At 42.1% G+C, this 288,358-nt stretch overlaps 1 protein-coding gene and 1 pseudogene across 2 annotated transcripts; one reads left to right on the forward strand and one right to left on the reverse strand.

Moving 5' to 3' along the window:
- Window positions 1–81,343: 81,343 nt before the first annotated feature.
- STIM2 (stromal interaction molecule 2) lies at window positions 81,344–232,985 on the reverse strand. 2 transcript variants are annotated; one of them, XM_043572822.1, is made up of 13 exons: window positions 232,267–232,949; window positions 169,929–170,059; window positions 142,624–142,738; window positions 112,314–112,425; window positions 108,229–108,344; window positions 105,228–105,405; window positions 104,298–104,475; window positions 99,329–99,496; window positions 99,043–99,066; window positions 98,524–98,624; window positions 98,052–98,290; window positions 87,407–87,680; window positions 81,344–82,337 (listed from the first exon to the last, which is right to left on the reverse strand). In XM_043572822.1, the coding sequence occupies exons 1-13, from the start codon at window positions 232,673–232,675 to the stop codon at window positions 81,860–81,862; spliced, it is 2,523 nt and encodes an 840-aa protein (XP_043428757.1). In that variant the 5' UTR covers window positions 232,676–232,949; the 3' UTR covers window positions 81,344–81,859. The 2 variants fall into 2 exon arrangements, with proteins under 2 accessions (XP_043428757.1, XP_043428758.1); XM_043572823.1 differs by lacking the exon at window positions 99,043–99,066 and having other exon boundaries at window positions 232,267–232,985.
- Window positions 232,986–265,436: 32,451 nt separating this feature from the next.
- Window positions 265,437–266,891, forward strand: LOC122469462 (annotated as a pseudogene).
- Window positions 266,892–288,358: the final 21,467 nt, after the last annotated feature.

Genomic DNA, 288,358 nt, shown 5'->3' on the forward strand with positions numbered 1-288,358 from the left:
CTAACGCCACGCTGAGCATTTACTCTCCCCCAAACTACGACCATCTGAACAACAGAAAGGGGCTGTGCTAGAAGCTGTGGGGCCGGGGTCAGAGGCGCCCCTCCGCCTTCCGGTCGCGGCTGCCAGGTGAGCACACTGTGGGCCAGCCTGCCCCGGGCTCAAATCCCAACTCCGGCACTTACCAGCTGAGAGCCCAAGGGCATTTACCTGTCTGGGCCTCGGCTACTTGACCTGTAATGTGTGTGTGTGTGTTTGGGGCGGGGGGGGGGGGGGTGGTAAGAACACACCCATATCACAGAGCGGTTGTGAGTTACCATATGTGAAACATATGTGAAACATACGTGCGCACATCCTCTGTGCATATTCGGAGCTATCTAACTGCTCAGAAGTTTGCCTGACAGCCGTGGCCTGTTAGAATTCAACGCCCCTGAGTGTTGCTGTAGCAAAAGTCCAGAGTGAAGGACCAGGGTCCTCAGGGGAAGAGGGCAGGCAGAGCGGAAGCCCAACAACCGACAGGAAACCAAGCAGTCTACCTCTGCCTCTCCCTTCCTGCGTTCTTTGGCTCAACGCACATCTGGGCCAGCCAGCCTCAGAGAAATGCAAGCTACGTTCCTGGGGTTCACAGGAAGTCCAGGATCCTTAAGCCACAGGGACACCACCGCATCTTCCCCCATCCATCAATCCCCAAGATCGGGCGGAGGCAGAACAGATCAGGGGTTGGGGCATGTGCTTTAGAATCAGATGTGAGCTTGGACCCCAGGGTCACTACCAACCAGCGTCCGATCCTAAGCAAACGGCTTACCTTCTCTGTGTCTCCAGTTTCAGATCTGTCAATGGACGACAAGAGTAACATCTACCTGTTAGAGCTGACATAAAGAACAGAGAAGTTAAAACATGTCTAGAACGGGATCCGGCATATAGTAAGTGTTCGATGTTGTTATTATTATCCCATTAAAATGTTACGATATTTAAATTTTTTTAATTAATTTATTTTGAGACACGGAGAGAGAGAGAGAGCGCGCTGGAGAGCTGGAGAGGGGCAGAGAGAGAGGGAGAGAATCCCAAGCGGGCTCCACACAGTCAGCACGGGGCCCGATGTGGGGCTCAAACCCACGAACCCATGAGATCATGACCTGAGCCAAAATGACCAGTTGAGCCACCCAGGCACCCCAAAGTGTTGTGATATTTAAATGAGAAAATGCATTCGGCACTGTGCCTTAAGTACACGGCAAGTGCTCGCTAAATAGTAGCTCTTACGATGTCCTTCCCACTCACCACCATGGAAGGGGGTATAAGAACACTGGGGCATATGAAGCTGTTCTCAGGAAGCCTTCCATCCTAACTGGAGAAGAGCACGGTTAGCAAGACAGACTGGAGAACAGTCCACGGAGGAGGCGAAGTATTGTGCGTTCATCCAGCCATTCAACGAAGATTTACTCACCAGCTGCAACGTTGGTTGCAGGACATTGACCGTGGAACAAGCTGGAAAGCGCTTAGGAAGCAACCGCTTCCCAAGACCCTTAGCCAAGCGTCCCTGGCACCCCTGCTCTGGGGCTTCTGCAGAATCTGGGGACATCCCCTCCCACCCAGCCACTGAAGGAGCTGGGTGCATCCGGGACCTCGGGACCCACTCCAGGCTCCCATTCTGAAGGGCTGGCCCCCTTTGCCCTGGGGCTGGGTGTTGAAAAAGCCCCTCTGTGTTCACCCTCCACAGTCTAGTGAAGAAGATCAGAGTTGGTGACAGGCAGCCAGACAGTGTGGCGAGAGCCGACGTAACGGTTCTCACAGGAATGAGGGCCACTGGGCCAGCTCCACCTCGTGGGCGGGGCATCCACACCGGCCTTCCCCAAAAGGTGATGGCTGGGAGCAGGCATGACAGGGACAAGCAGAGAAACCGCATCCCAAGCAGAGGGGACATCAGCAGGAAGGTGCATCCTCTGAGAAAAAGCAAGACCCCGGAGCATTTGCTAGAGTCCTGGGCAAGCAGGTTGGAAAAGTGAGCCGAGGCTAAGCGTTGGCTGGCCTTGGACCCAATGAGGTCTCGTGGGGAGATGGGCACCCCGGAGCGCCTTTTGGTAAAACCGCCCTCGCAGCGGATTGGGAAGCAGAAAGGAGGGGCACGAGGGCAGAGGCAGAGAGGCTGGTTCAGGATGAGAAATGACGAGGCTCCCAAGCTAAGTAGGGACAAAGGACTTGAGCGCGAAGGGGGAAGTCACTAAAGAGGCAGAAATGGTGCCCACGTGGCAGCTGAAGAGATGAGACAGAATGAGGTGGGACAGCCACCCCAGCCAAGGAGGACAGTCAGGTTACTGCCCGATCACATGGTGGACGGGACGGCATTCCCTAAGCCAGGGCAACCAGACTGGCAAGATGATAGCCAGTGGCAAACACAGAGGGAGCAAGAGATTACGCAGCTACACGCCCCTCCTGAGATGTCAGCCGGCGAGATTTTCTTGCCAACGTGAGAAAGATCACCTCAGTCCTCATGTTAAAATCCTACAGTGGCCCCATCCCACTCAGAATACAATTTAAGCCCCGGTTTCTCTTACCCACAAAATCAGCGCACCTCTCTGACCTCCGTGCCTCCACCCAGCTCAGGGATCGTCAGTTACACTGGCCTCTTTCTCACCTTTAACCAGACCAAGCTCATTCTTGCTCCCACACACTGGCCCTGCGCTGTCCTCTCCACATAATAATTGGGGTTTTTCGCCATTTTTCTTGTCTTCCCGGACTCCTCTTTTCTGTCATTTTCCCAGAGACACTTTCACCGAGCACAGAAGCTCATGTTGCCCGCCCATCGACACCCACCCAGCTGTTCCCTGCCTTGTTCCTGTCTTTTCTTTTCTTTTGTTATAGTGTGAGATGACCTCAGGTATGGATGATCGGCTTGTCTCTCTTTAGTTTCTCCCATTGGCATGTACATGCCTTAAGGGTGTGCCATGCACCCCTGTATTCCTAATGCCCAGAACGGTATCGGCTTACAAAAAGTGCCACTAAATATCTCTCAGTGGATGAAGGGACCAGCCTGGGTCATCTGCCTATCTGCAGCGTTCGGTTTGAATGTCGGAGGGATACCGAGGGAGAATGAGATATGGTGTGTATGAGTCAAGACGACGAGAAACGGTGCACTCAGTGGGACAACGGGAAGAGAGTTCAATAAAAAGGCCGTTTACAAAGGTGAGTTCAGTGATCGAGACACGGCAGTCACGGTGCCCCCAGGCCAAGAACAGCCAGAAGCTGTTACTTCCCCAGGCACCAAGGGTGTCAGGCTGACAGTTACCAGGACCCCCAGGCAGTTGAGAGCCAGGAGCTGTAGTGAGGAATGCATCCGAGCTGCAGGAACCCGGCAGAGACAGACCCCAAGGAATAACGTCACTCTCCCAGCGCCGATGTCCTCTCGGTGCATCTTTTTGGATGATTCCAACCGAAATTCACAGGGAAGGGAGTCCAAGTGATGAGGGCCCTGCAGCTCAGCCTCCCAGGCAGCGATGGGGGGAGGAGAGTGATGTTACCTCGTGCACGGTTTTATGCCCACCATCAAAGCCACACAGCAGCGAAGGAGTGAGTCACCAAAGTAGTACTCGACAAACAAAATCAGCCTATTTCCACGGTACATATAGACCTACACGAAAGAGAGTCTCATTTGCCATGACCTCCCTCTGGCCCCTTTGGAGTCTCACCTTCTTTTCCTTCCAGATGCCCCCACCACGGCGTCTTGCTGCCCTTGGCTTGTCAGACGTGGGGAACAGCATGGTGACTACGATCCGTAGAATCATCCTTTACAGGTTGGTACTGCCTCGGGTTGTGGTACAGAATAAACTGGAAGCATAAAAAAGAACAGCGTTCTCGCTGAGCTCAAAAGCAGCAGGGGACGGTGGAACAGGAGATTTGAATTTCATGCCCTCCATCACCTGGGCTGCAAGTTCTGAAAATGAAGAATTCCTAAAAATGCTGACCTTGGAAATCACAGGACTCAAGCTCAGAATCTTCTAAAGGATTTGGGCTGCTCTGCGTTTTCCCCAAAGATCTGGGTGTCTGTGTTTTCAGCACAGTTAAAGCCTGCAGACGTGTGGGTGCACATATTCCAAAGATCCGTTGAAGTTTCTCGTGTATTTGTTTCTTGGTCATCTAATTCAGTGCTTTGCCTCAGGCTTCACATCACAAATACAATCGAGTATCTGATAAAATACCCCCCCTTTTTTTTTTTTTTAGTGTATTTATTTTGAGAGAGAGAGAGCATGCGGGGCAGGGGGGTGGGCAGCGAGGGAAAGAGAAAAAGAGAGAGAGAGAGAGAGGACTGCAGGCAAGGTCTGAGCTGTCAGCACAGAGCCTGATGCCGGGCTCGAACTCATGAACTCTGAGATCATGACCTGAGCCGAAATCAGGAGTCAGATGCTCAACTGACTGAGGCACCCAGGCGCCCCTCTGACAAAAATCTTTCTAAATGTAGCCAGCGCTTGAAGTTTTTTTTCTTACTATGATAGAATCTAGGCAGAGGAGGGAAAGGAGGGGAAATTTCATACTCAACCTTCGTCTTGTCTAAGGAGGCAACTGCTTTCCTAGAACAGACATCCTCTCACTTAGGAAGGGCTCACGATGAAAATATTTCTGCTCTCAGGTCCTGCGCTTCTGTGAGTGGCAGCACCGAGCAAGTTTGGCCCCCAAAGTTCCAGGCACCCAGGGCTTGTCATTTGCTGCTGGCTTTCCCCATCATCCGTGAAGGCATTTCCCCGTTGTGGGGGGCTCTCCCCCCACCCCCGGAGCGGCAGGATTTCTGTTTTCTCCAGTCTGCATCATTAAAATCAAAGATCCACGCTGGGTTCTAGGAGGGATTTTGTGGTGCCAATTCAGTGCCTCTGACAAATTTAGCAGCAGCACCTTATAATCTGGTTTCCTTTTTGCAGGTTCACCTTCAGACGTCGGGAAAAGTTCTCGCCATACATGACTAGGCAGCTGTCTGCAGGACAGCCACGTGCTGGGTTCAGTGACAGCCCTGTTCCAGACAGACAAGAAGCCAAGGCGAACAGGGAGAGAGAGAGAGAGAGAGAAAGAGAGAGAGAGAGAAGGGATATGGGGGAGGCAAGGAAGGAGAAGAGAGAAAGGACTAACATGAGGCTTCAAATGACTGGCCCACGGTCACTCATCTAGTAGGCAGAACAGACAGGACGTAGATTCGAAGCTGGTTTTATGGGGCTGCAAAGTCCAAATTCCTGCTTGTAGAATAAGCTTGGAGAGGTGTCACAGGTGACTCCCAGCAACAGAAGAGCACTCTTGTAAGGGCAGCTCCTAGTTGACCCGTGGGGCTACATCGATTTTCACGAAAGCATGTTTAGTAGCCCCGAGTGTGTGCCAGAAAATGAGCTAGGTGTTCAAGATCTAAAGATAAACGAGATCTATTGCTCGCTCTTGAAGAGCTCACAGCCCCGTAGGGGGAAAAAATGTGCACACAAATAACTATACCCCAAAACTGTACTGAGTGAGAACATAAATAGTACAAAATGCCTCAAGGTCAAAACCAGGGGAGTAACAGTCGATCTGGAGAATCTGGCAAAGATGCATAAATAGGAGGGTTTGGGGATGTGGGCTTTGAGGGATGATGAGGAGCTCATACAGCAGACAACATCAAAAAAAAAAAAAAGTATTCTAGGCAAAGTAGTAGTTTTTCCAAGAGACAAACATGCAGCGATACATGGAATCGATGAGGTGGCAGATTTGGCTCCATAAAAGCATAAACGGCCCCAAAATAAAACACTGCCCCTGACAGCGAGAAATTCTGCTTCGCCAGGAAGGTCTGGGCAGAGAAGAGACGACCCGCATTGACAAGAGGACAGTCAGGGTGGATTCTGGCTATCCTCCTTGGTGGTCCCGAAGGAATTCCCGACTCAAGCTCGGCTCACACTGGGGTTGGAAGGTGGTCCAGTGGCGGAGCGCAGGGCCTCGGAATCAGACAGGAAGGGGTCGGGACCCTGGCTCATCCTGGGCTGTGAGCTGGGACAGGACCTCGGGCTCTGTACCTGTGGACTCCAGCCCCTGCCTCGCCTGCTAAAATTAAACACACTGGTGGTAGAGAGCACGTGGCACCGTGTCTGGAGAGGGCGATACGTCCCTGATGTATGAGCACGCACGATGACATCGTTATGACCACAAAAGGTAGGAAATGCCAGTGAGGTGAGTAAGTGACCTGCCCCTTAGCCCCTGGCCAAGGTGCTTCCGGGTATTTTTTGTGTGGCACAGCCACCGGCAGAGGCCAAAGAGGTACGTACCGTGGACCACGACTGGGACCCGAGGGAGGAGCGTGAGGTCATGCAAAGGCAGGGTAGGATCCTGGCTTTGTTTGAATTTGGGGGATTTTGTTCATCACCGACTGGTCTGGCTTAATTTTTTTTATTTTTTTTAAAAGAACATTGCATTCATTGTGGGCCCCAGGTGGCTCGGTCGGTTAAATGTCCGACTCTTAATTTCAGCTTGGGTCACCATCTGACAGTTCGTGAGTTCCAGCCCCGCCTTGGGCTCTGTGCTGGCAGCTCAGAACCTGCTTGGGATGCTCTCTCCCTCTCTGCTCATCCCCCACTCGTTCTCTCTCTCTCTCTCTCTCTCTCAAAATAAATAAACAAAAAAGGAATATTGCATATAGTGTGTATCTTGATTCCCGAGCTTGTTAGCACCTCCTTAAATGTGGGGCCCAAAGTGAATGCCTCGTTCCTGCCATCCTATGCCCTCCCCACCCTGTCCCCTGTGTGCTGAGCACCCGTGGAAGCAGCTCCTGTGGGCCCCAGACTTTCCTTTAAGGTTTTCCTTTCCAGGACCCCCTTGCCTGAGCTGAGGGCCCCAGAGACCACCAAAACCTACAGCTCCTGGATTGGTCGGATATGCTTCACTTAGTTTGTCTACTTTCTTTTTTTCTCTCTCTTTTGGCCTGAACTATTACGAATTTTATAAAATAAAAGAATTTTTTTTTTGTTTTTGAGAACCTGAGAAGCGGACGGCTGAGAGCTCTCTACAAGAAAATCAGCCTGAATTGTGTCATTACCTTGAGGAACCAGAGGAGTGAACTGAAGCGAACACATAAAATTCACATCGCCTCCAAATGAGTAGTCTTAATGCATTTTTTTGCCAAGAGCCCGTGTTCCAAGGGCCTGTTTTCCAGGTATAAAGTGCAGCGGGCTTCCACTAGGCAACGGCCGGGTGTGTTTTGCAAAGCGTGGAAGCCTTAATCAGCCTCAGTGTTAGCAACTTTCTTAAGTCCTGGCCCTGCTGACTTTTCTCCCTTGGCGGCAGCCCTAAACGATGCTGTTAAGTAATTCAGCTTGAAGAACTCTTATGGAGATCAATTTTACTAATGCACACACAGCATAATAGAGGCTGGGCTACTGTAGAGACAGGAACCTCTCTCTCTCTCTCTTTTTTTTTTTATTTTTTTAAATTAGAGAACAAGAACAGGAATTACCAATCAGGTTGGAGCCACGGCCTAGGCATGGCTTCCCTATGGATTAACATTTCCTGACTTGGCACTTTGCAGAAAGGTTACAACTATTTATGCTCTGTGCAAGCCATGCATAGCAATTAGAGCTGCTACACAGCTTAATCCAGGGTACTTGTTGGGATTTCAAAGCAGACATCAGACTCTTTGAATCTGATGACAGTTGTCACTCAGAAATGGCAGCAGGGGCCTAGATTGTGTGTGTGTGTGTGTGTGTGTGTGTGTGTCTGTCTGTGTATATACACATACACACATATATATGTATATATATGTGTGTGTGTATATGTGTGTATGTGTATATACACAGACACACACACACACACACACACACATATATTCTTTTGTTATTTCTTACCATACACAAGTATTCTTGATTGCTTTACCGATTAACCCTTGTTACAAATTTTTATATTCGCCATGTAAACAGTTACACTGTGAAGTCTGTAATTTAGCAGCTATCGAGCAAGATGGAGATCTAGTTCAAAGACAAACCTTGGTCACCTGTAAAGACTTGTTCCAGACATGCAGTGTTAAAAAGAGTCAGGAATCAACAGATGGCAAAGTATATAGGAGCAAAGAAAGCATTTTTAAAAGGTAGAGGGCTACAGGGCGCCTAGGTGGCTCAGAAAGCATCTGACTCTAGATTTAAGCTCAGTCGTGGATTCATGGTTCATGAGTTCAAGCCTCGCATCAAGCTCTGCACTGCCAGTGTGGGGCCTGTTTGGGATTCTCTCTTTTTTCCCTCTCCCTCTGCCCCTCCCTGCCTCTAAATAAACAAACAAACAAACAAACTGAAAAGGTAGGGGGCTAAGATATCCTAGAAACTGCCAGGGAGTGGCTTTGAATAAAGTACCCATGAAGTTCATGCACGCTAAATCCAGCAGTTTCTGAATGAGCAATCAAACTCAGATGTATAGACCCCAGAATTGGGATTCTCTATAATAGCTATTCTTTTAAAAGCTATGATTCCCTAGTAACAGAGCTCCCCGTTTATATGCCTCCGTGATTCACGTTTTTTCAACATAATTTTGGCTATGTCTTAAGTACACATTCAGCTTGCGCCCATGGAAAAGTAGGCCGTCAGAGAAGTTATTAGACCACCCAGGTTACTTCATACCACTTAGAAGATTAGTAATCTGAAAAGGCACACGAAACCTGCTTTCAAATGTCTCTTGCTTTCCAGCATCTAACTTGAAATAGGCTTTCAGGAAGGAAAGATAAGGGGATGGGAGGGAAGGAGACAATTAACCTTGATGGGGGTCTGGCACGAGTCAGATGCTACACCAGGCACTTCACCCAACTTCTCATTTAATCTAGGCCATAATGGTCTGAAATCATCAACTGTCTTGCCTTTTTCCTTATTTTCCGAGAAGCCCATTCACTGCCAAGCACCTTATGTATCCAATTTTATTACTCTTTTATTAGTTGGGATGCAAGTGACAGAGTCTCAGTTCCAACCTGTTTCTGGCAAAATCAGAGACTGATTAGCTCAACCCCAAGGAGAAATTGAGAAGCCAGACCACGCGAAGGGCAGGGAGACAGCCCAGTTTTACAACAGCTGGAGCCTAGAGATCGCATCAGCTCCAGAATTACCTTCCGCATGACGGATCTCTATTTTTCTCTAGGAGTTGGTCCATTCTTCTCCAATGCAACCTGCTTTTCTCCACATTTGGGAGGAAACGTGACCCTCCCCAAAGCACTTGACCTTGACATTGTATAGCGTCTAGCCCAGGAGAGGGGCTGACCAATGTTTCTTCTCTTAAGACCCAAAATCCCAGTGAGAAGACAGTTCATGGCGGACATCATGTGTCAGTAGTGTTCATGGAGGTGGGAGGTGGGCACTTTCTGGGGACAAGGGAACAGTGGGCAGCAGTCCCTGCAAAATGCTCTCCAGCCATCTAGAAAATATTTCCTCAACAAATGCCTCACTCAATTCCTAGCACATAACAGGCCTTCAGTACGGAGCTATTGAATGTCAAGGATAGAAAAAGGGAAGTAGAAGAGAAGTGAGCAGAACAGATGGAAGGCCAATGCTGGCCGTGACGCCAGTTCAAAGTGAGGTCTCTTCTCCGTGGGTGAGCTCACTACCTAAAAAGCATTACCGGGAGCCCAAGGGAGCATCATTCGCGTGTGTTTAGAAGTGAGGACACCTTCACCCTCAGCCGACTCTCAGCTGGCAGTTAGCACATATATATATATACACACATATATACATGCACACATATATACATGTATATACACATATGTGTATACACATACATGTATATATGTGTACATGTATATATGTGTACATATATGTGCATATATATATTTCCCCTTTAACAGCAGGTATGAGAATACCTTCTCCAAAGAGAGACCCCACTTACATCAGGCAAATGCCTTGAAACCCACGCAGGGGCTGGTGCTGAGATTAAATAAGCAGGTGTAGCTGCTCTGCATGAGATAAGAAAAAACAACTGCCCTGCTCCTAAGAGGGGACGAGGGGGAAGAGGAGGGAGGGGAAGAGGGAGAGGCGGAAGGGAAAAAGGGAGGGAGGAAGGAAAGGAGTGAGAGGGGAGGAGGAGGAGGAGGAAAGGAGGAAGGAGGTGAGAGAGACGAGAGAAAAGTCGCCAAGTCGATGGGACACCCCAAGAAGCCGGGAGAACGGCCCGTGTTTATTAACGGTGAGGTGCTCTGGGCTGTGCTGTGTGTCCTCCCCATGACCCTGTGCAACCTTTATAAAACACTGGCAATACCCAGTCACTCACAGAGGCGGCCTTTTTTAAAGAAGCCTGAGGAGGAAAGAGATTTTGTGTCAAAATCAGCACAGAAGAGTCCGACCATGTGAGCAAAGGGGGAAACACCTGGCTTAGGTTCCCAACGTGCCAACGTGAAAACAACCCCCAGGTCGTGCCTGAGTCTGCACCTGCTGGGAGCCCAGGCGGGGAGCCATCGCTGGTATCCAAGGTGAAGACAGCTGGCCTTCCCTCCCTGCCCCCCAGGGGAACAAGTCCAAGTTCTAACAACAATTCCATCTGTTAATTCTAGCCCTTGTAAACAGGTCCCAATTTCCTGTTAGGCTGCTGGGCTTTCTGGCCTGAGGTTCTTTTCTCTTTCTTCTCTTCCTTGCGCCACCCTCCCCGCCCCCCAGTCATTGTGCTATGCCTCCCTCAGTCTTCGTTCCTACCAACCCCTCTCACCTGGCAAGCTCCTCTGCACCCATTAGATCCCACCTTTTATGTTCTGCTTTCTAGGGAGCCCTCTCCTAGCCTCTCCAGGCCCAATCATTGTCCCTTTTATGTGACCGGGATTTCCTGGCTTATTTCTCTGTTCGTGGTGAATTAGAATTGTTTACTTGCCACAGATCTGCCTGTCTCTCCCACTAGACTATAAACTCGGGACAAGGCTAAGTCTGTTTTATTCACCACTGCATCCCTAGCACAACGTGCAGTGCCCGTCCCCTAGCAGGTGCCCGATAAATATTTGTTGAATGTGTTGAATAAATGATTGAATGAAAAAGGCTCTGTAAAAACCACTCAAAGCCTATCCATTCCCAGCCTAGTCACTCCAGATGGGTCCTCCCTCTCCCCGGTCCCATGCCCATCAAAGGCATGTAGGGCCTACAGCCATGGCTATGCCATCACAAAGTAACTCTCGTGGTCACCCTGTTGGCGAACTCCAAATAGCAGAACACCTGCCATTGACAGTACAAAGATCTCAACCTCAGGCAAGTGGGGCTGGGAGAGGAAGACCATTGAGAAGAAACCTACCAATTTGCTGACTCCCACAATATGCCTGGCCACTGTTACAATGTCCCAGAAACACACACGTGGGTGCCCTCCCTAGGGCAACTGAGTGACCACTGAGGCCTTCTAGAAGGCTCTCAGGTATCCTGGCTCTCTGAACACATTGAAACAGAATACAACACGGTCCTTATTCTCAATGAGCCTGAACTACAGCTGAGGGGATAAGACACTGTAGAAAGCCAAGGTGCAGCCTTACAAGGCAACAGCAGAGAGAAGGCAGTGGGAGCTTGAAGCCCAAAGAAGAGATGATTCTTCAGAGAGGGAGCATGGAAAATCCCCTAGAGGACTTAGAAAACAGGTAGCATCTACATAGATGAATAGGATCAGAAAGATGTTGAAGACATGAAGAACAGAGTCGGCAAAAGGCAGAGTGGGAAAGCGGATGATCTTTGGAGGCAGGGAGGAAACTGCTGTAGCTGGAGCAGGAGATTCATGAAGGAAGAGGAACCAAAGTCCTAAGAAGGGCTCCAATCATAGAAACTTAGGCTCCAGGCTAGAGTCTGAACCCCGGCTGCTTGGTAAAAAGGACTCTCTGAAAGCTTGAAGGCACGTTCCCCTCAAAGCAGGGTTTGGGGACAAGTACCCTGATGGCATACTGAAGAAAGTTATGGAATGTTCTGGAAAAGGAAGACTGTGACGGTAGAGGAGCAGGCTAGGAAGGTACCAAATTTGCGGTGGGGGAGAGGGGCCTCCCCTCTCTCCTGAATGACCAGGGGCCTGGAGACAAAGCACAGAAAAGCTTAAGTGATGGAGGAAGAAGACCAGGCTTGGGGATGGATTGTGTGCAAAGGGAATTTAGCTTTATCTGAAATGTTTTCATTTTTCACAAGGAAAATGTATTTATGTGGTACTTGAGTGGAGAGTAATGAAGTTATCTGAAAGAAAGGAAAAAAGAGGAAAGAAAGAAAGAAAGAAAGAAAGAAAGAAAGAAGAAAGAGAAAGAGAATAAAAAACAAAAGAAAGGTCGAGGTAGAAAAGAAAGGAGGAAAAGAGGGAAGAAAGAAAATAAGAAAGAATATAATTCAGTAAATTCAGTAGTAGTATCATTCAAGAAATATTTACTAGGTGCCTACCGTTTGCCAAATGTTCTTATATGTACTAAGATTTTTTAAAAAACAGGTAAGGGGCACCTGGATGGCTCAGTCAGTTAAGCATCGACTTCAGCTCAGGTCATGATCTCATGGTTCATGAGTTCAAGCCCCGTTACAGGTTCTGTGCTGACAGCTCAGAGCCTGGAGCCTGTTTTGGATTCTGTGTCTCCCTCTCTCTCTGCCCCTCCCCTACTCACACTCAGTCTCTCTCCCCTTCAAAAATAAAGAAACAGTTAAAAAAATTTTTTTAAATGGGTAAGATAGAAACGTTTCTTACTCAGGGATCTTATATTTAATGGAACAGACAGATAATAAACAAGTTAGGAAATAATTACATTCCAAATAGTGATAATTTTGTTAAAAAAAATTTAAGCTAGCAGCGTAAGGGGATAGAGAATGTTCCAGTTCTATTTTGCTGCAAATAACCAACCACCAAACAGTGGCCTTAAATACTAATAATTTGGTTTTGCTCATGACTCTCTAACTTGGCCAGGACTCAGTTGGCACAGCCTATATATCCCAGTCAGGTTCACGGGGGCAGCTCAAAGGTGGAAGGCTGGAATCATCTGGAGGCTTCACCTCTCACATAACTGGAGTTGATGCTGGCTGGCAGATGGGACCTTGGCTGGGGCAACTGGCTAGAACACCTTCAGTGGCCTCTCCATGTGGCATGTCCTCACAATAAGGTGGGAAATTTCCAAGAGGAAGTGGTACTGAGAAAAAGGGAGAGAGAGAGAGAGAGAGAGAGGGAGAGAGAGAGCATCAGGCTGACACTATATTGCCTTTTCTAACCCAGCCTTTAGAGAGGTCATGCACCATCTCTTCCATTGCATTCTATTCACAGAAGTGAGCCACTGAGGCCCACCCACATCGGAGGCAGGGATTAGTCTCCACCTTTCCACGGAGGGAATGTCACAGAACATGTAAACGTCAAGGGAGTAATGAGGGAGAACAGTATTCTATACCTGACGGTTGGTAAAGGACACTCCGAAATCGGTCAGAGTCCTCCAGAGAAACAGAACCAAGATATTAAATACATATTCATAGACTATGTATACACACATGCACACACATATATAAAGGGATGTTTATCTCAAGGATTGGCATGTGCAGTTGTGGAGAGGTGGCAAGTCTGAAATCCACAGGGCAGCCAGTAGCTGGAAACTGGAGCAGGAATTAGAAGACTGGAAACCACTGGAAGATCCTGAGCAGAGAGGCGTCATCTGACTCAGGCCATGTAATGACGCACTAGCTGCAGCGGGAGGAAAGACAGTGCAAGAACTGTTGTCCACAGTGAGCAGCAACCTGGCTCAGGGGTCTGGAAGAGGGCGACGAGAGGACACCATGAAGGACAGCCCCGTGATTTCCAGGCCCGCCAACTGTCGGCCGGGCGACGGATATGGGGAAATCAAAATGGAGCCCTCGTTTTTCTGGAAAATCAGGCCTGAAAGGAAAACTGTCGAACCCCCTTGAACCAGAGCAGTAGGAAACTCAGGAGCAGAGCTGGGCAGCTGGCCGGGGGCCTGCATCTGGTTCTGGAAGGCATGGCTCAGAGGTGGTCACATGAGACGCACACCAAGGGAGAGAGAAGAGAGACATCACCACATGCTCCGGCCCCAAGCGATGATCTACTCGTGGCAGTGGAGAGGGGATCAGGTAGCTGAAGGAAGAAAAAGAAAGCAGTTCGGAGAGAAAACTTCTCTGTTCTCTGCCTCCTGAAAAGGCCACTTCTGTGATGAGGTGTTAAAGGCAGTCGGAGAGACGGCTGAGAGGCGTGCGGCATGCATTACTTATAAGACTCCACTGAAATGTAAATTGGGGTGAGTTTATTGGCTCCCTTGGTCTTAAATGGAATCATAAAGTATTCATCGGGCCCAGCCAAGGCCTTTCAGATCAGGAGCTTCGCGTGAAATATGTGGCATGCTAAGGTTACATTAATAAAAAATAAATAAATCCGTGTCCAGGAAACTCGGGCTGGTGCACTATAAAACTGCCCATTCTGTAGATATTAATGTTTAATGTGTTTGTAAAAAGCAGTTGGCTTGGCCGAGCACGGCAACAAAAATGCCTTGCAACTGTCAGTACTTAACATCTCAGCACGCGGCCTAAGTGCTGGGGTGGGGAGCACACCGGCCGGGGAAGGGGGTCCTCCTGGGCAGCGTCCAGGCAGGCACCGAGGCTACATTTAAAAAGTCGCTTCACTGAGAGGAAGCATGCTCACTGGCTGCCGCGCTGAGTTAGAGTCAGTTCCCCCCGCCTCTGCCCTGCCCCCCAATCTTCACCTTCCTCAGACTCAGCTCACAGTGCTCAGGAGACCCGCCAGGAGAGGCTGATGTGTTCAGGACTGAATGAGAGTGATTGGCACCTGTTTCAAGAAGGGCCCTCGAGGGGCACCTGGGTGGCTCAGTCGGTTAAGCGTCCGACTTCAGCTCAGGTCACGATCTCGAGGTCCGTGGGTTGGAGCCCCGCGTCAGGCTCTGGGCTGATGGCTCAGAGCCTGGAGCCTGCTTCCGATTCTGTGTCTCCCTCTCTCTCTGCCCCTCCCCCGTTCATGCTCTGTCTCTCTCTGTCTCAAAAATAAATAAACGTTAAAAAAAATTTTGTTTTAAAAGAAGGGCCCTCGAAAGGTAACTGCATCAAAATCAACAAAGTTCAGGGTTTTTTTTTGGGGGGGGGGGGGGGAATCTGATAAACACTCAACTCAGAGAAGCAAGAATACTTTTTTTTTTTTTCCATCTTCAGACCCCTTATAGGACCCAGCCTCCTCCTAGACATTTCTAGAAAGAGTGCACTGATCAATCTGATTCATGGCTTTCCTAGGCCATGGGGCAGCAGACGGTAAGTCGAATGGGCCACACTCCATAGCTGTTATGTTTGTTCCGGGTCCCAAGTCAGTGCAGAGAACTTTGGGTTTTCCCTCAGCTGATATGCCATCAGGAAACACCTGTCACCCCCCCGCCCCAGATCTGCCGGCCAAAGGTCACCATCTGACCGCGTGCCCCTTGCTTCCTTTTCATCCTGAGGTGCCACCTAAAAATAAATGGGAACATGAAAAGGGACAGGTGCAGACAGCGGAACGGGAATCTGTACTTAAACCCGGCACCAGGCACCCCACTTCACCCACTAGCTGCCGAGCGCGCTTAGCAGAGACCTGCAAACAAAGGGTGTCGACAACAGAGAGATAGACTCTTGAGCCTTCGCCGTCCACCTTCTAGAATTCCACAGACCCATTTCCATTCCTGCCTGGCCGTCGCCTCTCAGAGAGAGCTCAGAGCTTGAGAAAGGCTGGGAGACACTGTTTATGCTAAGGAAGGAAGCCTGGCTTACAACCCTCATACCCAGTGTCATGGGGTGAATTGGGTCCCCCAAAAACGTGTTGGAGTCCTAGCCCCTGGTACTTGTGAATGTGACCTTATTTGGAAGTAGAATCTTTGCAGATGTCATCAGGTTAAGATCTGGTCTTCCTGGGTCGGGGAGGCCTTACTCCAATGACTGGTGTCCTTATGAGGAGAGAGATTTGGAGATGACCAGACACACGGGGAAGAAGGCCGGGTGAAGAGGAAAGCAGAGTTGCCATTATGCCACCACCAGCCCAAGAACACCAAGGACGGTGGCAGCTACCAGGAGCCAGAAGATTTTCCCCTAGAACCTTCAGAGAAATCAGGGCCCTGTCCACACCTTGAATTCAGACCGCCAGCCTCCAGAACTGGGAGAGCGTGTATTTCTATTGTTTTAATCCACCCACTTCGTGGCGATTTGTACAACAGCCCTGGGAAGCTAACCCACCCAAGGACACAGGAGGGTAGCTTGAGACTGAGAAAGGGAAATCCTGTGGGCTGGTGGCTTGAACCAGCCCCATGGGGAGGATGGAGATATTCACAACTGGTCCCCAAAGAGGCCTCCAGACAGGGAAGGACTGAAGTCAACGAAATCCCACCTGGACAGGGTGTGGTCAGGGCACACCTGTCCTTCTGAAATGTCTGGGCAGTGTCAGCTATGACAAAGGCACCCGCAGAAGTGTCATCAGGGCAGCAAAGAGACTAAGACAAGAAGAGGGGGGTCACTCTCCGGGGAAGAAGTGAAATTGCTATGTGCTATGGGCAGCCATGTCACATCATGGTTCTTTCCAAGGGGGAAGATGGCTGACTGTCCCCAAACAGTCCCCCTCTAGCCTACCAAAATCCTTGGCTTATTTCTTAAATGGCTTAGCTAAGAAGAAGGAAGACAGAAGGCACTCCTCATCACTGATTGTTTACCACTGGATCCTGATGGCTAGAGACAGTGGACAGTAGGAACTCCGTACCTATTTGCTGATGGACTGAACAGATGAAGGGATGCACCATTCAGTACAAAGGGAAGAGCAGAACCCACCTGGATCCCAGAGGGTAAACCTAGGGGAATCAGAAGACATGGGAAGCATGATTGAAGAAATTTCTGGAATTGGCCTTCCGGAAATGGTGGGTTGAATGGGCACTTTTGAGGGTAGCTCTGAAATGCCAGAAGGACTTGGTGACCTGGCCTATGCCAGCACCCCAGCCTTCTCCCACTCCCTTCCTTTCACACTTCATGACCAACCATTCCGAGTCACTTCTAGCTGTCTACACTGGCCTTGCTAGTTCAGGCCTCCAGGCCTCTGCACATGCTTTCCCTGAGCCTGGGATGCCTGCCCTTTTGTCGTTTCCCAAAACCACTGCTTGATATCTCCTCCTCTAGGAAGCTTTCCCGGATAGCCTCCACCCAAGTCATCTTGGGCATATCCCCGATATTGCAAAAATCTGCATATCTGCTCAGCCTCCCCCTCCAGCCCACTTTTATATCCCCAGGACCTGGCAGAAGATACATTCCAGGTAAACGTTTAACTGAACTGGGGTGGGGTTGGAAAGGGTTGGGCAAGGAGAGAAGGTTCTCTGATGGGGAACAAGGAGGTCTCAGAGAGGGGAAACACAGAATCGAAATGGATTTGGGCTCTTTAGGGATTGTGCCTGGACTGAGCCTGGCTTTGAGTCATCTGTTAATGCCCTTTAGAACAGGGTGGGCAAGTTTAGTTAGGGAGGAACTAGAGACTTGTGAATGTGACTTCTTCACTTCCACGTACCATGACTTGGCTCTTGAGATCGGCTTTCCCCAAACCGCCTCACCCTGGCCTGCTGCAGTGAATTATCTACTGGGCAATTAGCTTCAATCATTCTAGAAAATACATGACTTCATGGAACCGAGTCTCTCATTGGCTCCCCGGAATGGACCTAGCTCCATCTTTCTATGTCTGTTAGGCAGATGAGTGAGTGAGTGAGTGAGTGAATGAACAAGTGGGTGAATGATTGAGTGAATTAGTGAGTGAGTGAGTGAGTGAGGTTTACCATGACAGCACCAGTAACACCTGGTCCCAACAACAAGCATAGCAGGGCGTCACAGGATTTAGGGTCAGATAGGCCAGTTTGCTGTGTGCTACTTCCTAGCTTCTGGCCATGAGCAAATGACTTATCTTCTGGAGACCCCCATTCCCTCAGCGGCAAGACACTTGTCAGCAAGAACTGAGGAGAAATACATAGTTTCTAGCACCTAACAGGTGCTTAATACCAGACGGTTCCTTCCTCACCCCGCCGTCCTTCCCTTCCTCCCTCCTCTGTGCCTTCTTTGTGATAACTCACGTTTGAGGAGACACCCAGTAGACGCCACGCCCTGTGTGGGACGGGGGTTTCCCTATACATCAACCCTTTTTTGTCTCATCCTTACGGGTGACGGAGCCTCTGTATTCGTTTGCTGGGGCTGCTGCCATAACAAAGAATTACAAACTGGTTGGCTTAAATAGAAATCTATCTACTGTTAGCTAAATGTTATCACCATCACGCTTTAATTCAACTCTGGCGGGGAGAAGTCCAAGATCAAGGTGGTGGCTGGGTCAGTTCCTTCCGAGGCTGTGAGGGAGGCCTCTTCTCCAGATTCGGGTGGTTTTCTGGCATTCTTTGGTGTTCCTGGTCTTAAAAAAGCATCACCACATCGCTGCCTGCATCTATATTCACATGGCATTCTCATGTCTGTGTCTGGCTCTGTACTCAGATTTCCCCTTTTCGTAAAAACAACAGTCAAGTTGGGTCAAAGCCCAACCTAATGGCCCCATCTTTAGTTGATCATCTGCATAGACCCTATTTCCAAATAAGGTCACCTTCGCAGGTACTGAGGGATAGGACTTCAACAGCACCTTTTAGGGAGATGCTATTTGACCCTTTCACTTCCCAAAGGTGACCACCAAGTACAGCACCAGGACTCGCACTCACATCCCCCATCTTCCCATCTTTCTCCCTGGAGCAGCCTTTGGTGTAATTCTTCATGCCCAAGTCCAAGAGAAACGTCATGGGGACAACCCAACCACAAGGAGACAGCCTGAGAGATTCTTCTAGCATGTTAGATTGGAGAGAGACCTTCACTGTCTCCTAGCCCAATACCGTCATTTTGCAAACGAGAATACTGAGGTCCAAAGAGGGGCAGTGACTTGCCCCAGGTCAGGCCACTAGGTAAAAACAGACAAGGTCTAGAACTCAGGTGTCCCGGATGCACCTGCAGGGCCTTCCTCCTCCCTAGAAAATCCTCTGTTACTCCTGCTGCAGGGACTGGCTAGCAACCACATTAACGCTGTCACTAATGTTGAAAAGGAAAACTTTTTATTTTTTTAAAACTTTATTCACCTATTTTGAGAGAGAGAGCAGGGGAGGGGCAGAGAGAAAGGGGGAGAGAGAATCCCAAGCTGGTTTCACGTTGTCAGTGCACAGCCCGACACGGGGCTCGATCTCGCGAACCCTGAGATCACGACCGGAGCCGAAACCTAGAGTCCGACGCTTAACCAACTAAGCCCCTCAGGCGCCCCGAGAAAGAAGACATTTCTTACGCATGAATTTGAGTAAACGCTTCAAACACCCCGTTGCACTAAAACACTGAAGTAAGCAAAACGCCCATCTTAAACCAGATGAAAAGACTACTATTACCATTATCGTTCTTATTATTCGAATCCCAAGTCAAAATTGCCAATAAATCCAAGGACGCTACTTTCGTCCCATGTCCAGCTTCCAGAAAATAACGCCCAGAAATTGAATCACGGTTTCAGCTACATATTTAATTTCTTATGTATTTTTTAGATTTTGTTTTGTGCAGGACTGTGTGTCTAGTTAATGATGAAGTACGATCTATTGTCACCAAGTTTCTGGGGTTTTTTTTCTTAACTCGGTCTTAAAGTGCCCCCTAGTGAAAGGTTCATATATTTAAGAGGCTGAGAAGAGCTGCAAACAAGATCTTTTTAGAAAGCTGGAGAGAATTTTAGGAAGAAATGGGGACAAAATTCAGGGTGGAGGGGATGGTTCCTTTGTTTCAAGGGGATTTGAACTGGATTCTTTTAAAATCTATTTCTAAGCCCTTCTCTATATGCGCGCTCACACGGATGCCTTGCAGACCGATCCCTGAGGCAGGAAGGTGTTACCCACAGAGCATATACCAGAGAAAACTCCCTCACCCTGCTTGCAGCCAGGCAGAAGGAGCAGGGTGCGCGGCCAGAAAAGGCGGCCACAGAGAAGCCAGGGGTTCAGCCAGTCACTCAAGCAGGTGCCGGGAACCCTGCCGACGCTAGGTCTGCGCGTGAGCAACTTTAGGGAGCATCTTTCCAGGACAGGGAATCTGAGAGTCATCGTTTGGTCACTTCAAGCCGTGCAAATGTGTATGAAAACAACATTGAAGGGGGACGCTGTGCATGTGTGCACGAAGCGGGAACTCTCTGTAGTAAAAAATCAAGTGCATGAGTGAAGCTAGTTTAAGAAGACACCCATAGCATTTGAGAAATCAAAGAAAACCCCAAGGAACTATAAATATCGGGAGAGGCTTGATCCAGTTTGCAACCCAGTCCCTGCATCAGAATCACCTACAGGGCTCGTTGGTTTTTTTTCTTGGTTTGTTTGTATTTATTTATGTATTTATTTATTTACAGAGCTTGCTTTAAATGGTCACTTCCCAGATCCGCCCTCAGAGGCCCCCATTTCGTTGAGGTATCGGTCTTCAAGGGACCCCTCGAAGCTACTTAATGTACAGTCAGTGCTGAGAAATGCTGACCGAGGTAGCGGCCCTTGATCAGACTCCGGCTCTGACAAGGCACCCTCTGAGCAGTGACAGGTTCCCTGGGCGTCCTCCTCCAGGCAGGGGACAGCCAGAGGCTAGCAGGAATCGACAGACCTGGGTTCGGGGTATGTCCTGTCCCCTGGACTCCTGTGCTAAGTCAATAAAGCAGCGTCTGATTGTGGATCAGCTCCCCAGGTAAGTGGTTCGCAAAAGCATGCAGATCTCCACGTTGACTCGAATTCTCCGGGTAATTTCACAAACTGAAATGGGCACAAAGCCGTCCCATAAGGGAATACACCTGAGCCACTGAGAAGCTGCTGGGGACCACAGAGGGGATACAGCAGCCCCGCCCGGGGAAGGCTTGTATAAAATGCAGATTCCCAGGCCCACCCCAACTCCTGAATCCACCTCCGGGCGCGGGGCTCAGACATCCGTATTTTATAAATGCTCCCTGGGTTATTCAGATGTGTTTTCAGGTCTGAAAGCCACCAACATCTGAGGAAGAGTCCAAGCTTTTCCTTCACGCAGATCTGGGTTCAAGCCCCAGGGCCGGCTATTAGCCGTGTGGCCAGGTCTGAGCTGTTCGACGTCTCTGAGACTCAAGTTCTTTATCCGTAAAACGGAAATACATATGCCTTCCCTCACATAGGTGGGGAGAGGCTTGCATTTCAGAGTGTTTGTAGGGGTCTGGCGGAGAGGCCCGTGTTCCCTAGGGTCCCACCAACGTTAACTTTTATGGTTCAGCTTGAATCCTGCCCAGCTGTCTAGTAGTTCAGGATGAGGCTCTAGACTCACGCGGACAAGCTACTTAACTTCTCAGAAGCTCAGTTATCTCATCCTGGAATGGGGGTGACGATAAGAATAAACGAGACAGTTGTTCTAGGATTAAATGAGCCGGTTCTTGGACAGCACGTCTCGCGGAACTATCCTAGCACATAATAAGCGCTCAGAAATTGCTGGTTCTTTTTATTATGTCCAGCGCGTATGTGCCTTCACTCATTTGATTAGCCTCTTTTTAAAAGCCTCGTGAGCAACCAAACTCCTCTGCCAGCCCCCTGTATCCACTCAGCCACAGGCAGCCCTCAAAAGGCAGTGAAATAACCAGAGGCTCGGAAGCCAGGAGACCTGGATCCAAATCTCAGCCCCTTGGCTTTAGCAGTACGTGTCCTCAGTTGTTTTGATTTGTTTTTAACACCCCTGAGGCTCAGTTTTCCCATCAGTAAAGTGGGCATGTACGTTCTCTGTAGGTTTCAGAGGTAACACTTTGACACCCATCTAATGCAGTCTGAGCCCCTAAGCTGGGACTTTTACGGGAGCCTCGTCCCTTCATTCGTCCAAGAGCCATGAGGGAGCTTTACCATGTCCCATAAAGCACTTCTAGCTGTGCTCACATCAGACCACCGGGTGGTCTCCTCTTCTGCTCCCCTCTTGCTGTCTTATAACTATTTCTTCAAACCACTTTCCTCGGTGCTTTCTACTGTGCTCCAAGCCTGGGAACCAGGCTATTTTTTCCTAGTTTTCCTCTGAGCGTGGATAACGTAGGTCATGGCGTTTAAGGTGAGTCTCGACTGACGGCCTGCACGAAACATCAAGAAGTCTCAGTATTTAAGGAGGACAGCTTCAAGCAGGACTGTCAGATGTCACTACTCCCAAAGCCCACTGGCCTTCACGGGGGCTCCGCTGAGAAAGGAAAGGGGGATAGAGCTTCCTGAAGGACAAAGAGGGATGCAGGGACAGGTTTCCCGGAGAGCTCTAGGTGATGTGGCAATCCGGCAGACGATACACCTTGGTAGCTGATGCTGAGAATGTCGCCCAAGGAAAAGAGAGGCCTCTGACCAAGAAAAGCTGAGTGAAGGGACCCAGAGAAGGGTCACAGCAGAGGACCTGTCAAAGGCCCAGGGGCCACATGGAAGCCGAATCCTCACCACTCCCAGTGGCCACTGTTTCTACAGGACCAGTGTTGGAGGTCAGTGCAGGGGAGGGCCAGTGCCTCGGCTACAAACTGTCTAGCCAGGGTGATACCTGTCCACGCCCCAGGATGTCTGCCTCATCCAACAGCCCCTTGTAAATACATACGCCCCTCCCGACAGCCCAAGAAAAGGTGAACCCAAAGGCTGATGGGCTGGGACATCTACCTGCGTCATGAGGTGCAAGAACCCTCCTCACTCATTTCGGAGGGGATCCAGCGCCTCTCTTAGGTCGCTTGGGGTCTCAGTGACACCTCTCTGTCTATAAGCTCTCCTTTCCCCATTGGACAGAGGCAATCGGCGCTGTTCTCAGCTCCTCACTCTGTCCGCTGTGCCCAGCCCGCAAGGATCTCAGCCAGAGCCTGGGCACTGCTCCAAGGAAGGGCTGGGCCCCCCAGGAGGGCACTGCCACCCTGCAAAAAGGTGCTTGCACCCATATGACACGCTAACGATAGGTAAAGGATGTTTTGCATTTGGCAAAACCTATAGAACTGAGCAACACAGTGAGCTCTAACGTGGACTATGAACTTCAGTTCCTAACAGCATATGACTGTGGGTTTATCAATTGTAACGAACGTACCACACTAATGCAAGACGTTAAACTGGGGGAAATGGGTGGTGGGGAGTCAATGAGAGCTCTCTGTACTTTCTTTGCCATTTTTCTATGAATCTAACAGTGCTTTGAGAACTAAATCTATTAACAAAAAAAAAAAAAAAAAAAAAAGGCACTCACCCAGTGATATTCCCTTGGAATGAAAACAAGGGCCTTGGCCATTAGAATCAGAATCAGTTGAAATGGCTGGCAGCCGGGCAAACATAATCCTCCCTGCACAGGAGCATAGAGCCCACCTAAGCAAATCGCATATGCGTGTGCCCGCCCCTCCAGCCCTCCTAGGCCTCGGTGTGACAACGGCCACCGACCCAGCATGTGCAGCCTCCAGCGCAGAGCCACCTGAGATCCTAACCCGGGGCCCCTCCTCAATCACAAGAAGTGTGATTCTCCCTAAAAGCTCACATTCAAGTATAAATCAAACAGCTCAGTGGAGATCACTGGAGGGGACGTTGGTATTGCATCCCACCTGCTCTCAGGGCTGGGAATTATTTCTTCACAAAGGTGAATACCTTCTCCCGAGCAGCAACATTCCCCACGCCTGCTTCCTGACAAATGCATCCAGAAGCCCACAGCCAGAGATTCTGTGCGCCCCGTTGGGCAAGCCACCATGAAATCTATCCAGGGCTGATGAAAGCGAGGTCTGCCCACCCCCAACTTAGCCAATTTGTCTGCCTGGGGGAAACAAAAAAATTTTACAGAGAAAAGAATGGCCCCTTCAGGACCGAGGTTGCTTTTTCCTTATTGTGAAACATTGGTATAAAAGGATCTTTATCACCCTTTGCTTTACTGCATTCCACTCTGGTTGCTAAAAATAAGAAGCCCCATGGTCCCATTACCCTGAAGGTGGTTAGGCTTGTGCGGGCAAAGCTACTAGGGGACCTAGTAGCACCCAAGGGTGTATCAGGAGCACCACCAGGTGAAATGTTTATTCAGCACCGTAACAAACACAAAACAACCATAGATCGGGAAAACGAAAGAGAGAGATACTGATGGTATAGCACAAGGCCTGGCCTGTAGGAGATACTCAATAAAGACGTGTTAACTAAGTGAAGAAAGGTGGGCATCATTGGCCGCATTCACAGGTAGGGAGAAAGCAGCCCGCATGTTGGTTTGAAACCTTGGGGTGAAATCTGAAACCAGCCCTGTACACAGAAGGCGGGGAGAGACCAGAGTCAGGGGCATCCCACTCCAGACTGGGAGGCAGCAGGTCTAACAAGCAAGGGAACTTCCGTATGAGGCTTGTCTTGGGTGGCCACAGGACCAGTGGATCTCCACACCCGCTCGCCAGGATCTTAAAGGCTTATGCAGGGGACTTAACGGGGTTCAGTCACAGGGATCGTCCAGACGGTCTCGACAACACATTGCTCCCTCAAGGCCGTGTCCCTAAAAACAACGCTGTCTGCAGTAACAGCGGACAGAACATACGTTCCAAGGACAGGAGGGGTGAGCCGTTTCCGAATGCTCAGGTCTAGCTCTCAGGTCCACTGGACGTTACGGCCTCTCACTGACCTGCTAAGCCAAGCGATTCAGCCGGGGTAACAACCTCGGAAAGTGACACAATCAGACAGACGCAACCGAGAGGATCCATCCGGCTCTCCGTCCGTGATTCTGCCACGACACGGATCTGCCGCTGGTGACCGACTGGTGGCTGGTGGCTTCACAGGGCAGTAACCCAGTCTAGGTTGGCAGGCAACCTCTAGCCGTGTGTTTAAGACCCCTTCGGCCCTGTTACGATTCTTCGCATGGATATGTTAAAGGAAAGTCTCTCAGTTGGCGAGAAACCCCAAAACCGGGAAAGAGCGTCGGTGATGCATCACGAACGTGTCAATGTCACTGAAGTGTGCACATTAAAAGACTTAAAATGCTAAATTTTCTATGTGTGTTTCACCACGTCTTCTTTAAAGCATGACAAGCATTTACTTCGAACAGTCTGACTCATTTACGAGCCCCTCTTGCTCTGTACATCTTCTCCAGGCCCCGCTTTAGCCCAAGAAGAGGTGTCCCCTGAAATGCAAACAGTTGGCTTCTCGCCATAGTGGTTCCTCCACTATCCCAGGAGGTCACCAGGACCCCGGAAGAAAGAGGAGGCTGAACTGGGCTGGCTGGACAAGTGACAGGAGCCCCCGGCTTTCTTTAAAAAATATCTGTAACCTACTTCTCTACTTAACATATCATGAATAGTTTCTCCTATCCCTTCCCTAAGATCTTGAATATCTGCACAATACTCCATTTCTGGATGTATCTTAGTATGCCTCCAGGTTCCAGTTGGTTCACTTTGTAAGCACACTTCAGTGAACATTATATATACACCCCCCTGCCTTTCTCTGGATATTTCAAGGATTTTCTTAGTGTCCACAGAGAGAACCACCTCCTTCGCCCCCAGGCCCTGCTCCGGAGCACATCCCAGCTCACTCTCAGAAGATCCTAGGGGATCCCTGCAGAATTTCCCCTCTAGCCAACCCGATCTGCACTTACTTCCTCTGGGAGCCACTGACGGATCTTCACTTGCAATCTTGACCATTGACTCTGAAAGCATTTCCAGACATTGTTCTAGGACTTGGACCTTCAAGCAGGCCATGGGCAAGGAAGGCAAACCCGACGTTTACTCAAAGAAGAAGAGGAAACACACCTATTTGAGGGGGCTGTCTTGGCACCCTGGACAGTTCTTTCCTCTGCAATCAATTCATCCGAGAATGGGACTTGGCTCAAATCATTTTTAAAGCTCTTTCTCTTCTCAAACGAGACCGGCAAGGGCGCGTGTGTTTTATGCCCTGAGATCGCAGCAGAAGGTTTGTGTTTCCTTTGCTCAGTACTAATCTCCACATTCAAGTCGAGGCTGCTTTCGCTGACTCAGCGCCCTTTCCTTTAAGTGACCTGCTTCTGTAATTCCATTATTAACATTATGAAAATGGCTTTCCTCCACACTATTTTGTGCTATCAATGGAAAACCGCAGTTCCAAAATGCATTAGCCGTTGCCGGCTCCGGCAGGATTATTTCCATCAATATAAAGGGGGTTAATCACCGGTCCATTTGAATAATCAGTCGCATGTCACGTGGTGCCCAGCGCCCGCAGGTGGCTCAGCCGGACCCCGGAGCCAGGGGATTTCATTTGGGTCCCTCATTCTCCAGAGCACTGCAGATTTCCCTGCTCGCTATCGCGGCCACATCTTGCCACTTACTGCGCAATTTTTCTTCTTCTTCTTCTCTGACAGTGATGTCAGCCTGTGCCCAGCCCCCTAATCAGCAGGTCAGAGGTGGTAAATGGCATGTGTTAAAACCGATAAGCGGAAGGAGAGAAAGAAACGTTCATTAGGAAAAGTAACGAGCCCGGGAAGAATACATGTCAGAACGGCAAAGACGCCTCTTATTTTTCACGGTATTAAATTGCCTCTGGTATCCTAGGCCTTAAGGTAATATTTTACTGATTTACTATTTGCAAAAGCAAAATGAAGGCGGATCGGGGGGTGGGGGTGGGGTGGAGAATGCCAGTCAGATGCTAATAAGGGGGCTCTTGCCACATTCCAACCTAGGCACCTTCCCTCACCTAAGCCCCCAGGGACCATCCGGGATTTCCCACTGACAATATTGTTGTCCAGCATCAGAAAATTAGGGAGTTGGAGGCTGGGGTGAAAAAGGACAGCTAAAGGGATCTTTTTAAAATGCAAATCAGATCACCGTAGGCCACCTGAAACCACAAGGCCACATGGGGCTGGGCCATCAGAAATCACCTGTCTTGCCAGACCATTGCTCCCCCCGGCTCTGCTCTTCCCCTCCCACCACACACTCTCTGTTCCAGTCTGGCTTGCCTCTCCTTTCCCTGGCAGATGCCTCCTCTCTTAGATCTTGGTCTTTCTCCTTGGTAATATTTCCCACCTTCCGGCTTCAGACCACGTGACTTCCGCCAACAAGCCTTCCCTAACTCCCCAAAAGAGGTTGTGGCACCACTTTCTCAAGCACCTTGTGAATCCCCTTGGTAACACACTCCACAGTGCTAACAACTGCTCACCATCTGTAGCGGGTCGAATGGTGGTGCCTAAAAAGATAAGACCGTAACCCAACCTCCAGAATCTATGAACGTGACCTCATTCGGAAGAAGGGTCTTTGCAGGTATGTTTGAGTTAAGGAACTTGAGATGAGGTCTTGGATTACCCAGGTGGGCCCTAAACTCTTAGACAAGTGTTCTCATAAGAGACACCCCGGAGAGAGACATAGGGAGAAGAGAAGGCCGTTGTAAAGTCAGAGGCAGAGATCTGAGTGACACAACCACAAGCCAAGGAACATCTGGGGCCACCAGAAGCTAGAAGAGGCAAGAAAGGATTTTCCCCTAGAGCCTCCGGCGAGACTGCAATCTGCTCACACCTTGATTTCAAATGCATGGCGTCCAGAACTGTGAAAGACTACATTTCTGTTGTTTTAAGCTGGCACGTCTGTGGCAATCTGTTACGGCAGCCGCAGGAAGAGACTATAAACTCCATGAGATCGGGCACTGCACCTGTATGACTCACCAGGCTTGCCAGAGAGTGTATCATAGCCCCGGCACATGGTAGATGCTTAGTGAATAAATGAATGAACGAATGAATGAATGAACACACAGGTGGTGAAGTGCACCGTCATATAGGAAGAGATGGTGTTTTTCAGTATAGGCGTTCAACCTTTACCTAAGTGGTCCATCGAAAGGACTCTTTTGTTTGCAAGTGATGTAAACTTGCCAAAGCTACGTGGCAGTGTCTGGAGGGCGGAGATGTGACCAGGACGCAGAGGGCCCAGGAAGAGGAGCTGGGAAGTCATCGGCTTCACGGCTCTGTCTCTTATCTCAGGAGCACACACACACACACACACACAGAGCTGCTTTCACAGCTGCTTCTTCCTTCTCTCATACAGGGCAGTGTTCTCTGCTTCTTCCTGGGCAAATCCCGGAGGGAAAGAGACATCCTTATCACAAGAGACAGGGAATTCAGAGTCGAGCAGGTTAACAAGCAAACCTTGTTACTTTTACTAATTAACTACCTGTTTAGAATTCCTGTCTAGAATTCTGTTTAGAATTCCTGATTAATTAAGCTCCTGAATGTAAGTGTTCTTTGTCCTGTTGATTCCTCCTAGATTTATGTCTCTAAGTGTAAAAAGTATAAAAGCTGCATGACATGGTCATTTCTTTGGGTCTCGATTTTACTTGGGGGCCTCCAGGAGTATGTCATGAAACTTTTGAATTGTTCCCCTATTAATCTGCCTTCTGTCAGTTTAGCTCTTTAGGCCAGCTAGAAGAATCTTGAATCGTAGACTAAATTTTTTCCTCCCGCACAGTAATCTAATAATCTAAGTCAATGGCCTCACTTGATTGATGGTGACCCAGCCTCCAGGGGATGCCCCTTCTTGCTATCAGCCAACAAGAAAATCCTGGTTAGAAGTTAGCTCTCTCAAGTCCCTGGTAGTGCTGTGGTGGAGGAAAATAATTTTCTCTCTACTTTTCTAGATTCATGGCTGAGCTCCTCTGTAATAAGAGACAGATTGACAGGAGAACAACAAATAGAAGTTTAATAACATGTATACCTCCTGCTTACAAGGGGGGCGGGGGGGGGAGGACAGGAAAAACTGAGTAATTCTCCAAAATGACCTAAGCCACCACCTTAAATAATATATCCAGCTAAAGACAAAAGAAGATATTGGGGGATAGAGAGGCCAGTTTTGGAAGGTAACCAGGGAAAGCTCAGTAAACAAGGGTAAGGTTGCTATGCAGATTTAAGTACTTACTTTCTCCATTGATAAGAGTTTCTACAATTTTGTAGTCACCCTTGTCTTCCTGATACAGAGAGAGAGACACTCTTACGAATGGAGATTTCCCTTATACGTGAAGAGATCTCTAACAAAAGGATAACTTACACTCAGTTTTCAGAGCTTTTGCTATGTCTGCTATTTCTTAATAATCAGCCTAACATAAAATAACACATATGCCAAAGAGGCATATTTTGGGTGACAGGGTCTGCTCTCCTTTAGTGCTATTATGGCCCCCTCTCCAAGTACACCAAGAAGTAAAGCCAAGAGAGGGGTAATTTAGGAGAGGGTCAAGGAAAAGGCAGAGGCCCAGGGAAAGGCAAACAATTCATCCAAACAAACCAGAATGTTGTAGTGAAAGAATAACATAGTCATTTCCTCTGAAACCAGCTTGGGATACACTAGGTGTTCAGGGAAGCATTTAAACAATTGCTACTTGCTAGTATAAAGTAAGGTTCATTATTTACAAACAGTAACATCTCTCAAAAGAATAACAGCCAGTTACAAGAATATTTCATAAGACCGTTCTCTCATTACTTCTTTTCAGAAAACAGTTGTGTCTTTTTGTGTATGAAGAAAAAAAAAATGAACAAACTCTTCATGGGGCGCAGGATGGGACTTCTAATCCCAATCCCCATCCAGTTCTGGAACGCCTAGTGACTTAGCAAAACTGCTGTGGGAAGTTCATGATCTTTTTGCCAAGGTTTCCAGTCTTCAACACACGGGCCCTGATGGCCAGTAGAGAAGAGTGCCCAAGTCCTCTTCCCAGGACCCTGAATCTTGAATCTCAGTGACTGTGATATTGTGGATTTATAAGAAATAGGTATTTGGTCTTGGTCTCATTCCTGGTGCAGAGCTCCTAAAACCCTGGCAATTTCCTGTGCTGAGAGCCACGAAGGTGTCTTTTGTTATGTTAATGAAGTGACTTTAGAAAGCACCAGTAGGTGGGGGCTGGTTGCCAAGAGAACCCACCTTGTGACTAGAGGGTTGGAATCTTAAGTCCCACTCCTGACCTCCAGGAAGGAGACAGGAGCTAGAAGTTGAATCCACCGCCAATAGGCAATGATTTCATCAATCGTGCATAGCTACTAAAGCCTCCATAAAAACACAAAAAGATGGAATTCAGAAAGCTTCTGGGTTAGCGAACACATGAAGATTGGGGCGAGTAGCAGGCTTGGAGAGGCCGTGGAAGCTCCACGCCCTTTCCCCATGCCTCATTCTGTGCAGCTCTTCCATCTGGCAGTTCCTGAGTTATGTCCTCTTATAATAATCTGATAACCTGGTAATCTGCTAAGTAAAACGCTTCTCGAAATTCTGTGCGCCACTCTAGCAAATGAATCGAATTCCAGGAGGGGGTCGTTGGAGCCTCCAATCTATAGCCAGTAGGTCAAAAGCACAGGTGACAACCTGAACTTGAGATGGGCATCTGGAGTCGCAGGGGGTGGGGAGGTGCTCGGAGGCAGTCTTGTCAGACGGAGCCCTTCACCTGTGGGATCCGTACAGCATCTCTGACAAGGAAGCATGAGAGTAGCTGATACTACTTTGTGATTTCCATACATCTCCTCATTCTGTCTCCCTGAAATCCAGTGATGGGGGCACTACTGTCCCCACTTTGCAGAATGAAAATGGTGTCAGAAGAGCTTTATAGCTTGCAATCTCATTGACGGCATGTGGCCACCTTTCTGAATTTAGAGGGGGAAAAATTACTCTCTTGCCATCCCATTGAGAGGATAGAAGATGCTTCTAAGTGCCATAAAAACTCTAGGCCAGGTTCCAACAGCCACAATCCAGGACCGTGACGCCAACTTCTTCCTTTCTGACCATGTACCAGGCCAGTCCATTTGTCTGATGGCAAATCTTCCAAGGACTCACCACCCTGGGTCTTCACTGGAGTCACCCTGCCCCGACATCAACTTTTGTTGACATGGGGTCTTTATGCCTTAAATGCTCCTGGGCTCCTACTCCATTCAGGTCCCCACCCTCCAAGAACTAGAAGGGAGAGACAACATTTACCAAGACCACCACGTAATAGTTACATCCTATTCCCAGGAAAATGGGAACCTCTTTGCCTTACTGGTTCTGTGATCCCTGGGCAAGTTTTCTAAGTCAGTTTTTCTGCAAAATAAAAATAACGATAGTAGGGCCTCGTAGGATTTTGTGAATTTAAATGAGATTACACATGTAGAGTATCATTCACCTGTATTTGCGTAAATAAGGTTTTTCGAACGACCTTCTGCAGGATGAAGATCTGCTTCCACCACTGTCTCAATCTACGCCTGTTGCAGCTGGAATCTTCTCTAAACTAAAGCCTGCCCTCCTCTACATATGTGCCAGTTCATGGTCCAGTACCCTGACTATATAAAGGTTGGATGCTTCCAAACTTTCAGTGCACTTCTATATTAAAGTTATTCTACGTATTGACGCCCCTTGTCTTTCATTTATCTCTGACTCCCCTCCGCATTCACACACACACACACACACACACACACACACCTACTTAAAGAATTAAAAATTAGGGGCGCCTGGGTGGCGCAGTCGGTTAAGCGTCCGACTTCAGCCAGGTCACGACCTCGCGGTCCGTGAGTTCGAGCCCCGCGTCAGGCTCTGGGCTGATGGCTTGGAGCCTGTTTCCGATTCTGTGTCTCCCTCTCTCTCTGCCCCTCCCCCGTTCATGCTCTGTCTCTCTCTGTCCCAAAAATAAATAAACGTTGAAAAAAAAAAAATTTAAAAAAAAAAAAAAATTAAAAATTAGGCTTTCTGACGGCAGAAAGAATATTTAGTGTAATCCCTGTTCTCTTCTCGTGATTACTGATACGGAGAAGTGCATTGGAGCAAACGTTCAAGCCCATTAAAATTAAATAATGCATTTCCTGTGTCTCTGTATTCCCTAGCACACAGGGGCCTCTGTCTAATAACAAAGGTTGCCCACACTTTTCATAGTTTCAGTCCTGGGAAAGCAATCCCTTCGTAAGTGCCCAACATCACCTGCATATTCATTTATCTCCCAGAAAATAAGTCCTTAGCAATTGTCACTTAAACCTGATTATGGTGGGGAAATGAAAGGAAACCAGGGTTTAAATAGGCTGGGGAGCTGAAATGTGCCTCTGTCGAACACACGAAATCATTAGCAAATGTGAAGTAACTGATTGGAAAAGAGCTGTTGAGAAAAGGATTCTCTTTGCAGTGTGCACTTATGGGCAAGTTCTCCAAATTCCACTTCCCCCACACCTCTCCTTCTCAGTTACCTCATTTCCTACTTGATTTGTTTTCTGTCTGAGATACAGACCCAAGGCAAGCATTTTTCCTTCTACCCGGCTTCTGTTGGTCCCCTGTGATGTACCCAGAGCTGTGTCAACCACAGGAGACACAGAGATGAAGACACCATGGTCCTAAATTAAAGGGACTCATGGTGGAATTTGCTGCGACGTGTGGAAAGGCTGTAATGGAGAAAGAGAGAGAATGTTGGGAACCACAGAGAAGAAAAAGTGCTGGTAACTTTGGATCTCTGGGAAAGTATTACAGAGGACACGTTCCAGAAGCCCTTTTAGGGATGAGGAGTTCACCAAGGGAGAAGGGGCCCCGTACGTGGACGAACGAGTAGAGATTTAAAGGAGAGAAAGTGCTTAGTGTTCTCATGGAATAGACGGACTATAAGGCTTAAAAGAAAATGATTTGTTGAGTTTTATGTCAGGAAGTTTTCCCCACAGGTAACAGAAAGGAAGACCACCTGTAGATTGGGCCATCAAGACAATTATTGTTTACTTAATAAACAATCTACAGGTTCGCTATGGTTCCAGAGTTCATTCTGTAGCTCATTGGCCCCACAGATACTCTGGCTCTGAGTGTGACTCTCTTCTATTATCCTCAGAACACTGGCCTTCTCCCCTGGTGCTTGTCACCTCATGACGGTGGTTGCCAAAGGTACAGCCATCACATCACCATCTATAGTCTCAAGAAGGAAGAAAAGAGAGGCAGAGGCCAAAGGGATTCTTTCCCTTGAGGAAGGACACATGGTTGGGTCAGTAGCTAATAGGCTGCAACTTTTTTTTTTTCTTATTAATGTTTGTTTGAGACACGTAAAGCAACATGAAGAACAACGATTCTTAGGGTGCCTGGGTGACTCGGTCCATTAAGCCCCCCACTCTTGGTTTCAGCTCAGGTCATGATCTCTTGGTTTGTGGGATTGAGCCTCTTGTCGGGCTCTGCACTGAGTGTGCAGTCTGCTTAGGGTTCTCTCTCTCTCTCTCTCTCTCTCTCTGTCTCTCTCTCTGCCCCTCCCCCACTCAATTTCTCCCTCTCTCTCTCCCTCTCTTTCTCCCTTTCTCTCTCTCTCTCAAAATAAATAAATAAACATAAAAAAGCAATGATGACTCTCACCAGCTTAAGAAATAATTCATTGCCAACATAGCTAAATCGTCCTTGTAGGACCCTGCAAGACTCCTCCCTGCCCGGGAGGAACCTCTGTCCTGATCTTAGAGGTTTTTCATTTATTTGCATTTCTTTTTTCCTCTCCATATATATATATATATATATATATATATTCAATTTATAGAACTGTGGCATGTAAATATCATACAGCAAATATTCATTACCAAATTGCTTTCTTTTGATCAATATTATGTTTGTGGAATTAATCCATATTGATTCAGGTAGCTCTAGTTTATTTCTTTTCACCGCTACTTGGAACTCCATTATAGATGTAACAGTTTCTTTCTCCTCTGGCTGGACTTTGGGAAATTTCTAATATTTTACCTATAAATGATACTTTTGTGCTTGTTATTGTTCATGTCTCCCGGCATACATGTGTGCACATACGGAGAGGTATGTGTGTGTGTATCTGTACACGCAAATATATGTATGCATGAGTTCATCCAGGGGATCTATCTAGAAGTGTGATTCTCAGTAATAGTGTGTATATATCTTCCTTTTACCGGATGTTGCCAAATTTCTCTCCGATATGGTTGTCCCAATTTTGGTTTCCAACGGCAGTGGAAGAAAGGTCCCATTATTTCACGTCCTAATCAAAACCTAGTATCGTCAGAATGTTTCAGTTTTTGCCAATCTGATGGTGTGAAATGGCATCTAATTTTAGTTTAAAAGTGTATTTCCTGGGGCGCCTGGGTGGCGCAGTCGGTTAAGCGTCTGACTTCAGCCAGGTCACGATCTCGCGGTCCGTGAGTTCGAGCCCCGCGTCGGGCTCTGGGCTGATGGCTCAGAGCCTGGAGCCTGTTTCCGATTCTGTGTCTCCCTCTCTCTCTGCCCCTCCCCCATTCATGCTCTGTCTCTCTCTGTCCCAAAAATAAATAAACGTTGAAAAAAAAAATTTTTTTTTAAGTGTATTTCCCAGGGCACCTGGGTGGCTCAGTCAGTTAAGCGTCCGACTTCAGCTCAGGTCATGATCTCGCGGTCCGTGAGTTCGAGCCCCGCGTCGGGCTCTGGGCTGATGGCTCAGAGCTTGGAGCCTGCTTCTGACTCTGTGTCTCCCTCTCTCTCTCTGCCCCTCCCCCGTTCATGATCTGTCTCTCTCTGTCTCAAAAGTAAATAAACGTTAAGAAAAAAAAATTTTTTTTTAATAAATAAATAAATAAATAAATAAGTAAAAAGTGTATATCCCTTACTAATAATGACATTAAGTGTCTTTTCCTGTGTTTATTGGCAAGTGATGTCTCCATGTTAGTCCGCTTTGTCCATTTTTACTAACCTATTTGTCTTTTGCTCTTTGAATCAGAGTCGTTCTTTATGGATTCTGGATATTAATACTTTATTTCTTCCCAGCTGTGCGTTGTCTTTTCATCTTCTTAAACGTATCTTTTGATGAACAAAAATTGTTTCGTTGGAACACAAATTGAATTTTTCTTATTTTCCCTATGGTTTGGGAGTTTGGAATGTTATGAAATTCTGTTCTGCATCAGGTCCATAAAGATGTTCAATTTTCTAATAAAAGTCTTTAGACTTTGATATTGAAGTCTTTCTATCATCGGGGCTTTAACCCACATGATGCTGGGACTGTCATTGTATTTTTCTCCACACTAATAACCAGTTACCAATAAATGAAAAAAAAACATTATGAATTGAATAATGTCATTTTTTCCCCCATAGAGCTGCAGTGTCAACCATAAACACATGGCTGGCATCTCAATCCTTTGCCACGGATCTATTTGCCTGAGTCAGGACGATATAGCTTCACAATCTGTCTTGGGAGCTGATAGGGAGAGTCCCCAGCCTTGTTTTCCCCTTGGGAGTTGTGCGTCTGCATCACACAAAATGTGGAGGCTCCCTCTTCCCATGTGGCTCCTCCCACCCGGTCTCCACCACGACATTGGCTGCTTGTGTTGCTCTCACCCACTAAGAGCATCTCCGGCCTTTTCATTTGAGCATTTAGCAAAGGGCGGGGTGTTTGGTGCTTCGTCAGGCTGAAAGATCTGCTTCCCATGTGAAGCCCCGTCTGAAAACACAGACACCCCATTACAGAATTGCATTCCCAGGACAATGGCGCCGGTGTGATGGGACATCACCTGACCACATTAGTGAGCGCAAGGTCGTGAGAGGGAGGAATGGTCTGCTGAACTGCTGCTGGGCCCCCAGTAAAGCACAAGCCACACCAGAGCCGAGGAAAGCCACGGAGCCTGTGACCCCAGGCAACCTCAGATGTCAGGTGAACGGCTGGCAGGGAGGGGGATCGGAGAGGAGGAGTTGTAACTTGGCTCCCGTTGGCAACGCCAAACCCCACCTGCACCCCCCCCCCCAGCCCATCCACTTCCCTCCAGTACCTAATACAGCAAGAAAAACTTTCAACCCTGCCTCTTCCAGGCCTCCCCTGGCTCTCCAACCTCCCAGAATCTCACCTGCTATTCAGATTCTCTTGCTCTCAGCTCCACTAACCCCTGTTCCACTCTCCTACGGAATTCCTAATTTCTGTTTACGCGTTACTAACTGCTTTAATACACGCTTGCGTGTCTTCAAAGATGCTGTAGGAGAAGGTGAAACATTTCGAGAGACGTGCCATTTGCACCTAAGGAACTGTGCTCCAGGGCAATGTGTCCAAGAATGTGTGGTGTATCTGAGGCTGGAATGCCAAACAGACTTGTGGCACCCAGGCCAATGTCCTCTCACTCCTTGAGTCTCAGTCTCTGCTCAGGGGACTTCTGGACCAGAGAACTAAATCCGCCAGGGTCAGTGTGGCTGGTGAGGATTTACCCAGTGCCGCTTGCTCGGGGCTGTCCAGGCGACCACGGTGAAAGCACAACATGGCTTCGAGATACTTGGCTCCCTGGCCATTGTGCGTGCGTGCGCGTGCACCGTGTATAACCACTTTAATAATTAAGTGTGCATCTGAAACTCTGCAGGAATGGTGACCCGCCCCCACCCCCTCATGGCAATTCCTTTTTAATTCCTAAACCCTCAGTTCTCCACCTAAGGCACGGGGTTTTAAAAGCCACTCAGGAAAGGGGGAAAGATCTTGACACCAATTTAAAAGCTTGATTCAGGGCGCCTGGGTGGCTTGGTCGGTTAGGCGTCCGACTTCGGCTCAGGTCACGATCTCACGGTCCGCGAGTTCGAGCCCCACGTCGGGCTCTGGGCTGACAGCTCAGAGCCTGGAGCCTGTTTCAGATTCTGTGTCTCCCTCTCTCTCTGCTCCTCCCCTGTTCATGCTCTGGTTCTCGCTGTCTCAAAAATAAATAAACGTTAAAAAAATTTAAAAAATAATAAAATAAAAGCTTGATTCACCCAGCAGGAACCGTCATTTCACTATCAGCCTGGAAACCTGGCCTGTCCAGAACGCAAAAGAAAGAACTGCAACCAATCGCAAGGGTGTTCGTCCCGGCAAGGAGAGGCCAAGGATGAGTGGGTGAGCATACTCCAAGAGCTGGGAGCCGCAGGAACACCCTGCCAAAGGGCATGGGGCTCGAGCCCAATTGGGACGCGGTCAGGCCACCGCAGCCTGGGCGGTCCCACCTCACTCACAGGTGCAGATGTTTAGGAGCGCCTCCTCACAGGGGGGCATGGCTCTGACACTTGGGCAGGCACCTGTCTCACCTGGAAGTCTCGTTAAAGTAGATTGTGGGCCTTCACCCCAGGGTCTGGTTCCGGAGGCTCGGAATGGGGCCCAGGAATTCGCATTCCTAGGGTGATTCCAGGAGAGAGATGTTGGTGGAACACAAACCACGCGAGAGAATCATGGCTCCACTCAATTATTAAACGTGGCAAGAGTCTCAAATACCCATAGGTGCCAGGCACTGTGGGCACAGAGAAAGAAACGAGACATAGCCTGTCCCTCCGGGGGCCGAGGAGTCAGGCACCTTCCCTGCCCTCTGCCAAGATGCTTCTTATGCTTTCTAGGCAAGGTTAGGGCGTCCATACCCACATCATCAAAAGGTCCACCCAGAAAGTTTGAAAATGCACAGATACACAGGTTCCTCCCAGCAAACAGAACTAGAACATTTACGATAGATTCAAGAATCTGTATTTTCTTTTCTCCTTTTAAAAAGAAATGTTTAATGTTTATTATTTTTAAGGGGGGGGGGCGCACAAGTGGGGTAAGGGAAGAGAGAAACAGAGTCAGAGAATCCAAAGCAGGCTCCAGGCTCTGAGCTGTCGGCACAGAGCCCGATGCGGGGCTGGAACTCACGAGCTGCGAGATCATGACCTGAGCCGAAGTCGGCCGCTCAACCCACTGAGCCACCTGGGGCGTCCCAGGAATCTGTATTTTCAACAAATAATTGGTTTTACTTATTTACTTATTTTTTATTCTTTTGATCGTGAAAGTTTAGGCAGAGCTGACTCCAAGCATGTTTTTTCAACAAGCTCAAGACTTCCACTACCAGGAAGTTCTCGGCGTGACCCAGGAGAATTATCTGTTATTGTTATCTGTCTCCCACTTCTGTTGTCTCTTGTCTGGCACAAATGATTCTAAAATAAGCTCGCTGCTTCTCATGAGGGATCCCGAATAGGGAGCCCTGGAGTAACAAGAGGGAAGACGGAGAAAAGAATGAGGCCAAGCGCAGGTACGTCGCAGCAGGGCTGGATGGAAAGCATGCGGTGCCAAGACGTGTCCAGAGCTAATGGCCTAGATGGCGAAATGGCCGCAGTGCGTTGTAGCTCTTCCCAAAACGAGTGGGATATCTTTCTCCACCTCTTGAGTCTGAGCTAGCCTCTGCGGCCTGCGTGGGTCAATAGACCATGGCTGAAGGGATAGCGTGCAAGTTCCAATCCTAGGTCTCAACGGGCCTGACAGCTTCCCTTTTGGCTGTCCTTGAAACCCTGCTGTCACCCTGAGAACGAGCCCAGCTAGCCTGCCGGCAGATGAGGGACCGCAGGAAGAAGCCCCAGTCGAGCAGTACTCCAATCCATAAGCCAGCCAGCCGCAGCCGTGGACCATAGATGTCTGAACAAGATGGGCCAGACCAGAACTGTCCCGCTGAGCCCGCTCCTAATCAGCTACAGAATCATGAGCTAAATGGGAAGGGGGGGGGTGGAGACGGGGGTGTTGTTTGAAGCCACTATGTTCTGGGGTAGTTTGTCACACAGCAGAAGTTAGCTGAGACAGGAAGGAGGCCAGAAATGTGAGGAGAACCCCCAAAACCAATCTTACCCTTGGAACATGTTGCCCTAGGCCAGATCCTAAGTAGCACTCCCGTACCGTGTGCTAAGTCTACCTCCAGTTTCCCCAAGCTTTTTCCTTCCCAAGTCCCATTCACATCTTTTCACCAATGACCAGGAAAATTCTGATCCTTCGAACATCACAGCTTTGCTCCCTGTCCCATTGCCCTGAACTCAGTCCTAAGATGCAGTTTAGATAAGAACCAGCTGCCATGTCGCCGCTTGTCTCAGCGGCGATCTGAGAAGGCAAAGCGGGCCGGTCCCCTAGACACGCGCATTTAAGGACTGTCCTGCAACACCTTGTGGGTAATTGACCATGAGGAGCTCTCTGTGCCGTAGGCATTCACACTCAGCCAACTCTTAGCACATGGGACAGCTGGGTGAGCCAGAGGCAAGGTAGTGGAGTACAGGAAGCGACGGATGGACCGGAGGTCTGGCAACCAGGGCCCCCAGTCCTGCCTCTTCCCATTGGAAATCTTGGGATGGGCACTTGACCTCCCTGGACCGCTGGTCTACCAGCAGGTTCCTAGGGATCTGTAGAGCAGGACATGAAGCTCAGGGAAGAGAGGCGGGCTGCAGGTCTGGAGACACCTGGTCTTGTGCGTGTGCCGCCCACGCAGTGGCTCAGTGCTCCAGGCCAAGCAGAGTCCCATGTGTGGCTTAGCGTTGCCGTCTCGACATTCTTCGTAGTTCTTTGCACTTGGGTTTTGTAAGCGAAGTCCAGTGGGACAAAGGAGCGTGCATGTGAGCAGAGGCGACGCAGACGATACGCGCATCTACTTCTGTTCCTGGCTGCCATATTCACCTGTAGCGCCCACGGTTCCCCAGGAGCACAGAACTCCAGGGGACCCACGATGTGTGGACTTCAGCAAGACTCACATCGACCGACTGAGTAGCGGGACAGCGACAGCCCCAAGGGGTTGAGCTTTCTGTTCAAACCAGAACCTGTCTGAAATACGGAAAGAAAGCAATGAGTCCCAAGAGACATGAACGATCAAGGAAACTGTCAGGGAGTAAATCGTGCTCCCTCTCCCCCAGATTCGTAGGTAGACGTCCTAACCCCCCATACCTCAGAATGTGTCCTTATATGACAATAGGGTTGTTGCAGATGTAATTAGTTAAAATGAGGTCATACCGGAGCAGGGTGGGCCCCTCATCCACCATGACTGGTACGTTCATGAAAAGGGGAAATTTGGACAGTGTGCACACGGGGGGAACAGCAGGTGAAGATCATAGTTAGGCTTCCACAAGCCAAGGGACTACCAGAAGCCCAGAGACAAGCCTGGAAGACCTTGCCCCAGAGCTGTCAGAGACAACAGGGCTCTTCCAGCCCCTGGATCCCAGGCCTCTCCCTCCAGAGCTGTGAGACAATACCTTTCTGTTGTTGAAGGCACTCGGTGTGGTGCTGTATTTCAGCAGCCCATCAAACTGAATCGGAGGGCTGTTACTTTTATTATTATTATTACGTTTCTTTATTTTTGAGAGGCAGAGAGAGACAGAGCATGAGTGGGGGAGGAGCAGAGAGAGAGGGAGACACAGAATCCGAAGCAGGCTCCGGGCTCCGAGCCGTCAGCCCAGAGCCCGACGCGGGGCTCAAACCCACGGACCGCGAGATCGTGACCTGAGCCGAAGTCGGACGCTCAACTGACTGAGCCACCCAGGCTGTCACACCTCTCTCCCTCTTTAGTCGATCACCCATGCAGAAAACAGGGACAGAGGAGAAAAGAGAAAGGTGGAATAACTCATAGTCCCTTTTCCTTCCCGTCCTTCCAGACTCATCAGTAAGCCCAAGGCAGAGATGATGGTGGGATGTGCGTGAAATTTAAAACAGCTGCATTCGTTTTGGGCAGTGTTTCCACTGCTCTGACAAGAGCACAATATATACGCGTGTACGGGCTATCTACAACATGAGCTATGTAATTTTGCTGATTATAGGAGTTAAATACTCTTCGCATTCAAAAGAGGCCTCGCACAATATAAGGATGAACAGTCGAATTCATATTAATAATTAAATTTTTAATTTTTTCTTTACTTAGAACAACATTAAAGAGCAAATACCAAACTCCATGGCGAGTCAAAAAAGAGACCATGGAAGAAAGGAAAGGGCTTTGTGCTGTACCACCTCTCACAGCGCTGGTTTTCTGCTTTACGAAAAGAACGATCGGCATTTTCATTTTGCCCTGGGCCCTGCAAATTACGTGGCTGGCCCAGTTCTAGAATCGGCCAAGGGCTGCAGGAAATGATATTTCTACCCAGGTGCTCTGAATTTTTGGCCTTTCCCCAACTTCCAAATCTGGATCTCCCTGACTTTACTTCTCATAACTATGTATATGCATGTAGCAAACACAAACTTTACATCATCACAGCGCTCAGGTGTGCAAAAGTATCACCGTTTTCATTACTCCGTAACCGATACAAACTTAGTTCTCAAGAGCCCATGTACCGCTGATGAAGGATAAAAATTTTGCCAATTCAGGAAAACTCTGTGACTTGGGGTTTGAACTCAGACAATTCAGGATACTGTCACTGCAAACTCCCTTGCCACCCTCCCACGTGTACATGAGCACGCGCACACGCACACACACACACACACACACACACACAATTTCCCCAGGAGGCATTAAAATCCAGGAAGAAATGCTGACTGTTGAGATGTTAAAATCTTCAGTCTTCTGTCCTCGTGCTTTGACAGACGGAGCTGAAATGTTCCAGTCCACACAGCCCCTTCTGTACCTTCTTCTGGCCACCAAGGAGCCCTTCCAGGTCCTGGAGCCAGCCTCAACCTTTACTTAGCCCTCCTGGGTCTGCTGAAGACTCAGGGGTTTGACTCAAATCCTCTGGGCCTAGACCAGGTCTTAGCAAACCATGTCCCAGGAGCCAAATCTGACCCATTGGCTGTTTCTATAAATTAACTGTTCTTAAACACATTTATGCCCATTCATGTACATTTTGTCTGTGGTTGCTTTCACTCTGCAATGGAAGTTAAGGGGTTGTGACAGAGAGTGTATGGCTCACAAACAAAGATACTTATTAACTGCTCCTACGAAAGTGTGCCAAGATCTGGTCCAGACAAACCGGATGTTACTTCTACTTCCTGTGATTTCAATATAGTCAATACTCTTTTTCTTTAAGAAGTTTGCATCCTCCTCGGGATGCAAGGCGTGAGCCCTACCTACTTCGGAGGAACTCCCAAACTCACCTGGGATTCTCATCCACCCCTCCAGGAAGGTGGGACATTTGTCCATGTCCCAAGATGGAGATCCATCACTGCCCTGGCCCTGGTGACATTCTCTCTGCTTGTCCCCCACCTCCAACAGGCCGTCAGATCCTTACCACCTCTTTGGACTGATCTTATGTCATCATGTATTGTCCTAACTAATAGATACTAACGTATTAGTTATCTATTGGTAAATGACAGATTATCCCAACACTTAGCAGCTCAGCAAAACAAACATTTATTACCTCGGTTTCGATTGGCCGGGAACCCAGACGTGCCTAGCTGGGCATCTCTGCCTCAAGACGTCTCCTGAGATTGCAATCAATCTGTGTCGCCCAGACTGCGGTCATCCTAAGGCTGGGTGGGGGTGGATCCTCTTCCAAACTCCCTCACATGGATGGGGCAGGCCTCCAAACCCCTACCTCCAAGCTCCACAGCATGACCCTCCACAGGGCTGCCTCATGACATGGCAGCTGGCACCCCAGGGCCGGTAGTCGAAGAGAGAGTGAGAGACAGCTCCCACGAGGAAAGCCAGTTGTTCCATCCTCTCTTCCCAGAGTGATAAGTCATCATTTCTGCCAAATTCTGTTCTGTCGTATCTAATTTGCCCTACTCCATTTAAGGACATAGCCTTAAAACCACCACATGCTTCCAAGGCTACGGATAAGCTCTGGCCTCAAAATATCTTTTGTGAAAAACAAAACCAAAAAACAAAGCTCTTGCAGGAGAGAGCCTGGGCTCTTGAGACGTCTTCTACTCTCTCAAATTCCGTTCGGAAACCAGTTTGGAAACCGTCAGGGATGTCTGCAATGTCCCCCTTCATTGCCCTCCCTCCCTGGAGGCCATGAACACTTTGGGGCAAAACAAACAAAACAAGACAACAACAACGACATCAACAAACAAAAATAACAGAAACAAACCAAAGAAGCAGAAAGAAAAGCCCTACATACTACCTTCTAATTTTATCCTACCATACGTACTTGACAAAGCATTTTGGATTTCTGAAATCCATCTGTTGGGGCAAAGGAATCAAGCAGACACGATGAATCAAGTGAGTGAGGACAGGCAGAGCAATGAGCCCTACGCACACAGTCACTCTAAGCACGTGACCATCTGAGTGAACATCTGGACCCACAGAAACATATCAGTGAGCAAGCCTTTCAGGAACAGACCACTGGCAGACACGACCTGAAGAAAACCAAGGTCTCTGTTCCACTGGAGTCCCTTCTTTGTATGCACGCATCTCCCCGCTGGCTATTCCAGGCCCCTTGCTCAATCCCACATCCGCAAAGGTTTCACCGTGGCCCCTTGGGGATCTCAGCCTCGATTAAGACTAAATAAAGTTAAGTGGTCTTCCAGCATGGAGAAGGTTAAAAGAAAAAGGGGGCACCTGGGTGGCTCAGCCAGTTAAGCGTCCAACTCTTGATTTCAGATCAGGGTGTGATCTCACCGTTCGTGAGATCAAGCCAGGCATCAGGCTCTGTGCTGACAGTGCAGAGCCTGCTTGGGATTCTCTCTCTCTCTCTCTCTCTCTCTCTCTCAGTTTGCCCCTCCCAACATGTGTGTACACTCTCTCTCTCTCTCTCAAAATAAATAAATAAACTGGGGCACCCGGGTGGCTCAGTCGGTTAAGTGTGACTTCGGCTCAGGTTACGGTCTCATGATTCGTGGGTTCGAGCCCCGCATTGGGCTCTGTGCTGACAGCTTAGAGCCTGAGGCCTGCTTCAGATTCTGTATCGCCCTCTCTCTCTGTCCCTCCCCTGCTCATGCTTTGTCTTTCTCTGTCTCTCGATAATAAATAAAAGTTAAAAAAAAAAAAGTTAAAGACATTTTTTTCACTTTCTTCCTGCTAAGAATAAGAGACAATAAAAATGACAGTTACCGTTTCCTGTGTGCATATTATCACTTCCCTTGTTAGGCACTCCACATACATCATCTCATTCAGTTATCATCCTCATGACAATCCTGCCAGAGAAATATTATCTTTTTTTTTCAGATGAGATAACAGGCTCAGAGAAATTAATTCATTTCCCAAGGTCACACAGCTGTACAATGAGGAAGCCAGAACTTGAACCCATATCTGCCTGAGTCCCGAGCCCCCTCTCTTTGTAATATTACCATTCAAGGGGGCGAAAAAAACACAACAAAAACAAAAACTTATGCACACATCTTCCGAGAGCACCTATCATCTAGAAAGATTTAAGGGGAATTTAAATTTCCATATTAATATAAACGTGAATATGTATGGGAAAAATTAATATGCATTGTTATCATCAAGTGAAGGCCATGCTTTTGGTCTCTGGATTTGGATCACACTTCAAGATCTCTGGGTTTCCTCTGGGTTGTGGTTGATTCCCCCAGAACAAAGCTCAAGAAGCCCAACTTCCCCTGCCTCCCCACCAGTAAGCAGACAAGCTAAGAACTGCAAGACATTAGATAAAGGGTTTTTTTTTTACTTTTGTTTTCAATACAGTCTTGATTCCTTGTGGGACTCTCTCAACTACTGTGTAAGTGAAGGAGGATGATTGGGTTGTTTTTTTTTTTTTTTTCATTCCCGTCCCCTCCCCTGCCTTTGAATTCTCATATAATCCTACTGAGATCCTTAGAGGGGAATGAGGTGTTTTGATTTGCTTGTTGATTTCCAAGGCAATCCCTGGGAAACACCGCTGCAATTATGGTCAGTTCACCTGAGTAGGACGTTTCTGCTTATTAGAAAACAATCTTCGCCACGGGAGCAAGGTGTGCATAAGATGCGGAGATCAGAGATGAGAGGGACCAAATAGAGGTGCTCTGAAAGTTATTGATCATTTCTTGAGACGCCCTAATGTGTCATATTTGAGAGAAAGTGAAGGGAGCAAAGTGGGGCCATTGGAAGACTACAGCTCAATCATCTAGATGTCAGTCACTGAAAATTTGGACCCAGCCTGAGCTAATAGATGCCACAGAGAGTGACAGCGTGGCACCAACTCTTCACGTGGAGCTCCCCCTTTCCCCACAACACCCCCCTGGCATGAGAATTGTTATTCACATTTTACGCACGTGCAAAAGGAGGTAGGGGCACCTGGGCGGCTCAGGTAGTGGTTCACGAGTTCCAGACCCTCCTCTGTGCTGACAGCTCAGAGCCTGGAGCCTGCTTTGGATTCTGTGTCTCCCTCTCTCTCTGCCCCTCCCCCACTAGCTCGCTCGCTCTCTCTCTCTCTCTCCCTCTCCAAAATAAATAAAAACATTAAATTTTTTTTTAAAGGAGGCGAAGGGTCCAGGACTCCCCTAAGGCACTAAGCTGTTGCGGGCAGGGAAGCACATCCGGGTGCTAAGAGGCTGCTAAGCGCAGGGCAGGCATGGGAGGCCCGCACCTGCTCCCATAACCTTGCCTTATGCATCGCTTCCATCTGGCTGTCCGTGGACGGTACCCCTTACAATAAATCAGCAAACTTTCAAAGGAAAAAAAAAGGGGGTGCGGATAGCAAAGTGATGCTCCAGCTCGAGCCTGGCTCGGCCGGACCATCAGTTACGTTCTCTTAGGGTAACAGCCATCACATTCTGATTCCTGATGGAACTGGAAATCGCCCTCACCAGAGGTTTGTGTGCCCTCGGGAAGCCCGGGGAGCAAAGGTCAATGGAGTAACTGCTCGAGTTCAGCCTCCCAGGAGGTGCCAAGGCCCCGGGAAAGCTACGTGCAGCCCGGTGAGGGTGGTTCCACACAGTTCGCCCAGAAGCCTCTACAAAGCCCACGCCAGCATCTGCCCACGCTTCCACCCACAATGACCCTGAAGGATGGCAGTGTCGCCTTCTCTTCCCCTTTCCAAATCTCACTCGGGTGCCTCTGGCTGGATATAAGCCAGAACCATAGGAGAACCAGGGGGCGTGGAAGGGCCCACGGTCCAGACGAACATGGACAAAGACGCAGCGGTGATAGTGAGCTGACCACCGCCCGTCCGGCCGCAACGCCACAAAGTCTGTGCTTCGTGAGCTTCTGATCCCGATTCACGTGCTCAGGACTATTAAAAAGAACTTCCGAAATAGATGTCATCATCCTATTATTAATCTATTGATGTATAACAAACCACCCACAACTTGAAAACGAGACCCACTCATTTGGCTCGCAACTCCCTGGGTCAACACTTAGGGCTCCGCACAGATGGTCTCTGGCGTGCGACTGTGGTCAGCTTCCCTCCGACAGGTCAGGTGGCGCTGTTGAGGACAGAGAATGTCAGCCGGTTGTTGGCAGTGGGACGGACGGAGCCACATTTCTCTCATCCTCCAGCAGATTAGCCCAGGCGCGTTCCCTTCGAGACCGGCAGGGTTCCCAGAGTGTGGCCCGAACCTCAGAACCTCGGAACGCCCAGGCCCAGAACGAACACAACGCCATGTCAGCCGCGGTCTGTTGGCCAAAGCAAGTCACGAGGCCTGTGCGAATCTTCTGCGTCAAGAAAGAGACCCATCTAGGGGTGAGAGGAGCAAATGAAACCACATTCCGATGGGGGGGGCGTCCATACACAGAGAAGAATAGGCGGTTTCTGTAAGCACTGACAAGACATTAAATCGTTTTGGGAAAGAGAGAAATGAAACTCAACATGTTCTTCAGATGCCCCTGCAGGACTTCCACTAAAGCGGACTGTTCATCTGCAAGAGGAGACTATAACATGTGGTGCTCCCCACAAAGCCCTTTGGGGTTTGTGCCACGCGGGGCTGGTGCTCTGGGACCCGTCCTTGGGAACCACCACTCTGCCCCGTGGTGAATTCCCAGCCAGAATCAAGGGAGATGGACGTTTTCATAATTTAGGGGACGGGATGCCATCGATGGGGCCACCATTGCTGGGGGGGGGGGGAGACTGCCCTGTTTCATAGGAGGGCTGACGCGGGAAATAACGTGCCCCACCATCCCGCAGCCTCTGGTTTCCACCCTGGAAGGGCCACGGCACCTGTCCCGACAGCCTCCCTGAAGCCATTATTACTTCAGAGCCAGAGAAATGCTTGATAATTACAACGCTTTGCGCTTACAGGATGCGTTTCCTCCGAGGAGCAGCAAGTAATTTGCAATCGCTTATTAATTAATCCTCAGCCCCCACATGAGATGAGGCTGGGTTATTACGCGCCTTTGGCAGATGTGTGAAGCGGGCGGAGAGAGAGTGACATTGAGCTGCCGCCCAAGGTCACTGCATCGTCCCACTCACCGGCCACATCCCGGCTCCCCCAGCCACCCCATCCACCGTGTCCCTCGCTCCTGCCTCTCCCGCAGCCCCAGGGCCTCCTCAGACCAGAGCTCCAGCCATTTCAGAGAGGGCTGAGTTTTCCAGATCCAATGGGAGGATCTTGCTGTTCCATTAACTGGGGGTTTCCATTTTTACCGCTCTGTTTCTGGTTTCGACGTCCGGGAGCACCGGTTTAGAATCCAGTGCGTACGTGTCCCGGAAGAGTCGCTTCTAAGTGCATTACTTGTTCACGTTGTGCAGACACCTCGCTCATTCGGGGAGCGTGTGCCCTCCCAGCTGAAACGGGAGGCCGTAACCGCTCCCGGGGTGTGAACGGGGACTGAAGCAGGGGTGGGGGAAGCGTGTGCTGCCTTGTGTTTTCACGGCAACAGCCAGTTCGAAGACAAATGCAGATCCGATTTTCTAAACAGAAGCCAACGTTCAGTAAACTAGAGTCCACTTCCCTTAGAGGATGAACAAATCCTCAGGAAAAGTTACAAACGACAGGAGCGTCTTTGCGATTACTTTCAGACAGCCTTGCCAGTTTATGTTCAAAAGGATCTCTTCCCTGGGTGTGTGTTTTTCTGCACATACAACTAAACCAGCCCTTTGGGGTTTGTGCAACACAGGGCTGGTGCTCTGGGACCCGTCCTTGGGAACCACCACTCTGCCCCATGGTGAACTCCTAGCCAGAATCAAGGGAGATGGATGTTTTCATAATTTAGGGGGCAGAATGCCATCGACGGGGCCACCATTGCTGCGGGCACCATTGGTTTTGTAGAGGGAAGCAACATCCTGTCACATCGAAAGAAGAGCCACATCATATGTTAAAAACTCTGAAACTGTGAAGAAAATACCCCAATGATGAAGCGAGAAGAGTCAAGGCCAGCCTACGGAGCCCCGCAAACCCAGCTGCAGCCACTGCTGGCAAATGAGAACAGACCCTTTGGATGACATAAAAAAAACCAGGAGCCACTACAGAGTGCTTAAGCATGGTGACTTCCAAGGTCAATGTAATGGAAGAAAGCTTTGTACTATTTGGAACTTTGAGAAGTACTCGTTGGGTATTATACAGTCAACGTTACCCTCCATTGCAACTGGCGGGTAAATATACTAACTGATAGGATTCCTTCCTTCCTTCCTTCCATCTTTCATCAAATGTCTATTGAGCCTTCGATTGAGCGTTTTACTTTGTTGAAGTCTCTGTTCTGAGGCTCTGGCAGGAGGTACCCAAAGCAGGAAGCCTTCCGTAGAACATCCGATGAATTTTCGTGGACCCTCTCATCTCCCTTCGGACCTGGGCGCCATTTTGGCTCTGCCTGGCTGTGGTATTAGTCTTACCGCTGGCAGATTAGGATGTAAAACAGAACTGAGTCCTAGAAAACAATCTAGGAAGACTTCCCAGAAGCCCCAGATACTCCAGGTCTCAGAGGAATGAGGCCATGATGGCTGAGTTGCCTTTTGTAGGACAGAAGTGGCATTGCCCATGTGTTCAGAACATGGCTCATTGTAGGAGCACCTGGGCTGCTTGGGTCACAAACAGAGTGGGTCACAGTGGGGAGGGAGTGTGTAATTGTGCCTGGGGACTGGCCTGCAACTTGCAGCTCCTGGCTCCCGTCGAGAGGTTCCTGGGGAAACACAGCAGCATGCCTTCGTACGGTCTCTCAGTGCGGGCTACGATACTTCCTTTTCTGCTCCTGGGTCCTGAGATTAATCTTGTATATCTGTGTCCTTACGTGTGTTCTTACTAACTGCTCCTTACTGCGTGAAATTTATCATCTTCAACCCATCCTTTCCCCTCCCATCTGTCCTCTCCCGCTAAATCCTCATTATATTCCAAACCCATATTTGGCCGGTTCAAATCTCATCTCTACCACTGCATGGCCATGACTGAAAAATTTAACTTCTGGGTCTCATGGCTTGCATCTGATATCTGTTTTACAGGGTCATTGTGCAAAAGAAACGTCATAACCTATGTAATACACTCAGCACAGAGTCGACAGTGAACGTTAATTCTTCTTATCCCCCTTCCAATTTTGTCCCCTGTGTTCCCATCTTGCTCAGACAACTGTATTTGATGCAGGTGATGGGCTGCTTTGTATAAAAGTAGGGACAATTCGCCCTTCCAACTGACGATGAGTAAATTTTTTTTTAAGTGAAGCAGAACCTATATTCACTGACAATGGTAACAAAGATAGAAATCAGAGGCACAGGCTTGGGGGACCAGGGAAGTGGGGGATAAGACAAGAATCATAATTTATTTGCATGTACATGTTCACCGGAGAGTCAGAAACCAGTGGTTTATTATCAAATCCCATCATTTCAAATATTTACAAAGCATTTATCCAATCAACACAACCATATTTTAGAAGGTAATCTTCCAGAAGTTTGCCACACAAGAAATTCACTCTATATTTAAAGAGATAAAAGGACGATGAATGGTAATAAAACAAGTTGTTACCAAAGGGGATATAAATATGATAGGAAAGAACCCAAGAGAGAATCAACATAAGACGTTGGTAAAGGATCTGCCTGCTTCGGGTGGATTGTTGAGTGACTGCCAACATTGGTTTATATGTAAATTAATAAAATACGTACCACGTGAAGTGCAAAGTTTGCAGACATCTGAGAAATTGCAATTGACAGGTAATGAGTTAACACGTACGCTGGAGACAGCCCCATTTTTCCTGACCTATTTGCAAATGAAGGATAAAAGAGAAGATTCTACAAGAAGCAAAGAGAAATTCTAGCTCTTTACCGAAATAGTCTATTACCTGGTCTCTATCACCATCAGGCTCCTGATCCGTAGAGGTGCCACAGAAGGACTGGCCAGCACCTGGCTCATGAGTTCGAGCCCTGTGCAGGGCTCTATGCTGACAGTGGGGAGCCTGCTGGGGATTCTCTCTCTCTCCCTCTTTCTCTGCCACTCCCCACTCGCTCTCTCTCAAAACTAAATAAATGAACCTTAAAAAGCAAACTAGGGGCGCCTGGGTGGCTCAGTCGGTTAAGCATCCGACTTCGGCTCAGGTCATGATCTCAAGGTTCATGAGTTTGAGCCCCGCGTCGGACTCTGGGCTGACAGCTCGGAGCCCGGAGCCTGCTTCGGACTCTGCATCTCCCTCTCTCTCTCTCTCTCTCTCTGCCCCTCCCCTGCTCGCCCTCTGTCTCTCTGTCTCTCAAAATGAAATGAAAAATGTTTTAAAAATTAAACAAAAAAACAGAAACAAGTTTTCAAACACCTCCAGCTTTGAGGCCTCCTCAGTGGACTGTTTCTATAATTCCATGCTCTTCGGGAAAGATCAGGAAAGATACGTAGCTTCGGCTGCATTTTATTGTGAGCCAAACACACTTTGGGCAAATCAAAGAGAGAGAACTCTTCATGGTCTCCCCTCCCTCCTCAATGTGCCTTGGCTTCATTAAAGACAGTAATGACGCAGGGGACAGAAAACGCGTTAGAATTCTAAGCCAGCCCCAGCCTCGGACGTTTCCTCACCGATCGGGGACCCGGAGACGTAGTGAGCGAGACCAGCCAGAAGCTCCCCGCGCCAGAGGAAGGCGACTCCTCTCCACTCTGAAGCGGAGAGGCGGGGAGAGCAAGAAGCCGCAGCTGCTCACGCACAGACGGTATTCACATCTGACCAGGGAGGCCGAGCTGCACAGATCAGAGACGGACGTGCACACGAGCCATGCACGGGGAGGTGGTGCAAACCAAGATGAGGACACCCATGGTGGTCGGGCCACAGGGCTTCTCACACACACACACACACACACACCAGAAATATTTTCTTTATTGTCTACAGATGTGGATTTTTTTTGCAAAAAAAAAACAGTGTTTTTTGTCAGTAAATGTCAGACCTCTCCAACCTTCTAGACTGAAGGCATCATGTAATGAACCCGAGCAAACCCGCGCCTCGTCCCGTCAAGCGGTGGGCGGCCCTCAGCTGGGCAGAGCCTTCAGGGTTCCCGTAACGACAGGTGGCTGCGTGGTTGCAGCCCCACTTAACGTCCCCAGTGCCGACAGCCCCAGACAGGGTCCTCTAGGGCACCCCCCGCCCTTGCCATCTATCACTGATTACAGTGGAGTCAGGCAAACATTCACATCGACTGCACGATTGGGAGGTGGTTTCAGATTTTATTCAGTAATGAGGGCGGCTTTCCGGTTTTGGTGATTGGAGGGGTGCAACCTGGCCAGACACGTGGTTCCTAAGAGGCCTGCATTAGAACGGGGGGGGGGGGGGGGGGGGGGGGGGCGGCGGGGATGGGAAGCCAGAGGAGGAATCCTCCTGAAGGTTTATGTGTAAATGATGCAAACGCAGGAATGGGGAAGCTGATTCTTTCATGGGGCTCTCTTTTAGAGGCATGGGGACAAGCCTCTGAGCTGAGCCCAGAATTCAGAGTTGCTACCGTGCAGCCTCCTCAAACACGCACCAGAGAGGAAAAACACGGCACCTTGCAGGGGCGGCAGGGTGGCTCAGTCAGTTAAGCATCCGACTCCTGAGTTTGGCTCTGGTTATGATCTCCTGGTTCGTGGGATCGAGCCCCCATGTCGGGCTCCGTGCTGGCGGCGCTGAGCCTGCCTGGGAATCTCTCTCTCGACCTCTCTCTCTGCCCCTACCCTGCTTGCTCACTCTAAATAAATAAATAAATAAATATTAAAAAGAAGAAGGAATGCAGGGTCTTGCTAAAACAAGCAAACAAAAAAGCAAAAACAAAACCCTTCATCTTGCAGAAAAACACCTTGCGTGGCGAAAAGGCAGCGATGTTTCAGCTCCCTTCCCCGTGGTTTCCACCAAAAGAAGCTCCCGCACTTTGGTCACCTCTCACATTCCGGGAGGAGGATCTTTTCCTGGGTCGCGGGGCCGGTGAGGAGCTGGCCACCTGCAAGGTTTGGTTTCATTCATCCTGGACTCCCCCCTACGTGACGTCGGTCTCTGGGAGGTTGGACAGCACCGTCCTGGGGACCGGGCAGGTACAGAAAAGGCTGGAGCTGGTCTCCTGGGGTGGGGGTGGGGGGCGGGGGGCGCGAGGATGAGACAAGCCCTAACAGCGAACCCACTGGGGCCTGAGGTCATCCTCTGTGAAGAAGGCCGGACTTTAGCTGAGCTCGTCGCGCCCCGCCTCTGCACACGCCCGTCCCTCCGCCTGGAAGGCGACTCCTCGCTTCACCCTCTCGGAAAACACCTGCTCTGCCTTGAAGACCCTCTGAGTCAGCAGTCAGGGCGTCTGCCCGCTGGAGCTGCCTCTGGGCCCAGCTCTTCCCTTCCCGTTCCTTGAAGCCTTTCTGCCTCTTCGAATGTTCTCCATTTCACCATGAGCGTTTTGACAGGAGAGCCCGCTTTAACCCGGGACTTCCAGGCCCGAGGCAAGACGAGATGGTCCCAAGGTGGAAAGGCAGACCGCACGCCTCCTATAACCAGGTCCCCTTAGCCCAAGGCTGTGGGGCTGAAAACATGCGCTGTGGATGACAGGTAAGTTGTCCTGGAAGTTTTCTCGAAACTAGAAAGACTGCCAGAGCTTCAAATGCCGGAGGAGGTGGATGTGTGTTCGCCCGGATTCGGATTTCATTTACCCCGGGGTTAGAGCCGCGGCAAACCTGGACAGAAAGATGGTCAGGGCCCATGCCTGTCCAGGGGGATCTTTCAAATTACCTCCAAGCGGGTGGGTTGAGGATCCAGAAGCTTTTAGGGAGGGAAAATGTTGCTGTGCAGACAGAGGTGAGTCCAGGAAGGCCTGGCGGAAGACACATAGACTTCCTGGAGGCCCTGAGCAACGCAGAAGGAAGAGGTGGGGAGGAAGCAAGGAAGGGTGTCTGGGAGGGCCTGGAATAGCAAAACTCAGGCTGGATCCCTGGTCAGGCGCCGGGAAGAGCTGCACGGGAGGAGGCTGAGCTGACTCTGATTTTGACGGGGTGGGTAGCACGCAGCCACCGCTAACAGGGGAGGCGCCTGAGAGCAAAGAAAGGCTACCGGCGACCTTTTCTCTAGACACCCTATATGGTGTTGCCAAGCTTGACCCAAAGGCCAGACGCCAAGCAGGATGTGGGAAAAGGGGTGTGCCAAGCGGAGAACAATGGTAAAAACCACTGGTCAAAATCCATCACTTCGATCTAAGATTCAAGGCATTCAGTTCAGGGGCGGCGGGGCCGGAGGGGGCGGGAGGGGGCGGGAGGGGGGAGGGGCGAGGGGAAGGGGGAGGAGTCTGGACCACAGAAAGAAGCCTGTCTCTCTCATAATAGCAGGGCCAGGTTACAGAGGGTGCCGCCTCCTGTTGTTTGGATCAGCCAAGAAAGGAGGACGGGTTCCACCCCATGTGTCATTTCCAGTGAAATCAGAGTAAGTGGCCTGGAGGGCCGTGCTGAGGGCACAGACTTGTCCCTGTCACCTACAGAGCTCCCCAGGCAACAGTCCTGCTCACCTGTCTGCCTGCATTGCCTCCCGCCCCTGCTGTCCCCTTGGCTCTCTGTGAGGACGCACGTCCCCATAAGCTCTGTCCCTTAGCGGAGCCACTACTGAGGCCACCCCTGACTTTCTGTCCCTAAGAAGCTCGTGCAGGGACTGGAGGACCAGTCCGTCAGAGAAATCGTCACACTTGAACCCTAGGGGACAGAGGCCCTCGTGGAACTCGTCCAAAACTAAATTTTAGGACACGATCAAGGTGATGACCTCAAGGCAGCTTAAAGCCTCCTTAGGTTGGTCCAAGATGTCACTGGCCAAGCTTCAGGAAAGGGAAGGGCAGGGTGCCTGTTTCATACTCCACCGCCAAGTGGATTAACCAGGACGAGAAATGCGGTGCTTTCAAAACCCAAAGCACCCAAACCAAGGAATTACACCAGTGAAATATTAGCGGGTTGTGCCTGAAGGTAAAATTCAAGGCCTCACAGGTGTCTGTCGCCTACCAAAGCACATTACGCAAAACAACTCAAAATGAAATATTTAATTAGCTGCTCGGAAATGGATTTGCTCTCAACCCATTAATCTAATTAACACACACACACAGACACACACACACACGATTCTCTCGGGCGGCACTTGCCTTGTTTACGCACGGGGCCAACACATGGCTCACATTTGTCTACTCATGTGCGCGTGTATCTCTGAGAGCCCCCCCTCATCATACAGACTCTTTTCTGCTCCCTTGCCTCTCAGAGTTGTGGGTAACATTCATTATCCACAAAACAAAATAAGGAAATTGTTCCAAATGAGAAGCATTTGCTGCTTCAAAGTGTACGGAGAAGGGGCTATTTTTCCAGCACGCACTGCAGATGTGACAGCTGACTGCACGTACACACGCAAACGCCAAATGAACAGCCCGCATAATCGTGACAATTATCCGTCGCAATATGTTCTGCTTCAAATAATCAACCCCAAAAGCTCTGGAAGGGGGTGGAGCGGGGGGAGATTGTCGTTTGTTCTTGTTTAAAACATTGCAGCTTATGGACTCTACCTGCTTCCTGATAAATTTGACATTATTGAAAAAATACCGTAATAAATGTAGAAACGAAAATTATTCCCGCTGAAAAATTAGAGAAGTAACATCTCCGAGGTAGCTGGAATGAGGGGTATTTGCCTCATAATACTGGTACAATACTGCCATCTAGAGGAAGCTATGCAAAGTTTCAGCCTTGTTCTTTTTCGGATTGTTTTTTTTTTTCCCCCCAGGCATGTAAAAGAAACGAAATCAAGGGGTTTGCGTGTATATCCGATAATGACAGGAGAAGGAGACTCGGATTTTCAAATAATGTGATTCCTCTGATTCTTACGTTGGGGAGGAAAAATGTTTATCTATCCTTCCTAAGTCCTTCCAGCTGATCGAAGAATTAAATTGGCACGAGACAGCGTCACAGGAGAAAATCAGGTTTAATTTTATGTGTACCGGAACCCTACGTACACGAGAGGTTCAAAGACGGGAAGGTAAAGTGACGGATATATGCCATCCTGAGCTAAGGAACGACATAGGGGTCTGGGGTTTCAAAGGGGAAAAGGGGAATTCACAGGGCGGTGAGAAGCATAGACGTTTGGTAAGTAGTTAGCCGTACTACCATACAGAGGGGTCACTCAACTAAAACATCTCTGCTAATAACTCTAATTCTGGGAAAGACACCCAATTTAGCTTCTTCTAGGTAGTTAAGGGAGGGGCGAAGTTCCTCGTTGAGACTGGAGGGCCTCAATTGCCTTCAGCTCAGAACAGCCACATGCCAAAGTGGCACATTTTAGGGAGACTTACTCTGAACCCCTTTAGTCCTGCCTTTGACACTTTAAAGAAGTCCCACAACCCAGAAACTAAGCTGGCGGATTTCTCCTTGTCTCGATGAACCGGTCTCAAGAATGGGTCAGTTCAGGTGAAGAGTCGTCTCATTTCAGGAGGTGGCCTGGCAGCGAGGCTCCCCAAGTGAGGCCTGTGGTGCGCAAGCAATCAGGTAATTCATAAGAGGCATCTTTTAAGGGAACAAAAGAAAAATAAAGGTTAATGGTTGGAGCGAATTATAAACCCAGTATCTAAGTCCTGGGTGCTGCCAACGAGAACATTTCTAGGCGTCAGGACGGAAGTGCCTGCAGACAGAGCGATGGCACCCGGTGCTCGCAGTTTGTGCATCTCTGGCGATCTTTCTGTGCAGCCAGCCCAGCAACAGGCCCAAAGATTGTGTGAAGGGAGGCTGTTGTGACGACTTCTCTGAAGTTTATATCAAGTTGCCCAGCTTCGGCTTGCAGGGCTTCAGGGGAAAGGGCAGCCTGAATTGTCAACGATCGCAAGTCAGAAAGATGGGAGAAAATTAGAAACGTTAGTGGGGAGAGTCGTCCAGCCAGCTGTTTGAGGAAAACAGAAGGACTCAGGATCCAGTCCAGTTTGTAGGTAAATATAACAAATTCTCAAGGAAAGTTGATCAGAACCAGAATCTAACATCCACAAACGTGTGTTACTGAAATGTAATTTTTCTCTCTAAAATCACTCTCATTTGCTTTAAAATAAGTCCAGTTTCAACGAATGTGGCCTGATTATAGAAATGCAGCAAGGATAGGGATTAACCATACAGGTTCTTTCGAATCTGTTTTGTTAGCATTTTTCATAAGGCATTTGAGATTGAACTTTTAAAGGCCTCTCAAGGCCACGAAAGCCAAGTCAAGGACTTGCCATCAGACTTCACCTGCTATACCCTATAGATTTGGGTGAATTCCTCTCTTCCTGAGGTCCCCCAAATATCCTGAGATTCCCGTAGCTTCCTTGTTCATCTAGTTGGACTGCTGGGAACCCTAAAAAAAATGGGACCAGGCTGTTTTTCTAAAGGGTTCTATTGGCTCCCTAGAGTCAACCTTAGTTCTTTAAAGCTGTCTGGTCTTTTCTGAGTCTGTGCACATCTCTCAAGTATGACCTTCCAGTCAAGGCCTTGGTCATATAAACAATGTTTCTAATTATGTCTTATTATAAGAAAAACAAAGTCATATTGAACTATTGAACTTACTGAAATAACTATATTGCCATGAAAATAAGAATACGCATTGAGAGTTTCTGAATTCTGGAGGGATCAGGTAGGAAGACAAAGAAAAATGTTTCATATTTGCTTACAAAAGTATATTTTATCAATTGCTTTAAGTCACAGAGAGCTTAAGAGAAGTTTCCTTCAATCTGGAAGAGCAAACATCAGAGAACCAGCAATGTTTCAAATAAGAGTCATAAAAATTATAATCATCTTCCTCAATTCATTCAGTTCCATGTTATCAATTCTTGTTCAGCTTAAATCCAGTTTTCTTACTAATTCTGGAAATTCTTACGCAGTTTACTTTTATGAACTTAAAGGTTATCAGAAAGCTGTATTTGTCAAAAGGCCTTCCGATGAATCTCTTTGAAGGTGAAGCACTTTTGCAGAGACAATTTTGTAAAAGCATCTGACTAAAACAATAACTGTAAATGACAAAATATTTTTTAACATCCATCGTTAGACATCTGATGAGAAGTCATTGTAATGGAACTGACTAGGGAATTTGATTATTTCTGTGACACACAACATTTTAATAATTAGAATTAAAAGTGATAGAACATACCAGGACATATCAAAAGTTTAAGAATTTTATACAATTTCTAGAATACTTATAAAATATACCTCTACAGGTTAGAGTGGGAGAGAGAGCCAAAGCATAAGAGACTCTTAAAAACTGAGAACAAACAGGGTTGATGGGGGGTGGGAGGGAGGGGAGGGGAGGTGATGGGCATTGAAGAGGGCATCTTTTGGGATGAGCACTGGGTGTTGTATGGAAACTAATTTGACATAAATTTCATATATTAAAAATAAATAATAAAAAAATAAAATAAAATATACCTCTACAAATACAACATAAAGAAGGTTTAGTATTATTTTTTATTTGTCAATGTTTCCCATGTAATTTAACATATCAAATGAACCTAATTAGTTTAACAAATCCTTTAGAATGTTCCAAGGACTGGTCTGGAAAAATCTTAAAAGTTTTTCTCCAGGTCAAAAGTCTTTATTGAGATTGGATTTGGGTTGGGGTGCCTGGGTGGCGCAGTCGGTTAAGCGTCCAACTCCAGCCAGGTCACGATCCCGCAGTCCGTGAGTTCGAGCCCCGCGTCGGGCTCTGGGCTGGTGGCTCAGAGCCTGGAGCCTGTTTCGGATTCTGTGTCTCCCTCTCTCTCTGCCCCTCCCCCGTTCATGCTCTGTCTCTCTCTGTCCCAAAAATAAATAAAAAACGTTGGAAAAAAAATTAAAAAAAAAAAGATTTGATTTGGGGATGTTTGTCAAAATATTTTTTTAAAAAAAGATTTTAAAGCACTTGGTCGACAGGAATGTAGGTCATTGTGAAATAATAGTTATCTATTTAACCAGTGACAATAAAAGATTTTTAAAGGCAAATACAAAAGCTTACATAGTCATTGGCAAAACTTAGCTCTTTTAATATTAAAAGGATTCTGTTTTCTTAATCAAAGACCTGATAAACACAGGAAATTATTTTAGCAGAGCATAGAATCTTTGTTTCGTAGGCAGATAACTTTAAAAAGGAAACAAATATATATTTTACAATCTTATGGAGCAGACCAATAGTTCAAGAAAATCTCGTCTTTTTCACAGATGAAATAAAATTAAGTTCTGGTTTTATATAAGTACACTATTGATATTAAAGCTTATTTTTAATACCCTTATAACAGACTCATTCACTCTTATCCAGTTTGATCACTCATCAAATTCCTTTCCCAAGATCCCCTTTTCATAAACCTTCTACAACTTTCTATGTCTACTCTAATTTGTCCCTGGTTCTCTTTGACACCCTGAAAAAATCTTTAAGACAAAATTACTTTTATTTCCGTAAACAAAAATGCATCTCCATTCCTCACATGTTTTCTTACAAAAAAACACAGCCTACACTTCCTGCATACAGAGCTGTTTCCCTTATTATTTCTAGTAGCTTTAATTACCTATATTAATTAGAATTCTTAACTTCTAAAAACCCTTAGTTTCTAGTGAAAACTAAATGAGCAATTGTCAACGACTACACCAGCATTCTTTAGATTGCCGAATCTATGAATACATTTCATAATTTCTCAGAATGTGTGCTTTCTCATAGTACAAACTTTCAATAAACTCAAAACGTGTTTACCAGTAGACCCAAATTTATCTTCAGCTTCTCTGTAATAAGAAGGTAAGAGTTGGCAAACTTAGCTTTGTTTAGCAATTAATATTTCAAGTATTTCATCTTATTTGGAAATGACCTAGACATACAATGAATTTTCATCATTTAATCTAACTTAGCAAAATGCAAAGGAGATTTGGGGAATTATTTAGTAGGCGTACCATAAAACATAAATACTGCCGAACAGGTCACTTGTAAACTTTTATTTTACTTCCATCTATTTCATTCGTTTGTTTTTAATAATTATGCTTGGATTCACCGTAAAAATTTCATGTGATATTAAATAACCAGACGTCATCTTTGGGTTTTATTTCTTGCTGACGAATTCTTTAACAGAGATAACAGGGGCTTACTTGACTTTAGGAAACCTAGGTAGAATACAAGTATTACATTTAATGTTGATAACTCTAAAGGCATGCCTATTTTAATCAAACCAACAAACTTCAATTAGCTTTTATTTGTTAAAGATTAATCCTAGATTACGTGAACCTGAAAAACATTTGGGTTAGTTTTGATTTTTCTCAGAATTTTAGCATAGCCAATCCTTATAAGTACTTGCTTGCAAACCAACTAAATAGAAGTCTTTACAAATTAATTTTGGCAACACCATCTGGAGGTAGAAAAATATCACACATCTACAACACATATACATGTAGATACACATGAGCAGATGCAGAGACCTTACGGTTACTAATATTTGTGGAGCTTTCGCTTTTGCCCAAATTCCAACTATTTCCTCTCTCCTTTTTTTTTTTTTTCTTCTGATAAGAAACCTCCCTCTACAGTTTGCATTTCAAATAATGGCTCTTAGGTCCAAAAGAAGAGGGGGATAGAAAATCTACATCACAAAGTCACAAATTCCACCAAGAAGGTTTCCTAGGGACAATACTTACAAGCCTTTTAAGATAAAAGGGGGAGGTTTGGGGATTGGTGAGAAGGACAGACTGACATTGAACTCTTTCAGAGCCATATTTCTAGTTCTGCAAAGATTTGTGAAATGAGGACAGTTGTTTTTAAACCCTCAAGGAACTGGGGATTTGTTTCTTTCCCTCTGGGTACATGGTTGTATTCTAACTTAGGGGAGAAAGGCTTTTAAAAATTCTATTATGCTTCCGATCTGGCCAACTTTTGATTACAGACCTACCCTAGAATGAATACACACACACACACACACACACACACATACATACACACACATATATATACATATGTATATGTATATATATACCCTCAAATATATATACACACACACATTTAACATATACATATATGTATATGTTAAATATCTTCTCAGTCTTCAGCCAGGACAAACAGTAAATATTTCTGGCAGTATTAAATCACGCCCCTTGTAAGACGGGTCCTCAAAGAGTGTGCAGAGGATTCTATCTTCCCAAGATCCAGTCACTCCCAAAGATAGCCAAAAGAAAGAACTAATAGCCTGCATGTCCCAGGCGGGAAGTCCATAGCTATATTGGAAACAGAACAGATCAGTAACCAATGGGGCTGGATTTGGAAAGGAAAGAGCATCGTGAGATTTTTTTTTCCCTTTTCTATCAGTCTCTGAACATCGCGCTGTCAGCTAATCCTTTGCAGGAGGGCCTTGGAGAAATCCTCCTCATTTTTTCCTCTCCGCAGGGAGGGGGGCATGATTTGTGAATGGTCACTGATTTAATTCTTCTCTAAAGTTGGTAGAATCTTCTGGAAAGGTCCGGCTGCCGTCCAAGGGACACGACTTCCTTTGGTGGGGATCCAGGATATGTCTACAAAAGATATTGCATAGGAAGGCTTGAAACTGGCAGAACCTGATTAGGGAGTCCAGCAAAGTGAGCCCCACTGCGTGTCCCAGGCTTCTCTGCAAAATTTGCTTCCTGACTTTCAACATTTATGGGGGGGGGGGGGGTAACTTTATACCCTAGGCCTAGAGATGGGGCTACAGTGTTCTCTCATCGATCTTGTAGAAAAAACAGGAAATTAAAATAGAGAAATGGGGCTGAATTTTGAGAAGGGGAATTTACTTTGGATTTAATTTTTATTCTAATGTCTGTTTTTTCATCTTATGTGAGCCTCTAAGGCTAGTGATTACATTTCTTTATGTCCTCTTTTGAATTTGGTCTCTCCACGGGTGTCAATAAATCATTAAGGATGAGAGCTCTCTAAATTATTTTCCTTTCAAATACAGGCCATTCAAAGGATCCGTCACGTGGGCATTGACCAGTAGGATCTCTGAAGAGCAACTCAAACCAGGAAGCCTCTTTGTGACTTGACCCAAAGCAAAGGAGGCATCCTGTAAGACAGTGTAAACTACGTAGCCCTCACTAGATCCAGAAAGTTCACTCTCACAGATAGCCTAAAAAAACGAAGGCCTTTGTTGCACAGGTGGTAAGGATGGTGTAGTGCGGTTTCCCATGACAACGTGAGATGCCTCCAGTCATAAACTCGTCAATCTGTGACACCACATAGGTGTCACAGCAATGGGACTTTTCCAACACTAGGAAAGCAATGAAGGTTGAGACAACAAAGGCCCCTTAGAGACCGAGGCTCCTTCTGACAAATTTCCCCACCAGTAGGCCAAAGAGAACGCTGCTTGGAACTCCAGTCTATTTGGCCACCAAGCTGTACTTCAGTAACTACCCCTCTTGGATGGTGGAGAACACAGAGAATATTTTCACCGGTCACAACACCAAGCTCTCAGATCATCGAATAAGATGAAAGGAAAGCCTCGTTTGTTTCTTCTGATATGCACATAACAGCTTTGGCTAAGCCTCGAGTCTCTTGGGACCAAACTAATACCTCTCACCCCGTGCCCACCGATTTTGCAGCTCTGGGTTCCAAGATGTTCCTTAGCAACAGCCTCTATCTCATGTTCACGTTAACCCATTGCAAATTTTGTCCGAACGGACGCTGGTCCTGATGAGGACTGTGAATGCACCAGGGTGTGAGGTCAGCTAGAATAGCAGTCTTACAGGGCCCACGTCTGTGTTCTGCCCTAGGTTTCCTCCCTTAAGACAAACGACACAACAGACACAAAAACAGTAACGACTCCAGGAGCCAAAGGATCACCAGGGCTGCTAAGACCCAAGAAACCAGCTCCACAAGAACTTTCTCCTGCTAATCTAACCTTAGAAAAGAAAAAGAGGACTTCCACACTCTGCAGCTGCTGCTACTGTAATCTGCAGGTAGAGATCTGGAAGCCTCACATAGGTAAGAATTCTCACTTTTGGCCAGCTCTTATCAGAGGCCCTGAGATCTTTCTGGAGCAGCAGCTTTGGGATGAGCAGTGCTCATCCAAGTGAGGTCTCCTGGCCGGTTTGCCAAAACTGTTGGAGAGGAGGAATTTTTATCCGCCTTTGAAATGTTCTTCTGGCTGACCTAAGCAGTAAATTGGCATGAGACAGATTTGCAGAAGAAACTCCAATTTAATTTTGTATGCATAGGAACCCCACATACATGAGGCGTTCAGAGGCAGAAAAGTAAACGGATGTATTTATGCCATCCTAAGCTAAGGAAAGGGATAAGGGTCTGCGGCTTTAAAGGGGAGGACAATTCACAGAACAATAAAAAGAGAAGATGCTTCAATAATTAGATATTTGCTCTGTCATACAGATGGGTCCCTCCGATAACATGTATCTCTGCTCATAACTCTAATTCTGGGAAAGACCCCAGTCTAGAGTCATCAAGGTAGATAAAGGCGGGGTAAAACTTTCTTGTAGTTCACAGGGTCTCAATTGCCTTCAGTTCAAAATAGTCCACATGCCAAAGTGTCACATTTTGGGGAGACTTGCTCTGAACCCCTTCACTTACCTGCCTTAAATCAGAGCTCTCCAAACCTGTTTTTACTTTTCCAAACTCTAGGGTATTTGGGAGGTTGTAGAAGGGTGTAGGAGGAGGAACAAACTCAGAAGGCCACCTGACTGAAGGAGCAGGCCCAGGCTTAGTAATGCCCAGAATTTCCTTTTTGTCCTTGTTGGTTTAAGAAAAGCTGAAAATTTGCATTTGTTTGGGAGATCTCCAGATACCTCACTCTGGCACCGTTGAGGAAATTGAACTGTGCCATCTAAATAAAACATGGTTGAGGCCCCACTTTGGCTCAAAGGGAAGAGAAAATATCGTGAGTGACTATTGACCAAATGAGAAAGGAGGAGAAAGCCCAGAGGGTTGTTATCAGCTTGGAAATTTACAAAGTGAAGGTGTTGTGCCATACCCGGAAGGGCCAGTCTAGTCAAGTAGGAAGACAAGATTCTAACATAATATTAGCTTTAGCTCTCCGAGCTCCGTAACTCATAGACTTCCGTGACGTAGAACTTAATGAAATATGCAAAGTCTTCTATATACAAATGCAATTTGCTATTTTCCCACCTACCCACACAGGTCAACGTGTCTATAATGCTGAATCATGAGTGTGTTAGGCCAGTCCTCTCTCCTAGCCCGGGTTACAGCTAAGAAATCTCCCCCAAGCATTGTGAACCAAGGAACAGAAGACACGATGGGAAAGGAAGGAAGGAGAAGAGAGCTTAGAAAAAATTGCCAAAGGGGGCGCCTGGGTGGCTCCATCGGTTGGGCGTCCGACTTCGGCTCAGGTCACGATCTCGTGGTCCGTGAGTTCGAGCCCCGCGTCGGGCTCTGGGCTGATGGCTCAGAGCCTGGAGCCTGCTTCCGATTCTGTGTCTCCCTCTCTCTCTGCCCCTCCCCAGTTCATGCTCTGTCTCTCTCTGTCCCCAAAATAAATAAACGTTAAAAAAAATTTTTTTTTTAAATAAAAATTTGCCAAAGGCAAAAATGGCCAAAAAAACCCTAGGGTATCTGTTCTGATATTGTTTTCAAATAATTGCAATAAACAAATTGAAAATGATAAATAGTACGGCCATAATGTCACACCACAGAAGAGAGTAAAACAAAACAGAAAACAGAACAAAAGAAAACAAGAAAACCAAAGTGATGCCAAGCTTTGCACGTGTCCCTATTGAGCAAGCAAATGTTTGCAGGTAGTGAGCGAGATACCAGGCCAGTGGAGATGTTGTAATTGACCGGCCCTGTCAATTGACTTGTACCAAGGTGATAAATGTGCTGGGCTTCCCCTCTTATTTAAATAATCATAGACTTCTACCGTCCCAGAACAAAGAGAACCACAACATAGGTGTCATAATTTACTTAGTTGATTTCACATACTTTCGATAAACAGAGAAGTAAAGGAAAGACATTTCAAATATGTGTACAAGAGATCAGGGCATAAGTGGTCAGTGGGGGGGGGGGAAGGGGGGTGCACCCCTCTCCCACTCTTCTTTTACTGATCTCATTTTGCCTTCTTATCCACCAACCTATGAAAACAAGGTATGAAATTCTCCAGTTATAATTGTGGCTTTGTCTAGTCCCTGCTTTAATTCTGTGAGTTTTTGTTTCGTGTGTTTTAAAGGTCTGTTATCCTGTGCATCCATATATGTAGTTAGGGTTTCTGAGACGTCTTGGTGAATTAACTCACCATTTTGAAAAGTCCCTATTTACATGCAATAAACACCTTTGTCTTGAAGTCTACTTTGTGTGAAACTGATTTAGGCACAGCAGCTTTCTTACGCTTACTATTTTATTGCATATCATTTCCCTTCTTTCATTCAAAATACATATATTTACATGCACTTAAATTGCATTGTCTATAATTAGTGTATCGTTGAGTCTTACATTTCTATCCAATCTCTGCCTCTTAAATAAAGAGTTTGGTCAAAGGGCGCCCTGGTGGCTCAGTCAGTTGAGCATCTAACTCGACTTCAGCTCAGGTTATGATCTCAAGGCTCATGCGTTTGAGTCCTTGTTGGGCTCTGCGCTGACAGCATGGAGCCTGCTTGGGATTCTCTCTCTTCCTCTCTTTCTGGCCCTCCCCTGCTCACGTGTACTCTCTCCCTCTCTCTATCAAAATAAATAAACTTAAAAAAAAAATCAAGTGTCCCTAAAAAAAAAAAAAGAAAGAGTTCAGTCAATTCACTGTAAGTAATTAATATGATTGTGTTTAATTCCACTATCTTACTATTGGTCCTCTATTTTTCCCATCTTTCTTGTTTGTTTTCATTGTTCCTCTTGTTTGTTTCATTTGTTTTCATCGTTTCATTGTTTCCACTGATATCATTATCTTTAGGCTAAAAAAAAACTCCTTTAGCCTTGCTTGCAGTGCCTGTCTGCTTGCCACAAGTTTTCTGGTTTTATTTATCAGAAAACCTCTTTATTTTCCTAATTTTTGAAGGATATCCATGTTATATAGAGAATTCTTGAATGACAGGTATTTTTTTCCTCTTCTTCCAAAATGTTAAAAATGTTCCTCCATTTTCTTCTGTCCTTCATTGTTTCTTGGGAGCATTGTCAGATGCATGACTGTTCCTCTGTAAATATTTGGTCTTTTTTTTCCCCTGGCTGTCTTTAAAATATTCCTTTTATCTTTGGTTTTCAGAAGGATGACTATGATGTGTCTAAGTATGGTTTTCTTTGTACTCGTTTAGAATTTGCTGAGCTCTTAGATGAATAATTATTTTCCTACCACACTTGGGAAACTGTCAGATATTATTTCCTCATTTTTCCACTCCACTCCCCCTCTTTCTTGGATTCTTACTAGACAGTTTAACAGTCTCCCAGAGGTCACTGAGGGTCTGTTCCTTGTCTTCATCTTTTTTATCTTTCTTCCTCAGAGAGGACAATTCTATTGCCTTCTCTTCAAGCTCACTGTCCTTTTCTTTTGAAGTCTCCAATTTGCTGTTTAATTCATCCAGTAAACTTTCCACTTGCAATATCTTAATACAGTTTTAGAATTTCCATATGGTTCCATTTCTCCACTGAGGTATCCCATTTGTTAATTTATTGTGTACATCCTTTCCTTTTAGTTTCTTAACGTACATATAATGGTAGTTTTAAGGTCCTAGTCTACTAAGTACAATGTCTGGGTCATATCAAAGTCTATTTCTATTGACTGGTTACTGTTTCCTTGACCATAGGTAGCACAATCCTAATTTCTCATGTGTCTAGCAATGTTTCGTTGTATGCTAAACATTGCGGGCCATCTGTGGAGTCTGAATTGTTTTCTTTAAAAAAGGTTTAGTTTTGTTTTGCAAAGCAGCTAATTACTGGCTAATTTCCTTACTCTTGGTTTTTTTTTTTTTGTTTGATTGTTTGTTTTGTTAGGGTGGTTCTATTTCATATTCATTCTTCATCCCAGGATGAGGCCTTTACTATATTATAGGGGGGTAGAAAATACTGTCTATAAAAGACCAGGTAATAAATATTTTAGCCTTATGAGCAATGTACGGTTTCTGTCTCCTTTTTCCTCTTTTCTTCCTCCTTTTCTTCTTCCCTCACCTCTTCCTCCTGCTGCTGTTGCTTTTGAACAACCTCTTAAAAATGTAAAAAAAAAAAAAACAAAAACAATCATAGTTCATTGGCCACACAAAAAAAGGCCACAAGCTAGATTTGGCCATAGTTTCCCAACCTCTGGTCTAGGGCATGGTTCCTAATCCTAGAATATGGCCTCAACTGAATGCCCAGTGTTCACTGAACACATTCCATCCTGGACTGGCCAAAACTCAACGTTTCACAGCATTTCACAACCACTGGCCCATCAGCAACCAGTCTTTCGTAAGCCTTATGAAGCCACTCTCTGTATGCACAGCCTAACTTATAGCCAAGAACCCATAAGAAGCCCCTATGCACCTGCACACCCCACTGCAGTCCAAAAAGTGCCCCAAGCAGACATCTGGGTGACGTACATGGTTCACTTGATATACTTCCCTTTTCTTAAGAAATGGTCTGACATTACTTGTTTTTTAATGCCTGAAACTAACTTCCTCATATATATTGATCTGTTTTACATTGTTTATGGCAGGTCAGTTACCCCATCAGGGTAAGAATGGAAGTTCCAAGAAGTTCCAATTTAAACAGATTGAGTCTCCTTTTCTATGATTCTGAGACCTACGGGTGGAGACATCCGGGTGGAGATTATGAGAATTGGCAAGATTTACAAAAATGCAATTTGTTAGTATAGAGACACTTGATATCAGATTTTTTATATTAAATATAATTTGTTGTCAAATTTGTTTCCATACAGCACCCAGTGCTCATCCCAACAGGTGCCCTCCTCAATGCCCATCAGATATCAGAGTAATAGAAAAACATTTCTCAGAAAAACACACAATGGATAAGAGAAAAGGGCAACGGATTGAGTCCAGGGGAAAAAATAAAGGTGAGAGCTGCCTGAGAGCTAAATGGAAAGGAGAAGCTTAACCTTCCCAAAAAAGGCTTAACCTTTTTTTTCTTCGAGATCGTATGTTTTAGGAATATCCCAAAGAGTTGTCAATGTCCTTGCCCAAATCTCATAAAATAGTTATTCATAACATCACCCTTACAGATGATTTTGCTTTCCTCCATTCCAATATCGTTGACTCCTGTAAAAATAAATAAAAAGTAAAAGTGTCACCACTACTCAATCCTGTCATCGACTTCTGGCTTTCCTGTTATGCCTACCTGGAGACTTTGCTATAAGCCACGGGCTAAAAGTAGGTGTTTTACAAAGACACACATCCTCAGAACCTCAATGAAAAGGACTAGTTACTCTTACCTATTGATAATTTAAGTAATGGATTCATAGGTACAGACTTCTAAGCTGACACCCCTTAGCCAACTACCAAATAGGTCAGGGGACTGAGTCATGACTTCCAGGACTCTTTCAATCCAGAAGCAGCAACTTTGTAAAAACAGACTGAAGACCCAACATCCTGTGCAAAAAGTATTAATCACATGAACCGGAAAAAAAAATTGATAAGGTGAATATAATTGTGGTTGTTTGGGGATATTATTTAGCTACTTATTTATTGTATCTTGGTATTATTTTTAATGTTCTATTTTGTTACGGGTACATGATAAAGCCCTTTCTCTTTCTTCTTGCACTATCCCTAAACTTTAAATTTTTTTTTAATGTTTTATTTATTTTTGAGAGACACAGAGAGAGAGAGAGAAAGTATGGGCAGAGGACAGGCAGAGAGAGAGAGAGGGAGACACAGAATCCGAAGTGGGCTTCAGGCTCTGAGCTGTCAGCACAGAGCATGCCTAACTGATTGAACCACCCAGGCGCCCATCTCTAAACCAGGAGTTAGCAAACTGGTCCATGAGCCAAATCCAGCTCACCACAGGTCAGTCAATGGAAAGCCCATTGTTTACATATTGTCTATAGTTTCCTCCTGCTACAATGGCAGATCTGAGCACAAATCTTGCAAGAGAGAGCCATGGCCCACAAACTGGAAACATTTATTATCTGGTCCTGTACAGAGTTTGCTGATCTGGGTTTTAGACTATGCTTTTGCAAACTGAAATAAAACATTATTTAAATTATGTTTTGTCCTCACGGACACCTCAAAATTCAGAGACAAATACTTTACTAAGTCCCTTTGCTTTAAAAACACGAGAGTTTTCCAAGAGGTCAATAAGAGGTTCTTTTGGTTTGTTTTTTGGTTTTTGGTTTTTGGTTTTAAGCAGGATATGGTTAGGAAGTTAACTGGGTAAGCAAAGCTATAGTTGAAGTCTCATACGAAAATAAATCTCATTTAACAAGGTATGATAAGCCCCTCATCGGGCAACAAGTGTGCTTCATATGTGGAATCAAAGCTCACAAAGCCCTCCCCAGAGACCATTCTGGCAACTTTTCTGTGGTTTTTGAGGTCCTGGAATTTTATATGGAAAAGAAAAATCATTTCCTGGCAAATCAGTACCTAGCAGATTGCTGGGGGGGAGGGGGGGGGAGGTGTCTCAAGGAAAGAGAGAAATTCATAAATTCATTAACATTTACAGGTACTGCAAGCAAAACTGGTAGAAATACATTCCTTGGCTTTGGTTTTCTAGTCACAGAACACGAATGCAAATAAGAGCAATAAAGATTTCTCTGGAATAATAGAGCCCATTGAAAATATAATACTAGATTCCATGTGAGAATGGACTCAGACAGAGGTTACATTTTCTTTTTTTTTTTTTGGCCATAGTAGTTGTTCAATACGACACATCACTAGATTTGTTGACCATACTCCAAGGAAACTTTTACATATATATATATATATATATATATATATATACACATACACATATATATATGTGTATATATATATGAGTAAAAAAAATTTATATATATAAGTAAAAAATATATATATTTATATATAATATATACGTAAAAATATATATAGATATATAAATATATAATATATAGATATAAAATATATTTATATTTATAAAATATATTTTTATAAATATAAATATATATAATATATATTATATAAGTAAAAATATATATAAGTATTTTATATTTATAAAATATAGTTATATAAAATATAAATATAAAGTATATATAAGTAAAATATATATATTTTATATAAGTAAAAAATATATACAAATATATAAATATAAATATATAAATATAAATATAAGTGTGTGTGTATATATATATATACACATATATATATATATATATATATATATATATATATATATATATAAATACTTCCCGCTGCACCAATGTTAATGAGTTAATGAATCAGAACAAAATAAAATTAGACCAGCTTTAGTGATCAAGGATAATCCTCAGAGATTATTTATGATCACAAGGGATAGCTGTTAGAAATGGTGTCCAAACCCCAGAAGTTGGCAGAGAGATTTCTGACTGTCATTTCAGTGTTGTGTTGAACAACAAGCCTGTCCGGAGTTATTCTGATTCTCTAGGATGGTGCAACTTTATTTACTATCTAGGATATTTTTTGACTCTGTAAGGGTAAATGCTAACTCATAAAAACACAGAGATGGACATTATTTTTGTTCAATGTGAATGAAAATGAAATTTGTCCCTGTAGAGATGGAAATGAAAATATTATAACTCAAAAGTTATGATTTATGTTATGTATGATTTAGCAATTTCATCCTAGCACCCTTTTAATGACTTTATATACCTAGTTTTCCATTTTCTTTGAATAGCTTTACCATTTCACTGAGTCCTTCATTAATTTAATAAATGTTTTATATATAAATATATATTATATAAATAATATATTTATTATATATTATATAATATATAATATATAATTATATTATATATTATATATTATATAAATAATATATTATATAAATATATAATATAAATAAAATAATTTAAAAATTAGGTATATAATCATTGACCTCCTTCCTAGATGCTTGGGCAAGATATATATAAAAGCTAGAGACAATTATGTTTTTTTTTCTCTTAAGATAATAAAGATTTGAGCCTGTTTCACAATTTTTAAAAATGCCATGGTAAGAGAAATATTAAAGATATAGTAAAGACGAGGCAATGGGTCAAATCCCAAGAAAAACAGGAAAGCACAAAGTTCACAAACAGGAAGGCTGGATGACTCTTGGCAAGAAAAATAACCAACTTTTCCTCTGATAGTGTAGAAAAGAGGAAAGGATAGTTGTACACATAGATAATTTTGTAGGTTCCAGGATAAGAAGTTGAAGATGCTCATACCAAATAAGCCATCTGTTCCTGGGCCGGAGGGCATGGTGGTGTTGTGGGTGATGTGAAGGCGTCGTAAGGACTTGAGCGGCCACTGATAGAAGTTGGAAAGGGGGTCTGTTTGGAACAACCTGGGAGTCAGAGCTGAAAAGGGAGTTAGTTGGCTCTGCTAATCTCTATGTGGGATTTCTGCTGGGGAACCAGGGACGAGTGGGAGCAAGTTCCAGGCGATTGCAATGATGTGTTGTGAAATTCTGGGAGGAGAACACAGGAAGAAAGCTAGAATGTTGTCGATGGACATAGAGAAAGGGGATGGTACCAGAGACTGGGCTCCATGACAAGGGTGGAAAGGTGACACGGAGCAAAGGAACCAGCACCAAAGAGGCACAGGGAGAGGTTGGGGATGGAGTGTACAAGTGGACAGTCCCTGATGATGACATTTCAGGGGGAGCAGCACTGCTGACACTCCAGTAGTTAAGGGTCTCTCATCTCAACCTCTCAAAAGACTTTGGGGTGGGGTGCAGGAACAGGCTGGCAAATGTAACTTCATTGAAGAATATAAATATGATGGGGCACCTGGGTGGCTCAGTCGGTTAAGCATCTGACTCTTGGTTTCAGCTCAGGACGTGATCTCACAGTTTGTGAGTTGGAACCTGATATTGGGCTCTGGGATTCTCTTGCTCCTTTCTCTCTGCCCCTCCCCCGCTACTGTGCACATTCTCTCTTTCTCTCTCTCTCAATAAATAAACACTTCTTAAAAAAAGAATAGAGGGGCACCTGGGTGCCCATTAGAACCCATAAAACAAGTCGGTTGAGCGTTTGACTTCAGCTCAGGTCATGATCTTGCAGTTTGTGGGTTCGAGCCCCACATCAGGCTCTGTGTTGACAGCTCGGAGCCTGGAGCCTGCTTCAGATTCTGTGTCTCCCTCTCTCTCTAACCCTCCCCCACCCATGCTCTGTTTCTCTCGCTCTCGCTCTCTCTCTCTCTCTCAAAAATTAAATAAACACTAAAAAAAAATTTTTTTTTTAAGAATATAAATGTGACAAGAGGCTCTCACACGCTGGTCAAGTGTAAGTTTTTTATTCATAGGACAGCACTTGACTCATCCCAGATATTCTACGTGCCTGGGGGTTGCAGATCACAAGGAAGGGGAAAGGGCAGGGATACCTGAGAGTCACCCAGGCTGTGGTGGGCCCTCTACACATATCATCTCCTCTGATACTCACAACATAATGAAGGAGGCACCAGCATCCGACTTCACAGATGAGCAAACAGACTCTGAGAGGATCAGTTATTTGCCTAATATCAGAGACAGGAAGTATCAGGGCTCCTGCTCAGAGCTCTCAAGACGCCAAAGTCCGTTTTCATAATTACAACAGCGTCTAGTCTCCCAAAGAATAAGGCACTAAGGAAACAGGATTCAGGCGGTGGAGAGAAGGGAGCAAAGGCGTTTAATTGCTCAAGACGTACATTCAGGCACCTCGCTTCTTCCAAAGCGGGAGGAAAGCACCCGGTACCCCTACCGAGTGGCCCTTTTGAATGGCACCCACCAATGTCCATATGGAGAAATTAAGACCAAAATGTGAGAACCCATAAAACAAGCAAACATCAGAAGTACGGAAAGAACCCAGGGCCTTCGTATCTGTTGTTCCCGATGCCTCTGCCTCGGACGCTCCTTCCGGGGTCGTGGCACGACTCCGTCCCTCACTTCGCGTTGTCACTCGAGTGCCCGCTTCCTAACCCCGGACTTCCCTGAGCTCCCATCTGAACATGGCAGCCCATCAGCTCCACCCCCACTGCTTGGGCATTCCTAATGTCCTTCACCCCACGTACTACATAGGGCCTCTGTTTATGGGGTCCCCCGCTGGAGTGCAGACCCCTCCAGGGCAGGGGTTTTGTCCCTTGTGCTTACTTTTGTCCCTTTTGTATTCGCCGGCATCTCGAATGGTTTCTGGCACGTGGTAGAAACTCAAAACATTTTACGATTTATCTCAGGGTCAGGCAAGCGCCCGGTGACACTCTCTTGCATCCACGCACACTTCTGCCCTGGAGAGCAGAGTTCCCAGGTAGAGTTAGACGTAAGAATTCACCTTGTCCCTGCGGCAGACGTTTCTAGTTACTTACTCAACATCCGCTGCACCCTCCTTTCTTCCCGGTAGAACCCCAGGTGTATTCGAGGGCAGCAACAGACATACGCAGACGCGTACATGCATACGTGCTAAACCACTCTATTTCCCAGCTTCTCCAGCTGAGGATAGCCATGTGGGCACAGTTCCGGTCGAGGAGCTGAAAAGAGGCAGGTGCTGGGTGGGGCTTCCTGAAAAGCTCTTCACAAGGGACTAGTGTCAGCTGGCACCACCATGATGCCTTTGACCTTCTTCCTGGCTGGCACGCGAGCGTGATGCCAGAAGTCGCACAGTGATCTTGGGCCACGAGGCAACTCAGGATGAGTACGTGAAGAGTGGAGGGGCTCAGTCTCAAGGCATCACAGGGCCACCGTCCTACCTCTGCGCGTGCGGTCAGAGCAGGACACGAAACCCCTGATTCTTCGAGCCACTCGTTGCTTAGTCGTGTCTTCTGTGACTTGCAACTGAATGCAATCCTCTTAAAATTTCTGAGCTCATAACTGTGCTTCCTATTTTCTCTCCTTCGAATCTCGGCCTTGCAATCCACTTGTGGGAAAGTTAGACGTGAAAGGCACTCATCCAGCCAACGACACAGAAGATTGTGGCTTAGCAGTCCAGTCAGTCACGGCAGGGCAAATAATAGAGCGTAAGAGAGCTAAAGGCCAGGTGTGTTTCCTGTGCAGGCCTAGAAAATGGTCGCTTCTCTCAACTCTAATCAGGAAAAAAAAAACCAAAACCAAAACCAAAAACAAAAACAGAGAAAGTGGAAAGAGGGAATGGAATATATTTCCCAAATACAGAAATATAGCAACCGTTTCCTGATACAATCAGAATCATCCCAGAGAGATTGTTGAAAAAAATGGAGATTCTGAGTCTCTAGCCTAGGATTAAGCAAAACTGAAACTCCCAAGGACTCCCAAGGTCCTTTAAATATCAAGTTTGAGAAGGATCTTTAGTTCTACCGACTCATACCCGCCCCCCCCCCCCGACTGAGAATCGCCACTTTGGTGGTTTCACGTTATATATTTACCTGTGTCCCCCCAAATTCGTATGTTGAAGGTCTAACTCCTAAGGTCACTGTATTTGGAGACAGAGCCTACGGGGAGGTAATTAAGCATAAGCTAGGTCATAAGGGTGGGGTCCTAATCTGATAGGACTGGCACGTTCTCTGCGTGTGTGGGGGTGTTCACATGTACGTGCACCATGTGAAGACACAGCAAGAGGGCAGCTGTGAGCAAACCCAAAAGGGGACTCTTAACACAGCCCAACCTTTCTAGCACCTTGGTCTTGGGCTTTTAGCCTCCAAGACTCAGAAAATAAGTTTCTGCTGTTTCGGCCCCCCGCCCCCCAGCCTATGATGTTTTGTTACAGCCACTGGAGCTAATACGAAGCCTCTAACTGAAGGTGCTGACCACCCTGCTAACTTCGCTTCCCACTGCTCCCCAGATTCTGTCAAGGGTTAGTCCTCTGAAGTGCCCTCTCGCTCTTGGCCTTACACTTGTCTCCCGCCATTTGGAAGCCAAATTGCTAAATATTTACTGAGTATCTAATTCAGTGACAGGTGCTCAGAGGGAATTTAAGGCCATATAAACCAATGTGTTTACCCTGCAAACTATCTGGAAGCAATAGAGATAAAATAAATAAAAGAGAATGTTTTTTCCCATGCTTTAACCCTTTCAATTCCTTCCCACCGATTCAGAATCGAGTCTAAAATCTTAACTATGGCCTGTAAGGCCCTGCACAATCCTGCCCCTTCCTCTAACGCCCTGGCCACAATCCAGTCATACTGACCTCCTTTCTGCTTCTGGAACACACCCAATTCTTCCCTTTCTGGTGTCCTTCTGCACATGCTGTTACCACCGCCTGGGCCACTTAGAAACCTGTTCTCCTCCTTGTCTGTTTCCTACGGAATCTGCAAGGTGAAGCACAAATGTCTCTTTCTCAGCAGGGTCCTTCTTGACCTCCATCAAGCAATTCCATGGCTCTGGGGACTTTTTTCTTCATGGCACTAATAACACACATATTAATGCTAACAATTATCTATGGATTTGCTCAACAAGGTAAGAAAGGGCTACGTTTATCTTAGTTATTGCCGTATGCCCAGCACTCGGCACATCATAGATGCTCACTCTGCCATTATTGAAAGAGTGAGATCTAACAGTATAAGAAATCGCATTAATTACCAGATAGGTAGCATAGCCATTAAATGCTGGGCCCAGGAGAGGGGCTGAGCTCCAAACAGAACAGGCTATCTGTACAAAGCACACACCTAAACAGAGTCTGGTAGGACAAGAATCTGTTTCTCCTATTAGGCTTATTCAGACCTCACTCATCATTCAGGGCCCAGCTGTAAAAATATGTTTTGCGAAGAAAGCATACTAGTCATTCCCCGCCATTTTGATCTCTTCCTTCCTTGGAATCTCCATATAAGACAATGGAAACACAGCATGCAACGCTGATTTATGTTGGGAAATAGTCTGGAACTGTTTTCTAATCATTAAACTTATGAATACCCTTAGCTATCTGAAAATTGAAGGCAGCAATAATGTCTGACATTTATCCATTCATCAGGCACGTTATGTATCTAGTTCCTAAAAGCCCAGTCCCTGGGAGTTCAAAACTAAATAAGGCAGAGTCCCTGCACTTGGACAGTTCGGTTTACTGGGCAAACACGTCAACGGGCCATTGCCACATGACGTGGAGGTGCTATGATAAACAAAATTCTGGACATCCACACAAGTGCTGGATCTTCCACGCTGAGGACATGAATGGAGACGTCCTGGAGCTGAGTTAAAGGTCCTGAGTTAGTGGCCCAAGGAGACGACATTCAGGCAAAAGCAGCGAGTGTGCAGTCAGGGAGGTGGGTGGCAAGCAGCCTGGCTTTTCCAGGAAACTGCACGAAGTTCTGTGTAACTGGTTAGGTTCTGTCCATAATGGCAAGCCCTGGGGATGGTGGAAAAGCAGGGCCCAGCACATCAAGGTCTTTCGCTAGTCTCCGTTTATATTTTATCCTACAGGCAATGGAAAGGCACAAAAAGGTTTTAATCAGAGAAAATCCAACGTGTGGCTGAGCTCACCCACAAGAGGATAAAAGAGGGTGAGGCTGGTTCAGTTAGCTTGCGGAAGTTAATAAAATTCGGAATGAAGAAGGCAAGGTCCCAGGGCAGTAGACAGGGGCATTAGCAGAAATATTCAGGGATTAAATAAGAGTTGGTGATTTGACAATAAATGCACCCTTTCCCTCCCTACCTCCCCTCCTTTTCCAAGGTCCTATGCCCAGTCCTATTTCCAGGTTCATCTTCTGACCTTTAAAGGTCAAAGGTAACCTCTGGCTGCACCAGGCTTCATTCTATCCTCTGCAATCCAATCCCCCTTTCTTTTATTTTCATTCTACTTTTTGGCTACAGATGTACATCTTGAGTGTTAATAGAGAGCTTGGTCAAGGAGAATCAAACTTGAATAGCTGATTTTCAAAAACAAAGCAAAGCAAAACAAAAAAAAGCCACATTCTTACTCTAGAAACCTTTTCCAGTTCCTAAGTGGTGATGTCCTTCAACCTCCCTAGAATCTGGTACAACCGCATCTCAGGGACCAGAGGTCTTAAGAGTATTTCAGCAGTTAACATTCTCAGACATGGGCCATTAGCTCACGTGGCTATTTGAGAACTACGATGCTTCAATTAAAGAAGCTGTACCTAAGAAGTAAACACAAGATATTCTTAACGGAACTGCAACACTAGGGCAGCTGCTATGTAACAACGATTTGCAGCCAAAACGTGAAAGCTTTAGCACAGCAAAGGAAGCCATCAATGACACAGAAAGGCAAGCTACTAAGTGGGAGAAGATATTTGCAAATCATATATTCCACAGGGGTTGATACCCAAATATATATAGCAGTCACACAACATAACATCAAATAAACAAACAACCCAATTTAAACAATGGGCTGAACACTTTTTCCAAAGAAGACACACAGATGGCCAACAGGTGTACGAAAAGATGCTCCCTTAAATCACCAGAGAAATGAAAACTAGAACTGCAATGAGCTATCAACTCTCACCTGTCAGATTAACTAGTATCAAAAGGACCAAAAACAAAACAAAACAAAACAAAACAAACAAGTCTTGGTGAGAATGTGGAGAAAAGGGAACCCTTATAATGCTGTTGGTGGGAATGTAAATTGGTACAGCTACTAAGGAAAACAGTATGAAAATCCCACCACCACCCCCTCCCCCGCCAAAATTAAAAATAGAACATTCAATCCAGCAATTCCGCTTTTGGGTATTTATCCAAAGAAAACAAAACACTAACTCAGAAACTATATGCACCCCTATGGTCACTGCAGCATTATTTACAATAGCCAATACATGAAAGCAACCCAAGTGTCCACGGAAAGATGAGTAAAGATGTGGTACGTATATACAATGAAATAGTACTCAGCCATGAAAAAAAGAATGAAATCTTGCCATTTGCAACAACATAGATGGACCTAGAGGGTATTATGCTAAGAGAAATAAGTCAGAGAAAGACAAATAACATACAATTTCACTTACATGTAGAATCTGAAGAGCAAAACAAAATAAACAGACTCACAGGCACAGGAAACAAACTGTCAGTCACCAGAGTAAAGAAGGTTAAGGGATGGGCAAAATAGGTGAAGGGGACTAAGAGGTATAAACCTCATTATAAAGTGAGTCATGGGGATGTAATGTACAGCATAGAAAATATAGTCAATAATACTGTAATAACTTTGTATGAGGACATAACTTTGTATGAGAACTTTGTATGAATGTGGAATAACCACATTCATTGGGGGGGGATCATTTTGTAATGTATAAAAATATTGAATCACTATCATGTACAAATAAGATATTGCATGCCAATTACACTTCAATTAAAAAAAAAAAGAAACTTGGGGCATCTGGGTGGCTCAGGCGGTTAAGAATCCAATTCTTGATTCTACCTCAGGTCATTATCTCAAGGTTTGGGATCTCAGGTCCCACTGTCAATGCAGAGCCTGCTTGGAATTCTCTCTCCCCCTCTTTCTCTGCCCCTCCCCTGTTCATGCTGTCTCTCTCACAAAATAAATGAATATCAAAAAACAAAACAAAACCCTAAAGCGTGGCTATCTGAAACAAGGGGTGAAGAACCATTTTGACCCAGTTAGGGCCTCCTAGAGTCCTACTTTCACAGGGAACTGGAATCTGCCAGGGCAAACCAGGGAGAGGGAAGGCAGCAGAATCACAAGTTCTGCTTGTTGCTCTAAGGCCTGGAGATCTGGAATGGCTGCACAACTGTGTCTCCCTGGGAAACAACCACGGCGCTGTTCCAGGAGGGGAAGGCAAACTGTCTGCCTCACCTTGAGTGCACTGGTGTCAATCACTTTTGGAGGCTGATGAGGACACCACAGCATAATCCAGTAAAAACTGGGACATCAGGACAATGGAGAATCTGGCAGATAAAATCCTGTAACGCATGCAAGGATCCCGGATGCAGTCTCACTCCCTTCACAGGTAAGAAATCAAGATCTGGACTGAGGCCTCCCTGCAATGTCCTATCTGGGCCTCTAGCAAACACGGTCATGGACCACGAGGGCCACTGCAGAGCCCTGCAGGAAACCTCAGGAAAGCTCAAGCGTGGGACTGAGGCAAAATCCTCAAGGCTGGCCTGAAGCCAGTGGATTCAAGATAAGATCAGGCCTACCTGGGTAAATCTAAAGGAGACTGTCCTTCAACAAAGACTACCTTGTTTTGGGGTTGGGGTAGGCGGAAGGAAACCGTCTTATCAGTACTGTCAGGGGGATTGCTCAAATGCTGTGCTTCTCTCTGATAAACAACTTACCCCAGGGACGAGGACCTTCCCAGCTGTTACAAAGTATCCGGCTGGAACTCAGTAACCGCAAGCTCATTTGCTAGAACGAGACTACTAGTGTGGAAGTCCTAATACTAAGTTGCCCTTGGATCTGAATGTTTCAGCCAGAGCAAATCTCTCCATGTCCTTGGAAATTAGCACCATTACATTGGTCCTTGATTTAATAAATACTTTTGCACTATATAGCCCCTCTCCCCATTAGCTCCCACCTTCCCAACATTTGGTTTACATTTCTGTGACTGCCCGTATTATAAGGATTTTTGTTCGGTCTGTCTCCCCTACTAGATACTGAGGAGCTCCTTTAGGGAGGTGCTGGTCACATTAGTCTCTATACCTGTAGAGCTGATGTCTGTGATGCTCAGTGGACTATTCAATATTTGTCGAACGAATTAAGTGGATTCTATATCGTCTTTGTAATATTTTGGGAAAAACCACTCAAGACCTAAAAACAGGCAATAGAAAAGACTAAAACTTTTATGTAGGTTTTCCTTTGCTTACTTTAAAAAATAAACATGGAAACTGCAAACATAATTTTTAAAAATCACTGTTTTAGTTCGTAAATGGAGAATACAAGAATAGCTACATTTGCAAGACCGTAGAAGATTTAGAAAAACACTAGGACCCCAGGAACTTAATGGGCAAAGGACATGAACAGACACTTCACTGAAATGAAAAATACATAACATGAAAACCTTTCCAACCATACTAGACATTATTTACCGATTAAATTAGCAAAGTTTTAACCAAATGGTAATTCAGAAGTGACAGTGTGAAGGGGCATTCATACACTCAAGTATTGGGGGGCTATACACATGGCTATCCAGATAAGAAACCTCACAGTTATACTCAAGGTATATATGTAAGACGATGTGTGTGTAGATACATATATATATATATATACATACATACATATAAATTATCTTTAAGCTTTTCTATACACTTCTAAAAATATATATTCTAAGGAATTAAGATGTTGATTAGAATTCATGTGGTATGTATGACTTACAAGTTAACACTACCACTTACTAGGTATACCTTCAGCAAACTATTAACTTTCTGGACTCACTTTCCTCATCAGTGGAATGATTTCTTAAAAACAAAACAAAACAAAACAAAACTACCTATTTTACAAGGTGGGTGTAAAGATTATATGAGAATATATATTAGGGTTTAAAACTGTGCCTAGTACAGAGTGCTCAATAAATGTAAAATCCTAGTATTTCACGTATCAGAAATCAGAAATAACCTAAAGGTTAATAGAAGAATGATTACAAGTATTATGTAAATCCACACAATGGCATATGACAGTCATTAAAATGTTGTTCATGAAGTTTTAACGATGTTAGAGAAATGCTTAGATCAAGAGAAAAGCATGATGTAAAATTAAATACATGTTTTCAATTATGTAAAATACGTATCAATATGTAGAAAATGATCTGGCAGAAAACGTACCAAGGTCTGAAAAGCAATTATACTGGGCAGTAGTAGAATTTGACCCAATTGCTCGTTTTTCTTCTTTCATACTTTTCTATCATGAATCGTTTTTTTTACAATAAGGAGGGGATTACTTTTAAAATCAGAAAAACACCATAGTTTTATAAGGTTAATAAGGTAACAAACTGGTAGTTTAAAAAGCATACAAATGCCCAACTCTACACACATAAATGATATGATACGGAAATTATTGTGACTTTCTAAAACTCAATTATGCTCTGTTGAGTTTGTAAATACAGAGCACTGTACTAACGCCAAGTAATAGAAGCAACACACAGCAGTGAAAATCCCTTGGTTGAATTTGTTTATAAATAAGCACATGGAAGTTAGCACAAACCATGCGTTCCTGAGAGTCGGCCTCTCCCACCCCAGCCCCCACGCACCAGCGTCGGTGGCTTTGACCCAGAATTCCCTGCTAACCTTCAACAGGCTGAGGGCCAGGCAGGAGCCCCTAGAGCCATCCTCTCCCACCCCATAACCTGTCCCAGCGGCTTTTACCTCTTCTACCTGTCAAACCACAAAGTCTCACCCTTTTTGCAATTTTCAAAGAGAAGAACTGCCTGGTTGTTAAGAAGGAGAAAGATAAAGGTATTCCCCTCACTCTGAAGAAACTTTCCAGAACGCTTTTCATTTCTTCCTGCACGCATCTCCCCACCCCATAAACTTCAGTGCCACTGCTCAACTCCTGACCTATCAGGTTATCTTACCTTCTGATGGGTCCACAACACTACGTCTGCTTCAGTCAATCCATTTTTGCCCTTGCAACACTGTCTCTTACATATATAAGTATCTGTATATATAAATATCCTCCGAGACCTCAATAGTTTTTAACAACAGTACTAGAGAGAATAAACCACCACAACTTTCAGGAGACTTCAGGTGACTGTTCATATTCTTGATAAAGTATTTCTTTGGAGCGTATCTCAAATAAACTTCCTATCAATCAGCATTTTCATCTAAGCGGGACTGGGTTGGACATTACATATTTTAGCCATAATGCTAAAAAGCCATCCTAATACGTATCCACTATTCATCCAAACATCCATCCACACTGCATTAATCGCATCATTTATGACTGAATTTTTAAAAGAAAAAGTATTTAGGCAAAAACTCCCCAGACGTGACCGTGCTTTTCTGCTCTATGTGACCATCTCCACGGTAAAAGCTACCCTTACAATAACCTAGTTGTTCAATGAACCCCAAGCTTTACAAATTGATACGACACAATCTAAATGCACCATAAATTTATATTTGTTAATCTTGATATTAGAACATTTAAACATTTCAAACTACATAAAAGTATGACAAACAATATAAAATGGAAAGAAACTTGTTGACAACTTCCAAATCACTATTTCTTATAGTGCAATTAAGCAACAAGACCGCTTACTGAGCTCTCCAGAAAATGTATAGTGTTTTCAGTGGAGGGTTATCAACAAAAATCAACACAGTCCCACAAAATAATGTCTCCAATTTATTATCTTTTCCACAGTACAAATTCTTCACAAACCATAACTTCTTTGATGTTATTCAAAGTCTGTAAACAAGTGCTTGAATCCCCACGTCCCCAACCTCAGCTTAAGCTTGTGAATGTTTAAGTCCTTCAATCAAGTTTTAACTCTTCCACATGTGTAAGGAATCAAGAGCCTTCTCTCCCTAAATTATTTATATTTTATCATACAGCCTGCAATGCAGTAAATCACAGTGAAAGCCCTGGGAAAAACAAAACAACATGATCTTTACAGCAGGACTTGAAACTTTATAATATTAAATGCATTTAAAGAAGCTTCCCATAATAAAAGCGTGGGTTTTCATTTCCAGAAATCAAGTCAATTAGAAACCCTAGGTTCTACTTAAAAACCCATTTTGATCTAAAAGTGAAAACAGTCCCCTATCCATAGTCATTTTATAAACTCTATACAGTTTCACTTGCAGAGATTTTTTTTTTTTTTTTCCAGTCTGGAAAACGGTAGTGCAATTAGTTTTACTTTAAGTTATTTAGTCCAGGATGTAAATAGCTCTGTGGAAAGATAAGAAGATGGTGTGGTAAACAAGAACTTTTTGCAAGCCCATGCTGGCTTACTAGTCCATTAAAGCTTGTAAGTCCATAGTGGCTTTCAACAAAATGTTGTATATACATCACTAATAACAAAGCAGAAATAAATAGGCAGAAATGACTGTAAACTGTCTCATCTCTTAATGATTTCTCAGCAATAACTGGCTTGATGAACTGATTATATAGTCATTTAAATAAGCAGACAGTAGACAGTTGCCCTTAGGACACTCCACTGTGGCATCCAGTCTGGAAAGCCCCAGTGGAGTTACATTCCTAAAATTAAAACAAAAAAAGGGAGGGGGTGGAGGATGGGAGGTAACAGTTTAAAGATGCCCCTTGAACGAATTCCATCAAGTCAGCCGGTTCACTTAGACTTCTTCTTAAAAAGGCTTTTAATTTTTGATGGCTTTTTGCTTTTCTCTCCGTGATGACAAAGATCGTGTGGGATGCTGCTTATCCTGGCGACGTGTGGGGCTTCCTGAACTGCTTTGCTGTCGTTGCCAGCGGAGGAACAGGATGTGTGGCGAGGTTTGGGCACCGGGATGCCGCTAGAGAGCTGGTTCATGCTACAGGATTTCTCCAAGATGCCATTGTACACTTTGCTGGCAGGACTGAAGATCATACTCTTCGTTTCTGTCAGACCCACACAATCAGGAGAGCCCCGCGAGGTATCTGCAGTTACCGGGGACTCTCCTCTGGATGAATCCTCTAGAGAGAGCTCATCCCGCGATATCTTGCGAGGAGACAATGTCTGGTATATCTCCAGGCTTGAGGGAGGAGACTGTTTCCTTCCAATGGAAGAATTTAAGGAGTCACATTCTGAAGCCGTGTCTGGTACTTCCCTGGATGAGAGGGAGACAGAGGTAAAATCTTAAATCAGTATTTTTTAAGACTACCAGCCGACACTGTAATTAATTCTAACTAAAACAACTTCCATTTTTTAATCTATCAACATGTAAATGGGAGAAATGCTAAAATTCTACATGCATTTTGACAAAATCGGAAACTTACTACTTTAAATAATACAACTTATCAAAGCTCCATGTTTAATATTTACATGAACTATAAAAATGGAATCTTCCAATCTAAGAAACATAACTCAAGTTACACCTTCTTCAATTGTCAAATAAAAATGTTTAAATTTTACAGATTTAGTAATTTTATTTCAGCTACTTTTGTGTTTTGTTTCAATACTATTTTTTCTTTCTAAATCACACAGTTGACATTATATATTTTAAAAGATGAACTTTAGTCACTGTCTCTCCCTTTATTTGTCATTAAATTGATGAAATATATCTTCCTGAGGTAGGAAGAAAGGAATACACTAAGCTAAAATGTAAGTTCTCCCAAGTTTAAAAATGGGGGAAGGAAGCTGAGGTACAATTGAGAGGGGGGGATGGGAGGTGAAAGTCAATGACATAACACTTTTTTTCTTAAGTTTATTTTGAGACAGAAACAGGGCTCGAGTAGGGAAGGGGAGAGAGAGAGAGGGAGGGAGAGAGGGAGGGAGAGAGGGAGGGAGAGAGGGAGAGAGAGAGGGAGAGAGGGAGAGAGGGAGGGAGAGAGGGAGGGAGAGAGGGAGGGAGAGAGGGAGGGAGAGAGGGAGAGAGAGAGGGAGAGAGAGAGGGAGAGAGGGAGGGAGAGAGGGAGAGAGGGAGGGAGAGAGGGAGGGAGAGAGGGAGGGAGAGAGGGAGGGAGAGAAGGAGGGAGAGAGGGAGGGAGAGAGGGAGGGAGAGAGGGAGGGAGAGAGGGAGAGAGGGAGGGAGAGAGGGAGAGAGAGAATCCCAAGCAGGCTCTGCACTGTCAGCATAGAGCTCGACACGGAGCTCGATCCCACAGACTGTGAGATCAGGACCTGAGCTGAAATCAAAAGTCAAACACCTAACTGCCTGAGCCACCCAGGTCCCCCAATGCTATTTTTAAAAATGCAGACATTCAATAAATTCTCATGGGTTTATCCCTTTGTGATTTTTGCCCCGCCCCTTCTCCACAGTAAAGAGAGAAAATGAAAAGACAAAAGTTCACAACCCCAAGGCCAACAGATAGTAAATGCTATCAGCCATTACTTCAAAATATACCTCAAATCCAACACTTGTCACTCCCCCACTGGCACTGCCCCTCTTTCTGAACTACCCACCCCCCTGGACTCACCTCAAGGATTGTGATGGCGTCCTAACGGGTCTCCCTGCTTCCCTTCTTGTTCCTCCCTCCTAACTACTTCTCTACACAGATGCTGAAGTGGTTTTTAAAAACTCACAGCACATCATTTACTTGCTCAAAACTAACGCTTCCTCCCATACTCAGGCTAAAATCCAAAGACCTTGTCAAAGTCCACAAAGCCCAGCAGGATCAGGACCACGGCGACACCTCCAGCGGAAGGCCACCATTCCCCGTCTCATTACATCATGGCCTCCTCCTCGTTCCTCCCAACGTGCCGATCTCGTGACTCCCCCAGGGCTCTTGCACCTGTTTCCTCTGCCTCCGATGTTCCTTCCCTCCATCTCTACATGGCTTATTTCTCAATGTCTTTCAGGTCACTGCTCAACTGTTCTCTGTCCAGAGAGACTTCCCCTAACCACTCTATCCAGGAAGTATTCTCTTTTCTTTTTACCTTTGTGTAGCATCCCAGAAAATTCCACTACCTAAAACGATATTTTGTATTAACTTTTGATATGTCTCTCCAGAAGAAAGAAAAGTTAATGAGGACAGGGAGTCTTTCTAACTTCTGTATCCTCTGCACTGGAGTAGTGGTAAGCTCACAGTGGGTATTTAATAAATATGTGATACATGAATGAATGAGTGAATGAACGAACAAACAAATGGACGAGAGACAGATGAAAGAAGAAAAGATCTCAGATAACAGAGATCATGTCTTACTTGTTTTGATATGTACCACACATGACACAAATACCGTTCACTCTCTGAAAGAAACGGTAAGAAATAAAAAGTAGAGTCACGGTAAAAAGTAAGTGGCAAAAGGAATAAGGTGGGACAAGGAAGAGAGCTGAAGACATAAGAGAAAGGCAAGAACACAGATGATCATAATCCACCAGCTAGAGCGAGGCCAGGACCTTGTCTCACTTGTCTTGGCAGCTCAAGTTATTAGCAAGTGCACGGCATACGGCAAGGAACTAAGTTCATATTTATAGAGTAAATGAACTGAATGATCTCTCACCTCAGATGACCTGTGGTTACTCTCATTATTCACATAGTGATATTACTTCTGACATGTTTTTCATGTTAATACCGTGTTTTAAACCTTGATCTTAGATGGCTCAATGTAACTGGTCATTTCTATGTATTTTACACATGTATGTGAAGATTGTTTCTATTACACTACAAGCTCTCAGAAGGTACAAAATCCCCTGGGCAAATAAAGACTTAAATGATGCTTTCACACAATACAGTTACACGAGCTGCAGACTTTTTAAGTGCTTTTACAATATGATAATGGGGAGTGCTTACAGAGGGCACAAGGCAGCTCAGATAAAAAGAAAGGACTCAGAAATCAATCGCTGGTAGGGAATTTTCTGTTAGCTTCCTTTTGGAGTGGATACCTATTAATTATACAGCATATATCACTGTTCCCTGAAGCTGTTCAACTTCCAGAACCAGAAGCTGATTTAGTTAGAATTTTATAAATTTACTTCTACTCTGCTATGTGGTTTGGCTGCTTGGTGTATGAAATTCTAAGCTAGGTTAAAAACATTTCAAAAACTGGTCTCTAAAATCTAAATAATATGTGAAAAGAATACTGATCTAAGTTAGGAGACCTAGATTCCTGTCCTGGCCCTGCCATTAATCAGCCACACAACCTTGGGCAAATCACTTAACGTAACCGGGACTCAATTTCACTGTCAAAGGAAGATAATTTGATTAATCTCTAAAATTACTTCTAGTTCTAACATCCTAAATCCAAAATAAATAATGAAGTGTTGCTTCTTCTGCATAACCAGTCAGCTTTGGAGTGCAGGAATGGTATAATCTGTGAGCATTTTTTTTTTAGAACATATATTCTTTGGAATGTTGAGCTTAATTACGTGTACCATTTATGCTATTTTTTTCTATTTCTTTCTCACAGTGAGGAATAGGTGAATTCATGCAAGTTTAATGCCTATGTAACAAGACTCGAGGTAAGATGTAAATGAGCATACATGTACATAATGCAGAGAACATAAAAGATCAGTAAACAGTAAATGTTATTACTATTACTGTTTTGTAAGGGTTCTAGTGGTTCATCATGTAAGAGACTAAATAAACAGGAGGAAAAGTTTTCTGAATCCAAATTCTCATATTTACTGTGCATTTCTGACATTGCTATTTGAAAGGAAGACTAAACATTTCCATAAACGTGAAAATTCTACTGGACACAGAGCTCTAGCTTTCCTATTAATTTCCATAAGCCACACAAATTGGCTCTGTCAGTAAAGCCATCTTGCAGGTGGCCAAGTTTTACTGTGAAGATTATACAAAAAACTAACCAGAAAGTGGTATCCAAGCAAAGCCACGTCAAATTCTCCAGCTGTAATGAGGATACAAACCTTGGACTATCTGCTCAGTAATATGCTATAATGATCTTGGCTACTCACAAAGTTGACTCTCACTAGAGACAAAACAATCATGTGTGAAAATTATCATTTGATGACGATGCCAACTAAAGAATCACATGACAGAGAAGAGCCGCAACAGGTCACCGAGAACAGCCAGCCATTCCCTCTGGTTTTCTTTCTCATCCGAGGACAGAAGACTTTGGGGCTACACGGCTGCTAAGTGTTGCAAAATCAGAAGCCAGCATCAGTTTTCCTGTCACTTACTATCACACCGCTCTGAAGATGGATGCGGTTTAGGAGAGAGCCTCCGACCAACGGGGCTCGTGGAGCACGGTGGTCCTTCGGCTGGACCGAACACACAGCTGCTATGCCCACTTTATGCCAACAAATTCGTGTGAACGTAACACCCTCCTTTAAGTTCTTAACATTTTCTTCCACCTTTGATGTCTGATAATTCCTGTTCACTAAGTACTAGCACACGACAGAAAAAACCATTAAGTGGCAACAAGTATTTTAAACACTCAGTCATACTTAATGTTTGTGTTCAAGTATATTTAAGTGCATGCCTTTGTATTTTACATATAAAACTGCTCACAAGACAAGTTTGTGCTCTGAGACTTGAGTCAATTGTGTGCAGTGGTCGGTCTCTAAGCAGTTATATGTCCGAATATCTACCTCTGCCTGTGGTGGGCGGATTTCTGAGACGCTCCCCAAGTTTCTAGCTCTGGTGTACACACATGTCCCGCCAACCATTCTCTCAAATGCGAGCAGAGGTGCTGCCATGAAGGGGCTCTGCAGATGTCATTAAGGTCCGACACCAGCTGATTTTCAGACACAGAGATGACTATCCAAGTGACGAGTGAGCCTTTTAAAATCGCATCCAGAGATCAGAGACAGGGGGCATCACAGATTCCAAGGGACCTGTCAGAAGGCCTAGTCTATGAAGACAGAGGCCACGCACAGCAAGGGCCACTGTGCACCCGCCAGGAACTGGCAGCAGCATGGAAGCAGCCTGAGAGCAGGCGTGGAAACCGGGACCTCCGTGCTGTAACCACGGGAAGCAAACTCTGTCACAACCAAAGGAGTCAGAAGTGGCCCTCAAGCGTCAGGGAAGAACAAAGCTGGGCAACCACCTTGCATTTGGCCTTGCGAGTCCCTGAGCAGAAATCCCAGGCACAGCAAGCTCGGACTTTGTCAAACAGAACCCGGGGCTAATAAACGGATGCTGCCCGAAGCTGCTAAGTCTGTGGTCACTCACTGTGCAGCAACAGAAAACTAATCCAACGCATCACTCCGACCCACCCACGCCCACCTCCCCACCACCCAGCCCAACATCTACTGTAGTCGATTCACTGCAGTACCATTGCTTTTCAGCAGAGAAGTATATGGCCTCCTCCTCCTCCTCATTGCGATAAAGGACAGGGCAACTTGACACCGAGAGGATATCGGGGTCCGGGGAAGGCAAGGAGTGCTGTGGGTGCTGAGGGTGCTGGGGGTGCCGGGCGTGGACCTGGTGAGGGGCGTGCGGAGGAAGCTGTGCGCGTGGACACTGCGGCGAGGCCGGCACGATGCTGCGGCGGGAGCGGCACAGGCTGCTGCTTCTGGCTAACGACCCAGCGGGTTTGGCCATGGTCCCTGAAACGAAGCACAAACACACATATGCACATGAGACCAGGGCTGCCTCCAGGCACACCGCGGACGAACGCGCACGCGCGCGCACACGCACACACACACACACACACACACACACACACACACACAAGAAGGGCTCTTACTACCCGCCACCCCGGAACGGGCCCTCGCTGGGTAAGGACCTGCATTGGTCATTACCCTCCCCCATCATCTCTACTGCTTCTTGACAAAGTTCAGAAATAAAAAATTAAAGTGTGATAAAAATGAAAGCAGGTCTAGAAAATAAACAGAAGAGAACATAAACACACGAGGCTCTAACATGAAATTCGGCATTCCTAACCACAAAGTCTTGAAAATTTACCCAAGATAGTAAATCTTTAAGTTAAAAAATCAATACAGCTTATTAAGGAATCTGTACTTTGTTGCAAAACTTTGTTAATTTCACCATTACAGGATGAAAACTATCAGAAAAAAAAACAGGCTGTATTTTTCAATGGGTATCTCTCGGGATCGTGTAACTTGTTTGAACTTCAAGAAGGTTTTTTTTTTTTTTCTCATGTTTCTAGTTTTGATTTAAATTCTAGTTAGCTAAGATACAGAGCAATATTGGTTCCAGGGGTAGAATTCAGTGATTCATCGCTTACATATGCTCATCACAAGTGCCCTCCTTAATACACATCACCCAACTAAGTCTATCCCCTGCCCGCCTCTCCTCCAGCAAGCCTCAGTTTGTTCGCTGTAATTAACAGTCTCTTATGGTTTGCCTCCCACTCTTTAAGAAGTTTTTACTCAAGGGTCATTTGAACACTGTATACATAGTCTCCCAACCAGTTAGGCAGAGGTCAGACAAAAACTTGTTTCCTGAACCCTGATGACTGTGGAACTAACCAGAAGTCTTAGATCATCTTGTTTCTGCTGCCAGTCTCTGCCTAGTCCCGTGCAAGTAGAAAACTGCCCCTACACGCTTACTATCTTCATAGAATGGGCACTCCATGTCCTTGCCTTAATTGAAACCTAACCCCCCGAAGTCAGAACAGCCTTCGCAAGCTGAGGCTGCTCCCTGTTGTGTACACCTCATGTGCTGCAACACCAGAACATCAGGTTGGTGGCCTTCTCATTCCCCAACACTCTTCTCTGGAAACCCTCACTCCTACGACCTTTTATAAAAACATGTTCTTTCTGCAGCTAACACTAAGCCACTTGAATCTGCCGTCTCTACAACCCCACTCACCCCACCTCCCAGTCATTTCCTTACCTATCTTCCGCTTGAGCAATCTCATTGGTAAGACCTCCCAACACCTTAACCACTCATGGTTTCCCCTCTTCTCCAGACATTCACACCGCCACCCACTCTCAAACCCTGTCTTGCCCTAGTCATTCAGCGCTGCTCCGTTTTTGGTATTATATATCAAGACGGCAGACGGACAACTGAGATTCGGACCATGTGTCTACCTTTCTAGTTCAAACACTCTGCTCCTTCCACTTATCTGTCCCATTCTCTACTCCAAGCTCAAGCACCTTAACTCTTTTGTGTAGGCCTTCTGTTGTCTTTATTTGCATCTTCTACATCCCAATAGCATTTAAAAAATGCGGACACAATAAACCTAAAAAAACAAAACGCTAAACAATAGCAGCGACAAAACACTCTTCTCCATCCTCAGACTGTTTTCAACTGACATATATCTCTCTTCCTTTTATGAAGAATTTCCTCTGTTACTTTCTCCACTACTTCATTTTATTTCATTCGGAGTGTAAAGTGCTCACATACAATTTCGCCACAACTGTTCTCAACAATTCATAATCTACTCCCTTGTTGCTAAATTCAACAGATTGCTCAATCCTTCCCTGACATTTGACCAGCACCTGACATTGATTATTACTCTGTCCTTCCCTTGACTTACCTCAAATTACACAGGAAAGAATTTGGTGAAATTTAACATCCACTAAGAAAACCTTTCTTAGTAAAACAGGAATAAAATTAATTTCCTTAAAAGCAATCTACCAAAACCAAAACCAAAAAGAAAAAAAATAAATCACATTTCACAATGGAGAGCATTCCCTTTAAAGTCAGAAATGGCAATCGTTATTGCCTGCAATCACTGCTATTATTCAACATTTGACTGGAAGTCTCAGACTAGAAAATAAGCGGGGGGGTGGGGTGGGGTGGGGGGGGTGGGGGTGGGGACAGACATAAGGACTGAAAAGGAAAAAAACAATTTATTACTGCACACACAAAAAATCCGGAAGACTCATATGAGAATTCACTATTTCTGTATATAAGATACTTAGCAAAGTCAACAGCAGTTCCCTAGACATCAGCAATAAGCAATTTCACACATAATTTTTTTTAAGAAAGTTAACGTGTAACTACCAAAAAAAAAAAAAAATCCTATGGGGATATCCAGAAATTAATCTATTTATTTATTTTTTTTTCAGAAATTAATCTTTTTAGAAAAGATGTGCAAGAACAGTACAGAGAAAAATTTAAATTTTACTTAAAGACATAAAAGCGGGGTGCCTGGGTGGCGCAGTCGGTTGAGCGTCCGACTTTAGCCAGGTCACGATCTCGCGGTCCGTGAGTTCGAGCCCCGCGTTGGGCTCTGGGCTGATGGCTCAGAGCCTGGAGCCTGTTTCCGATTCTGTGTCTCCCTCTCTCTCTGCCCCTCCCCCGTTCATGCTCTGTCTCTCTCTGTCCCAAAAATAAATTAAAAAAAAAAAAAAAAAAAAGACATAAAAGCAAATCTCAATAAAATTTATGAGTAATAACTCTTCCCAAATGCATCAATAAATTCAAAGAAATTCCATTAAAAGCTCAATGAAACTTTTTATGGAATTTCATAAGCTAATCCTAAAATTCATACTGGCCAAGAGTAACAATTCTGAATTTGAATAGTAAAGGACAATTCAGATCTAGCAAACCCCAACACATACTATCAAACTATAAATAGCAACTAAAGCAGAATGAAAGCAATGGAACAAAACAGAGAGCCTGCGAGCACGGGTGCACCTGTGGAGAGAAGTGGAGTTACAGATGAGCAGGGAGAGAGCAGGAATGAGGCTGGGACACCTGTTTATCCACACATCAGGAGACAGATTTAGATTCCTCTCTTGCAATATGAACAAAAATAACTTCCAGGTAGATTAAAAGGCTAAGGGATTAAAGCAAATCTTAAAAACTTTTAGGAGGGGAAACATCTATCATCTTCTAAAAAAGACATTAAAAAACACAAAGCAGGTTCACCAATTTGTCATTAGAAATGTTCTTTTAAAAACTCCTATGATTGAAAAAGAAAACAACAGAGTTCACTAAAAAAGAAAAGCCAAAGCCTGAGAGAAGCTATCTACAACCATCAAATAACCAGACAGAGACAGCAAAAAAAGAGAACTATAGGCCAATATCCCTGATGAATATGGATGCAAAAATTCTCAACAGGATACTAGCAAATCGAATTCAACAACATATAAAAAGAACTATTCACCAAGATCAAGTGGGATTCATTCCTGGGCTGCAGGGCTGGTTCAACATTCGCAAATCAATCAATGTGATACATCACATTAACAAAAGAAAAGAACCATATGATCTTGTCAATCGATGCAGAAAAAGCATTTGACAAAATTCAGCATTCTTTCTTAATAAAAACCCTCGAGAAACTCGGGATAGAAGGAACATACTTAAACATCATAAAAGCCATTTATGAAAAGCCCACAGCTAATATCATCCTCAATGGGGAAAAACTGAGAGCTTTTCCCCTGAGATCAGGAACATGACAGGGATGTCCACTCTCACCGCTGTTGTTTAACATAGTGTTGGAAGTTCTAGCATCAGCAATCAGACAACAAAAGGAAATCAAAGGCGTCAAAATTGGCAAAGATGAAATCAAGCTTTCACTTTTTGCAGATGACATGATATTATACGTGGAAAACCCGACAGACTCCACCAAAAGTGTGCTAGAATTGATACATGAATTCAGCAAAGTCGCAGGATACAAAATTAATGTACAGAAATCAGCTGCGTTCTTATACATTAATAACGAAGCAACAGAAAGACAAACTGATCCCATTCACAACTGCACCAAGAATCATAAAATACCTAGGAATAAACCTAACCAAAGATCGTAAAAGACCTGTATGTTGAAAACTATAGAAAGCTTATGAAGGAAATTGAAGGCGATACAAAGAAATGGAAAAACATTCCGTGCTCATAGATTTGAAGAATAAACATTGTTAAAATGTCAATACTACCCAAAGCAATCTACACATTCAATGCAATCCCAATCAAAATTGCACCAGCATTCTTCTTGAAGCTACAACAAGCAATTCTAAAATTTGTATGGAACCACAAAAGACCCTGAATAGCCAAACTAATATTGAAGAAGACGACCAAAGCGGGAGGCATCACAATCCCAGACTTTAGCCTCTACTACAAAGCTGTAATCCTCAAGACAGCATGGTATTGGCAACAGACACATAGACCAATGGAATAGAATACAGACTCCAGAATTGGACCCACAAAAGTATGGCCAGCTAATCTTTGACAAAGCAGGAAAGAATATCCAATGGAAAAAAGAGTCTCTTTAACAAATGGTGCTGGGAGAAGTGGACAGCAACATGCAGAAGAATGAAACTAGACCACTTTCTTACACCATTCACAAAAACAAACTCAAAATGGATAAAGGACCTAATGTGAGACAGGAAACCATCAAAACCCTAGAGGAGAAAGCAGGAAAAAACCTCTCTGACCTCAGCCGCAACAATTTCTTACTTGACACATCTCCAAAGGCAAGGGAATTAGAAGCAAAAAATGAAGTACTGGGACCTCATGAAGATAAAAAGCTTCTGCACTGCAAAGGAAACAATCAACAAAACTAAAAGGCAACCAATGCAATGGGAAAAGATATTTGCAAATGACATATTAGACAAAGAGCTAGTATCCAAAATCTATAAAGAACTCACCAAACTCCACACCCGAAAAACAAACAATCCAGTGAAGAAATGGGCAGAAAACATGAATAGACACTTCTCTAAAGAAGACATCCAGATGGCCAACAGGCACATGAAAAGATGCTCAACGTCGCTCCTCATCAGGGAAATACAAATCAAAACCACACTCAGATCCCACCTCATGCCAGTCAGAGTGGCTAAAATGAACAAATCAGGAGACGACAGAGGCTAGAGAGGATGTGGAGAAACGGGAACCCTCTTGTACTGTTGGTGGGAATGCAAACTGGTGCAGCCGCTCTGGAAAACAGTGCGGAGGTTCCTCAAAAAATTAAAAATAGATCTACCCTATGACCCAGGAAGAGCACTGCTAGGAATTTACCCAAGGGATACAGGAGTGCTGATGCATAGGGGCACTTGTACCCCAGTGTTTATAGCAGCACTCTCAACAATAGCCAAATTATGGAAAGAGCCCAAATGTCCGTCACCTGATGAATGGATAAAGAAATTGTGGTTTATATACATAATGGAATACTACGTGGCAATGAGAAAGAATGAAATATGGCCTTTTGTAGCAACGTGGATAGAACTGGAGAGTGTTATGCTAAGTGAAATAAGTCATACAGAGAAAGACAGATACCATATGTTTTCACTCTTATATGGATCCTGAGAAGCTTAACAGAAGACCATGGGGGAGGGGAAGGAAAAAAAAATTTGGAGAGGGAGGGAGCCAAACCATAAGAGACTCTTAAAAACGGAGAATGAACTGAGGATTGACGGGGGGTGGGAGGGAGGGGAAGATGGGTGATGGGCATTGAGGAGGGCACCTTTTGGGATGAGCACTGGGTGTTGTATGGAAACCAATTTGACAATAAATTTCATATTTAAAAAAAAGAGAAAATATTTAAAAAAAAAAAAACAACACTCTTCCAGATCAGTAAGGAATCTTGGTAGAGATTCCATAGTAGGAATAAGCAACTCAGATAGGAAGAAATCTGAATGACAAACACTAATAAATGAAATGGTACTCAACCTCAAAAGTCACCAAGGAAATAAAAATTGTAGTAACACTTTGGTATCATATAATACTCAGGCAAGTCACAAAAGAAATCAGATTATCCCAAGTACTGGTGAGGATAGAGGCAGAAAAGCTCTCATAAACGGTGGGTATACAAAGGAACAGAGCCATTTTGAGAGCGACCTCACAATGCCTAGTAACAGCTGCCCTCCCAATGACTGAACGCGATCCATTTTCCAGGTATCCACCCAGAGACTCTCAAACTCACGCATAAAGGAGATAAAGGTAAGGTAAGGTAAGGATGCTCACTGCAGTACTGTCTGCAAAGGCAAAAAAGTGCAAAGAGCCTACCTATCTCAGGAGAAAAATGGATAAACTGTGGCTTATTATCATGAATAAACAGATACACTGTGGTTAAATCATTAAACAGTTATAGTGAATTTAATGTAGTATATTTATATTTAATGCAGTATACAGAAAATTTCTAAATATGTACTTGTGAGCAAAAGGAGCTGCAAAACATTACCTACAGTTTGATGAACATTTATGTATAAATATACATATATATATGTGTGTATATATATATATGTATACATATATACACACACATATATATATGTATACATTTATACACACATATATATGTGTGTATATATATATGTATACATATATATATACACACACATATATATATATACACATATATATATATTTAATTCGAGAAAGAGAGCCTGAGACAGGGAGAAGGGCAGGCAGAGAGAGAAAGAATCTTAAGTAGGATCCACATTCAGCGGAGCCCTATGCGGGGCTCGATCCCACGACCCTGGTATCACGACCTGAGCTGAAATCAAGACTCAGCCACTCTACCGACTGAGCCACTAGGTGACCCCCGTGAGCAAAGTTTTAAACAATTTTGTCTGTTGTTTATAGATACATCTGCATATAATAAAAGTAGAATAGGCTCTTCTTACAACTTGAGAAGAGTAGGAAGGTGAGGCCATGTGCTTTAGCTGTATGTATAATAGTTTATTTTGGGCAAAGAGATAAATTAAGGCAAAATATTAAAATCTGTTTATCTTTGTAGCAAGTAAACATTTTATTTTCAGTACTTATAAGTACATCTGAAGGACTTAATAATTAAGAACTTTTAAATAAATTGCAACCACATTCCCACAGTGAATATTTAGCAGATACTATAAAATAGGAGAAATCTATCATCTGTTCTCCTACCCACAAGGAGCTAAGCTTTGACAATATTTTCTCTCCTTTATTTAATGTTTATTTATTTATTTTGAGAGAGAGAGAGAGTATGAGCAGCGGAGGAACAGAGACAGAGAGGGAGAGAGAGAATCCCAAGTAGGTTCTGTGCTGTCAGCTCAGAGCCTGACACGGGGCTTGATCTCATAACCCACAAGACCACGACCTGAGCTGAAACCAAGAGTCAGGTGCTTAACCGACTGAGCCACCCAAGGCGCCTCTCTCTTTTTTATTTATGCAAAATTAAACACAGACGGTATTATTCTGCGTACAGTTCTACAATCTTTTACTTTGCTTTCAACACACCACAGGCATGTTTCCTTACCGTTATTTCACTTAGACAATTTACACATACCCATGGTACAAATGTAAAACTTTTCAGAGGGCATGTAGTAAAACGGCCTTCATCCTACCCTAGCAGAAGAAATTGTGCTTTCCTAACTAAGCAGAGTGCAGTATCACTGTTGTGCCACTGGGTGGAAGTAGAGCTCTCAAAGTGCAATCTTTGGCAGGAGTTCTTGTTCACAGATAATAAATTTGATCACAGAATTTCTAAAACATCATACTAAATTTAAAATCAACTTTTATACTTTTTTCAATTTCAAATTTCTCTGTATTTTACAGTCACTGAAAACTTAAGGTAATTAGCCACACAGAGCTAGCTATATTTTGCCCCATCAAAAAGAACTTCAAAACAAAAAAGCCAAGAAAATAAATTAGTTAATTTAGGGAACATATCTTCATGCATACTTCTGATAGTGAAGAATTACGGATTCTGAGGAGGAACTGTGACTTTAAAAAGCTACAATTTTTAAACAAAATCAAATACTTATGAATCAGTGTTGCATTTAGCAAGTTTGAGGACATATAGTTCAAATAAACACAAGTTGACAATATTCCAACAGCAGAGCTGGCCCAGATCTAGGTATAACTTTGCAACTGTAACCACCCTGCAGCATGGGGCCAGTGAAATGAGCACATTCCAAAATTCACTGCATTTATAATCTGTCCTCTCTTCCCTCCTGTTTTAAGAGTCTGGTGGCTCCCCAGCTGACTCCTGCTATCTGTCTGCCATTAAGCCTGAGAATTAAAGCCACAGAAATGAACCCAAGCATATAGTCATTCACTATCTATCTGCAAATTTAGGGCTTTATTTCATAAAAGTTTAGAAATTAGAACTCTCTGTAAATCATAACATCAGGAAAACTGTAACAACTGGATAGAAAAAATTCAAACTGGAAAATGTTTACATATGATTTGTCTTGAGACTAAAATTTCTGGGGCGCCTGGGTGGCGCAGTCGGTTAAGCGTCCGACTTCAGCCAGGTCACGATCTCGCGGTCCGTGAGTTCGAGCCCCGCGTCAGGCTCTAGGCTGATGGCTCAGAGCCTGGAGCCTGTTTCCGATTCTGTGTCTCCCTCTCTCTGCCCCTCCCCCGTTCATGCTCTGTCTCTCTCTGTCCCAAAAATAAATAAACGTTGAAAAGAAAAAAAAATTAAAAAAAAAAAAAGAGAGAAAAATAAAATAAAATAAAATTTCTATGTAAGTTTTCAACCAATCAATAATTAAATTCTGTTTTCCATTCTTTGGAATCTTGTTCTACTTACACTGTTTCGAAAAGTCAAAGATTGGGAGAATGAATCAGGCAGGCAATAACAAGGATGAAGAGTTTTTCAAGTGATTTCTAATATAAGAATACACCCATTTTAAATTCAAGCTCTCCAGAACTTTGCACAAAGTCCAAATATGTATTAATAAATTCTAAAAATAATTAACAAAATCTAAAATACTTAAATTTCACCTTCCTACCAAAATGCATTCCTTACAATGTAAAAATTTTCAAAGAATGCAGCATAACAAAGCAATATAATGAAAACTGTCCACATTAAAACCACCTTTGGCTCAATCAGTTAAGCATCTGACGTCAGCTCCGGTCATGATATCACGGTTCCTGGGTTCGAGCCCCTCATCGGGCTCCTGCTTTGTATCCTCTGTCTCCTTCTCTCTCTGCCCCTCCCCTGCTCTCTTGTGCATGTGTGCATGTTCCCTCTCTCTCCAAAATAAACAAACATTAAAAAAAGAATTATAAAAAAAAAAATTTTTTTTTAAAGCCTCCTTTGGAGGCGTTCCACTTCCTAGCAACAAAAAAATGTTTTCCTTAACATAAGCACAGTTTAAGTTTTATTTAAAAGTAAAGGGATTCAGTGTTTCAGGAGTTAAAATACAGCAAGATAATACTCTTCTCAATGAAAGAACAGAATTAGAAAAGCAAACCAACAACAACAAAAACATACCTACTGGGAAGGGCAACTCAATTTAAGATAAATCACAGACAGGCTCAAAGTCACACAGTTGGCTAGTCAGTGGCAGAGCTAGGACCAGAACTCAAGTTTCCAAGATCTTCCCCTAATTTTTACTATAGATTAAGCTGCGATTTGAAAGGATATTTACCCTCAAAGCTGAGTACTTCACCTGTACACTATTTAGCACGTATGATGTATTACTTTATACATATGTGTGTGTATAGATATACACAGACATGCATCTGATGTATGATTCTCACATAATAAAGACAAATTATTAATCCCAAGTAGAAAAAAGAGAAAATGAAGAACAAACAAAATTTTTATCATAGATTTCAAAGTCAATGAGTCATAAAAGGCATGGTAGGAAGTTACTTTAAAAACTGCACCAACTGGGGCGCCTGGGTGGCGCAGTCGGTTGAGCGTCCGACTTCAGCCAGGTCACGATCTCGCGGTCCGGGAGTTCGAGCCCCGCGTCAGGCTCTGGGCTGATGACTCAGAGCCTGGAGCCTGTTTCCGATTCTGTGTCTCCCTCTCTCTCTGCCCCTCCCCCGTTCATGCTCTGTCTCTCTCTGTCCCAAAAATAAATAAACATTGAAAAAAAAAAAAAATTTTAAAACTGCACCAACTCAGGGCACCTGGGCGGCTCAACTGGTTAAGCATCTGACTTTGGCTCAGGTCATGATCTCACAGTTCGTGGGTTCGAGCCCCCGTCGGGCTCTGTGCTGACAGCTGGGAGCCTGGGGCCTGCTTTGGATTCTGTGTCTCCCTCTCTCTCCCCGTCTCACAAATGAACAAACATAAAAAAAAAATTTTTTTTAAACTGCACCAAACTCTCTTTTTTGAATTCAGCACTTACCAGGAAACTGTGACACTATTGGGGGCGTATCTTCATCTAAATCATCAACTCCCCCAGCAATTGGATAGGGTGGAATGGAGACTCTGGGCATCACCACCCAGCTGTGATCAGAATACAGGGAAGAGGTCAAGCTGGGGAGGCCCGAGTTATGGGCTATCTGAAAGCCACAGATCTTCTCAATCTGTTGCCAGCGAAAAAGTCGTTCTCGTAAACAAGTTGTCAACTCAGAGAGTGCTTTCCTGTAAAAGCCAAGGTAGAAATTACTTATGGTATCAACGAGTCTTTAAGATGGCACTAAAAAAGGGCAACTACATGAACAGACCATGGCAATCAACTAATTTCAAGAAGGAATTATCCATTCTCAGAATTAGTATAAATTATGTAATTGTGCCATGATTAAATGATAAATTGTCCATAAATTACAAATTTCAGCATAATACAAATAAACAGGTAACTAAAACAACATTCTTACTTTGCTTCCAGAATTTTGTGGTCTACCTCATCTAGGGAGGAGCTGTGTGCAACATGCAGAGTCCCAAAGACTGTACTTCTTTTCTTTTTAATCTTCTCTGCCTAGAAACCCAAGGAGAGAGAAAATAAGGTAGGTCTGGAAAAAAAATAACACACAGACAAGCTTATTTTGTTTTGAATATATTAATAATGATGAAACCAGTGGAGAATTATATAGCCAAAATAAGGCCCTAATTTCCAGAAAAGGAAACAGATGAAGGAGAAAGCATGCTTTCCTAAGTCAATCAACAGAATTCAAAACTTTGTTCTGGAAAATTTTTCACTTATTTTGATGGTTCAGAAAAGACCCGAATCTTCTATTAAAACTAACAAAATAACATTAATGATATCCTACTGCAATGAGGTGTTAGTGAGTGAACTGAGTTTTTTTTTTTTTTTTTGCTAGAAATCAGATTAAAACTTAATCTTATTTCACACAATTTAATTAAGAGTCAAATATTAATTTCTAGTAACTACTAACCTGAATCAGATATGAAGAAGCAACCTGGAGGAGAAAAGCTCTGTATAAAACATTTGTGATAACGATAATAGGGACGGTTTTTAAATGACACTAAGGTCATTCTGAAAAGTATATACTTCTCTACATACAGTAATTTTACTCTACGGTCTATGATTATAAGAGTCCATTAAGATAAGTAAGTTTCAATTCACAAAAAGAAGGTACAACAAATACAGATTTTATTCATATTTTTCTCTCTTAATTGGTTAATCTCTTTAGAAATGTATTAAGTTTTGAAATAGAGTACCTCATCCTTAGCAATAGCTAACTGCATTTCAGCATTTTGTCTTTTAATATTGTAGTACTGTACTTCTACTTCATGTGTTAACTGAAGCCATTTCTGAAGTGCATCTGGGACAGACCAGCTGCTCCTGAGTTCAAATTCTTTTTCAGCCTTTTTCAGTGCCATTCGAACCTGGGAGTGAGGGAGGCAGAATGGATGCGAGAGGGAGAGAAAGGGGCGGGGGGGGAGATGGATGGAGACGGAGCAAGAAAGAGAGAGAAATGTCTTTTTTTAAAAAAGATATTTATATTGAGATACATTTTAAGAAATTAAGATATTTTCTTTGGTATCAAAGTTAAGAGAGAAAGCAATTTGAATTATGCTCTTCATAAACATCTTTCTCAAATCACTGAGTTTAAAACAATGTATTTCTAACATTAAAACTAAAGCTGAACTGGGGCGCCTGGGTGGCTCAGTCAGTTGAGCGTCTGACTTCAGCTCAGGTCATGATCTCACGATCTGTGGGTTTGAGCCCTGGATCAGGCTCTGTGCTGACACCTCAGAGCCTGGAGCCTGCTTCAGATTCTGTATCTCTCTCTCTCTCTCCCCCCCCCCCCCCTCCCCTGCTCATGCTCTGCATCTCTCTGTCTCTCAAAATAAATAAATGTTAAAAAAAATTTTTTTTAAACTAAAACTGAAGTTTTAAGTGCATCTTAACACTCTAAGCAAAGCTGGAAAGCCAAAGGGTAGAAGGGGTTTACATAGATCTTAAGCTGTATTATTTATTTAGTTTTTATATTTTATAATAGCCAGACTCTCCAGAGAGAAGAAAATGCCAGGCACGTACAAACCAAAACTGATCATGTTTTTCTCATAACGCGGGGCTTGTTTGTGGAGAACATAAAGAAGTATCCGAAACACAGTGAAAACACTGTCCTGGTGCCCCTTCGAATGTTCCCAGAGGGCACTACTGTAAGCTATTTACATGGACCATTTTTGAAGGTTTTCACATCTTCTTTATGGTTACTTATTTCTCACTATTACAAGCACGTCTGCCCATTACAGACTGTTTCACCTACTTCTACTCAATTCACTGCTTCTAACATACCAGAAAGTAGATAAATCAGCATTGGCAGACCATGTGTAAATTTTAAGAAAATAGGTTCTGAGTGAGCCTCTGCTTGATGTTTCCATGAGAAACTATACCTAGGCTTCAGGGTCAGGATGTCAAAGTCTTCCTTTGACTGCCCTTTAGGAGAGCCAGACAATAACCAGTTAGAAAACTAAAATGCTTAGTGCGTCAGTTGGTATTAGATGCTAAGGAAAAAACTCTTAAAGCCTATGAAAAGAACACAGAAAGAAAAGACCATTCATTCTAGAAATGATTCATTTGAAAACTAGCAAGAGTTCAAGCTAAAGGTATGTAAAGACACACAACAGAATATAAAGAGTTATGTACCTACTCCAGACCTTGGGACGAAGTCACAAATGAACTGGGGAGCATCGCACTTCTGGAGCACCGTAACTGCAAATTATCTTCCTCAAAGCCAAGTAAGGTCACTAGAAACTCCACTCCGAAACTCATGTGCAGAACAACGTCTGATCTGAACAAACCCAACTTACTTAAATAAACTTTACTGTGTGCCAGAATAAACTAATAAGAGTACTGTACACAAGTTTGTTCTGATAAAGAAAAGGAACAGCTGTCAGGTACTATAGAAAGCAGAGTATAAAAAGAAGTATTTTGTCAAAACTCCAAAATTAGGAAACAAAAGCACAGTGGGGCACCAAGTAGACAATCAGAAGTAGTGACACCAAAAGTGAGACATTACTCACTGAAAGCAAAATCCTAAGCAACACGTGCCCGACACATTTCACCGTGCCACGAGCGTGGGACAGTACTGGCTTCCACTGGCTGGCTAAGCCGTGTGGCATCCCTTCTCCCTCAGGAAGACAGACTTTGAGGCCAGGTCCCGGAACGTGGAGCTCCATATACCACCAAGGCTGGGTCAGCAGGCCCTCTTTCTCACAAGATTTACACTTGTAAATCTTCTACAGTTTCTACACGATTTTCACTGCCAAGGAACTAAGCAGGGAACCTATTTTCAAATTTCACTCAAGTTTTTCTCTTTAATCATAAAGACTTATGTTATGTCCATACATTCATTTCCCCTAAAAGAACTCAATAAATGCATGTAACATATAATGGCTATATTTCTAGCATTAACTGAGGCTGGAATGCTTCGATTGACTGTCAAATAATGTTTCAAAATTTTGGAAATCACGACCTTCCAGTAACAGGAACTATTTTAACTATTTTCTCTGCTATTATTCATTAAGTTTATCATTTGACGTAAATTCCAGCCTTTAGTTCGAATTACATGGTTATTCATAGGGGCATGGACCCAGTAAAAATTGAGTAATTAAAAGCTTTTAACAAATGGTGAATTATTAAATTGTTTACAAAAATGATAATTATATACCTAATTTTTGTGTCTCAGGAATAGACCAGTACTAAGTAAAAACATGGTATCACAGAAGGAAACCCCCTATATATCTGAAAACATGATTCTAGACCCAACTCTATGATTATGACTTCTGTGACCTGCAAGCCCTTTACTTTCTAACCTGAGGCTTACTGTCTTGTGTAGAACAGGGGTATACTACGACTCATCCTGACTTTGCTTTTCTTGAAACTTCAAATACAAAGTAATTTATGTGAAAAGTATTTAAACCACACAAAACATGAAGCAGTACTATTATTCACCCAGAAGTTTTTGTTTCAGGGGAAACAGCACGATGCACTGTATGTGCCAGATACTCCTGACTTCTAATTTTGAGAAGCTGATTATCTCCCAGAGGAGCTACAGTAATACTTCCAACTATGTGAAGCTGTGGATTACAGGACATTATACGTAAATTAGCTGCCCAGTTAAATTTACTTCTATAAACAAAACTTTTAACAGTATAGGAAAACCTGAACCTTGGAATAAGACACACAAAATCTTGCCTTTGCCATGTAACAGCTGTGTGACTTCAGGCAAGTTATTTAACCTCTCTCCACATCTCATCTGTAAATGAGGATAATATCTATTTATTGTGAGGATTAAAACTTCTGAGCAAATCATTTGCAATGTGCACAGCACAAACTTCTGGCACACAGTAAGCACTCTTAAAATTGTGTTTCTTATTACTATAATCATGTCGGACAGAGTTCTTTTTAAATACCAGTGTAACTCCTTTAAACCACCCCTTACTGATTCAGGATCTCATTAGGACTATTACATCTGTACTGGGACATATCGTGGTGATCCTAAGGTCTACTGACGTATGCAATGCCTCTCTGCCAAAAAACTCAAATTAGAATGTTTGTGATTTGTGGGTCCTTTTCTATAGGATGCCTGCTCTGCAGTCACCTGTAAAATACTGCTATCAGTTTATGTTTCCATAGAAGAATTATCACTACTGCTTTCTGATTTGCTCTTTCTTACCTATAAAGCTCAGAAAAATAGCTAGCAAGCTTTTTAGTTTAGTACTAGGAATAAACCAAGAGTTAGAAGCCTTGGTGGGAAAAGGAAATAAGTTCTCACAGGAATAAAAGGCATAATATCCAACTTTTGAACACAGTAGAATTTTGGCTAAGCCGTTTTTTCTTTTCTTTTCTTTTCTTTTCTTTTCTTTTCTTTTCTTTTCTTTTCTTTTCTTTTCTGTTAACTCCCTTGTCCTTTACTACATTCTGTACAGATAAGGTTTGCCAGGTAAATAGGACCTGACCATAAAATACACGTAGGAGTCAGCTTAAGAGAACAATCTCCTTACAGGGAAAAGATCCAACAAACAGATGTCTGGGGTATGAGGGAAACAATAGCTAACCATTAATAAAAGAGATGGCTGCACTTAGTCAGACAAATTCTCCCAAAAATGACAATCCTGAAGGAAACAAATGCACACTGAACATTTATTTTCTCATGAGTTGAAAGTGAAACTCATTCATCACACAATTCTTATTCCTTATTTAGCACCTGGCCGAGAAGGCCACAGGGCACACGGCAGAGCAGGGGGCAGAACACCCAGGTCCTTGGCCCTGCTTTACAACCGAGGCACTCTCTGATCTTGGGCAAGCCTTCTGGCCGGCAGCTTCTTTATCAGTAAAGAAAGGGTCAAAGTCAGAAGGAGGAGAGGAGACCACGGAAGCAGAGGTTGGAGTGACATGTTTTGAAGATGAAGGAGGGGGCCAAGAGCCAAGAAATGCAGGCAGCCTCCAGAAGCTGGAAAAGGCAAGGAAACAGATCCTCCCCTAGAGCCTCCGGAGGAATGCAGCCCTGGGAGTCTATTTTAAACTCTGTCTTAGGAACTGTAAGATAGCAAATATGTGTTGTTTTAAACCACTAAGTTTGTGGTAATTTTTTATAGCAAGAACAGTAAGTAAACTAAAATATCTGTCTGTAATTAACTTCTGCCGGGACCCCCTCTCCGCTTCCCTGAAGGAGCGAGCTATGCCTGCAGGCTCACGTTCCATCTTGACTAGCAAGGTAGCGGCGGATACTGGAAAGACCTCTTTAGACAACTTCACAATTTTTAGCAAATTATGTTCCAAAACCATTTAACACGATTCAAATGGGTGTTAAATAGAGATGCTTTACCCTTGCAGAGAAGTTTCACATTAGATATACTTTACTAGGTTACAGTTAGATACTAAAACGTATTACAGATGTTAGATTAAATAAACACCTTAAATTCACTGGAGATAATTAACTTGGCACAGGGTAAGATTTCATGAGTGAGTGAACATGATGGTAACTTTATCTTTGAATTATTACTATGTTATTTGCTATATGGACTTTGATCAATGCTAACAATACAAACAGAGAATTCTTTTATTAACTAAGGAAGAATATACAATGCCACTAAACATAGAAGACCAAACAGGAAAAGCCCCCCCAGGGTGGCAACGCAAACGTCCTAACACACACTTTTTGTGGAATGTCAATACCTGTTCCAGTTCCTGCTCTGCATACTGCCTTCTACTCAGCTCACACTCGGCTCCTTCCCTTAGCTCTCTCAGCCGACAGGCCTCTTCCTTTGCGTAATTGATTTCATCCATCATTTTGCGCTCTAGATTTTGCTTTTCTACAGCAACGTTCCTGTTTTCTTCCTGTGCCTTTTCAAGCCTTACGGAATGATAAAAGTAAAAATTCCTCACCAAAGTTTCATCTTTTTTATGAAGAATAACTACGTATCAAGCAACAGAATACATGTTTCAATCCAAAATCACACTATTTTCTATTAATCTTACATCTGAATAGCAAAACAGCAGGTGGCCCATGGTATAGCTGTTTGGTTATCTTGAGCTCAAAATACAGTGATAGCAGGGAATCACTCTTCAAGCAGAGACTTCTAAGAAATTCATAATTCTCTAAATCATGTTAAAAATAAAATTTCACTAGGGGCGCCTGGGTGGCTCAGTCAGTTGGGCATCTGACTTTGGCTCCGGTCATGATCTCATGGCTCATGAGTTCTAGCCCTGCGTTGGGCTCTGTGCTGACAGCACAGAGCCTGGAGCCTGCTTCGGATTCTGTCTCTCTCTCTCTCTCTCTCTCTCTCTGCCCCTCCCCACTCACTCTCTGTCTCTCTCTCTCAAATATAAACATTAAAAAAATTAAACATTAAAAATAAAATTTCACTATACATATCACTCCACCTATATTTATTTCTACTGATCTGCCCATTTATTCACTAGAGCATACCTTTAATATAAATCTATAATTAGGACATTGTAAGTTTTATAAAAATATGAAGTGTACATACATTACTGATATGTGTAACAAACTAAACATAAGTGTGTAAGCACACACCCACATTACATTTTCACTAATTGTATTTGCCAACATAAATAATAAGACTTATAGCTTTTTAAACGTACCTCTCTTGTAAGTCCATGAGACTTTGCTCTGCGGTTTGTAAACTCTCCAAGTCTTTCATCATTTTTGCGACATGTTCTTTTGATGTCTTATTCTGTGTGTAAGCAAACCAGCACCCCCCAACACCAATTACTATAGAAACTGTGAGAATAAAATCCTTCATCCAGTTATGAGGCGGGCCTATGGAAAAAAATGCAGATGGTCAAATTAATCTTTGAGTGTAACAGAATCTTCATACAGAGGCATTTTGTAGTAGGTAGCTAAAACAAGCAAATGTTTTTTGATGAGCCTCCCATAAACAAGCTCCATTCTTTTAAAAACTATTTCTTCAAACAATCAAAGTGCTTATTGTAACACTGATGTACTAGACCCTCCAGAGGGCACAGATAAGCCCACATGGATGTACCACACCCCTGTGGCACAGGAGGCAGTAACAAAAGTTCTGGGGACCCTGAAAAGGCAAGAGTATCTCCAATCATGTCCTCTGTGGGGTGAAAGCAGGCATAAAGAATACCACCACTATCATCCCAACTGCTTTCCTTCAGTCAGGTTAGGGACATGTCATGCTTTGATACACACACTGGAAGCCTAATCATTCAACAAAAGAGCATTCCCCCCCCCCCCCCCACCCCAAGCAAGCAGTCATGTAATGAAGATTAGTCAGTGATTCTCAACCAAGGGCGATATCTCCCACGGTGGACATTTGACAATTTTTGCTTGCCACAGCAGGGAGGGTGTAAAATGGGTTGGGGGAGTTGCTACTGGTGTCTAGTGGGAAGAGGCCAGGGATGTTGCTAAACAGACAAAAACGCACAAGACACGTTCCTGCCCTGCTTCTGCCAGTGACAGAGAATTACCCAGGAATCATCCAGCCCAAATCATGAAGTGCCAAGGTTGAGTAACCATGAGTTAAATGATCACAACAAGTCATATTTTAGGTGCTATTTGCCAGAGATTTCTGGGTTACTAGCAGGAAAGAACAGGATCACCTTCTCCACCACTAGGCATGTCAGTAATTTCCAGCAGTTTCTACAGTAAGGAGTAAGGAGCCAGGGCCTACTGTCCTCAGTGATACAAAACACAGAAGTCACTAGTCAAATAACTTCCTAGTCTATCCCTGACTCTTAACACACACTAAGATTCAGAGGGCTCTCTGGAGTGATACACAATGATAACGAAGACAATGTAATGCATGATTTGCTCCCAAGAGATAGAGTTTACAGCGGAAAAACTACCGAACTGCCCAGACCTCCAGCATGTCTATGTTGTATGTGTGATGAAACACGGGGCTCCGTAGACATCAGGACTTCTCGTGCTCACTCAGGTTCGTGTGTGTTTACACTGTGTGAGGAATGCCAAGCCCTATGCCAGACACCCTATTTCCAGAGCTCACGCCCTCACCTCCAGTGAAACAGATGCACTGTGGAAGACCAAAGTCTCAAAAGGATTTATTTTTACTTCCGCCTCAGACTGAGAAGTTCAGCTCAAGTTCTAGTTTAAACATGAGCCCAGTTCAGGCCAAAATATTACTCACCAGAAATAACAATAAAGAGAATGGTCAAGTACCAAACTCTATAGTAAGCGCCACAAACAAAAAGATTTCAGCGAAAACTCCTTTACAATGTGTGTCTGTTCGTTTGACAGTGTTAGTTTGTTATAAATCTAATGCTGGTGTTGCCACTGCAGGGCTCATTCCCTCAAATAATAATTCTAAGACAAACACATTAAAAAGGTAACGCATCATTAACTTCTTTGCCGGTTTATTAAAACATTTGTTTTCAGCATTCTTTTGACTAGTTTGGTTTCTTTTCAAATGACATGAAATACTGTTTTGGCTTAGAGGGAGTTTGTTCCTGGCTTAATAAAATATAAATATTCCTGACCAAGTTGTATACAGAGGCAAGTTATATAGTTTCATTCCTATTTGCACCAATCATTCACATGAACAAATCAGACAGAATCTCACAGAAGACAATCCCCAACAGATTCAGCAGAAAACTTAGGGTGTCACCTCTGTGGAATGCCCGGCATTTCAGGAGTGTTCTATTTCCTAGGGTTTGTAATTTCCAACAACAGTGCATTTCCACCAACTCTCACAAAGCAGAGTTCCAGCTGTTTGACCAGCTGCTCTCAGCCTGAGCCAAAAAAGAACCACCAGTCCCATCATGGAATCTACCCAACGGCTCCAGTAACCCTTTTTTGGTAGTGTCACCCCCCAAACCGATCACAGAAACCTGCAAGTCTCCTAACTCCGAAAACTGAGGTAAAATAAATATTAGTTTCCTAATTTATCATTTCTGGAAGCCATTTTTCTTGTATTAATTGTTACTCCTTTTTGGCTTCTGAAAAATAGAATATAAAACCTCTAAAAATGTAGAATATTCAAATACTTTTCCCCAAAGCTTTTTAAAACTTGAAATTAAATAAACATATTAAACTTCCCTTCTGAAAAAAAAAAAGTATTCCTGTCAAAAGTAAAGAAATACAAGGTTTATTTTCCTTACAAATATGACATAATAATTTCTTAAATGTTCTTCTTCAATACAATCAAATAACATTCTCCATCTTGTGCTTTGCCAGGATGGTCTGTTATCATGGAAAATTTCAAGTGGATCTTCAGGAACCAGCTTGGCAATGTGACATTCCACATTTCAAGGACAGAAAATCTCACCCTATAAATCTTTTAAGATGATATTATATTTCCTTTATACCTAATAGACGATTTTCTTAGTGTTTTATCTTTCTTACTTTTTCTTCTTTAAATAACAGGGGTGGCTGGGTGGCTCAGTCAGTTAAGTGTCGGACTTTGGCTCAGGTCATGATCTTGAGGTTAGTGAGTACGAGCCCTGCGGTCAGCACAGAGAATGCTTCCGATCCTGTCTCCCTCTCCGCCCCTCCCCCACTCATTCTCATTCTCTCTCAAAAATAAATTAAAAAAAATAAATGACAAATATGTGATCTGATTATTCTTTTGCATCATACTCTGTGAGAGAGAATACTAACGTGTTAGAGGTCCAAACAAAACCACATCCAGCGCCTTGAGCTGAAGTTTTTGTCTGTGACTCCGATCGCTGATTTTCAACTGGGAGCTCATAAATGAAGGTTCATGCACTGCTATCCTGTTCATTCAAAAAATATATACATATTAAATGAAAATATTTCTAGTATGTAAATTTAAATACTTGAGCAATACATGTAATACTTTACACATTAGTGACGACCTACTACTGGTTAAGAGCTCATCCATGTGATTTAATACTTTACTAATATGTGTCAAAAAACTTCTCGGTGCAAACTTAGCTGTACAGACACCCTGCATTAATTATTTACTTGTTATGTTGACATTTTTGTTTTCTAAGGTTAAGTTTATGCTATAATTTACTTGAATGCAGAAATTTAACTAATGCAAAAGCATTTTATAACCATTAATTACCTCTGCATTTTATTATCATTTCACAGAGAACAAGAAAATTGTTAGGTAATTCACTTAACTTCAATAGCAAACTTTAAAATATACTTTTCAATCTAGATCGTATCACTTTTCTTTAAAAGTGTCTGAAAAACCTGTACCTTTACATTCTAATATGTAAACTGTTTATAAATTAAACAGAGTCCACGGAAGTCATAAGTGAGAATAAGAAGTCATCATGGTTGGGGGGAGAAAACAGACATTTATGTAATAGGAAATACTGAACCATTTCATTACCAATGAAAAAAAAAACATGTAGGGGGCCAAAAGGCACAGGTAAAAGAAGGAAATAAAATCACTTTGTTTTGGACGGCAAATCCAAGTTGCCCCATCATCAACTAACATTTCTTAACAACCAAGTATGACACCAATGAAGATCTTATAACACAAAGTCTAATAATAATCATATAATAGTTAATAACAATGACGATAAAAACAAGCATGTACTATATGCCCGGTCCTGGGTCAAAGGCTAAATCAAAATTGAAGAACACCTCAAATAGATACAAAATTCCCATTTCACAGATGAGGAAACTAAGGTAGGGAGAGATTGAGTAACTTGCCCAATTAGTAGCAAGAGGTGGGGCAGGGATTCAAACCCAAATATGTATGATTCCAATGACTGTACTCTGAATCCACTGCATTTTATTATGAAAGATACCAGAACGTGTGAGTGTGCAGAAGTTACAAAAACTCCTATAACTGCTACAGGCTTCCATAAATCTTTACAGTGTAAAGAACTCTTTCCCTTTGCAAAATGCCTTCCTTCATCTTCTCTGCAAGTACCTTTTGTGTATGGCTCCTGTTACACCTTTAACGTGACACTTCCCAAACTGCTGGAAGGCAGAGCTATGTCTTATCTCAGTATCCCCAAACCTAGCATTATGCTTGGCAAAAGTAGATGCTTGATAAATGTTTGTAGAATACATGAGTGAATGCATGGATGGATGCATGAATGAATTAACAGCAACAATACTGGTAGACTAAACTGAAGAGAAACAACGAGATGTAGTAAAAAGGATACCACATAACAGTTTTATACAAGGTTCAGTATGAGCCGGGGAGGTGGAAGTGGTTCTACCTGAGTGGGTGAGGATGTCAGGGGAGTTCACACAGGTCTGAAAGGAATGAGGAGGCATGCGTCAGGCGAAGAGAGCCTTAGTTTAAGCTCTGCTAATAAGAATTTCAGACTATAGAAAATCAGTAAAAGGCTTATGATAACCGCGATAACATAAAACTAACATAATTTGGGCTACCTATTGCAATGCGACAGTATTTTAATGTCACAGAAAGGAAACAATGAACTGCTGTAGGTACCTGTCCATCTGGAATGTGTAATACATTTTCTTACACATTCTTCTAAGTAGCTCTTGTACCTACAATTACCCTACAAAAAGTCCCATAACTCATATTGCTATTTAAGTTAATTGATACTTAAGTCCCTTTAAGCGAGTCCTCTAACTGCCATTACCCCTATGAAAGGGGCTTGATGATGGGTATTCTGGTTTCCCTTTCTTCTCCGCTCACAGAAGCTCCCGTGAGCTCACCTGAAAGCTGAACTTCTGTATTTATAACCTGTCTTTTCTGGTAACATGTTCACTATTTAAAAAAAAAAAAAAAAAATTGATCTTGATGAAGTGTGATGTTATTTCAACAATTCTCCAAGAAGCTGAGCTATCTCTGGTACCCCTTACTTAACCAAAGGAAAAAAAGTGGCTATAACATTTATTGCCAACACACTGAGCAACCTATTTCATTTCATGCTGTTGTCGTACAAAGAAACTTCCCAAAAGACGACATAAGAAAAATACTAGGAGTTCCTCATAACTAGGGTAACATACAACTCAAAACAAAAACAAAAACAAAACAACCCCAATCCCTAAACCCTAATCCTAAGTTTTAGCTTAGAAACTTATTTAAAAGCAAAAACCCTATCTTCATTTTGTCTTTTTTCCACCATCTAGTTGCACCTTGAACACACCAGATACTCAATACAGACTTGTTGAACTGACTCTTATTCCCATTATTTCCTCAATATAACCATATGCACAGCAAAACCAGTAAAATACTGATGTTGATGTTCAAAATATATTTACGGGAGATACGAAAATTTTCAACTCAATCCAAAATCTGAAGTCCAAAGAAACAACAGCCACTTATTTCAATAGAGTATGTGAGCAAATCGATTAGAAATACAATATGCATATTTCATCACAAATAATAATGAGATAATAAGGGATTAGAGTCTTTTTTAATTCAAGAAACATTTGAGAGAGGAATGAACATAAGCAAGTTCTGGTAGAATCGTTGCAAATTTTGACATTTGAGTCTTTAAAGATTTTTAAGTTAACTAATGGAGATTTAGAAAGTAAAATTTAGAAAATGAATAATTCCAGGCATCTAAGGGATAAACTGGAATCCTAGACTTTGGTATCAGATCTATCTAGGTTCAAGTGCTGAATTGGGCAAAATATGGTATCAGATCTATCTAGGTTCAAGGGCTGAACTGGGCAAAACATTTGACTTTTCTCTGATTTGCTTTTTATCTGCAAAATGGAGATAACAATACATACTTAATTTTAACCACGAAGTTTAAATGACATAATACAGAGTACCTTTATGTTATATACATTTTAAAATGGTTGCTATTAGGGATACATGGGTGACTCAGTCACTTAAGCGTCCAACTCTTGATTTCGGCTCAGATCATGATCTCACAGTTCGTGAGTTCAAGCTCTGCATTGGGCTCCTTACTGACAGCACTGGAGCCTGCTTGGGATTCTCTCTCTCTCTCTCTCTCTCTCTCTCTCTCTCTCTCTCTCTCTGTCACCTCCTTAGAATCAGAGGCGTGTGCTCTCTCTCTCTCTCAAAATAAATAAACTTAAAAAATGGCTATTATTTACATTTTGTTTATTAAGCTTTTTTTTGAGCTTTAACTTGTGGCCACCAATATTAAGTGACTATTATTATTAAAGAATACAATTAAGGGCGCCTGGGTGGCGCAGTCGGTTAAGCGTCCGACTTCAGCCAGGTCACGATCTCGCGGTCCGTGAGTTCGAGCCCCGCGTCAGGCTCTGGGCTGATGGCTCAGAGCCTGGAGCCTGTTTCCGATTCTGTGTCTCCCTCTCTCTCTGCCCCTCCCCCGTTCATGCTCTGTCTCTCTCTGTCCCAAAAATAAATAAACGTTGAAAAAAAAAAAAATTTAAAAAAAAAAAAAAAAAAAAAAAGAATACAATTAAGAAAGATCTGTACATTAACCCACTCAAATAGGTTTTTCATAAAGGTGGATTCACATCAAATGAATATGTTTTTGTTATTTTTCCACATGGTCAGAGGTTGGGCTTTTGACGTTATCTAACAAAGATGTAGTTGGCCTACCTTCTAATTCCAAAAATTACTTTCTTTGGGAATAAATTTTAAAAAGAGCTTGATTATTTAGACAAAGAAAAATGATTACAACTTACAAATTCACACCTTAAAAAATTAAAGAATGGATATGATATTTCCCTTGAGCCCTGAGTCACAGAGATAACTTATAAATTTGGCACAGAAAAGTAACATCTAGTATATAATTCTCCTTGAGTGAAAAAAAAAATACATTTGGATAATAAAGACTCACCTGGGAAGCGTTGTTCCTTTGACATTATTGTCTCTAAAATTCTTCTCATATTGGGGTAGTTCAACAAATTCTATCAACCACTGAAGCGTATCTTCAAGGGTCCAATTATGAACTGCAAGAGATAAAAGGGGAAGGCATATTTTAAACATAATTATCAGCTTGGAAACTTCACATAATTTACACATATATATTTATATACACATACATACACATGTATATAAAATTACTAAAACTTCGGAGGATGTTAGATTGAATTTTCAATTCAATCAACACAAAGTACTTAAATGATATCTGGCATTCTATGAGAAGCTGAAAACAGCGGAGACATACTTCCTATACTTAAGTTTATAATCTATAACAGAGAAAGCATGAAAGAAAAAGAATAAAATATTAGCGCGATTAATTCTAAAATAAGCATCTATGCAAAATTCATACAGGAGGAAATAATCCATCATTTCCCTGGTTGTAGAAAAACTTACAAGACATGTATCTATTCATTCATTCTTTCTTTCATTTAGTCATCCATCCACAGAATACTGTAAAGCTTGTGAATATCAGGTTCCATTCTAATGCAATGGAATATGGTAATAAGCAAATGCAGAAAATCCTTGCCCTCATGGGATGGGGGGGGGGACAATTTACAAGAGGAGGAAGAAAAGTGAAGAAAATTTCAGACAGTGATCAGCTATTAAGAAAGAAAGGAGAAAGATGTCAGGATCAGCCTCTGAGGAACTATTATCTGAACTGAGACCTAAAACTTTGCAAGGAGCCAACACTGTGATCATCCGGGAGAAAAATATCTCAAGCAGATGGAAAAGCTAGCAGTATAAAGGCCTTACTAAAGGAATGAACAACCTGTATTTGAGAAAAAGAAAGAGAAAGCAGAGGGGCCAGGTCATAGAAGACTTTAAAAAATTCTGGATATTTTTCTAATTTCAGTAAGAAGTGGGGGGGGGGTAAATAATCAATGTTTTTAAATCTATATTTACTCTTCAATGCGGATAATGGATTGTAGATTGTGTAGGAGACAAGACTGAAAGCCCAGAGCAGTAAGGAGAACATTCCTTTATATAGCAGTCCATACAAGCGGCTATATCACTCTTGGACTATGGTGTCAGTAGAGGATATGGTGACAAGTGGTCAGGTTTAGGATATATTGTGGGGAGAATGCTGTTAGATGTGTTCATGAAATAGATGGGGGCTGGTAGCTACAGGAAAGTAAAAAACAAACAAACAAAAACAAAACAAAAAAAAGTAGACAGGATAGTACCATCAACTGCAATATTAAAGAATGGGAGGAACAGACTGGGAAGACAAGCAAGGCAGGTGACAGAGATCAAAAGTTCTGTTTTTAGACATGTTATATTTGAAGGATATATTAGATATTTAAATGCGGACACATAGTAGCAGTCAGATATACAAGTCTGGAGCTTAGGGAAGAGTGCAATTAGAAACAGAGATATAAAAATTGAGAGTCTTCAGCATTTGGATGGTCTTTAGACCGAATGAGATCACCCAGGACACTGAACACAACTATTAATGGACTCCGGGAGACTGGCCCTAAATCATGAAGAAAATGATAGCTAACATCTTTTCTCCTGGACACTTATTTTGAATTAAGCCCTTTATATTCACATTGTTTTCCTTTAAGCCTTATTTAAAAACACACAAAACTTATGAAACACTAACATAATTATTTTCATTTATGGAGATGAGAAACTAAAAGGTTAATGGGACCAAGATAGATAGTAGCAGGACTGGATTTGAACCCAGGCCAACTGACTGTAGGACCTGACTCTATGCTATTCTGAGAGCAATAATATTAAATAGCAGTAGAGATGTAAACAAGCAGTTAAAGACTGGAAGCAATTCAGACATTTCTGCTTGAAGAATATGAAGGACAATGATGAGAGTATCCAAAGGGAAGGATGCAAGTGTCCTTAAAAAATTAAGAGCTCCAGACTGTCTGCATTTAGTTTGAGGTTTGGGGAACACAAAGTGCTTATAGACTCCCCTGCTTGTGCTCACGCTCTCTCTCTCAAAAATAAATAAACATTAAAAAATTAAAAAAAAAATAAAAGCAGATCTGGGAATCCATCTGTGTATGCATAAATCTGAGAAATACCTTCCTGATAAACTACAGAAAATTAGGAATTCACTTCTGCAAGCAAAGCTAAATTTTCACAATCTGCCTTTTTCATTAAGTGTTCTTTAGAGAAGAAGCTTCAATAAGTCACAACAAGAAAGCAGCTAGCAAAAATTCATTTAAAACCTACATATGGTAATTGATTATTTTATACTGAGACAAAACTTGGACTATTTAAAAATTTTTCTCTCCTTCATGTGTTCCTGGCATAAGCTTGGACACATGCCTGAGGCTGCTGTATCCATTTAGCCAAATAACTTAGAATACCAGCTAAAGGTTCAGGCCCTCGGTGCTTTCCAATGAATTTAATAAATTCGAAATAGCCTTTTTTCTCTTAAGTTGCTTCCCATTCAACATGAACTGCACTGAGAATTACTTGTCTTGATTGCCAAGAAACCAACATGCAGCTGCACCTCGTACACCCACACAAAAATCTCAGCCAAGAAAACAGGAGAAGATTCTCTCTGTCATTTCCATGGCTGTTCAACTGATCAACAACAGAAGTCCCTGATCTCAACACTCCAGCATATCAGAATATTCCTTCAATTCCCAATGAGCCAGGATAGAAAGGAAGAAAAATCTAATGAAAAAAAAAAATACATATTTAAAGTGCCCAAATCCTAATGTCACTCTACTCTGTAAACAGAATATTCTAGTGGTTCTAAAGTCATTTCTTTTACAATGAATCTTTAAAACAACAAAATTCTAACAAAGAGCACACAGTTTACTTTGGGAGGAAGCTCATTTCTTCTTGTGCTTTTTGGTTTCTTTGGTGATGCCTAGTAAATACCTTCACTTTTCATGACCAGGACTTGTATTTTATATTAGCTTTCTCTGCTCCAAATATACTAGTTGCCTTTCAATTCTTAGGAGAGGTCATACGATGTCCTTCCTCAGGGCCTTTGCACCTGCTATTTCCTCAATATAGAGACTCTTTTCTCCATCGCTGACTCATCTTTGTCTATTTACTTTACCAAGACTTCCAATCTCAGTTAAAACCTTAATTCCTCAAGGGAGCCTTCCCAAACACTGCTATTGGTCATAAATCACTCGGTACTTTTTAGGCATAGCATTAACTGTAATTATTTATTTGTATGATTATTATTTCAACATCTGTTTATTTCACTAAAGCACACGTTTTTTTGCTCATCATTCTATTCCTAGCATTTGGTACACAAAAGATGTTCAACAAATTATCTGTTGGATCCTCTAGAATACATGAATTAGAACATGCTTAATTGACAGATACTATGAAAATCTATTTTCACATTTTAGTGAAGAGACCCAAATAAAAAGTATCTGTAGTTACACATTTAAGAATTATCTGGTTCCTTGTCACCTGCCTCTCAATTGCTTTCACATATGCTGTTGCTACACAGCACTTCCACCAGAGGGCGGCCAGAGGAGGAGAGCGTATTTCGTTAAAAACTAAAAATTTCCGTATTTGCAAAGCTCCAGCAAAGCCGATTTCCGTGCTGTTACCTTATGTGGTTTCTGCTAGAAATCATGTCACTGAGTGACTTTTGACATTTATTCCAAGGCAAGTAGAAAGACCTCCGGAACAGGAAGAGACCTGATTCTGGTCCCAGCTGTATCACTGATTTACCACAGCCAGGTTATTAAATGCAACTCAGTTTCTTCACATATAAAATGATAAAATCAGGCTAGACCATCTTTTAAAATTCACTCAAATTTGGGGCACCCGGGTGGCTCAGTCGGTTACGGGTCAGACTTTGACTTAGGCCAAGATCTCATGGTTCATGGGTTCAAACCCCGCGTCGGGTTCTGTGCTGACAGCTTGGAGCCTGGAGCCTGCTTCAGACTCTGTGTTTCCCTCCTCCCTACCCCCTCCCCAGCTCATGCTCTCTCTCTTCTCTCAAAAATAAATGTTAAAAAAAATTTTTTTTTAATTCATTCAAATTCTGATTCCATTATAACAAACAAAAGTTGGTGTTTAAAATATTACTAAACTGCTGGCCTAGAAAGTAGATTATAAAATACTGATGGTGCGTCTGGGTGGCTCAGTCAGTTAAGCGTCCAACTTTGGCTCAGGTCATGATCTCGTGGTCCCGGAGTTCGAGCCCCACGTTGGGCTCTGTGCTGACAGCTCAGAGCCTAGAGCCTGCTTCAGATTCTGCATCTCCCTCTCCCTCTCTGACCCTCCCCTGTTCATGTTCTCTCTCTCCCAAAAATAAACACAAAAACATTAAAAAAATAATAAAAAAAATACTGACAGGGGAAAAGTGCCTCTAAGAACTTTCAGGACAGCAACAAAAACTGCTGCTAATGTTTATCATGTGCGTATTAAATACCAGGAGATTTGCAAACATTATTTCAAATACTCGTTGCAACAACCCTTGAAGTAGGTACTTTGATCACCACACTGAACTTAAAAGTCTATGAAGGTGACGTTCTTAATTAGACCTAACAGATTAGTAAAGGATCAAAGCAGCTTTCAGACCAAGTTTGCTTCCGGAGCTGTCAACCACTGGGCAGTCACACTGTCTTCTTAGAGTTAGGTAAATGCTCCCAATAATCAAATTACGTGCCGCAAGTACACAGTTTATGTTCCGGTCACCTTTGCAGCCATACCTGCAGCTTTCTGAATGTACCACACTCCCCCATGCCACTCCTTCCACCTGGGATGGTCTTCCCTTCTTCCTTCTGTGCCCAGCATGTTCTTCCATAGCCTTTAATTCTCAGATCAGGAAGTCCCTCCTCCACCAAGTTTTCCCTACCCATCAATTCCCAGATCATAGTCGCTCTTCTTTGTGCTCCAGATCACATGCACATACTTCTGCCACAGGACCTGTCACATACTCTCACGCGACCACTCATGCCTGTCTTACCCCCAGGTGATGAATTCCTAGAGGGCACGAACCTGTTCTTTTACCTAATACAGTAGTTGTCAACACCCAAAAGCCACACTCCTTTGATACAGGATTGTACATTTTATTATATTTTCATATATATCCTCATTTAACTCCCCATGTTCACATTTGAGAGATAGCTGTTCTCTCTAGTCTATACAGAGGACTGTGGCCAAAAGAGGCCCAAGTAATTACATATGTGGTCGCATCTGTCTATTAACTGGAAGAGCTAGAATCTGAACTCTCATCTGCAGAATCCAAGTTCACTGCCAACATAGGTGTCTCCTGATTTAGATTAGCTCACTGCTTAGGGGCGCCTCGGTGGCTCCGTCGCTTACACATCTGACTCCCGATCTTGGCTCAGGTTATGATCTCACGGTTCATGAGCTCGAACTCCATGTGGGGTTCTGTGCTGACAGCATGGAACCTGCTCGGGATTCTCTTCTCCCTCTCTCTCTGCCCCTCCTTCCATCTCTCCCAAAATAAATAAACATCAAAAACATTTTGAAAAAGAATAGCTCACCGTTTAAAACGGAAAACACAGGTTCTCTTTGGAACAAACCTTCCAGACACATAGTACTAGCAGTAATACAAGAGTTAAACATCGCTTATGAGCAATCTGCCATAGGTAATCGCATTCACGGATTCGGGATTCTGCTAGAGACATCTAGCGCACACTGTGGCCTACTGAGGGCGTGGAAATAGTAACACAACAAACAGCGCAAGGGCACTTATTCCAGTTCTTCATCATGGGGTGACTCCTAAGACTTGAAAAAGCCTAAATGACAAGATTTCAAAGAGCCAGGGGATTCAGAGCCAGAGCAGGGCTCTGGCACAAAGCAGGTGGTGGGGAACAGGAAAGAGTGGGGACAGGATGGTGAGTAGAACCAAATCTGCAGGAGATGAGTGGGTGTGGGGATGTAGGATGTGTGGGGGTACCCGTTTATGGATTTTCACAGGAACAGAGGCAAGATAAGGATTCTCCTTTTCATTACCCTCCCCTTGCCCTCAACAGGGCGATTTTAATAGGGAACAAAGTTCCTGATTCTGTACCAAAACAGTTTCCCTCTCTTCTCCTTCCTCCTTGCAAGTGTCGGTCTCTCCGGCATGTAATTATTTTGGATCAGCATTTGAAAAGGATGAAAAATAATGACTGGACCTGAGGGGAGAAAGTTTTTAGTCAGCAGGATGACCTGTAGTAATGGAGAGAATGAAGAGAGAAGAAGGGCTAGAAATAGCCAACAACAGAAAGAGAAGCTAGTGTTCCTGTGGCCACCACGCTGAAGCAGCCTTCAGAAACACATGAATCACGCACAGGTACATCCTCGCGTACAAACTGGTTCTAAGCAGAAGAGACAGTGCAACTGAAAGTGATCTCTCCCTCCCTGAATTTCTGTAGTCTTACTGTTTCTACCAAATGGCACACCACACACGCTGCCTCATTTTCCAAGTATCTGCTTAATTATATCTTATGTCCCTACTATACTGTAAGCTTCCATAAGGCAGGAACTATGCCCTCCAGAATAAAGTGGCCATTTAAGTATTAGTTGTATGTATACCTGACCCCTAAGGGTGAGAACCAAACCTGTTTTGTTTTGTTCTGAATTGTGTCTACGGGCTATGCCACACCTACAGTCGTGTGAAAGACAAAAAATACTGTTTTCACGATATCCTATTCCAAAGCAGCACTGGAGGAGGCTGGACTCCAAATGGGATCACAGACACCTAGGACATACTGGAAGTCGGAAGCTGTGTGTTGGGACAGAAGGTGAGATGAGAATCTGGTTGTTTCCAGCCCAGCCCTCACTGAAGCAAACACGACACACACAAACCAGTGTGAAAGACAAACTTCCGAAGATTAAAATTTACATATTCACTTGCTCTTTTCACCTGTAAAAGGCAATCTTATAAAACCAATGCACCCGGTGTATTTAGCCATAGACTTGTATTAAGTTACAGGCCTAAAAATACAAAACAACTTAGTGAGGTACCACCATGTAAGTTTTCATTGGTTATATTCAATGTAAGTACATGCTGTCCTAAAAACCTTCAAAGATGATCTGTAAAATTACCTAAACACTGTGAGAAAAAACTGATCTCTAATTATAAGGCATTAGTGCACACACAGAACATGTTAAGAAAAGCAGTAGCTGACATTTTGTGAGCACCTGGCAATTTCCAGTAACTATGCTAAATGCTTTACATGAATCATTTCATGAAATTCTTTCAACAACTCTCTGAAATAGGTTTTACGAGTAATAGTAAAATCTTGGTCCACAGATCAGGAAGCTGAGGCTCAGACAGTAAGAGTAACTTGTCTACATGCACACAAGTGGTGGAGACAGGATCTGTGGACTTCAAAGCCCCAGCTTCTGACTATTACCCTCACCCCCTCCTCCTCTCCCTCCTCTGCATGATGAAAAAATTTCAAAATACAGCCAAAGTCACCATCAGCCATGTCAGAACTTGGGTATAATATGCACATTACATTTATTCTGTACTTCATGTCTTAATAGCTTTCCTACTACTTTTCAAAAAATGCCACATCCTAAATTTATGATAAAAAAAAAAAAAACTCTTGTAATGTTCTTAATGTTAAGAAAGCAACTGGCACAACAGTTTCTTCTGGCAGACTAATATATTTCAGAAAAATCAACTTCTGATATTGTAATACAGTAATGTAGACTTAAATACAATACGTTCAATACACACTCACTACTTTCTATCAAAGCATGAAAACATCTTGATAAATACCAAAAGGTTTGGTAAAAAGGTCAGGGAGGAGAAAGAATAAACACTGTTAACAAAGGTAGCTACATGTCAAGTTGGCCACATAAAAGGGTTATTCAGAGAAGTTCTCCATTGTGAAGCTTCTCTGACAAAGAAGCTAAAAACCACTTGTGGGTTAAAAGAAATCTGAATTATTGGCATGTTTATATGAACTACCATATTCTAAAATACAGGTGCACACCAGTATTCGCCACTTTCTAAATTCAATTTCATTGAGAACTTCAAGTAACTAAAACCTCAGAAGTTCTCTTTACAGTGACAGACGTAACTTGTCACAGGAAAACACAGTTAACCTAAGGTACAATACAGCACTACTGTGATGAAAAGCAACTTCAGCTAAATGTAATGGAAACATTTGCATATTACTTTGTAGAATACAAAAGATGAAAAAGTTGAAAGCCTGCCACATTTCATCTTCACTCGGTCCGTAGTATGCAGACTTTATGATGTGACTTCAGAGCGAGGCCGGTGATCAGCTGCCCCGCACGGTCCAGACAGGCTTATCTTCAGAATGGAGCCCGGATGTGAGCTCGTTCACACGCTGTCTGGCGGGGCCCATCTCTGTAGCATGGACTAAATTCCTGCAACATGCTATATTTGGACACCGAAAAGCCACACCCTGAACTTGGGAAGTCCATCTGTTAGTAGCTGTACCAAAGAGGAATAAATCGACGCACTTTCTCTCATGAGCTCCTGACCTTTTACCAGGTGAGAACTACACGTACTTTTTAGGTACACTGCTTAAGTGTTGGTAAATGTCTGAACATTCAGAACTAAAAATTACCAGGGTGTTTCTCTTCCCAGGAGTGGTACCACGGATGCTAAGAGAAGGCTCTACTACTTTTTCTATTGTGAACTGCAATCTTATTAGCATTTAAACAGAGTGTAGTATCAACCCTTAATTCCATGAAGATGGTGAAGAATAACAAAGACATATCTTAAAAACCGGAGAAACAGTCTCAAAACTGTGTGCCTGTTCTGAAGATTAGCAAAATGTATGTGGGAATGACTCTTAGCCATGGTAAAAGTACTCTACAAATGTAAATTATTATCACAGTAAAGTAAATAACAATGGATCAGAAAGTTTTTGTAATTAAGGAAATTCAAGGAAAGCACTTTCTTGAGTCAACAAGCCAGTAGACTCGAGCCATAAAAAAAACCTTAAAGTTTAATAAACTCAAGTTTTCCTGAATACCTCATTGTTGTGTCATTAAAGATACCACCTCAGGGGTAGAGTGGCTGTATCTCTGCTTATACATTCTTTCATGGTACACTCAGCCCTCAGCCACCCTCCTTCTTTCGTTCCTTGGTTCATTCACTCATTCATTCATTCACTGACTTACTCACTTTTTAAACACCAAACTGGGAACAAAAAGAGCATTTCACATTAAATGAAGGTAAGTTCTTTGAGGGCAGACAATATTTCTTACTCATTTTTACATTCCCAACATAGTGTACAACATCAAAAATATAGCAAGCACTAAATAAATGTGGGATGGCAGAAACGTCTTAGGAACTCAATTAATGCTTGTCGGGTGAGTGAATAGATGGCAAAGTGATTCTATCAACCAAGGCTGCCAGGAAAATGTCACCTTCATTCACTCTTCTTAGTGGCATTTCTAGATAAAGCAACAAACATCTTCAGGAGTATGACTAAGGTTCATAAAATGGAGTGGAGGCCGCTTTTCAAAGACTATGTTTAACAACAAAAATTCTACCTTTAAATGACAGCTTTACAAATGTTTGCTTCAATTTTCTATTATAATTATTAAAAATAATCCATTTTTCTTCCCTTAGAATCTGAAGGTTTCTTCAAGAGGTTTTCTCTACAGGCAACTTGGGATTCTTTTATTCAGCAAATGTTTACTGAGTTCACAAGTATAGTTACTATTGGGCATTGAGTAAAATAAATGTAAAACGTCAAAGTCAGGAAATTACTACCAAGACTATCAGAAAGCTCAAAGTAAGCAAATGTACTGATTTAAGAGGGAATTCAACACGGAGCACGTGGGTGGCTCAGTCAGTTAAGTATCTGAATCTTGATTTCGGCTCAGGTCATGATTTCATGGTTCTTGAGTTCGAGCCCCATGTTGCTCAGGCTCTGTGCTGACAGTGGGGAGCCTGCTTGGGATTCTCTCTCTCTCTCTCTCTCTCTCTCTCTCTCTCTCTCTCTCTCTCTCTCTCTCTCTCTCTCTCTCCCTGAATAATTAAACATTAAAAAGAAAAAAGGAGTTCAACAAAAAATGAATACAAAAGCCAGCCCAGTGAATAAACTCTTTCTAAAGGAGATTAAACTAAAGGCCAGCTAAAAATTAAGCTATCAGAGCCTGTCATACAATCTCCAGGCAGGAAGACACTATGTTCAAAACTTTTAATCCTACTTTCTTCTAGAACAGAAAAATTCACCAATTTCAATGACAGAAGCAGTTTCAAGATAATTTACTCAGGCAGCTTCTGTTTGATCTGCAACTATAAATGCCTTTTTCTAGTACATTTGACACTAAGAAATTTAACATCTCACAGATAGTTACTAGCTATTTTCCAACTTGGGTTTCATTTACTATATACAGCAGTGGTTTAACTAGTTATTAATGACAAAATTACTTTTAAGAAAAGTTCTCTCGTTTTGTGAGTACTGACACAATGGTTAAAACATTAAAATACTAAATAACCTCCCCATTCCCATGTTACTTTCTCAATAGCTAGAGTTATGTCAGAAAGGAAAAGTGTGAATAACGTGCTTCAGTAATAAAAAGTAATTCATAAAGACAGACTCATTGACATAGTGTCAACTGGAGAGAGCTCAGACTTCTCTCCAAAATTTTCTCTCTTTCTTAAATTCATTTCACAGTCTTTCAATTGCCCAGCAGTGGCCAGGTTCCATAAGAGGACGGGAAGACAGGCCAGTGGTGACCAGTCTCCATAATGGGACACTGGGGTGAGGGCTCAGCGAGGGCAGAGGGGCTATACACACAGGCTCCTGGGTAAGGCAGCAGCCCAAAGGGGTCAAGAGACTGGCAATTACCTGGGGACGGGCAAATAGGAAAATATATTGAAAACAGCAGAGCTAGGGTTTTCCTGCTGAGTAAAAGCAGCTACAAATAGGGAAAGGGATTCAGCAGAACTCACGCGGTAGTGTTGTACTGGTAGCGGTATGACGTGGTATCAGGTGACAATGATGCTCAAGACTTTTTAATATACAGACAGAAACAGAGAGGTGCGCGTTTCTTAACTGTTCACTGAGAAGGCTCGCCAACAGCAACACCTCAGTAGCAGTGATCACGTCTAGTGCGCAAATCACGGCTTCTAAATACTATCCAAACTATCAGCAACCATGACTCCTTGAAGAAATGGTTGTTTCCAGGCCTAGGGCTGACAAATAATAAAATCTGAGCCTGGAACACCTTTTTTGTGCCAGAAAGTAAGGAAGAGCTAAAAAAAAAATGATGGAGATATACATATAAAAGAAGACAGAAACCAGCCAGCTTGAAAGGCTTTCCACCAGCCAAATCTGGAACAAAATAATGAGAGCAACAAATTATAACCCACCGAATAAACTACAAATCCAAGAGTCCACCCACACCGATGTAAATTTAAGTGCAGGAAATCAATCTTCAGATCATAAGATTGGAGACTATTTCTCCAATTTCTAATTTCAAGATACATCTATTATCTCCCCCACCATCTTCACAAGATGTTGATAATACACTGTTTAAATCTCTCCCTTACAGTAAAATCCAGGAATAGAAGGAATAATGGAACTCAAAAAATTACAATTTGGCAACCATCAGAGTTAATTAATTCAGGCAAGAAATATCCAGCAATGCTAAAACTAGTGGGTACAAGTTGCATGACCAGAGTTCTTTGTTCTGGTCTTGCAACTTTTCACTAAATTTGAAACTGTCTTAAAACATTAAAATTTTATTTATTTATTTATTTATTTTTAACGTTTATTTATTTTTGGGACAGAGACAGAGCATGAACGGGAGAGGGGCAGAGAGAGAGGGAGACACAGAATCAGAAACAGGCTCCAGGCTCTGAGCCATCAGCCCAGAGCCTGACGCGGGGCTCAAACTCACGGACCGCGAGATCGTGACCTGGCTGAAGTCGGACACTTAACCGACTGCGCCACCCAGGTGCCCCAAAACATTAAAATTTTAAAAAGAAATCTTTCCATTTTTTTTCAATTATGTAGGTAGAGTTCTAATAATTGCTGACTTCTCTATCACTTTGTAGCTTGTGTTCTTCTTAAATAAAGAGTAGTAATTTTTTCACTCTAACAATGATAATAGCAAACACTAGGCTCTCATTAGTTATCAAGCATTGTTCTAACCTCTAAATCGTCATTAACTCATTTAATCTTCAACACAATCCTCTAAGGTGGGTGCTATATTAGCTACATTTTACAGACGGGCAAAGTTAGGGACACGGAGATTAAGGTACTTGCCCAAGGTCACAAATCTAGTAAGTGCTGTGTAAAGAACTGAACATAGGCAGTCAAGTTCCACATTACTTTGGGATAGTATCTCTTCAGAAAAGGACAGCTGTACCCTGAGGTTTCTCAAGAAATGAGTGTCTAAAATATGAGAAGCCTCAGTGATTATGAAGCCTCAGAACCCATAAAGGTTTACTTATTGTTCATTACTCACTTAGTACCAGGTTGAAAAGATGTAAGATACTAAATTCACCCTCTTAGAAAGCTTCTAGAATGGATTTAGGCTGTTTTTCCAGCAAAAAACTAATAAACTACTACAAAAATGCTTATGATGCCTTTTGAAAACTACTTTAAATTTTCTTAGGTTACATTCAGAAATGATGTGAAATTTTAGTAGTCTTTTTTAGGAATACGGTAATTACATTGGCTTAAATTACTAAACATTTAAACTTTATTACTGCTCTACTTTTACTGGCTGGAGTTGAAATAACCTGCTTCATATATATATATATATATATATATATATATATATATACATATATACACATATACATATACATATATTTTTTTTTTTTGCATTTTCTAATTGTGTACTCAATAATTCCCAGTTGTATTTCTTTGTTCTTTTGCAAATGACTTACTTCCCAGATCCAGAAACGCTTTCCTGTTCTAACTTTTTTTCTCCCTAGGCCCCAGCTGTGCCAAAGGGGAAGAAAGTAATTCTGTTTCTTTTGGTGACACTGTTGGCAGACAAACCAACAAGCTATTACCAAATAATCAAATTCAGAGTTCTTAAATTATAAATTACACTTTCTTACGCTTGTTATTCGGTGAAAATAAGACAGCTTACTCTAGTAAGTAATCATTATTATTTTAATGGAAGTGTTGACAAACCAAAATTGGTAACCTCTAAATCCTGCCTAACCAACTGATTTGCAAACTGAACCAATTCTTATATTCTAGAAGACAAACACCATACCTATTTGCAGTTTATACATGCTTTCAATCTACACAAATGCTACTAATAAAAATATTTCATCCATTTGGTATTTCAGAGAGTTCTGCTCCTTGCTTCCTATTAATATACAGAAAAATGAAAGACGTTCATAATGACATGAAATTCGTTTCTGAAAAACATCAAATTTTCCATTAAAAAATACGGAAAATGGGGCGCCTGGGTGGCTCAGTCGGTGAAGCGTCCGACTTTGGCTCAGGTCATGATCTCACGGTCTGTGGGTTCAAGCCCCACGTCGGGCTCTGTGCTGACAGCTCGGAGCCTGGAGCCTGCTTGGGATTCTGTGTCTCCCTCTCTCTCTGCCCCTCCCCCACTCATGCTCGGTCTCTCTGTCAAAAATAAATAAACATTAAAAAAAATTTTTTTTTAAATATGGAAAATGAAGACAGCACTGTAAACTATAAAACTACCATTTCTTATAGCAGCCTAAGTCACATAAAAGTATTGCTTTTCCTAGAATTGATAACAAGATATTACCTATAACTATGTATAACTTAAGCCCTTTTTGTAATTTCATAAAGGCAAATGCTCCTAGACAACTAATTCTCTGATACCTTAGTAAACGCCATACTCATTGGCTCTCTGATATCACATTTGTTCTTCTTCCCTATTGCAAAGGCCTCATTTGGCAAAAATTCGTGAGTGACTCAGACAAGAAGTCCAGGACATCAGGAAGACAAAGCACTACAAAAACCTTCCACATTCTTACTCTTTATAAGCCTAATAGCAGTTGGGAAGAGTCATTGGTATTCTTAGATATTACTTCAGTTGATGAATACTATTTGACTTTTGGGGGTGTTTAGATCATGTACCAAGAATCAGCTATTCCCTGAATTTACAGGTATCTGGAGAGCATCCCTTTCTCAAGATGTGCAAAGTAACTCAGAATGGACAGTGCCTAGTTTCTGTCATCTCAAATTCACTTTCCTGTTCCTCCAATGATGCTTTTCAAAACACCTATATTTCCCCTTACACAACACAGACATGTCTAGTGATCCTAAGTGAACACAGTGACAAGGGTTTCACCTTGTCAAAGTAAGAAATCGTGTGCAGTAGGGAAAATCCGTAATAGCCAGTAAGATTTTGGAAAGCGGAAAGTGGAGTAAAATTTACCGACAGAATTCTCAGTGTTGAGAGTTACATTAGCTCATTTCATTAAAACATCAAAATGGGATTTAATAAACCATCTGTATTTGGGAAATGATGTAATTATAAGACACAGAGTAAGACCAAAAGAAGCCCATAAGAAAATCCATTTCTAGCCCCAATTTTAGACTTGGCTAAATATCAAGAATATATCAGATATTTCTGAAGGAGTAGCTATATATATATTTTTTTTAATCAGGGGACCCATTCTGCCAGACCCCACCTATCTACACCTTTTAAGCTTTTCTTCTACCTTCTCTTCTCAAAATCTAGTTTGAAAGCCAACAGTATTTACCATCTTCACTTCTTCTTTAACCCACTCCAATGAGACTTTCACTTCCACCACTGCAGTCAACTGCTTTTTGTCAAGATCACTAACAACCTTAACCTCTGCTTTGCCAACCTAATCTCGGTCACCATCTTATCTGAACTTCTGGAACATCTGACATGGACTGTGCCCTGTTTCTTAAAACGTTTCCTTCTTGGGGTGCCTGGGTGGCTCAGTCGGTTAAGTGTCCGACTTCAGCCAGGTCACGATCTCGCGGTCCGTGAGTTCGAGCCCCGCGTCGGGCTCTGGGCTGATGGCTCAGAGCCTGGAGCCTGTTTCTGATTCTGTGTCTCCCTCTCTCTCTGCCCCTCCCCCGTTCATGCTCTGTCTCTCTCTGTCCCAAAAATAAATAAACGTTGAAAAAGAAAATTAAAAAAAAACAAAAACAAAAAACGTTTCCTTCCTTGGGGCACCTGGGTGGCTCAGTAGGTTGAGTGTCCCCCTCTTGATTTCAGCTCAGGTCATGGTCTCGCGGTTTGTGAGATCGAGCCCCCTGCCTGGAATTCTCTCTCCCTCTCTCCCTCTGCCCTTCTCCCTTCCATCAAAATAAATAAATAAACATTAAAAAAAACAAAAACAAAAAAAGTCCTGCCTAAGCTTCTAGGATCTCATGTTCTCCCAGTTCCCCTCATATAGCACCTCACTGGCCACTGCTCGTCTTTTCTGGCTCCTCCCTCTGCTTCCTGACCTCCTAGCATTGTCTTTACATCATGACCTCAGTGTTTATCAACTTCTCCCCCCATTATTAGTCCTCTAATTGGGCTTGTTCAGATTTTTTCTCCTAATTGCCTCCATCTCCAAAAAATTTTAATACCACAGGTCCATAACATCTAGCCATCGTTAGTTCCTGTCCCCACCCCCGACCGACTTCTGAATCCAATCCAGCAGCAAGTCCTGTCCGCTATTCCTTCAAACTACATTATCAGTCAGACCTCTCTGCTACCCTCCTCCTACCAAGTTGCTGCAAGAGCCTCAAGGCCTCTCAGCCTTTCACTTCTACTCTCGTCCCCTTTCCTCAAAGTCGAACGCCCACAGAGTTACTACAGTAGTCTTTTCAAAAGAAAAATTGTATCACTACTTTGCTCAAAACTCCCAAATGAATCTAGACATAGAATATACTACATTACACTTACAACAAAACCCCAACTCTTTATTGGGCCCTACAAGGTCCTAGGAGATCTGGCCCCTGTCTACCTCACAGATCTGATTTGTCTCGTACAACTTTCCCCATCCGTTATGATCTTCTAGCTACACTAGCCTTCTCATAATCCCCTAAATACTTTGAGGTCACACCAGCCTCAGGGTCTTAGCCTGGCTGATCCCTAAGCCTGGAATGTACTTCACCTAGACCTCCCCTTGGCTCACTCTCTCTTGACACTCACATCTAGAACCGAGGAATATCACTTCTCTGCAGAGTTCTTCCTTGACTGCATTACTTAAAAAGCCCTCACCCTACCTGGTCAATGACTATGTGCTACCCTACTTTACTTTTATCCTATCACTTATCTGTTCCAGTAGTCTTATGAGCACATACACACCTGCAAATTTGTTTACTATCTGTCTCCCTAAAAAAGGATTAACTTCCGGAGGGCAGAATATTTAATTTGCTCAATGCTTTATGCCCAAAACCCAGAATAATGCCTGTCTCACAGCAAGAACTAAATACACATTTGATGACACAATAATGAATGGAATCAAGTGTCTGATTTTTATCACCTGCAATTAGTAAAATCATTGACGATAAAGTATCCTTACAACAAATATCCCAATATATTTGAGGTAATTTGAGTCTGTCTTTACCTTCTGTCACAAAATAAGACATACCAAAACACAAACTGCTCCATCTTTAAAATAAAGCTCTGCAGTAAAAAAGAAGACATAGTATACTGTAATTTCAAGCCACTCAACAAAGCATGTCGAACAATCAGTTATGCACATAACTTAATCGATCAAGCATTTAGTTTTATGATAAATTCAGCCTCCAGTACTTAATATAGTGCAGGTTCCATTAGAAACTAGAGTGATTACTTTTTGGACATTCTTAAAAACCACTCAAAGTATCGGGACATAGTCTTAAAACATATATCCACTAACTTAAAACTAGGCCTCCCCTTTTTCCAATTATACACCCAAAAGCTTCCAATTGCACATCTAAAAGAGAATGCAGTCTAATGTCATGGTCAAATTCATGCAACCAAGCATGCTCATTAAAAACAGATGAGACAAATTTAGACAACTACCAAAGCAGATCAATCTTCAACTATCTCACACTGCAATCTGGGGCATGCTTACCTTTGCTAAGGCCACAGGCTCTGGATCAGTGGGAATGCAGCTAGTACACAGAAACCTATCATTATTCATTGTAGCAGTAGAGCTGTAGCACTATCATTAAAAGTCTGTCATAAAATGTTTCGTACTGGTCAAAACATGGAAAATAATGACGTTAGAATTCTATATTCTTACAACATACAATTCAGAAACCAAACAAATGCATAAGCAAATTCAAAAGGTAGGGTCTCTCTTGGGCCTTAATTAATTACTCACCCTCCCAATTCCTCTTTTCCTAGTCCCCCCCATCCCCTTCCCAAAAGTTTAAGACGTCGTTTTTGAATTGTCAGTCAAATTCTTCACAGGAAATAAATTCTACGAAGGATTTGAAAACATGTGGTGACATGCCTGTAAGGAGTGCCAGCTAGCAATTCTGTCCACAAGCCTGTCTTAGCTTAAATTCATTTTTTATTAGCCAACAATATCTTTTCAATCCATAAACCAACACAATTATCCATGAAGAAAATAAATGCTGGCATTAAATGATGTAATAAGGTATAATTCCAATTACAACTCTTATACGCAGTACTTTTTGAACAAAGTACTACTCCCTGAATTGGAATTTTTTAAAAAATGTTCAACTTTTAAAAATGTCAGTAGAGTGCTTCCCTGTTTCTTTAAGCACAGTCAACTCTACCAGTTCTTAGGAAAGCCCTTTACTTGATCATACTAGCCATTTGTAACTGCCATTCAATTTCCCTCCATTTTCTTGCCTGTACCTTAAAAGGCTGTCCACTGTTTCTCTACTTCTTATCTACCCACTCTCTTAGACCATTTTTTTTTAATTGAGGTTAAAATACATAAAAGTTACCATCTTCACCATTTTTAAGCACACAGTTCAATAGTACTAAGTATTCACATTGTTGTACAACCATCACCACCATCCGACTTCAAAACTCTTCCTCTTACAAAACTGAAACTCTGTGCCCACTGACCAGTAACTCCCCACTCCCCTCTCCCCAGCTCCTGGCAACCACCATTCTGCTTTCTGTCTCTATGATCTTGACTACTCTAGGCATCTCAGATAAATGGAATCATACAGCATTTGTCCTTTTATGACAGGTGTATTTCACTCAGCATAATGTCCTCAAGGTTCACCCATGTTGTAACACATGCCAGAATTTCTTTTTTAAGGCTGAATAATATTCCATCGTATGTATATGCCACATTTTCCTTATCCATTTACCCACTGATGCACATTCAGCTTGCTTCCACTTAAATCTGTTTTAACACTTATTTTGTGTGTATATGTGATTCAATTCCTCCTATCAATGTTTAAATTGATTCTTGAAGGTTAATGACTTTCTTCTTGCCCAGTCTCATGGGTTTTTCCCAATACATCCTTTTTCTCCATATCAGAACTACTAGCCACTTTTCATGTCTTCTCTCTCTACCCACCACTAAGGAAGTGAGGGAGAAGAAATTTATCAAGATTCAAATAATGTAAAGAGACATGAAAGACATGAGACATGTGTTCCTATTACAGAGATGTGAAAAAGAACATTCTTCATGAGGGCTTTCAGCAGATACTCTGCAATATGGAGACTATGCCCTCAACTATGCAACCATCCATTACGTCCTGAAAACTTTTCTCTCTAGACTTTCTGATTTACCTCCCATGTTTCTGATAGCTATTACTTGCTTCATTAGCTAATTCTCAGCTTTTGCCTTATCAGCAGTATTCCCAGGGAGCTATTCTCTTTCCTTCTCTTACTAAACTCTCAAGTCATCTGACTTTACCTATAATACCTTTATGTGAGTTATTAAAACTCTTTGTTGTTAATTTTGTCTGAGAACATATCCCTTAGGCAGCCATAAACTCCTAGTGATAAACACCTGTTTTATACTTTCTTTTTACCTGATGATAAGGAAAAGAAATGATGATGGAAGTAAAAACTTAATTCAATGCAACTGACATTTACTGTTTCACTTTGTCAGACTGATCTAGACTCTTAATTTTTTTTTAAGCCAGTAACTTAAGTAAGCAGTTGATTTTAAATACTCTAAATCAAAAGTATGTAAATGGTCCACCATTTTCAACAACCTGGAAGAATTCACACTGATAGAAAAAGAAACAGAAACACAACACTGGCCAAATGTTAGAAGAATGCTCATTTAGGATGTCTTATTGAAGAGCATCTTAACCAGATGAGAAAGTTAGAAAACAAGCTTTATATGTACTCAGGACTCGATTTTGATAGAGTAACCATCCACAGAGTGAAAGTATTTAAGTATGATACATACACATACACTATGGGGTTAACCCTATTTTTTATCATTCATTCTCTCTGAACCACATATTTATATATGTAATAAAACATATATACATGTATATGATCCGGAATTACAAAAATGTTTAGAGTTTTCAGAAATAAATCATGTTCATATTCAAATAGAAATAGGTTATTGAATATCTCTGAAAATTTTATTTTCAATGCACTTGTAACCTGCATTATTTCTATTGCTTCCAAACCGCTAAGTAATAATCGATGGAATAGCAAAAAAGACCCAAGTAAACACAGACTTGTTTGGGGAAAAAAAAAAAAAAAGTTTTTTTGTACAACTGTCCGTCTTTGAAGAAGAGAATACTATTGTCAACAAACAAGTCCCTTATCTAAAAGAGCAGGAATAAAATTTTGTTCCACCTAAAGTAGAATTTAATGTAGTGAATCTCCTGTAATAATATACATTTTAACATACAGAACTATAACTAGAGTCCATCCTACCCACCCACTTCCCAAACCAAGGAATGGTAAAGCCAAATTTAACACAAATCTACATGGAATCGATTCCCAACTGCTGGGGAAAATGAAGAAAGAACATTAAGATGTTTAAGAAAGGCTACTGTTTTCTAAATAGTCCATCATAGTGAAAAGTGGACAGCCCTCATTTTTACCTTCTGCAGAAGGTTCTGTTACTGTACTCCAAACTTGAGGTATCCCTTGAGTCTGTGAACATAGCAGAGGAGAAATGTAGAATAACTCAGGTGCATAGAAAACCATAATAAGGCAAATTTACAAACAATTTTAGAATAGTACTTCCTTAAATTATAAGAACATTTTCATCATATGATGAATTACATACTGGAAAATTTGTTATCTGAGAAACAAGTGTGGCTCACAACATATCTATTTCATGAGTTCCCAAAGAATAGAAACTGTCAATTTTTAGAACCCAAAGTACAGAGAGATACGATAGGCAATTGCTCTCTGCATCCTACTCTGAGAGATGGTCTCTATTTCAGAATAAAACCAAAACAACTGTAAAAGACACAGCCATCTCAAAGTGAAATATCTTCCACAGATTAAACAGACATAATTAATCCTAAAAAATCAGTACACACAATGACCCTAAATCTCCAAAAGTCAAGTATTCTGAAGTAAAAAAGGAAAAGGGTCAACAACAAAAGAGAAATAAGAAGAAGAAAATGAAAATTATAAACACCAAAACAGCCCCAATAAACAGATATGAAATAAAGGGAGACTGAAATGCTGACATACAATGATGAATAAATAAGATCAGAAACCTATTATGAGTGCTCAGAACTCATGTAATTTTACAATGAAAAGAAAGCTATTTAATGAATTTTAAAAGGGCATATATTAGGCATAGTATAGAAATCAATTCTGATTAATATAGAACAGTGCTTTGCAAATTGATCAAGTAATGTTCATGCTACTCCTCTAACAAAATCGCATGTTAAGCACTTAAAATAAGCCGGTTGACAGTAATAAATGAGCAATACATTTGTGTGACCTGTTCTCTACATACAACTTGGACTACAAAAGACTTTTGTTAGTTAGAACTAACGTTAGAAATAATGACATTTGTCATTCTGAAATTAGACTCCACCTCAAGAACAGGCCTTCTCTTGTATAAACTGCTTCCTGTAGACAATGAAAACCCAGAACCTCTACAGACGGCTAACAACAGCTTCTCCTGGAGCCAAAAGTATCATACAAAAGTTGAAAAGTGTTAAGAACCTGAGTTAATAAGACAGCACAAGCATATTAAGAGGCATATTAAGAGCGCTGTGTTTTTGAAATGTGCTATATTAACTACAAATATCTTGAAAGCAATTGATCCAGCAGAGTGCCTCCCGGTGAAGAGATAACAAGAAATGAAGGGTAATGTACCTTAATGCAACTAATTCCTCGAGCCTTACTTGCCCTCTGCAGACAGACCAACATGTTCTTATTCTATTATCCCACAATGCCTACTACATATCTCTGTGCTACATCATATCACATCCTTTAACTGCTTATTAACAGATTTTTCTCCAATAATAGACTCTAGGCAGGTGGAAGACAGAAAAAATATTCTTCATCTGTGTATCTTCAGTAACTAGAACAATGTCTTGCTCGTAATAAATATTTACTAAAATAGGTACACTGTATGAATCAGTTAAATGATTCTCCTCAAGTCCAATGGGTCTAAAATCACAAGGAGGAAAAAAATAAAATGGAATTCATTCTGAACAAAGGGGGAAAGTTGATTCAAGTCTTCCTGTAAAACATTTGTCAGAATTCATGGTTTTTTCATTCTTCCCACTAAAATCCACACTATATTAAACTCAAAGCTAGTCTTCCTAAGTGAATTCATTTTCCTTAACTATTCTACATTATAAGGCTTTCTACAATGGGAAGCTGTTAAAATTTAGTTCCTCATACTTAGTGTGATGATGAATAAAATGCTAAAATACACTACCACCTGCCATAGATACAGTAAATATTGCCAACCACCGATTTCTACAATAACATCTTTTTTGCTACTGAGACCAGACACAGAGCAAGCTTCTTTAATAAGTGCTATAGGCAACCACCACCAAATGGTAAGCACTGGTTTATGAGTGGAATCTTACCACTCCTGGAACAGCTCATCAAGTTTAAACATCAAGGCTCACCAGTCTGTTCTCCCTCTAACCCTATTTTCTACTATTCCCCAACCCAGACACCTCTTCCATCTGTATCAGTCTCCACGTCCCCACATCTATCTTACAAAAACAGTGGTAACAAGGGATGGTCATTTAGCACTCGCTATGTACCAGGCACTGTTCTAAGCACTTTAGGTGGACAAATTCATCTCATCCTCAACAATTTGATGTGGTACACAATTTTTATCTCCATTTAGCAGATGACAAAGATACAGAATGGTTAAGCATTACATGTAACAGCAAAAGACAAATATTAAAACAGGGGTTTATTCTTATCTCACATACACTAAAAATTATTATATTTATGATTTGTAAACTGTGCTTATTTGAGGGATTTAGAATTTAAGCCTGGAATTACACATATCTACTTACTCATTTTAACGTGCTAATCTGCATATTCCTCTTTATCATTTCTAAGAACATTTTATGTCTTTCAAAATCCTGCTGAAGAGTCATCTCCCTAATGAAGACTTCCTCATAACAAATCCGTCCATTTGCTAAAACTCTCCTAACAATAACACTTACCTGCTACTTAATCACACCTTCTTCAGTTGTTACTTAACATTTCATCTGTGCACATGGGACAGTACTGTAAGCCCCTTGAGGAGAAAGGTCTTATCTTATACTTGTGTTCTACCAAAGTGACTGCCATGCCGACTGTAAGTTTACAAATAAATGTTGTGTTAACGGATGCCACAAAGATAATGATACCTCATCACGTGCAAGGTCTACGTCTACAGTTACCCTTCTGATAATGCTAAACATGCACAGATACTTCTTTTTCATCCCAATCTCATTGTAACCAATAGCATACTCCTAAAAAAAACTGAAAGATTTTTATCAACATGTAGAGATCCACTTGTACTTCACACCCAGAAGAATACTCTTATGAATATTAAGGATCTACATATAAAGGAAATATCTATAATTCTTCTTACTTTTAGAACTTTAACATTCAATGTCAGGATTTTTTTTTTCCTTTACTTATCCTTTAATGTGACATTCACATTTTTGCTTTCTTAAACAGAAAATACTCTTGGTCATTTCTCTTCAGGTGGAATTTATATACAACTGAAAACAACCATTACTTGTATGCCTACATCTCTCTTCTCTCGGGCAATTTCAGTTCTTTAAATTTCTAATCCAAAAAAAAAAAAAAATTAAACCTTCTGAAAAATTTCCAAATGTCTATTCAATTTGTAAAGCCCCAAATTACACAGTGATCTTAGGTAAGATAAGACCCGTGCTGAACAGGATGGAAAGATTACCTCATGGTTGTCACATGTCATAATAAATATTTAGCCCAATGAGTTACCATTTTTAAAAACAGTGTATTACTTAATCAGTTTTTTATCCATTATGGTGCCTCAAACTTAAACATAAACCAATAACTTCCTCTCTCCATTTTCCTTCACTAGGTATCTAGCCACTCTTTAAATGCATTCCTAATTCTAACAACGTATCCAGTTTATCAGAATCTATCTGAAATCTAATACTAGTTTCTAAAATGGCTTTCATGTGCACTGGACTACTGCCATGTGCAGACTGATCAAGCATTCTCCACACAAACACAAAAAGTATATTCAGGTGACACTGAAATTTCTCTCTGTGAGACCAGGATCGATTTCTGCATCACACAATTTTACTTTTCCCCAGTTAACAACGCCATAAAGGTCTTACTTAGGTCCACTTCACCCTCCAGAGAGTGCTCATAAAAAGAAGGGCTGGGGTTTAAATCTGTAGAGCATGAAAGCCCCCACAGTTCCTGTGGCATGCCACTTCCACGGACAGCAAGTTCCAGGTACCTGAAGAAAGAGCCATGAGGGGCCACCATTAACGGTCCACCTCCTCACCCCCCTCCAGAACTCCTGGTGAATCCTCTGAACCTATCACAAGCACCACCTTCTGTATACAATCCTACCAGAGAGCTCATTTCTCCTCCAGTGAGCTATCTCCATGTCCTACACTTATTTCTATTATTGTACACATCACCATGTACTGCAATTATTTGTCTGTCTTTCCTACTCAGCGATTACTCCTTCTTGCCCAGAGATATGTTTAATTCATCACTAATACCTGGGATCCAGGGCTTACTTAGTACACCACAGATACCACCTGTTCTGCTGCATGTGCTTCTGTGCCACGAATTAGCTTACATGCAACTGGTCAACAAGGATCATGTCAATAAAATGTAACAGTCACACCATTTCAAGTGTGACTTAATCAGCATCTTATACCGCAAAGTAACAGCAAATGGGTACAAAGTGTACAGAAAGCCAAACAGCAGGCTACGGACATGCTGTCTGCTGCACTCCTTCCTCTCAGCCCAATTGGGCCACCGCCTGTCTCAGCAGGGCTTCCGGCTCAGGTCTCCTTTGTCTACACAATTTAGCAACCTCAGCCTTATCTAACACCTCCATCCGTGAAGTCATCTTGACCTACTTGTTTAAGGTAAAGGCACACACCCACTACCGTATTAACTGATCTGGAATTTGACACATCTTTTCAATTTGTGCTAGTATTTTTATTAGTACTGTTAGTGCTTTGGTTATAAAGCTGCATAAATTTTGAGCAGCCTGCTGCAACCCCGTTTTTCACATAAACTTTTGTAATTTTTAAGTTCCTAATTTTACAAAACAGAAGTTTTTCAAGAACGCGTATATTTTATTGCAACAGAAATGCGTATACCCAAAAGTATTGGATGAACTGAAATACTAAATAGCCAATGCTCATCAGGTACGATTCATGCATCTGACCAATATTTACTGAATATCAAAGTAAACGGCACCGCTCTAGGCACTGGAGACACGTATGCCCATATGTTTGCCAGCATCCGCAGGCATGCACGCACGCTAGTGTGTGTTTGTAACGTTCTACCGAACAACCTTGAATTACATACTATTGCTGAAGGTACATTCTAATGTCTATAGCAGCAGTTTCCAAACCTTGTCAAAAGAATTACTCTTTGTTTCCTAACAAAAATCTTAGATAGAAACAAAACACACCAGATAAAAGCAGAATCCTGCACATTCCGCATGTCCTGGCCTTAAGATGTCTTCACGATACCAGAGTCTTTTCAGGCTTTAATTTAAAAACCAATGATCTTGGGGTGCCTGGGTGGCTCAGTCAGTTAAACATCCGACTTTTGATTTTGGCTCAGGTCATGGATCTCATGGTTCCTGAGTTCCAGCCCCGCGTCAGGCTCTGTACTGACAGTGGGGAGCCTGCTTGGGATTCTCTGTCTCTCTCTCTGCACGCCCCCCCCCCTTTCAGAATAAACATCCATCCATCCATCCATCCATCCATCCATCAATAAATAAATACTGCTGATCTAGCAACGATGCCCTGCCTTTACATGACTCCTTTAATAAATGTCTCACATGGATTGAGAAAATCAATTAGGTGATTATAAAGCTTCTAATGGAGGTTTATTTTATCTGAGATTCATTTCTCTATTTCCTCCCATGCAGCTGTAAGACTCCCCCTCCCACGTGCTACTTCCTTAGGAGGTGATGTGAGAGACTGGGGTTTGGAGAAAAATAATACAGTACATAAATTTAGGCTGTTTGGTGACTTAGATGGAAATCTCAGCATCATAATGGTAAAAATTTTAGGGGGTGGAAATTAAGGCGAAAGCCCAGGGAGAAAGAGATTTAAGAGGCTACTCAACTTGGAAAGGCCTTAAGCCAAAGCAAAACAAAACAAAACATTTTTATAGATCACAAAAGATCTCACCAAACTCCCTATGGTCAAAAACCAAAACATGGTTTGAGGACAGAGTCCCCAAGGATTTGGGATACATTAATAAAGAAAATAAAGAAAGAACCCCTGCTCTCTGCAGTTTGCATTCTCAGAGGCAGGAGAGAGAAAGGACACCAACATAACGAGTAAGTCAATTATATAATACCCTAGAAGATGATACTCGATATAGGGGAAAGAAATGTGAAGCTGACCACAAGATAAGCGTGCCAAAAACAAGGGTAGAAGGGAGTGAGGGGTGTGATCATCCATCTTAAACAGAGTGCTGAGGGTGGGCCTCCCTGAGGGTCCGCGAGCGAGGACAGGCGCAGTCCTGCAGTGGAGGACCAGCGTGAGAGAGACAGATGGGGGGCGGGACACAACAGGGAGGAGGAGAGGCGGCAGGGGAGGGCAGGTCATGTAGAGGCTTACGGGTCTTTGTAGAGATTTTGGCCTTTACTCTGAGCTGCCACAGGACAAAGCAAACCTGACTTATATTTTAAGCAGATTACTCTGTTGAGCTGAGTACAGAATGCAGCACAGCACAAGCACACGCACGGGGACACAGGGCAGATGCTGCAACTACCCGAGCAAGGAACGGGGCTGAACCACGTGGGAGCATGCCAGGTGATCACAAGGTACCGCACCTTTTTCCCTTCATTCAAACGGAGTTAAGTGGGCTCCACTCAACTTATTCTTATCCAAAATCTAAAACATACTAGTAGCAACAGACTCTATAAGGGACCTCTAACTCCTTCAGTAATGCGTATGTACTGCAGAGACAGTTCACACAAGGGCAGACCTTGTTTTACCTCACTTCTACTTGTTGCACGTCACCCACATCACACAGATCTTGCCTTTCGCGAACTGAAGGCCTGCGGCAGCCCAGCATCGAGCAAGTCTATCAGCACCACTTTTCCAACAGCATTGGCTCACTTCCTGTCTCTGGGTCACATTTTAGTAACTCTCACACCCTTTCAAACTTTTTCATTATTGTATTTGTTATGGTGATCTGTGATTAGTGATCTTAATGTCATTCCTGTCACTGTTTTAGGGTGGCACAAACAGCACCCATATAAGATGGCAAACTTAACTGATAAATATGTGTGTTCTGACTGTTCCATCAACTGGCTGTTCCCCACCCCCTTCTCCCTATTCCCTGAGACACAACAATACTGAAATCAGGCCAATTAATACTATATTATATTATAATATAATATATATATTACATATTATATTATATATTATATATATTATATAAATATATAAAATGTATATTATATAAAAATATATAATATAATATAATATAATATAATAATATATATAATATATAATATAAATTATGTATAATATACACTATAATATAATATAATATAATATAATATAATATAATATAATATGGCCTACAAGTGTTCAAGTGAAAGAAAGAATCACATCTCACTTTAAATCAAAAGCTAGAAGAGCGCCTGGGTGGCTCAGTTGGTTGAGCGTCCGACTTCAGCTCAGGTCATGATATCTCACGATTCTTGAGTTCGAGCCCCGTGTTGGGCTCTGTGCTGACAGCTCAGAGCCTGCTTTGGATTCTATGTCTTCCCCTCTCTCTCTCTCTGCACCTCCCCCACTCATGTCTGTCTGTCTGTCTCTCTCAAAGATGAACACTAAAAAAAATTTTTTAACAAAAAAATTAATCTGTCTAGAAATGATTAAACCTAGAGAAGAAGGCATGTGAAAAGCTGAGACAGGCTGAAAGCTAGGTCTCTTGTGCCTGTTAGCCAAGTTGTCAACAGAAAGGAAAGTTCTTGAAGGAAATTGAAAGTGCTACTCCTGTGTACACGCAATAAGAAAGTGAAACAGTCTTATTTGTATGGAGAAAGTTTTAGTGTCTAGATATAGAATCAAATCAGCCACGATGTTCCCTTAAGCCAAAGCCTAATCCAGAGCAAGACCCTGACCCTCTTCAATTCTGTGAAGCCTGAAAGAGGTGAGGAAGTTGCAGATTTCTAGTTAGAAGCTGGCAGAGATTGGTTCACGAGATTTCTCCACGGCGTGAAAGAGCAAGGTGAAGCAGCAAGGGCTACGGCAGAAGCTGAAGCAAGCTATCCAGGAGGTAAGTAACCAAGGTGGCCACACTAAACAACAAATATTCAATACACACAAAATAGCCTTAGACTATGAGATGCCATCCAGGACTTTCACAGCTAGAGGAGGGAAATCAGTGCCTGGCTTCACAGCTTCCAAGAAAAGGCTGACTCTTTTGTTAGGCGCTAATGAGGCTGGTGACTTTAAGAGGAAGGCAATGTTCGTTTACCATTATGAAAATCCTAGGGCCCTGAAGAATTATGCTAAATTCACTCTGCCTGTGCTCCATAAATGGAACCACAAAGCCTGGATGACAGCACATCCGTTTACAACACAGTTTACTGAATATTTTAAGCCCACTGTTGAGACCTGCTGCTCAGAAAATAAAGATTCCTTTCAAAATATTACCACTCACTGACAATGCACCTGGTCACCCAAGAGTTCTGATGGAGATGCACAACAAGATTAATGTTGTTTTCATGCCTGCTAACACAACATCCATTCTATGGCCCATGAATCAAGGAATAATTTCCACTTTCAAGTCTTACCAGTTAACAAACACATTTCATGAGGCTATACTGCCAAAATGATTCCTCTGATAGATCTGGGAAGTAAATTAAAAACCTTCTGGAAAGGATTCATGACTCTAAATGCCATTAGGAACATTCGTGATTCATGGGAAGAGGGGCAACTATCAACATTAACTGGAGTTTGGAAGAAGTGGATTCCAACCATCCTGGAGGACTTTGAGGGGTTCAGGACTTGAGTGGAGGAAGTAACTACGGATGTGGTGGAAACAGCAAGAATAGAATTAGAAAGGGAGCCTCAAGACGGGACTGAATTGCTTCAATCTCATGACAAAACTTGAACAGATGAGGAGTTGCTTATGGATGAGCAAGGAAAGTGTTTTCCTGAGATGGAATCTACTCCCGGTGAAGATGCTGTGAGCGCTGGTAAAACGACAACAAAGGATTTCGAATATGACATCAATCTAGTTGATAAAGCTGGGGCAGGGTTTGCAGTTAGGAAAAAAGTGCCACTGTGGGTAAAATGCTATCAAAAGCACTGCATGTTACTGAGAAACTGCTTAGGAAAGGAAGAGTCGGTGGGCGTGGCAAACTTCATTGCGGTCCTGTTTTAAGAACTTGCCACAGCCAACTCCACTTCCAGCAAGCGCTCTGGCCGGTCAGCGGCCACCCTCAGTGAGGCAAGTCCTCCACCAGCAAAAAGATGAGACCTTGCTGAAAGCTCACATGGCGGTTGGCATGTTTTGGCAATAAAGCATTTTTTTAATTAAGGGATGTACATCTTTTTTGACATAATGTTATCTATGGCACGCTTCACAGAATACAGTATAGTGTAAACGTAACTTTTATATGCGCTAGGAAACCAAAAAACCATGTGACTTGCTTTACTGCAATATACGCTTTAGAGTGGTGGTCTGGAACCAAGGCATATCTGTACACAGATTAAGTTTTACGGAGCTTCCCACCATTCTAGCACTTTCCCCTCATTACACTGATATTCTTTCATCTCTAGTACTACCCAAGTTCCGACTACTTAAAATTGGTATGGGGAAGGGAAATGGAGAGACAGATTTTTAAAGCATGCTATAAACCTTCTCATATATTAATACAAACACCAAGCACTAATGGGGTAGCATTCTGTATTTTCCCATTTCCAAATGTTACCAGAGCCAGTCTAGTGAACTTTATTATGTCTTTATCCTCTTAGGTGGCAGTCTGTCCCAACTTCCTCCTCCTTTCATTTCACCATTCAAAGGTGCAGAGAAAAATACACACAACACCAATGCTTGACTGATAAAAGAATAGAAACATAAAAACATTTGGAAAAAGACATTTTGGTTGACTCTGTTACTCAAAAATAAAATAATAATAATAATAATAATAATAATAATCTTTTTCTTTTCTAGTATTAGGGATCAAGGTGAGATTTCAGGTAATACACTTTTCCTGCCCCACTTAGTTACTGTCCATGAGACAGCCTGAGGATCTAAGGGCAGAAAAATGATAAAATATAAATTATAGAACTTTATCATGCAACTATTAGAAGACTTCATAAAGAACTTATTTAAGGAAAAGCTTAAACATTCTGTGCCTTCTGAAGACCTCAGAAAACTTTATGTGATAATTAAAAATACAACTTTGGGATCCATATTTATTTGATAAACCTTTTATAATAATGTCACTTAACAGCTGAAGCAATACGCCACAACTTTAAGCTCTCAGACATGCATTACCTTACTTATTCTAGTACAAGGTATCAAATTATCTGGCAACAGGCTGACCCATAATGAATCCTAAGAAAGATAAAAATCATTTTTCAAAATCAAAAGTGGAAAAATTATTTACTAAAATATAAGTATCCTCACAGAAAACGGTAGTTTGATTTTTTTCATAAAATCATATGCAATTAGTGAGTTGACAATGGCTACGCAGGGCAAAGGGCAGGTGAGGGATTCAGTTCACTAAAAAGTCTTACCTTCTGACGTTTTCCACTGTTTCCATAAATCCTCAACAGTTATATGCTTATCTTCTCTGTGCAGATGGCTGTGTTTATTAGTAGCATCTTTATATTTCATATCTTCTCTGATAAACTATAAAAGAAAAGAAAAAACACTAAATTAAGTAAACTTAAATGCACTATTCTAGTCTCTAAACTGAGAAAAGTTCGAAATCCAGTAGGTGGCAATTTTCAGATAATAACTGGTATATTTTTGGTATTTTGTATTCACATTATTCTTATATGCTTATAAAATTTATTTAACAAAATGTCTTCTACTAATCATAACAAGAACAAAAACTTAGGGGCACCTGGGCAGATCAGTTGGTTAAACGTCTGACTTGATTTTCACTCATTTCATAATCTCACAGTTCATGGGTTCGAGCCCCATGTGAGGCTCTATACTAAGAATGAGAAGCCTGCTTGGGATTGTCTCTTCTTCTCTCTCTCTCAAAATAAACAAATAAGCCTTTAAAAGACAAAGTACTTATTTAATGCTCATTATTTACCAGCTACTATTCTACATTACGTACCATGTCTATATATCTACACACACACACACACACACACACACACACACACACACACACACAGTCTTTTAACTTTATTGACAGTTCTGTATTATGTATCCCCATTTTATAGATGAGAAAACTGAGACCCAAGGAAGTAAAGTAATTTGCCCAAGGTTGAAAAAATCACAAGCAGCAGAGCTAAGATTTCAACCCAAGAGGTTTCTAATGCTCAAAAACATAGCATACTGCCTCAACATTATACATTTTTACCAAATACTTACTGACAGGGTGTTTCAAAACACACTGAGTACTCATCTCAACTACTACCTCATATTTCTGTGTTCTCCTACCTTTGAAGCTATCATTTATAACTGAAAGGCATTTGACCATAGTGGTCAGAACTAAAGTATTTTATAAAACTAAAGTAGATCCTCCATTAATCTTACTTTAAAATATATATGGAAAGAGGCACCTGGGTGGCTCGCTTGAGCATCTCACCCTTGATTTTTGGCTCATTATCTCATGGTTCATAGGATCAAGCCCTGTGTCGGGCTCTGGGCTGACAGCGCGGAGCCTGCTGGGATCCTCTCTCTCCCCCTCTCTCTGCCCCTCCCCCAAATAAACAAAAAATGTGAAAAGAATTTTGTTAAAGAAGAATAAATAAAATATAGAGAGTGCACTAAAATTTTCTTTGCTAAAAGCAACCTGCTCTATATTACTTCATTACATAAAATCCTTCAGATGTTCCCCACTGTCTCCCAAATAAAAAGCAAACTACTTTTTTTTATGGCTTTTTTTTTATGGCTTATATACCATTTCCCAATCCTATTCCTGACAATCTTTTAGGCCTGATGCCTTGACACTTTCCCCATATAAACTAATTAATTATATGAAACAAATAGTTTTCTGTATTATTATGCTTTTTCTATCTCATTTCTGATTTTTCTTGTTTTGGTATTATTTTATTTGGTATCTTTATCAATGTTTCTAATTTAAAAAATAAAAGATCATATAAAAGATTATTTCAGAAATCCATAATGCAGAAAGTGAAAATCCCCTAGAACTCCCAACCCCCAAGACCTATTTTTCTGACTTTTATATGCTGACAATGAACATCATCTTCAGACAAAGGTCAAATTTTACTTTTGTATTGTTTTCTACTGAAACTAAAAAAAATAAATTTTTTTTAAATGTTTTTATTTATTTTTGGAAGAGAGAAAGAGACAGAGCATGAGCAGGGGAGGGGCAGAGAGAGAGGAAGACACAGAATCTGAAGCAGGCTCCAGGCTCTGAGCTGTCAGCACAGAGCCTGACGCGGGGCTCGAACCCACAAACCGTGAGATCATGACCTGAGCTGAAGTCAAATGCTCAACCGACTAAGCCCCTAAAAAAAATAAATTTTTAATAGCTGTGTAATACTGAAAAATCATTTCACTTTTCTGAGCTTTAATAACCTCAGTTATAAAATGAAGAAAAAACATTTTAGGATCAACACTACTATTCAACATGTGGTCGTGGGACTGATGTCAGGCAGCAAACTGATACTCATCTACAGTATGTATAGAAATGGAGAGAAGCCATTTAGAAACCTTTACAGCAATTATACACTTTCAAAAGCTCTGACCCAAGCATGTGATAAATGTACTTATCGTGTAGGCCCTATCTGTAATGAATTGGAAATGAAAACTCTGGTCCTTCACCATTATAACTTGAAAGGCAGGTATCTAGGTCTATTACTTATGTCTTTTTGCTGTTCTAAAGACAGTGCCTCACCCTTGTTTTCTAAATACCATTTTTACAAGTGATTTTGAAAGAGGCCTGCCTCATTGCTACAACTCTTGCCTAGTTCTATTTCATATTTTCTCTTTTCCTGTTTCTGCCCCTTCCTCTTTGCTCTTCCAGATACCTTCAAAATCTAGTAGGTATACCTGGTAAAATCAATGCCACTGAGATGTTCAGAAACCACCCCTAGCGTGGAAAAGGTTCAAGAGCTAGAGAGAAATTCTATATTGAAAAGCACGATGATGAAAAAAGCAGGGAGGAAGCCTGCCTTGGAAATAGTCCAGCCACTTGGAACAAATGGCAACTGTTTCATATTTGTGATACATGAAAAATAAAAAAAGAAAACCAATGTCCTAGGAAATTCTTTACACTACATGAACACAACATAAAAATAGAGTTCTGTGGGTTCAGGATCAATATATTTTGGAAAAGAGAGCTAATTTCCATATATGGACTAGATGAGACATTCTAGCTACTGAACTATTTTAGAAAGCCTAGGATGTGTATAGACATCTGCCAAATTACGTGTTTAACAAAATAAAAGAATTGGGGTGCCTGGGTCGCTCAGCTGGTTGAGCATCCAACTCTTCATTTCAGTTCAGGTGACTATCTCACAGTTTGTGGGATTGAGCCCCACACTGGACTCTGTGCTGACAGGCGGAACCTGCTTGGAATTCTCTCTCCCTCTCTCTCTGCCCCTTGCCCTGCTTGTTCTCTCTCAAAAATAAACAAACATTTAAAAATAAATAAATAAAAGAATTTAGGTATCAAAGAAGGGCAATTTAAAAAAAGCTCATGATGGGGCGCCTGGGTGGCGCAGTCGGTTAAGCGTCCGACTTCAGCCAGGTCACGATCTCGCAGTCCGTGAGTTCAAGCCCCGCGTCAGGCTCTGGGCTGATGGCTCAGAGCCTGGAGCCTGTTTCTGATTCTGTGTCTCCCTCTCTCTCTGCCCCTCCCCCGTTCATGCTCTGTCTCTCTCTGTCCCAAAAATAAATAAACATTGGAAAAAAAAAAATTTTTTTTAAAAAATAAATAAATAAAAAAAGCTCATGAAGATTATCTATATAGTTCACTTAATGTAAAAGAACTATCTGGCTCCTACAAAAGGTGGGTCAAAACTATATAAATGCACAGAATTATATTTTCCCTGGAGTATATGCTTCTGTTTTAAAACACGACCCCGAAATAATACAGTTCATAACAAACCACATAGAAGTGTAGTCTGTATCTCCTATATCTTCAACATTTTTATCACAATGTGACTAGAAAGCAGTAGAATCACTTTATGTTGAAATTAAGTTGGAAAATTTTTAACTCAACCAAACATACTAGAACTCATCAGCTTCCATTAAATTCTCTTCTCAATATCCTATAGACCATTCTGACCGTTCAGACTTTTCTTTAACTTCATAAAGAAGTGCAAATTGTAGAAATGAGACAGGCTAACAGAAATTTTAAAAGCAGTCACCAATAATTGAAAATGCATGAGAAAACGAAAAACACTTATTTGTTGAAATCTGTGAATTAAGAAATCAGAAAATAGATTCAAATTCTATGAGGTAAATCTTCAAACAATGTACTGCAAATTACATTAGAGTTCCTGGCTAAACATATCCAATTATGCACCTAATTAAACCTACTATAGGAAAGCCTGAATTGACAATACAAATACAGAAGTATTCAAATAAATGACTACTGAATATTCTTTTCAAAAACATTCACCCAGATGAATCTTTTAAATATATTCTTCTAATACCATTATGGAATTTACATATCCAGTTTCAGGAAGTTAACTTTTAGATGGTAAGTTGATTTCAGTTCCCTGTATCTCTAATATACACATTACTTTGTATTTTGTATTTATATTTTACATTTGTGATGCTATGCATTTTTTGGTTTTATTATATTTGCATTTATATTTGTGCTGTTATTTTTATAGTAGTGCTTAATAAAGTCTGACACATAATAGTGCACTCATATCTGGGGCCCTTTTCAGCCTATACCTCTTCCCCTACCAACATCAGTGTAGCTCATCCTTCACTCAACCTATCACCCACTGCCACAGCCATGTGACTAAGGGATGGACACTTGACCCAGAAGAAAACAATCCAGAGCATGACCAGGATGAAAGGATTCTATTTCACAAGAAACTGCAATTCCGACCATAAAAGGCTAGGTCACTTGGTGATGGTTCTGGATCTTTAAGGTGATAAGGAAACTGGTGTCGAAGGTATCACTCTATGAACAGTCAAGACGAACCACATACAGAAGTCAAAGCGCCAAGAGAGAAAGAAACGAAAGAGAGCACAGCAAGAAAGAAATGGCACCAGGAACTGGCTGGTGACTTCCAGTTCAGCTCCTGAGGAGGCCTGGGCTACACAATTCTTGTCCTGATTTCCATGACATAACAATGACACATAAGTGTTTCCCCTTTTATTTTTAAATATATGATTTTAAGATCTCAATATTCATGGAGAGGTGATTTATCATCACAGTTAAGCACTCAGACTCTGAGTGTAACAGACTATATTCGAAACCTGACTCCACTACTTACATTCTTTTCAGCCTCGTATTTCTCTTCTGTATAGCGAGGAAAATAAAATTACCTAACACAAATGGTTATGAAGAAAATTCACTTAAAAATGCATACCTAGCACACAGGAGCGTCAGAAAATAAAAGTAATTTGAGTCGTTTTTATATGTCAATGTTATTATTGCTGTTGAAGTTTAAAGCCTGAATAAATTACTTTCACCCTGAGTAGTCTGGTAGGTTTAATATACATTTTGGAAAATAATAGACATTTAAGAAGCTAGGATTTCCTAATATTCTTAAGACAACCATTTCAGACCTCTGAAACAAAATACATACATAACACAGAGATGAAGAGGAAAACCACAGCCTTTTCATTGACAATGTAAGCAGAGATCTTCCCAAGGAAATCTGTCATCAACAGTGTCCAAGGTCTGATACGTGAGTCAGTTAAAGTAAATGGGTTCCAGGGCACCTGGGTGACCTAGCTGATTAAATATCCACCTCTTAATTTTGGCTTAGGTCACGATCTCGCAGTTCATGAGTTTGAGTCCCTATCCAGCTCTGTCTGCACTGACAGTATGGCTCTTCCTCCCCACCCCCCCCCCCAATATATAAACTTAAAAAAAAAAAAAAGAATACTAAAATAGCTTAGTATAATGTCTAATGGGAAAGAATGCATACCAGAAAGGATCACTGTTATTCTCACCCGTAAAGACGAAAAAGCTAAGGCTAAGGGAGGGTTGGCAATTCATTCCATTTCATACAGTTATTTAGGAAACCTAATACCAACATAAATTTTAAAGAATTCCAAAGTTTAAGTCCTTCACCACTATTCACACCACCATCCTAACCTGGATGTTCTGAAAAATGCACTGATTCCCAAACTCTTAGAAATAATACCATGTTAATAAAGCACGAATTGTCCATATTCTTCATCCCAAAAGTGAACACAGTGGTTGAGAGCGCAGACTCAATCTTCAGACCAATACATACGAGTGTAGTTGTATCTCAAAGTTACTATTTGCCATATGACTTTAGTAAGTTACTTCCCTCTCTGTGCTTCAGTTTTCTCGTCAGCAAAATGGTGACAAGAGTCATGTATCAAAAGGTTATGAGGTTTAAGTGGCTTATTTCATATGAAGTGTAAAGAATAGTGCTTGGTATATAGTAAACACTCAACAACTCAGCTATTTCATGTAAATCATTTTTAAGATAATGAGTTAAATCTTTGCCCTGGTTTGCATCATTTCTTGAAATGCTAGAAGATGACTCTGAGGCACTATAAAACGCCACTGATAATCACTGGTCTAAGAATTAAATCTACGGAGCAGCAATATCAAATCCTGCTTGATACTTACCACACAGAATGCTGTAACAATGCAGGGACACGGGCTAGTGCTAAGATAGTTCTGTGTTAATAACTCTGATCTTCTCATCTAAGACAAATGATGACACCTACACAGAACCTAAGAGAACACAAGCAACTGGGACGTGTTTTCATGGAATTACAAATGAAAAAAGGTAAATCACTTAATATCTGAGAAAAAATTCTTCAGATCCTACATTCAATTTTTTTTTCAAACATTAAAAATCTATACTAATGAAAATTTCAAGCTGATTTGGACAGTTTCCACATCTTAACTTTATACTTTGTCCAGCTGCCACAGTACCATTTCAGCCCTTAATCTCACTCCCTAAGTTTCCAACATCAAAAACCCATCAGTCAATCTTCAGTTTACCCACAATAAATGCACCAACGACCTCCTTAGGATTCTGTTCTCAGAACAGCTCAGAGTTCAACTGGCCTCACAATGACTTTGAACACCATTTAAACTAGACCACAGCCTTTTATGCGCTAGCTGGAGAACTTACCCAGTATTTATGACACTAATTCAACTGAATGATCGGATGAGAGATGACAGACGACAGAGTCAAACAACTAATTTACAAAGACTTGTAAAACACAATGTATTTATGAGCTGAAGTTTGTTTTACAGGAACCAATACATCACCTATATAATGACTACTCTTCGAGATTATTATTGATTATAATCCAAAAATCTCTAACAAAACTACCTATGATTCCATCAGTCTATTCAATAGTAAATAAATAAATAAGGTCCTATACTGTCATGAACATCAAGACAACAAAGTACAGTGATTCCTGGAGACTATAAATAAAGTATGCCCTGTGACTGCCCTAAATTAATTCCTAAAGAGAACTTCCAGAATTTTTAGGATAATGCACAGAAAGAGGGAATCAGGCAGAGACCAGCAGCCTCCTGAGGTGAAGAGGTGGAGGTGGGAGCTTGGGGAGAACTAGGGAGAGGAGGGGTTACAGGACTCGGTACAGAGAAGAGTGGACTGCACAGAGAGGGAAGCGTGGATTATCGAGAGAGAGAGAGAGAGAGAGAGAGAGAGAGAGAGAGAGAGAAAGGCTGCCTGGAGTCTTTACTGACTACTGATCAGCCCGTGAGTACAAGAAAGCCATAGCAAGCTAAGGAAGGAAGACACACAAAAAATTTAGAGGAAACAATCCCTGAAGACTACATATAGCAGACTACATACAGTGCGTGTTCCAATAAGACAGAGTGAAAAATCTCGTAATTTGTGGGAAAGGTTTTGTCTCAGTACTGTGGAACACGAACCCCAGACTAAATTCTACATGGACTCTGCCCTCAAAACAGCTTATAAATACAAGGCAAGGGGATTAAAGTGCTCCCACGTGACCTAACCCTGTCCTAGAATAAAGCTTAAGAACACTTCTATGGACACAAGATACTCAGTACCTAACAAGGTAAAATCTACAGTGTCTGGCATCCAATGAAAAACTACCTCGTATGCTAAGATACAGAAAAATAGAACCCAAAACTAGGAGAAAATTCAATCAAAGCCAATTCAAAAATGGCAAAGATGAGAGAATTAGTAAACAAAGCTATTAAAGTAGTTATTACAGCTATATTCTATATATTCAAGAAGCTAAAGTAAATTCTGAGTGTGTTACTGAAGACATGTAAGGTCAAAGCGTTTCTTTTAAAGACCCAAATCAAAATTCTAAACATTAAAACTACAATGACCGAGATGAAAAATACACTGAATGAGATTAATAATAAACATGACAGACTAAAATATCAGCAAACCTAAATACAATAAGCATGAGAAACTATGCAAATCAGAGAGCGAGCGGTGGGGCAATTTCATACAGCCTAACATAAGTGTAATTGGAGTCCATAAGGAGCCAAGAGGGAGTGACAAAAAAGTATACTTCAAGAAACAATGGCCGAAATTTTTCCAAATTTTATTAAAACTATAAACCCACAGATCCCAGAAGATCAATATACTTCAAGACAAGAAACATAAAGAAAACTACACCAATACACATCATAATCTAATAGCTTGAAGTCAGGGATAAAGAGAGTAATCTAAAAGCAACTTGGGAGGGGGGAAAGGGGATGAAAACACAATAGGAACAGAGGAACAGAGATAAGGAGGACAGAATTGTCAGAGAACATAATCCAGAGACCACTTAGGAAGCACATTTAAAGTGTGAAAGAAAAAACTGCTAACCTAGGATTCTTACCCAGCAAAAACAGCTTCCAAAGATGAAGGCAAAATAAAAACCTTTTCGGACAAACAGTAAGGGTTTATCATAGGAAGTCCTGTATTGCTGGAACTGTTCTTAAAAGCCGTATAAGCAGAAGGAAAATAAGACCAGATGGAAATCGGAGCATAGTTAGAACAGTTTTGGAGGAGTAACAGAGGCAAAAGCTTAAGTGACTTCAAGAATGAGATGAGAAAACTAGTACAGAAATCCTTTTGAGGGAACTTGTTGGAAGAAAAAGAAGAAAGGAATTGGGCAATCACCAAAGGGAGAACTAAGAGTTGGAAGTTTTCATACTGCTGCGTTTATGAGGTGCAAGACAATGGCAGGTTTGAGTCAGATGGGAAAGATCAGTAGAAAATGGTACATTGCTAAAGCACTGTCCTCAAGTTGTCCACAGGAGACAGGAGATGAGATGAAGTGCTTGGATGGAAAAATTCGCTTTTGCAAGGAGCATGAACAGTGAATGAATCGACAGTAACAGGAGAGAACATACAGTTTACAGCCACACAGGAAGGTGAATGAGCCTCCCAGTAGCCTTACATGGCCTCTGCCAAGGAGAGAGGAAAGAATCCTCCTACCCCAATCCTTAGATCTCTGGTTAGTTACCACAAAGTTGGGAAAAAGTATAGGAAATAAACTAGCAGCGGGAAAGAAAAGGAAAATTATGACCAATCACACTTAACAGATTTTATAGCAACACAAAGATTTCTCTTTGCTATCTTCTACACAAGAAAGTAACAGTTTCAAAATTTGAGAATCAAAATGGCACAACTGTATCAAAACTGGATACATGGGTATATACATTTGTCAAAATTCATGAAACTGTAGAGCTAAAATTTCTGCACTGAATTGAATTGAATGTAAGATATACCTCAAATATTTAAACCATCAAGAATTTCAAGAAATTCATTATCTTTCATAGGCACAATTTTATTCATTAAAAAGATATTACTTACTTTAAATGTATTGCTCATCTCTCATGATTGTTAACCCAACCTTTAAGAGATGACATTAATTTGCCATATATTATACTTTTTCATGTCTTTTTATCATTGTTTGGTTTTTCGGGGTTGAAGAGTTTAAAATACTTCCATCAGTGAGACTCAGGGTTGTAACTATAACCTGTTTCTTTGTGTTTTTTGGTTGTTTTATTTTGTCATAATTGAGATTTTTATTGGCTGTTCTGAGGATCAGTACACAGACACTTCAATGTGTATACAGCTCTTCACATACGTACCAAAAACCTAAAAAATCATGCACTTATGATTCTTTTCTAAGCAGCTATTCTGGTGACTTTCCAGCTTAAAATCTGGAGGCAAATTTTCCTTCAACAGGTATTAAGTACCAATATCTTCTATTATACAATGTTACACAGTTACAGCCCACTAATTCACTGTATCATATACACCACACACTCAAATTTTCATCTGTCAGGGCACACTAACAAAGTTACTAGGAAAACTGGAGTACAATAACCAAAGATGTTACAGAGTGTACAATATTAGGACAGGGAGAGCCAAGATTTCAAGGAGTGGTTTTCTTGAAGAAACAATTCTACCAAAAGCAACACAGGAACAGAAATCATTTAAAATGTTCAAGATATATTAAATGCATGACTGACATCAAGTTACCATTTAACATGCTTTGTGTTATAAGATATAAAACTATCCCTACATATGGAATATCAGGCTGACACCCAAGATGATCAAAGCCTCCCACACTCAATATCCCACCATTTCCAGGCTGTAGCAAAAAATAACCAGGAAATGATTTTGCTTCTTTTAAAAAGCAATTACACATAAAAAAAAAAAGGGGGGGGGGATAAGGTGGGACTCTCTCCTTAAAACTGTTTGTAGAACTATTAAAAAACCTGCATTTACAAAATAGTTCCTCTGGACTGTGTAAGAAGGGAGGTAGGGACCACTGATAAAGACATGGTATGCAATATTAAATAGACTGAGCTTTTTCTCTCCTGCTGCATCAGAGGCGACTCTCCTCATTGCTAGTTTCTCTGTCTTCTGCAGGGAAGTCTCCTCTCATTTCTTAGCCACTTCAGCCTGTTTTCGTTTTGCTCCCCTTTCCCTTTCGTTTGCACTTCTTTATCTGAAGATTTAGCCTTTCCTGCTGTCATTTCTGACTTGGTTTCCACTTCTGCAGAAGCAGGTTTAGATGAAAACCTTGCTGATGCCCCTTTTGGGCTCCTCCTTCACTGCTCCCTCAGTGGACCTGATCTTCCTCCTGGGCATCATGGTGGCAGGGCAGGCATGGGCTGGGTGCACGCAGCCCCAAGTGTGCCAAATGCCTTTCACAAAGCTGGATTGCCTGGCACCTGCCACTCCTCCGGCCCCCTACCTGTTTGGACCTCTGTGACCCATTTCTCTGAATATGATGATCCTACGGTGGTATTCCTATTTCTCTGAATATGACAATCCCAGCTAGGAGGCTTGTTTGACCTCCTAGTTATAGCCACAGAAAGAATTTAATTTCCTTCTATCACCACATACATATACTATGTAACTAATGAGAGACAGGTAAAACACAGAGTTGTCTGCCAGGCGGAAATGAAATGAAAATAAGGGTCACGCTAAACTATAAAGCAACAAATGCCATATGGGAAAACCAAATGCAAGAAATTTCTCTGGCTTAGAATAATAATAAAAAAAATTTTTTTAACATTTATTCATTTTTGAGAGACAGAGAGAGACAGAGCATGAGCAGGGAAGGGGCACAGAGAGGGAGACACAGAATCCGAGGCAGGTTCCAGGCTCTGAGCTGTCAGCACAGAGCCAAACGCGGGGCTCAAACTCACAAACTGCCAAGATCATGACATGAGCCGAAGTCAGTCGCTCAACCGACTGAGCCACCCAGGCGCCCCTGGCTTAGAAGAGTAATAGAAGAACACACACACACACACACACACACACACACACACACACACACACAGTAAAATAGCGAGGACTATTGGAAAGACATTCTATATGGATGGATGAATAACTACATGGATGACATTCTGTTTCTGCTAAATCTTAAAATTAATCTTATGAGCTGCATATAATTTAACATACAGAAAGAAACAGAGAAATCATGAGTGAAATGCCCGGAGAGGCATATAAAAATATGGGATGTGTACAAAGAGCAGTCTGTCTGCAGTTAACTGTGGCTAGAGGAGAGAGTGCATCAAGAAGATGCAGAGTAAATGACAATGGCTAGAAGGATAGATTATGACCACACCATAAAAGGTCTTAAATGCCAAATGAAGAAGTCTGGGCTGTATGTGGTAGACTCTAGTAGTGACTCTAAGTGTGCTTCCTGGACCAGCAATGTCAGCATCTGGGAACATGTCAGCAAGTCAAATTCTTGGGTCTCATCCCAGACCTACGGAATCAGAAATTCTAGAGTTAAAACCTGGGTTTCAACATATCCTCCAGGTGATTCTCTGCTGCACATTACAGCTTGATACCACCGGCCTATGAAGACCCACTAGAAGTTGCTGAGTCGGGGGGAGGGGAAGAGAAAAACAAAATATGTTCCAAAGTGTTTTAATCAAGTAGTAATAGTCGAAACGGATTTTAAAGGAGGAAAAGACTGGCAATGACAAGACAAGTCAGAAATCACAGAATAAAACAACTCAGAGAGGGAAACAAAAATGCAGACCAAGATGAGACTGGAGCATCAAGCCTGAGTTGCAGGTAAAACAGGGATACCATCAACAAAAATAACATAGAAGAGAGAAGAAAAGGGGTGCCTGGGTGGCTCAGTCGGTTGAGCGTCAGACTTCGGCTCAGGTCGTGGTCTCACAGCTCGTGAGTTCGAGCCCCATGTCGGGCTCTGGGCTGACAGCTCAGAGCCTGGAGCCTGCTTCAGATTCTGCATCTCCCTCTCTCTCTGCCCCTCCCTCACTCACGCTGTCTCTCTCTGTCTCAAAAATAAACAAAAACATTAAAAAAATTTTTTTTAATAAAGAGAAGAAAAGAGTATTTTCTAAACTTTTAAAAAATTTTAGAAGTTTATTTATTTATTTTTAGAGAGAGAGCGCAGGAGGGGCAGAGAGAGAGGGAGACAGAAAGAATCCCAAGCAGGCTCTGCACTGGCAGCACAGAGCCCAACACGGGGCTAGAAGCCACAAACCAAGAGATCACGACCAGAGATGAAACCAAGAGTCGGATGCTCAAGTCACTGAGCCACCCAGGCACCCCAACGATATTTTTTTTCTAAATATTTATTTCTTTTTGAGAGTGCAAGAGAGCATGGGGGAGGGGCAGAGAGAGGGAGACAGAGAATCCCAAGTAGGGTCTGCTCCATCAGCACCATCTGCACCTACCTTCCTTCCTTCCTTCCTTCCTTCCTTCCTTCTCTTTCTCCTTCACCCAAGTTCAGGACAAGGCCTCTCCCAGCTCCCTACCCTTGTCTCTCACTGGCAATTCCCCTAATAAATTTCTACCATGTTTAATCTGCTACTGGTGTTTGCTTCTTGGAGGACACAGACTAACATGAGTGCAAAAGAAAAATATCATCACCCTAAGAAAGTAAGGTCTAGCAGCAAAAAGGGGAAATTAAAAAAGTGATAATTAATTTAGAAAAACTGACCTAGTGGATTAGATCACCAATAAAAACTGCCTGGATGTTGATTCTAGAGTGCCATAGAGGCCAATGCAGAGCTCGAACTCACGAACTGTGAGCCAAAATCAAGAGTTGGATGCTTAACCGACTAGGCCACCCAGGCAACCCCAGAAAACAGTATTTTGAGGAAGGTGGTGATTGGTTCAGCGTGAACTTTTCTAGAAAGGAAAACAAAGAAAGACAGCAATGTATTTCTTTTTTTTTTTTTTTTTTTTTAGCATTTTTAGCATTCTCTTTCTTAGCATTTAGGATGCTGTGTTAGAGATCTTAGCAGACAAAACATGAGAATGGAATTCACTAGAGAAGTCAGAACTAAGCTTATACAAAAATGATAATTAAAGCCACGAGACTGAATAAAACTTCCTAGAAAGGGAAAGAAAGAACAGAAGAGGCCCAAAGACAGGAGTGCTATGGAAGAGACTTCTGTTTTCCAATCCCAGTGTAAAGAGCTTGGAAGTCACCAGTCCACCCTAACAACCAGCAAAAAGTTGAACAGACTGAAGAGTAAACTCTTCCTGGATCTGTAAGAGAGGGGAGGGCCCAGGACAAACTGCTGCCCCCAAGACTGGAGAGACTGGCAAGCAAATGCAGGGAACCTCAGCTGACTTTAACCGAAGCAGAGGCCAAGGACCCGAAACTGCTGGGGGACTGGGGAGGCGGTGGGGACCCAAACTAACTGAGGAAGGGCTGCAGGATCAATGCAGGCCAGTCGGAGAGGTAAAACCTCCAGGGATATCCAGTCATGGGGTGGAGGGGGAGCGGAGGGGTGCCTACTGTATCATGAGATTTGCCTCCAGGAGCTCAATCAGATTACCACAGGGAACACTGAAGAGAAATCTCCTCCTGCTTCTGGCAGGTAGAGGGGAAAAAAACCACTTCCAAATGCAGACGGTTCCCAACCTAGGATGGTTCAACTTAGGATTCTTCGACTTAATGATGGTGCGAAAGAGATACACATTCAGTAGAAACCGTACTTTGATTTTTGAATTCGCATCTTTTCGCGGGCTAGTGACATGTGTTACGATACTGTCACACTGCCGGGCAGGGCCAGTGGCATGGCATCGCCCAGCCGGCCGCGCAATCACAAGGGTAAACAACCAATTCACTCACAACCACTCTGCGTCCCTACAACCTTCCTTTTTCTCACTTTCAGTGCAGTATTCGATAAATTAATGAGATATTCAGCATTTTATTATAGTCAGGCTTCGTGTTAGATTATTCTGCCCAATTGTAGGCTAATGTCAGTGTTCTGAACACATTTAAAGTAGGTTAGGTGTATTAAATGTATGTTCAACTTACAACATTTTCACCTTATGATGGGTATATTGGAATATAATCCTTGTAAACTGAGAAAAAGATGTGTGCTCCAGAGCACTCTGTTCCTCTTAACAAGGCCTACCCTCAGGGCAACTAGTTAACCAGAGCCTAACCTGCAAGGGTATTATCAGAGCCTAACTGACAAAGCTCAGCTCAACTCTACTGGGCTCTAGCCTTCCAGTGGGAGAAGAGATATACCCAACTCCAGCTCGCTCCAGCCATCCTGTCTCACCTAAGGGAAAACAAAAAAACAAAAATGAGAAAGACTTGTGAAGGTTACAGTCCAGAACCATAGGTTCAATGAAAGACGGAGACCTAATCATGGGTCTACAGAACACTTCCCCTCCCCCGTCACCACACCACCCTATTACCACAGGCCTATTTACAGCAGTTTCTTTTGTCCCATACATCATGTCTAGCTCTCAAGAAAACATGGCAAGACATACCAGAAGGCAAAAAACAATCTGAAGAGACAGAAAAGCATCAGACCCAGACATAGTAGGGAATTATCAGACCAGGAATTTAAAATCACCATGATTAATACACTAAGGATTCTAGTGGATAAAGTAGGTAGTATGTAAGAACAGATAAGCAATATAAGCAGAGATGCAAATCCTAAGAAAGAACCAGAAAGAAATGCTACAGATCAAAAATACTATAACACAAGTGAAGAATTCTTTTGATGGGCAGACTGGGCAGAGCTGAGAAAACCTCTCTGCGGTAGAGGACAGCTGTATTGAAAGAAACTTCAAAACCCAGAAAGCAAAGAGAGGACTGAAGGAAAACAAAACAGGACTATGAGGCAACTACAGAAGGTATAACATAGGTGTAATGGGAATACCAGGAGAAAGAGAGAGAAACAGAAGAAACACCAGAAACAATAAAGACTGAGGATTTCAGGGCAGTGAAGATACTGTGTGTAACATTTTAGTGATGGATACATATCCTTATATATTCATCCAAACCCAGAGAATATACAACACCAACAACAAGCCCTAATGAAAACCATGGACTTGGGGTGATTACAACATGTCAGTGTAGGTTCATTCTGGGTAAAAAACATACCAATGTGGTGGGTGATAATGAAAGAGAACGCACCCCATTGTGGGAGTGGAGGTATACGGGAAATTACGGTATCTCCCTCTCAAGTTTGTAGTAAACCCCAATTGCTCTAAAAAAAAAAATTAAATCTTAAAAAAAAAATTATGGAATACATACAGTTTGGGGTACAAGAAAAGTAAGAACAATGAAGAGATCAGAGAAGTAGCCAGAAATAGGAAAAGGAAAAAAAAGCAAGTTCTTTTCAATGCTACCCCCCACACCACCATACTCCAGTCAGACTGAGTATTCTCTATTACATAAATTAGTATCCTTTGTTCTTCCTTTAATGCATTTTCCCTACTCTGACCCTTCCTCTTGGAGTGTCTCACCTATCGTTTACACCTGTGAAAACCTTGCCCACTTCCAAAGGCCCATCTCAAGGACTCCTACTCCAGGTTTTTCTAGATGCTCTTCAAACAAATGTACAGTCTCTCTTCTGAGACACAAGAGCACTTTCACGATTCACGTGTATCCCTAGTACATAATATGCCCTGACATACGTTGTCTTTATATCCCTAGTAGAGGGTAAGCCCGTGGAAGTCTATGCTGGCTTGTTTCATTCTGCCCCATATTCATACAGTGCTATATATATAAATAGAAACTTTAAAGCCTTAGGTGTGTTTTGTTTTTAAATGAATGCTCAACAACACCCTTGGTCAGGAGCCTAGGCATATTTCCCAAGCCCTTGAAGGAACTTAAGTAAAAAGAAAAATGAAAAAAAAAAAAAAAACCCAGCTATTTAGTCCGAAAAATAGTTTTTAAAGACCATAAAAATTCCTGTACTTCTCTAAGACTTGGAAGAAATTTTAGGAACTTAGGAGATATAAAAATAAAGGTAAATTGGCAAGTGTTAGCAATTAAAGTGAAAGGCTCTCAAAGATTTTTTATTGATTATTTTAAACATTTTCAGGATTAAGACAAAATATTCCTTCAGTTTTAAAAAGGTTCTCTTTACCAACTGAGTTTCATAGCCTTATAGTTTCAGCCTCCAGGCCCAACAGCCCTATAAAAAGGCTGGGGGGTGGGAGGGTAATAAAAATATGCAGCTCATCAACACCTGGTGTTACCAGTACTAGATCAATGCCATGAGCCGTGTCAAGCCAGGCAGACCCAGCAAAGCCAGGATAGGAAGCCTAAAGGAAATACAGGGGAAAGTAGTCTTTAAGGTGAGGTGAGGCAGGTTCTCCAGCCATGCTTAAGATAACACTTAAGACGTAAGTCAGTATGATTCAGAACAAATACGGGGAAGAAGCAGGTATGAGGCTCTAGTGAAAGAGCTGACATCAACGTCTAGAAGGTCTGCAACTCAAACTGAGGTCATTAATAGAAACACAGTTCAAGAACGTATCCAGGGAGACTCCTTCTGAGTCCAAGGCTCAAAACTGAACACAAGTTCAAAACGCAACAACCTGGAATTGTGTCTCAACATGTTCCAGAATGAACGGAAGTTGGGACAGTTGGGCTCTATCCCCGCTCCTACGCTATGTGACCTAAGTAACAATCTAAGCTTCCGTCTCCTCATCTATAAAACAGGGATATGACCTGTCTTGCCTATCCCAAAACAACATTGCTAAAGAGCATGTGAGACACCATAAACGCTTTCTGAACCATGATGGTATAATCAACACACGGCAGGGCTATCTGAGGAAAAGAACAGTTTACCTTACATCCAGCTCCCTGATACAGCACAGCACCTTACCTTAAGGCCACACGAAATGCTGCCTAGAGCAAAACAGTCTTCTGAAGACCATGTGGTTAGTGACTGCAGCACTTACTTGTGGGAGAAATTCTGGCAGGCCAAACACTGGATAGGTGCATAGGAAAATTTAGACTATTATGGAATATTCTTCAGATATGAAAATTTGGGACAACCAGAAACTTACTACAAAAAAATCCTAGCAATCAATGAAAGGGTCAATGAGTACTAGTTCACCTTAATACAGAAAATATTGTTAAACTGTATTATTTCCAGGGAATAAAAAGACCAAAAAAAAATCACTTAACTCTAGAAAAAATGGAATAATGCTGAAATCTCTGTCATGTTACTAGAAAACAAAGTGTTCCATACATAAAGACAGCCTGATAAACTAAACTGAAATCCAAGCTTTACTAATAGCACAAACCTTGGCACAATACTTGGATCAATTTAATAACAACTTAGTGAAGCACGTAAAACATGGGTAAAGGTAATTACAACAGAAAGCAGACTGCAGTAAGACAGAGTGAGTTCATTACATGGCCCCATTTGCCTAGGACAGTCCCCATTCACCTGTTGTCCTGGTGTAATTATTAATAGCAACCTCATTTACTCTCAAAAGTATTCCAGTTTGGATGATGAATTATATGGTCACCCTATCCATAACAACAAAGTAAGACAGATGGAGTTAATGTTACAGTAAAAGCACAAATTTATTTAACTCATTTGTGAAACAGGAGTAAATAGGTTTTGTACACCCCAACTGAAAGATGTTTCAGAAGACGAGACAATACGTGAAGTTTGCTACACACTCAAAAAATATACATTCCGTAAATGCAGTGCCACGCCGTGATCCTGAAAATGCCCAGGGAAGAAGGGGAGGAGAGGGGCAGGACTGGCCACTGCGCTCAGTACAGACACAGGTCCTCATTCACATTCCTGCCGCTCTGCCCTCATCCGGTCTACAACGGTATGTAACACAAAACTCCTGTCAATGGAAATTAAAAATGAATGGAACAAGAATGGGAAAGGATTCTTTTTCATGAAAACATAATTGCCAGACATTCTGACTAAAGAAAGAGGAAATAATTTGAAGGGACTAAAAGATTTACTAGTTGAAGCAGGGGTTGTGGTAACTTCCTAGAAAGAGGAAAAGGTGCTGAGTTGAAAATGATTTCGTAAGTTTTTGGCTCTTTATAGACAGATCTCATCTATAGACCATTCATTCCCAGTTTATAAACTGGTTGCATTTAAATATACGTATCTGCCATTTGAAACCTATCTTTCCACAGAAACTATTATGATATTTAAGTACCTACCTACTGGCAGCACAAAAGCCCACTTAATCCATATGTGCTGAACTCCTCAAATGACATGCAACTAAGGATGTATCAAGAAGAGGGAACCCATTAGGCACCTGGGGGGGCTCAGTCAGTTGAGCGTCCAATTCTGGCTCAGGTCATGATCTCATGGGTCTTGAGTTCGAGCCCCACATGGGGCTCCATGCTGACAGCACAGAGTCTGCTTGGGATTCTCTATCCTCCTCTCTCTCTGCCGCTCCCCCTCTCTCGCACATGATGCTCTCTCACTCCCCAAAGTAAATAAGACATTTACAAAAAAAAACTTTACAAGAAAGAAGAGGGAACCCATTATAATACATCAAAGTCAGAGGGGGCAGAGGCAAGGGCAAGACAGTCTGGATGGCAGGACAGGGTAGGGTTAAGACAAAGTCCTCTGGTTATTATGGTGGTTGCTTTGAGGGACAAGGAGACACAAGAATAGAAACAGTCTGGGAGAATTAGATCTTATCAAATATAAACAGAAAGATAATAGCAGTTGGTAAATTAACTGGAAAAGCAAGAGACAGAGAAAGAAGCCCAGTAAAGAGGTACTACAATTGTCAAGACAAAACATAAAGAGCCCAGATACTCAACTAGATAAAGCAGGGCAGCAAACTTAGAACTTAAGAAATATCCCAAGCACAACTATGAAATAATAAACATATGCTCTTAATATCTCTCTCAATAATTTATACAATGGTTCTTAACCATTCTAAGTTATAAAACCATCTTACTTGAGCAAAAGTAAAGAATTCTGTCCCCAGCAAAACACATGCACACTCTGCTTTACAGTAATAATTATCGTGTTATACATGTTTATGACTTCCTGTAGAACATATTAAGAAAAACTTAAGGTAGGACTTGGGCAAAGTGAAATCACAAAGTATAGGGGCAGGAAACAATATCTCTTGCAAGACCATCACAGTAGCCAAATATAAATACTGTGCCTGAGATTATAAAAACTGTTATAAAAGTATAGTGCAAAAACAGCTATTACATTTATTAAAGGACAACATGGGCATCAGAATCAACAGAGGACTTGTTACAACAGATTTCTGAGCCCCACTCCCACATTTCTGATTCAGTAGGTCTGGGATGGGAGCTGAGTATTTGCATTTCCAAAAGTTGCCACTTTGTCCAGGAAGCATACTTTGAATCCCTAGAGCAATCTTTTAAACTTGTACCAACTCCTTTTCATCCACTTCTCTTCCTTAAGCCCAAAGATTTGGTTGCAGTGATCCACTTTGTCCTATGGATTTATCGCCTTTGCTTCCTCATTCCATAGGCATCATGCAAAGAAGAGTGCCCCAACCATTTGTCTACCTTGCTTCCAAACACACAGCCTCTATATTATTCTGAATTGCCCAAACTGCAGTTAGGAAAAAAAAAAAAAAAAAAAAAATTGGGAGCGCGTGGGTGGCTCAGTTGGTTAAGTGTCCTACTCTTGATTTCAGCTCAGGTTATGATCTCACGGTTCGTAAGTTCGAGCCCCACATCAGGCTGTCTGCAGTCAGCACAGAGCCCGCTTTGGATCCTCTGTCCCCCTTCTCTCTGCCCTACCCTGCTCATGCTCTCTCTCTCAAAAATAAACAAACATTAAAAAAAAAAAAAAAAAAAAGAACATCAGGAACTGATGTGCTACACAGTTAAGAGACCTATATACAGGGCCAGCTGGGTGGCTCAGTTAAGCATCTGGCTCTTGGTTTTGGCTCAGGTCACGATCTCATGGTTTGTGAGGTCAAGCCCTGTGTCAGGCTCTGAGCTGACAGCTCGGTACCTGCTTGGGATTCTCTTTCTCTTTGTTTCTGTCTGTCCATGGCTTGTGCTCCCGCTCTCTCGCTCTCTCTCTCTTTCTGTCTCAAAATAAATAAATAAACTTTTTAAAAAGGAAAAAGAAACCTGTGTATAGTGAACAATGAAAATTAGAGAAGAATAAATATTAACACTAGTAGGAATTTGTTTTGAAAACTCCTCACAATTACCTGTTCTCATAAAAACGGAATGAAGTATATGTGACTGAAAACAGATCTTGCTTTATATTCATTCGTGCAGCAGTCTCCAGTTTCAATTCCCCAGACCCCATAGGGATATACAATCTAATCCACTCATGAGGGAGAAAATATTAGAACTTCCATTTATATTTGATTTTATCTCATTTTTAATGTGCGTGTTTGTGAACACTATAAAAAGGCGTAACAGGATTACAGCATGTGTACATATATCAAATACATCTAATACAACTGTGTGTGTGTGTGTGTGTGTGTGTAGGTATCAGTACATCTACTAAATCTATACACTACTTACATATAGCTACTGATTTGTAAATTGTACCAGGGAGGGCATAATGATGGTGATGTGCTATACTCATCAACATAAGAAAGCAACACACACTAGAAACCAAGAACATGAATTCAGTCTGGCATCAAACCTGGGCTGTAGCACTTACAAGCTGGTGGCCGTGGGCATACCGTTTCACCTCCCTAAGCCTGTTTCCTCACCTGCAAATAAGATAAAGAGGATCCTCTTTGTTCACAGGGTTGCTGTGAGAAGCCCATACCATAATCCATGCAAAGTGCTCAGAGTGCGAAACAAACAGTAAATGCTCAATAAATGTTTCCTATTCTTTTAGTACACAAAGCCATAAACATAAGTTCGAGAATTCCTGTAGTAACAAAACTAAATGAATCCATCACTTCCCAATTTTGTCCATTTAACCCTCTTTTTTTCTACTGAATACCTATTAACACCCTCGGCCACCCTAAACTGGATGCTTATTGCTATTATTTTCCAGAAAGATTTAAAGTCTGTTTTTATGATGACACGTTAGTTAAATGAACTATGAAACTATAAAACTTTCAAATACGTAGGAAAACCCCTCAATAATTACAACTTAACAGACAGCAAGAGCTCTGTAGCACCCACTGTCCTCACCTCACCTCTACCCTGCTTGTCTTTTCAGGTCAATGCCAAGTGATCCTTCGGTCACATAAGTGGTACTGGTACATGATTACACATGCAACCCACTGCTTAACAGATACTTTTAGGGTGCCTGGGTGGCTCAGTCAGCTAAGTACCCGATTCTTGATTTCGGTTCAGGTCATGATCTCATGGTTGTGAGATCAAGCCCCACATCGGGGCCTGCTTAAGATTCTCTCTCTCTTTCTCTCTCTCTCTCTCTCTCTCTCTCTCTCCCCTCTCAGCCCTTCCCCCACTCGCACTTTCTCTCTCACTCTCCCCAGCAAAAAAAAAAAAAAAAAAAAATTTTTTTTTCAAAGATAATTTTAATCAGACATATCAATGCTTTAAAATTCCAGACATATACTAAGATCAACATGAAGTCTTATTATGGGTCCCCTGCAATATGGAGCCTGTTGAAAGAAGTTCTATGAGTTTATTGTTTTTCTACTTTATAATTCCATGGCTCGAGAATTCCCCATCAAATGTCTCTAGTTAGCAGAGCACAGAAACAAACTGGTAAGCAGCCTCTAAAAATGGCCCCTCATGAGCCCAACATCTTCACCTTCATACCTTGTCTGACAGCCTCCCCTTGCGTACCAGCTGGACCCCCTCTAACAAAGAGAATATAGCAAAAAAGTAAAAAGGGATTCCAATTCCAAGCTTAGCTTACAAAAAGACGAACTTCCATGCTGTTGCCTTCTCCTGCGCGCGGCGCACACTCACTCGCTCTCTCTCTCTCTCCATCTCTCTCTCTCTCTCCTAGAGTGCCCTCCCACTGTCTCTGAGGGAAACCCATTGCCATGCTATGAGCAGCCCCATGGAGAGAGCCATGTGTCAGGAAACTGTTATCTCCAACCAACAACCAGTAAAGATCCGTGGGGGCCCAGAGCCCCGTGTACCAGGCCTTGAGACCGAAATCCCAGCTGGTATCTGAACAGCGGCCTGGTGAAAGCCCCGCAAGCCAGAAGACCCAGCTAAGCCACACCTGGATTTGGGACCCACAGAAAATGAGATGGTCAACTTTCGCTGCGGTAAGCCACCAAGTTTGGGGGGAATTCGCTCCATAGCAAAAGATAATACATAAGTTACAACTTTAACTTAAAATTTTCAGTAAAAACTACATGCATTTATTCCTTTGGAAGCAGTACTCCACATAATTCCAAAACTCACTGATCCTATTTTAAAAGTATTTTCTAGGGGTGCCTGGGTGGCTCAATTAGTTAAGGGCCTGACTTCGACTCAGGTCATGATCTCATGGTCTGTGAGTTCGAGCCCCACATTGGACTCTGTGCTGACAGCCCAGAGCCTGGAGCCTGGTGCAGATTCTGGTTCTCCCTCTCTCTCTCTGCCCCTCCCCTGCTCACGCTCTGTCTCCCTCTCTCTCTCAAAAATAACTAAACGTTAAAAAATAATAACAATAATAAATAAAAGGTATTTTCTACTAGGTTTTTCTAACCCTACTTTTGCCTGCTTTCATTGTGATTCTCCTTATTTCAGACATATATCTGTGCTGTTAGCTAAGTTTTCTAAGCAGTGTATACACAAATGATGACAAAGGTGCGTTTCAGGCAGAACAGCTAATGTAAGAAAAACCAAAATACCAGGTACAGTTTTTTTTTTATATAAATTGGTTTTAAACTTGATTATATACATCAAACAGCTGATAAGAACAAAAACTCTAAAACTACTTATTCTTAATGACCTCACTAAAAAGGAAGCATGGATAAAAAGGAAGAAAAATTAGGTGAGGGGAAAGGATTTTTAAAACTTTTTTAAAAAGAGGAAAAGTAAAAACAGACAACAAAGTTCAGACACCCTAGAAACTATAATAAGGTTTTCAGTCACAAAGCAGGCAATAACAACATGAATTCTCACTGCCTCCTACACTGTGCTCAGGGCAATGAAACCATCCATTTCTCCTATTCAAAGTATTTGTTAAGAAAGTACCTACACTTTCCAACCTATCTTCAATGCTGGCCGAATAGACAACCCTGAAGGTAATCAAAAACTCAATCCAAACAGGTCACACACAGATTGAGCATGCACTGACAGCTAATCTTTTTGATCTGAGGCCGGAGCAAAAGCTTTACATCCTGTTCCTAATCTAAAACACTCATGTCCTCTAATTTCAGTTTGAGAATAGTACTGGAAAACTGCCAGATACCTACTCTCTTACTTGTCCAAGTACTGAATACAGCATACACTTTAAGTAAATGTTAGTTACCTTCTGAATGAGGCCTGCCATGACCACCCTATTCAAAATCACAGCTATCTATCATCTACCTGTCCTCAGCCCTCTTTTCTCAGCTTATTTTGTTTTTTGTTTAGTCTGCCTTTTCGCCCCAACAGAATGTTCACTGAAGGGCTTGAAGATTTATGTGGGATTCTGTCTGTTTTGTCCCGGATACACTCTAAGCTCTATTTGAGTATCTGGCATAACCAGACCCTCAAATATTAGCTCAATATTAAATGCGTGAATAAATTAGAAAAGTAAATGCTTTCTCATATAACCGAAAACAAAAAAAAAAACAAAAAGCAGAAGCACTAACTACAGAGAAAAAAAATTAAGTTTTCAACTCGCATTTTCAAATGCTAAATATTTTTCTAAATTAAAAAAAATAACATTTCAAACAAAAAAAATCACAAGAAATTAGGTATTTTAATTTTCTTAATTAAGATTTCCCACTGGGCACCTTGAGTGGCTCAGTCAGTTAATGTCTGATTCTTGGTTTCGGCTTAGGTCAAGATCTCACACTTGTGAGTTCGAGCCCCACACTGGGCTCCATGGTAACAGTGTGGAGCCTGCTTAGGGTTCCCTCTCTCCCTCTCTCTCTGCTCCCCTCACCCCCATGTACTCTCTCTGTCTCTCTCTCTCAAAAATAAATGAATAAACTTAAAGAAAAAAAGTTTCTATTAAACTCATTAAGTTTTTGAATGATGACTGCTCGAAACCCATAACGGTATTACCATTTACTTCTTTAAAAAACAGACACTTATAAGAAATACAAATCAAGATGTAGCTATTCTGAACAGAAGGCACGAAACAGTCCAGGGGCCACAGAATTAACAACTCATTCCTTAAAGTCTACAACATGCCAGTCTCTAGATCAGAGCTGTTCAATACAAATTAATTTGATCTAAATAAGTGGTGTTAACTTTTCCAGAAGTCACATTAAAAAAGTAAAAAGAAACACATGAAATTAGTTTTATATCTTACGTAATCCACTATGTCCGTAATATTATCATTCCCAACAGGTAATCGGTATTTTAAAGTTCAAATATTTTACACTATTTTTCTCATATTCAAAATCTGAAGTGCATTTTACACTTTTAACACAGGTCAATTTTAGGTGCTCGACAGCCCAATGTAGCTAGTAGCTACACACTGGGCAGGGGATTCCTAGATTCTGTACGGTACTGATGAAACATAAAGGCATACTTTATTTGCTTTTAAATATTAATATTAGAAGAAATGCAGAGCCAAGGATAGCATCTTCTGTTTCTAAACATCAAAGCACCTGTCATACCCACAGAATTCTTAAGTTCTTTTAACATAAATTTTAAATTTTAACAAAAGGTTTTTAGTTCTAACTTTTATTACAAAATGTTTGGAACTCCACTGAAACTGGAATGACTCAAGACGAGTCTCCCTGAGGTACAAGTTATATAGCCACACATGCTTACTTTGTTTCTCATGGCGATAATAACACTTCACACATTTGAGCATTTAATATCTGACGATGAGGTTAAAAAGATTAAAATAACTTGTAATTCGAGGAACTATTATGCAATCAGATACATTTAAATAGGCTGTCAAATACCTGCATAAGCTTACTTAATACCTCTCTGTCTATATATTATACACAACTTTAACAGATCTCCCTCTGATGGCACTTTTAATGACTGAAAAAAATGTGCATTTTTGCTACTCTTTTCAGACTTAAATGTTTCTGTAATTGTGATGTAGTAAGAAATATATTTGGCCTTTGTCCTTGGTTCCTGGCACAGGAATTTCCTGAGCGATAGGAGAGTATTTTGCCCCTTTTGATCACACCTGAGTTCATGCTAAAAGATGACTTACAATGGGGCCTCTAGATCATCTCAGGACGGGGCAGGTCAGCACAAAGACCAGGTGATTAGAGGGCTGGAACTTTCAGTCCCACCCACCTGACCACTGAGGAAACTGAGCTCTGTAGAAACAGAGAACTCTTTTCCATGCCTTTCTCTTAGCTTCTGATGTCGTCAGCAATCCTTGTCATTCCCTGACTTGCAGCGCTGTAACTCCCGCCTCTGCCTCCTTTGTCACAGGGTCATCTTCCCCCCATTGCAAGTGTCTCCCCATTGCATGGTGCTTCTCCTCTCTTACACGGATACCAGTCATACTGGATTAGGGGCCCACACAAGTCCAGTATATCCTTAGCCTAACTAAGTACATCTGAAATGACTCTACTTACAAATAAGGTCACATTCTGAGGAACCAGAAGTTAGGAATTCAAAATATGTCCTTTTTTGGGGGGTGCGGGGGACACATTTCAACCCATAATTTGGGCCTTTACAACAAAAAGTCTGCCAACCCTGACTTAGAAGAATTAGAACTGAGGAGAAGTAGGTACAGAGGTGCCACTGAACAGTGAGGTGTTTCAAAGAGGAGAGCTGAGATTTTGTCTCAGACAAACTAACTTGAAAGCAGAAGTAAGAACACTCAAAAGATGTCAGACAGAAAGCAATATACGCTGGTCAGGAAGGTGGCCTGGCTTAGAGATGGGGGAGTCCAGTAGAGCCTAAAAAAGGATGTGCATCTGCAGGACAAATGTTTTATACGGCAGATCAAGAATTAATCTGAAGAGAATGTTACTACTAGATAACAATGGGATTAGAGAATGTCACTGTTACGTAACATTAGACGATAATGTAATTTAGTATCCTATGAACCAAAAGAGAAGCAACTCAACCATGACAAACATAACAAAGAAAGAGGCCTGAAAATGACCAGGGGATTTGGCTAGAATAAGACTACAGTCAAGCGAAGAAAACAACTTCCATGGAGAACCTAAGAGGGACACTGGAGGTACGCTGGGGGGAAGATGAGAATGCTTAAGAAATGAAACATGATTTACACACACAGCAGGTACAGCAGACCAGTACACTGGTGACCCCCAATGAGCCACAACTCCCGGCATTCATGCCCTTGTATAATCCTCTCCTACACAGACTATGAGCTTAGCCAAATAACTTGCTTTAAGCCAATTTGATATTAACAGGCACTGGCAAGCAGGGGCATGATAAGCACTTTCACATGGGAACTTGGCTGTCTCCGATCACTGCCCCCTGGAAGCCAGCTGCCATGCTGTAAGGAAGCCTGAGCTAGATTCTGAACGATGAGAGACTACATGGAGACAGACTGTGAAGGCTAAGAGGTCATCATTCCAGCCCCGGCAGAGTCCCCAACTGAACGCAACCACCAGTGACCTCAACCCATACCTAAGGGAACAGCGAAAACACCCAGCTGAGCACAATCAACCCAGAGAATCAGGAAAAATGATAAACTGTTGTCACCTGAAGCCACCAAGTTTTGTGGTGGTTTGTAAAGCAGCAACAGATAACTGATACCGTCAAAACAGATTTATGCTTGAGAAATGCAGGAACGTGAGGATTCTCATTAAACTGGGAAGACTTCTATAGGCGTGGGGAGAAAAGAACAAAGGAAAACCATATAAATTAAGATGCAAAGAGAAAAACTGAAGATGTTAAAGATGGAGCTGAGTCACCTGAGGAACAACGGGAAAATTTAAGAGGACACCCAGCAAAGTTTTCCACCTACTTCATCACTTTCGTCTACTTCAATTCCACCATCTTTGTCATCATCCATTTGTTTATGGATTGTCTGAAGAGCTTCCAGGCTGAATCGATCATCTTCTGTGAAACATGGCGGACTCAGTGACAGGCAGGGATCTGCAACAGAACAAAGGGCAGTTTTGACTTGCCATGCCAAAACACAGGCTGCAGGCATACAAGTGACAAGAAAAACAACATCAAATATCAGACTAAGTCAAACCAACAGATTTTAAAAAGTCCAGCAAAGTCATCGAAAGTATAATACAGGAACACAACAGACTAAAAATAAGTAACTGAATTTAATGGCTACTAGGCAACCACAACCAGGAGTAACTCCCGTCCTGACTTCAGGTTGTCTAACTGCTTCCACATCTTTAGCCATTTTCTTCTTATCCAACCTACTATATTTACTAATTATTTCCCCCCAAAAACAGAGCTCCTTTCTTAAAAAAAAAGAACCTAAAAAGCACAGAATACAAGGGGCTATTTTCGAATAATCCACTTCAATTAAAATGTGAATCCTAGGAAAATATCAGAGAATACAAGAAAAGGATATATATAGGATAGGCACACGATACTTAGAAACTTTTTTTTTCACTTTTCTATTTAAGAATCAAAGAGTTCATGGCTCAGGTCATGATCTCGCAGTTTGTGGGTTCCAGCCCCAGTCTGGGCTCTGTGCTGACAGCTCAGAGCCTGGAGCCTGCTTCAGAGTCTGTGTCTCCCCTCTCTCAGCCCCTCCCCCACGCATGCTCTGTCTCTCAAAAATAAGTAAGACGTTAAAAAAATTTTTCAAATAAATAAACATTAAAAACAATTTTTTTAAATAAAGTAGTTACTAGCATAATAGAAGAGTTAGCCACAATTTGGTTTTCTCAACAACAGCTAAAAATCTAGTTTATCATTCTGGCCCTGTTACAAATTAACAATCTGATTTTGGACAAATCACTTGTCCTTGTGTCTTAGTTACCACACCTCTAAAATAAAGTAGTCTAGATGCTTACTAAATCTACTGTAGCTATAATGGCCTAAGAAATGATCTAATTCTGTACTTAGGAGAAAACACTGCACAAAGCCAGTACTGGAAATCAATTAATAAATTTTTTTGGTAAAAGAATAACGCAAATCTATATTACCTACATGTTCCAGTTATAACTCATTTTGGTGAGTTAACATTTTTAATAGTTTTAATTCAAAAGCTAATTTTAATTTAGTCTTGGAAGAGAAAGAAACAGAAAAGGAAACTGTAAAAAGGGAAAATGCAATGATAAACGTTGTGACATACGTGTGTATACGTATTTAAAACTCTAATCAAGATTTGCTAAAATCTAAGAACTTACAGGAACAATGGTCAGTTATGACCCCTAATTCATGAAACAACCAGAGCCCTAATACGCCTACAAATTCAAACTCATCTGTACTTATTTTGACTGGCTATGAAGCAAAAGCTCCCAGATACCATAACATAGAGAATAAAGAAGATCTGAATACAATGTGTTATTGCGTCCATAATAAACATACGCAGTTACTGCAAATAGTATAGAAGGGTTGGCATCACTTACTGACTAAACAGGCTTTGTGGTCAACCCTGTCAAACTCTAAAAGGAGTGAATAATGAGGGCTCTGAAAACCATATAAAGCTTTAAAAGAAAATTAGGAGAAACATATCTGAAAAAACTTCATATAAAAATAAAATTGATTTTTTTTTTTTTTTACTTATCTAATAAACCTTATCTTTCAAGGTCTGTTGCAGGATGTAACTTCTCCAGGAAGTCTTTCATAAATATCTATACTATCTTCCAGCGATTACTTCCTCCTCCGAACACCATTCCAACCATTCAACAAATATCTCTTAAGCATCTACCATATGTCAGGCATTGGAAATACCATAGTGAAAAGAGAGATAAAAATTCCTCATGAGGGGGGCCTGGGTGGTGGGGGGCCTGCTTAAGATTCTCTCACTCCCCCTCCCTCTGCCCCTCCCCAGTGCACACTCACGCTCTCTCGCTTTCTCTGTATAAAAAAAAAAAAATTTCCTCATGAAACTACAGCCTAGTGGAGGAGATGAGCATAATAAGATAAAGAAGTAAAAGGTAGAGCATGCTAGCAGCTAGCAGTGGGTAAGTACTGAGGAGAAAAATAAAGAGCAGATATGAAATGCCAAGGGATTTGAAACCTGATTATATTTTATTCTCATATCATTCAACCTAAGTCCTCGTTAATGTTGTACTTTATTAATCTCTAACTGCTTACACGGATCCTTTTGTCTATACAATTGAGCTTATGACCAAGGCAGGAAAACGTCTTCTGTTTCTCACATTCATAATACCCAGGGCTTAGTTTAGCAATTTTGTGTCTCTGATAAATTGTTACTTCATACACTAAATCACAAACTTCTAGGCTTTTATGCTGTGCAAACCAGTGACAGGCATGAGGAAACAGTCTAGTGATAAAGGAGGCATGTGGACCACAACAATATTTTAAGTTAGGGACCACTGAAAACACTACGTGTAGAGTGTTATGAGAGCCATGGAGGAAGAGCACCAATCCAGACCAGGAGAGAAAAGTCAGATGTTTTCTAACGGTAACCCTGGGGGTTTTATATGACCTATAATTGATGACCTTGGGAAGGAGAGAAAAGCATGCGTGGAAAAAGAAACATCATACGTTCAGTGTCATGAGAAAAATGTTGAACGTTCAGAGAAATGCCACTGGTTAGTATGTCTGGAGTACAGAGAATATATGGAAAGAAGAAAAGAGATCAGTAAGAAATTAGAAGGGGCTAGATCTCTAAGACTAAGGGTGGTTTTCCCCACACTAAGGAATTTGGATTTTCATCCTGAAAATTATGAGAAGCCCATACAGGACTTTCAAGGAGAAGCCGAACACAATCAGATGCATTATAGAAAGATCGTTCTGGTGATAGTGGAAAATAGACTGGAGGCAAGACTGGGAGGCACAGCGGTCAGGAAGTGCTACTGTAATCCTAGCAGCACGCAGCACCTCAGGCCTCCAAAGAATGGAGGAGGCAAATGACGAAGACGGCTCTAGGATTTGGCGTTTTGCCAAGTTAGAATTGCAGGCGGAAAGGAAGGGCAGGAGTTGAGGATAAAGCAAGGGTGATCCATTTTCCCACATAAAATTGTATTTCCTTTTGGTACGGTGACTTAAGGACTAGAAATCTGACTTAGAACAGTTGTGAATTCTGAGCCCCATTACCTGTTCTAAAGTCCTTTCCATTTCTTTCTCAACTGTATCCCTTCTAGGTCAATTCAGCACAAGTGATCATTTTAACCCAAATTGGCTGACCTAAATTTCTTTTTCAAATATACAAACTGTTACAAAAGATCTGTGCATATAATAAATCAGGGAGAATGGTTTCAAAGACAGCTGCTGAAACGCCAAAATGGCTCTCCTTTGCCTCACTGACCTCGCCTTAGCTACCCCAAATGCACCGGCACATTCCTGTGTTCCACAGCCAGAAACGTGTTTCTCAGATACCTAAACAGAATTCAGTTGTTCACCGAGACATGATATGGAGTGCCTGGAAGGTGCCAGCCCAGTGCTTGGTGCTGGACACCCGTGTGACAACTAGGACAGATTTCCTCTGCTCCGTGCCCCCACTTCGTATTAAATGCAATATGGTGTCATAAACCTTTCTAGCACTATACAGTGAGCAGTCCTTTCTTTTCTCTGGATCAAGAACAGCAATTTCTGCTGAAGAAAAAGAAATCAGCCAAAAGAAAATAAAACTTAACCGAAGTCAGCAACCAACAAACACCACTGTTAAAATTCCAACTTGTTTTCCTCTACTCAAAGTCAAACAAATCCTCAGTATGATTTCTGCAGAAACAAAGTCTAATGAAGTAAAATGATTTCACCTAAGAAACATCTACTACATTCCAGAAACCAATACTGCTTTATATACATAATCTCTACAACCCTGTGGGGGACACATATTATCTCCATTTTCAGATGAGGAAATGGCACTCATGAGTATCTTGCTCAAGATCACATCCCTAGAAGTGGCAGAGCTAGGATTCAAATGAAGTCTTCAAGACTCCAATCCATGTTCCAGCATCAGCATAATGAATGTAAATGGGTCACAGTGTCACCAACATCAGAGAATAAAGTATTGCTACCACAAATATTACCAGGACCCAAGGAGCTAAGAACACCAAGAAGCATAAATGTGTCCCACAGAAGGGACACTACTGCATGATGTTGATAATCTAGAATACATACCTATACTTCCTACATTACCTTTCCTTTTAATAATGTCTTCAAGCCACACTCCCCTTGAACAAACCTTGATAGTAAGTTTATTATTACCACAGTGACTGATACATTTGTTGAACGATTTACTTATACGTAAGTATTACAAGGCAAATAAATGAATTTCTGAATACTCTTTATCTAGAAAATGTATAGATGTCAGACACTAGGTTAGAAGCCCGGTATACAAAAAGTAGAGCAAGTAAATAAAGTTCAATATGGCAAGTACAATGGCAGACGTGTAGTAAATACATAATGGTGGCAAAACTAAAGGAGTAGTTCCGTCTACATGAATAGCAAGAAAAAACTCAAGGAGAAGTGATATTTACATTTATTCTTAAAAGACGAGCAAATGTTTTCTAGGAAGACACGTATAGGCAAGAACATAATGTGCTAATAGCTATTATACTAACAACATAATGATAACAATAACTACTAATTACAGAATGCCTATCATATACAACTATATGTAAATTGCCTATTATACATTTCAGTTTGCCTAGAAAGTAAGCACTACTGTTCTGATTTTTTTTTTCAATTTATTTTATTTTGAGAGAGAGAGAGAGAGAGAGAGAGGGAGAGAACAAGCAGGGGAGGGGCAGAGTGAGACAGACAGACAGAATCTCAAGCAAGCTCCCTGCAGTCAGCACAGAGCCCCATGCAGGGCTCAATCCCACAAACCATGAGATACTGACCTGAGCAGAGATCAAGAATCAGAGGCTTAACTGCTTAACTGACTGAGCCACCTAGGCACCCCTATTGTTCCCATTTAATTGGAAAACTATGAGAAAAGACTGACAATATCAGTGAGGGACAGATTATGAAGGGATTATTCTAAAGTGAAAAGAAAAGAAAATAATATTAATACATTACTCACTGAAAGCTCCCACTTAGTTCCTTGGCCTGCAGGGTTTTCTTCCAAATCCACGCAGGCTCAGGAAACTGCCTTCATTCCAACTCAACTGTTTCTCCTCAAAGGCCATCTTATTTCCCTCTCCAAAACAGCCTTGGCCTTTAGGCTCTCTCTGCTTGCCCTATTATTCTTCATAGCACTTTACTGCAGGGCACTACAGTATCTATTTATGTATTTGCTTACTGCCCAACTACCCCACTGTAATGTCAACATGAGATTACAGGCTTTTGTTGTGATCACTGCTCTTTCCGGAGTGCCTAGAACAGTGCCTGCTCACAGCAAGTGCTCAAAAAATATCTGTGTACTGAATCACTAGCCTAATTGGTTTTTCAATATAAATGTTTGGAAGAGAACAACTTTTCTAGAAATTACATGGCAGGTAAGAATACTACGATGTAGAAAATGACGACAAAACTCCTTACCTCTTTATAACAATGTTAAATCTACCTAAGTTAGTAGAAATTTATTAAGCTTACTCTTCCAGTTAAAACCATTCAATGGCTCCCTAGAACCTAAAGTATAAAGTTTATTTGTTCATTGTCAAATATTACTGTTTAAATATTTATTAAACAAAATACAGATGGTCTTCTCTAAGGCTTTTATACTCTTGGCAGTTAAGATAAAACTACATGGGGTAAAAGACTAAGCCAGTTTTACTTTCTATATATTATTACTAATATATATATATAAAATATGTAGATTATTACTATATATTACTACACCTAATAAATACTGATGTCTGACTTTTACATGCAAGCAATCACATTTTTAGTGGCATTAGGAAAGAAAAATTAGATTTTATTTCTTTAATGTTCATTCATTTTTGAGAGAGAGACAAAGTGCAAGCAGGGGAGGGGCAGAGAGAGGGAGACACAGAATCTGAAACAGGCTCCAGGCTCTGAGCTGTCAGCACAGAGCCCAACGTGGGGCTGGAACTCACGAACCGTGAGATCATGACCTGAGCTGATGTCGGATGCTTAACCGACTGAGCCACCCAGGAGGCTCAGAGAAAGTGGATTTTAATACGTGGGGTCAGAAAAAAGAAAAGAAAAAAAAAAAAAAAACTCAAACAGAAAATAAGATGGGCTCTGGAACTCACAAGGAGTAGTCTGGCTAACAGACTGGTTCTCAACCGAGAGTGTCACTCAGTGCCCTGCCCTCCCCCCTCCCGCTCACCTCTCTCCACTCTGCTGCTACAGTCATCCAGTGGAGGGGTGGAGGCTAAGGATGTTAAACAACGAGAATGCACAGGCCAGTCCCACACACCACAGAACAGCAGAGTCCCCAGCTATGCCAACAGTCTCGCCAGAGAGGAAGAAAACACTGGCAGCAGCAGGATATGAATCTGGAACAATAACCTGGAGCTATCAGTCAGTGAAGGACAATGAATCTCTCTGAAAGAGGCATCTAAAGAAGTCACTGATGATTTTTAAGTAGGACTGTGACACAAGAACTGTAACAGAGAAATTACAATTTATATTTTGTGTAATGCTTTCAAGTTCAAAATATGCTTTCCCATACAGTCAGTTTTATTTTAATCTAGAGAAGAAACTATCGCTTTAGTTTACGTGCTTTTACCAACTCGTGTCTGTTCTAATAGTCCAGGCAGGAAGTAACAAAATACAAGCCACAATCATGGCAGTGAAGACAGAAAGAAAAGGTTATACTGAAGTGATAACTGAATGTACTCAAGAAAGAAGACAAATATGATTGACATTTCAGGCCTAAAAGTCTAGGTTAAAAAAAAAGGCTGAGCCAGACCAAACAACATAGAGTTACAAAATGTGTTAAATGGGTTTCCATTCACCCTTCAATATTTAAGAGGAATAAATATTCACTCCACATTCTATATTCCGCCCTCCCATTCAACTGATATATACAGGGAATACAGTTCAGAAACCTAAGAAAACAAGAGCTTAAGAAATAACTGAAGCTGGGACACCTGGGTGGCTCAGTCAGTTAAGCGGCTGACTTCAGTCATGATCTTGCTGTTCCCAAGGTCACACCCCGTGTCGGGCTCTGTGCTGACAGATCAGAGCCTAGAGCCTGTTTCAGATTCTGTGTCTCCCTCTCCCCCTCTGCCCCTCTCCCACTCATGCTCTGTCTCACTCTCTCAAAAATAAACATTTTAAAAATCAAAAATAATAATAATAATAACAATAACTGAAGCTGGGACACCTGGGTGACTCAGTCGGTTGAGTATGCAACTCTTGATTTCAGCTCAGGTCATGATCTCAGGGTTCATGAGTTCAAGCTCCAAGTCAGGTCAGAGCCTGCTTCTTTTCCTCTCTCCTTCTCTCTGCCCCTTCCCCGCTTGTGGATGCTTGCACGCACGAGCGCTCTCTCTCTCTCTCTCCCCTCCTCTCAAAAAAATAAATAAATAAAACAAGAAAAAATTTTTAAAAAAGAAAAGAACTAAAACTGAGAAAGTAAATCCAGTCTTTAGAGCTAGTTTCCCGCCCATAATACCCTTAAGGTCAGCAAATTTCACACAGAAAAACCAAGAAGGGGAGCCGGCCGGCTCTTAATCACAAACCAATGACTGTAGCCCTTTAACAATGTGCAACATCATATACCGCCAAGACTTGGCTTACCATACGGGCAACTATTTACGAGTCTCATGATTAGGCTTTTCTTAATTAATGCCACTGAGAGAAATTCTTTAAATAAATATTGACTGTATTTAGCACCTCCATTAATAGTTCAAGCATTTACCAAATCAAATATTATAATCCAAATATTTTGAGAATAAATGTTCTCTAAAGTCTTCAGAGATAATTCTTTAGTGTCATTTTTCAATAAACCAAAGATATGATTCAAACTCAAAAGTAAGTAATGTCTTCTCTGATATCCTGTTTAGGGCAGAGTCTGTCTTATGCCCCTTATATGCCCAGTGTCTAACATACTGTATGCTTACCTAGCATACAGTAAGATTAATGGATGTTTCTCAAAAAATCTACTAATAATAATAAAGGCCACTGTATACTTTTTTAGGGAGAAATGAGTTTCAACCCATTATCTATTATATTTTCTGGCATATAGTAGGTATTTAAAATATGTTCATATTTATTAAGAACAGATTACATGCCCGAACAACAAATGAGAAAGAAAAAGTTGCAACTGGTATACACAGTGCTATACCCAGACGCTCTAAAACTGCAGGTGGAAGGCTCTAGAATCTCTCATATTTACTCAATTAAAGTTCATCAGTTAAAGGAAACAAACCCTACCAATAGAGGGCTGAGAAACCACTGCAGAGGTACCTAATTATGCCCTACGTGTCACACTGAACAGAAAATAAAGGGCCTTTCTTTACTTTAAATCCCTCCTGACTGACGACTGCCTCTTGGAGTTCTGAATCTCTTTAATCACTGACTTTGTATAGAAAGTACCTATTAATTAGTCTCTACTCTTATAAAAAGAAAGAAGTTTCCCCTGGTTGTTAGGCTAAAAATTTCCCTTAAAAAAACTGTCCAGCTCAACTAAACCTTCCAAATGTTTTAAGTAGACCATCTGATAAAAACTCAGTTACTGAGATCCCCTCCTGCTTTCCAGGAACATTTTTCAATTTACCATCTTCTGATTATTTGACTTCCACTTATTCCCCCACCCATAAAATGCATCTTGTCCTTGCCACCTCAAACAGTTCCTGCTAATCTTCTCAAAACAGCCTCTCTAAAGATAGGAGACAGAAGATAATGCCTCTGCCTTGAAACTATCTTAATATGAAACTCATTTACCACCACATCCCTCATCCAAAAAAAATCTACATTTATATTCATGGTAACCAATACATTCCTTCAATGTATTTAAATAAACAAGAAAGAGTATTTATGCAGCTGTATTTATCTCTGTATTCACTGACAGTTGTATATTTCCATTGTGTTTTATATTTAAGTTCCTAGAAAGCAGTAATATATGTTTATAACATTGCTGCATCGGTCATATGTGGGAAAATAATGTTGACTAGGTGCAAAAAAAAATAAAAGTACACAGGTACACTGATTTATTTACTCCTGGTTCCCCAGGATACTATAAACACTAACGTTTCAATTAGCAACATTACATGTACAGAATAGGGCAATAACTATGCTTATATTTATTTTGGGTTGTTTTGGAGGGAAGAATGTGGTAACTCAAAGTGACAACCAGAACACTGTGAATGTACTTAATGACACTGAATCATGTACTTAAAATGGTTTAAATGGTAAATTTTACATTATGTGTGTTTTACCACAATAAAGAAGAAAAAAAGCTGCAACCAAACGCAAGCTATAGAGAACACAGGTCATTAATGCCATCCTACCTGTATCAACACTCGGGAAATGAGAAGAGCACTGTTGTTACTGCCTGGTACTGACCTGAGAGCATGACACCATCTCACTTCTCCCACAGTGCAAGACCTTAACAACAATCTCGAAAAATAAAATTAGCATCCCAATTTTACAGAAAGGAAGGTTGAGGAGTCTGTAAAAGGAAAAGAAGAACTTTTAATTCATTCTCATCCTGCCACTTACTGTATAACCTCAGGAAAGTTATTTAACTTCTCTGCCTTAACTTCCTCATCTGTAGAATGGGAATAAGAGATAGCAACTTGGCAAAGCTGATGTTAGAATTAAATGAGACGTCTGCAAGCACCTAACACAGAGGGTGGCACGTATTTGGAACTCAGTAGATACCTACTACTATCATCCAGAAAGATGAAGGAATTAGCTAATAAATGGCACAGGAGGAACTCAACACTAAGTCTCCTGCAGCCTAAGTCTAGTCTTTCTATGATATTACTATTACCTTAACAGATGCCAAAAACAGCATTTTTCTAAATTAGGCTTAACTCCAAATATCTTTTGGTTGACTCCAAAACCAAATATACCCTAAAACACAAGGAGAGAAAATAAAGAGGGAATAGAGCATTTTGGGGGTAACTTACACGCCAGGTGCTTTACCTGGTTATCTAATTCAACTTCTCTCAACAGCCCTGCTATACTGGGATGAACCTCGCTTCTTCTTTTCATGATGAATAAACCAAATCCTCATTTGCATGATGAATAAACCAAATTCTCATTTGCAAAGCAATATGCCCAAGATCAAAGAATTGGTTAACTATTTTGTTGAAATTCAAAAGAACTTTATTTTTCCTCATCTCCCACAATCCGTTAAAAAAAAAAAAAATGACTTCCTATTTTTAAAAATACCCAAAAAGAATACTCTGAAAGCAAATTACAAAACAAGAATTCTAAAAGCAGATTCATTAAGAGCATTATTTACTACAAGTATATAATCTCCAAAGATTATTATATTGAAAATGGAAAACACTCATTTAAGTATAAGTTTTGGCTATGTACTTATAGGATTAATTTGTTCAAACAATTATTTTAGAAAGCTCTTACTGTTTCTAAGTGAAAACAAATGTACATTTCCAACTGGGAAGCAGAATCCAATGCCCTACCAATTTAGTTTCAGCAACAAAAATGGGTAAATCCCCATCCATGTACTGTTCCACAGTAATGGAAGAAAGATTTACAAAGTTACCCTTCATTCAATGAAAGAGTGAGAGGCATATGTGCACTTCTCATGGTAGTCGTAGGAGAGAAATGAAGCCACAGCCAGAGGCTTGATGTTCGGGATGTTTGTAAATCAAACATTTCTAAGTTGGGAACTGCCTATATACATACGGCATAGAAAGAAACAACCAGCCAACCCTTTATCTTATGGAGAAACAGACACTGGTTTTGTTTTGTTTGGGAAGGAGAAGTTTCATAAAACCATCCACACATTAAAGGTTTGCAAATTCAGATTCCAACACACAGGGCTCCTAAGTAATAATGTATAGTTACACAACTATACATTATAAATCCTTCTTGGTAATTAAAACATCACAGCAGAAAATATTAGAAAGGTGTCTCTGAATTAAAATATATATATATCTTCCCAGAATTTTTTAAGCCTCTTTTTTCCCTGAGGTTTTCTTAATTTTTATTTGCTACTAAATATTGAGCATATACCAGATTCTGCTGTAATTTCTTTTAACACATTAGTTCTAATTTTTACATTAATAATGAAACATAGGGGCGCCTGGGTGGCTCAGTTGGTTGAGCAACTCACTTCGGCTCAGGTCATGATCTCACAGTTTGTGAGTTCGAGCCCCGCGTCAGGCTCTGTGCTGACAGCTCAGAGCCTGGAGCCTGCTTCAGATTCTGGGTCTCCCCCTCTCTCTGCCCCTCCCCTGCTCATGCTCTGTGTCTCTCTGTCTCTCAGTAATAAAACGTTAAAAAAAATTTTTTTTAAATAATGAAACATAATTATTACTATCTATATTTTTACAGTAAGCAAACGGAGATTGAGACAGGTCACCAAGAGACAGTCTGCATTTTAAATTTATATTCATCTGGTTCAGCTGATTCACTGTTTTCCTGCAACACATATCCATTTAGAGTTGGGGGTAATATTCATGAGAACCCTTGGTTCTATATGGATGAACGACGGAGATTAAGCATGTCAGTGCAAAGAATCCCTAAAACAGTTGAGTACATGATAACATCTTAAGTATGAACTAGCAAAGAAAGCAGAACTGGTATCTAAAAAGCCCTGGAGAGATATATCGACATCTGTATCATCTAATCTACACCTGTATCTAACTCAGGAATAATTCAGTCAAAAAGGCCAACATCAAGGGATGTCAATTTTATCAGAAAAAAATGTTTTGATTTGTGTTTGTCAATGTCTGTTTCCTTTGTTCCTTCATGTCAGATGTCCATACTCCATACTTTTCATTTCACTCACTGCTTATGTATACCCTAAGAATTTCACTGATCATTTTCTAATGCTAAGATATTCATGGACAAAACAGCCTCTTAAAGACATCCAAAGCTAAAAAAAAAAAAAAAAGACATCCAAAAGCAGCAGTGAGAAACTAGAGATATAAGCATTTGTTAGGAGCCTATAAAGGGCCTCCTGCAAAAACCAGAATCAGGCAAAAGCATCTGTTTATTAGTTTATGAGAGAACCGACGCCTAATTCTAAAGATCATCAATTAATTTCAGTCTCCAATAGAGTCTTTTCTATCTATCCTTCTCACATGATTTTTTGTACCATATAATTCCAGCATCTGTTTTTGCTTTGAAATATGTAAGTAGAAGGGAGTGAGTTCAGAGTTACAGAGACGTTACTGAAGATCCCTCATATGTAGGCAACACTGTTCATAACCAGTATGGCAGACATAAACAGTTCCCAGGGAACCTCTTTTCTCTGTGTTTACTTTGGCTCTTCAGTAGTAATGATGTTCTGTCACCAACAAATCAACTTTTAGGCGTTCTCTCTAAACACAGATTTTATTGAAGATAATACTGAAAGTAATTAAATTATTTAATCAATATATCAAAATATATGCACACAAATATTGACCTTCCTATTCAGAGAACTGTCCTTAGTAAAGTATATACACTTTCTCCAACAACTCTGCCACTGTCCAAAACTCAGGGCGCACATGACTCAACTAAAAGAATTACCCCCAAGAATGTTTTCTGCATATTCTTAAAAATAGTATAATTTGTGAGGTACCTGGGTGGCTCAGTTGGTTAAGCATCAGACTTCGGCTCAGGCCATGATCCTGTGGTCTGTGGGTTTGCGACCCGTGTCGGGCTCTGTGCTGACAGTTCAGAACCTGGAGCCTGCTTCAGATTCTGTGTCTCCTTCTCTCCCTCTGCCCCTCCCTAGCTCGTTCACACATTCTCTCTCTCTCTCTCTCTCTCTCTCTCTCTCTCAAAAATAATAAGTAAATGTTTAAAAAATAGTATAATTTCTTCCACTTAGGGTAGATTTACATTTTGGAAACTGCTCAGGCTATCAACTTGAAAAATATCATTTCTGCTCCAAACAAGATATCTGGTGCCAGTAAAGATTTTCTCATGCAGTCCACAAACTGTAAAATAAATTTCAATTTATTAACCCTGAAACTTACTTTTATATTTTTTAGGATATTAATACCTTAAGTTATTTTAAATAAGTGACCTAAAAATTAACGGCATGATAATGTAAGTTCCCAGAAGAAGAGTATTAAAGATGTAAAACTGGCCTAAATAAATATAGTCAATGTAGCCAGATACTTAGCAATTCAATACAAAGATAATATAAATTTTCATCTAAGACATAGTAATTCCTTTTATTTCATAAATTTTCCAAACTTTCATTTCTCAATTTGAACTAAAACCAATATAAATAGTTGATTTAATTATGCATCTTGTTCACATTCCCATCACCTAGAACACCACGTGGAACATAGCAAGCACTCAAAGGCTTACTGAATGAGTGAATCAATATGGAAACTGAATGAGTGGTCATGGATTAAGCTGATTTACATTTATATTTGCCTAGCTTAATTACACTAGAAAATTTTCTTTTTATACACAACAGTCAAATCAACAAAATACAGCCAAACCATTGAATGTGATAAAGTACCAAGCACTTCAGCTGACAACAATTCAGATCTTGAAACTGCTCAGGACCAAAAACTCTAAGGTCATTCCTTGATTACAACCCTCACACACATAATATCCAACCACAGAAAATCTGTTGGTTCTACCTTTAAAACATTATCCAGACTCTGCCCCATTCAAAGTCACCATCATCTCTTGCAGAGACTACTGTCCTTCACCCTTAATGTCTTTTCTCTCCTTCTTTCATAGCTAAATCTATGATCACTTACTATAATCACTCTCCTGAAAACACACTCAAGTTCATGACTCATCTCTCCTTTCATGACACTTGGTTAACAAAGCCATAGCCCTGGTAAAAACCTAGTTCTCCACTTACTCTGTATCTACACCTGTACATCTAAACATGGCTGATCATGATGCCTTAAATCTATAACCACAGACCTCCACTGCACCCTTAACTCAGTTCACACTTCTATCCTATTTCACACCTTCTTGATCCTCACCCGTGATGTCTCTACTCCCTATTCTCATTCACAAAAGAAAATACTTCACCAAAAGAAAAAAAAAAAAATTACATGAAGCACTCAGAAGAGAACTTCCACGAACTCGCATAGCGCAATGAACTACCTCCCAATGTCTACAACTCAAACTGAGTCTCCAGCCTGTAGTCACCAATGAATTATCCAAGTTTCTATATAATGCCAATCCCTACATTCATGAACCAAATTTCGTCCCATTTGGCCCTTCAAGAGCACTACACTACTTCAGAAATTCACACACTTAACATTTTGCTTTCAATGAATCACTGCCATCCATCAGAATATAAACAAACGTTAGTTTTCTTCCTCCTTTAAAAAAAAAATAAAAGGGGGGGGGGGACATTCTCAACTCCACTGCATTACTACCCCATTTCTTTGCTTCCCTTTGTAGAAAATCTCCTTGAAAACATTACTAACTTACTATCTCCAATTTCTCTCCTCCCTGTCTGTCTTAAGATACACTCCAATCAGGCTTCAGCTCTCACGATTCCACCAAAACTACCCTGGTCAAAATCACAAGTAATTTCTACCTTACTAAATCCAATGGTTAATTCACATGTCCCTGTTACTTGGCCTATCCATAATCATCTGCACATTCTCTCCTTTATTCAGTTTCCAGGACAACCTAATATTCTTGTTCTCTTCCTCACTTGCTGCTGGTTCTCAGTTTCCTCTTCCATGGGGTATGAGGAAACTGTGGAGGATGGTGGTTATGTTCATACCTTGACTGCGGTGATGGTTTTATGCATGTATACATACATTAACAATTACCAAATTGTACACTTTAAATAGGAACCATTTATTATATGCCAATTATACCTTTAAAAAATGTTTAAAAAATAAAACTGTCAGCCTTTACATACCATTCACAGTCTCCATGACAGCTCAGAGATCATGAAAATAAGATAATTGTCTTTTTTTTAATGTTTATTTACTTGAGAGAGAGAGAGAGAGAGAGAGAGGGAGAGAGAAAGAAAGAGCACACACACGCACGTGCACACAAGTGGGGGAGGGGCAGAGAGAGGGAGACACAGAATCCGAAGCAGGCTCCAAGCCTTGAGCTGTTAGCACAAAGCCCCAATGTGGGTCGCGAACTCACAGACTGCGAGATCATGACCTGAGCCAAAGTCAGACACTTAGACACTTAACCGACTGAGCCACCCAGGCGCCCCAATAATTAGTTGTTTTTAAACCCTAGAACAAAATATCCTGGCCACTGAGAACAATTAGCTCCTTTCTCATCCTACTATTCTCTTTCAATAACTTGAATCTATCATTTTTGATCAATTATTTTCCTAACAAAAGAGAGAATCCAATGGGCAGTGAAGAGTTTGACTTTGTATAGTCATCTATTATCATTACAGGATCAGAAACAACTTGCTGCCTTGTTTTCTCTCCAAACAAAACATTCCAAAATGCCTTTCATTATTCTTAGCACTCTCTACAAGCCTCAGTGAAATTTGGCCTTCAAAATTATGAACATAGTTGACAGAGATCTGTGCCAATTTCTTATCTACTATCAGTTAGATGTCCTATCTTCTATCTTTTCAAAATTTTATATCCCTCCCTCAATTAACATCTACCTATATCTTTTTAATAAATGCTAAAAGTAATTAAGTAAATAAATAAAATGGTACTTGAAGCATATGAAGAAATAAATTCAGTATTTTATTAAATTTTAATAAATACTAATTAAAGGTAAGTAAAAATGTAAGGTAAAAAAAGGTAAGTAAAAAAATAAGTAAAATGGTACTTGAAGCATATTAAGAAATAAATCCACTAAAATATTTTACAAAAATCAAACACCTATGTTTTGGGGGGAGGGGCATATGTGTGTAAAAGTATTAAGCTAGCAAGACTTCATGGAAATTAAATGTTCAAGGAGCCTCTATAGTTATATCACAACTCCAAGCATTTAGCAGAACTTATTAGAGCTAAGAGATTCATGGAGACATGGGTGGGATAGTGTCAGATTTATGTTGTGTACAGAATACACCTGCATGTAGCTGCAAAATGTAGATTTAATGACAGCAGACTGGAGGCAGGGAAGCAAGTAATTTTATCTCAAGCAATGAGGTCTAAACTAAGGCTATACTAATGAGGTGATATGGAAAGAGGCAGACTGCAAAAATATTACAAAGTAAATTTTACTAATACCTAGAACTCTCCACTCTTTCCACCATGGTATATAGCCCCCATTAAGTAGAGATGTCATCAACACAAAAAGGTCTTATTCATTTTCAAACATGAAGGTAACTACAATTTTCTTTTGTATTTTGTAATTTTAGAGAAGATACATCTATACACACAAAGTCAATTTCTGAATGATTAAATACTAAAAACTAAACTCATATCATTACAAGCTCTTTTATTTATTTATTTGGCCTCATTAACAACAGGAAGACTGTTCTTACAGATAATCCAAGAAAACTCCACCTACCACAGGACAGATTGGACACTGCAACGGCTCTCTTCCACCTCAGGATATAGGAAGAAAAACATGAGGCAGGGTGGCATCAAAGAGGTAGAAATTGGCCAATGAGGACATGTTGTCAAAAAGACTGACAATCGTTGCATTCTTTCTGCCTACAGAACTCGATCAGACATTTCTAAGAAATGATTTTGAATGATCTAGAATGCAATGAAAGAAGTCATTCATAAAATGGTGATCATTTTAAGTAATACCAGCTTTGCTTCCTGAAATGATGTCACTGGGTAGATCCTACACTGAAAAATCTTACTTATATTACCATAATCCAGGCAGAAATTTAGATTCCATCTAAAGAAACCATTTTGTCACTAAAAGATGTGATCTCTATCCTAAATGCAGCTGTACTTGTAAGGAGAGCAAAGTTCTTTAAGATCACCACTGGGTCAGTCTTCTAAATACAGACTTTTTGCTCTGTTTTTGACAGGGAAAAGAAATGAGTGAGAGCCACATCTGTAAATATGAAGCTAATCAAATCACCCCTCCTGCTGAAATCCTTCAGGACCTCAAGGTCCTCCACAGGATAAAGCCCAGTCTTCACAGCATGAAATCAAGGCATAATCTGATCCCTGAAGAATCCACTTCACCAGGATTCATCCTCTCTGTAAAGCCTTCTGGATCTTCCTAACAGATAATCCCAATTCTCCATTCTTAACAGTATTTTATGCATAACTATTTTAATAGCAAGTAACTCTACCTATCAACCAGCGTTATCCCTAAATAATCACACAACCACCAACTCTCTAGTCAGACCTGAGCTCACATCTCAGTTCCACTATTTATTACCTACGTAATCTTTAGCAAACCTCTCAACACTTTTGGTCCTTGGCTTCCAGGGCTGCAAAACTAGCATAAAACATAACCCTCATGAATTCCTATGATGAGCAACGAAAAAATATAAATAATAATTCACAGTTCTAGAAAACCTATACAACTGTAGTGAAGCTAACATCCGCTAAACCTAAAAAGAAACTAACATATAAAGGAACTAAACCTCCTGTGTGTCAGGTTTAAGTTCTACCTTTGTGATGAGGATATATGTAATGAGTTTTACTTAAAGAAAACGTCTTGTTTTTCAGGGGAAAAAAGTCACAAGCCTATAACAACTGAACATTAAATTTGACCTTCAAAGACAGATACCATGTTTTCACTCTTATGTGGATCCTGAGAAACTTAACAGGAACCCATGGGGGAGGGGAAGGAAAAAAAAAAAAAAAGAGGTTAGAGTGGGAGAGAGCCAAAGCATAAGAGACTCTTAAAAACTGAGAACAAACTGAGGGTTGATGGGGGGTGGGAGGGAGGGGAGGGTGGGTGATGGGTATTGAGGAGGGCACCTTTTGGGATGAGCACTGGGTGTTGTATGGAAACCAATTTGACAATAAACTTCATATATTGAAAAAATAAAAAATAAAAATAAATAAATAAAAATTTGACCTTCAACTTTAAGACAACAAAATTATAATTTGATATAAATGCATAATGAATCTCACAGAAATTACTATTTGAACTAAAAGAACACAGCCTCAGTTCCCAGAAACTTTTTATTCATAGTAACTACTGACAAATCTAGAATCTGATGGTATTAGCTCAAAAAAAAAAAAAAAAGTGATCAAAATGACTTAAGTAAAATTTTTAAGAACTCATTTAAAATAGGAGACACATACTTTGTATAATGATGTCTGGGATTTTAAAAGTGCCTCAGCAAACCTGGGCTCCTCCCTTTAATACGTCCCTAGTGTCGCCCCATTTCACCAAAACAGACTCTCTGGGAGAGGAAGGGTAAGATGGGAAGGAAAGGAAGAGGAAATTCTTAAATGAGAGCAAACAGCACACATGGAGGTAAGGGGCACCAAGTGAATGCTGCACCTTATGGAGGAAAAGGGGAAGGGGGAGCAGGGCTGGAGGGAAGGAGGGCCCTGCGGCTGGCATCTCTAAACAGGCTGCCACGGGGAGAAGGAGGGAGGAAAGAAGTCCCCTCCTGCAAATACTATGTAACATATTGAATCTTCAAAGCTCAAATAATAAGAAACTTTCTCATTATTAGTATCAACTTAAGGATTTAAAGGAAATAATTTTTTTGAGCCTGTATTTGGAGAGACTAAGGAATCAAGTAGACAAGTTGGATTTTAAGGAGGCACCTTTTGCAAAACACAATTAGTTTGAAAGTTTTCATGTTAAATATAAGGCACGGTCTTACTAAAATTACACTGAAGCAATGGTTTTTAAAGTAAAATTTCAACGGAATTTCAAGTACAGAGTTATGTGGCAACCACACAGGGCCTCACTTCTTACTGTATTAGATGAATTTTAATCCCTGAAAAGTATAACAAGGCTCTCTTTGTCTAAATTCTGGGGGGGAAATAACAATCACTACTTTGACAGCACTTTTAATTACGGGTAACTTAAGAAACTAAAGTCTTAAAATTCCTTTTTCTCCCTAATGTCACATGCACTTTTCTACCCAACCTCTTAGGAATAATACACTCAATTATGTACCTAGAGAAGTCAAAGTTTCTCTCAAGTACCTAGTATTTAATTTGCAGGAAGGCAAAAGAGAAAAAGCTCAGCGATTTGAGAAACAGGAAGCCTGGGCTGTGCATTCAGCTCTCCACATAAACTTGCAGCTTCTACTTCCAATAAAATGGAGAGACTTAAACAAATCTCAAAGGTTCCTCCAACTCTCTTTCTTTGAACACTTCACCTATATTCACTATCTTTAAAACCTTTCACTTATACAGTTTACGGTTTATAAGGCACTTCTCAGTATATCCTCTGAAAACTACGTGAAGTGGCTATTCTTTTTATCAATGAGGGATGTGAGGCCCAGAAAGTAATAGACAGACTCAAGACCGTAACTGGCAGAGCCAGCAGAACTTAGATATCTGGCTGAAAGTTCTCTAAAGAGTCCTTAAAGATTTGTTATTCAGAAATCTTACAAACTTCAGAAGCTTAAAACACAAATCTAAACTGTATTAAAGAAATATAGTAGATAACCTACTTTTTAAAATGTAGTAATATTCAAAATAAGTATAATTTACAAATAAAAAGTATACAGGCTATACCTCAAAAACTGGAGACATACCACTTAAAACAGTCAGTAAAAAATATTAATAAACAACTGAATTTTTCACTTGTAACTACTAGCTTCTTACCACAGGAAGATTCTACTTTCCCCTCGTATTCTTCAAAGAACTAAAAAATTAAACCACCTGGGAATCTTCTCCACAAAGAAAGTTCCAAGCCCCAATGGTTTTATGAATAGGTTCTAGAAATAATTAAGAAAAATGAATTCCATTCTTAAAACAGACTCTTACAGAGAACAGAAAGAAGAAACTTCTCCTAAACTTGTTTTATTTGGTACGTTAGTACCAAAACCAAGAAAACAGTACTGGAAAATGAAAATTATAAAGCCAGCCTCACTTGTGAACATAAATGTAAAAATCAGAAAATATTAGCAAATTAAATTCCATAACCTACAAAAAGGATAATAATACATCCATTCCAGGAATGGAAACCCATTTAACATTAGAAAATCAATTAATGTAATTCGCATTAACAGATTAAAAGTAGAAAACTCAAATGATCATGGGAAGAGATGCAGAAAAGCATTCCATAAAATTGGACATTAATGCATGATAAAATGTGTAGGGATATATGGAAATATCCTTAATCTGATAAAGAACCTATAACAACCTACAATCTTAACAGAGAGACATTGAAGCATTGCCTCTAAGGTAAAGAACAAGAGAAGGGTTGCATTATCCCACTTCTATTAAAACAGTACTGGAGTGCTATACTACTACAGTAAGGAAAGAAAAAGAAATGAAAGTTATAAAGACTTGAAAAGCAGAATAAAAAAACTGCCATCTGCAGATGATAAAATCTGAAAATAAATTTAAATAAACAAAATTAGCAAGGTTGCTGGATTAAAAAACTCAATGTACAAAAATCAATTGTATGTCTAAACACCTACAAACAAAAAGTGAAATTTTAAAGAATATGTCATTGAAAAGCACCAAATACCTTTTTTAAAAATCCACAAATTCAGGGGCGCCTGGGTGGCGCAGTCGGTTAAGCGTCTGACTTCAGCCAGGTCACGATCTCGCGGTCCGTGAGTTCGAGCCCCGCGTCAGGCTCTGGGCTGATGGCTCAGAGCCTGGAGCCTGTTTCCGATTCTGCGTCTCCCTCTCTCTCTGCCCCTCCCCTGTTCATGCTCTGTCTCTCTCTGTCCCAAAAGTAAATAAACGTTGAAAAAAAAAAATCCACAAATTCAAACTGATACCCAAAGAAAATGATGAAGAAAAAAAAAGAAAAAAAAAAACAAACATTTCATTGGTGTCTTCCATAGACTGGTTGGGCACCAAGTCACTACTCTAAGAACTGATAAATAAAGTTATCAGTTATCAGTGGGGGGGGGGGGGGGGGGGTGATGCTGAACTGAGCATTTTTCCTGCTTTTCCTGTATGAATACATTTCATGAAAACCAAAAAGTTAATAAATTTTCTTGAAAATCCAGCAAAGAAATAAAGAAAAGTCCAGCAAATAAATGCAAAAACAACTAAATTGGGAAATCACTATTCTACAACCCCAAATAAAGTATTGGATCTAGGCAACAAACATCAATGGAAGCCATAACCATTAGGCAAAAGATGAATGGAAAACTGTTAAATGTAAGGACAGGACTGACAATACCTGAACCAACTGATCTCACTTTGTAGCATGAAAAGTAGAACAATCAAACATTATGGTCCTTACACAATGCAACAGGGAATACACAGTATCCCTGTGAAGATTTGTTTCTAAAAATCAGAATCCTAATCTAACTAAACTACTAAATCTTCCTATGAGTTTAGGGGATTAGAACAAATGATAAAAAGAGAAAGGAATCAGTCAAATCCAAATTACTCTAGCAGATGACCCAATTCCTCCAACAAATCAACTGCCTGAGGAACAAAAAGGGAGTGCTATCAAAAAAGAGTATGTAACTAACGATCTTGTTTGAATTCTAATTCCAACATACCATTTTTAAAAATACATCTTTGAAACAAAAAAAAATGTAAATATGCATTAAGTATTGGATATTAGATATCTATTATCCATTGCTAATATATGTACTAGTTACTAATATACATTAAGTACATACTAACACTATTGGTTATCAGTATTAAATAGTAAAGAATTATTGCTTTTTTAATCTCTTTTTAAATTTATTTATTTTGGGGAGAGCACAGCAGGGTAAGGGCAGACCAAAGTGGGCTCTGTGCTCATAGGCTGTCAACACACAGCCCAATGTGGGGCTTGAACTAATGAACCTTGAGATCATGACCTAAGGCAAAGTCAGACCCTCAACCAACTGAGCCACTCAGGTGCCTCAAAGAATTACTGTTAAATTAAGTATGATGATATCCTGGTGGTTATAGTTTTGAAAAATCTTTGCAAGAGAAATGCATAGTGAAGTATTTACAAGTGAAAGATCATGAAATCTAGGCGTGTGATTTGCTATGAAATTCTCAAAAGAAACAAAAGGGCTAAATGGGGGAACAGCTGAAGCTCCAGAACTGGGGTTCATTTTACTACTACCTCAACTTTTATATTTATTTGCAAACGTCCACATAAAAACCAATCAAAGTTCTGGGGCACCTGGGTGGCTCAGCTGGTTAAGCTTTCAACTTCCGTTAAGTTTTTTACTTCAGCTCAGTTCATGATCTCGTGGTTAGTGAGTTCAAGCCCCAGGTCGAGCTCTGTGCTGACAGCTTGGAGCCTGGAGCTGCTTCCGATTCTGTGACTCCCTCTCTGCCCCTACCCTGCTCACCCTGTGTCTCTTTCTCTCAAACATAAATAGACGTTAAAAAAATGTTTTTTTAATCAAAACTCAATTAGAAAATGGGGAAAGACATTAGAAGATAGATGACAGATAAATACATAAAAAGATGCTCAATATTGCCAGTCGTTAGAATAATGCCAATTAAAATCACAGTGAGATACCACCGTGTGGTATCTATCAGCACCTTGTGCTCTATCAGAATGAGCAAAATAAAAAATTCCAATACAGCCAAACACTGGCAAGGATGCAGAGAAACTATATCTCTCATACTTTGCTGGAGAGACTGTAAAGTGGTACAACCACTCTGGAAATCAGGTGGCAGTTTCTTAAAAAATTAAACATAACGCGGGGCGCTTGGGTAGCTCAGTCAGTTAAATGTCTGACTTCTGCTTAGGTCATGATCTCACAACTGGTGAGTTTGACCCTACGTCGTCGGGCTCTGTGCTGACAGCTCAGAGCCTGGAGCCTGTTTCAGATTCTGTGTGTGTGTCTCTCTCTCTCTCTCTGCCCCTCCCCCACTGGAACTCACGCCCTCTCTCCCTCTCTCTCTCCCTCTCTCTCTCTCTCAAAAATAAAAACAAATATTAAAAAAAATTTTTTAATAAAAATAAGACAACTGAATTTTTTTTTAAAGAAGAGGAGATCAAAACACAAAGTACCTAGAAATAAATATAACTATATGCAAGATCTCTAGGGCAAAAAAATTATAAAACTTTATGTGAGCCACTAAAAACGACTTAAACAAATTGAGATATTACCAAATTATTAGATGTGAAGATTCAGTGTTATAAAGATGTCAACTGTCTCCAAATCAATTTGAAAGACTCTGCAATTCCAATCAAATTCCTAATGGGTTTTTTCACCTAAAGCTGTACCAGTTGATTGAGAAATCTGTCCGAATATGCAAAGGGAAAAGAATAGCCAGTTTTGAAGAATACAGTAAGAAAACCCGCCAAACCAAATATTAAGACTTGTAAGACATCTATAACTTAAAAACTTTGTGAATATTGTCAAAGCAACAGACAAACTAGTGAAGGAAATAAAGTACTCAGAAATAGATCCGAACATATAGAGACATATGACATAATTAGCAATGCAAATTGGTGGGGAAAATTCTATCTTGTTAAATAAAATAAATGGTTCTGGAATTGGCTGAGTATCTACATATGAGGAAAAAAAAGGAAATCGAACCCAATTCTCACAAAACAGCCAAAAATCAGTTCCTACTGAATTAAAAACTGAAGTTTGAAATACAAACTATATAGCTTTGAGAAAATAATGTAAGATAATATCCTAAGAGCAAGGAAAAATTTCTTAACTAAGACATCAAAAGCATTTAACTATAAAGGAAAATGCTGGTTAATTTGATAATACTAACATTAAGAACTTCTATTCATTAACACAACATAAATGCAATAAATGCAAACAATAAATGCCAAGACAAGCCACAAACTGAAGAGAGATACTGTAATTATAATCAAAGGACAGAAATAAGGAATTCCAAAAATATTTTGTAACCAAAGAACAGAAATATACAGAACTCCATAACACTCTAAGAAAAAAAGGACCAACCCAATACAAAAGTGGACAAAAAACTTAAAAAGACAATCTCCAGAAGAAGAAATCCAAATGGCCAATAATATAAAATGAGGCTCAATTTCAATTGTAATGAGCAAATTAACCTCACAAGAAGATACCATTACCTATCTACCACAGAATTTGTTTTTAAGTGTATAATAGCAATGTTGGTGATGCTGGGAAAATAAACTAATACATCTCCTTTGGCAAATAATTAGGCATTACTAAGTACAGTCGATACCATCTGACCCAGCAACCTTCTTGGTTACATACCCTTGAGAAACTCACACAGATGTGCAATGCTGGGACATTCACAGAAGCACTGTTCATAAAAGGCCAAAACTAGAAACAAACAAAACGTCCGTTAGAAAAACTGATTAAACGGTGGAGTATTTAAAACTAGAACACTACAGGGGCGCCCGGGTGGCTCAGTTGGTTAAGCGTCTGACTTCGGCTCAGTTCATGATCTCACAGTTTGTGAGTTTGAGCCCCACATAGGGCTTTGTGCTGACAGCTCAGAGCCTGGAGCCTGCTTCAGATTCTGTGTCCCCCTCTCTCTCTGCCCCATCCCCACGCATGCTCTGTCTTAAAAATAAATAGAACGTTAAAGAAAAATTTTTAACTGAATATTGTAGAATTCCACTAGAATGAACTGTAATTACATACAACGAAATGAACAAAACTCCCACTTGTGTCAAGTGAAAGCAAGAGACAAAAAATACAATGATTCTATTAACATACAGATCAAGACAAAAATAAATAATAGCGTTTAAATATACATACACAAATAAAAGCAAAAAGAAAGGAAATCATTACCACAGAAGCTTTAATGTTACCTCTGGCAGGAGGAAAGGTCATGATTAAGAGGGAATACAGGAGAGGGAGTTTCTACAAGTGTTGGTGGGATTCTATTTCTTGACCTGATGGTGGATCAAGGTGACTTTTCCACCTGCCCTACAAATAATATTTGACTTGCTGGTCCCCATAATCTCATGAGGTAATTTCTTAAAAGATATCTGTGTGTGTGTGTGTGTGTGTGTGTGTGTGTACACACATACGTAATTGTTGTTTCTCTTAAGAACCTTAACACTGATTTGGAAACCAAGAATAGTTTTAGAGAATCAGAATTTTAAGGATGAATTTTCTGAATTGGCTCTGGGGTTTCTGCAGCGGATTCTCTACTCTGATTAGATTTAAAGGCACTAATGACTCTATTTCCAATAACAAGGTAAAGAAAACACCAGCAGCGCACGGCATGACGCAGCAAGAGATGTATGAACTATAACCCTTAGATAACTCTTGAACAAATACTTATAAAAAGCAAGGTTCTGGGTGAACATGCAAATGACACCTTAGAACATTTATCAAACTAAGGATTATAATGGCATTAGTGGTGACTCCTAACTTTGGATAAAGTAGGAAATAAAAAGATAAGCTCAAGGCTTCATATGCCCAGTTCAAATGCCACATAAATGACATTTCTTTCTGTCTGCCCTGACAGAGATCTTTATCTACCAAAACCTGAAAGCTGAGATGTCTGAAAATCAAACCCAGAGTGTCTTCCTGTGAGTGGCTGAATTACACCAAAAACTGAATTTCTAACTTCACACAATATTGTCTGTTAAAGTAAGGGTACTCATTAGGAAGAAACAGGATCCTGAAAATTGGAATGGAAACATGTAGCCAGATCTCAATGAAGTGGGGGACACTGAACCTCTAAATTCTGCAGGATCTTCTTTGCTAGTAGAATCAGACCTTCTACACTTAACTGAGATGAACTCTGTTTTGCATGAAGAATCTGTAATGGCCTCACCTTGCAAGACAGCAGATTCTCATCAGGACCTCCATTCACCCTTTCTTCTAGACCTGTAACTAGATTCAAGACCCAGCTGGTCCCAAAAGATGAGGTATACAATGTTATCCCCAGGAGATACACTAGAATTCACAATTTTCCCACTTTATATAGAAAGGAAACCTGGGGGATATGAATAGGGTTTGATATCAAGGATGTAGGATAACATGGAAAAAATAAAATTGAATGTGGCTGAGGTGCCTGGGTGGCTCAGTCGCTTAAGCATCCAACTTTGGCTCAGGTCATGATCTCAGGGTTTGTGGGTTTGAGCCCCATATTGGGCTCTGTGCTGATAGTGTGGAGCCTGGAGCCTGCTTCAGACTCTGTGTCTCCCCCTCTCTCTCTCTCTGTCCCTCCCCCGCTGTCTCTCTCTCAAAAATAAACACTAAAAATTTTTTTAAGTTGAATGTGGCCAAATTTATTAATATGAGAACACTAAACAGAGATTCTAGATTCAATCTTATAGCTCAGGGGGTTGTAGCAGCTCTAGTGATTTGACTGGTTGGTTGGCTGAAACATGGACCAAAAGGTGGCCTACATTAAATGAAGTCAAAATGCCAAAACTGCCTTGGCATAATGTAGAAGAAGACATCCAAAGGCTTGGAGAAATTGGAATGTTGAAATGGTTTTCTCATGGAAAGCCTGTTCACCCACCCCAGGAGGATCCAGAGAACATACCTTGCACCTTAACTATGACAAATAAATGTATGTGGTGAGCCTCAGAATGGTTGCTCCTCTCTGCAGGTCAGAGTTTACAGTGGGAACTGCTACCCCTGAACTAGGGTCCTTACATGCAATGGGGACAACTGGATCCTGGGGAGTCAGGGGCTAGGTGGCAATATTTAATTGCCAAATACAAGACAGACATGGTTACCACAATGGACAGCAGAGTGAAAACGATAAATAGATTAGTCTACCTCAGAGACCTAAGACATTCACTAGTTGATCATGGGGCCTCCAGAAGAGAAAACAGATGGGCCATCTACTAACTTCTTACTTGATCTATACAGGCAAAAGAATTCTAGGTCCAGTGAACCTGAATTACCAAAACAAAATCATGACCCCTCAAAAATTCCTACACTTGAGCCGGTTTACAGACTCAAAACCCCTTGAAATAAAGGGGAAGATAGGTCCTCTTGAGGAAGGACCCTGTGAAACAGCCAAACTTCATACAGTTAATCTTTCCTCCCAGCCTTCCCCCAAATGGATGTACAGACTTTTACCAGGATGACTGCATTGAGAAAAGGAAATAATTAGACTTTTTCCGGGACTTTGGACACTGGTCCTGAACTGACACTAATTTCAAGAGACAAAATGTCACTGCAGTCCATGTGTCAGAGCAGGGGATTATGAAAGTCAGGTAATCAATGGAGTTGTAGCTCAGATCCACATCACAATGGGTCCAGTGGGTCCCCTGCATCCATCCTTTGGTTATTTTCCCAATTCCAGAATCCATAACTGAAATAGACATACTCAGCAACTGGCAAGATCCCCACACTGTTTTCCAGATCTGTGGAGTGAGGACTAGTAAGACAAGAAAGGACACATGGCAGCCACTAGAACTGCCTCTACCTAGAAAAAGAGTAAGCCGACAGCAATACTGCTTTCAGGGAGGGAACGCAGATTAGTGCCACCATCAAGGACCTAAGGAAAGCAGAGGTGGAGATTCCCACCACATCAACATTCAACTCACTATGCGGCCTGTGCTGAAAACAGATAGATAGATCTTAGAGAACGACAGTGGATTATCACAAACGTAACGGTGATGGCTCCAATTGAGGCCGCTTTACCAGATGCGGTTTCACCACTTGAATAAATTAACACAGATACATGCAGATACAGATCTTACAAGCGTTTTCTCAGTATTAACAAAATCTATCAGAAGCAGTCCATTTTCAGCTGGCAAGTCCAGCAGTTGTCCCACCTCAGAGGTATATCAACTCTCCAGAGCTCTATGATCTCAGTCAAAATTTAATTTTCAGGGACCTTGACAGCCTCCCCCTTATACAAGATATCACACTGGTCCATTGCTAATTGGATCTAATGAGCAAGAAGCAGCAACTACTCCAGACTTACTGCTAAAAGATCTGCATATCAGAGGGTGGTAAATAAACTGGAAAAATATTCAGGGGTCTTCCACTTAATTGAAATTAATTTCTAGGAGTCCAGAGTGTGGGGCATGTCAAGATACCCCTCCTAAGGTAAAGGAGAAGGTGTTGCATCTGGTCCCTCCCACACGCAAAAAAGGAGCACCCCGTGGGCCTCTTTAGATTTTACAGGCAACATATTCCCCTCCCCATTTGGGTGTGCTATTCCAGCCCATCTACCAAGTGTATCAATCAGGATTTTTTAAAAATACAGAATCAATGGGACTATATATATATGTGTGGGTGTACACACACACACACGTATATGTATTATATATACACAGAGAGAGAGAGCTAACACATACATGGGGGAGGAAGGGGGAGGGAGAAAAGTACATAGTAAAAGAGTAATTATAAGGAGCTGGCTCACACAGCTGCACAGGCTGGCATGTCACATCTGAAATTTGTAGTACAGGCCACCAGGCAGGAAACTGAGACGTTAATATCAAAGTCTTGATTCCAAAATCTGTAGCACAGAACAGCACACTAGAAACTCAGGCAAGATTTCTATGATGTAATCTTGAGGCAGAACTCCTTCTTTTCTGGGAAATCTCAGTTTTTGCTAGTAAGGCCTTCAACTGATTGGACTGAGGCCCACCCACATTATGCACAATAATCTCCTTTACAGAGTTATATCCACAAATTACCTTCACACCAACATCTACACTAGTGTTTGACCAAACAACTGGGCACCATACCCTAGCCAAATAAAACTTATCCATCACATCAAATGATCCAAAAAACTATAGTTCTGAGTATGGCCCAGAAGAAAAAAAGGCTCTCCACCACGTCAGGCCACCCTGCCAGCTGCTCTGCCACTTGGGCACATGACCCAGCAGATCCAATGGTACTTGAAGTGTCAGAACAGAGGGAGATGCTGTCTGGAGCCTTTAGCAAGCCCATATAGGTTAATCACAGTACAGACCCTTAGAGTTTTCGACAAAGTCAGTTCCTCTTTCTGAGAAACAGATTTTGGCTTGCTACTGGGCTACTAACGCATAATGATGGGCAACTAGTTACCACATGAAATGAGCTGCCTGTCAAGACCTCAACCGTGTGACCCACTAAGTCATAAAGTTGGATATTCACGCCAGTACTCCATCATCAAATGAAAATTGTACGTACGAGATGGAGATGGCACAGGCCCTGGAGGCACAAGTCAGTCACAGGAAGAAGTGTCCAAGTGCCCACAGCCCCTGTTTCTGCTACATTATCTTTGCAGTCAGCCCACACCTATCACCACGTGGGAAGTTCCCCACCACCAGGGGAATGAAGAAGAGAAAACTGGGGCTGCGTATACAGAGGATTCTGTACAATATAAGGCACCACCTAAAAGGGACGGCTGCAGTACGACATCCCTCCCCAGGACATCCCTCAAGGATAGTGATAAAGGAAATCCTCCCAGAGGACAGAACTTCCAGCAATGCACCTGACTGTTCATTCTGCATGGAAGGAGAAACGGCCAGAGGTGCCATTGCATTAAGATGTAGCCACTGGTTGGGGCGCCTCGGTGGCTCAGTTGGTTGAGCGTCCGACTTCGGCTCAGGTCATGATCTCGCGGTCCGTGGGTTCGAGCCCCGCGTTGGGCTCTGTGCTGACAGCTCAGAGCCTGGAGCCTGTTTCGGATTCTGTGTCTCCTTCTTTCTCTGCCCCTCCCCAACTTGTGCTCTCTCAAAAAATAAGTAAATGTAAGAGGTTAGAGGGGGAGAAAGCCAAAGCATAAGAGACTCTTGAAAACTGAGAACAGGGGCGCCTGGGTGGCTCAGTCGGTTAAGCGTCCGACTTCAGCTCAGGTCACGATCTCACGGTCCGTGAGTTCGAGCCCCACGTCGGGCTCTGGGCTGATGATGGCCCAGAGCCTGGAGCCTGCTTCCGATTCTGTGTCTCCCTCTCTCTCTGACCCTCCCCCGTTCAGGCTCGGCCTCTCTCTGTCTCAAAAATAAATAAACGTTAAAAAAAAAATTTTTTGGGGGGCGCCTGGGTGGCGCAGTCGGTTAAGCGTCCGACTTCAGCCAGGTCACGATCTCGCGGTCTGGGAGTTCGAGCCCCGCATCAGGCTCTGGGCTGATGGCTCAGAGCCTGGAGCCAGTTTCCAATTCTGTGTCTCCCTCTCTCTCTGCCCCAATCCCGTTCATGCTCTGTCTCTCTCTGTCCCAAAAATAAATAAACGTTGAAAAAAAAAAAAAAATTTAAAAAAAAAAAAATTTTTTTTTTAATTAAAAAAAAAAAAAACTGAGAACAAACTGAGGGTTGATGGGGGGGTGGGAGGGAGGGGAGGGTGGGTGATGGGTATTGAGGAGGGCACCTTTTGGGATGAGCACTGGGTGTTGTATGGAAACCAACTTGACAATAAATTTCATATATTGAAAAAATAAAAAATAAAATAAAAAATAAGTAAATGTAAAAAAAAAAAGTTGTAGCCACTGGTCAGGAACTTGAAGGACATAACTGAGTAACTGGTGACAAGATAGTCTGAAGAGGTCTGTAGATACACAAAAAATGGATAAAATATATGAAAATATCTGAATGGACAAAAAACATGAAAATATCTGTGTCCCATGTCAATGTTCACCAAAGGGTCAACTCAGCAGAGGAAAATTTTAATAATCATGTGGACAGGATGACACATTTTGTATATACCAGCCAGTCTCTTTCCCCAGCCACTCCTATCATTGCCCAATGGGCTCCTACACAAAGTGATCACAGGAAGGAGGAAGGCTATGCATGGACAGCAACATGGACTTCTACCCATGATGGCTGACCTGACTACAGCCACTGCTGAGGCCCATATGCCAGCAGCAGAGATCATCGCTGAGTCCCCAACATGGCACCACTACTCAGGGTGATCAGCCAGCCAGCTATACGGTGGCAAGTTGATTACACTGGAATGCTTCCATTACAGAAGGAGAAAAGTTCTGTTCTTAACAGAAAAACATTCTGGATACAGATTAGTATCTAGAATCCTTCACTGTATCCAATATTTCTGCCAAACCTACCATCTGTTGACTTACAGAATGTTCATCCACCATCCATCATGATACTCTACACAGCATTACCTCTAATCAAGGAACTCACTTCACAGCACATGAAGTGCAACAATGGACCCATACTCATGACTCGTCTTACTATGTTCCCCATCACCCTGGAGCAGCTGACTGATAGAACAGTGGAATGGCCTTTTGAAGACTCAGTTACCATGCTAGTTAAGGTGGCAATACCTCGCAGGGCTAGGGCAGTGTTCTCCAGAAGGCTGTATATACTCTAAATCAGCATCCAATAAACAGTGTTGTTTCTCCCATAGCCTGGGATTCACAGACCCTGAAATCAAAGAATGGAAATGAGAGTGACACCATTCACTATTACCCCTAGTAACCCAAGAGCAAAACATTAGCTTCCTGTCCCCATGACCTTATGCCATGCTGGCCTAGAGATCTTGCTTCCAAAGGGAGGAATAATACACAACGATTCCATCTAACTGCAAGTTAAATCTGTTACTCAGCCACTCTGGGCTCTTCCTCTCTCCACACCAATGGGCAACAAAGGCAGCTACTTTACTGACTCATGTGATTGAACCTGATTACCAAGAGGAGATTAGATTGCCATTACACAATGGCAGTAAGAAAGAAAAGTCTGAAATACAGGAGACCTCTTAAGGTGACTCTTAGTACTACCAGCCTTGTGATTAAAGTCAATAGTAAGGAGGGCACTTACTGCGATGAGCATTGGGTGTTATGTTGAGTTTAGTGATGAATCACTAAATTCCACACCTGAAACCAATTTCACCATATGTGTTAACTAGAATTTAAATAAAAAATTGAAACAAAATAAAATAAAATAAATTCAATAGAAAACTACAACAACCCAAATCAGGCAAGGTAGGACTAACAACCCAGCCCTTCCAAAATGAAGTTTTGGGCCACCCCACTATGCAAAGAACCAACCAGCTGAGACGCTTGCTGAGGGTAAAGAGAATATGGAATAGGTAGTGGAAGAAGTTAGTCACAGATACCAGTTACAACCACGTGAGCAGTCAGAGAAATGAAAACTTTGTTATGAGTATTTTTTCCTTATTTTGTTATGAATCGATTTATAGATTTATTAAGCAAATACCTTTGTTTTCTTCCCTCTCCTATTCCCTTATCATGTAAGATATATTAATAACAGTTAACTTTACATGACAGTATTAAGTTACAGGAGATCAAGAAGACTGAACAAGGACTTTGTATTCTCTCCTGAGGAAAGGCGTAGCATGTGTTCCATTGTACACAGAATAGCTTTTATCATGTGAAGGGATTCTGTCTTTATTTGGAGATTAAATATGGTTTTTAGGGGACGTGTCTAAGTGCCAGGTTAATAACAGGATGGACTGTGATGGTTAGCCTTATGTGTCAACTTGGCTAGTATATAATAATCAATCATTCAAACACTGCCCTAGATATTACTGTGAAAGTATTTTGCAGAGGCAGTTAACCTCACAATCAGGTGAAAGGAGATTATTTCCCATAATGTGAATGGGCCTCATCCAATCATGCAGAAGGCCTTAAAAGCAAAACTAGGTTTCCCCGAGAAAGAAAAAAATCTGCGTCAAGACTGAAGCATCAACTCCTGTTCTATAGATTTTAGACTTACCAGTTCCTATAATCACCTAAGCCATTTCCTTGAAATTAATAGCTTTCAATTCTATACATGTTATTTTTAATATTTAAATTGTAAATTGTTAATTAAAACATAATTTATGTATAGATTTTTTTCCTTCTTCTATTCTATTTCTCTAGAGAACCCTGACTGATACAGGGTCCTTCAAAATATTTTTAAAAAAGACAGCCATTCTTTGCTTCAAAAAATAGATGTAGAACACGTAGAAGGTACTGAATAACTTCAGCTCACTGTGACACAGACCTTTTCACAAACCAGAGCTATCTCCTAACGGAAAAGGCTGTTCAGAAACCAGTGAGCTCCCAGTCACTGAAAGCATATGAGGAGCTAATGAATGGGGAGGAAGGGAGAGTGGGGGCCAGAATGCACCATAGGGGTTCCTGTAACAGAAAATTTGAGCATTATTTTTGTCCATCTCTTCTAATTGAAAGTCTATTGTTGTGTATTACAGCATGCTCAGATTTTACATTAGCAAGATAAAACAAACAAAAACAAAACTTCAACCCAAATAGAAACTACTTTTACTGACTTTCCTAGTCTCATTATTAAAACCAGTTAACAGCTTCTGCTCATCTCACAAGTAGTTCCTAAGGGGCTTCATTATTTGGTGTATTACACTTAGCACAAGTCCAGATAAGGCTGCATTTATATTTCTGTAGTTCTTTCCAAAGGGACCGAACAAAGAAAGCGAAAGAAAAAAGAAAGCAAAGGGAGTACCAACTAAAAGAAAATTCAATGAAATACTTCATATATTTTGTCTCTGTTAATTCTTAAATGTTTAACCTAATCACTTGTAGGGGAAAGGAAACAATAACTATTTGAGGGATTAGTACCACTACAGCCAGACACTGCACTAGGCACTTCACCAGAAAGATGGGCATTGTGTTTTCCACTTTATACAAAACTAACAGAAGCCTAGAATACCCTGCCAATCTAGTAATCAGCAGAACCAAGATTATAACTCATATTGGTCTGATTGCAAAGCTGAAATTCTTACCAGACTGTAATAACTGAGATATGTATATGTATGAATTGTTTAACGTATACATAATGAATATAGTTTGCAACAGATAAGTGAGTAGCGTAACAAGAAACTAACACACAATGACTAAAGCAAAAAAATAAAATAAACATTTACTAAGTATTACTTATCTGCTGGACACGGATAATAATTCATTCTCTCTGACTGCAAAATGAAATAAGCTCTAATTAGGTAATAAAGCAGAATACGTTGAAGTGACAATGATATAAGCTTAAGAGAATTGCGTAACAGATTATACAAAATCAGGAAAAAAGGTAAAAAAAATACCTAACAAAATACTAAAGGAAAATTAATTAAAAGTATGGACAAAAAACCACATCAAGTGTAAAATCAGAAACAAACAAAAGTTAAGAAAAATGAAATATCAACCAAGAATAAGGGAAAAAACCTAAATTAAACTTTATGCTTTAAAGGGATTGGGGACATAGAGAGAAGCCAACAAGGTTTAACTATTTGGCTTGATGTTTATGCTATCCCGTAACACCCAGCACTTGAAAACTACAATAAATCTGTTCCAATGTTTTAACTCCTTAAATTACATAATTCAGGATTAGCTCTTATGTTTCTGCATCCCAGTGAGGGTTTATATTACAGTAAACCTGACTTTCAGGACAACAGAACACAAAGCCCTTCACTGTCTTTGATATCTGCATATAGAATCACCTGTGCCACCTCCCTCCATCTCCACGGAGAACACGAGAGCTCTGCCATTCTCTCCCATGGACAAAAACCTCCTAACGGGTGTCCCCTCCCCCTGAGACCAGGCCTTCCACACTCTAATCCCAACGAAATAACTAACATCACCTTTTAAAACACAAGTCAGACCATGCCACAACCTTCTCAAAACCCTGCAGGGGTTCTGCATCTCACTCCAAGAAATGCCAGTGTCCTTCCATCAGTCTGTAAGATCCTGGACATTCTGGCCTTGGCTACCTCTCTGACTTCATCTCCTACTGCCCTCTCTATTGCTTACTCCATACCAGCCCAGTGGTCTCCTTACACTTCTCCAAAATCCAAGCACGTTCCCCCGCCCCCATCAGGATGCTGTACATGATGCCCAGGGCCAGGATCTCTCCACCTAAGGGGAACCACATCGTTCTGTCCACTCCTTTCCCTCTTCTCAAATGTCACTTGTGCTTTCTCTGAAGCACTGTATACAAAATAGCATATATGCATCCACACTCTGCCCTGACATTCTCTAACTGCCCTCACCTATATAATTTTCTTCCACAGCACTAATTACCTCCTGACATATCATATTTACTTGTCTACTTGTTTACCATCTTAATTTCACGTAGGCTCATCGTTTTGCATTGCTTTCTTCACTGCCCCAGTGCCTAGAACAGTGTCTAGGAGTGCTCAGTAAATACATGTTGAACTACTAATACATTAGCCTTAAGTTAACATTTCAAACAATCTTCTCAATTACATGAATATGCTATTATACAGTAAAATCTTTAAGCAGGAAAACTGATATACCTTCCTAGTTCTTCCATTCTTCACCCTGATTTAGTTTTGCAATAAATATAAAAGGAAAGTGAATGTTCTACCTGTCACATTTTTCTTCTTTTCCACTTAAACACAAATTATGAGCTTCCAGAGCCCCAACTTCCTTTATTTGTCAAGTAAGAGGAACTGGCCTGTGGTAATCAGCTTCTAAAAATCTAGTATTTACAAATCAGATTTGAAACAAAGTTTAATACACAATTTTTAATAAGCCATCATGGGATTTCTCAGTACCTAGGATAAATCAACATTGTATATGTATACATAAATTACATGCATCTAACTATAACCTGAAGGGCTATATTTAGCTTCACTCTCATAATGCAAACAACACTGGACCTTACATTTTAAGTTTCTCTGCTCCCAGACTCTTTAGTCTGATAAGCTCAGTAAACAATTTATCTGAAAGCTCCTTCTGACTTGACCTAAGCAAAACATAGATAAGCCTGAAAAAATTAAATAAATCCTGAGAAGAGCACATCACAAATACCACATACTAAACCTCTACATGCTATACTCAAAGGAGGATCCTTCACACTACCAAGAATTAGAACAACTCAAGCTTTGATACGATCTTCCAGCCTTTGAAGACACCATTTTTTTTAATTGCAGATGTCCAATGAATAAACTGTGATACAATCATCTACGCTGATGAATCCACATTTACATTACATTCAAAAACATGAAAGCTGTTCTTTGGTGTTTAATCAGAACAGTGTTTAACCTCGGGCAGAGACAAGACAGTGATGAGGGGCATGAGGAACTTCACCAGGGGTGAAGGCAATATTATGTTTCTCGATGTGGGTGCTAGTGATATGGAAGGACCCACTTGGTGAAAAACAGATGAGCTGAATTCTGATTTTGTGCCATTTTCTGTACTGTTATACTTAAGTAAAAAGCTTATAATGAGATAAACATTACAGCAACTCAAGGCCATGAAAGATAAGCTCTATACAAATACGAACAGCTCTATACAAATCAATAACCCTGAAGAATACCTATGTGCACTAACAGTAACACTGTGCTGGTTAAACTGCACTCAGTACAAGGTAGGGAAGTTGACAAATTTTTTTTTAATGTTTATTTATTTTTGAGAGAGAGACAGACAGACAGACAGAGAGAAAGCAAGAGCAGGGGAGGGACAGAGAGAGAGGGAGACACAGAATCCAAAGCAGCTCCAGGCTCTTAACTGTCAGCACAGAGCCCAAAGTGGGACTTGAACTCATAGTAAGATCATGACCTAAGCCAAAGTCAGACGCTTAACCCACTGAGCCACCCAGGTGCCATAGGAAGTTAACAAATTTTAAAAACAACTTGCATCCAGTAAATTTGAAATAAAACAAGTTTATAGTTCAAAGGAGTTAAGCTGCAATTATTCAAGAGTCAAAAGAACACTGGTTAACGATCTCAGTCTTCTGGTATGGGGCGCCTGGGTGGCTCAGTCTGTTAAGCATCCGACTTCGGCTCAGGTCATGATCTCATGGTTCACGGGTTCAAGCCCCGTGCTGACAGCAGGGAGCCTGGAGCCTGCTTCGGATTCTGTGTCTCCCTCTCTCTTTACCCCTCCCTCACTCATGGTGTCTCTCTCTCTCTCTCTCTCTCTCTCTCTCTCTCAAAAATAACAAACATTAAAAATTTTAAAAAGAAAAAAAAAAGGATCTGAGTCTGCTGGTAGAACCTTGTGTCTAGCACTTGCCAGTTTGGCAAAATTGTACTTAAGTTCTCTGGACCTCTGTTACCTCACCTGTAAAACGAAGACCTACCTCAGAAGCTTGTTGTGAGGACCAAGTGAGTCGTTTCGTGTAAAGCATTTATCACAGCACCTGACACACAGTAAGAACTCAATAAATGTTGGCTCTTCATTCACGTGGGATATTTAATCTCCCAATGATGCTAAATAAACAGTGTTTCTACCACAGCCGACTGACAGATGGGCACCGAAATGCAACAAAGAACCCCTTCTTAAAATAACTTGTACAGTACTTTTCTACAAAATAGGATCATGAACTATCAGCTTTCTTCAAATTTTAATTTCCCAAAGCAGTTGCTCAAAGTAGTAATAAGTCATACTCCAGTCCCATTCTGGTTCTTTTTTCAATTCTTTATGCCAAGTTGCTTTAAGGAGTAGATAAATAACCATTTACAGCACTGCATCATCATAGAAAGAAACTACAGAAATTTAAAATACCAACAGCTAACTCTTTGTGAGAGTTACTATGTGGCAAACGTTGCACTCAACATTTTCCTATGCTGTTCTCATTTACTGTATGTGACAACCCCATTAAGTAGGTACACTGTTCCGCCTGACTGAAATGGCCTAAGTCCATTTTACTTCTGAGCCCATTTGATTTCATTTATCTCCTCCCCTTATTCTCTCACAACTGTTTATATATACTTATCACAATGTTTTGTAATTATACCTGCTGTTCCGCATTAGAATATAAATTCCTCAACTCCCCATTCCCTGAGCTGGCACAGAGTTTGGCACACAGAAGGGGCTCAGGAATGTTCACTAGGAACAAGTTCACTACAAAGATGAGAAGAACTCTAAAGCCCAACCGCATGTGACTGAATTCAAGAGCAAGTACTTCCTCTTCCAGAGGAACATAAAGAACTCAGGCACGTAATTCCATTATTTTAGTCCTACTTGAGATAACTTTCTTGTTTGCTGAGATTCACCTATTTGCCCGGTGTTAATCCAGGTGACAATCCGATAATCCTGTTGTTAGCAATAACTTTTCAAAGAAGACAGATAGCTAACAATCCATTTGATGGACATCTCACAGGAAATTAAGTTACCAATGTCCCGTCAAAAGACACAATCTTGCAGTTCTGCCTGCCCCACTCTGTGCTGCGACCATCCAAGATCTTGCTTTTTCCTTCCATTACAAAAGGAGCACTATCTGATACGGCAATAAGCCTCCTTCAAAGAAATCCGTAAATGTAGCACGAAGTTTTCATTTCAAATTAATCTTCAAAGAGTCTTTTCACACTTTATATTAATTAAACCCTTTTACTACGGCTTGGTCACAAAGAATGAATCTGTTAAACTGCTTTGCCCACCACACTGTCACTTGCTATATATATGCTCAGCACCTCAGACAATGTCCCAGCATCTATTATTACAGCTCGTACCTGTGCTTAACAGTATGGTATTCCCAGACATCACAACAATCCTTTATTTCCCTAGGGGAAAGAAACACAATTTCCTAATTTACTGAACACAAAATTATACGGCATATAGCACAGGTATATATGTATGTGCTATGCGTGTATATAATTTAATCTTTACTAGCACCTTGAAAGACAGAGATTATTATCTCCTTTTTCCCCAAAGGAAGAAACTGAGGCACAGAGACTCTGAGTTAGTAATGGTACACACTCAAAAGGCAGGTCTATGTTCCCATGCTAAGTTTTTCCTGCATCCATGCTCTCTTCCCCTTCCCGACCTCCCTCTTTTTCACTCTGCAGTTTCCTCCGTCACCAGTCTCCATGTGGAAGAGGCACATGGGTAGTGCCTGGATTTACACACTATAGTTCCAGCCGTGAGACAAATGACACAAACTTCAGACCAACTACGCAATCAAGCATCTATCACAGACCTTGCCATTTAGAGAAAAAGGTCAATATTCCAGAAAAACTTGCAACAGAAAATAAAGGCAACCAACATTTTTAATACTCATGGTAACTTACTCCTCAGAAACCTGAGTTGTTAAATTATAAATTCAAGAAACTGGGTTTCTGAATTAAACCATAATGAGGGGAAGAAGAAAAAAAAAAAAAAACCACCACCAACAGTGGAAACTTTACAACACTGAGAAAATCAAAGCACTATTTGCCTATCGGAGAGCTCATTTAATGGTATCACATTTTTGCAAGAGTCACCATAATGGAATGTCAGAAAAGAATCAGTCTTCATCCTCTTATTAGTTTGAGAAAAGAGATCTGTTGTCAGGACCATTCCAACCTTTGATCAGAGGGACAGTGTGTTTAACAATACACAAAGGCGAAAACATTCAAACTCCAATGATTAAAGAAAGGAAACATGATATTTCACCCAAATAGCAAAGATTCTTTTTCAATTAAAATACCAATGGGCACTCAAAAACATAATCTTTTCAGAATACAATTATTTTTACCGTCAGCAATGTATTTTTAATCTTAAAATTTTCATACCTTTTACTCTAATAGTATGCTCATGGGACTATAGCCTTAAAATCCAGAAGGAAGAAAAGGTTTATGTGCATAAATGTTTATAAAAATATTTTTAACAGAACTGAAAACATCTATTCAACAATGGGAATCTATCCAACAGTAAGGACAAGTAAATAATTTACATCTTCTATTTCATTTACTAGTTGAGAAAAAACTCAGAATATGTAATTTAAAAAAGCAAGATGCAAAATTGCATCAAAGAAGACTGCAACTATATAAAATAATATTTGCCATATATAAAAAAGAATACCAAAGTGTTTCCGAGGAATATAATTTGTTTTATTCTCTTTGCTAAATGTGTATTTTCCAAGTTTATAATAAGAAAAAACTACATGAAAGAGGAATGAAAATGGAGATGACACAACACTCACTTTACGTATCATAAGATCTAAAACCAGGGGGAGGAAGGGGATCATTTCTGAAATGTTTAAATTAGCAGATTATGTTTAAAAAATACATGAAACATTTCCCTTGCCTGAATTCTTTGGCTTTTTATTCTCAAGGAGGAAAAAAACATCATAACGTAGAAAAAGGTTTATGCACAAAGGGTGTGAATCAAGACATTCACTATCCAAAAAGTTTTATGGATTACCTATGACACACTAGACACTATCTAGGTAACATATGAACAAGACAGACACGGGTCTAATCCTTTAGGAGCTTAGTCTTCTACGTGTAAGTACAGGTAGCAAGTTACTAAATAGATCAAAATATAATTTCTAGTTATAAGTATGTGTAAGTATATAAAAGCACATAAATATATAAATGTGTTTTATGCGTTTGTTGAGCAGAGGCAGGAAGGAAACTGCTCCCATAGGCAATCACCAAAGTAAGTCTTTCTGAGAAAGATACAAAACCAAAAACTAAAGGCAGCCAGGCAAGAAGCTGCTGAGGAATAGAGGAACAGCCAAAACACAGGAAACCTCAAATGCCACAATTCAGAAACAAGGAAAGAGTTTGGCATATTCTAGCAGCAGAAAAAAAGTCAGAGTAGGAGAAAATGGTAAAAAGAGATAAATCTGGAGAGGTAGGCAGGAGCCAGACCATGCAGGGATCTGTAGGCCAGGAGAAATGTCTATTTTATTGTAATAAAAAGGGAAGCTACTGAAGGGAGAAGGATATGATCTTATGTGTAATTTTACAGGCTTCTTGGAGAACAGACTGTAGAAGGTCAAGAGCAGTAACAAGAAGTTAGGAAGCCACTGCAGGCATCCCAATGAGAGGTAATGGTGGCCTGGACTAGAGTGATGGCCATGGAAATAGAGAAAAGTGGAGAAAACTCAAAATATGTGTGGGTGGTTATAGCATTTACTAACAGATGGTCAGGATGTGGGAGATAAGGACCCAGAACGATCAAGTATAGCTCCTAGGAGTCTGAATGAATCATTATTTATGAAACTAAAACTTCAAGTGTGTTTCCAATAATAAGGAATAGTTAAGTATGTTATGAAGCATACATCAGATGGAACGTTAACTAATGTTTGTTAAAGGTCTGCATCTCTTACTATCTATGGGGTAATGGATATGACACTTAAGTATTCAGGCCTCCAGTTTCCTAAAATAATTACTCAATAATCCCTCCAATAATTACTATAAATAATTCCTACTGCTCTCTAAAGTTGCAGAGAGGATTACATGCGAACCTATGAAAAACACTTAACACAATGACTGTGCTCCATAGATTAAAGCTGCCAGAAGTCATAGTAATGACTCCAACACCAAAATAGAAAAGGGAGTCAACAAATGTCTTATGGAGAAGTGGCCCGATGAAAGAAACGATGAAGCCGGAATTTAAACCCAGGTTATCTGACTCAATCTCTACAACACCATGCACTCTTCACCACAGGTGAGCAACAAGGATTAAAAAATTAAGAACTGCTAGGAAGAACTATGGAATCCTATAATCCTCATTAGAGACTTTTTGGTAAAAACTACACAACAACCTAAGGTCTAAAGAGTTTAGTATTATACACAGTTATGTAGATTAATGAGAATAATTGGAAATTCCTGAATCACAAAAATAATCGAAAAGTTTATTGACTTTTCAGTAAGTACCTTAGGAAGTAAGGCTGACGGCTCAACCTGAACACAATGCAAAGGGAGCTTGAGACCAGGAACTTAGACCATGGAAGTCTAGGAGCAAATAATTATCAACAGAAGTCAAGAGCTAGACAGGGAATACAAGTAACAGGATAAGAGAACAGAATCCACAGCCTGGAAGAAAAGCACTGGCAAAGAGGCACATACCAAAAACCATGATTAGTCAGTTTGAGGGACAAGCACAGACCAACAGAAGCAAAGACAGACAGGGTTAGGAAACTCTCACATCGCCAGGGCCCAGGCAAATATCCACTGCTCCTAGGAAGAGGTAGAAGTAAAAGCCCACCGCTTCAGGAGACGGACAAGAAACCTTCCTGGCCCAGGAATCCCTGGATCCCACACCAAAACAAAGTACGTTACCCCTGGGCAAAGAACAAGAAACTCTCTAGCCTAAGTCCTCCCCCAGATACAAGGCAGAGTTTGGCTGCCACTGTGAGAAGAGGAAGAAGGCTGAGGAAGCCCAATCCCAAGGCCTAAGACTTAAACTAGATCAGGAAACCCAAACACTCCTTCACTCCCCCCACAAATCTAGGACACAGAAGGAGCCCCTCCACTGCCCCCATCAGTACAGGCATGCTGCTGACCGCAGCCAATGCAGTAAGAACACTACTCAGGCCACACAAAACACAAAGTAACAGGAAATTTCTGGTCTGTGGTACACTCGAAAATGACCAGTAACAACAGAGCCATACCCAGCTCAACTACTAGCAAAACTATCTCAACTACCACATTAATAGTCTGACAGAAGAAGCACACCCATTTCTGGACATCGGCAATATTTATCTCAGTCTCAACTGTGCTATCAGTCAATCAAAAATTATGAGCCATTAAAAAAATTATGAACCACGTTTTTAAAAGGAAGAAAAAAAGAAAAAAACTTCATTGTCAAGAAATAAAGCAAACAGAACCAAACACAGAGATAACCCAGATGCTAGAATTATCAAACAGGATGACTAAAATAATTGTGATTAATGTTAAAAGATCTAGAGGAAAGAATTAATATGTTAAAGTATCTAGACAATATGTATAAACAGCTGGGGAATCTCAACAGATATGAAAACTATGAAAGACAGTCAAACGATAATAAAATAAAAACACAATTTCAAATGTGTAAAATTCCTTTCACATAATTATCAGTGCACTTAAAACAGGTCAACAGAAATTATCCAAACTGAAATAAAAAGGGTAAAAATGGGTTTGAAAAAAAAAAAAAAAAAAGAAAAGAAAAGGATGCACCCAACAATTGTGGGACAGTGTCAAATGATCTAACATACCCTTAATTGGAGTGCCAAAGGGAGAAGAAAGAAAAGTAGGACAAAAAAAAATTATCTGAAAAGAGAATAGTTGAGATATTCCAAAATTAATGAAAAACAATAAACCACAGATCCAAGGAGCTCAGAAAACTCTTAAAATTGTGAAGCTATCATTATCTTAAATTGAGCAAGTTAAAACAAAGGGTTGAGACAAAAGATACAGCTTGAAATAATAAAATACTGCAAGTATTTAGCAGATAGTGTTAAATACTCTCTACTATCTATAAAAATACAATAACATACTATTTCCATCTCCACATAAAAAGTTAACTAGAGGAACAGGTGAAACAGAAGAAAAGCGTTGGTAAGAGATGAAAAAGACATGAATTATAACCAAATAAACACATATTAGAGTTTCCTTCCAACAGCAACCAAACAAATATAGATGTTTAGACTATATTACTTTGACAAAAAAAAAGAGAAAAAACCAAACCTATTAATTTTCAGCAAATACATTAAATAAAGGCATTTAGTTATGTATTGTAAAAACAATTACTTTGCGTGAATTTAGTAAATCCCCGGGGATGATCATTCTACATTGTGAAAATTCTTTTACAAATTTAATTATGGTTTACCATGTCCACTATTGTGAGAATTTGTGTCATAGATGACTGGAAACAAGAGGCATCTAGAAACTGATCAGAATAAAGCAGAGAAGAGACAGGGTTGAGACTTTTAAAATGCAATCCTAAATTAAAGGAAACCTAAGTAAAGTTTACCTGACCTTTAGAGTATCCTTCTGCTGTCTCAAAGCTGGGAAAGTGCTAAGATCCAAAGACCCACTTAAGTCGTGGGAACGGAGGCAAGTCAGAATGTTCAAAATCCTCATGTCTCCTGATAACAAGTTTCCTAAAGGAAGAACTCAATTTTTACCAATACTCTATGAATTACTAAAGATGCCTGAGCCATAGTAGTAGGAATATAAAAGAACTGTGAAATAAACGTACCCAAAGTTTTTCCTGTTTTATTCATCTAAGTCAATCAGCACATCTGGAACCACCATGGACCCTCAGAGATATAAATTAACAATTCCAACTAACAGAAAAAGGATATCTAACTTTCTGATGGACTCAATACTGAGTAGCATATGAATACGCTCCTTAGTAATACATACTGTCTACTACAACCTAAATTGGGTTTTCAGGGACACTTGGGTGGCTCAGTCAGTTGAGCGTCTGACTCTTGATTTCAGCTCAGGTCATGATCCCAGGGTCCTGGGATGGAGCCCCACATCAGGCACCACACTGAGCGTGGAGCCTGCTTAAGATTCCCTCTCTCTTCCTCTGTCCCTCTCCCCTACTCACGCATGCTCTCTCTCTCTAAAAAAAATAAAAGGAAATAAGATGGGTTTTCAAGCATCTTGCATCTATTGAAGCATCTATTGAAAAGATAAATAAAAATTAACTTTTCTGAAGTACTAATTCAGAATATGCAAATATTTCTTTCCTATGGCATTTCCTCTTAGCAAATATAAATATTAATAAAGACTTTCATAGGGTTATTGATCTCTCACTTTGAAGCCTATTTTTCCTGTAAGTTAGTTCTTCAACTTCAAATTCTTCTAGGGTAAGACTTTTCAGGTACATCTTCACCATGATTAAAAATTATCTATAAACATACCATGTCTTGCTTTGGAATTTGTATTTAACTAAAAACAGCTGCTGTATATCTAGAAATCTTTAAAAACTAACCAAAGACAAAAAAAAAAAAAAAGATTTATCTTATTATCTTTTAATTCCTAAGCACAGTCTTTTCATTATAAATCACAGGCCCTAGAATTTTTTTCACTTTTACTAATCTATAATAGAAAAGAAAAAGTCCCAATTATTGACAGTTCCATACCAAGATTTATGACGAATATTTCATGACTACCAGCCAGCTACCTGAAAAAAAAACTTTTAAGACTTCAAAACGTAAAACTAAATTTTTAGTACACTATAAAAGCTAAACGACAATTTTATAAATAAGTTTAGACAACTTATAAAATTTCATATGTGTTTGACTAAATTCAGAGGACCAACATATTTACACATTTCTATAACATTTTAAAATAGATCCCATAAAGAAATAGTATATAGCCTATGGCAAAAGCAACATAGCACTAGGAGTTAATAGAGTTGGGTTCCAGTTCTAGGTCTATTATACTGCACTGAGATTGATTTTAAAAGACAAATATTTAGGGGCGCCTGGGTGGCGCAGTCGGTTAAGCGTCCGACTTCAGCCGGGTCACGATCTCGCGGTCCGGGAGTTCGAGCCCCGCGTCAGGCTCTGGGCTGATGGCTCGGAGCCTGGAGACTGTTTCCGATTCTGTGTCTCCCTCTCTCTCTGCCCCTCCCCCGTTCATGCTCTGTCTCTCTCTGTCCCAAAAATAAAGAAACGTTGGAAAAAAAATTAAAAAAAAAAAAAGACAAATATTTATATACGCTTTGTAGAAGACTTAAAGAGATTTATCATGACTTATATAACATATTATAAATAAGTAAAAAGAATAATAGGTAAAAACAACGTGGCTCTCAGTTTCAATTATAAGAGTGTGGAAACCAGTGAATACTGGGATCAGCAGCAATCACAAAATGAGGAAGTTGCCAATTTGTTCAAATATCACATACTGTATACACCAAAACTATTATTGCATGACAAATGACTAGAACAGTAAAAGTGAAATCATAAGAGCAGAGACTTCACTTGTTTAGTTTTCTATTTCTCCAGCACCTAAAAAGTATCTAGCAGTAGGCATTCAAAGATTTGTTGAATAAATATACTCCCAAACTAAGTACCACAATGTAATCTCACTGACCATGCCTAAAACAGACTCTACTACTCTTAATGTCACGTTAACCAGCACTTTTTAAACGTTTTTTAATGTCTATGAGATTACAAACTGAATAAAATTCCAGACTTTTTAATAGTCACATCATTTTAATTTCCCTAAACTCTTTCAAAAAGATGTAAAATTATAAACTAAAGAGGACTTCATGACTCAAGCCAACTGAGTAATATATTAATCATAACTACTTAGTTTATGTAAGTGAAAAACTGAAAGCTGATCCTATAACATTTTTCCACTAAAAGTTATTAGCAGTCACAAATACAGATATGCTACGCTTTTGTTCCAAGAATATTTAACACATAAAATTTTTCAAATAGCAACAAAAAACATCTTAGATAAGGACAGATGTCGGTGTTTAGATCATACCATGCTCCAGACTACCCATATTATCGTAAAGTGCTGAACACACTGGACACAAAGTTCTATCTGTAAAGCATTAATCACTGTACAGATGTAAGGCATCATCAACTACAACAGATTACAACCAAAAACAAACCTTCAAGTTGAAAAGTATTTAGAAGGCTATGGGACAACCTCCATGAGAAAGAAGATATTGTTACAGATAACCTCAAATGGGTAAAAAAGAAAGAACCACTAATACAACATAAGTAGACAGATATTGCCAGTTAGAATTGCAATACAAAGGGTATAAACAATCTGTTAAGAAAATTCCAAGGTAGAAGAAGTCATGCCTCACTGAAGATAACTTTGGAAAGACTTTATGACAAAAGAAATACGGAGAGCAGGAACCATGGCAATCTTTTCCCACCACTGTATCCACAACTCATACAACAGTGCACTGAACATAGAACACTCTCAATACAGATTTACTGACTGAACAAATATCTGGAATGGACCTTGAGAGATGGGAGATGACACTCTACTTTGAGAGAAACATGCAAGCAATGGACTAAGGGAGACAATGAGGTGTATTCAAAGAACAAGCGGTAGTCTAATTTTGCTGGAGTATATTTATGACATACAAAAGATAATCAAGGAGTTTGTGCCCACTCTGAACTTGAATAGAAAAATGGGGGAAAGATCAAATGTAACTCCAAGAAATTGTGTTTGATTGATTAGAAAAACAGTGGCACCATTAAAAGAAATACAAAGTTAAAAAAAAAAAAAAAGAGGGGAGAGGGAATCAGGTAAAGAAAATATTTACTGAGCATTTTACTCCTTGTTAAGCACTTCAAATCCACTATTTTAATCTTCACAACAATCCTGTGAGGTACTTATATTCCCAGTTTACAAATGAGGCAAAAGAGATCACAATACTTCCCCAAAACTCACAAAGCGAATTAGTTAATCTGTCATTCCCTCCCTTCTCCTTTCCTAAGAGAACCTCCATTTTGTTCAAATATATAGGGTACTAATGTGCTCAGGAAAGTGGGCCACTCCCCCAGTCCTAGGAGAATGAAACACGATTGTTCTAAAAAGGGAAATCCTTGTCTACTAACCCAGACTTGACATAGGAGACCTGAGAAGAAACATTTTGAGGGCTTCTGGGAAAGACTTTCCTACTTGCATTAGCATTGTGGAGGTCACTAGGGACCCAGAAGTCACCAATCTAAGAGCTGTCACTGATTCTTCCCTTTGTCTCACTGCTGTTTCCCAATCCATCAGCAAGCCAAATCAATTCTAATTCCAGAATACCTTGTTAACCCCTCCTCTTCTCCTATCATCCTAGTCGAAGCCATTAGTAATTCTCAACTAGACTACTAATAACTACTTTCCTATGCAATCTCCTTTTGGTGACTCTTGCTCCCAACAATTCATCCCCCAAACAGTAGCCAAATAAATCCTTTAAATGTAAATTATGGAGCAACTGAAACACTTGTGCTCTGACGGTGGGGCTGTAAAATGGGATAACCACCATGGAAAACAGTATGAGGTTCCTCAAAAGACAAAAAATAGAATTACCATATGACCCAGCAATCCCATATTGAATCCCATTTTGAATATATATATATACAAAAGACTTGAAAGCACAGTCTCAAAGAGATATTTGCACACCCATGTTCACAGCAACACTACTCACAACAGCCAAAAGGTAGGAGCAACCCCAGTGTCCACTGACAGACAAATGGATATAAAAAATGTGGCACATACATGCAATGGAATATCATTTAGCCCTGAAGAAGGAAGGAAATCTTGCCACATGCTACAACATGGATGAACACTGAGGACATTAAGCTAAGTCAAAGCTAGTCACGATAAAATAAAGACTACATGATTCTACTTACACTGAGGTATCTAAAGTAGTCAAATTCATAGAAACCGAAAGCAGAATGAAGGTCCCAGAGACTGTGAGGAACTACTGTTTGATGGTGTGGAAAGACAGACTCCACTTTAAAGCTTCAGCTTCCACTTTCCTTTCTAATTAATGAACTCAAACTCAGCCAGAGGGGGCAACTGTTTCCAGCAGTTGCTAGTAAAATACAACAGAACAACTGACATTCGGACCATAAAACTGCTGGTATGAACTTCATGAAGACAGAACGGTTAACTAATAATGCATACCAAGAATAGTTTCATTTGATAGCACCAATAAAGTAGTCGATTAGAGAATAATCAAAAGCAGCTCAACCGGTTAGCACCAATGAACATTTTCTTCCGTTCTTCTATGTCTAAGTGATGTAATTACCTTCTTCTTTCTCATAAAAACCCCTTGCTTTCCCCCACATGAGCAGGACACTTCTCCAGCTGCTACGTGAATCTGCGCTCCCTAAATTACCAATTCTATGACCCCAAATAAAAGTTCTTTGTTTCTTCTTCAGTTTGCCTCCTTTTCCTGATTGAAATTTAACGGAGTTTCAGTTTTGCAAGATTAAAAACTTCTGGAGATCTGTTTCACAACACTGTGGATATACTTAACACTACTGAATTTGCACACTTTAAAATGGTTAAGGGGCACCTGGGTGGCTCTGTCCGTTAAGCGTCCAATTCTCCGTTTCAGCTCAGGTCATCGTCTCACCTGGATCGAGCCCCGCATATGTCTCTGTGCTGACATCGAGGGGCCTACCTGGGATTCTCTCTCTCCCTCTGCCCTTCCCCAGCTTACACACACATGCTCTCAAAACAAATAAATAAAACTTTTTAAAAAATGGTTAAAATGGTAAACTTTGTGTTACATGTCTTTTCCATAATAATTCCAGGGCAAAAAAAAAACACTAACAACCTCCCCTCAAAAAAGGAATTATAAACTACTCTCCTTAAAATGCTTCAACTGCTTCCTATCACCCACTGAATAAACCCCAAACATGGTCTATGAGGCTCTGTATCATCTGGCCCTTCCCACTGGGACAGCCAGATCAAACACTTCTCTCCCTCTTCCTCAAGATGCTCAGTCAAAATGATACTTTTGCTTCTTCAAATAATTCAAATTCTTTCTTGCCTCCTGGTCTTTGTCCATGTTACTACCATTTCGTGGAATGCTATTACCCAACTCTTCACAGATTTGGCTCCTGACCCTTCAGATGTCCCTTAAAATGTCACCTTCTCAGAAGCCCTTCCTAACCAGCCTACCTAAATTAGTAGGTGTCCCCACACCATCCACATTATTTTCTATCTTGGGCCTCTTTTGTTCCTTGATAGCATTTCTCACAAGTTAAAAACATTTTTTTTTTTTCCTATACTCCCAAATGAAATGCAAGCTCCATGGAGACCTTAAAGATTTTATCTGATATTTCAACTGCAAAATGCTTTAAATCTTTTAATCTTACAAAAAGGTAAAAAAAAAAAAAAATCATTTAAGCCAATGACACAATTCTTTAAAAATCCCACAGTACTCCTCAATCTCAATCTCCATACTTAGTTACATACATACATACATTCAAAGCTCGGATCATTAATGGTTATTTAGGTCATAGATGTGACTCAAACTATGTCTTCAAATTTTTTTAATGCAACATAAAACATCTTAACAATACTCAATATATCACAGCACATTTCTACAACTATCCTACATCTTTATCTATAGGTTAAAAAAAAAAAAAAAAAGCCAACAACTGAATACTCAGATCTGCCAGACTCTGTTCTAAGCACTTTACACAGATTAACTCATGTAATCGTCAAATCATTTTAGAGATAAGGACATTTAGGCACTGTAATATTGTAATTTATAAGAAATGTATGTATTTGGTCACGGAGATGACCAAAATAAAAATTCATACATGTTTGGTCTTTGTCCACAGTTTCCAAACTTGGCTCACAGTTCCCAAAACCCATGGAACTTCCTGATGGATAAGAGCAAAGGGAGCATCTTTTATATTTGGGCTCTTGTTTCCTGTTCTGCAAAAGCTTCAGAGCTATAAAGGTGAAAGGAGTGTCTTACTCTTCATAACAAACCCTTCCCACTACAACTGGGCTTAGGTTACTGAAGGCGAATTTTGCAAAGCACCTAAAGGATGGGGGCTAGCTGCCAGAGGAACCATATACTGCTCGAATGTAGATTTGGAACTTTCAGTCCCACCCTGATTTCTAAGGAGGAGGGCGGGGTTGGTTGAATCAATCCCCAATGGCCACTGAGTTCATCAATCATACCTATATAATGAAAACCCAATGTTTCCATAAAAACCCAAAAGGGGGTTCAGACAGCTTCCACTCTGGGGAAACAGAACGCTTCCATGTGCCATTATCCAGAGCCCCAAACTCCAGGAGGACAAAAGCTCCTGTTTGAGATTTTGTCCTAGGTATCTCATCTGGCTGATCTGTACCTTTTAACATTCTTTGTAATAAATTAGTAATCTAGTAAGTAAATGGGTTTCCTGAGTTCTGTGAGCCACTCTAGCAAACTAAATGAACCCAAATACGGGGTCATGGGAACCTCTGATTTACAGGTCAATCAGAAGCATAGGTAACAACCTGGGCTTGTGACTGGCTTCTGAAGTGGAGAGTAGTCTTGTGGGACTGAGACTTCTAACCTGTGGAATCTGATTCTATCTGCACGTAGATAGTGTCAGAATTGCAACGAATTCTCAGACACATGCTGGTGTCTGAGAACTGCTTGTTGGTATGGGCGAGTCTCCCCACACACATTGGAATTGGGTCCAGGAACCCTTTTTAGGCATGAATAGATTAAATCACCTACCGCGAATTACAAAACCACTGTCAGACTGGGACCGCCCAAGAAATCCTGCTCTAGTCTACAGGCCATGCTCCTAATCTCACTGTACAAAACTGGGAGCAGACTTGTGACCCAGGTAAAAGTTCAAGATATGAAATGTTATGCTTCTTAAAAATGACACTCCATCCTTACAGCATATTCATTAAAACAAACCACAAATAGGAATTACCCACTTAATGAGGATACCAATTTTTTCTAATTTCTAGAAATTATATATCTTAAATTAGTATTTTTTAAGATTTCAGAATACTAAATGCAAAATTTTAAGAAATAAAAAGCTGGCTATTTACCAAAAATGAATGAAAAATAAACTCATAATGTTCTTTAGACAATAAAGACCAAGAATTTAAAATTAATCAGAATGTTTAATTCTGCTGTATCATCAGCCTCATTTCCTAATTCCCCTCCAATCATACACTGTGCTTTATCATACAGATCTTTGGCACTGGAGGATTTTTAAGATATAAACTATTTGAGACCACTCCTAAATCTCCATTATATGTAGTAATCTATGGGGGTGATGATAACCTCACCAGGATTCTAAAGGATTAAATAAGATAAAATACAAAAATGCCAGGCATAAACATGAATCCCACATGCAAATATGGATGGTGGTACACTACAGGCAGGAGGACCGTTGCATTTTAGGTATTTGGTAATTCACAACCTCATGTAACATTCTCAAATGGCAATGTCTATGATAAATGTCATTCCTTACTCAGCTTCCTCCTCTCACACTGCTATACTTTTCCCTATGTGACAAATTCTCACGCATTCCCAGTGAGTTATCTACTGTGGAAAAAAAAAAAAACCTTCATTAATAGCCCACCTCTCCACATCAAAATAAGTAACTCCATCTCTGTAATTCTATTAAATATAGCCCTTATGCCCTTATACTCTTGTTACAATGTATTATCACCCTTTAAAAGGGATATCTCCTCCTAGAACACAAGGCAAGGTCAACAACGTACTAATCTTTTCTTTTTTTTTAACGTCTATTTAATTTTGAGAGAGAGACAGAGTGTGAGCAGGGGAGGGGCAGAGAGAGAAGAGAGGGAGACACAGAATCCCAAGCAGGCTCCAGGCTCTGAGCTGTCAGCACACAGCCCGATGTGGGGCTCGAACTCACGAGCCGTGAAATCATGACCTGAGCCCAAATCAGACGCTTAAATGACTGAGCCATCCAGGCGTCCCAACAACTTATTAATCTTAAAATTCGAAACACCAACCTTGGTGACTAGAACATTACAGTCACTGAAGTACCTTGTTTGTTTGTTTGCTTGTTAGTGAAGCATAAAATACCAAAGAGCAAACAAAAAAGAACTATATTTATTTACATCACACCTTGTTCCAAAGAAGGAAGGCTTATTTTCAATACTGCAAATGTGTAACAAAAAACTTCTAAGAAATATTCTAATGATATTTTTAGTAAATGCAGTAATGCTACTAGATAAGCTACCACAGCAGTTTCCTTTTAAAAAACAAATACAATATTAATACTTATTTTTTTAGATTATGCAATCTACTCTTGGGCAATTTTAAAGTTTACATTGTTCTTGCAATGATAAAAATGGTCAATTTCAGCATCTTTATATCCCCAGTTCCTTGCATCATATCTGGCATAAAAGTCACTTAATTATGTTAAAAGCTTTATGTACACACACACACACACACACACACACACACACACACAGATTCACCATAGTCTGACTTTCTGATTTTATACTTCTTTTAAGGATCTATTTCAATAGACCTAGAACCAAAGACTGGATGCACATCACAGGAGATGTTTTAAAAAGCAAATTTATAAAATAGCAGAGTACCTATACCCATAGATGAACAAAGATTTAAAGCAGATTTTTTTTAATTCGGTATACAGAAATACAGAAGAAAGAAATCTCAAAGATTAACAGTTTGAATGTGTGTGACAAAGCAGAAAGAATTGCTGAAGATGAAAGTAGGGAACCAGGAAAAATTACATACTTATCATACATGGAAAAGTCAGAGGATTATTGCTGGAAAACAGGAATAAAGGAGGATTAAGACGATTTACTCAGCATCAGATTTTCTTTTTAATGTTTATTTATTTTGAGAGGGAGAGAGAGTGCAAGCAGGAAGGGGCAGAGAGAGAGGGAGAGAATCCCAAGCAGGCTCCATGCTGTCAGCACAGAGCCAGATGTGGGGCTTGATCCCACCAACCATGAGATCAGGACCTGAGCCAAAATCAAGAGTCAGATGTTCAACTGACTGAGCCACCCAGATGCCCCTCAACACCAGATATTTTTACAAAGGGACGAAAATACCTGCACAATAACATGGGTCTGTGAAATGTCCTGTATGGTAAATAGCAGATAAAAATTTCCAGTAAGGGTTTAAAAAACCTTTTTAACTTACTGAGAATCATTTAACAAACAACTACAAATCATTTTCATTACCCAAGGGGTTTGTGATAAGGTTGTTTGGTATTTCTTTTAATGTTTATTTACTTGTTCTGAGAGAGAGAAAAAGTATGAATGGGGGAGGGGCAGAGGGAGAGGGAGAAAGGGGGGGGAGAGAGAGGGAGAAGGAGAGAGGGATAGAGGGAGAAGGAGAGAGGGATAGAGGGAGAAGGAGAGAGGGACAGAGGGAGACGGAGGGGGAGGGGAAGGGGGAGGGAGAGGGAGAATCCCAAGCAGGCTCAGTGCTGTCAGCACCGATCTCAGGAACTGTGAGTCCGTGACCTGAGCCAAAATCAAGAGTCAGACTCTTAACTGACTAAGCCACCCAGGTACCCTGGGTTGTTCAGTATTTTTAAATCACACAAATCAGACTCACTCCAATTATTTTTACAATTCAAAACCCAGTATTTAATTCAATAAAGTCATTTTTGAAGTGTTTCAGTTCCACATAATGGCAAGTTCAGGAAGAACAAAGAAAGGGGTAGAGAAAGTGAGAACCACCAGAGGGAAAATAAGTTAAACAGAGGCCAAGAGCCATAAGCAAATTCATTTTGCAAGAAACACTGGGACAGATACAGGTGCTTGGGTGCTGAGATGAATGTTAGTCCAGCTGACTACTCTGTGGTTCTGGGGTGAGGGGAATTACCACCAGGTAAAGAAAACACTAAATGGTTACTATTTAACACTCTACTACTAATCTTAGCCTTTATCCCAAAGTTGTTTCACTTTAAATTATATGACTAAGGAAGCCTAGCAGAAAGGAAATTACTCTCAGGACTGCAGCCACCATGGTTGTGCAGTATCACCTCAAGAGCCAAATGAAATAAAGCCAAGTCAAATCAATCATTGGCTTGGGGTTTCCTATCCCCAATTTAGAACTTTCCTAGTAATGAAGTTCTCTGAGAAGGAAATGTTCAGCTAGATGAGAGGAACACAAGATTGAGGACAGAGACAGGAGAGAACCACCCTTAAAATTAGCAACAGTAAAACCAGTGAAGGAAAACAGTTACTGAAGGTAGGATTAGAAAGTGTCAAGAAGGACGGAGTTATCTAATATCTACTAACATAAAGACCTAGAAGGATAAGGAAATGAAGAAATCATTTAGATTTGGCATTTGAAATCATCACCTAAGGATCAAGCTTAAAATTCACATGCAAAATTCAAAAGTTAATTTTGAAACAAATAATATGCCAGTACTCCAAGATACTGCTATTTACAGATGGTTGGGGTGGGGAAGTTCAATTTTGATGCAATATAGTATTAAGTCAATCTGGAAACAGTTATCCTTTATTAAGGAACAAACGTGCACTTTAAAATATGGAGTATTGGGGTGCCTGGGTGGCGCAGTCGGTTAAGCGTCCGACTTCAGCCAGGTCACGATCTCGCGGTCCATGAGTTCGAGCCCCGCGTCGGGCTCTGGGCTGATGGCTCAGAGCCTGGAGCCTGTTTCCAATTCTGTGTCTCCCTCTCTCTCTGCCCCTCCCCCGTTCATGCTCTGTCTCTCTCTGTCCCAAAAATAAATAAACGTTGGAAAAAAAAAAAAATTAAAAAAAAAATAATAATAAATAAATAAATAAAATATGGAGTACTAAAAAGCCATATAGAAACAACTTTGTAAATCATCATATAAGTCCAATCACATATAAAAATAATTTTTATTTTAACTAGGCACATTTGAAATAATGGCACTATACAACACTGTTTCACCTCTTGCATATTTTCAAGGACTTGCACCAATTTAAGTCATTCTACAAACACTAGGGTGTTTAAAAGTCAAAGGCAATTTTTTTAGGGCGCCTGGATAGCTCAGTCAGTTAAGCGTCCGACTCTTGATTTTCGGCTCAGGTCATGATCTCACAGTCGTGAGATCGGGCCCTGAATCAGACTTCACAGTGAGTGTGGACCCAGCTTGAGATTCTCTCTCTCCTTGCTCTCTGCCCCTCCTCCCCCAAAATAAATAAACATTAAAAAAGAAAAAAAGTAAAAGGTATTTTTTTTGTTTCTTAGACTTCTTCTAGATTCCTTCCTAACAATAAAGCAAATTTTTACAAAGTTTTCCCTAAACATCTCATAACCATAATTTCATGATTTAAACTCTCAAAACCTTTACTTCAATGCAGCTTCCTAACTGACCTCTTCATTCAGCTCTATTATCTCCTCACTTCCATCTGCCCAGACTTCACTTTCTCAAACAGAGATCATGTCAGTCTCATGTTGAAAAACCACTGCTTCCTAACCCGACCAGAAAACAGATTTACTCCTCTTAAGTTTATGAACAAAACACGCAAAGATCAAAATACCTTTTTAAACCTTTGGTTTTACCTTAACATTTAAATCTGCATTCTCCATAACATGTGCATGTTGGGTAATGTTAAATGTTAGTCACTAATGATTAAACACTGAAAGTTTGTTTTCCGTTTAAACAATCTAGTAAAACCAGTATGCTAAGAAAATGTATAATTTCAGGGGCGCCTCAGTTAAGCCTCCAACTTCGGCTCAGGTCATGATCTCATGTTTCATGAGTTCGAGCCCCACATAGGGCTCTGTGCTGACAGCTCGGATCCTGGAGTCTGCTTCAGATTCTGCGTCTCCCTCTTTCTCTGCCCCTCCCCTGCTTGTGCTCTTTCTCTCTCTCTCTCAAAAATAAAATAAAATAAAATTTAAAAAAAACTTTTAATAAAAAAGAAAACATATAATTTCCCATACTCCTGACTGGTTGAGTACCGCAGTTTTAAATGTGCTGGCATTTCAATACAAAGGGTATAAACTAAGGAATATTAAAGCCCTTGATAATTTGGCCCAAATCTTCTTTCTCTTTGCATTTCCTACTACTGTACATACACCCTATGCTGAACTCCAAATAAAACTATTAATTTAATCCTGGGGCGCCTGGGTGGCTCAGTCGGTTAAGTGTCCGACTTCGGCTCAGGTCATGATCTCGCAGTCCGTGAGTTCAAGCCCCGCGTCGGGTTCTGTGCTCACAGCTCAGAGCCTGGAGCCTGTTTCAGATTCTGTGTATCCCTCTCTCTCTGACTCTCCCCCGTTCGTGCTCTGTCTCTCTCTGTCTCAATAAATAAACGTTTAAAAAAAAAAAAAAACAATTAATTTAATCCTTATTCTTGCATATGCCTTCTTCCAGAAAGCTCTTTCACTCATCGCCACAAGAAGTCGCTATCAAGGTCCCACTCAAACTCTACCCTCCTACTTTCCCTAACATTTTACAGTCTGTCATGGTACTAATCACAGTCTCTCTCATTATTCTATTTAGTTGTGTGTATAAGAATGCATATAACATACCACTTAAGAATCAAAGCTTTGAAAGCAACGAAACTCAGGTCAACCTCTGACTCTGCTATTTATTAAATATAACCTTGGGCAAGTTACTTAAGATCATCCTCCAAAGGTTTCCTCATCTTTTATATGAAGACTGTAGCAGGTTATCTCCAACAGGATTAACCTCAGAATCAAAAATAGTGATGTATATAAACCATTGAGTCCAATACTGACAACTAGTAACAGTTTAGTAAACATATCTATTATTCCCAATAGGCACAACTCATTGTCCTACTCTTGTTTGTATTCTTTCCCATTCCTATTATGCGGTATTCTGCATGTGCTTAATAAGTGCTTGGCTGATAAAATCTGATAGATCTTAATAACATAAGGTCCAAATTCCAGTGAATATCAAAAATGGCTTACTAATCATACCATTAACTGTTTAACATTAGCTTAACCAGTTTATACTTTAGCTACCACATACATAGATACAGATCTCCAACCACCATTTTAAAGTATTCTACACTGCATTGCCAATATCCAAAATGCTTGATAATAGTTACTCAGAAGTCTAAATTAATCTAAAAACTTTAGCATGTATCCAACCACCAAGAAAGCCCTTAGCAAATTAAAGAATTCCTATGTGGATACTCCTATTGCTAAAGCTACGCCAAATCCCAAACCCATTTTTCCAACTGGTCCTCTAAGTTACCCCGAGGCAGGGGATTCCCTCAAGAGCCCAATCAGGTCTGCCGTGGTATTCTCAAGAAAAGTACAAGGGATGCAATATTTCCAGACCAGTAAGATTACTAATTCTTAAATGTTCAGAATAGACTATATCAAAAAACAAATGAGTAGATTCTTTAATCCTATAGTTAGCTAGAGAACAAAACAAAAACAAAAAGAAAAGAAAGGAAAAGAAGAAAGGAAAACCCCTACAGCAAGGCCAAAGACTGATAAAGAAAAGGACTAGTAATGAGAACTACCTGGGAAGGCAAAAGAGAATGCAAATACAGCAGAAGACCCAGTCATCCAAAGGTGGCTTCATAAGCTAAATATAAGCTAAATTCGGAAAGAGCAATTTCACAAAAAGAGGAACAATATTTTCTAGTACTATGTAAACTACACTGTAAGTTTAACCACTGTCACAATGTAAACATTAGCACTATAAATTCATTGTAAATAATACTCCTCAAAGCAACATGTACATAACTATACTCAAGCCAATACCAATAAAAAAAAAAAAAAGAAAAAAAGAAAAAGGTGACATTTGCTACGTAAATGTCAGGCATTCAAGGTGAGATACTTAAAAGTGAACCTTAAGATTTTACAATGATAATCATGTTTATGTAAAGTATTTTCATCTAAATTAACGAAAGCCCCACTACATAGATGTGTTTGACACTGAGTAAAGTGGCCCTTTCTAAACCGTATTCCTTCAAATTAAGAATACTTTAAGTTTTCACTGAAATTTTAATACTTCCAAGAAACATTTTAAAATGTGTTTTACATTCCTAATAACATACCAAACTAGTGACAAGTATTATAGTTAAGTAAACCTTTATACAGGCACTGAAGAAAGTGATTAACTCATCTTTAGAAAATGACAGAAACAAATATTTCCGAAACTAAAATTTGTTTTAAAAAATTCTGAAACTGGGGCGCCTGAGTGGCTCAGTCGGGTAAGCGTCCGACTTCAGCTCAGGTCATGATCTTGCAGTTTGTGAGTTCCAGCCCCGCATCAGGCTCTGTGCTGACAGCTCAGAGCCTGGAGCCTGCTTTGGATTCTGTGCCTCGCTCTCTCTCTACCCCTCCCCTGCTCACACTATGTCTCTCTCTGTCTCAAAAAATAAACAAAACATTAAAAAAAATTTTTTTTAATTCTGAAACAAGTAACTACATATAAGAAAATATGTTTTAGGGGCACCTGGGTGGCGCCGTCGGTTAAGTGTCCGACTTCAGCCAGGTCACGATCTTGCGGTCCGTGAGTTCGAGCCCCGCGTCGGGCTCTGGGCTGATGGCTCAGAGCCTGGAGCCTGTTTCCGATTCTGTGTCTCCCTCTCTCTCTGCCCCTCCCCCGTTCATGCTCTGTCTCTCTCTGTCCCAAAAATAAATAAATAAATGTTGAAAAAAAAAAATTTTAAAAAAAGAAAATATGTTTTAAATGTGTCAATTACAGTTGACCCTTAAGCTCTGTCGGTTTAAACTTTGTGGATCCACTTATATACAGATTTTTTTTTATAAATACAGTACAGCATTGTAAATGTATTTTCTCTTATGATTTTATTAATTACACTTTCTTTTCTCTAACTTAAAGAATCAGTACATAATACAAAACATGAAATATGTGTTAATTGTTTACATTAGGCTTCCAGTCAACAGTAGGCTTTAGTAACTAAGTTTTGGAGGAGCCAAAAATTATACTAGGATTTTTAACTGTATACATCAGCACTCCTAACCCTGCTGCTCAAGGGTCAACTGAATTCTGTATATTTTGCCAGAATAAAAAACTGTGTTCCATATACATATATGTGTGTGTGTAAATATATACATATATGTAAATATATGTACATACATGTGTGCGTGTATGTATACACACACATATATACACATGACACATTTGAGTGTATTTCTTGCCTTTCATAAACTATTTCTCAGAGACCATATCCAGATGAGATCAATTATTCTCTACTGTGATCAATTCATTGATTCTAAATGTGTTACGCAAAAAAAAAAAAAAAAATGTTTTGAATTATTAAAACACTGCCTTAGATGGTAATCAACAAACTCTTAGTCACCAAGCCCTAACCTGCTTTAAATTTCAATCACTTACAAAGCAAGGGCCCTATATCCCCATATATAACCTTTATTTCACAATAGTATAAATACTGGTTTCACCTCATCCAAACATTTTTGCAAAATCCTGAAAATGTTATATAGAAAAGAAAAATACAAACGGATATTCATTATGACGGTAAGTCTGTTTATTCTGATGATTTCTCAGTCTCTGTAAGAACACTTGCTTGCTCAAAACAAAATATGCAATAGATGACTTAAAGGTAATTTATTCTTAGGATACACTAAACCTCAAAAATAAAACTGAGAGGGAAACATCAGTGGAAAAGAATGCTTTCTACATTTTATTAGTAAGAGGCAAACTCTTACAACGTCCCTAAAGAACCAAACTGTAGTGGAAAAGAGAAGATGTGATTTGGACTGTCATTTTCAGAGCTATTAAGAAAACTCACAGGTAAATGACAATTTTAATACAGAGCCAGAGAACAATTCTTCTCTCAGAATTCTTTCAAGAATTGTCCACTTTCAAAATTCACATGTAGCTACGTTTTATTACTAATGCTCTCTACCCCTTTTCTCTCCATTAACACTACCCAGAATGTAGTTAACAGTAATTTTTAAGTACAGGCTATGATTCTACTTCCTAAAGTGTACATCAGCAACAATCTATTATGTTCTGGGTCTAGCACAACATTTACAAGTGGAAACCATAAACGAAAGTGTTATTCATATAATCAGAAGAATAGGAAGGAGCCCTATAGAGAGCATATACGTAGTTCAGAGAAATTTTCAATATGCTTCAACTTTATTACAGACTTTCAATTTACCACTTTCCAGATACCAGTGCTATTGACTATATTTAAATAAACTAATGACCACAATTTAACTTGCACATTGTGTAGTCTGATTATTTTAAACTCTAAATGGAAATGTTTAACTTGTTAAAAATCAATACTCCAACAAAGGAAAAGAACATTAAAAATAAACTCCATAATTAATACTATTTTTGTAAACTTATTTTAAAGCACCACAGCACAAACTCATTTTGTGTGATACGCCAGACTTTTTATCCAATGAGAATCACCTTTCCTTTTGCACAATGCCATAAACAACTCAGAGAAATTTAAATCTTCAAAAAGGATTATAAACAGCTAATTAAAATAAAATTCCATCTGCAGCAATTTCCTTGATATAATCTACATTATACTTTATGTATGATATAATTATACATTATACTGTTACTGGTTAAAAAATACTAAATTTTCTGAATTATATGCCCTTCTACCAATTACATATTGATAAAAACATTAGCCAATTATTTATTAAACAAACCCTTCTGCTCAAGAAACCAAGCATCACACTGCTATACCTACTAGAAGCCCCAATATTTCTGCTCCCTCCCTTACTGCATGAGGCGTTAAACCTTCAGAATCAGTTTTTTATCTCACTACTTTCTTTAACCTTCACGATTATAGTTTTATCTGGCTACTTTCCTAATAATCACTGTTCTTCATTTTTATCTGCCACATCTGTATCTCGAGAATAAAGACTATTCAAGCCTCAGGTTATTCCAAATATCCTCCCAAACCATATCACGGTCCTAATACTGAGCATTCTGTAATCATTTTCTCCAAATTACCCAGTGATAGGTTTGAGGTTTCCAGTTTCCTTTAGAGGAGCTTGCTAGGTCTCAGGGTAAAGCAAGTTAAATATTCTGCTCATTATGTTCCATACAACTACAAAGCACTTAACGGAGCTTACCAACACCCTCCTCTCTAAAATAGCAAACACCCTGTCATAGAACGCAGAGAATAGCGGCTTTGCTCCAAAGAATATAGCTCTTGAGCACTTCTCAGAGCAGCTGTTAGTAACTTTCAGACGCCTGCTGGACTCTCACTTTGGTTAAATTAATGATGGGTCATCTTGTTCCACTTTACTTTTTCCTTTTAGTCTTGCATTCAATGCAGAAAAGCTGCGGATTACTTTTAAAGTGCAATAAATAAATAAATAAACATTACTTCAGCCTCACTACTTTTCCAAAAGAAATCATTTCAAGATCCCTACATCATTACCTAAACCATGCAGACCACTTGTACATGCCACTGGAAAGCTTTAAAAGGATCCTATTTTCTACCTATCCTTACCCAACACGTTCGCAAGTTTTCAGTAATTTCGAGAACGTTCTGTATTACAAAGGTGCTGATGCACTCAATCAGAACTGGTTTTGCTCAAATACAAGCCCCGAATACGCTGCACTTGATAAATTTTAAGTATGTTTCTGGTTCCCTGAAGAGCTTTCTGGTGGCACCCTTTGTCACCCAGTGATGCTCCCACCAGCAAATATTTCCCATCCTTTAAAACGTTCCTCCCACCCTTCAAAAAACACACATGAGACTTAGAGGTTTCCGCATACTAATACGGAACCACCCATACCACTAGGTATTATGGCTCTCAAAGAATCCTCTTTAGCAGCCTCCCCTGGGACACTAGGCTCAGCGGGGCTTTGAACCTGTGAGACTCGCTGCCAGCTGCCTTTGCAAAAGCAGCACCGTAGGCCGACTCAATACCGCATTGCTGCTGCCGACTTTTTCTAGCAGCTTAAAAAAAAAAAAAATTCAGCCCAGTACCCTGCAGACCCTGCTGGCTCTTCTGCAGCACGGAAGAGAAACCGCCGCATTGCTCAGCGTGGAACACCGGGGAACCCGACTGTAGGGCGGGGAAGCGAGTGCCGTCGAGAGCCTCTGTCGAGGGCGGGGTGTCGGCGAGGGGGGGGGGGGGGGGAAGGCGTCCGGACTGTAGGGGACCGCGACGAAGCAGCGGCCAAGGCGCGGGCGTCTGGGCGCCACGCTGCATCGCCCCGTGGCCGTCAAATAGCGGGGTCCCGGCAGGGGCCCCTCCCGGGGATGGGGGTCCCTCAGCAGCCGGACTCGTCCCGCCCGCCGCCCCCCACCCCACCCCCCCCGGGCCCTCACCTGTCATGAGCGCCGGACTGTCGCCCGCCGCCGCAGCGGGAGAGGAGGCGGCTGCGGCGGCAGAGCCCGAGGCCCGCCGCCCGCCGAGGTGCCTGGACACCAGCTCGCATCCATCCGCCGCGCCGGCCACCAGCAGCCCAAGCACCAGTAGCGCAGCCCAATGCCACCGCCGCAGCCTGCCCGAGGCCGGGCCGGGCGTCGCGGCAGGATGAGGGCGCGGAGGAGGAGCAGGGGGAAAGCGCAGCGGCGCTACGGCCGCTGGCCACTCGTCCGCTCCGCCAGGCGCTGCAGCCGCCGCCGGCGACTCCTCGGGCCGCCCCCGCCGCCTCGGACGCGAGCTCCTGCCGGGCGCCAGCCTGGTCCCCTCGGCACCGGCGGCCTCCGGAGCTCGGGTCCCGGCTGCGTTCATTGGTTCCGGTTATTTAAAAAAAAAAAAAAAAAAAAGGTGAGGGGCAGAAAGGTACGGCGTCTTCAGGCCGCGCGCGACACCCGCGCTCCTGCGGCGGCGAGACCGGGATCCGCTGCTCTGGCGCCTCTCAACACCAGCCCCAGCGCCCGCGCCACCGCCGCCGCGGCGCATCCCCCCGCCCTCTCCGGCCCGCGCCCGTCGTAGTACCACGCTCGGCCCCGACGCCTCCTCCCTCACACACTCGCACGCAGCATACCAATCCCCCGCCTCCTTCAGCCCCTCCACGGCGCAGGCGCGGCGCTGCTGTACTGCGCCTGCGCGGCGCCACAGCCCCGCCTCCAGGGGCGTTCCCGGGAGGACCGGAGTGCGGCGGGGAGGCAGTTAACGCTTTCGCTGAGCAGCTTAGTTTGAGGGTAGGAAGACGGGCATGCCTCCTCCCCCACTCACGGCCCCGCCCAGACAGGAGGCGGAGGGGGGGGGACCAAAGAGGCGGGACAAAGGCGTACTGACTTCCCAAATTGTTTGGGCGAGTTATAGGCATGTAGACGGCAACAAAAATAATTGCATGGGTCGAAAAAACCTTGTAATCAGAAACAGCGGCGTCTCTAGAATTTCAGTATAGGTGGGGCTTACAAGAAGCTAGCAGTGTGGAAGTGGAGGTTAGCATAGCGTAGTGTTTTATTTACCTAAAGCGCTTGCTACAAGCCCATGTGCCAGGCAGTGCTCAAAAGGCTTTGCAAATTTACACATCGTAACTCTGAAAGTTATATAGTGGTATCTTTATCATCCCCATTGTACAAATGAGGCAACCCCAGCCCAAAGATGTTAAGTAACTTATTCCCAGGTCCCACAGCTGATAAATGGGAGACAGGGCCAGATTTAGCACCCCCGAATGGAAATACTGAAATGGATTTGCTGTTGCCCCTGACTTTCCTATGTTCAAACATTTCCTGAATCACCACCTCGCTACTCCCACCTCACTAACAAGGATTCTTTGCTGTCAGTTTAATAAGTTTACAGAACGGTTGTTCAGACTTGGCTTTACCTACCTGAAAGGAAGCAGAGCGCTCCTACACACACACACACACACACACACACACACACACACACACGCATTCTCTTTCCCAAGAGCAAAAAGTTATTTAAAATTTTCAGGTACGGTTCTTAAGCATAAAAGTCCTGTTTCGTATTGGGTTTTCATTGTTCGGTTAGGCCTTCGATTTTGGTTTTTATTGGTTGGTTTGTTTTCTTAAGTCAAAAAGCTCCTCAAATTACACAATCTCCCAAGGAATTTCTTAGGCAATGTAGCCAATATAACCATGATTATCATTCACTGTGGAAGGGCAGATGCACTCTTCAGAAAAGAATCAAGAATTTCTTTGAAGCTAATCAATCTATCAACAATTATTTCTTGACAGACTTCTTGGGAACATAGTGTTTTAGGTGGCAATTCTTCATAGGGCAACAGGGAGATTATATTTCCCCTGCTGAAAGGCACAGCAATCAAGTCACACATTTGCTGAGTGTCTACCAAAAGGAGAGAATTCTGCTGGAAGACTAGAAAAATATAAATAACAGTCTTGTTTTCTGCTCTCCAGAAGGCAACATTTCATTCATTCAATATTTACTGAATGCCTAGTATGTGCCAGGCAGGGTACTGAGTAGTTGGGATTCAGGAGGAATAAGAGACAGAAAAAAGTCTATTAAGTCAGTACTCAGGGATATAAGAAACAACACAGTCCCTGCCTGGGAAATTTTATGATCTTGCTTAGGAGATAAAATTTACACCCATTAAATAATTAGAGACTAATACAAGGTAGCACTTAATCAGTTGCTAAATTGGGTAGAGCAAGCTGTATTATAGCAATAATTGCAGTATAAAACCACAAACAAATTAACAAATCACCCACGCCAACCTTCTTTAAACAAAGATATGTGGGGGTTTCTTTCTTTCTTTCTTTTTCTTTCTGTCTCTTTCTTTCAAGTAGGCTCCACACCCTAGGACCTGGGGCTTGCTTGAACTCACCATCCAGAGATCAAGAGTTACATGCTCCAAAGACTGAACCAGCCAGGCACCCCTCCTTCCTTTCAAAGATAGATGTTGGCACTGAAAGGGCACTGGATTTGAGGTTATGATTAACTGTTTATGCCTCTCACCACTGGAGCCAAAAAGGAGATAGGGAGATACTTGCCAACGCTGAAAAGACCTGTCTCAGGCCAGGGTTCAGCAATAAATCATCTCATATCATCTTTGTCAAGGGTTCTGAAGTGTCTATTAGAGTGACCAGAATGCATCCTCTTGTGAAACAGAGGTATAGCGTCACTGTGCATCTAGCAAAAACCTAAGTGCAGAAAAGAGAAAATCCATTGCTTTGGAAGAGAAGCCAATCTGTAGAATTACATACAGATGCTTCTATTTGCAAGCCGAGCAGAAACACCAGGTTCCCGTTAAAACAATCACTTCCCTTTTATCTCAGACTTCCTGTCTCACCTCCAACCCTTTACCTTCCTTTTCCTTGCCTCCCACAAACTTTCTTCTCTTTCCTCTTGCCAAAGCACATTCAAAATCTACTTGGACACAGACATTTCTCCTTTCCACCTGCCTGACTCCTGCAGCCCGGTTTTTAACGTCCAAACTTTTTGACTTTCCATTCATTTACAGAGTGTCTTTACTGTCCAATTTTCACCCATTCGTGACTTCAAGCATCTGATAGGGAGCACTGAGCTTTTTATCAGACAAACCTCGTGGAAACGGCAACTCCACCACTTTTCAGCTGTGTAACCCGTAGAAAAATTACTCTGGCCTCGGTTTTCGGAGGGGAAAATTAGGGACCATGTCATAATGCCAGCCCCACAGGACTGCTGGTGGCGGGAGAAGAGTGAAATAACAGGTCTGCCTTTGCGCGCTGCCTGGCACACAGGTACGTTTTTCACCCCTCAGGGAGAACTGGCACCAGGCTCTGGGCGTGTGTTCTGAGCGTGTTCCTAATTTAGGATAAGCTCATCGCTCTTTGCCTGCGTGGTGGTTTGAGTTCATCTTCCGACAAAAAAAAAAAAAAGCCTTAACTCCGTGGGGCGCGCCCAGCACAGACGCAAGATCCGTCCAGCCGGCCCCTCCCATCCCAGAAGCAAACCAGCCCTTCCCAAGCGTCGGGCTCCGTCCCCATCTCCTTCTCCCCCTTCTCCCCGGCTGCCAGGACGGCCCACGACTCCCCACCCGCTCCAACCCGGAGAACCGGATCTCGTCCCGGGAGCGAAGCCAGAAGCGCGCCTGCGCCGCCAGGCAGCCTCGCGCATGCCCGCTGTCTCCCACCGCCTTTTCCCCAGGTGCGCGAGCTCTCAGGCTCCCGCGGTTCCGGGACGCCAGCGCGCCGAAGCTAGCTTGGCTTCCGGCTCCCACTCCGTGGGCGGTGCGTCCAGGCGGCCGGCTGCCAGGCGATGACGTCACCGCGCGGGCGGGCGCGGCAGGCTGTGGGTGGGCGTGGAGCGGGAGCTGGGGTGGAGGTAGGGGCGTGGGGAATTCCGGTGCGCGGTAACTGAGAGGGGCTTCCTCCTGCGCCCTGCCCGCCCACGGAGCTTCTCCAGCACGCCTTTCCCCAACAGAGCCACTTGCGAGTTAGATTTCTTGGCTTGACTCCGCGACCCTGGAATATTGACGGCTGACGGAGCATCATCCGAGACCCCGCTTCTTTTGCAAATTACAGTTAAGCCCCTCGGACAAATGCAAAGAACTTCCTTTGGTGGAAGCCCTGTTGCGCACCAACCAACTTTCTGTTTTCCCACTAACTCCCCACCCAAGCTTGCAAGGGAATTTAGGTCCTGAGACCTTTAGAAACATCTCTAAGGTGGTAACTACGTATATGGTGGCCTCAGGATCCAAAGAGTGAAGCCTCTGCATATAAATATGGTTTTCTAATTGTTGAATGAATTAAAGCCACATACTAAGAAGAAAAGTGACATAGTGGAATAACTCATTTGCAAGATTCTTTCTCCCTAAAGTCAGTAAGGCATGGAAGATTCCTCAACCAACTAAGTGAAGTTGGTAAACTTCCTCACTGCATCTTTCTTGGAGCATGGAGGAAGAAAGTCTTTTAAAAGGTATCTTGCATCCACAGGCCAAAACCAAAAACTCTTAAGAGTTTCGGCATATTAACATAGTTTTTAAAAAGCCACCCAACAGAGCAAAAGCAAGTCAGTTTTGCCAAAGTTTATCAGTGGGCTTATGGAGTCATTTCTATTATTAAAAAGGGTGTTTGCTCTGTTACTGCTTAATCTGGTCCATGAATACTATCGATCACATAATCTCTGTTACGTCCTAAAAAAGAGGAATCAAACTGTGAAGAAGACAAAAGTAGACATGTTCATAACCGAAAATGATGAGAAAATGAGCACCATGTCATTTGCACACCGAGGAGTCCTTGGACGGTAATGATAATTCTGAAGATGAAAGGCAAATTATGCAACAGGTAAAACATGATATGCCTACACTCTTGACAGCAAGAGACTAGAAAAGTGATTGATGGGATGGAAAAACTTTTGAGTATGCTTCTAAGTTCAGATGCCTACTAACCTAATCTTAAATCACACTAAGACCAACTGTTTGTTCTAGAACGAGAGCTTAGGACAGAAAAGTATGTGTTTTGGGCACAGTGTGGTTCCATGGGTCCAAAGCACCAATCAAATATTTATAACATCTGTGAGTTATGAGGTACAAAGTCGCTTAGGGGTTCTTAAAAACACTTGAAGAGATTATCTAAGAGGGCATTGCCTCCCCTCATTTTCAAAGTATACAAATGTGTCTATTTTTGGAAAAGATGCCATAGAACATGCATGAGCAAGAAGGAGAAAAATAGACTTCTTTTTAAAGTTGTAAAGGGTTACCCACCTCACTCTTCTTTTGTGGAAAATCCATCCAGATACTGCAAGGTGAAGCAAGGCGTTAAGTTTGAGTGTATACCAACATGGCCATAAAAGTCCAGCCATTTGGAATTTAAACCCTTCATGAGCTCCTATATCTTGGTTCCTGTAAGCCCGGTCCTTGCTGGAGGTTTATTTGAGGAATGGTGTCTTTAAGATACAGATTCTAGCGTTCACACAGCAATTGTGTGACTTTGGCCAAGTTTCTAAACATCTTAGCCTTAGTTGCCCATTCTGTAAAAAGGCAACAATAATCGTACCTACACAAGATTGTTGTGAGGTAAAAATGGTTGTAAAGGGACTTGGTGCACAGGTGGCTATTATTATCTAAACTCTTGAGGGTGTTAAGGACAGAACTTGTTTTCAGTTAAGTTGCACAAAAGAGGGGCGCCTGGGTGGCTCAGTCGGTTAAGCGTCCGACTTCAGCTCAGGTCATGATCTCACAACTCGCGAGTTCGAGCCCCGTATCGGGCTCTGTGCTGACAGCTCAGAGCCTGGAGCCTGCTTAGGATTCTGTGTCTCCCTCTCTCTCTGACCCTCCCCCACTTGTGCTCTGTCTCTCTCCCTCTCAAAACTAAATCAAACATAAAAAAAAAAAAAATTAAAAAATAAAATAAATAAATTGCACAAAAGAGGAAAGTGGAAAGAACACATGAAAAATACATAAAAGCACATACAACAAAACTAGGCACGTAAAAAGCTTTACAGCGTCATATGCCTGGAGGGACAGTCAATGATATTCTAATCCAGGTTTCCAAGAACACAGGACCCGAGGTAAAGGCCTATATAACAGGAATTCCTTGGAGAATATAACCCCAGCGAAGCAAGAGCGAGGGGGAAGGGGAAATGAAGTAGGGAAAGAGGTAGCAAAAAATCAAGAAGACGAACTACTGAGCTGGCCACAGAGGTACAAGAAAGGGTGCTGGCTGTTCGGTCTCACCTGATGTCTCCATGGAGGACTTGGGAGACCACAGTGTTTTGGAACAGAGGAAGGAAGAACACCGGAGTTCCTCGTTCCCGTCAATCAAAGGTTATTGCAGGAGATATGAACCACCCCTGTCCCCACCCCGCCTCCCCCATACTTTTGAATCCTGCCTCCCCTTAAAAAAGCTGGGGATTCAAGGCATGAAGCAAGACATTATTAAGTTATATCCCAAAGCAGCATAAGGGACCTCGAGCAAACAGCCTCACAACATCAAGGCCATTACCACCAAGGCTGCCTCAGAGTTCAGTAAGTCTCCCTTCAGTGAAGATTGAAGTAGCCCTTCTGTAACCTGGAAGGAGGCTGTTGCAGTGCAGTAATGTTCTAGATGGTAATCAAAGCATTACACAGAAAACGATGGCAAAGCAAATCCAGGGAGCGACATAAACTGGCTCCGATATAATGATGATGGCTGAAACATGGGAGGACCAAGGCATAAAAAGCACGGTGAACTAAGACAAGCCCTTCATGCTTTCAAATACTGAATGCATTTTAGGGGTCAGGTAATAGGATCAAAGATAAATAAGAGAATCCCTATTATGTCTAAGACCTGAGAAGCTCACAGTCAGGTATGTGTATGAAAGGAAAGATAGACATTTCCTTCATTCATTCCTTCCTTCATTCATTCATTCATTCATGCTTTGTTATTTCATAATTTCTGCCACCATCAAATGCTGGTTCTACAACCTCTGGCGTGGCTAAATTGTTAAGAAAACAGTTTGTTCAAGAGGCTCTTGCCTCAAAAAATTAAAATCAAGTGAGTTTATGAATAATTTCGTACTTCCCATAATATAGCTTCCAGGAACTGGTAAATGTTTTAAAATTTACACAAAGGTGTTCCAAAATGTGTTTGCAATGGGGAAGTGGAATATCACGGGAGAGATTGGGAACAAGCTTCCTGACATGCAAAGCAGAAAGCCTAGAAATGTGGAGGTTCAAATTATGGAGGAGCACATTCTCAGAGCATTATTACCAATCCAGAAGGGAAAAGATAATAAGATTTTAAAGTAGTCTCTCTAACTGGGACAAATTAGTGCTCTATAGCCAAAATTGATCGGGCCCTTTTACTATGACACAATAAAAGGAGAAAAGGAAACCCACCCCTTGGAATTACATTCTAAATTTTTTTTTGTTGTTGTTTTTTCAACGTTTATTTATTTTTGGGACAGAGAGAGACAAAGCATGAACGGGGGAGGGTCAGAGAGAGAGGGAGACACAGAATCGGAAACAGGCTCCAGGTTCTGAGCCATCAGCCCAGAGCCTGACGCGGGGCTCGAACTCATGGTCCGTGAGATCGTGACCTGGCTGAAGTCGGCCGCTTAACCGACTGCGCCACCCAGGCGCCCCGGAATTACATTCTAATTGAGGAATCTGATCGGTGATATGTGAGATAAATAAGTAAAATATGTCACGTGTTAAACATTGATAAGCGCTAAAGGGGTTAAGAAAGCGAGGGTGGAGGTGACTTTTTAGTAAGGACTTGAATGAAGTGAAATAATTATACAGTTATCTGGGGTGAGAGGACCCCTGTAAGCAGAAAGGTTTGGGGGAAACGGTGTGTGTGGCTTGTTTCAGAAATAGCAAGAAGGTAGTCTACTAAGGCCAGAGTAGACCGAGGGAGAGAATAGTAGAAACTGTAAGAGACGTGATAGGGGCCATAACGTGCAGGATGTTACAGATCATGGTAAGAACTTTATTTAGCCTTTCCCTCTGAATGAGTTCAGAAACCAGTGGAAGTTTTTGAGTAGCGTCAATGCAATCAGACATACTTTTTTTTCTTTTAATTTAAAATTCAATTAGTTAACATACAGTGTACTGTTAGTTTCAGGTGTGCAATATAGTGATTCAGCACTTCCATACCACCCCAGTGCTCATCACAAGTGCCCTCCTTAATCCACATCACCTATTTCACCCATCCCATCCCCTCCCCCACCTCCACAGGCATCCTTTCTTTATTGCTTCACTCTAGTTATTTCATGGCAGGAACAGGAACAAGAGTTAGGAGCCTCCTGCAATAACCCAGACAAGAGATGATGGAAGTTTGGGTCAGAATAGGAGCAGAAGTGATGGTTAAAGTGGTGGAATTCTTGGTAAATCTTAAAAGGAAGAATCAACAGGCTTCCCAGACCAACGAAATCCGACGTGTCAGAGAGCAAAACGAAAGATAATGCCGAAATGTTTGACAGAAGCGTCTGGAAGCATAGAATTACCTCCCGTGGGGGACATTGTGAGGAGAGTGGGTTGGGGGCAGGTGGTGGTGGTGGTGATGGAGGTTTAGAAGCTTATTTTGGAGTAGGTTCAACTGGAGATGCTATTAGGCATCGGGCAAAAATGTCAGTGGACAGTTTGATAAACAATCCTGGAGTCCAGAGGAGAAGCCCAAGCTGAAGATTTCAATGCAGGAGCCATGAGCATATAGACTGAATTTAACACCATGAGATTATTCACGTGTTCTCTAAATGTGCCCTTTCTGTATTGTTTTTCATGCACTAAGCAGGTGCACATAGAAGGAATAGTACTTATCACAGCAAGGAACACATTTATCGGCTTCACTACCCGTAGAGGTAGTACAGAATAAAATAAATATTTAAAGAACTGCAAAGAAGGAATTTAGTTAAACTAATGATCAAATGATCCCAAGTGACTCTATTAAAGGAAATTCAGTAGGTCAGGTTTACACACTTTGCACCCCTCAGCCAAAGTTTGAGATGTCAAAGAGTATACTTCAAAATAAAAGGAAAACTCTTGGCAACCAGTCAATCCTGGTATTGGTCTACATTTTTTTTTTTTTTTTTTTTTTTTTTTTTTTTTTTTTTTTTGCCACTGAAAAACCAAACTATGTGTCTGTATTCGTTTGCCAGGGCTGCCGCAACAAAGTACCACAGACCAGGTGGCTTATGGGACAAAAATTTGTCGTGCAAATTCTGAAAGCCAAAAGTCCAGGGTCAGGGTGTCAGCAGGGCTGGTTCCTTCTGAGGGCTGTGAAAACAGGCTCTGTTCCCCATCTGTTTCCTTGGCGTGTAGATGGACATCTCCCTGTGTCTCTTCACATTGTCTTCCCTCTATGGATATGTCCATTTCCCCATTTTTTAAGGACACCAGTCAAATTGAACCAAAGCCCACCTTAACAACCTCACTTGAACTTGATTACCCCTGCAAAGGCCCTATCTCCAAATAAAGTCACATTCTGGAGTACTGGGGGTTAGGGCTTCCCATATGAATGGGGGAGGGCACAATTCAACCCATAACAAGGCCTGTCTATGTAAAATAATAAACCTAAATTACAAGACTCTCTTGAAGCTTAAATAAGTACGGTATTTAAGACAGTCCTGGCACCTGGTAGACAATCAAATGTAGAGTGGCAGAAAATATGGTTTAAAAAGCAATAGCGATCTAAGTGCAATCCCTAAAAGAACCTTCCATTAACATGATAGCATACATGAGTTGGCTATAAAAATAATGAAAATGTCCCTTATCTTCAGAGCCAACCAACAGTTGCAAATGTAAGTGTGTTGGGAGATCCTAAAACCTGGGAAATGATTTAGGTTTTAGAGTTGACATGATATAGCTTCAGAGGTGCACCCAAGAAAAAGAAAATCTTTTTTTTTTTTAAGTTTATTTATTTTTGACAGAGACAGAGTGCGAGCATGAGCTGGGAAGGGGCAGAGAGAGAGGGAGACACAGAATCCGAAGCAGGTTCCAGGTTCCAAGCTGCCAGGACAGAGCCTGACACGGGGCTCGAACTCACAAACTGTGAGATCATGACCTGGGCCAAAGTGGGATGCTTAACCTACTGAGCCACCCAGGCGCCCCCAACAAAAAGAGAATCTTAATTTTTCCAGGTGCTTATTATTTTTTTTATTTCTCCAAATTTTTATTTAAATTCCAGGTAACTAACATTCCATGTACTAATTAAAGCTCTCTTGTTTGCAAAGGACATTAATTCAGTTGCTCAGGATTACACCCTTTGTCTTACTAATTACACAATTACTCATTGATTACAAATCAATCAATTATAATTCCTAATTGATTACTAGTGCCAGTCACTGTGCTACTTGCTGGACATCAGAAGGTTAAAAAAAAAAGAAAAGAAAGCAATTGCCAGGATGCTCAGTCAATTGTGGAGCTCAGTCATTTAAACCTCAGGCTCTTGAATTCTGCTCAGGTCATGATCTCACAGTTCATGAGATTGAGCCCTGGGTGAGGCTGCCTGCTGACAGCCTGGAGCCTACTTGGGATTCTCTCTCTCCATCTCTCCCTGCCTTTTCCCTGCTTGCACGTGCATGTGCTCTCTCTAGCTCTCTCTCTCAAAATAAATAAACTTTTTAAAAAAAGAGAGAGAGATTGATTGCTCCCAAGCAGCTTTCCATCTAATGATGGACACATATGTATAAATATTTACAGACAAAATGAGATGATACAGGTAAAACTAGAATGCTCCATAACCACAGCCTTCCTGGGGCACCAGGGAAGACTTCTTGGAGGAGATGACAGTTGAGATGGCTTTGAAGGACAAGAAGCTGTTACCAAATCAAAGACTAACTAGACAAAGAGGAAGAGAAAGGCATTCTAATCACAGTAATATCATCTGAACTTTTATTAAATGGAGAAAGCAAAAACTTTCTTAAAGAACAGTAAATATGCACTCTTTGGAGAACAATCATATTTTGCTCAACAATAGCATGTAAATAATTGAATAATAGAGCTTGGCATTGTGAGGTCTCAAACTCATGATGTGTGTGTGTGTGTGTGTGTGTGTGTGTGTGTGTGTGCATTTTAATATCAAACCACTTCAAAAGCTATTTTGAAGTACACCCTATTATAATTTGGAAGATCTAAACCTCGAAATTCATTTCTACCTAATGAGCAATGTGGTCAGACAGATGGAAGAAAGCCATAGTGATGTACACCCACAGGAGCAAAAATGGGTGGGAGGGGATCTTTAGAAAAGCTAGTGGCTTATTATTGTCAAGAAAGAGAAGGAAGTAACAATGGCAACAAGACGTCTGAGAATTTGACAAGTGGTATTCATTCTTTGGCCACCAGGAAGCTCAAAGTGATACTTGCTATTCTACCAAAATGGTGGTTCTGTACATAGAACTGAAGAACTAAAGAGAAGGGGCAATTGAATTTGAGATAGAGTTAGTTTGAAATGTCTTTAGTATATGCAGGTGCAAAAATGGAGTAACAATTTCAATATATGACAGAGCTCCCAGAGCACGGGGTGTAGACCTCTTCTCTACCTACACTGACACTTTGGTAATTTCATCCGCGTTCATGGCTTTAAATGCCATCATCTTTTGTTGACTCCCAAATCCATTTCTCCAGCTCAGAGCTATCATGTAAACTCCAGATTCATATTGACATCTCCACTTGAATATCTAATTAACATCCCAAATTCACATGTTCAAAAACCATGCTCCTGATATTCTCTCCCAAACTTGCTTCTCTCTACATTCCCATCTCAGTCAGTGACTGAGAGACCCTTCCTCTCATCCCTACATCTAGTCACCCAGCAAATCCTATTGACCCTAACTTTGAAATAGAAAAATAATCTGACCATTTTTTATCACGTCTGCAGCTACCGCTCTGGTCCAAGCAACCCTGAGTTGCTTGGGTTATTGCACTTGCCTCTTAACCGGCTTCCCTGCTTTGCCCTTGCCCTCCAAATTCTATTCGCGACACATCTGCCAGAGGTCATGTTATTTCTCTTCTTAATACCCTCAAACAGCCCATTTTTCTTGGAGGAAAAGCCATTAAATGGTGACTGGGTCCTGTGTTATCTGGCTCCAATTACACCTCTGACCTTACATCTTGTTGCTCTCTCCTCCTTTAATTTGGGGGAGCCGTGGGGTCTCCTCATTCCTGAAACAAACCAGATACAGCATTGCCTCAAGGTTTTTGCATTTGCTTTTCCTTCTGAAATGTTCTTCCAACGGATAACCACATGTTTGCTCTCTCGTCTGTCTCCTTCAGCTCTTTGCATAAATGTCTCCTCCTCAGTGGGGCTTTCCCTGACCACTTGGTAAAAAACTGCAACCCCCACATCCACCCACAGACACGTTTGAACTTCCTTGCCTGCTTTAGTTTTCTCCATAGCTCTTATCTTACCTAAAAAAAATACTGTATGTTGTATAGACTTACCATATTGCCATTCTCGCCCACAAGTATGAGCCCAGACAAGTGCCTGGGAGAGTAGATGTTCAATTACTATTTGGTGGATATTGAATGAATCCATGACTGAGCACATAGACCTGCAACCCAGGTAGAAGCGTCTGCCAAAGGTTTTAGAAATGGCAGGGCATCATTTGCAAATGGATCCAAGAGGCAGATTACTCAGAAAGAATGTGTAACCTAAAAAGAAGAAAGGGTTGAAATTGATCTTAGAAATGGATAGAGAAAGAGGAGGTGCAGTGAAGGAAGCTGAAAAGAAATAACAAAACTGTGCAAGGAAAACCAGGAGAGAGTGAGCAGCCAAAAAGTAGACGAACTTTGAAAAGAAGTGGTTAGCAGCAGTCAAATGTAGCAGAAAGGTGAACAAAGGCTAGCAATAAAAAGAGTCCATAGAAATCGCTTAGCTATTTAGAAGGAAATAAATTGCTGTTCATCTCACACCATATGTCCAACTCCAGACAAAGTGTTGAATGCAAAACATCAGTGAAGAAATATGCTCTTAGTAGAAAACACTTTTCTAAGCTTAAAATAAGTTGAATAAGTTGTATCATTTACAAACATACTAACGGATAAATTTGACTCCATTAAAGTGAAAAATATTCTTTAGATCCAAAAAGAAGCCTAGCCAAAATGAAAATGCTAAAATAAACTGGGATAAATATGTGTAGTGAATCTGATGATTGGAAAATTATCTTCTATTAAAAAAAACCTCTGACTATAAGAAAAATCTTAAGATTTTAATATATAGAAGGGTGAACATATAAATAGACATTTCACAAAAGTAGAAATATAAACAGTTGAAAATGGCCTACATGACTAATGAATGAAGAAATACCAGTTAAAAGGATGCTAGAATTTTTTTCTACTATTAACTAACACAGTTTAAAAATATAATTATGGCAAGTAAACTGTGAAAAAGAATTACTTAAATTCTGTCAATAGACCTAACCAGGTATAATCCATTTTAGAAATCTGTTTATATGTATTTTACCACAATTTAAAAAAATCTCAAAAAATATATAGAACAGGAACCTTAATATGACCCAATAATGCCTTTCAGGAATTACTCTTATGGAAATAAACCCCAAATTAAGCAACATGCTTATTAGAATGTTATTTATCGTTGCAAAATAACTATCCAGAAACAAAATAACAGTTAAAGAAATAATGGCTGACTTTACTAAACTGACAGCTCCTAGACACCGGGAACCAGCCCATTCTTTTTTTTTTTTTTTTTTTTTTTAACGTTTATTTATTTTTGAGAGACAGAGCGTGAGCGGGGGAGGGGCAGAGAGAGAGAGGGAGACACAGAATCCGAAGCAAGGCTCCAAGATCCTAGCTGTAAGCACGAAGCCTGATGTGGGGCTCGAACCCATGAACAGTGAGATCATGACCTGAGCCAAAGTCTGTTGCCCAACAGGCTGAGCCACCCAGGCGCCCCAGAACCAGCCTATTCTTGCTCTCCACTTCATCTCCATCATCTTCCTGTGCTTCGCACACAGAAAATCCCCCAGAAACATTTGTTGAATTAATGAATATGGTGAAACGTTCCGTATAAGAATATTTGTAGAGGGATTAATGACATAGGAAATGGCTTGATATAATAAGTATAAAAAGCAGGATAAAACTTGTGTATACAGTTTGATTTCAACTATGTAAAACACGGATGCTTTTTATGTGAGATCATGAATTCCCTTATTGTCTAAGTCAGTCTGAATTGTGGCTTTTTATTACACCTGAAAGCATCCCAACTCATCCTCGCACCCACGCAAAAACTTTACTCATAAAGAGTTCCCTCCCCATGCTTTCCCAGAGCTTATTAAAGACGAAAGCAGAAAGTAGGAAAAGTAATAGCACCATTAATAAAAGTTACCTGACAGCAAGGAAGAAAACAGGAAAATTATTTAAACAAAACACCAAAAAAGCTACTGCAGTACCATAAAAACACAGCCAGCTGGAACATTTAGTGGAGGTTTACAGGCTTCCTAACTTTTTAAGCTATTCTTACAATAATGGATACTTGTAATAATGATCCTGAGTCACCAATAAAGATGCCCCATTTGTGCAATGTATTCTGTTTGGGAAGATGGTGAATTATATAACACAGCTTAGAAGGATTTTCATTAAAATGTTTAAAACATTTAGAAGTTCTAGAACTTATGAAATTCTTCTGGAAAACTGAAATTCTTCTGGAAAACTCACTTAAGCTAGAACTCCTAATTCTGCCAATGATGTTGAAGAGAGATGAAAAGTTGTTTTCTTTGACGATCTAAAAGTATTGTATCTATGTTGGAAATTGGGTTTTCCTAAAATCTGGAGCAGCTAATGGTCACTTGGGACGAAATGGAGAGCTTGTTAAAAATGTAGCTTCCTCAGCCCTTCCTCCAAAGGTCCTAATTTAGTGGGTCTGGAGTGGGGCTCACATAGTGGCATTTGTAACACACCCAAGATGATTTGATCTAGACATTCTGAAACAGTAGAATCGAGCTATAAAGGTTAATTTAGGAATTGCTACAGAGCTCTCTACTTTACCACGCCTCCAGCTCAGACCAGGTCAATGCCTATTACTCTGCCCAGAAAGAGGTAGATAGCCTCATTTCCGAAATTAAAAGAAAGTACTGACTTACCGAAAATAATCCGCTGCATTTTCAGGGGAGTTGTGGATCATACCTGCACTGACTTTAGTTAATTTTTTATGACTCCATTTTTAATAAAGAACTCCTGCTCTGCCATTACTCACATTTAAAATTTGGGTTTACAATAGACCGTGCCCCAGATTTCATATTTAATATTGATAAAAATGCAATATATGTTATTCATGGTCTCTGGTGTCAGTACATTTTTCTCATAGTATTTTCACCAGAGAACTTTGGCACCTCATCTCCTTTCTCTGACTCCTCAAGCTATTTAATCCCAACATCTGATACGTGGATGGAGGGTGGGTTATTTGTAAGACACAGAAAAACATGTAATGAACATAGAGCAGTCTCGATCCAATGTATGGTATGACTAAAAACGTTGGGGATGCATGAATACTGGGACATGACACTGATATTGTTTAAATAAGCATGAAGCTTTAAAAAGTGTCGTGATACCACTTACATGATGAAGAGAAAATAGTCAAACTCTTCGAAGCAGAGAGTAGAGTGAGTACTAGGGTGCTTGCCAGGGGCTGGGAGGAGGGGGACACAAGGAGGTGTTATCAAAGGCACGGAGGTTTCAGTTATACAGGATGAGTAAGTCCTAGAGATCTCTTGTACCGCGTAGTGCCTGCGGGTAACAACACTGTATTGCATACTTAAAGATTTGCTAAGAAGGCAGACCTTATGTTAAGTGTTCTTATCACAAAATAAGAAGAAGCAGGAGAAGGAGGAGGAGGAAGAGGAGGAGGAGGGAATATAAGAGGTCAGGAGAAAAGTTTTGGTGATGATGGATAAGTTTACATCAGACATGATAGTGATCCTTTCATGGGTATCTCCAAGCCCATCAAGATATATACATTATGGACAGCTTTTTGTATGTCAAAACATTTTTTAAAATATAAAGGGTCATGTTAACAGCTTTCCAAAAAATAATTGTTTAAATACAGGAATTATCTTATCACGCATTGACTTCCATTAAATCATGTTTTTGTCAGAAGCAAAGAATTTTTTTTTTTTTGGCTGCTTCCTTCTCTTCTTTTCCTTCTTTATAACAAGTCTGTGATTGAAATGAACATCCAAGACGTTCAACCCAGATACGCGGGTCTACCTTCATTTTATGCCCCCCCCCTGGCCCCTGAGCTCAAGTATCCCTAGCAAATAGATTTACCCTCCGTGAGAATCTGCTTTTTCTTTTTTTTTAAGGCTATTTTTTTAATGTTTATTTCTTTTTGAAAGAGAGAGAGACAGAGCACAAGCAGAGGAGGGCCAGAGAGAGAGGGAGACAGAGAATCCCAAGCGGACTCAGCTCTGTCAGTCCACAGCCCGACGTAGGACTCAAACTCACAAACCATAAGATCAAATCAAGACTCAGATGCTTAAGCGACTGTGCCACCCAGGCGCCCCAAGAATCTGCTTTTGTGGTACCTGTAAATTCTGTCTTATTTTTCCTGTACCATTTATCACTTACTGAAAGTCTACAACAAACTATGCTAGACATAAAAAGCATACAGATAAATAAATATACCCTATCTTTGATTTGCCCATGGCCTAGTAAGGGAGACAGACATGTAAGTGAATAATTACAATAAATATTGTAAAAACAGGCTGTTGGGTCACCGAAAAAAGAGTGACTAATTCTGCCTGCTCAGTTACAAAAAAGGCTTTTTGGAGGAGATAATATATGATCTGGGTTTTGAACAGGTAGTTCAGGCACCACATACCGCACCCAAGCACGGAGATACCGGAGGGCTTGGAACGTTCAGTACAACTGATGGAACTTGGTGGCCAACTGGATATGGGAAATTGAAGAAAGGGAGAGACTTGAAATTGTTTCCAAATGTCATAGAAGTTTATATTTGCTATTTAACGTTGTTCTAAATAAATAAAAGTTTAAACTTATTGGCATGAATTTTACCACTAATCTTTGTATTGTGCAATGTCAGTTCCAAATGCAAATATCAGAACATTTAACTTGGAATCACTAAAATTATGCAACGGATTTCTTGGCTTGACCCCGGACAGTGACTCAAGCTGGTCATAAGAAATGAACACAAGCCAGACTCAGGGAAGTTAGAAGGAGGAAGAAAAGATTCCCCCAGGCACGGTGTGGGCCCAAAGGACCTGGGGATACTTGCAGGGTGAATTCAGAGCCTTGCAGGTGCCAGGGGTCCCACCCTGGGACTGGCAAAGTCCTCATGCAGGTGGACCTAACCGCTGCCATGTTTCCTTTCCCACCAGCAACCCCCCCCCTGCACCCCCACCACCAATGTGCCACACCTCAGCAGGGAGCCAGGAAGTCAAATCGGGCATTTCCCCTTTATACAGGCCAGCTGTCCCAACCCACAGCAGATGGGCCTCCCCAAATGGGTTGCAACCTCCGTGCTAGGATGTGCTAGGTGTTTGGATCAACGGTGGCTAGAGGCTGGCCCTGGCCAACTAGCCCACTGATGGAGCTGTACTGCTGTCAACCTGGGGGTGGAGTGAGTGAGGCGACAGCCACCGCTGCTGGGCTTTGCCCCCGGATGCCACTGGTTGTGACCTCCACTCTCCTCGAGCCTGCGCTCAGATTCCTGCCAGGGTGAAGGGCAGCACTTTGGACAGGGGTAGGGGAGGCATAGCGGGGGCCGGGAAGCAGGGGGTGCAGGCAGGACCCACGGGTGCAAAGGTCGAAGAGAAAGGAGCCCAGAACCCTTCCTGGGGAGGTAGGGAGAATGCACAGAATTGAGATGCCAAGCCTCCAGAACGTGCTCCATTGTCCCATTAGGCTTCACTCATAAAACACACATTCAAAGATATTTTAAGAACTTGAAGACAGCAGCTGCACGGCATTAAACCCCAAGCACGGAGGCCTTCTGAGCGTGGGCTCCCGTGTCACCACATCGGATGCAAAACCATGGCGCCAGCCCTAGGCTCCCAACGTCACCCAGGAGGCGGAGGGAGAAGAGAGTCGAGGGGGAAGACTAGGGACAGAGAAGGACTGATATCATATGTTTTCACTCATATGTGGATCTTGGGAAACGTAACAGAAGACCAGGGGGGAGGGGAAGGGGGAAAAATAGTTACAAACAGAGAGGGAGGGAGGCAAACAGCAAGAAACTCTTAAATACAGAGAACAAACTGAGAGTGGATGGGAGGGGTGGGGAGAGGGGAAAATGGGTGATGGGCACGGAGGAGGGCACCTGTTGGGATGAGCACTGAATGTTGTATGGAAGCCAATTTGAACAATAAATTATATTCATAATAAAAAAAAGAAGGACATAGACTAGGGAGCCTCAACAGGAGAGAGATGGTGGGGGGGTGGGGGCGGGCAGGGAGCGAAAGTAAGGCAGAGATGAACAGGCAGAAGAGACAGGGGTAGCCCAGAAGCCGGCAGAACTCAGGAATCTTCTGCAGCACAGGCTTCCCTAGCAGGTCTGGAGAGATGTTTGCTTGTCCCGCAAGCATTGAAAAAAAATCTGAGCCAGGGGCGCCTGGGTGGCTCCATCGGTTAAGCGTCTGACTTCAGCTCAGGTCATGATCTTGCAGTTGTTGAGTTTGAGCCCCATGCTGGGCTCTGTGCTGACAGCTCAGAGCCTGGAGCCTGTTTCAGATTCTGTGTCTCCCTCTCTCTCTGCCCCTCCCCCGCTCATGCTCTGTCCCTGTCTCTCTCAAAAATAAATAAACGTTAAAAAAAATTATAAAAAATCTGAGCCAATATCTAAAAATTGGAAACGGTCTCACAAAAACTGAGCTTTAAAAAAAAAAAAAAAAATCAAGAGATTTAACATGTTTCCATGGCCAAAATCGAGCCGGAGCTGAGCAGCAGCTGGTCTCCTAGAAGGGGCACATGCCCACCATGTGACCGCTTTCCAGGGCTCACAAGGCATCCGCAAGTGCCGCTTCACTGAACCCGGTTTTGCCCGTTACTGTAGGCACGTGAGTTCAGAAACTCGGGTCTGCGCCGCTGGGGCCAATGCTGCCAAAAGGTCAAGTAAGAGGGGCCTAAAAATAGGTCATCGGATCGGCAAGTAGGAAAACCTTGGTAACATCTGACTCGGAACAGCCTGAATGGAGAGATGGAATGGAAGCCAGATGGCAGTGGGCTGGGCCGTGAACGGGAGGTGATGAAGCTGAGACAGCAAGGGGAGGCGCTGGTTGTTCTCAGATGTGTCTTGTCATAAAGGAGGGTGAGGGGAAGGTGGTTCGAACCCACCTAGCCACCCCTCCGTACGTCTGCCGCATCCTCCTTCCCACACACCTTATAACCAAAGAAAGATGGAAAGCAACATGACTTGAAGGAGGATCTCTGTTTAAAATTTTACATTTAAGAAAAAAATCAATCAATCAATTCAAGACCAGCAGTGGAAATTAACTGGGATTTCACCGTTGCAGATGATCACGTCAAACTCAAAGATGCCAGTCATGAGTATGCATTGCTATCGGCATTGGTCGTTAGGAGAAATAAAATCAGGCTGTTTCAGACTGACTCTGAGCGTTTTTTTTTTTTTTTTTTAAGCTACCTTAAAATATTTTATCTTAGGGCAACGGAATTTTTTACAGCAGGTTTCAGGGAAGACCTATTATGTTTGTGTCGCAGAACAACACCGAATTCCTCGTGGAGGCACTACTTCCAAAATCTAGAAAACTATTTGACAGCCCTATATTTTTTTTCAATAACAAGTAAACTGTCCAAATCCGAAGCTGTTGTGTAGAATAAGCAACATTCCTCTTTTCAATTGTTGAATAAACGAATCTGAAAATAAATGATGACATCTGTTTCCACCCACCGCACCGTTGTTTGGATGTTTTGCAGTCGTGTTTGTTCATACGGAATGTAATTTAGAAGGCTGGTATTTTGTCAGGCGCAGAGTTAGCTCTAGATTTAGCAGGGCTCTGCATGGTATGAAAGGTTCAACTGGGCAAAGTATACCCCATCCGCGGAGGGGAACGTACCAGGATTTTGAAAGCTGGATGCCTCTTGCTTGGGGCCACCAGAGATGCTCTGTTCTGATTTGTTAACGGATTTCTGCGGGGCGATTTAGGTCAAGGTTGGGAACTCTTGCAAAGTAATCAGATTGTAACCTGGGCTTCCGCTCGTCTGTCAAAGCACAGGAAGCCTGCTCACTCCGGCTGCGGCCTACCTCGCTGACGATGCAGAGCGTGGTCTGCGGAGTGTACCAGGGTCTTGTGAGACAGGCGGCTTTCAATGCATTGAGTAATGGTGTGCATTGATGTGATTTTGTGACTTTGAGTGAAGGCCAAGTACATGAGACAAGCTACATTTATTAAAAAGGGCGGTGGGGGGTGGGGAGTGGTATAATTCTTTCCTGATGGTTTTTAGTGAAGTTATGGAAAGCAGTTAGCCTTCATTTAATAAACTGCTAGACATCCTTAAGAAAAACCCCTGAGCCTAACTGTAAACCCCCTTAATCTACAATGCTGAGCATCACACTTTGACGCTAACGATTAACTTCAGCCTGCACAATAGGCCGACACTGCCTACGTGAAGTGCAAACTTGCAATTGCAAGTCAGCGAGCTTTGTACACACAGTCCCAGCAGTTGGCCCATCCTAGATTGGATGAAGACGGGATGGGGAGTTCATGGGTGTGTCACTGAGGGTGTGAGGAGGGAAGGGCTTTGTGTTAGGCAGAGGAAATGGATGCCAACTGGGCCAAGAGAATGGAAAAACAGGCCATTCTCACTTTCTTACGTTCCCATTACTCAACTACTCTTTAGCCATTAGAAATCTAGATTCTGTCCCCATCGCATCGTTGAAACTGATGTCTGCAAACTCCATGGAATTTTCTTCAGTATTCATTCTTCTTAACACCTCGCAGGAGGTGACTCTTGTGGCAAGTTCCATTTTTCATGAAGTCCTCTCCCTTGACCTCCAAGGCCCAGAACTGTCTTGGTCCTCCTGCTCCCTGCTTTCCTGCTATTTCTCTACTTCCTCCCACCTTCAACCCTCCATCCTTCCACCCACCTGCCCACACGCATCCTTGTGGGCCTGGATTCTTTTACTCTCTGATCTCATCCAGCATTATGTTTTTGGTTCTCTCTTCTATGCAGATGACTACCAAATCATGTTATATAAATCCAGCTTCTTTGCCAAGTTGTAGGCCAATGCCAATGAGCAATTGTATAGTGGAAAGAGCTAGAAAATTGGAATTGAAATCAAATGAGATGACAGATGAAAATTCATAGTGCTATATAGATGCCGATTCTCGTCTGCCTTCCACAGCTTCCAGGTCACTTGAATTCTATCTTCCTGACCTTGCCTAATGCCCCCACCTTTCTCTCAGTGAATGAGGTGGAAAATTGTGGTGCCATCTTTGATTTTCGCTGTCTCATTCATCTCACCCAATCCAGCCCCAGAACCTCTAAATATTATATTCTTGCCAGGGTGAAGAAGGTCCCTCCCTTCTTCCCAATTCATCACACTCACCACTAAACAGAACAATTTTCTCATGACCAGCTCTAGTCATAGCACCTGACTCCTCAGTGAATCTCGTCTATTGATCAACGCCAGGGCAGACTCTGCAACCCAGTATTTGAGTTCCTCCACAATATATGCCTGCTGTGCCTCCCTGGCTTTTCCTCTTGCCACTCTCCTATTCAATCACCATGCCCCAGCCAAACTGATGATTTCTCCAAACACTCCTGCAGACTATCCCACCTCTGGACCTATGCTCATGGTCGCTCTCCCCTACAAAATGCCTGTCGTTATCCCTTACCCTGATTTCAAAGCCATATTGGACTGGGTTTGGACAGGAGAATGGAAACCACTCTAGGTGTTTCAAACACAGGGAATTCAATTCAGTCCAGGGAACTGGTTTCAGAGATGCTGGAAGGGTGGGAAGAGCAAAAGGGAAGAGGAAGAGGGCTGAAGGAGAAAAAAAAGGAGCCACAGTTGAGCACCCTTGGTCTAAAACCCCTAAATCCACACCTGCTACTCATGCTGCTTGTCACTTCTGGATGTGCTAGAGGGTTCTCCCTGGCCCAGGCTGCAACAGCTCAATGGGGTGTTGCCTCTGCGGGGGCTGCCACAGTCTGGAACACCAAACCCTGCTGCTACTCCAGCAACCACCTCACTCCCGCAGCCGAAGCAGGACTCTCCTGCTGCCTTTGGATTTCCCTCTGAGCCCAGATGGCAAGAGAGTCTGGGAAAGGTAATTTTCAGATACCCCACCCTGTCTCCACAAAGCATAGTATGGAAGGACAGGTGGACTATGACGCTACAGGGGAGCTCCTGGACAAGGGCCCAGCTCAAATGCCGAGTGTTTCCCAAAGCACTTCTGGACTTTTCACCCCTTCCCTGCCCCTCCACCGCCCCCAACTAAAAGAAACTTCTCCCTCTTCTGAATTTTGTTTGAATTTTTTTTTTACTTTTTTTTTTTTTTTTTTTTTTTGAGAGAGAGGGGGTGGGCACAGAAAGAGGGAGACAGAGGAGCACAGAGCCCAACGTGGGTATTGAACTCACAAACCGCGAGATCATGACCTGAGCCAAAATCAAGAGTCAGAGGCTCAACTGGGTCAGAGCCACCCAGGCACCCCTGAATTTTGTCTGAATTTCACTGGTCTCTTTGGCTCAACCTAAAGTATATTCCTTGAGGAACTACTCTGCCAGATGCCGAAGAAACAACCACAAGTAAGACAGACGTGGCTTCTGCTCCCCTGGAGCTTTACGGAGTTTAAAGTCTAGTTGGAAAGACACAATTAAACATGCAGTTACGATGTGGTTTGATAAGCACCAAGGCAAGGGGGTCTGAGTGCTGGAGCCCACCAGAATGATGTCGAAACCAAACTGGGAGGGCCGGGAAATGCTCCCAATAGAAACCCACATCCAAAGGCCTGCTGGGGAGAGAGGACACTTCGTGTGGAAGAACCAGAGTGTATACGGAGTGGCCAGCACACGGATTTTGAAGTAGAGAACAGGGAGGAGAAGGATGGGGAGAGACAGGGCTGGAGGAGCCGATGGGGGTCAGATCTTGCAAGGCCTGGAAAGCCACACTGAAGAGTTTGGGCTTTATCCTGAAGGCAGGGGAAACCAGTGAAGGTTTACAGTAAGGATCAGACGGGATCAGGTATTCGTCTAGGAACTTTGTGTGGAAAGAACATACGGGAGGACACTCCGTTACCCTTGGCTCTTGTTATAGCACCAGCTACCTTTACCAGCTGCCCCATCTGCCCTTTAAAAAAATTTTTTTTTCTAATGTTTATTTATTTCTGAGAGAGAGAGAGAGCGTGCGCAAGCATGAGCGGGGGAGGGGCAGGGAGCGAGGGACAGAGAATCGGAAGCTGGCCCTGGGCTGTCAGCAGAGAGCCTGATGCGGGGCTTGAACTCAGGAACCATGAGATCGTGACCTGAGAGGGGATCAAGAGTCAGAAGCTCAACTGACTAAGCCACCCGGGCCTTCCCCCCCCTCCCCCTCCCCCGCCCCACTCTCCCCTTCTTTCTTACGGTGCTTTAGACATATTCGTTCTCTGGAAATCTCCTCTTTTCTTGAGATTAAAAATCTCATTTTTTTCTGCTGCCCACTGTATGATTTCATTTATCTGCCATTGCGAAAAAAGGCAGAACTCTAGGGACAGAAAGCAAATCGGTGGTGGCCAGGGGCTGGGAGTGGCCACAGAGGTTGACTACAAAGGAGCACCAGGGAGTTTTCTGTGGTGGTGGAAATAGTGTTCCACCAAACACTGCATGTGTCAAAATGCAGGGAAGTAGGCACTGAAAAGGGAGTTTTTTCTGCTTGTAAATTATGCCTCCAAAGCCTGACTTTAAAAGAAAAAAGAATATCTTTCCTTCCTACTGAATCTTACACAAGCATCGCAGCCCTGATTTCTCTCTTGCACCACCTCCTACCTTGGCATTTGTGAAGCCTGAGTACTGGTGTCAATTTCAATCTGTTTTCCGGCAAGTAAAATCTCTCCATGCAGGTCTCCGTGTGTCTGCGGCCACGACTCAGCTCCTGGAGGACAATGGTCAGAGCTTACTTACATTTTGAGTGTTTTTCCTGCAGGGAATTCAGCACTCACTAATGTCGAGGGAGCATATTTCGAGCCAGCGAAGCGATCTCAGTTTTGCTAGACGCTTCCATCGCCTTGGGATTGACTTGTCCCCGGCTTCTCTGGTGCCCATCCCAACCCCTTTCCTTTCCTCTTAGTTCATTTGTTCAAGCCTCCTTCCCTGCCTGCTGCTGTACAGACACGAAAGGTTCTAACCAGGCAGCACTCAAAACGAAATATTAAACAGGAAGATAAAATGACTAATTGTTTCAAATGGGGAAAACAAAAAGAGGACCAGCCTTTCCACCATGTTGCCTGGGAAATGAAAGCAGTTGCAGACTTTTGGAGCATCACAAGGATCTCTTTTCTCCCCATTTGGACAAGCAGCAGCCTGAAGCCTGGCAGGCACTGCCTGCTTGTGTTTGCAATGCCAGAAGCCTGTGATTCTAAAAGATACCAGGTTTCTAGAAAAAAATAGAAAGGCTACCTTTGGACGATCAGGGAGGGATTTCCCACCCGGAGTGAGGCCCTAAGCTAAAAGCATTATTTTACTCTAGTCATTTGCCAAACATCTGATTTCCTTGAGTTGCACGGGCTGACAAATCACATTTTAAAGAATCCAGTTTTATTTTTGTCTTATCCCCTGGAAAAATCTGACACGTGGAATTCTTAATTTTAACTGTTAGGTGTTTAACATCACCCGTGGCTTGGCCAGCATGTAGAGATACTTGTTGAAATTACTTTCGATTCCAGGTTAACAACCCACAGGAAAACAAGATCAGGCATTTTGTTTTTGCTAAGTAGCTTGAAGTTGGTATACATTATACACCTGGCAGATATGTGAGCCTTATTATTTTCATTCCACGGCATCTTTAAACTTTAAAACAGGGATCGGCAACCTGCTGCCATGGGCCAAATCTGGCCCACCACCTGTTTTTGTAATAAAGTTTTATTGAAACAGCACACTCCCATTTGTTTACATGTTGTGAATGGCCACTTTCCACCCAACAGCAGAGTTGTGTAGCTTGGCAGAGATCACGTGGCCTGAAAAGCCAAAAATATTTACTATCTGACCCTTTATAGAAGTCTGAGCACTGCTGTTCTAAGAGACAACACTTTCCAGAGTCAGTTTCAGAATCCTCACCAGATGTGTGTTCAGACCTTACTTTTGAAGTTAAGCATAGAGAGGCGGCATCCATGTTATGATAATCTCTCTCTCACTAATACAGATACTTTATTTTGAATGAAAACTAGGAGAAAAGTCAATTAAATTATTGTTTGCCTTTTTTCCCTAGAAAGCAGCTTATGCAAGGTTTCAGTTGGCCTCCTTTGCAGTATATAACATTCATGCCCAGGCGTCGATGTGTTTTCATGCACCATTAATGCCCCATAACTTAAAACATCTTATCAGAAAAAGCAACAATCACCCTTAAACTTTTGGTGGGCTATTGACATTTTTGGGTAGCAGCAAACACGTAAAGATTGTCTCTTCACAGCTGAAAATGGGCAAATGCACATGCACTCAAACTCTATGTATAATTTCAAGAGTTCACGTGGTCGGAAGCCTCCCTGCACAGTCTGGGTTAATTACTTCTTTATGGAAGGATGAGTCTCTACAGGCAGAACTCCAGGCACTGGCCACTTTGTGGAGGGGGGTGTGCAGAGTATCAAGGAGATCCCAGGAGCCGTGAAAAATCACACTTCACAGTCAGTCACTTTGTTTTTCAAAACTGAGGTCCTAAAGGGTTTTCAGGCTGCAGGGGCAGATTTATGGCATTGTCCTATGCGGCCTTAGATACGAACGAAAACTTGTGTCTGCCTCTGAATTGCAGAAGCTGTCAGCTGGTGGTTAGGGGATCTCCAGTAACAGACTACTGCAGAGGTCAGAGGTGGTAACTGTCCCAGGAACACACAAATACTGCACAGCCCTGAGAGTTCCGTGGGGGCCCCACACTTAATTGCAAGGACCGATCTCCTATCGCTCAGTTTTGTCCACACTTTGGTGTATAGTGAAAGTCCGTTTTGCAGAAGCATCTTCTCTGCAGAGGCAGATGTGACATACACTCACATAACTAAAGTAACTGAAAGATTGGCCAGCCAAGTTAAAGATGGGAGCCGAGAACTCTCTGGTGAAGTCTCCCCGACATGCTGACACATAGTGCTTGGAAGTGCTGGCCAAACACGGGTGTTTATCATTTGCATATAAGGATTGTTTATTCATCGATGGAACAGAGCGGGTGATTTGCAAGTACTTGTCAAGTTCAGTAAACAGTTATGTAATCTTCCCCCCAAGTTCAAATGTGAGATTGAGCACATTTGAGCACATTTGTAATCTTCCCCCCAAGTTCAAATGTGAGATTGACCCTCTGGTAGGGTCGATTTTTTACAGAAATCTCTTTTGTGGGCCATGGCCAAGGTAGGTTGGGAAGCCATAAGTGGATGAAATGGCCCAAACCACTGAAGTCCTATTCCTCGAGTCAGGCTACTTACTGGAGGGTTCCTGTACTGTTGACAGATATGAAAGGGGTGCAGAAGAGATCTCCCAAAGGTAAGCTATATGTAGGCATGCTGAGGGCCTGTCCCACCGGAAAGCTCCGGGCTGGCCCTGTGTCAGGTTACACCGCTTTCTAGAATAATTCCCGGGAGTGGAAACCCCCCACCTCCTGGGTAGTCAGCCACGGTCTTTGTCCACAGGCATCACCAACTGCTGCCTAGACCCAACACAGCAACAGGTTTTTGTGCTGATGAATTAAAAATAAACAAACAAGAAATCTTACCTGCCTCTAATGAACCTTTACCCTGAACATTCGGTGAGTCATTGCTTGGCCTAGATAATTTCTCTGCTAAATAGTAATTGTCGCTACCGGTAAGTGATCCGTTTATCCCTTTTGCTGCATGAGGGAGGGGAAAAATTGGAGAATTTCCTGTTTGAATGTAGCACCCCCTCCCCACCATGTTCCTCCCTCTATGGAGACTGGAAGTGTGTTACAGGAAAGGAACCCGGCTACAAGTTAAGAAAGTGGATGTTGATTTTAGCTCCCTGGTTGCCGAGTGGTGGCCTCAGGCAAATCTTTTAACCCCTCTGGGCTTGTTTCTTCAGCCATAAAAAGGTCGCTTGGAAGGAGATGATTTCTAAAGAAACTTCTAGCTCTAAATGTGATTTTTTTCCGAAGCTTCAGAATACCTTGGGACATTCAAAAGACCTTTAACACACCCACAGCAGGAACTGAGTCCCAGGAGGGACATGGCCTGTATATTACTTAAACAACTAAATTGCAATAAGGCTTTTCCCATTAAGGCACTTGGTGCCAGCAAGCACTTTATAATAACCTTCCCAGGAGCTCATTTAAAGCTCCATTAAAAAGCAAACATATTTTTCAAAGTGAGCTCCTTCTAATTACCTGTTATTTGAGCTTTGTGTTTCCTTCTAATCTTGAGTTCTGGGCATCTGTGGATGCCCAGGCAAAGTTCGTAGCTCTCCAGAAAGGTAATTGGTTTGATAAAAGTTGTAGATACGATGACTAAGGGGTACAAACTAAATGGATTTGTCCTATTCTCCCTGTCCTGTTCTTTCTTCCCACCCTCCTGCATCACGACCTCTATCATTTAAAACAGTAACGTAAAAGCTAACATTTACTCAGTGCCTCTAATTGCCAAACACTGTGCTAAGGGCTAACTCTGAACACAGCACTTAGAATATTCTAAGTCCTTTCCATTTGTTAATTAAGCACTTTCTCCCTATGATCCTATAAGGTGGGTACTTTTATGATCTTTATTTACCAATGAGGAAACTGAAATACCAATGAAACAAATAAGTAACTTGTCCAAGGTCACACAGCTAATAAGTGGCAAAAGCAGGATTGGAGGGTGGTGAGGTTCCAGGGTTCACACTCTTAACTACTTGACCATAGTGCTTTATACTTGGGCATCATGAATTCGAGAAGCAATTTTTTTAATGTTTATTTTTATTCATTTTGAGAGAGAGAGCACACACATACATGCACAAGCAGGAAAGGGACAGAGAGAGAGAGAGAGAGAGAGAGAGAATCCCAAGCAGTTCCATACTGTCAGCGCAGAACCCTACACGGGGCTCGAACTTACAAACTGTGAGATTATGGCCTGAGCTGAAATCAAGAGTTGGAGGATTAACTGACTCAGCCACCCAAGGCTCCCCAAGAAGCAATGGTTTATAATAGGACTTTTTAAAATGTCGACCCATCAAGTATTTTACTATCTAAGCAAAGGCTAGTCTAGAGATGATTTGGAATGACAGAAGGATCTCCATTTGATTCCAATGATTTCAGCCCAAAAGCAACAGCTACAAAATTATGTGGAACAGCCACAGATGTTTCAGTGCTTTCTTTTCATCCCTGCTCCCATAGTGAATTTCTGGAGAAAGTGCCAGAAGAGTCTACTTTAGACCAAGCCAGAGTTCACAAATCAGGCTGCCTCCATTTAAGACAGTCGAGGCTACAGCTAGGAGGCTAAAATTAATGTCCCTGGTTGACGCACATTAAGTCAGTCCGGGGTCAGATCACAATGGTCACCCCTTGCGTGCACACACACAGCTTGTGGATTCTCTTTGTCCATTTTAGGGAAGAGGAAACCGAGGCTCGGAGTACTTGCTAATTCTCTTGGGCACCACGCACCTAGTGAGAACCAGGGCTGAGGAACTCTGACTTGCAGCCCAGGACAGTTTCCATCCTACCCTTTAATCCCACAGACATCAAAGTATCTGCCAAACCAGATCTTGGAGAAACGATTTCAAAATGTTTTCTTAGAGGAATCTGCAGATACGTGTTAAGCAGTCTCTGTCCATCTCAAAGCCCAGTAGAATCGTCCCATCCTCAAAACTATGTGATTGGATTTAGATGTGAGTAGGTGGGAGCCAACTTCATGGTATTGACCCAAATGGCGGATCTGGTGACTAAGACAAGACATCATTTGAATAGTCGCACATTTGAGTATTTTAATCAAGCGAAAGTGCAAATGGAAGGTTTTCAGTCTTTCTGTTTGTCATTTATGGCGACAGACTATGATAAGGAGAGAAAGCTTCTGAGCAGGGGTCTGCCTTGGGTCACCAGACAGGATGGCAAGGTCAAGCTGTCCTGGTTAAAGTTAAAAATTCGTTACCTTTCCCCATGATACGATTGAATAAGCACATTAACAGTTTATAAAAGAGGTTGTGAAACCTTCTAGGGAAAAAGCCATTAAGTAACCAGTTTAGGGGAGAGACTTCCTTGCCCCAGATCTCAGTAGGGGGCTGAAATGCATGACAGGGAAGGCTCATTCCTATTTCATATCTATTATTATTTCTCCGGAAGGGCTTATCTTTTATTGCCAATAACACTTCGCTCTGAGCTTTCTCTGCTCTGTCCTCTCAATTTACGTCACCACCCACACCCAGAGCCATTATAAATATCTACTGAACACCGGGCACTAATCTTTAGTAAGCAGAAACAGCAATGTCTTTTCTGCCTACCAACGGACTCATAAATCTTGAAACGTCATTATGCCAAGCTTTAGTGGGTGTTGTTGTTATGGCTGAATATCTAGCTGAACCTTACCTGAGGAAATTCATGTAGGCATCAACTATAACCATAACTTCCAAAGTGAGTGTTTTGTGAGGTGTATTGAAGGGCAATGAGAAGCGTTTATGATGGTAACAGCCCTACTATCTATCTTAATAGAGACGGTCTTTTTATTTAAAATTAAAAACGTGGTAGGTAGAATGCCACTCATCTTTTTTTTTTTTTTTTAATTTTTTTTTTTCAACGTTTATTTATTTTTGGGACAGAGAGAGACAGAGCATGAACGGGGGAGGGGCAGAGAGAGAGGGAGACACAGAATCAGAAACAGGCTCCAGGCTCTGAGCCATCAGCCCAGAGCCCGACGCGGGGCTCGAACTCACAGACCGCGAGATGGTGACCTGGCTGAAGTCGGACGCTTAACCGACTGCGCCACCCAGGCGCCCCATAAATCTTTAATTTTAAATTGTGTTAAATCTTTAAAAAGATTTAAACTGTTTTAAATATCCTGCTTTTTATTGTAATTGTCATCCTTAACTGTGTATTAGGTTGCTGGACAAAATTGCTCTACGGTGTAAGTGATAGGCAGAATGTGACGTTCTACCTAGAGAGGGAATGGAAATGAACTTTTCTAACAAAAAGATGGTCTTCAAATGAGAGGTCTTTTTAAAAATGCAAATAATCTGGGGGTGTCGGGTTGGCTCCGTCGGTTGAGCGGCCAACTCTTGGTTTTGGTTCAAGTCATGATCTCACGGTTTCATGAGTTTAGTGTGAGCCCCGCATCGGGCTCTGCAGTGAGAGCACAGACCCTGCTTGGGATCCTCCCTCTCCCTCCCTCTCTCTCTCCCCTTCCCCTGCTAATGTTGTCTCTGTCTCTCTCAAAATAAAGAAACTTAAAAAAATTTTTTTAAGGGGCACCTGGGTGGCTCAGCCGGTTAAGTGCCCGGCTTTGGGTCAGGTCATGATCTCACGGTTCGTGGGTTCGAGCCCCACATTGGGCTCTGTGCTGACAGCTTGGAGCCTGGAGCCTGCTTTGGATTCTGTGTCTCCCTCTCTCTGCCCTCCCCTGCTCGTGCTCAAAAATAAATAAACATTACAAAGAAAATTAAAAAAAAATTTAAATGCAAATAATTCTGTCTTCTGTATTTTCCCAGAGGCAATGCAGGTGGCTGTGAGTCCTAATTCCACAGTAACAAGGAGACTTTGGCTAAGTTATTTAATCCCTATGTATCTTAGTTTCTTCATGTATACGGTGGACATATCAAAAGAAGTTAATTCAGAGAGGTGGTGAAGATCACACGGGTTATTTACCTCATTTGTAACTCAGTAAACATTCAACATGGTGGAGCTCTCACAGTCTGTTACTAATAGTTAGTGTTTATTGAGGGCCCGTCACAAGTGCTTGACTCCTCTTAATAATACTGTAAAAAACCTTATGTAAATTAAAAAAAATAAAAAATTAAAAAAAAACTGATCTTGTTCTAAAAAGAAAAAAAAACCTTATGTAATCGGTACTATTATCTCCATTTTACAGATGAGGGAAACGCACAGAAATTTTCAGCACAATATCCAATATCACACAACTGCTAAGTGATAGGACTGGGTTTTGGCCCCAGAAAGCTTGGTCCCAAACCCATGTTAAATTAACTAGTATAATACACAATAGTACCTCTCGAGTCAATGTAATTAACTCATGGCAGTTGTAATTAACTCGAGGCAATGTAATTAACTCATGTCAGTGATAGAGAAAATTGTTAGAAAAAATTCAAAGCAACGGACAATGGATGTTTCCAATCAAAATACATCCACTGGGGTCTGGAGTTTTTTGCACATGTAGAAAATGTCAGTGGAAAAATTAACTAAAATGATTGATAAGGAGGCATTACCTTATCTCTCCAGGTACTCCTGAAAGAAAAGAGAGAAAAAGAATTCCAAACCTTGGGATGTAAAGAGGCAAGTCAAGAATATATGGAAAATATCAATACATATTTGCAAATGATATATGCAATAAGGGGTTAATATCAAAAATATATAAATTACTTCTACAACTCAACACCACAAAAACCCAATCTAGTTAAAAAATAGGAAGAAGAGGGCTGCCTGGGCGGCTCAGTCGGTTGAGAGTCCGGCTTTGGCTCAGGTCATGATCTCGCGGTCTGTGAGTTCGAGCCCGGCATTGGGCTCTGTGCTGACGGCTCACAGCCTGGAGCCTGTTTCGGATTCTGTGTCCCCCTCTCTCTCTGCCCCTCCCCAACTCATGCTCTGTCTCTCTCTGTCTCAGAAATAAATAAACATTAAAAAAAATTTAAAAATATAGGAAGAAGAACTGAGTAGACATTCCTGTAAAGAAGACATACAGGTGGCCAACAGACACATGAAACGATGTTCAATGTCACTAATCAGCAGGAAAATGCAAATGAAAACCACAAGGAGCTATCACCTCACATCTGTTAGAATGGCTAAAATAAAAAAAGATGAGAAACAAGAAGTGTTGGCAAGGACACGGAGAAAAAAGTTCCCTCATCCACTATCGGTGGGGATGTAAATTGGTGCAGCCACTGTGGGAAACAGTAGGGAGGTTCCTCAAAAAATGAAAAATAGAACTCTCCGGTGATCCAATAATTCCACTATTGGGTATTTACCCAGGGAAAATGAAAACACTGACTTGAAAAGATATATGCACCCCTATGTCTATTGCAGCATTATACGATAGGCACTCAAAGTGTCGAACAACAGACAAGTGGATGAGGAAAAGGTGGTATATCTAACGGAGTATTACACAGCCATGAAAAAGATGAGATCATGCCATTTGAAACCGCATGGATGGACCTAGAGGGCATTATACTAACTGAAATAAGACTGAGAAAGACCTACATCATATAATTCCACTCTTAGAAGGAATCTTGAAAGAAAATAAATAAACCAAAAGCAGAATCAGAACTATAAATACAGAGAACAAACTGATGGTTGCCAGAGTGGAGGAGAGTGGGGGGTTGGGAAAAATAGGTGACGGGGAGAAGGAGATACAAGACTCCAGTTACAGAGTGAGTAAGTCATGGGATAAAAAGCAGAGTAGAAGGAATACGGTCAATGATACTGTAAGGGGACAGATGGTAACCAAACTTGTGGGTAACCCAGCATAATGCAGAGACTTGGCAAATTACTAAGTTGTACCCCTGAAACTAACACAACATCGTGTGTCAAATATACTTTAATAATAAAAAAAAATAAGATAAGATTTCCTTTTTAAAAAAGAAAATATACAAATAGCCAACCAACATGTGAAAAAAATGTCCGTCTCGGTCGTAATAGAGGTAACAGTAGTCGCCAGTGTGTGCCATCGTGTGGCGGGCAGAGCAGCAAGAGGAATAGATTCAAGCAGGCTTCTGCAGAGTAATGTGACAAACTATATCAAAAGTCTTAGCCCCAGACACCATCCTGCGCCCACACGTGTGTGCCCCTAATGTCAGCTGGTCCCCCCCCCCCAGACGCCTTGGGCGCCAACCCGAGTCCCCATTTCCGCTCCAACAAGATGAAAGAAACTCTCACCAACCAGGAGAAACGCGCCAACCTGCGAGCACAAGGGTGCGTTGGTGGGAAAGGAACCACTGGCCGAAAGGAGAAAGTGGTTTGCAGGCGATAAAAAACAAACAAACAAAACCTCAGTTCACCTTAAAGAAGTGAGGGCTGAACAAGATCTCCGGTATTGAAGAAGTGAGTGTGTTCCCAAACCGAGGAACAGCCATCTACCTTCACAACCCTACAGTTCAGGTCTCCCCGGCAGCGAGCGCTTTCACCATCACAGGCCATGGGGAGACCGAGCAGGTGACAGAAACGCTACCCAGGATCTTAAACCATCGCGGTGCAGTGGGTCTGACTAGTTTAAGAAGGCTGACCGAGCTCTGCCCATGCAACCTGTGGCTGGAAAAGCAAGACTGGCTACCGAAGAGGGTGAAGATGAAGTTCCAGATGTTGTGGAGAATTTTGATGCAGCTGAAGAAACCACGGGGAGCTGCTATTTTATATTATGGTTGCTTTTTAAAACGTTGTTTATGGATCTCATACGATCTAGATCGCTAGCATGTTTAAGCCCAAGCCCCTTGGGCCTGGGCTTTGCAGTTTTCGCTTAGACACAATTCATTCTTTGCGGCTAATTAAGCTACAGAAGTCAGGGAATAAAGTGTGAAAGAAGGTTAATTAACAAAAAAAAAAAAAAAAAAAAAAAAAAAAGAAGCCTTAAGCAAGCATGTCCCCTACCCAGCAACTCTACCCCTAGGAGTTTATGTCATACAAAGAAATGAATAAGTGTATTCATTTAAACATTATTTATAATAAAAATTTGGAATCAGCCTATGACAGTAAACAGTAAATCAAAAAAAAAAAAAAGAAGAAGAAAAAAAAATTTACTTCATCTGTGAAAAAGAAGAAATTTAATAAATTCCCGATCTCCATGATCTGGAAATTATGTTACAGAAGTCCATAAGCATGCACTTGAAAAGACTCAAAGAACATACTATAGGTTCGCAGTCATAATTTCCAAGTGTAGCACTAAAAGCAAATTTCGCTTTATGTTCTTCGTGTTTTCCAGACTTTCTGCATTAAGTACCTCCCATTAAGGAAAAATAAGAGTTTTGCGATAAATAGAAATAAATACTTGTATCAGTGCGAAAAAAAAAATTCAGGTCCATATTATACAAGATTCTAAACTACAAGTGACAGAAAACCTAGCTCAAACTGTCTTGACAAGAAGGAAGTTATTGCTTTACATGCCTCAGGTATGGCTGGATCCAGGCCTCAGACAAAGTTGTTTAGGACTTGGTCTGTCTCTCACCATCTCTTCATCCCTTGTCTTTCTTTTTTTCTCTATTGTTTTATTTTCAGGAATGTTCTTTCCATGCACGAAGTTCATGGTGCAAATATGCCCATCGAGATGTTTACATCCTCTTCCCTCCGCAAATTCTCCAACTGCCATTTTTATAAGAGTTAAAATGAAAGTCCTGGATCTGATTTTCCTTGGCCATCTTGGGATAGTTTACTGATCCCCGATCTGATCAAACAGTCACATGAATGGAATGCCCTGATTGGTCATGCCTGGGTCACATGTCTACTGTGGGAGCCAGAAGGCGGGGTCGGCTAGGGTGGCAGGGAGTGAGAGTGGGGGAAGGGTGGTTTCCTAAGAGACAATGAGGTTCCATGTAGAAAAGGAAGAGTGGAGGATGCTGGTGAGTTAAAAACCATCATAACAGACACAAAAACGCATTCACGGGGAGATTTCAGTTTCTTTAGATGCTGGCTAGGCACGGCCAGGAGGAGCATTAGCGGCTTTGAATCACTTGGGTCTCTTGTGTTTGCACTTGACAGAGAATTCAATCGGACGTGGCGTAAGCAACGGTGAGAATTTATTGACTTACACAACTGAAAAGTCCAGAGGTAGGGCTGGCTTCAAGGAAGTCTAAGCCACCCAAGGATCTGGCTCTTCCAGTCTCCCTAGTTTTAAACCGGTGACAGTATTATCTCCAGATTCCACGCAAAGGCTCCTGGCAACTCCAGGCTCTCTCCCCAGGATAGCGGATTGCTCTGGCAGCTCCACACCTCGTATCCTCACGCCACAGCAGGTGTGAGCCAGGGACAGAGAATCTGTAGTATTTCCCGGACAAGTCCTGTGAGCGTCACTTCTCTCGCTGGCCCAAACTGAAAGAGTTCGAGAAGGTTTGGGGTTAATTCTTTCAATGGTTTGCAGATTTCACCAGTGAAGCCACCTGGTCCTGGATTCTTCTTTGTTGGGAGGTTTTTGGTTACCGATTCCATCTCCTTATGAGGAATAGGTCTGTTCGGATTTTCCGTTTCTTTATAATTTCAGTCTTGGTCGGTTGTATGCTTTCAGGTATTCGTCCATCTCTTCCAGATGGTCCAGTTTGTTGCCACACCATCATTCAGAGCAGCCTCTTAGGAGTCTCTGCATTTCTGTGGTGTTAGTTGTAATCTCTCCTCTTTCATTTCTGATTTTATTTGAGTACTTTTTTTTTTTTTTTTTGGTATGTCTAGCTAAAGGTTTCTCTGTTTTGTTTATCTTTTCCAAGAGCAGCTCTTAGTTTCACTGATTTTTTTCCCCCTTGTGTCTTTTTAGACTCTATTTCACTTATAATTTCCATTCTGATATTCATGATTTCCTTCCTTCTGCTAACTTTGGGCTTCATTGGTTCTTCTGGTTCCTTGAGGTGTAAAGTTAGGTTGTTTATTTGAGCTCTTTTTTCTTGATGTAGGCATTTATCGCTATGAATCATTGGCCCAAATTGGATCACAAGCTCATTCCTGACCAATCCATGTGGCCTGAGGCATGGGATACATCATTGGCTTGAGCCCGTTATAGTCCATTCCTGGAGCTGAGGGCTGGATCAATCCCACCCTGACCACCAATGAGAATGGAAGAGGAATGTATCCCCAAGGAAAATCAAAGCAGGAAGGGAAGTATCCATGCTGAAGAGGAACCTGGCAAATGTCTGTTCCAAGTCTTTAGTGGCCTGACTTGTTTTCAACTCTATCCAGCTGTTCATTTTTTAATTTAATTTTAATTTTTTTTAACATTTATTTTATTTATTTTTGAGAGAGCACAGAGCCTGACTCGGGGCTTCAACTCATGGACCGCGAGATCATGACCTGAGCCAAAATCAAGACTCGGACGCTTAACGACTGAGCCACCCAGGTGCCCCCAGTTGTTTATTCTTGGATGGGAAATATTTACTAAAACTATATCCTGCCTGTGGCTTAGTGCAGAATATTTCTAACTTGCACGGCTAAACGAAGAAGCATACATTTGTCACAGATCTTCAAGCACATCTCCATTTCAAGCCTTTCAGAAGTGCCTACTGCCATTAGAAGGGGCGGAGACAATCACAGCATCCTGTAAACTGCCCTTCACAGGGCACAGTTAACAGCCCCAGGCAACTTTCTTCTCCTGGGTTGAAATAACCTAAACACTGTTTTTATTTTTAATATGTATTTTCATGAAACGTTGCTTAGGGAAACATATGGGGCTTTGAAATGTCAGCACACTGGGTGGAAGGCAGGAAGTGTAAAGAGTTTTGTGCTCCTGGCTCTTTTATTTACAGAGTGGGTTCAAAGTCGTGCAGGGTTAGCAAGAAAAACAAACAGAGGGATCCATGCTTGCTTGAGATGACATCTGTCCGCCAGGACAATCACTAGCTTTTGGTTGTGAAAGGTTTGCGGTAGATAGCACAGGCTGGGAATGAGATGTTTTCCTTTCATTTCCCGCAGAGAGTTCGCACGAATCCTTTCAAAGTCAGCCTCTTCTGTGATAAATAAATGTGCCTCAGCCAGAGAAAGCAATAAGAAAACCTCAGCGACTGACAGCTTAAGAGAGGGGGAAAAAAAACCTCACCAAGGCTAATGTCATTGCAAATGAGGGACAGCTTTGAAGACTACATGATTAAAAATGCTGTGCACAGACAACAGCAGGGCTTGGCATCTGATGTGACTAACTGATCTGTTTTCCCACGTGGCGGCTGCTGCAGAAAAATCCCCCATCTTGCCTCACATGAGTCAACTGAATTCTGCAAAAGTGTCATAAAATGTCAGTGAAAACACTTCTGCCGCCAGGGTCCGGGAGATGATGGAAGTGGGGAGAGGAGGGTGACAAAGGGAAGGAGTGTGCCTGGCCCCCAGAGATCTGCCACGCGTGAAGAATGGGTCCTCGGCTAACTGGTGCCCAACAGCACACTGGGAGGGCACAACCATGCGAGACCCGCAGTGGCTTCCTGGCTCCCAGCCACGCCCACAGATGATTGACTGCTCATCAAGGATCTACGGGGGGGCCCCCCCCAGCCACGCCCACACTCATCAAGGACATACAGTTTCAGGCAGTCAAGGGAGATCTCCTTTTTCTGATCCCTGATTCTTGCCACGACCGTTTTATCTGTTGGATTTTCTAGGTCCAAAACTTAGGTCCTATTGAGGTTGCAGGGGCCCATGTACATGGTTGAGTCCCCAAAAGAAACGAGGTCAGCTCTAATGTACACCAGGAACATTACAAAATCTGAATTGACCAGCACTCACATAAATGCCTACAAGGCACAAAGCTTTCACTAACTACTGCATTGATTATTCATAAAAACGTCACCGCGTTTGAGAACGATTTGAAAGTTACATTTGGATTCACTTCAAAACAACTCCCAAGGGTGTGCCGATGAGCCCCTCAAATTCAGAGCCAGTTGTAAATTCACTGAGTGACTCATTACCAAATGATTTCCAAACCAAAATTATAATAGTCCTTTAAAACTTTTCCAGCCAAGGTGATGTTTAAAACACAAGATGGGTGCATTTAACTGTATTTGCTAAGACGTAAGGTCGGACTTTTAAGAGAAACAGCAGCTTGGACGCAAAGGCCCTTCAAACAGTCTGGAACCTGTCGTGTGTTTATTCACACGCATGCGTAAGTCTAAAGGTGGTGCTCTCTTCCATGAATCACGTTAGAACCCACGCATCCCCACACCAAATGCAGCACAGGCTCAGGGCATGCAGAAACTTGAGTAGAGAGATTCCCATTCATTTGGTAACCAGTCAACAGGTATTTATGTGCCTACTATATTTCAGGAAATGTTCTGGGGACTGAGAATTCAGCCGTGAAAACAAATCTCTGTTAACTCTATAAGTTAAACGTATAGCACGTCAGGTGGTGGTAAGTGATAAAGAGAAGAGTAAAGCAGAGAGAGTGTATCAAGTCTGGTTTCAGACTCAGCTGCAAGAGAAGACCTCATGGAGAAGGGGTTATTTGAGCAGAGAACTGACACTGGTGAGAAAGAAAGGCGGCTATCTGAGGGAAAAGCATTCCAGGCAGAGGGAAGGGGAAGTACCGAGGCCCAGAGGCATGAAACGTTTGGGTAGTTAGAGAAAGAGTCAGTCATAGAGGAGTCATTGAGGCTGAGACTAGTATCAGATAATGTCAGAGAGACGTCTGCGAACCCGGCTGGGTAGCACCTTGGGAGCCATCCTAAGGCGTTTGGACTTCATCCTGAGTGAGATGGGAAGCCTTTGGAAGCACCGGTGCAGCACAGTGTGTCTGATTTAGATATTGGCAAATGACCTTGATGGCGGTGTCGAGCACAGACTGAAAGTGACTAGACCAGAAGCAGGGCCATCATAGCTTTTGCTAGTGCCATGGCTTGTCTAGGGCTATTACAGCCAGCTGGGGGAGAGACACTGGCAGCTTGGACCCCCCTGTGAGTGTGGCACGGAAATGACGAGGAATGACAAGATGCTGGCTCCATTCAGACTTTTAGTTCTTAATTTTTCCCCGTGTGATCGCTTCCCTCCTCTCTCCACCACTCTCCACTCTGTTCAGGGCACACAAAAGCAACACAGAGCAGGGACGGGCCCCGGAAGAATCCTCTCGGACCCCAGAAGAATCGGCACTCCTTGCAGCTCTCCCCAACAGCAGAGATTTCATCCAACCACCTTGCTCTCCACGCACCTTCTCTGGTACCCAGAACCTTCCTGGGCCTCTATCCTGGGAAAGGAAACAGACACCCAAGGTCAGAGCAAAGTGCTCACAAACACTAAGGAAGAAATCCCAGCTGTTCTTTTGTTTTAGGAACCAGTTAGTCCCCGGGGGATTTGCTTTGTCCTTGCTTCCAGCAGCTGCCCTGGGAGATCACAACCTGCCTTTGTTAAGTGTCGTCTCCTTGGCATCCATTTTTTGGAGGATGCCACAGCCATTGTTTCCAGAAGCTCGGATAATTTTTCTATATATGGCCTAACCCCTGGGCTTTACCTTGAGTCTGAGATCAGGAAGCACTTAAACAAGATGGCCTTACAGTGTTCTGCTTCCCCTGGGGCTCGGCTGTCGACAGCCAGTGAAGTTCTGGTCTTGAGTCCACGGGCTGTCGGGCAGGTGTGGGGCTGTGAGAGACGACAGGTATCAGGGCAGGGGCCAAACATAAATTTTAAAAGTATAAAAGTGGCACGTGCTTGCTTTAAAATATTCATAAAATGCCACTTTTTAAAAAATAAAAAGGAGGCGTGCCTGGGTGGCTCAGTCGGTTAAGTGTCAGACTCTTGATCTCAGCTCATGTCACAATCTCACAGTCTGTGAGTTCGAGCCCCGCGGCGGGCTCTGAGCTGAGAGCACTGAGCCTGCTTGGGATTCTCTTTCTCTTCTCTCTCTGCCCCTCGCCTGCTTTCTCTCGCTCCCTCCCTCTTTCGCAAAATAAATAAACTTGAAAAAAAATTAAAGTAGCTATTTGTAAAACAATTAGTACAAAATGAGAAGTAAGGGGGCACGTGGGTGGCTCAGTCAGTTAAGCGACCGACTTCAGCTCAGGTCGTAATCTCACGGTTTGTGGGTTTAAGCCCCGCCTCGGCCTCTATGCAGACAGCTTAGAGCCTGGAGCCTGCTTTGGATTCTGTGTCTCCCTCTCTCTCTCTCTCTGCCTCTCCCCTGCTCACGGTCTGTCTCTCTTTCTCTCTCAAAAGTAAACGTTAAAAAAAATATTTTTTTTTAAAGTGAAAAGTAAACATTCCTACTCTCTGGGTGAAACCATTGGAAATAGCTTGATTTACAGCTGATTCTAGGAGGTCATTGGAAGCGCAGATTCATGGGTCCCCTCTCAAACTGCTTCTTTAGTAGGAGCAGAGCCCTGTATGAATATGCATTTTAACAAGTTCACCTGGTGATTCTATGGACTCTCAAGTTTGTGAGCCCTGCTGTCTTTGACCTTCCTATTACCATGAAACGCATATGTACGCATAGAGTTTTACACACGCACAGATTCAACAGCCACAGGGATTCATGCGACGCAAGCTGAATGGAGCTGGGCTAATTTGCCTCATCAACACATCACTGACAACTTTCCCTGTCGATATTTGTGGCACGATCTCATATTTGCAAACAGCCACTTCCTATTCCGCAGTAGGGATGGGCACACCCAGCCACTCAGATCAGTGTGGCTTCTGCCCTGGTCCCCTGCCCTTGCTGCGGGGACACAACACACTGGAATCTGCTTTAGGGGATGTTTCTTCAAACCGTTTTGGGCTTTTCTTCCTTTCACCTTTTTATTTCGCTATAATTTCAGACACAGAAAAATTGCAAGAATCGCGCCAAGATTCGTCCCTCATATCCCCCAGATGTTAACCCGGACCACGTTTGTTTTGCACCCACATACATTTTTTACCTGACCTTTCTGAGGGTCAGTTGCAGCCAGTGTGACCAACCCCTCCCATTTTGCCTGGGACTTTCCTGATATTAACATGAAAAGTCCTGCATCCTTCGGGCCCAGGAAAAATGAGACAACTGGTCACCCTAGCTGCAGCCGTGATGCCCACTTACCTGTAAATACGTCAGCCTGTACGGACTAAAAACAGGGACACAAGCACTGTGCAGTTAGCAAAATCTGGAAACAAGCGTTGATACCAAGGCCTCCTCGGTTTACAGACTACAAATTTTTCAGATTTTGCCAATCATCCCAATAATGTCTATCGTAGAAAGAAAAATCCCAGATCAAGCATTGCATTCGCTGTCTATTCCTGTGTAGCTGAACCACTTCTTTAGTCTTTGTCTTTTGTGACATTAATATTTGGGAAGCGTATATATGTAGCATGTCCCTTAACATGGATTTGTTTGAGGTTTTCACACGATTGGATTCAGGTTATTTACTTTGGGCTAGAATCCCACAGAAGTGAGGCATACGGTGTTGATTAATCCCACAACCAGGTATATTAACTTCGATCACTCGATGGAGGGGGTTTCTGCCCTCCCCTGTAAAGTTATTATTTTCCCCTTTGCAATTAGTAAGTATACTGTAGAGAGGTATTTGGAGACTATATAAGTATCTTGTTTCTCGTCAGACTCTCCCATTTGTTTTAATATCCATTGATGTCTTGCCTGAGTCAACTATTTGTACGATGGGTTGCCCAGTGACCGAATCTTATTTTTGAAAATTTTAACAGGGGAGAATCTTCATTAGAAGAAGTGTATGGTTTACGGAGGATACAAGTTAGAGATGATTACAGCACAGTGTAGCAGGGGATGGCAAGCTATAAGCCCCTGGGTAAAATCTAGCCCAACACCAATCTTGTAAATAAAGTTTTATTGGAACACAGCCATGCCCATCTGTTTCCCTATTGTCTATGACTACTGTTATACTACAATGGCAGAACTGAGAGGCTGTAACAGAGACCATATGCCTTGAAAAGCCTAACATATTTACTACTTGGTCCTTATAGAAAATGTTTGCTGACCCATGATCAAAGAAGGAGACCTCTTCTGAATTGAACTTCAGTGCTGTTCAACTCACACACAGGGAGCATTCATCTGCTCTGTAGGCCCTGGGTGGTGGGTAATAGCAAGTACTGTGTGTTCCCGCCCTAGAACCTAGTGATGCATACGGTTCCCCATTTGGGTTACCATACATACAATGGGGGCGTCCAGCCATGTCTTACTTAAAAGAGATTAACTCTGGGGCACCTGGGTGGCTCAGTCGGTTAAGCGGCCAACTTCAGCTGAGGTCATGATCTCGCAGTCTGTGAGTTTGAGCCCCGCGTCGGGCTCTGTGCTGACATGACAGCTCAGAGCCTGGAGCCTGTTTGAGATTCTGTGTCTCCCTCTCTCTCTGACCCTCCCCCGTTCATGCTCTGTCTCTCTCTGTCTCAAAAATAAATAAATGTTTAAAAAAAAAAAAAGAGGTTAACTCTGTTTTTCTTTTAAAGTATAAGTTATCAAGAAGGAAAATTACACCAAGTCATAACAAATAAATACAATTACCATGATTAGCCTGACCAAAATCTTTGCACAGGTAAGTATTGCCAAATCCTATAAGAATGTCGTCTTTACTTCTAGCAAATCGTTGGTACAACAGAACTCCAGGGATCAAAGGAATTCGAACAATCTCAAGGTGTGCAACATGAAGACAGAATCTATTTTGGCACAGGATTTGGTAAAGATAAATAATGAGGGCTATTGGGAGGTTGAAAGTATCAATTTGTCATTTACATGTGAAATCATGTTTTATTTCCAGAATGTATCTTGTTTACTAAAGCTACAGGCAGGATTAGGCGAAATTGAATGTGTTGCTCAGAAGGCTCTGTTTTGTGATAGGAAGAGGAAGTTCTGGAAAATCAATTAAGAACTCAAAGTAACTTAATCTTGTTGATTGTTCCCTTTTATGGGGAACACCCATGTAGTGCTGGAAAGACCAGCTCCAGGAAAAGATCAGATTTTTAGGCCAAGCCTATATGATTAAAGTAAAGTAGAAAGTTGCATATCTTTCTGATGAATTTTGACCATACATACACACACACAAAAATCGATCTAGATTTTTCTAAAGCCAAAGCAACAATTTCTTATTGGTACAAACCATCCATAGGAGATTCTTGCTTGAGATGATGTTGGGATAAAGAGGAGAAGAGAATTTTGGAGGTGCCTGGCTGGCTCAGTTGGTAGAGTATTCAACTCTTGACCTCGGGGGTGTGAGTTCGAGCCCCATGTTGGGTGTGAGAATATTTAAAAATAAAATCTTTAAAAAAAAGAAAGAATTTTCATGAGTGATAGAGTTCTTGCTAGAGATTATTACTTTATGCTGTAGGGAAGCATGTGACTTTAAAGCAGATAAAGCAGCCCCTAAACTGGATAGAATGTTGAAGACTTGGAAGGGCATAAAAATGAAACCCCAAATAATTACAAAATGGTGGAAGATAGAAAAGGAAAAGTAGATTGATTAGTGTAAGATTAAGCACACGAACTTCTGCCAAGACACTCACTGAAGTGAATGATAGAAATTAAGCTCAGGTAGCAAAGAACAGCTGAGTCCTGAAGTGGACATTTAGGAAGGAGAGAGGGGGAAGACCATGGGCTTTCCTTTTTCAAGTCACATGTGGCCATCTCCGGTCTCAGAAGAGAGCATAGGGATACTTTGTTCTAAACAAATTGTTATGGATTGAATGTTTGTTCCCCACCTCTCCCCCAGTTCATATGTTGAAACCCTAATCCCCAATGGGATGGTAGTAGGAAGTGGAGCCTTGGGAGATACTTGGGTCAAGATGGTGGGGCCCTCATGATGGGATTAAACCTCTATAAAAGGAGGAAGAGATATAGGATCCCTCTCTCTGCCATGTGAGGATTCAACAGGAAGATGAGGATCACCTGCCAATCAAGAAGCCAGCTCTCCCCAAGACACAGAATCTGCCAACCTTGCTCTGAACTTCTCAGCCTCCAGAACTGTGAGAAATAAATGCTTACGCTACCCAGTCTTTGGTATTTTTGTTATAGCAGCCTGAACTGATTAAGACACAAACACTCTTTTCTCTAGAAGAGTTGGACGGTGGTGGTGGCGGGGGGCGGGGGGGGGGGTTGGTGGTGCATAATATTCAGAATAACTCTAGGTTCCTAAGAGTTCTTGAATTCTTTGGACTTCTTTAGAGCTTCCTAGACTTTTCCACGTACATCAATTGGTTTTATTATCACAGCACACCCCGACATAGGCATGATCAGCCCCTTTTTACAGATGGGAAAACCAAGGACCAGAAAAGTGACGTGAGTGCCCCAAACTAGCCAACCCGTAAACTAGGGCCTCTTGACTTCAGGTCAATGCATTTGACAGGTCGCTACAAGGACTCTCGTTTGTCGGTGCTTTGGTCCTTGGGCGGCAGGAAACAAGTGTTCGCTCCAGCTGGTTGCAGTGCAGAAACGCTAATAAAGGGGCTGCTTACAAGGTGTGGGCAGGGTGCAGAGAACAAGCATACAGTGGGTGCATCCCAAGGTCTGCATCAGTGGGGAGTAGTTCTCCTAAGAGCTGAAGGAGAGGGAGACGCTATCATCTTCCCCAACTCACAGAGTGTTGCAGCTGTGGATGTGAACTGGGCGGCCGGGCAGGAAGTGCCAGCGATGGGCACTGAGGCCAGAAGTAGTGGAAAGAAACTCTCCAACCTCCCTCTCTTGGCCTTCGGTTCTTTCGCCGGTCCCTGCCCTTGGCCATCAAGGGAGTCAGCGAGAATGAGGTCATCCACTTGTGGCCTCCCTGGGCAGAGGGCAGGACAGTGGAGTATGGATCCAGGAGGGGACAGGAAGGAGGCAGGCAATGAAAAGGGAATAGCCAGCGCCCCAACCTCACAAAGCTGGAATACCCTAAAAAGCGCCTACACTAAAATAAAGTTGAACATAATTTCTATAGGCTTAGGCCCATAACCCCTCACCTGAGGCTCTTTGGGCCAGATGCATTCTGGAACTCAAAAGATTTTGTATTCTAGAGAAATAATAGCATCCATAAACTATATATTATATAATGCACCCCCCTCCCCAGGCAGAATCCAGGGCAGCACCCTGTAGTAAAACACATTCATATGCCTGCAGCAAAAGGTACGATTATTTGCTCGTAGTGAGACAAATGATTATAAGTGACTTCTCATTAGTTCAGGTCAATTTTTGCTATTAAATGAATTTCGGAATTGTGGATAGGGGACTATTGCCAGTGGTTCAATTTTCAGAAAACATCCTAGGATTTGGTGGCCTTTTATTGTCAATATTACAAATGCGTGTTGTCCTTACATAGTCTTTCTTGCACTAGTCATATATATATATATATGTATATATATATATACATATATATATATGTCTGCTTTGTTGACAACAACTGGAGTGACAAGCTACTTTTCCTGAGTGGCATTGAGTCCTGTATCAAGGACGGGCCCCTGAAAGTGAAGACAACATCTCCCACTCTCTATCCCCGTGGACCCTTGGCACGGTCTGGAACGCCCAGGTCAGCAGCGGGAGGAATGGTTTCATGGAATTCGGTGGGGATCTCTAGTGGTCATTTGGTTGGCAGGCATTCCTGGTCTCTGAAGCTCTGAAAGACGCCGTTGTCAGAACGACTTAACAGGAAGCCTCACCCATTAACAGAGGAAGCTGAGGAAGGAAGAAAAGATGGCAGGGCCGGGGGGGAGGGTCAGTATATCAAACAATAAGCAAAGTCATGTGCCTTGGGACTGTGTCTGTGTAGTCAGAGGAAACACCACCATCTGCGCCTTCCTTGCTGCCCCCCCCCCCCCCAATACCCTTCTAGGTATCCGGAACTCTGCTGGCCCAGATCATTCCTCATTTCCCAGGCTGACTCAGAAATGTCCTGCCTTAGGATATTACGCTCTGGAACGCCTCCTGCTTCTGCTTCCCATCCTCTCCAAGTCCGTTGCCCAGCCATCACCGCCCTTCATCACCTTCAAAGCCAAAGCCCACCTCTTTTACAGGAAGTAATCTGAACGCCCGAAAAGTGGTCTAGACTTTCCTCATGATTCTCACCCTGTGTTAGTGTGTGTGTGAGAGGCAGTGTCTTATTCCGTGTCCAAAATGAAAAGCTTTGTCCATTTGCTACGTTTTTTTTTTTCATTAATTCGTCAAGCATTTGTTCCAAACCTCCTCCGTGCACCTACGGTGCTAGGCTTCAGAATTTGAAGATGAGTAAGATCGGGTTCCTGCATCATGGAGCTTCCAGGCCGGTGGGAGAAAGTAGGCAATATCAGAACAGAGTAATCTGGGAGCACGTAAGAGGGACATGTCACCCAGCTGGGGTGTTTGCTTGTGGGGGGTGGTCAAGGAAGGCTGACACCTTGAAGGCAAGTGGGAAGTAGACCAATGAATGATGGGGAAGGATGTTCCTGGCACAGAGATAGCATGGCACAAGGCCAGAGGATTGAAACATATTCCAAGAACTGGTCCCTGGAGGTCAAGCGGGACGGTGTAATGGGGACAGTTGCTGGGGAAAGTGAAGCTGGACAGTGAGCAGAAGCCTGCTGGTGAAAGATCTTATCAACCCTGCCATGGAATCCGGGTTAGTCCCTGGTGGCTTGGAGGTGGCCTATACCGATCGGGCACCCATCCATCCAGGTATGAGATGATCTGGTACCTCTGGCTGAGTTCCCACAGAAGCAGGTTCTGAGACACAGATTCAAGGGCAAGCAGCTTAATTGGCAGGTGATCCAAAGAACTGTGAGGGGAATGGGGAAGCAGGTTGGAGAAAGGGCAGGCGGCCACTACAGGGAGTGTTGACAAGCAGGTTGTTGCCGTGAGCGGCTCCCCTCAGACCTCTGGAAAGCTGTAGAATGAGCTTCAGAGTCATTCCACTTGAGGGGCGAAATGTTACCCACTGGATCCCCTTGGTCTTTGCTCAAAGGGCTGCTCTTAGGCGCTTCAGTGCCCCGACACTGCGTCCTCCCTGTGTGAGGGTCATGGGAGCCTTCAGTCAGAGAGAACCCGCAGGTACTTGAAGAGGAAGCCGTTGGTGTATAAAGGAACAGCAAGTGACAAGGGATGAAGGGGGACACAAGCATCTACTACAACTGGTTATTCAGATAGAATAATCTGGACGACAAGGCGGGTCTTGGAGTCAAGGCAGGAAAGAGCCCACACAAGGGGGAGAGAAGAGAGTTGTTAGGTGAAGGTGCAGTTGACAGAGGTGTGGGCAGTCATGAATGGCAGCCATGAGGGAAGGCACGTGTCAGGAGCCCCCAGCCTCCTCTCCCCGCAGGCAGGACAGCCCTGAGTCTTGTTCTACAACACTGGTTTCCGGAGGTCTGAGCAGAAGGCTCACAACGTGCCACGGATGCTCCCTGTGTTGGCCGCCTTCCTCTTCCTGGCCCTCTTCCCCACTCCCCTAAACAGGTCTCCTTAAGCCAGTCAACCTTCTTGGTGGAAGATGGTGAGAGCTGGAATGGGAGAAGACAGGTTACCCAACAGGAGTGTGATCCCAGAAAATTGCAGTCCTGACCAGGGACGGCTTGCTGGACCAGAAGCTGAGGGCAGAAGCACCGTGTCGGATGCTCCGGTGACATGATGTGCCCAAGAGAAGCATCTCCCAGGGCACAGAGTGGGGCGAGTGAATCAAGGACAGCCTCTCACACCGGGACGCAGCCTTTGACCTACACTATTCAGATTGGTATCTGCGCTGCCCCAAACCCTCATTTCATGGCAAACACTGCTTTATCCAGCCATGCCTTACACTTGTGAGCTTGTCACAATACAGCGCCTAAATCACTTTTCATTGACTGCATACCTCTTCTCCTTCAAAGTCACTGGGTCCGCCGGGCAGAGCAGGTATTAATACCAATTCCCTATTGAGCCGGGAGGCCAAAGCTTATCTTTAGCCTCAAGGTTCAGCGTTCATTCCAGGACACTACGTCCCCCCAGGAGACGAGGTCATTGGCGCTCGGCAAGGACCACATTCTGAATGTTTACCATACATCTTTATCATTGCTTAGTTGGTGCTCCAGGGTCAGTAACCAGACTTCTCAATTTCTGCAGGTCCCTGTCACCATCAAATTTCTTGGCTTGATAATGATCTGACTTAAATGAGGTGTGACCCAGGTGGTGCTACAGATTGAATGCTTATGCTCCCCCACCACCAAATTCATGTGCTGACATCCTAACCTCCAGTGTGACGGCATTAGGAGGTGACCAGGGCACAATGGTGGAGCCCTCAACCATGGGATTAGTGCCCTTATAGGGGACTGAAGAGACCAGAGTTTTCCCTTCTACCACGTGAGGACACAGGGAGAAGACAGGCATCCGTGACCAAGGAAGTGGGCTCTCACCAGACATGGAATCTTCCAGGGTCTTCGTCTTGGACTCTTCTCCCTCCAGAACGGTGAGAAAATCATTTCTGTTGTTATTAAGCCACCTGGTCTATGGTAGTCTGTTACGGAGGCCCAGACGGGCTAAGACAGTACATTATGTCTCTTTAACTGTGAAATTTCATGGAAAATCTACTTGGGCAGAAGGAGGCTGACAGAACTAAACTTGCGGAATGCCTACTGTGTGCCAGACAACTTGTAAGTGCCATCACTTTGCAGATGGAGAAACCAGGGTCCAGAGAGGCTGAGTGACTTGCCCGAGGTCACACAGCGAGTAGGGCATCGCCAGGAATGGAGTCTACGTCCCACTGACTCCAAATTCCATATTCTTCTGTGCTTCAGTAAAGGTTTGTAGTGGATGATTGCTAAGAAAATCCATACTAGCTGTTTTTAGAAACACAACAAACAAGGTAAGCAGGCCTAGAGGAATCGTTTTTTGGGGTCCTCAGTGACCCATGGTCTGCCTCCTGCAAAGACGCGTCCTTCAGATGCACCGCGAGCAGTGGCTGGGAGCCTGGGCTCTGGAGCCAGGCTGCCATCATCACAGTCTGGCTTATTGTTTATGCCTTATTCGCCGTGTAACCTTGGATGACTTATCCAACCTCCTAATGCCTCAGTTTCCCCATCAGCAAAGTGGGGTTCATAATAACCCTTAGCCCTGGAGGTGTAATGAACATTCAGTGACGCTCGCGATGCCTGATGCACAGAGGAAGTAAGATCGGTTGTGATTACTTATGTCTTCAACCCACGACCTGTCCTGGAGAACGTCGGGGTGGACCTCAAAAGGCCAGGACTCCAGGACCCAGACAGAGGCCCACCGAGCCTGGGTGCTTTTGCGTCCTGGGCAAACTGTGATCCCTGCGGAGGGGAGGGAATGAACTCTCTAAGCCAAGTGGCTCATGGAAAGGTGGGCGGTTCTCATCAGAACCGTATTTTGGTCTGTGGTTTCTCGGAGCCATTTTTATCTTTACCAAATGACCCCCTTGGGAAAACGAGGCAGCTTGATATATATATATAAATAGCCAGGATGTGAGAGAGGAAGTGAGAGGTTTCCCAAGAGAGGGCAGAGCAGTGGTTGTGGGAGCTGGGTGTCAGCCCACAACTACACGCCGTGGGCACCGGCCAGTATTGTCCCACCGGTGGTGGGGTCTGAACAACTTCCTCCCTCCTGGACAGAGGCCATTGTCTTTGTGACAGTGGTGGCTCAGTTTATGTAGAGCTGCCCTTGGCTGAGGCAGGGCAGTTACCGGTCTCTCCACTTCTAGATGGAGAGGGGGAAGGACTCTGGATCCCAGCACCCCTAGGAACCTCCTGCAGTGTCTTAGGGAGAAGAGGGGAAGCTTTTGCCTTCTCATGGGAGTCAGAGTTTGGGGGAAGGAGGTGTCGGAATTATTCACTCACTCACTCACTCACTCACGCACCAGTCACTGGGTGTTGGGTCATTTTTTCCAGGGCCGCCACACCAAAGTATGAACTGGGTGGTTTGAACCACAGACGTTTATTCTCTCCCAGTTCTGGAAGTCTAAAGTCAAGGTGTCGGTGGGGCCACGCTCTCTCTGGAGGCTCCAGGGGACAATCCTTTGTTGCGTCTCCCGGCTTGTGGTGTTTGCTGGCAATCTTTTGCGTTTTGGGGGTCATAGGTACATCAGGGTGATCGTTGCCTCTCATTGCATAGCCCTCTCTTCTCTCTGTGTCAGTGTCTGTATCTTCACATGGCCTTTTATGAGGACCCCAGTCATTGGATTTAGGGCCCATCCTAATCCAGTATGATCTCACCTTAGCTATTTGCATCTGCAAAGACTCTATTTCCAAATAAGGCCCCATTCTGAGATTCCGTATAGGCATGGATTTGGGGGGCAGGGGACACTGTTCGACCCAGTTGGCCAGGATCGGCAGGCAGTTGGCCTGCCAGTTGGCCTGGATATAAAATGAGTAAGTTCCCCCACAATCTCACTGTCTACAGAAGAGGTGGACGCATAAGTAAATTAGTTTAATCCCGTGACCTAAATATGAGCTAATACTTTATATTTATTGAGCACTTACTAAAGGCCTGGCACCATTTTAAACTATGTACATTTTCTATTGATGAACGGATGGCGAAAGAATGTGTGTGTGTGTGTGTGTGTGTGTATAATGAAACATTTTTCAGACATAAAAAAAGAAGGAAATCCTGCCATTTGCAACAACATGGATGAACCTGGAGAGCATGATGCTAAGTGAAATAAGTCAGAGAAGGACAAACACTGTACGATCTTACTTATATGTGGAATCTTAAAAAATAAATGATTCATAAATACAGAGGACAAATGTATGGTTTTCCGAGGCAGGCGTGGGGGGGTTATGGAAATAGGTGAAGGGGGTCAGAAGGTGTACACTTGCAGTTATAAGATAGGTAAGTTCTGGGGATGTAACGTATAACATTACGACTACAGTTAAGAATACCGTATTGTAGGGGCGTCTGGGTGGCTCGACCATTTGAGGGTCTGACTCTTGATTTCGGCTCACGTCACGGGATCGAGCCCCGCGTCAGGCTCCTCGCTGAGTGTGGGGCCTGCTTGGGATTGTCTCTCTCTCCCTCTGCCCCTCTCCCTCTCTTGCATGCATTCTCTCTCTCTCTCTCTCTCTCTCGAATCATTTTTAGAAGAAAAAGAATACTGAGTTGCATATTTGCAAGTTCCTAGGAGTACTTAAAAGAGAACTTAAAAGTTCCCATCATAAGAAAAAATTTGTAGCTATATGAGGGGATGGGTGTTAAACTTATTGTGATAATCATTTTACAATATATACATATATCAAATAGCTACGCTGTCCACCTTAAACTAATACACGGCTATACGTCAATTGTATCTCAATAAAACTGGAGAAAATTTTTAATTTTGAAAATTAAAAAAAAAAAGGACATGTAAATTCATACAATCCTCCTAGCAACCCTAAGAGGTAAGTACGATTCTTATCTCCGTGTTAGAGGTGAGGAAACGGAGCTCCAGAAAAGCTGAGTAACCCGCCATGGGTCACACAGCTGCTTCCTTTGGCTCTGGAAGCCGGGGCATACGTGTCTGAGGGGCTGGCGTGGAGGCGGGGGCTTGTCTGAGGAGAAAGCAGGAGCTCTGGGAGCTCTCGGAGGAGAAAGCAGGCTGGAGGGCAGATGGGGCGAGCCAGTGTGCCAGCCGGAGGGAAGAGGGAAGAGCCAGTGCCAAGGCCGTGAGTCAGGCACAAGCTTAGCATGTGTGAGAGGGAGGAAGGAGGCGGCTGGGCTGAAGCACAGCACAAGGCAGCGAGGAGCAGGTGAGGTTAGACGCAGAGGCCCTGGCGCCTGACTCCATTTTTATAAAGGGCTCCTTGGCTGTGTTCATGGAGAACGGTCAATAGCAGAGCAGGAGGGGAAGCTGGCCCAGGTAAGGGCAGAGGTTGGGAGAAAGGGCTGGGTTTGGGGTGCAGTTGACAGGACTGCGGTTGCATGTGAAGGGGAGGGGGGGATTTCTCTGGAAGAATTAGGGTGCCATAGGGAGACGGGGTGGATGAGGCCGGGCAGAGGTAGCGGCCTGAGTTCAACCTGTGTGTTAGGCATTTGTTCGTCTTTGAAGCCAAGAGGCTGAATCCGAATGGTTCCTCAGGGGTGAGAATAACGGCCACTTCTGTGTGGCTTTGCTCCTGGGACCCTGCTTCCTGAACATGGTTGCCCAGTAGAGAACTCTGGAGGGCATGCTAGAAATACAGACCCCTGGGCCTATCTCAGACCCACAGAGTCTTGATAGAGGGCCACAGCAGTCTTAGTAGGCCTACTGTGGTCAAGTGGTAAAAGCTCGCTTTTATTAAGCACTTCCTGGGGGCCTGCGTGGCTCAGTCGGTTAAGCCTCCGACTTCAACTCAAGATCTCATGACTTGTGAGTTCCAGCCCCGTGCCGGGCTCTGTGCTGACAGCTAAGAACCTGGAGCCTCTTTGGATTCTGTGTCTCCCTCTCTGTGTGACCCCTCCCCCCGCCCCCCCCCCCCCACCTGTGGTCTTTCTCTCTCTCTCTCAAAAATAAACATTAAAAAAAATACCTTCATTAGAAAAACAAAACAAAACAAAACACTTCCTATGTGCCAACACTTTACAAGAATGAAAGTTCTCGTTTTTTTAAATCTCGTAAGAATTTTGTGAGATACCTTCTCCCCTCCATCTGTCACAGATGGAAACAAGAATGCTTAGAGTGCCTGAGCAAGGTGCCCAGGGTCACGTGCATTCAAACGTCTGTGAGAGGAGGAGCTGGGCCACGTGGTCTGAGGCCTTAAGTAGATTTCACGGATATCCTGAGTCTCCAGGCCTCTTTCTTTCTTTCAGCCAGGGGATTTCTCTGGTGCCTATGGCTTAGTTCGGAAAAGCAACGTTCAGCCTCTTGTCCTGAGTCTAGGTTAGAATGTTACAGCCGTCTGTGGATCTCCTCTTCAAGTAAATATTTAAATCGGATCTAAATTTTTCCTCTTCAACCTTTCTAAATAAAAATAAATCTTGCCCTCTGGACTGTGTCCCCCGCTTCCCGTTTATTTAAGAGCTGCATTTATGGCGCTGAGTGCCGGGGAAGTGGGGGGGGGGGGGCAGGAAAACAGCGGATGGCTGTGCTCAAGGCAGGAGTGGAAGGTTCTGCAAGCCCAGGCTGACCCCCCCTACCCTGCAGCTGCTCGGGCAGAGCCGGGCCTCGGTCACGCCTCGTCCTTGGGGCGAAGCCAGAGCCCCTTATAGCGAAGCACAGTTGCTACCCTGCTCCTTTGCAACACGTGAGTTTAGCTGAGTTCCGCGGACTTGCCCCAGGGGACCGGCTCTGGAGGGAGTCACGTCCCAGGGGGAGGATGGGGGGTTGGGGGGAACACTCATGATATACTGTCCGGGATCACAGGTTGTAAACTTTTTAACAACGAAAACAAAAACAAAAACAAAAAACGCTGCTTGCTTTTATTTTTTAGGGTTGAGATTCCCCAGGTCCTGAGGGCCAAGTCCACAGAATGAGAAATTTAGATTGACCACTGAATTCCAGAAAATTCCACGTTTCCCACCTCAACCGCTCCGCCTCTTCTCTTTGTCTATAATTTAGCTGCAGTTTCCCAAAGACACGCAGCCAGGCCAGATTCTTGGGCAGAAGGCCCTGCAAAATCAAAAATGAAAAAGGGCCGTTCCGCTCCCCTCTCCCCGCCCCCCACCTCCTGCCTGGCCGTCCTCCTCCCGGGCTCTGCCAGAACGTCCTGCCAAGAGCCACCCAGGAACAGATTTCCCCGCTCATCTGCTACATCTGGTCGCCCACTCCTGCTCCCGGCTCAGCCCTCCGAAGCCACGGCTGGCCGCAGACGCCGCAGACCCTGGGGCTAGACCCTGGAGCTGAAGCCTAGGGCTGCGGCCGCTCTCACTTCTGCTGGTTCCGGAAACCCAGGGAGGCCTCCACCCTCGCCCCGCCCAGCCAGGTGACACTGGGCAGCTCTAGTCGCAGGGCCACTTCCTAACCACCACCACCCCCCGCCCCAGGCCAGTCCTCGAAGCTTCAGCCTTTACCATCTATACATTTGCTCCTCGATTCCACGCCCATGACTTCTATTTAGCTGGGAATATACTTTATCTGGGATTCAAGCCACGGGAAAGTCAGGAGCCTCAGAAACTGCCTTGCGGGGGGGCCCTGGCTGAGGACATAATCCTCTCTGAGCCCGCATTTTTCCATCTTGAAAACAGAGCGATATCTCCTAGGCAATAGCTGTGTGTCAGGTGCGCTGAAACCTGCTGGTGAAGGGTAAATCTTCATTTTAACCGATGAATCTTAGTTTGTTTTCTTCTTTGGTCCCCCTTTCCCTTTGTAGTTGTTCTGTCGCATCCTCAGCGCAGCCTTGGTGCCCCCAGGCAACCTGCATAGACTACCTAGTATTGATCTGTTATGGATTGGATGTTTGTGTTTCTCCAAATTTGTGTATTGAAGTCCTGCCTCTCAATGTGATGGGATGAGGAGGTGGGGCCTTTGGGAGATAGTGAGGGTGGAGCCCCCCATGGTGGGATTAGTGGCTTTATAAGAGGAGGAAGAGACCTTAGAGCGTCCTCTCTTGGCCAACAGGACAGAGGTGGGCCATCAGGGAGACAGAAAAAGCGTCTTTACCAGAGATGAAATCTAGCCACACCTTGAACTTGGACTTCAGCTTCCCGAACTGTGGGAAATGAATGTCTGCTGATAAAGCCATCCTGTCTGTGATATTTTGTTATAGCAGCTGGAGGAGACTAAGACATTAGCCTTTCACTATTTTTCCTCCGTGGTCATATAATCACCTATAAACATCAATGTACGTCTATATAAATACATATATGTTTATCACCGTTTTATTATTTTTGTATTTTTCTGTGTCTTGCTTTTTTCCTCCAGCACCTAATGGAATCCCGCTTAATTCACTCAGTTTAGCTCCCATTTATCCTTTTTATTTATTTTTATTTTTAATTAAAAATTTTTAAGTTTATTAATGTATTCATTAATTTTTGTGACAGAGAGAGTGAGTGTGGGAGGGGCAGAGAGAGAGGGAGAGAGAGAGAATCCCAAGCAGACTCTGCACCATCCGCACAGAGCCGGATGCAGGGCTTGAACCCATGAACCATGAGATCATGCCCTGAGCTGAAACCAAGAGTCAAATGTTCAACCAAGTGAGCCACCCAGGCACCCCGAATTTATGCTTTTTTAAAAAAAAATTTTTTTTTAACGTTTATTTATTTTTGAGACAGAGAGAGACAGAGCATGAACAGGGGAGGGTCAGAGAGAGAGGGAGACACAGAATCTGAAACAGGCTCCGGGCTCTGTGCTATCAGCACAGAGCCAGACGCGGGGCTCAAACTCACAAACCCTGAGCCGAAGTGACCTGAGCCGAAGTCAGACACTCAACCGAGTGAGCCACCCAGGGGCCCCTTGAATTTATGCTTTTTAATGGTCACATATAACTCAATGGGATAGCAGTAGTATAATTGATGTAACCATTCCCATATAGATGATATTCAGTTTGTTTCCAGTTTCTGGCTGGTTTGTTTATTTAATCACTGGTTACAGTGGAGTCTATTTCTGTGAATATATGTCCTTAGGTCTTAAAGAGATAGATTCCTGGGAGTACAATTCCTGAGTCAAACACATACGTATTTTTAATCATAAAAGATGTTGCCATATTGCTTTCCAAAAAGATTGCATTAATATGTATTTCCAACCAGAAAGGTACTATATAGTCCCTATATCCCCTTTAGCAACAGGGATTTTTGGTCTCTCCAAAATCTCCAGAGGGATTTTTCCATCCGATCAGTGTAAATTGATATCCTGTTGTGGCTTTACTTCCTATCTCTCCGATTACACGAGTTTGAGCTTCTTTTCATATATATGTTGGGCGCCTGGGATTGCTTTTCTGTGAGTTGCCTGTTCATATCCTTTGCTCAGTTTTCTGTTGTGGTGTTTACCCCTGACTTCCTTGTTTTGTAAGATCTCTTTGTGTATTATTATTATTATAGCTGTTCACACTTTGAACTTTGACTTGCTCCCCGGGCTAATGTTTATCTATTGACTTAGTTTATGGTGTCTTTTCCAAACCAAAGCTTTCGATTTTTATCTCATCAAATGTGTACATATGTGCTTTATAGCTTCTGAATTTCCAATATTGATTAAAAAGCTCTCACCCACCCTACATGTTACGTGTGGTGTTCTAGTATTATTGTTTTACTTTTTACAAACAAAACAATGAATAAAGGAAAAAAAGAGACAGAAACAAACCAAGAAACAGACTCTTAACCACAGAGAACAAACTGATAGATCTTCAATCTACCTAGAACTTATGTTGCGTATGGGGTGA

Source organism: Prionailurus bengalensis, chromosome B1 (assembly GCF_016509475.1).
Source record: "Prionailurus bengalensis isolate Pbe53 chromosome B1, Fcat_Pben_1.1_paternal_pri, whole genome shotgun sequence".
Taxonomy (NCBI): Eukaryota; Metazoa; Chordata; class Mammalia; order Carnivora; family Felidae; genus Prionailurus; species Prionailurus bengalensis.

Bases quoted from the DNA above. Each gene is read 5' to 3' on its own strand.
- STIM2 (XM_043572822.1), bottom strand. From the start codon at position 232,675: ATGAACGCAGCCGGGACCCGAGCTCCGGAGGCCGCCGGTGCCGAGGGG. The intron at 108,345-112,313 runs GTGAGTCTTTAT...TTGAATGAACAG, and splicing joins AAAGGAACAACGCTTCCCAG to GATAGCAGTGCATGAACCTT. The intron at 105,406-108,228 runs GTTAGTATTCTC...TTTTTTCCATAG, and splicing joins TTTGTTTGGACCTCTAACAC to GCCCGCCTCATAACTGGATG.